This window comes from Diaporthe citri (assembly GCF_014595645.1).
Source record: "Diaporthe citri strain NFHF-8-4 chromosome Unknown scaffold_3, whole genome shotgun sequence".
Taxonomy (NCBI): Eukaryota; Fungi; Ascomycota; class Sordariomycetes; order Diaporthales; family Diaporthaceae; genus Diaporthe; species Diaporthe citri.
The window spans coordinates 2,221,598-2,441,738 of NW_025064848.1; the positions used below are offsets into that span (position 1 = coordinate 2,221,598).

The following is a 220,141-nucleotide window of genomic DNA, read 5'->3' on the forward strand; positions in this document are numbered from 1 at the left end:
AAAAATATTTAATATTAAGCTTTTATTTATAAAATGCCTTAAATAACATTATTTAATATAATAAGGTTAAGTATAATTTTTAATTTTATAAGTATATTATATAGGAAATTGCTTTAAGCTATAAAAATAAATAATTTTTATTATAAATTATTATATAAGCATTGGTAATAATAATATATATAAATTTTTTAAGTATATTATTTAATTTATAATAATAAAGGGGTAATTTCTTATAAATAATTTTATATTTTTAAAATATTATAATAATTATTTTATTTATATATTTACCCTTATTATTTAAATTAAATGTTTTAACTTTTATATTAAATTAAATTTTAATTATATTTAAGAATCTTTTAATAATATTTAAAATATTATTCTTTTAAGTAATAAAGTAAATTTAATAAAATTAAATATAATTATTAATAAATAAAATAAAGTATTAAAAACTTTTTAATAATTTTATTAAGAATTTACTTAATAAATTAAATTAAATATACTTAAATAACTATATAAATTATTATTTTAGCAATAAATATAAGCATTTTTTAATAAACTTTACAAGTTAACATAATTTATAATAAAAATTCATTAATTTATTTAATATAATATTTTTATTTTTATATAAGCATTAAATAATTAATTTTAATAAATTGCTATAATTAAAAGCTTTATAAAATTTACTATATATTATAAATATTATAAAGTTATTTTTTATTATTTAAATTATAAAATTTCTATATTAAAACTTTGCTTATAATATTTTATAAGATTTATTATTTTTTAATAATAAAAAGATATTATTTCCCTATATATTTAATTAAAACCTTTTTTAAATTATAATTTAGCTAAATAAATAAGTATTCCTTAATATATAATTATATAAAACATTAATAAAGATGCTTTTAATAATTAATTTATTTAATAATTATAAGAAGATTTTTATAAAGCTAATGCCTTTTATAATAAGTTAATTACTACTTATAATAGTAATTATATTTAAATATAATTATAAAAAGCTAAAGTTTTTTATATATTTTATTATATGCTTTAAAGCATTAAAATTAAAAATTTATAATATTAAAATACTTATAATTATTAATAGCTTTATTATATATATTAAAATATTAATATATAATGTTATTATATCTTTTTTATTATTATTAAAAATTTTAATAATTTTTTTATTTATAGCTTAATTTATAATAATTTATTTCTTACCCTTTTTTTATTTTTAATTAGCTTTATATTTAATAAGCCTTATATAATTAATATATAAATAATTAATAAATGTAAAGTTTTGCATATAGCATTAAATATATTTTTTATTACTTAATATAAAGTTAATATTTATTAATATAAACTTTATAGCCTTTTTTATACTCTTTAATGCTAACCTTTTTTAAATAAAGATAAAATAAGCTTTAAATTATTTAACTTTTATATAAGAAATAATATTTATTATTTTAAGTTTAATTTTAAAAAATATTATAAGGTTTTAATTACTTAAATTATTAATAATATTATTTATAATATTTAGCAGTATTATTAAAAAAAAGCCTTTAATTTTATTGCTTTTAAAAAATAACTTTATTAACCTTTTAATTAATTATTTTAATATTAAGATTTTAATATAAAGTTTTATTTAAAGATTTTAAAAGGTATTTAATGTTATGGGTTGGCCTTAAGCATCTGCTGAAAGGTACTTAAAAGGAGTTATAAATTGCAATATTTAAGAAGTAAGTTAGGCCTTAAAAGGGCTTAACTTTAAATTTATCTTTTAAGTATATGCCTTATTATATAAAAGGGTTAAGTGCAATATAAGCTTGGCATAGGCATATATTATAGCTTAAGCAATAGCTTAAGCTTATTATATAGCCCCCTTCCCGCTTTTATATATTATACATAGCAAAGATTAAACTTAGGGCTTTTATAATCTTATGCCAGTTATATATTTATTATATATATAATCCTTAATTAATATATTATAATTACATATAAGTTATATATATTAATTATGCTAAGGCCCGTTTATGCTTAATTAAAAAGGTATAGGCTGCATATCCTTACCTTGCCTTATTAATATTTATGCACCTTGCAATATTATAATATGTTAAGCTAGTATTATATTATAATATACATTAAGTATAATGCATATTAGCTATATACCTAGCTTATTATTATTTGCTTATTATAATAATCACAAGCTATTAATTCTTTAACCCTAGTTTACATTATAATATAGCTATTTCATGCCTAAGTTTTTTTTATATTATAATTATAAAACATTACAACCTTTCCTTAATAACTTTATTGCATAATTACATTATTAATTACCTTGCCTTATTTTAATTATTATTATTAATTAAATAAATTGCTTTTATTATTAACCTATTATTCTTTTAATTTATGCTTAATATATAGCCTTAATAACCTTAGCGGAAATATTTTCGCTAATTAATAATATCCTTATAATTTCTCGCTACTTATATTATAAACCCAACCCTTTAATTAATAACGCCCCCCCTTATACCATTAATAATAATACCTATATAATCCTTTATTACGCCAACTTACCTACCTTATAACATGCTTAACCTGCATTTAATAACATTTTTATCACGCTTAATCTATACCCAACCCGCATTTATAATATAAACATATTAATCTTATTATAATCTTAACATTAATAAAATAATATCCATTAATAAATTTAATAGGAATTATAGTAATTAAGATATTGTTATCGCTAATATTAAAGGAAACTTACCTTATCCTCTTAATAATAATAACTAAGGCTTAAAAAACCATTATGCCATTAATAATTACCTTATCTTAAGCAATAATAATAATAATAATTAGCAACTTTTTATTATTAAGGAGTTCTTATATAAGGGCTGCATTTAAGTCTTAGCCAATATTAATATTTTCCCTAAATATATTTATAATGCTTATAAAGATTTATATATTAATTATTGCCGCTATTATAACTCTTATTATTAATATAAGCAAGAGTTTGCTAAATTAACTATGCTATATAATGCCTTTTATGCCTTCTTAGGTATGCATTATATTAATTATAAGCATATTTTGCATATACCTTAATATAAGGGTAAACTTAATATAATTAAAAGTAATGCCATTAAGTTTACGGCTCCTTTTAACACCGCTATATATATATTTAATTATTTGCTTATCTTAGCTTAGCAAAAGCCCCTACTAATCATGCCTATCCTTGCCTTAGCCACCTATATACATAAATCAACCCTTATTATTAACCTTATTAATAATAACTATATTACTTTAGCTCCCTGCACTCCCTAAAGTACACTTAATATAATAAAGCTCCTAACCCCTATTTATAATAATATTATTATATATTACAATCCTAACGTACTTATAATAAGCAATTAGCTTTAATAAGTTATTTAAAGTATAATTAATGCTTTTAGCATGCTTTAAGGTAGCATGCAAAAGATTAAATATATTATAATAAATCTTAAAGTAAGGTTTACTCTTTATATAAGTTTAGCTTATATTAATAATAAAAATAAAAGCACCTTAATTATTTTAAGGATTATTATTATTAAGAGTTTATTATAATGCTTAAGGCTATTTAAGCCATTACTTGCTTAATTTTTTATTCCTTATGCCCTGCATTTAGCCCAAGCTACCCTAACCTTTTTATACATCCTTATTAAAATGCCTAACTAAGTTTAAGCAAATCCTATTATTATAATTATACCTTAAGTTTTAACTTAAATAAATATAAACTATCTCTTTTTAAGGAGCGTAAGCATTACTATTATTATTATTATTAAATAGGCCTTAATTATATATATAATAAGTTTAAGTAATAAAGAGCGCTATATTTTATTAATAATAATATAAGTTTAATTCTTATTATTATATATGCAATTCGCCCTTATTTTAACATTACCTTAAAAGCGCTTTAATAAAATAATATATATTATACTTATTTAAATAAAGTAATAAGTAAAGGAATTTTAAAGGGATTATAAATTTCTTGCTTTTTAAATAACTTAATTAAAATGCTGCATTAAGTTTTATATAAATTATTAATATATAAAGATATGCATTATTATAATTTAAGTTATGCTAAGAAAGGGAGCTAGCTAAACTTAAAATAAGTATATAATAAGTCTTAATTAATTAAGAGCGCTTATTTATAAGCAAGGTTATAGGTTTAAATCTTATTATTACCTTGCTTTGCTTAATTTATTTAAAGTTTATATAAATAAAGCTGCCTTTTTAGCTAAATAATATAATAAAAATAAATTACTTATCTTTATCTTATCTTTATTTATAACTCTTATTACTTTATATCTTATTTTTAAATAAGCTTATTAAGCTTAATGCAAGCTTGCTTTATAATTACCTTAAATAAGTAATTCCTTATAAATAGCAGCATTTCTTTATTATGCTTTAAATAAATTAAGGGCCGTTAATCCTTATAAATTCCTAAGGGGTTTTTATATTAATATATCTTAACCTTTTCATTTAATATAAACTTATCTTTTAAGGAAATTATTTTATAAATACCTTAGTGCATTCTTAATTATTAAGATTTCCTTTATAAGGTACTTTTTATTTTAATTTTTATTTACTTTATTTAAAATTAATATAATACTTAACTAAGTATTTATAAATGTTTAAGTAAGTAATAAATCCTTTATAACGCGTTTAATTTAATTAATATTAAAAGTAGGATAAACTTAGCTTAATATATTTAAGATAATTATTTAAGATATAAAAATATTTATTATAATATATTTTTAATATAATTAATTAAGCTTCTTTATTAATTAAATAATTTAAAAGTATTTTAAAGATAGCTATACTTAGTTATTAATGCAAAACCTTTTTGCTATTTAATAACGTTTATTAATTACCCGTTCTTATTATTATTAAGTAAAAATAATAGCAGCTTAAGCAATATTTATTTTAATTTAAAAATGGTTTAAGAATGCAATTATTTAACCCTTAAGATTGGCTATAAACATCGTTATATCCAAAAGGCTTAAAACTACCTGCATATTAAACCTATTTACTAGCTAATTTAAGCTTTAGCTAGTTATTATTAAATCTTTATTATTTAACATTATTTAGCAAGCTAAAAGGTAATTAGCTTAATTATCTTATAAAAAGATAATAATATTATATAAGTATTTTTATATTTCTTAATTTATTTGCTTTATGCTGCTATTTATTTTAAGGTAATATGCTATAAATAAAAGGCATTTTATGCTTACTTAGGTGCATAAAAAAGCTTAAAATACCTTTATTTAATTAAAGCCTTAATTGTTAATAATAAATATAAGGAACTTATAATAACGTTATTATAAAGTAATAAAGCATTATATATAATTCTTTATAATTATAAAGTATATTGCTTTTAAGAAAACTTATTTTAAAAGGCAATTTATAATAATTATTAAGTAATATAAGCTGCTCTTATAAGTTAGTAAGTTTATTATAAAGTTAATAAATATTTAGGATTAATAATAATTTAAAGGAAGGATAAGGTAAAGTAGGCCTTATTATAGCTATTAATTAAGCTGGGTTTAGCGATATATATTGCAATTTCAAATAAAATGCTAAATAACTTGTAATATATTATCTTAATAAAAGTTATATAAAAGGACTTAAAAGGTTTCTTTTTATTTTAAATGCTTTATTATAAAAAAGTTATAAGCTTGTTATAATATTAATATAATAAGCGGTTTTTAGCTTAAGAGCTATAGCTAGCCTTAAAATTAAAGCGCGCTATATATATTAAAAGTATAATTAATAATTTAAATTATTATCTTAACCTTTTTAAAGAATTATTATTAGCTAAATGTAATTACCTTATAATAAATCTTATATTATAAGTTTTATTAAATTTTCTTATTTTAAAGCATAGCTAATATTAATTTATTAAATAATTGCAGCCTTATAAGCATAATAGCAAAAGTATTAAAAATTATTATTAAGATTAATTAAAGTATTTTAATTATATAATTCTCCTTTAAGGTTATTTTATTTTATTTTTATTATAATAATACATTAAAACGCTATATTTATATCCTTAAGTAATATTAAAGATTATAATGAAAAAGGAATAAAATTTTAATTTATTAAGCTTACCTTTTTAAAAAGAGTTAAGAATTAATAAAGTATTTAAGGCTTTTATAATTTATAAGTATTATAAATAAGCAGAATATACTTTAAAATATAAATAATTATGCCTTTAAAGCCTTAATTATTGCTAATAGCTTTTTATTATAAATAATATAATTTTATTATGCTAAAGAAAGCTTTGCAAAGTAATAAATAATTAAGTAAAAAGCCCTTTTTTTTTAAATTAATAAGCATGCATTAAAAGTTATTTTTAAGTAATTTGCCTTTATTACTATGCTTAAGTTTAAATTTTATTTAACTAGGATTAATGCCTTTATAAATGCTACCTTAAGGTAATAAAAGGTTATATTTTCCTTACTTCCTTATTAAAAAGAAATCCCCTTAATAATAAAATAAAAAAAGGGGTTAATAATCTTAAAAAAGTTCTTAATAAAGTTATAATAAAAGTTTATAAACCTTATAAAACTTTAAATGCTATGAATTATTTATAATGCCTTTTATTTTTAAATTACCTTAACCTTTTTTAAATTTACTTAAACGCTTATTTTAGCCATAATAATAAAGCTTAAATACTTTACCTTTTTTATTGCAAACTTATACTTATTTTAATTTAAGTTTAACTTAGTATCTTATAAGCAATATAAAACCTTTTATATTTTTCTTATATAATTCCTTTTTAAGCTTAAAAAGAATATTAATATATTATTTAAATACGCCATTATATAATCTTTTAAGATATTAATTAAGATTAAGTTAATATATTATTAAAATATAATAAGTATATTAAATAAATTAAAGGGATAAATTAGTTATTTAAATAACTTAAATTAGGTTTAAAATGTTATTAAATGCTCCTACTTCTTTGCTATTTATATTTAATAAAAGGTTATATAAATATTTAGCTTTATAAATTATTAAGCATTAAAGAAAGAGCGTAATATTTCCTTAATAAAAGGAAAGGGGTAATAATTTTATTAAGTTATCTTATTTAAGGTATGGTAATTTATATAAAATTACTACCCCTTATTTACCTTATGCATTAAGAAAATTAAGGCTATTATAAATAAGAAGCTAACTCTTACTTAGCTTTTATTATAAAGTTTTATAATTTATTTTCATAGCTTAAATAGCTAATCTTAAGGCATATTATATAATGGGCCCTATAGTAATACCGGCGTAAACTTATCTTTTATTAATAATAAATAAATATAATAATTAAATTAATCTTAATATAATAAAAGGGTAAAAGCTTAATTTTTATTAAAGAAGCTAATAAAGTTTTATATCTTCTTTAATAAGGGCTTAATTTCGCGCTGCTTTGCATTATTATTATTTCTTTCTTAAAGAGCTATAGCTTAAAGGATTTATATAACCTTACTTAGGCTTATTTTTATTAAAGTAATATTTATTATCTTATTATAAAATAAGCGGTTTATTTATACCCTTGTAATTATTTTAAAGATTAATTAAGCTAGATTGCTTATATCTCATTAGTCCTTTTTCTTTATAATCATCCCTTAAGTTACGCTAATTACCATGCAGCTATAAGCTAGGTTTAATAAGATATTATAATAGCATAATTAAAGCAAGCTTAATAAAAAGGGATAAGCTGTATTTAAAATTATATAAGCTAAGATAAGAGCTTATTATGCATTAATATTTAAAGGAAGCTATATTATATATATAATATATTAACTTTATAATAAGCTAATAATTATCTTTAAGTTTCTTAAAGTAAGTAAAGCTATTAGCTTTAATTTTGCTTTTTATATTTATTGCTTATTTATAATAATATAATAGCTATATTTATTATTTATTTAAGTAATAATAATATATTTATAATTTATAATAATAAGAATTAAGAAAAAAAGCTTATTTAATTTATTTTATACTTATTAATATTATTTTTATATAAATTAAGCTTATAAAAAAAGCTTATGCTTTTAAGCAAGACTTTGCTTAAAAGCTAATCTTTTTTTTTAAAGCTAATAAGGTTTTCCTTATAAGGTATAACTAGCTTTATAACTTAAACTTAAATTAGCATAGCTATAAAAAGGAATTTATAGTTTATTATAAAGTACCCTTATTAGCCATAATATAGACATGCTTTATATTCTTATTAAGCCTCCCTTTTAAACCTGAAAACCTAAGGTGCCCTAGCTTAGCCGCTAACTAACTAAGAAGAAAAAGCGCCTTGCTACCCTTATAGCCCCTTATTCCTAATACTTTAGCCCCTTATTATACCCATTATAGCTATATTTATCATTATTATATCTTAACTTATTACTTATTATCCTTAAGTTAAGGGCTTTAAAGGGCATAAAGGTAGGTTTATATATTATTAATGCTTAAGATTTTATGCCTTTAGCTTATAAGCAATTTAGCGATATATATTTATTACCTTATTATAATTTATATATAAAATTAATGCCTTAATAACCTTATTATAAAGCTATGGAAAGAATTAATTATAAAATTAATTTAGCTTTACTTTATTTAATTACTTAAGGCCCTTAGCTTACATTATTAATTATTTAAACTAAATATAAAATTAAATAAAGCCATTATAATTTTACATTTAAAATATCTTAAGCTTAGCTAAAATAATTACTTATTAATATAAGTTTTTATAGCAGCATTTTAAGTATTTAAAAAACTTATTTATATTAAAGTTATTTTAAAGCCCGCTTTGCTTATAAAATATTGCAATACATAATTATACCTTAATAAATAATTAACTTTATAAGAAGATTTAATATTTTTAAGGATTTTTAATAAAGTTTATATTAGTTTATAGTTTATATTATATTATTATCTTTTAAGCTAGAAAGCTATTTTAAATATTATTAAATAAGGGCTTAATTAAGAGCGGCTTATATTAAATTAAGGATAAGTTAAAAGGGTTTGCATGCATTTTAAGCTTTATAAGTTAATAAAGCATTATTATAAAAAGAAATATAATAGCATTATTATTAGCATTAATAAGTATTACTATAAATAGCTAAGAGGGTTAAGGCGCTTTTTAAGCGTTTTTATAGCTTAACATTAAAGTAAGTTAAGAAATCCCTAGTTATGCATTTTATAAAAAGGTTAATATTTTAAGTATAAAGTTATTTACCTTTATAATATAAGTATTCTTTTTAATATAATTTAGAGATTATAATTTAATATTATAAGTTAGCCTTAAGCATTTATTAAAAGGTATTTAAAAGAAGTTATAAATTATAATATTTAAAAAGTAAGTTAGGCCTTAAAAGGGCTTAACTTTAGATTTATTTTTTAAGTATATGCCCTATTATGTAAAAGGGTTGGGTGCAATATGGGCCCGACACGAGTATGCATTACGGCTTAAGCAATAGCCCAAGCCCATTACATTTAAATAGTTTTATAAGTTAAAATTATCTTTATATTATAAGTTTATTAATTAATAAAAGAAATAAATAATTAAGTTATTAATATTATAATTAAATTAATTAATTAATATTTTTTAAGTATTAAAAGATTTTCTATATAATATAATAAATATTATAAGGCTTAAATATATTAAGCTTAGGAATATAATAAAGGCTTAATTATTAAGCTTTTTTTATTTTATAAGGGCTGCATTTTTATTTAATCATTTCTTAATACTTATAATATATTTATTAAGGTTAATAAATTAAAAGCTATAATTTTATATTACCTTTTAATTTAAAAAGTTTTCCCTTTTTAAGTTTAACTTTAAGAAAAATAATAAGTTAAGCTTAAAGTTAAGTATATTTAATATCTTTTAAATAATATTTATATATCTTTAAGTATATTTTAAACAATATTTATATATTTTTATTTATTTATAATAATTAATATTAATTAATATAAGTAAATAAATAAAAAGGAATAAATAGTTAAAATATTAAATAAAGCAAGAGTATTAAATTATTATAAGTTATTATTAGCCATGGCAGCTATTATAAGGTATAATAATAATATATAAGTAAAAGCTAACAATATTAAAATTTTAATAATTTAAGTATAAAAATAATTATAAAAATAGGGGTATTAATATTTCTTAACGTTTTAAGATATCTTAAGTAATATTAAGCTTATAACTTAATAAAGCAATTAAGCAAATAATAATTAATTATAATTATTAAGGAGAGAAATCTCCCCGCTATTAAACGCTTAGAAGGAGCCTATTTATAGGCTAGCGCTAGCGTATGGGCATACGACCCTCGCACCTTCCAACAACATTGGCCTCAAAGGTGTTTGTACTATAGTCCCCATTGTGACCGTAGAAAGACCACCGGGCTACCAGTGCTATGTTGGAGCCCGAGGATGCTCAGAAATCACTGATCAGGCTCGATACTGCTGAAATATTTACAGTGTCATGTCAGAAGAGCCAGACCCCGTAGCCTTACCACACACCGCAGATTTCTGGAATTTTCTTGGCTCATCACCCTTTCTTAATCCAGACTCTTGGAGCGAGAGCGTTGCATTCTGCAAGGGTGTTCCCCACACTCGTCACAGCTCAGGTGCGCTACAAGGTCAGGTACCAAGGTACGTGCATGTGAAAGACGGGAAGGGCCCTGTTGATCTCGTCCTGCCAGCCGACCCAATGAGCCTGGAGCTTCGCAGATCATCGCAACCTTCCTTCCGAAGCTCCGCCTCGGGCAGCACTCGCCTCAGCTTCTACACCTCATAGACTACTCCCTTCTGGCAAGGAGACGAGAAATTTCTATGGCCCATGTTCGAACTTACAGTCATGCACATTGCTCTTCAGTTGAGCCCTGAAAGTTGCGGAGCGAAATGAGTGTATTGTTCCTCCTTTTCTTGCTACAAGTGTTGCCTGGCCTACCAGCTACTTGATTTGTATGTACGTATATTATCTTGAACAACGAAACATATTGTCAATTTGAATAGACGACCTCCGCCCCGAGAAGGGCAGCAAGCCAGGTACAGGACCACGCCACACAGTGGCGTTATGATACTAATCAAGAAGAGAAGGCCGTCACGGCAGCGGCAAAGGCAGCATTGATGGCGTCGGCTGCAGACTGCGCCGCGGCCTTCTGGTCCGCGGACGCGATGTTGACGAGCGTCGTCCCGAGGGCGGCAGACTTGGACTGCAGGCTCTGGAGCGTGGACAGGACGATGGATGTTATGCCCAGGGACTGGAAGTCGGCCTTGCGGTTGGTCAGGGCGGTCAGCGAGGCCTGGATGTCAGGGGTGAGGGTGCCCGTGACGTAGGTGATGATGGTCTGCGAGTCCGCGCTCGAGGCCTGGGGCTCGTCCGAGGCCGCGGTGTTGGCGTTGTCGATCTGGGTCTGTGGGGACTTGTCAGCATTCGTGCTTTGTGAGATAGGAAAGGAGGAGGGAGTGCTGCTCTGATGCTCCAGGCAAGGGAGACTTACGCCGACGGCGGTGGCGGCAGACTGGATGCCCAAAGCCCCGAGGAGGGATCCGTCCCACGAGGTGACGGTGGTGGTCAGAGACCTGGTCGAGTTGTCAATGCCTTTGAGGTTGGCAAGAGTCTCTGCGGTATCACGCCTGACCAAGGAAGGCAGGGCCGTGATGGCCGTGGCGAAGAGGAAGAAAGAGCCGAAGTTAACCATTTTGGCAGTTTTCTGACAGGCAGTTGAATATAAAGGCCGTGTGTTTTTGTTTATCACAATGAATGCTTCTCAAGATGCAGGGACAGTCCGAAGACCTAGAAAGGGCATGATGAGCGGAGGATCAGCAGGGCATATAAATATTCTCGAATTTCACACAGCTGGGCCGGAGCTGCATCATGACCGCACGCCTCCAGCCTCCACGACACATCCTCGGCCTACGTTGCTTCGGAATGACTTGTGATGCTGATGCAAATGCTTGGCCCGGTCTTTCGCCATTGTGAATGCGACACAAGGTCGCAGCCGGAGGACCTCGTCAGTGTGCTCGAGGCGGTCGACACTCGCTGCACTCGGCCGGAGGTCAGTTCCAATGCCTGCCCTGGGCCGGATCATTGGCCGTACTGGGTGTCGTCGGACGAGCTTAGGCCAGGCAAAAAATGCCCCCGTTACAGGTCATGGGTCTGTCCATCCGCAAAATGCGGGGAAGACTTGGTTCAACCTGGTAGGACCGGTGAGCTTGATGGCCCTTGTGGCAGTTGGTCCGAGATGCTGGCTCTACTGACCAGTGGTGAGCTGTTTCAATTGTTCATCCAATGATTTGGGACGAACCCCTGGAACTAACAACAAGACGTTGTGGATGCGGGCCATGACAACCAGACTTCGGTCATGCCAAGGTGCAGACAGGCGAACATGTGGTTCCAGCTCATGTCGGTCCTCAGGGCACATCTGCCTCAGCGTTGAACTCGGATCGGTTTTATGATCTTCATCTCTTATAGAAGATAGTAAGAGCCGCAGAAATACTCCAGCACTCAATTCCTTGAGCATTCTTCGTCGACATCAGCACTTCGGACTGCCGACAGTAGCTCTCCAGACATGGCTGGTTGATGGTCGCAAATGCTAGCTCCGGTGGCCGTTCTGGGCAGGGCGTAGAGAACCCCCGAGCGTAAGCGTTCCTCGGCACGAAGGTCTTTCGTCAACGAAAAAGCTCATGATACCACAGCACGGCGGCTCGTCGAAGCAGGGCCCGAACGTAGCTGTCCTGCAAGGGAGGCAGTCCGCGGCCTGCGCCTCACGACAGCTTCTCCATGAGGGGTGTACCTTTTACATAACAGAAATGCTTTCCGTTGGTGCAATCTATGTTCTCCCAGCGGGACATGGCTGTGCGGCGATCACACGCTGCGAAAGTGATCCAGGGATGCTGTCGGTGTCGTGAGGGGCTCACAGAGTTTGTGTGCCGTCAGTGTTGGAGAAATCCTGCTTGGGGCCGGACAACACTCCTGATCCGGACCCCAGGAGGCTGAACGGCGCGCAAGCCACATCCCATTGTGATGCTGTGCATTATACACACCGGGAACAGTACTCTCTTTCAATCAAGCGTTGTCATGGACAGCGGAACAGGGAGCCCTGATAGTGCTACCATGTTTTGGAGATAACTTAGTCCGGGGAGAAAGTCAACATAGTGAAGTTGGTTGCTACGTCGCACCGGAGAGAGTGGTTTATTAGCCTGTTTGAGCCATGTTCTATAAACAGATCACGTTTGTTGTGTGGAATTGAGAAGGATCTCTTTTGACACAATTTGTGCTCTGAGACAAAGCGTAGTTGAGAACCTTCGTGGCTCGGGTTTATGTAGTTGGGGCAATCGAATGCATTAAAACCTCGATTATCCGGCATCAGATTGTGAGGCGCTATGCCCCATGGTTGCTCGATTTCAAGCGCCTCGCGAGGCTAGGGTTGCAGCTGGATGAAACCTCACGCTGACATCTTGTGGATGTGACTGGCCAATCTCCAGCAGGCTTGAAGACATCATATGAGAACTGCTTGACAAGTTCATATAACAGGAGAGTGAGATTCTCAAGCGGGAGACAGGTCTTGTCTCTCAATCGTACCAATTGACAGATGGGTGAAGCGCATTTATATAGGGGGGGGGGTTAGATGAGTCCATCTTTGTCTGTTGCGTTAACCCAATTGAACAGCCACCGACCACCGTATATCTATATTTGTGATGATGCTCTCAGATCTCAAGCTACACCATTCCCTAAAATTCTGGAAATCAAGTTTATTGTTGACGATGTGAGGCCGTGGGTAGAGCCCACCATCATTTGGACACACTCAAGTAGAATACAACATCAGTCGATGCCCACATATTATGAAGCACATTGGGGATCAAGGTGTGTGGTTATGGTTTCGAGGAGCCGGGAGGTTTTCTTCTGGGGCGGTGCCGGCTTTGCTAGAGGTGTAGATCCAATCTTCAACAGGAGGAAGCGATGGCTATAAATATATAGTGGGTCTTTGCAAGGCGGCTTTTGTTATATGGGTAGAGAATTACTGGGTTGACTTTCCACTTAGCACTCGTTTTGACTCTACCATTTTGCTCTCGGTTGCACAAACAGCCGAGTGCCTCGCAATTGTCGCGAGAACTGGTTCTCAAGATACCAATAGCCTCTATGCAATCTTCTGAACGAGACAACTATGAGCTGAAAATCAATTTCTTGCTTGCTGCAGCTGTTTTACATAGTGGCAGTATCTATCTGCACTTGTGCCCTGTCTTCCAGGGTTGTACATTATCCGTTGCCTGATATGACCGATAGCTGACCCTGGCGAATGAAGCAAAGGCGAAGAAGCTGCAGCCATGTGGCACTTGACATCAAGATGACCAGGCTAGGAGGCCAAGCTGCAACATCCGATTCTCAGGCGTAAAATTCGAATATGTAATACTCTGCGCAGCAGGTATGTTCAGGATCAGGACCTGACGATTGAGCTAGCCGGAGCAACAGGCAAAGCTGGATGTCAACGTTGGCGGCAGTGCAACCGAGGCCAGAATCGTAGACAAAACATTTGAAGTCACATCACAGTAACAGATAAACTATTTCACTTAGTAATGTTGTACACGCGAAAGGTTTCAAGTCAACATATCAAGATTGGTCAATCTTAAGGGAGACCCAAAGCCGTGAGACATATGTATAGTGTACTTGGGAGTCCTACCAAGCCATCTTGGGACGGCTGACTACCCGCCCAACGTTAACTCGGTGCGGTGGCAGATTTGTGCATTCACAATAAATTGTGAGCCTCTTCAGTCTTCTGGGAAAGGCTATCCAAGCCCAATCAAGGCAGACAGGGAAACAAGCCCAGTTCCCCGCCCCCAGCCCCGTTGCGCCACAGCCTAGTCGGAATCGCTGCTCGACGAGGAGCTATGGCTCCCCCTCCGCTTGTGGCCGCCGTGCTTCTTCTCCTTCTTATGCTTTTTGTCCTTCTTGTCCTTCTTCTTCTTGTCGAACTTGTTCTCCAGCGCATTCCCGCCAATCGCACCAACGAGCGCAGCTCCCACCGAGGCGAGACCGCCGCCTCCCGCCGAGTGGGCAGCATAGCCGGCCGCGCCGGCCCCCAGAACAGTGCCCATCAGGCCGCGGTCGTCCTGCTGCCCGTGCTGGCCCGGGGCGCCTCCTCCGTGCTGGCCATATTGGGGCGCGTCCCCGCCGTAGGAGCCGCCCTGTTGCGGGTGGCCGTACTGCTGCTGCTGGTGGCCTTGCTGAGGGGCGTACTGGTTTTGCGGGGGTGGGTACTGCTGGGGGCCGCCGTAGCCCTGGTGCTGCTGTTGCTGCTGGTAAGGAGCGGGGCTTCCGCCGTACTGGTTGTAGCTCTGCTGGGGAGGTGGGTTGTATCCGCCCTGGTTGTAGGGGGAGTGCGAAGGAGGGGCGTAGCCCTGGAGGCCCGAGAGTGTCAGCTCAGGTTCTGTGATTTCTGCGGCGCCTGCACATGGGCAATGGTAGAGGGGATGTCGCATACCTGCTGGAGGTTGTGGCCCTGCTGTCCGTAGCCCTGGCCACCGTACTGGTTTGGCTGGTGGCCGCCGCCGCCGCCAGAGTAGTAATCGTTAGCAGACATGATGTTCTTCTTATTGCTATTCGCAAAAGAGGTTGGTAGGGTGATGCAGTGTGCGATTGGGTGCCAAGGAATGCGAAGGTGGCAGGGGAAGAAGGGACCAAGCATGCGATTTGGCGATCAGCGATCGGGTTATAAGAGGCAAGGGCCGTCACGTCACGTCAGGCCAGTCACGCGGGCGGCCGACAGGAAGCAGCCGAGATTGCGGCATGACGAGTGAATGCGAATGCGCCCCCTTCAAAGAGCGCCCATTCCAGGGTCCCTCGGGAGGCAAGGTTCACCCCTCAGCTGAACCAACCAGCCTTTGGATCTCTAACAGTCACAGTTACGGGCCAGCCGGCCTGGGCCAGAGGCCGCGACCGAGTGGTGCGGCCTCCGACTCCGCCTCCCGCCTGGCCGCCTGCTGCGGTCATCAAATGGCTGGGCTGAGCTGAGGTGGCCAGCGTTGTAGATTCATAGGTTGGGATCTGGAGGATCGTGCCATCACGTTGCAGTGATGTCAGCACGGAACCCTGACCCGGGAGGGCGGAGAGGGGGCCAATTCGTCACTGCAATCCACTGTGCCGCATGCAGGTCAGCCTCCCGAGGACCAAGGGTCTTCTCCTAGTACCCTAGGAAGTTAGGTGCTGGGGTCCATCGCCTGCAGCTAGGGCCCGGGCTATAGTGATTCGCCAACACTTTGTTTCACATGCCGCATCTGTTTATACTTTGGCTACCACAGAGACGCTCCTTGGTTATTTCCCATGTGCTGCAGCTCCATGCCCATTCGTGGCCCCTCTGGAGATTGTCCATGGTGCATCTCGACTACTTGTAACACCGGGCCTTTTTCATTCGAGTCAGTCCTCAATTTCTTCCCACGTTTATTTCTCCGCTCAGACGTCCCGGGCCCCATGTCACAACCACTCAGCTCCCAGGTTTGGCTTCAACCGAGAGAGGGAGAGGCAGAGTTTCCAGTGCTGCAAGAATGAGCGCCACTCAGCTTGTCGCATCGTGGTTGAAACGGCCCGCTGAAAACCCCATTCCAGCACCGCATGCGAGTCCGGTGCGGCGCCTCCTGGTCAGTAGACTAGAGGACGACCAAAACTCACCATCACCAGGTTATCGACGCCCTCGCACGCGCAGTGTAACCAGGTCGCCGCCCTCGACCCAAAACCAGGCCGCGTGACGGGCCACGCTAGACTCACTCAAGAACCGGCAGGAGAGAAGAAGCCTCTAAAGCACCTGCACGTCATTCGCTGTCCACGTGCTTTGTGCATTGTTTTGTACGAACGATATCCACAACGTCTCTCCCTTACGCTCATGGCTACTCCGCCGCAGCGCGCGCGCGCGCACACACACACACACACACACACACACACAAACACACACAAACACACGCACACAGAGCAGGTATATTGTAGCGTAGCACCGACACGCCAGACACTCGTCTCCACCGCGGTGGGTTCACTGTACCGTGGAACCGGGACAAAGAGAGAGCAGCCCTCCCTCTCTTGAAACATGAAGCGCTTTCCTCCCGCCTCTCGAGACCCGAATGCTGACAGCTCGTGCTCGTGTTCCCCGATTATGTCTCTGCCCAACTCCCGGCCGCGTCCTGGGTGCGAGCCGCATTCCCAGGGATTGGCCTGAGTACGAGGTGTGATCGCTGTGGCCGTTGAACCATCCAAACAATAGACGGCCTGAGCTAGTGGCGCAGAGGGACGGCCCGAACGCTCTGGGTGAACCGTATAGCCTGCCCCATCTCAATAGATAGATGAAGGAATGGGACGACCCGGAGATCCTCGAGCAAAAATCTTGTTTCGGCACGGCGCTCACCGTCCACGTTACGGCCGTTGCGACATGGGACAGCGACAGGAGATGCCGGCGCTTTGGACCCGTCGGCTGGCATTGCCCGCCTTCGTCAACGAGCGTTAACGATAGCAGGCGCTGAGACTCACCGGTCAACTCACATATGGGCCCTCACACCATCATGGCCACCAGAACCTCCAATGTACCCGCGACTCTTTCCCTGCGTCCTGCATAACAAAATCACGGGTATGCAGAGCGCGAAAGGGGGCCCGCCAAATCGGGTATTCGCCCTCTACCCTCAAACCTTACTTGGCACAAGGTTCACCGCTACTCATCCTGATACCACCGTAGGATCTGATTAACGACGCTTGTTGTGTACAAGTGCCATATCGTATTGAAGTTTTGACGAACGGCAGGACCATTGGACCCGCCCGCCGATCTGCAATGCTGGTCGGTCCAAAAGAGGGAATGTCGAGGACCCCGACACCGCGCCTCTCTGCGCCCAAAAAGCAAAAGCAAAAAACCTGCCGGTGCCATCCAGCGATAGTGGTTGGCTCTGCCGCGTTAGTTGTATGCGTGTTGAGCATGGGCAGGATTTCCCGAGCATGGATTGCCTCGTCGAGGTTCCTCAGCCCACAGCCACCTGGGGACTCTTGTCTTGGATGTCCAATGTCAGCTACTGCGTGTCGTCAGCAGCTGTGAATCCCGAGTATCTGGCCATACAGCCGAGGATGGCGTGGGCATGTTCGGGCTGCTCCTATACATCGCTGCCGTGCCAAGTTCCTCTAGGCGAGGAGAGCTGCCCGCCGGCCTGTCTTTTACCCTCGCGGGGCGGCGCGTGCCTTCTTCCCTTGCAAGCCCGCGCCACGAGCAGCCCATGCCCCTCGAGAAGGGATTCGCGTACCGAGCTGTTGGGGCAAAGAGCCGTGGATGCGTGCGTTTCAGGCTGTCCCATGTCGTACCGTGGTCTGCAGGATGTGGAAATTTGCCGTCCTGACACTGGTCACCTGCGCCATCAGACACCCACACTGCCAGGTACAACATGTCGGATTGGATGAAGGGCCCAAGCTCAGTCGACGACAGGGGTCTCAATCCCTGATATATGTGAGAACATTTTCCTGGTCGAGGAGCCTCGTGCCTTCGATAGATCGCAACGCTTTCCCCAGAGGCTTCGTTACTCCGACGAGGCTAGCACCGTCACCTTTTTGTCGTTTCACGATTGCTCTCCACCTATATCAGTCAGTAGGTCGTGGGCCCATCATGCACAAGTATGTCGTGACTGATCACAACTTAGCCAGGCACAAGCCCGCCGCAGTAGAGATCCACCCCGGAGACAACCCACCGCACACAATGAGCGATAAGTGGTGTGACCACCATCCCCTCGGTTGTCCTTATAGAACAACGTCCGGTGTAGACCTCTGCGATCTGTGCAAAGCGAATAAGTGTCCTCACCCGACCACTCTCTAGGGAAGAGGGAATGAGATCAACGGATCTGCCGGCGTCGAACCATGCGCAAATATCCGGAAGCACAGGACGAATCTGCGCGCGTCCGTCCGACCGACCGAACGACTGATTGGCAAACTTCTGGACGAGGATATGTGTAGCTGCTGAGCTTACACAAGGATCTGGTTGCCTGGCAAAACGAATATTAGGAAGGAGAGCTGCCTCGCCCAGGCTTTTGGGGACATGACTGTGCATCAGGAGTTCGACCACTCGGACATCTAGATCAGATCAAGGAACGAGGAAAGGGTTGCTGGAGAAGTGCTCTAGGAATCCTAAGCGAAAGGCAGTATGTACATGGTGGGAGATAATCGTGAGAAAATTGGCTGGTTGGTCTTCTCCCAGATCAGGATTTCGATATGGACGGCACGGGAGGGTGTTTGCAACTTCCGTCTATGGTGAGGGTCGAGGGAAGGAAGTCAACTCGCCTTTCAGTCGCTGCAAGTACTGGTTTGTTCGCGTTTGATATTCAAGAGAGGCCGTGTGCACGGCAGCGTTGCATGTCTCTGGCCTGGGGACAGAGATTTAGAGATAGACAGGGCAGCCAGATGATAACAGAAATTTGCCAGCCTGTCAACAGCGAGAGCAGAGAAGATGTGTCGAGAAGGAGCTACCATTGCAGAGAAGCAGGTGCGACTAAACCACCTCATATCTTAGGTACCTAGGTAGGTAGGTACCTGTAGGTCGTCGCAGTATAGCACATGACGTTGCGCCTTCCGCCTCCCAACGACCCAACGTGTCGCATCGAGCCCACAGTAATTGCCGAATGGATCTCAGATGCCTCATCGAGCAAGGAGGTCCCTGTTCGCCGTTCTGACCCGCCAGCCCTCGACGCAACCGAGCACCTGAGGCGTAGCAGATGTATCAGGTCCCCGGCGAGCTCCCGATTGAGATGGACTTTGGGTACTGGCGCCAAGGTGAATTAACTTTAAGACATGCCCAAAGCACGAGGAGCAACAATAGCGAGTGAGTGGGCAAGCCCAGACAGCCTCAGTAGCAGATCATCATTTCGTGTCGAGTGCAATATGTTCAATCCCGCTGTGGAGAATGTTACTAAACTATGCAACATGAAGCCCATGAACTGCTTTGCCGCCGTCGTATATCTCCGTGACGATTCCCCCTCCCCCTCCCCAGGTGACCAGGTGCTCGGGACCAAAAACTTTTCTCTTTTCCAGCGTTCTATGGCGAGTTATAGTCCAATTTCCGTCGAAAAAAGGTAGGATCGTGCCAGCCAGTAGCCAACTGATGATGAATCCAACAAGAAGGATAGATGGGAAGAAACAAATAAAAAAGGAGGCAAAGAAAAAAGATGCATCGTGGTATCACAAGTCTTGTCGTTCCTCTCCCCTGCCCGCCGACCAAGAATAACCCCCAATCGTCTCGTCCCCTCGAGAATTAGAAAAACGCTTATCATTGACCCCATGGCTGACGTGAAGGCTGAAGCGAAATATTAAATCGATGCCTGAGCTGCATTCGGCCGACTAGCTAGCTAGCAAGCCCAATGTGGTTAAGGTGACAGAAGGAACCCCCTCCCATCGGCGATCCCCTTAGACGAGCATGGCCACGGCTCCCAGGGCGCCCAGGAGCAGGCCACCCTGCAGGGTCTGCGCGCCGGCGGCGGCGGCAGAGCTGGAGGAGCTCGCGGCAGCCGAGCCGGTGGCGCTGCCGGTCTCGCCAGACGAGTCGGTGGCGGTGGCAGAGGCCCTGGTGGAGGTGTGCAGGACACCGGTTCCCGACTGGTAGGGGACGGTCGAGTTGCCTAGGGGGAAGTAGGTGGAAGTGGTTGGCGTTGCGACAGGCTCGGTCGTGTTGGCTACAGCGGACGAGATCAGGCTGCTGCTGGCGGTCGCCGAGACCTTGGTGAGGGTGACGCTCTTTGTCAGGGAGGTAGTCAGGACGGTGGTCGAGTCCTGGGCGGAGACGACTGAGGCACCGGCGGCCAGGACAGTGAAGAGGATGTTTGAGATCTGCATCTTGAGGGAGGATGTGGGTTGTGATCTGATGTCTTTGACTTGTTGTTGTTATCGGGAGATTTTCGCGACTGAGTCGAATGAGTCAGAGTGGTCTTTGTCGTCGTGCGTTTCTGAAGCGTCCGTCGAGAGTCGTGAGTTATAGCGAATGAAATGCTGCGCGAGGCAAGCTGAGCAAGTGTATTTGAGGGTGCTGGCTGGGGAAAGAAAGAGAAAGGACGTACGGCCGAGGCAGGGAAGACGACGAGGTTGATATTGCGGCCGCGTGGGATGGGGCAGCAGGGGCCATGTGGGCGGGCAGGGACGGGGGCAGGTGCGCCTCCTTTTCCTGCGTTGTCTGTTTGTCTGGAGCATTGTACGGCAAGAGGTGAGCCGGCCCATCGCAGGAGGAAGCGCGCAATTTCATCCGAGCGGGTTGACGTTGTCAGGCAAGTGGGACTCGAGATGGTCTGGCCAATGCCAGCCCTGCATTTGGGAATCCACTACCTTAATGGGAGGAGGGTATCGTGGTACTGAAGATGGGTCCTGGGGTTTCCCATGCGGCGCAGGCCCATCTTTTTCAGGAACAAACCAAGCCTATTGGCCATCGATATACAGATCGGCAAGCCCTGAGGATACAGACGACAAGGGTCCGATGCCAGGAGGCATGGCGAAAAGTCAGACCCCAAAGACGCCGACATTGACTCGACCAATGCGCCATATTAATAAATGGCGAATGGTCACTGACGGCCGCTGGGGGCCAACCTGCAAGCCTGCAAGCCTGCAAGCCTGCAAGCCTGCTTCTGCTGTCGGTGAGAGTTTGGAACCATGCGTCTGGAGGAGTCCAGAGCGTGTGATGTCTGCATGATGACTGACAACACATCAAGGTGGCAAAACTTACACCGTGACACCCCGGCTCGAAAGACCGTCGTTCACCTTCTGGGTGACAGGACGATCTCCACTGGTCACGACAATAGGCCAGGACTAACGATAATGGCGGAATCGAAGCATGAATAGAACCATTCCTCCGCACGGCAGAGCCAGCCAAGCTGCATGGCTCTTCGTATTGTCCTCAGCAGACGGTCGCACAGGATGTGTATCGTCCAAGACAACGTCGCACCAGGAGTGTTTTGTCCGACGCCAACTGATAGAGAAGACGCCACTAAGAGACAATCAGGCCTCAGACCTCCGATAAAGCTTGACGCACGCGTTTAAGCTTCTGCCCGAGCTTGACCGTCGTGCTCAGGTCGCAAAGGTCGGCCGGTGGTGTCTGCGCAGGAGAAACCCCATTTCCAATTTCCCTCGGGCTTGGGACCACCCCACCGACTCCTATTCTACAAAGTCCAGGTCTGAGCCCAGGAGGTGTTTTGTATGCCACTATAGTACCATTGAGGACGACGTCGGATGCTTTGCCCAAAACGGGCCGTCTCAAACAGCGGTCAGGCCCACCACCTTCCGGTCTCTCCATTGTCTCCACGCAGGTCGAGCCCTCCGGCTAAGCACCGCAGCTGTATTACAAAAAGTTCGGCGACGCACAGAGAACGTTCTCCCACATCGACTCGGCTATCCGACCCCTGCCCAGACGCGTGACAGGCCGAGGAGAAACCAGCACTGCCGACGGGTCACGATGCCAGCCTAGCTCACTGCACATGGAGCAGGGTCTCCATGTTGCTCTGCAAAGGACGTGAAACTTCAGAAATGTGGACTCCCGTGCCAGCACTGAGCCTCTGGCTCCCAGGGACGCGTGGTGGGTCTCACGACTCGAGGCCGAGGGCGCATCGGCTGCCAGCGGCCTGACGGACCGGGACCGGGCTGGCGATATGGAGAAGGAGGCGAGGTACGGATGTTGTGGGGGTGAGAGCGCGCTCCTGGCACTTCACAACCAAATCCGCAGTTCATTCCATCCAGGTGATAACGGTGATAAAGTCCAGGCCGCATGAACTCGCCGTAACGCTGCTCGGGCAGGAGGTACTCCTCTATAGACCCAAGGACCTCAGTCAGGATCCAGTGGCGGTCGCTGTGGTTGTCGTGCTCTGTCTTGTGCAGCAGGCGCTCCAACAACTCCGTCGCCTTGTCGATATGCCGGCGTTGCAGGAGCGTCTCTAAGATCTGATCGATCGTGCGTTGGGTCTCGGCTTCGCGGTTGGGTGCAGTTGCTGGCGATGTGTCCCGTCTCCGCCCGCTCCCCAGAGTGTTGGAGCTCTCCTCAAAGCGTCGGGCCAGGTCATGCCTCAACAGTATCTCCTCGATTACTCGTTCGATGTCTGTAAGGCTCACGGTTGCTGTGTCGCCTGGCCTCGAATGGCCACCGGTTCCATGTCTTAGTGCTTCCGCCTCGAAAGCCCTAAGTCTCTCAAACTCTTTTCGTTGTTCGTTCTCCTCCAATATTTCGCGGAATCGGACTTCCTGCGTCTTTATATCGTCCTGCAACAGGGTTAATTCCCATTGGCTGGTGGTCGGTGGATGGGAGCTCGCAAGGGAGGACGGTGTTAGATGGTGATGACGCCCGTCACCCTGGTGTTCCAATCACTCACCTGCTTGACGTCCGTTGCTCTTTGGCTCGCGAGCGCCTGAAGTCTGGCATGCTCCCATTCATGATCTCGTTGATCAAGAATCTTGAGAAGGTCAACCTCTTTAAGGCAGTCCTTGTCATGCTCCGGCGCAGCCCCTTGCTGGAGACCTCTCAGTCTCTCCAACTCCCGCCGCATGTCGCGCTCATCAAGCAACTTCAGGACATCCGCCTCGTCGAGACCCTTCTTCTGGGCCTGCTTGCTCTTCCGTTCCTCATTCTCTTTTTCCTGCTTCACTACCAGCCCCTTCAAGCGCTCAAGTTCGCTCTTCGCCGCCTCTTCTCTCATATTCCTCTGCTCGTCCGCCTTCGCGGAGCGTCTCTTCTTCGTCTCCTCTCCAAAATCCTTGGCTGCTTTGGCAGCCTCGTCTGTTCCCTTTAGGGTCTCTCCCATCTGGTCTAGGCGCTCCTGGATTGCCTTGACACCTTTTCCGACATTTTCGGTCGCAGATTTGGCCTGGTCAAACTGTGAATGGACACGCTCATCCAAGTGGCGTAGACCAAGGCTGTGGCTGTACTGTTCCCAGGTGCTGCTGTCCGCTGGATATTTTTCTTTGAGGAAGTCGAGAAGGCACTCTGTTTGACATACGGCAGATGCCGCTGGAGAAATGCAGGGTTTGGACTGAGGCATCCGGCTGTATGTGGGTCTAGCAGGGACGGCGGTAGGTTTGGCCTGGACGGTGCTCTTCGATTTGGCGGTTTTGTGCCCCTTTGAGCCCTTTTTAGGAGGAACTACCAGGCACATGTTGGACCCAAAAGCTGATCTAGATATTCGAAAGTGTTGCAGAACGATGCCAGCAAGGCAGAGAGACGTATCCAATATTTGTGGACATGGTCTTATATCACTTCGCAGAAACCAACATGTAACCGCAGCCTCGAAGTGGCACATGCATGGCATGATTGCGACTATCACAGCGAGCCCCTCTGGGGACAATATGTCTTGTTGGTGTATTGGTCTTACGCAAACTCAACAATACGACAGGAGATCCCTCGCTCGCATCCAGTGCCTCTGAATGGAAAGATGCAGCACCTGCTGCTTGTGGGCTTTGTGCTGAAAGCCCCTCTAGTTAACCTCACACACATTGTGGTCCCTTCGAACCCAGGTGGAGGGCCATAGTAATGGAAAGGTTGTTCCACTTCCAAGAAAGTGGCTTTCATGCAAATATCTCGAAATGTCTCATGAAAGCCCGTACATCGGCCACGCCGGGTCGCCACGGCACATTGTCTTGATGAGCTTCTACCATGCCGAGTGACACGCACCTGACCATGTGGTCGTCCAGTTGTACCGGGGATGTAGTGCAGGTTGACATTCCCAGGGTGTGCCGAGGTTGACAATTTGGACCCCTGAGTACGTCATACTATCGATAAGGCAATCAGAGGACAGCAGAAGACAGGACTCACGCCATATGGAATTGTCTTCTTGCAACGAAAAGTTGCAGCCCAGTGTTAGCATAGCTTTGGCGGGGAGAGCTGAGCAATTGCAGATCGTATCTTTCTTTCAGCCAGTGGCCACCACCGCTGGCCGGGCCCATTGGTGAAACGTAGGATCCACACCCTCATACGCTCATACGCTGAGGCCGGCCACCTCTGATCTCTCTAAGCCCAGAGCTTTCTGTCTCTGAAGTGGCCCCTCCGCGTGCCTCCGTCCCATCCCACCCTGGTCCATCTGCCTTGCCCCCCCATTCCAAACATTGACCGCCCTGAGAGGAACATCAACGAAGTGCCACGTTTCCAGCGACAACCCCAGACCCCAGGACCATCTCAGGACCATCCGTTGGCCTCCACGAGAGCCCACAGAAAGCACCAGACCACCCACCATGGCGTCCGAGGAACCTGCAGCAGCAGCAACCAGCAGCTCAGCTGTCCCAGACTCGACACCGGCTCCAGCAGCTCCAGCCCAAGAACCACCAGCACAGGGCTCAACGCCGGCAGAGACGCCGGCAGAATCTTCGGCCGATGCTTCGGCCCCGGCTAAGGCCCCAGTCAAGAAGACAGTCAGGAAAGCCGGCGCGAAGAACTACAGCACCGACCCGGCCCTGTACATCTACACCTCCCTGACCGCCGGGAACAGGCACATCATCACAGCCACCTCGCGCCTCGAGACCATCCTGCGCGCCAACCGCGTGCCCTTCAAGGCCATCGACGTCGCCACCGATGAGAAGGCGCGCATGCTCTGGGGCCGCCGCGCAGGCAAGGCCGCCGACGGCCGGCCGCGGAAGCTGCCGGGGCTCGTGCAGACGGGCATCGTGCTCGGCGTGAGTCTGCCCAGCCGCCTCTACAGCTCCCTCATCACTTCAATCGCTTTGGTTAGGATGGCTAGCTAACACCCAATCTCTGCGGCCTAGGACATTGTCGAGATCGAGGAGTGGAACGAGTACGGCGAGCTGAAGCAGCACGTCAAGATCTACTACGACGAGTTCACCCAGCCCAAGAAGGGCGCCGTCGCCCCCGTGCCCAAGTACAAGCAGCCCGAGGACAAGACGCCCTACCCGCCCGCCATGCTTAACCCACCGCCGCCCCCCGAGCGGGTCAAGAGTCCCGCGGAGCAGAACGCGAACAAGATCGCCCAGGCCGTCAAGAACTCGTCCAACAACAATACGGTAAAGGCCGCCACGAGGAGCGTCGCGGAGGAGGCGGCACAGAAGGCCAAGGAGACCGCGCAGAAGGCGAAGAAGGCCAAGCTGGAGGCGCTCAGGGAGAAGGTCCACGGCAAGAAGGCGGAGGCAGGCGGCGAGGAAGGGGAGGCGACCAAGGACGAGCAGGCCGCCGCATCTCCCAGCACAGCGACCGGGGCGTCCGCAGATCCCCCGACAAAGGAGATGTCGCAGCTGTCCGTCGCGGCGTCCGCATCGTCGTCCGCCACCGGCGCAGGCCTGCAGTCGCCCACCAGCGGCGCGTGGAAGAACAGCGGGGACGCAAGCCTGGGCGCGGCGCTGCACACGGTGCAGAGCCCTACGACGGCGACGTGGAAGGCGCCGGCGGAGGAGACGTTCGCGGGCGCCAGGGTGGAGAGTGCGAGCGCTGAGGAGATCGAGAGAATCGAGAACCGGGAGGCTATTAAGGAGGAGCCTGAGCCGGAGGAGGACGCTGTAGCGGACCCGGCTGGTGAGGTCGAAAAGGAGGAGGTGGCGGAGGGAAGCAAGGCATGATCATTGCAGGTCAATCAGATTGCCGGATTGCAGCACAATCCTAGTACAGTACAGATGTGTTCAACTGATGTTGAGGATCAGTGGCAAGGAGTATGGCAATGTGGCAAGTTTTATGTGTGCTTTGGATTGAGCAGGTAAGGTGCATCTGCCTGGGACAGTGATGATTTATAAGTCGTCAGAGTCACCAATTGGCCTCCCCAGATTGTCATTAATGTGAGCTTAAAGCAAGCTAACACTCCATGTTTGGACTCATACTCAGAATGCTCATACCGTGTGCCTGCTGTCAACCCTTATGAACTCTGGACTCTGACAATGCCCGAGGCTGGAATAGAGCGCTCAGCAGGTAGGCTCTTCATCAACAGGTGTGTATTGCAGCAATTATCTTGGAAGGGAGTGACAATAAACCTGGAGATCAACATACTCAGATTGGGGTAGCAGAGTTGTATCAAGCACACACCATCCGGGCAAACTGTGGATCACGGTAAAAGACGTTTTATGCCCAGACTCAAAATGTTTTCTGAGCTATATAAACACGGTCGCCATTTTCCTATGTACTTTTCCGGAAAAACAGACACCAAGCCCAGTCCGAAGGATACTCAGTCATACAGTCCTTCATCATCACTCGCCGTGCCGTCCTGGAACCCAGAAACCGCCTTTCCCTTCCCCTTACTCCTGCTGCTGATCCCGTTCGGCCCATCCCCTTCATCTTCGTCCTGGGCTGCAACCCCGTAGTCATCCTCGTACTCGGCATCCTCACCGTCACTCCCCTGGGCGACAGCCTTTCCTTTTCCCTTGCCAGCAGCCACAGACTTTCCTTTGCCTCTCGCGCTTCGCTGCGAGGCAGTCGACACCGTCCTCTGCCCGAGGTTGAGAGGCATAGGCCTCTGCTTTTCCGCATTGGTGCTCGCCCCGCCGTTGGTTTCCCGCCCGCCCTCGAAGGTGGCCCTGACCCGTTCGTAGTGAGACAGCTCGCCCGCGCTTACGCTGGGAATGAGCTCCCTGTGCGCGTCCATGAAGTCCTCCTCGGTCACCATCACGGCCACATCCTGCGGCGTGGCGTAGTGATCGAAGAAGTTGGCCGTCGAGATGGTCTGCTTCTTGCCCTCGGCCTCGGCTTCGGCATTGAGAACCTTGATCTTGGCGTCCACCTTGCCGGCCTGTCTCGTCACGGCTTTGAGCATGGCGTCGCTGCATAGCGCGTAGAAGTCTGCGCCTGTGTAGGTGAATGGCAGCTTCTCGGCGACGGCGCGCAGGGTGACTGTGGGGTGGAGGGTAAATCTGTAGATGAATGGTCAGTCCTCATGTTCGGACGGGTGAAACTATGGTGCCCACTTACTTTCGCGTCAGCGCCTCCAGAATCCTCAGCTGCTTTTCATGAGTGTCGGACACTCCCAAGTACAGCATCTTGTCGAATCGCCCGGGCCGCAGCAGCGCCGAGTCCAAGAGATCCGGCCGGTTGGTGGCGCCGATGACAAACACTCCTCCAGCGCTGTCCTCGCCGCTTGACATCCCGTCCAGTTCAGCCAGAAGCTGACTCACAATGCGGTCCATGACACCGCCGCTGTCTCCTTGGTTGCCTCTCTTTGGCGCCACGGAGTCCAGCTCATCGAAGAACACTACACACGGCCGGGCGTCCCTTGCCCTCTGGAACACCCGCCGCACGTTGGCCTCCGACTCACCAATGTACATATTCAGCAGCTCGGGACCCTTCACACTGAAGAAGTTCAGGCTGTACTCTGTTGCAATGGCCTTCGCAAGCAGCGTCTTGCCAGTGCCTGGCGGTCCGTAGAATAGAATGCCACTGCGCTTCTTCATGCCCTTGGCGAACAGCTCAGGCCGCTCGAGAGGCAGTTGAATGGTCTCTGAAACGGTGTCCTTCACGTTTTCTAGACCGCCAACATCATCCCATGTCACGTTGGGAATCTTTGGTGCGCCAATGGCGTCTGCGAAGTTCTTGCGCGCAGCCTCCACAGCGATGTCGAAATCAGCCGGTGTCAGGCCGCGTGAAGAAGCGCCGCCGGAGACTTGTATATCACGGACTGTGAGCCTGGTGCTCGTATCCATCGCTTGGGAGGTGAGCTTCTCGAGGCGTGACCGCTGAGCAACCAAAGCCCGGTCGACGACGTCGACCAGATCACCTGCGACTAAAGCGGCAGTCTTGAGTGCGACACTGCTCAAGTCGACATCAGGGCCGAGAGAAATGCCTCGGTCATCGATGATGCTCCTCAGTATCACTTCTCGCTCGCCTTCGTCTGGAGCTCTCATTTCGAGTTCGTGGGTGAACAGTCCTCTTACTCCATCGGGGACTTTATCCACTTCGGTCGTAGTAGCGATAACCACTCTGGCATCAGCCAGAATCTCTTTCATTGACGATACCATCCTGTCCGCGGTAAGAGCTTCGATATGCCTGATCAGCAAAGCGCAAGATTCTGGGCCGCAGCTCATGGCCCGCTCGGCCCGGCTCTTCAAAAAGCCTTCCGTTTTGACATCGCTGCCTCCCGAACCTGCGTCGTTGACGATATCATATGCATCTAGCACAAAAGTGTGAAGACCAATATCGAGACATGCATCGCCAGCAACGGTGGCTTTCCCAATGTTTCTCTGAGTGGAAACCAGTAAGATCGCTAGTGGTGGCATTTTTAGTTGCATAGCCCTCTGGCTAGTTGCTGCTGCCAGAAGTTCACGCAAGCGGTTCCGCAGGGGCGAAACTTGGGGCCGCTCTGGCTCCGTGATTGCTGTGGGTGGAGACTGAAAAGCTCGATCTGGCGGCTTTCTCAGGCCAAGATAATACCTCCACGTACTGTCCTTGACGCCCGGTATGCGACTGGTCACAGAACCTGTCTGTCGTAAAAGTGTCATTGATACATCGATACATGCGACTGAGCCCCATGTATCCTCTTCAGGTTCTTCCTCAGAGCCTTCACGTTTCATATTAACGATATGGGTGACCTTGAACCAGACCACCTCGTCATAGTTGAGGCCTTGTCTTCGATTGGTCGGATTTGACGCTGCCAAAGACAAGATATCATCAACAGCGAGGTTATCCGTGCCGGACTCCTGGAGTGTTCTTCCAAGCTGCGTGTCGATGGGAAATGCGATCAAGTCACCAATCTTGACTATTCTCGATTTCTTTTCGAAGTAGCACTTGACACCAGCCATGACGGCTGCTTGTACGTCTCTCTCGACCGATTTGGGAGTTCGTACATGCCTCAGGGTAACCTCGCGAGCGTAAGGTGGTTGCGACGAGCCTGTCAGCTTGGACAAGGGGTTCTTCGCCAGAACGGGAGAGCCCCTTTTCAAAGGTGCGATGCGCAGATAGGCTGGGCCGTCAAGATTCGCCAACAAAACTGGTGAAACATATACCGCAGGGCTTGACGGTTTCTGTAATTGCGACTCAAAGAACGAGGGTCGTCTTCCCTCATTTTTGGAGTGTACAATTCTTGTCACAGGCCGCTGCGAATACCCCTCTGGCAGCCCGAAGACCCTGACAGGTCGCCAATCTGGCTCATCCTGGCCTATGTCGCCAAAGCTCCCGAGGCCAAATTGGCCAAAACCGTTCACAGGTGGTTCCTGCGCGGGTTCCAGCCTCACCCAGTCGCCAGAGAAACAGCCAATTCTGGTCAAATTGCTAATGTCGACATATACACGCGCCTCCTCATCGTCAGCGGGGACAACCTTCGGATGCAGGAGCTCTGGAGGAATGGGTTTCATAAGACCCTGTGCTTTGAAAAGCCGCCCACGAGGTCGATCGAGTCTGGCAGTAGTGGCAGTGAAGGTCGAGAAGACTGAACCAGGCGTGCTTACACCATTGGTCTTTCGCCCACGGCCCAGCGTCATTGGCGTGCCAGCAGCGATTGTAGACACACCGCTCGCAGCCGTTGCGGGTAAGGCTGGGGCCTGAAGGGAGATCATGTCATCCATTGAATCATCTGATAAATCATCGTTTTCGTCCAAGGAAAGTTCTGATTCCTCAGTCTCAGTAATGACATCAGATTCTTCAGTCTGAACCTCGGTCCCCGTCCTATACCGCTCCTCAGCTGCTGAGTAAAACTGATCGTTTGCAGTGTCGTCGTCATCCTCGGCGAGCCCATTAAGCTTCTGAGACGAAGACATAGCGGAAGGAGCACGGCTGTCCTTGGAGTGAATGCGACCTCTGGACACGATGATCTTAGTCGACGGAGACAAGATACCTTGAGCAACTGGCTCGCAAAGCGTAACCTTGCCTGGGTTCGGTGGCACGTGAGTTATGGCGTGGGGCGATAGAGGTAGCGGAAACAGGTCTCCAGCATGAACAACTTTCAATGTACCAAGAGCAATGCGTATGGCCGTCTTTAGACGACCCTCTGGGGACGATTCGGCTGCGGAGCCTTTGCCCTTAAGTTGGGCAGATGTGACATCTGGATGGTCCCGGAAGAAGGTGCCTTCCCCGTCTTCCAACCTTTTCGCAAGCTCACCCTCGAGGCTCACGAAGACGGTATCCAGCGACAAAGCCACCACATCCAGAACCAGTATCTCAATTCCGCTTCGGCTGTGGCTGGACAGCTTGGATGGTGCAACTTGTTGAAGGGTGGTCGCGAAGCTCTGGAGGGCCAGGGAGGAGGGAGAAAACTGGAGAGTCGAGTGTGCGAGGGCGGAAGACTGGGTGACAGGAACTATGGTCCAGTTGGTGGTCTCTGCAGAGGCATTGGGCGCCCATGGGGCCAGAGCAACATGGAGCACATCGGGGACGAGGGCGGCGTCTTGGTCATGTTCGGTGTCTTCAGCGGAAGGAACCCTTGTTAGCGAGAGAGTACCAGGCGGGGATGGAGTCAGGAAGAGCTACCATAATTCAAGTGTGGAAACAGGTCGGCAAACAAGTCCTCGGATAAGATCCCAACGTCGCCCTTGACATGGTCGTCGAGAACAAGGCGGGCAGCAATGGCAGGCTTGTCGTTCCTCCGCCTCCTCTTGCGCTTCCGATGGGAATGGGACAGGTCGACTGGTGCCAGCGAAGACATAGCCGCCAGATGTTATGAGCAAGAGAGGGATGGGTGGAGGGAGGAACCGAGGGAGTCGCAGCTCCAGTATGGCAAGACGCTTGACCTGGAGGACGGCGATGGACGTTCGGCCCCGCAGCGCACAGCTATGGAGCTTGCCTATCGGGAGCTCATGATCTTGCTTGAGGATGGGGGCAGGAGATGGGGCAGCATATAACACGGCGCATTCGACTTCGTTCGACCAAGCTGGTGGCGCGCGCAGGTCTCCAAGGCCAAGTTATTGTGCTGCAGGCAGGACAGACATGCAACAGGTCGTGTCGGAGTCGATTATTTCGGCGCGGAGGCACGTTGACGAGGGCCGTGGACCCCTGCCGATTCTCCTGGAGAACCTCGGCAAGCGGGCTGCAGAATGGGCAGCCGGCCGACTCCAACCCCAACCCAACTCCAAGCCGCGCCGACCGGCAAGTGTCCGTGTTTAGTTGCATCTGTAGGCAACCTTGTTAAGGCCACGGCCCATACCCATGTATAGGTAACAATCTATCTATCTTCACAAACTCAACTTCGATCCATCCCAACTGGGACATGTTCATCTTCTCTATGCGAATTGCTTGCTTTCTGCAACGTGCAGCAACCTACTTGGTCGTGCGTCCGACCTGACTACTGCAAGTGGCAGCAGACACTGCAAGACACTGACGGCAACATCACAACGACACCAGATGCAAAACCATGATTCCCTTCGCTGACATCTCCAGCAGTGGTGGATCTTCCGTCCTATTCCACTCTGTTCTGCTCTGTCTCATGGATAATTACACCGCCGCCAGTGTGGCTTCATCTTCACATGCCTGAGATCCATGTATGACTAGCGGCATCGAGTCGAGCCGCCTGCAAATTTTCGGTGATCACCCCTGCATGATGACGCGGGGGCTGAATCTCTCACCATGGACCAACCATTACACTGTATTGCGGACGACGCCCTCTCCTTACCCCATACTATCACATACCACGGTCACGCGCTCTTCTCGAGCGCCGCCCTCGTGCCATTTCAGCGTGCCTTCTCACCTTTAAACCGTCCCTCACTGATCCAGTATAGGCTACCCACCCGAGTGGTCCAGGTCCCTCTAGTTCTATCTTCTAGGGTAGTCAGGGTTTTTTTCTTCTTCTCTTTGCGCAGCTAGACCATCGCGTTAGACGACCGACGCCAGTTCCTGAACTAAAGAACAATAGTCTTTGTATATATATTCCATGACGTCTTTCCAAATTTATGCGCGCTTTCACTGTACTGCCTTTTCCTCACTCTCGACCCCTTGGCTGCCCTTGATCCTTTCGCCCTTCTCTGGCTTGCTTCACTCCCGTCGCAAGCACGACCGACAGCGATGACAGGTAACAACACAGCCGGCCCGAGCTCGACGCCCTTGGTCCACTCCGCCGTCGAGTTCGCAAAGCAATCACAGAAATTGTCGCACAAGAACCCAGAGGAGGATAATTCGGACAATGTCGCCGCCCAGGCTGTCTTCGTCACGCCCAGAGACGCTGTCATCGCCACGGCTGAAGGACACAGGCTGCCAGGGGTCCCGCTAGAAGAGGCGCAGAAATTGAACATACTGAAGCAGGAACTGGAGCAGGACCAACCCGCAGCCGCGCAAACACAGAGCAATGGCGGCGCCGACCAGACCTCCGAGGCCCACGGCTCCCACGACCCAAGCGAAGCGCACAAAGCTTTCACCGCACCCCCCGTGCCCAATGGCAAGTCCTTGCAAAAGACGTCTGAAGGCTCCCTGCGACGAGCAATGCCGCCCTCGCATACCAACCCCCTTTTCCCCCCACTGCCTCTCTACGGGCCCTCGTCCATACTGCGAGACATTCATTGCTCGGCTTTCCGCGTGTCCTCCTTCTTCCTCAGCCTCTCGTTCCTAGGAGTTATAGTACTGGGGTCCCTCTTTACGAGCATCCCACTCGTCGCAAAGCGCATCTGGTTCAGACTCACGTTTCGAAACCCCGATAAAGATCGCCCTTTTTATGAGGAGGAAGTCCGCCGACGGGACGCAAGAAAGGAGGAAGCGCGGAAGTGGACGCACCGCACCTCCGAGGAGCGACGTCTGACCGATACCGACAGTGCGCTGAACGACGACGGTTATATCCCATCAGAAGGTGGCCCAGACCCAATAAAGTGTGACGTTGGCTACTACGCTCGACGGGTTGGCCTCGACGTTGAAGAATTTGGTGTTCAAACCGAGGACGGATTCGTAATCGACCTGTGGCATGTTTACGACCCTCGTGAATACGTGGGATTGGACCCCAAAGAGCGCCAACCCCGGGGCCCCGACCCTTTCACGGGCGGGAAGCGGCGGGGCAGGGCGTTGAAAGACCCCAACGCGCCGCGGAAATACCCAGTGCTGCTCATCCACGGCCTGTTGCAGTCAGCCGGGGCGTACTGCGTTAACGACGACCAGTCACTCGCCTTTTGGCTGTGCAAGTCCGGATATGACGTCTGGCTCGGCAACAATCGCTGCGGGTTCAAGCCGAAGCACGTGCTGCTGGAGTACTCCGACCCCCGCATGTGGTGTTGGAATATCAGGCAAATGGGTGTCTTTGATCTGCCCGCGCTGACCTCCCGTGTGCAATTCGAGACGGGATTCTCAAAGATTGGCCTGGTAGCCCACTCTCAGGGCACGACCGAGACATTCGTCGCCTTGGCCAAGGAGCAGAGGCCGGAGCTGGGGGAGAAGCTCTCTGTCTTCTGCGCCCTGGCACCAGCCGCCTATGCTGGCCCGCTGATTGGGAAGATGTATTTCAAATTCATGCGGGTGATCACCCCGGCTATGTTCAGGATGATGTTTGGTATTCACGCCTTTATACCGATCATGTTGACCATGCATGGACTCTTACCCGCGAAGCTCTACGGTTGGTTGGGCTACAAAGTGTTCTCTTTTCTGTTCGACTGGACGGACATCAGGTGGGACCGCGGGCTTAGGAACAGATACTTCCAGTTTGCTCCTGTCTACGTCAGCGCAGAATCGATGAGGTGGTGGCTGGGGCGCGAGTGTTTCGCAAAACATGTGAGTCAATGCTCCCCGTCGCCTGTGGCGGCGCACGCATTCTCCGTACTGTTCCTGGGCTAATGTCGTTGCGCAGAAATGTATCCTCGCTACGAAGGAGGAATGGCGCGCCGAAGAGCGTGAGGACGAGGACGAGTCTCAGAACCCAGTCGCCGCCGTGCCCCCCGAGGCTCATATCAACGAGCCGCACTCGCCAACACACCGAACACGCCACCACCACCACCGGAGACCGAAGGGATCATCTGCATGGTACAACTCGCAAAGCCCGCCAATGGCGCTCTGGGTGTGCGGCCGCGACAACCTGGTAGACGGGAATAAGCTCCTGCGTCGGTTCGAGCGGGGCCGCGAGCCGCATGCGCGCCTGGTGTTTAACAAGGTCATCCCCGAGTACGAGCATCTCGATGTCATATGGGCAATGGACGCCGAGCGCGAAGTATTCCAGGAGCTGAGGGAGACGCTCTGGCGGACATGTCCTGCGAGCGAGCGTGCGAGATGTCGGGTGCCGAAGTGCTGTGAAGATGTTGAACAGTGGGTTGACGATCGGAAGAGAGGCGAAAGGGCGGGCAATGGCGACGAGGCGCCGGCCGACAGCGAGGGTGGTAAAGATGTGGGCGTCGAAAGCGCCAGCAGCAGCGAAGAGCCATCGACTGAGTAATGAGATTACGAGAGACGCTGTAATGGGCAATGGGCATTTACATATATATACTGGCCCTTTGGATATATTGCGCTGCTTGGACATATACGAGGCATTGGGATATCAAGATTAGCCTGGCGTCTTGGTTGGCTGTTTATTGTCGATGCATAGCAATAGAATTGGCGTCCTGCCACCAGACAGATCTCACAGATAAAGTTGATACAGTTGTTGCTGCATATGCATATGCATAATTCATTGCGAACAGTCATGCCAAGCACAGTAACTGACAAATGCACAGCACATTAATGCGGAACCGGCACAGTGGCCCGCGAGATGAAGGATTGATAAGAAAAGGAGACGGCGGACAGGAAAATGGCTCTCGCCATCAACAGGATTGTACGCGTAAACACACAAGAGGTGCACACCGGAGGCGGTCAAGCTGCTTCAAGATCGCACACCGGCGCCTAGTAAAGTTGCGAATGCTTACCAGATGCTCGGATCCGTTGGCTGCTAGCCGTTGTGGTAGTCGAGGTCCTGGGAAGGTGGTTCCGCAGAGGGGCAAAACCATCCCCACCCGCTGAGGCCGGAGTCCTGTTTGTTTGCCTATTTATCCTGGCCGTCCCGCCTGGCAGCCTGGCAGCTCCCGGTATCGAGGTTGGCAGTACCCAAGGGCCCAGCTGCCTTGCCGTTCTCCTGTGCTGCCGAGTGCGAAGAGGGCCGAGGGATCTGCACGATGGACTCCTGGAGGGCAAAGGCGGATGTTTCGAAACATTGGAAGCTTCTCATGTTTCACCAGCATGTGCGTCTCGCAGATCAGTTGGGCGACGGCTCTCTGGGGAGGGCACTACTGCGGCACCTGTGCGCCTGTGGCACATGCATGCAAGTGCGGGACACACAAGCATGCCCCCGGCCGTTGTTCAGCCAATGCGGTTGACGTGCCTGGCGTGCCGACGGGGAGCTACCGGCCGACGTCCAATCAGGCGGCCAGGGAGGGCGAGCCGGCAACCTTTCCCAAACACACGGCCTCCCTGCGTCCCTGAGCCTCCCTGAACCTCACCTTAAGTCAACTCCACTTCACCCGCCCGACTCACCAGCTCACTTACTCACTCACCCGTCCACCCCACTGAATCCGCATCCCACTTCAGCCTGATTTACGGAGCCCGAAGCCCATCCCGCACCATTGCAAGCTTATCTGTGATCGGATCTCAGCCCAAAGAATGCGGGCCTGGTGGACAGCGGCCAACTTGGCACGACTGATCGGTGAAGGGACTTTGACTCGGTCACTCCCAACACGGCCCTGTGGCCCTGCAGTACCTGCAGATGTTTGCAAGCTGCAGAGCTGCCCAGGACATCTCGAGATGCCATTTCTTTTCCCCCTTTGGGGCCATGTTGGTGGTGTGTTGTCCGGATCTCATACAGGCAAAACTCTGGCCGAGCCAGATATACGACCTCCGTGTGCGCTAGTCTCCACCGCGGCACACGCTTGTTAGGCAGGTCTCACGTATAGCCAGCCCCTGTCAGTGTTTTAACGTCGATCATCTGCAAAGAGAACAGAGTCGGTGCTTGGCTTCGAACCCTGTCTCAAATGTTTCTCATGCAGCTCGTCTGGTCCATTCGGGGCCCCAGCCGCTCCCACACGCGCAGCGTGTCTATCTCTCGGTATGCCGTTCTGAGTGGCCGGCCCGCCTCACGCGCGGTGCTCCTTGTCATATCGAGCTGCTCACCGCGCATGTCTCATCACTCGGTGCCTCGGAGCAGCGACGCAGTACTGTGCAAGTAGAACCCCACCCTGAATCATCCCTTCTCCTCTCATATGCCCATCTCCTGATCTGGGTGTGATATGCCCGACCCTCTCAACGGCCCGGAAGAAGAGGAGCTCCAGTTTCCCAAGGTCCCCAGTCTCAGCCAGACTGCAAGGTCGCCTAGATTGGCGAGTAGCAGGCAAGAAGGGACCAACAGACAAGGCATGTGCGGGCGTCAAGCGACGTTACCCACTCGCCTCTTCGCCCCCCTCCCCTGCATCTGGTGGTGCGGCTCCCCGGCAGATCTGCGCGCCACTACCCTTGTCGCCTTTTGACGCCTCGTCGCTTGTCGCTTGCCACTCCGTCTCCCCCTTCCCACCAGTGCGCGTGGTGACTCGGACGGCGGGCATCTGGACCATGCAAGCTCCATGCAGGGCGAGCCGTGCCCACTCATTCCGTGCGCGACTTTGCTTGTGCAGGATATTTAACACCACATTCCCGTCTGAGGCACATGGGCGGTTCTCGCAAGGTCGAGACTCTGCTCACCCAAGGCTGGTATCATCGTTGATCGACTTTGGAACCGCGTGGCTGGTACCATCTGATCTCTCAACCCTCCCTTTCTCCCGCCGTCCCTCATTCACACGGCGTTCGCCTTGATTGGCAAAATTCCTTCCTTATTGTGCTCAATACCGACCTTCATTGTCAAGGCATAGAACTCTTTGTTGCAGGCCCAACAATAGCTTTATTCTTCGAAATCCCACGATCATTCTTCACTGTGACCTCGTCACAGATACACATACTTAAGCAGTCAAATCTGTCTACAGACGAGTCTGCCTGGCTGATTTGGCCCCCTTCGATCTTCGTTGCTTGAGCTTCAGTCCCAGTACAGGTCACCTTGCTGCTTGTGTCAGACTTGCTTCTGCCTCACAGTCACTTTTTTTTTGGCGACGGGCAAGCAATCATACAAAGAGCCAGCCTCCTTCCTCGACAGTACTCGATCTCAAGTTTCGATTTCTTCAGTCTCGAGCATCTTAAACAGTCTCACTTTCGACACTGTACATATCTTTTGACAAGATGCCTTCAGTCGCAACTACCGTTTCCACCCTGCTCGGCGCTGTCCATCTGGTGGCAGGGGCGGCCTACACTTTGACTGATAACTACAACCAAGCCAACTTCTTCGACTCGTTCGAGTTCTTCTCCGAGGCAGACCCCACCAAGGGCTTCGTCCAGTACCAGGACAGGGTCAACGCTGCCTCCCAGGGACTGGCGGGCTTCCACCAGGACATGATCTACGTCGGCAGCGACCACAAGACCGCCAACCCCGCCAATGGCCGCGCCAGTACGCGCCTTAACAGCAAGAAGACGTACACCCAGATGCTACTTGTCGCCGATGTCGTGCACATGCCAGTTGTAAGCCACTCCATCCTTTCAACCTACAATTCTCACCTTCCCACCCTCGCAGAGACATCAGAAACAAACAAGTACTAACCCATTGTCGTATAGGGATGCGGCACATGGCCCGCTCTGTGGACGTACAACGAGGCCTGGCCGTACAAGGGCGAGATTGACATCATTGAGGGTGCCAACAGCCAGCAGTCCAACCAGGTGACCCTTCATACTGGGCCTACGTGCACCATGACCCAGGGCGAAACGGTTGATGGCACGGAGTTGACCAGCGGAAACTGCAACGACGGCAGTGGCGGGCTTGGTTGCCCCCAGACCACCAACAGCACCAAGAACTTTGGCAAAGGCCTGAACGCAAACGGTGGTGGTGTTTATGCAATGGAGTGGACTAGCGACGCCATTTCAGTCTGGTTCTTCCCCAGGAACAGCACAATGCAGAACAAGATCTCGTCTTCAAACACAACAGTCGACTCTTCTACATTCGGCACTCCCCTGGCCAGCTTCGTGGGAGGAAGTACCTGCGACATCGACAACAACTTCAAGGAGCACTGGATCACCATCAACACAGATTTCGTGAGTACACCTCCCCATCCCAACCTCGCCACTCCTTCTTGCCAGATTGCTAACACCAGACTTATAGTGTGGTCAATGGGCCGGTGCCACCTGGGCCAACGATGCCGAGTGTTCTGCAAAGGCACCCACCTGCGAGGAATACGCAGCTCAGGACCCCAATGCCTTTGTAGACGCATACTGTAAGTTCACTCCCCGTCTTTCCTGTCATGATACAGCAGCTAACCATCAACAGGGCTCTTCAAGTCGATCAAGGTCTACAGCAAGTCTGACGGTGCAGCGGCTGCCACGAGCGCCCCCGTGAAGAGGGGCATGCGTTTCATGCCACGCGATTACCAAGCCTAAGGCGAACTGTCGAAAGCTGCACATACTCTTCTGCCGTCGTTTACCTGGCGTGAATGGACAAAAGACGGGGGATAGGTGTTGTGTGGAGATCTTCTTTTCTTCTCCTGGTTCTACAACCTTGGGCGACATGCCATTTTGATACCACTTGTTTGCACGGATGGGCGTTGATTCATATTGGGCTCATTTCTTTTGAGAGCTTTTGTCTCCTGGCCGGGGTTTCGTCGTGGGCTTCAGGATGACGGTACATAGTGCGATGAAATATACCAATCCTCAGGGACATCTGGCACGTTAAGAAATTTTCCGTTTTATGCAGTCAAGTGATGTGAATTGTGTTATGCGAAGATTAACAGAATGACTTTGCATCTTGCTGGCTGGTAAAAGCGGCTGGCAGAAGCCTTTAAAACATGAAGCAACCGCAACGCCGGAGCTGTTTGCCTTTAAATTCAGGACTTGAACTAATAACGTCCTGACTAGTATCCTGATCTTTTGTGCTATAGCTATAAGTGCTTTGGGCCGCCATTAGCTGAGCTACTGCCAACTCCTTCCCAGCAACCCGTCCCCGCTCAACTTGTTAGCCTTCTTCTCCCACTCTTCAATCCTAATGATCAGCTCGCCCATCAAACCATTCGCCCAGCCGAACCACGCGCGCGTGAAGGAATTCCCGTTCCACGAGTTGACGCTCTCATGGACAACTCCCATGCCGGACGTCGAGTTGAGAACCATGCCGAGCTGCTCGGCAACCACGTCCTCTACGCCCCCTTTCCCCTTAGGGCCGACGAGCCCCGTCTCCTCGTCAAACGCCGTCATGCCGGCCACCAACGCCGCCATGGGCCACGCCTTCCCTGGCCCGAGGTGCGGGCCCCCGACGGCAGAGATCTCAGGGCCCTTGGCGTAGTAAGGGTTCGCGAGCGACAGGGCGAACCGCCTCGTGTTCTGATAGATCTTGGCGTATTCGCTCGCCGGCCGCAAGCCCTCGGTGGCGGTGCCGAACTTGGCCGACTGCCGCGCGTACCCAAACAGGGGCATCGCCAGCAGGCTCGGGATGTTGGCGTCGTCCATGAGGTTGACGCCGCCGAAGCCGTCGCACTCGTACGCGAAGATCTCGCCGAAGTCGCGGTGCTCGACCACCGCGTCCTTGTCGATGCCCCGCCGGATCCCGGCCGCAAGCGAGCGCATCTCCCCCGTCATGTTCGCGGCCAGCTCAGTCTTCTCGGCGTCCATCCCCGGGAGGGCGGCGCCGCTGCTGTCTGCGAGCATTTCCATTATGATGGATGCCTCTTCTAAATATTTTGCGAACATCATGTTGGCGGGCACGAGGAACTGGAAGATTGTGGCATCATCGCTAGGGCGGAACGCCGTGCGAACCATGCCGTTCGTCTTGCTCGGGTTCCCCAGCCCGTCGTTGGTGAGCGTCTCCGAGCCCCGGTTCGTCCAGCCCGTAAAAGTCCACGCCGAGGGCAGCACGCGGCCCTCCTCATCATACGTACCCACCCTCATGGCAGCGGCAGCGTCGGCGGCGGCCTGGACGGCATCGACCCAGCTGTACCTTGCAAAAAAGGCCAGGTCCTTGGTGCGCTCGTAGTACCCCGAGCTGACCTGCAGGAAGGACGCGAGGCTGTCGAGCTCCCACTTGCAGTCGAAGACCTCGGACGGGTCGTAGGCCGGGCGCGGGTTGTTGTGGTGGTAGGCGCCGTTGACGGTGGGCGGGATCCCGGACTCGGGCGGCGGCTGGAAGGAGTGGCAGTACGGGGATATGATTATGTAGCGCGAGTGCGAGTTGATGAGCCCCCGCCAGAGCGAGTTCAGGGTGTTGAGGCTGCCGCCTACCGACGAGCTCTCGGGCGTGAGGAAGTGCAGGTACGAGTACAGCTGGCTTGCGCTGTCGCGCAGCCACATGGCGTCGATGTCGCCCGTGACTAAGACAGTGTGTTAGTGAGTCGATCTCATATAAATCCTAGATGCGGGAAGGGAGTAAGATCTCAAGTGAGATCTCAAGAAGGTCCTCGTCACTCTTGCTTTGCATAAGAAATAAGGCCATCCTCGAGATTCCAGGAAGGATATGATCTCCCTTGGACTACTTACTGATGTAGCTCAGCTCCTCCGTCGTGTCGGTGCCGTTATCCTGCGCATAGCCGTGCCACTTGACCATAGTGTCGAGCGTGTTCGGATAGCTGTTCTGGAAGAGCCGGTACAGGTCTGGGTCCTTGACCACCGACTCCATCTTGGTGATATATTCCTCGAGGTCTGGGACCACGAAAGTCCGACACTCTGGAGGCGGACGGACCAGCGGGAATTGTCGACTGCCTGTAGACTTGGGGCCTGGCTGGCTACTCATGTAGCTCTCGAAGCTCATAGGACATTCCACCGTCGGTTTTGGGGCCTCTTCTTCAACCTTCCCAGGTATGACTTTGGTCTCTTCGTCAATCTTCTCGGGATTGGCCGAGGCTGCAGGCGGGACATCCCCAGGACTAGTCGGGCGTTCAAAGTCGTAACTATCCTCATCCTGCTCGACCTCAACCTGAGGCTCATCCTCGTCATCGTCATCATCGCCGTAGACGTCCGTGATCTTTGGCGGACTCGATCCCGAAGACCCTGGATTCTTCTGGCCCGGACTAGCATTGCCACTGGACGGCGGTGCAGTTGTCTTCCCATCCGTCACCCCTCCAGCCGCCGGATCGGTCGCAAAGTCAGGAGCATCGCCCCATGCCAACGGCCGATCCCAGCCGATGTACAGAAAGGTGACGGCGATGAAGAGCGCCAGTATCAGCAGCCGGGTGCTGCGGGTGCTGAACATGTTGGCGAGCACCACGCGAGCATTGTCCACGGGTCAGGATCAAGACTGCAGGAGCAAGCAACAAAGAGAACAGATGGTCGACCACACGAAAGATGCGATGAAACCACAGACCCGCTTGCGGGTCCCGAGGCCTGGCTCTAGTCCTCTAGCTGCCAAGTGTCTCAGAGTGTCGTCGGCTCGTCCGACGAGCCAGCACAGACGCGAACAACGCGCACTGCAAAGGGCATTCAGGAGGATTGTCGTGGAGGAATGTTGCAAGTGTTGAGTGTCGATCAGGACAGCAGGACCCCCTCCAACTCAGCTCAGCTGGATGACGGACCCCAGATCGTGTGCCCGGCTTCGAGGTGGCCATTAGCCTCTTGGCTTGGCAAGGAAGGACAATGGCCCGATGGAGGGTGCCCCTGCAGGCTGTCTATTTGTGGCCTGGTTATGGTACGCGACAATGTTCAGCGCGCTGACTGCCTAATCGGGACTTCCACACGAATGGTGGAGGGTGAGCTTCCGAACCCGAGCAGCTGAACAGATTTTGTAACCAATGCCTGTTATTGTTTCCATCGACGTTATCTCGAGATTTGTCTCTATATAGAATTTCCAGCCAAACCAGTGGAGAACAGTTCTGCCCTCCCAGAAAGGTAAGGCCAATGCTGGAAAGTTTTGGGGCCCTTGCGAGCTGTGCTGCAGTGCTACACAGTGACTGGTCAGCCGGCCCAACACCCAGATACAGAGGCGTCGATGCAGCACCGAGGATGTACCTGAACAAAACCGTTGGGCCAGCATGCCACGGGCTCTCAGCCGAGAGCATCGACTGACGCCACTGGGTCGGCGCCCACTGCGGCTCAGCCGCGGCGCAACCTCACCTCTTCCCTTGCTAATTTGAGTTCAGTGTCTGCCTCCAAGACTTCCGCGTCCATACAAGCATACAGAGATTCGCTGCACCTGGAAGAATGCGGAGTTTGGTTCAGAGAATCACAGGTCAATAGAGCGAACGACAAACCAGGCGGTACCGATGACACCCAAGATCAGAAGCACGAACTGTGTGCACCGTCTGCTTCCATTGCGGGATGCCTGTGTGGGTGGCTGATCCGGTGCCCCACCGTTGCCGCCTCCCCCCGGATCGTCGTGGTACATCCTATACTTAAAAGTGCAGAAAAGTGGAACATTCGCACTATTCTGGATGGTCAATTGCACTTGGGCGTCAGTTTCCCGGCCAAGAGCTTCTGCCATTTCAGGTGAGGTGCCTTGGCTTCGTGAGGATTCTGTACCTTGTCACAGTGGATGCACGCTTTTGCTGCCGTTCAACCAGCGCCCACATTGCCTGTGCTGAACACTTCAAGTTCAAGTCCCGCTTCAAAAGAAAACAAGAAGAAATGACGTTGAGCAAGTCTTCTGGGGCTGATATTCGCGAAATGCCATGAAGAACCATGAAAGCACAGTCACTGGGGGCTGGGCTGTAAACATGTCAGCCCATTTAGACTACTTCTGTTGGAAGGTGCGAGGGTCGTATGCCCATACGCTAGCGCTAGCCTATAAATAAGCTCCTTCTAAGCGTTTAATAGCGAGGAGATTTCTCTCTTTAATAATAATAATCAACTATTATTTGCTTAATTGCTTTATTAAGTTATAAGCCTAGCGTTGCTTAAAATATTTTAAAATATTAAGAAATATTAATACCTTTATTTTTATAATTATTTTCATACTTAAATTATTAAGATTTTAATATTATTAGCCTTTACTTATATATTATTATTATACCTTATAATAATTATTATAGCTAATAATAATTTATAATAATTTAATACTTTTACCTTATTTAATATTTTAATTATTTACTCCTTTTTTATTTATTTATTTATATTAATTAATATTAATTATTATAAATAAATAAATATATAAATATTATTTAAAATATGCTTAAAGATATATAAATATTATTTAAAAAATATTAAATATACTTAATTTTAAGCTTAACTTATTATCTTTTTTAAAATTAAATTTAAAAGGGAAGAATTTTTTAAATTAAAGGGTGGCATAAAGTTATAGTTTTTAATTTATTAGCCTTAGTAAATATATTATAAGCATTAAGAAATAATTAAATAAAAGTGCGGCCTTTATAAAATAAGAAAAACTTAATAATTAAGCCTTTATTATATTTTTAAGCTTAATATATTTAAGCCTTATAATATTTATTATATTATATAGAAAATCTTTTAATATTTAAAAAATATTAACTAATTAATTTAATTATAATATTAATAACTTAATTATTTACCTTTTTTATTAATTAATAAACTTATAATATAAAGATAACTTTAACTTATAAAGCTATTTAAATATTTTTTAAAACCTTTAAATAAAACTTTATATTAAAATCTTAATATTAAAATAATTAATTAAGAAGTTAATAAAGTTACTTTTTAAAAGTAATAAGGTTAAAGGCTTCTTTTTCTTAATAATGCTATTAAATATTATAAATAATATTATTAATAACTTAAGTAGTTAAAACCTTATAATATTTTTTAAAATTAAACTTAAGATAATAAATATTATTTTTTATATAAAGGTTAAATAATTTAAAGTTTACTTTATCTTTACTTAAAAGAAGTTAATATTAAAAGGTATAAAAAAAGCTATAAAGTTTATATTAATAAATATTAACTTTATATTAAGTAATAAAGAATATACTTAATGCTATATATAAAACTTTATATTTATTAGCCATTTATATATTAATTATATAAAGCTTGTTAAATATAAAGCTAATTAAAAATAAAAAAAGGGTAAGAAATAAGCTATTATAAATTAAGCTATAAGTAAAAAAGTTATTAAAATTTTTAATAATAATAAGAAAAATATAATGGCATTATATATTAACATTTTAATATATATAGTAAAGCTGCTAATAATTATAAATACTTTAATATTATAAATTTTTAATTTTAATGCTTTAAAGCATATAATAAGATATATAAAAAACTTTAACTTTTTATAACTATATTTAAATATAATTATTATTATAAGCAATAATTAACTTATTATAAAAGATATTAACTTTATAAAAATCTTCTTATAATTATTAAATAAATTAATTATTAAAAGCATTTTTATTAACATTTTATATAATTATACGTTAAAGAATACTTATTTATTTAGCTAAATTATAATTTAAAAAAGGTTTTAACTAAATATATAAAAAAATAATATCTTTTTATTATTAAAAAATAATAAATCTTATAAGATATTATAAGCAAAGTTTTAATATAGAAATTTTAAAATTTAAATAATAAAAAATAACTTTATAATATTTGCAATATATAGTAAATTTTATAAAGCTTTTAACTATAATAATTTATTAAAACTAATTACTTAATGCTTATATAAAGATAAAAATATTATGCTAAATAAATTAATGGATTTTCATTATAAATTATGCTAACTTATAAAGTTTATTAAGAAATGTTTATAATTATTATTAAAATAATAATTTATATAGCTATTTAAGTATATTTAATTTAATTTATTAGGCAAATTCTTAATAGCATTATTAAAAGGTTTTTAATATTTTATTTTATTTATTAATAATTATACTTAATTTTATTAAATTTACTTTATTACTTAAAAAAATAATATTTTAAATATTATTAAGGGATTCTTAAATATAATTAAAACTTAATTTAATGTAAAAATTAAGACATTTAATTTAAATAATAAGAATAAATATATAAATAAGATAATTATTATAATGTTTTAAAAATATGGAATTATTTATAAGAAATCATTCTTTTATTATTATAAATTAAATAGCATGCCTAAAAGATTTATATATATTATTATTATTAATGCTTATATAATAATTTATAATAAAGATTACTTATTTTTATAGCTTAAAGCGATTTCCTATGCAATATACCTATGGAATTAAAAACTATACTTAACCTTATTATATTAAATAATGCTATTTAAGGCGCTTTATAAATAAAAGCTTAATATTAAATATTTTTAATTATACTTTTACTTTATATATCTTTATATCCTTATTAAGGCTTATAAACTAAAAATGAAATTATTAAATAAAGCTAAAAAGGTATACTTTATGAGATTTAAGGCTAAAAGCAAGACTATCTTTCATTTATTTATGCTACTTTAAAACGTTATTATAATTGCAATATTAAGCTATATTACTTAATTTAATTTAGCAATAAAGATTATATAAATAATTAGCTAGTTAAATAAAAACATATTACTTAAGATAAAGATATTATTAATATTTTAGCTAATAAAATTTATTAATAATATAAAACCCGTAGATAAACCGGTAAATAAATTATTTAAACCTATAAAACTTATTAATAAATTACTTAAACTCGCGAAACCTATATAATTATATAATTCTTAAGGATAATAAATTTAACCTTTATAAAAAGCAAAAGAAAATATAAATATTATTATGAAATATTTTAAAGATTTTAATAACTTAACATTAATTAATGCAAACCTTATATTAATTTTACTTAATTAATATTAATTAATGCTAACTACCTTAATTAAATCTTTACTTAAGCATTACTTATTAATATAGTAAATATTAATAATATCCTTAATATATATATATAGGTTATAAAGAGTAATAAAAGAAATGCTTAGCAATAAGCTATTAAAAAAGAACTTAAATTACTTTTAAATATAAGTATATAAATTAAAATACCTATTATTATAAATTAATATATTATTAATCCTTATTAAATATATGCAAAGAAGTTTAACGCTTTTAATAAGCTTATTCGCTATAAAGCTTAATTTATTACTTATAAATATATATAAATTTATAATATAAATTATAATAATATTTATAGCTTAATAATGCGTTATAATAATTTAAAATTAATTATTATTATTACTGCTATAATAAGCTAATAGCTTTAGCAATTTAATATTAAAATAATATATTTATATAGCTATTTAAAATATAATATTTATATGTAATTATTATAAGGGTATTAAATATTATTTAAGAATTAATAAATTATTTTAAAACTTCTTAATGCTTTATATAAACTTAAATAATTAAGCCGTAAATAATTTAATACTTTTAAAAAGGAATTAATTAAATATTTAATGGAAATAATATTTAACCCTTATATTTTTATTAAAAATTAAATCATTATTGCTATTTATATTAATAATATTTTTATTATTAAGAATTTCTTTTAAATTAATAAATTTTATATTAAGCTTATATAATATTTTAAGTATAAGGATTTTAATTTTTATAAGTATTTGCTTAAATTAAAAATTATATAAATTAATAATAAGATTTATATTTCTTAAAAGAAATATATTTAATAAATTTTAAAATGCTTTAATATATTTAATTATAATTAAAGATAAACTCTTATAAATTTTAATTTATTTCCATAATAAAAGGAACTTAATAATATTATAATAAATATAATAATATATTAATTACTTATTAAATTTATTAATTTTTTTATTATTAAAATAAAACTTAATCTTATATTTTTATATATAATGCTCTTAATATTTAATATAAAGCTTGCAATTTATTATTTAAATATTATAAAGAGGGTGCTTTAATATATTTAGCATATATTAAATTATACCCTATAACTTTTAAAATAAATATTATTATTTTAATTTGCTATATTTAATATATATATTAATGCTTTTTATAATACTAATTTAAATAATTTAAAAGCATTTAATAAATATATATAATTCTTTAATAATAACTTAATTGCTTAATTATTAAAGTATTAATTTATTATTATAAAATTTACTTATAAGGCGAAATATATAATATATTTATTAATATTATTATATTTTTATTAAATAATTTAAGCATTAAAAAATTTAAATATTAAGCATATTAAATATTTATTTATTTTATATATTAATAATTAATTAATATTAAACCTTATTTAAAATTATAAAGTTAACGCTTAATTAAAATATATTGCTATTTATTATTACTTTATCCATAAAGGAATTAAAAAAATATATAATATTTATTATATTGCATTTAAAGATAATCTTATTAATATTTATATAAAAGCATTACCTTGCTTTACTCTTAAAAAGGCTTATATAAGATTAAGATTAAAATAAATATAAAATTTATATTATTAAAAGAGCGTTTAAATAATTAATTAAAAATAATATAAGCAGAATATATAAATGTTAAATAATATTTATATAATAATCTTAATATAAATTATGGCGAAATATTTAAATTATATTTTTAATTATTAAAATGGAATATCTTTTATTATTATTAAAATGATAATACTTACGATAAAAGGTGTGTTGAAAGGTGCGAGGGTTATATGCCTATACGCTAACGCTAGCTTATAAATAGGCTCCTTCTAAGCGTTTAATAGCAAGGAGATTTCTCTCCTTAACAACAACAATCAACTATCGTTTGCTTAATTGCTTCATCAACTTCATGCGCATCGTCCTGCTCCTCTGAGCTGACCTTCAGGATCAGAGGATAGCCATGGGCACAACGGTCCACTCCACGGCAAGATGCCTCCAGGCACCACACCTCACTACGTCTTCATTTATTTTGTCTCTTTCACAACATGGCTACAGGCTAGAGTGGGAAGCTTGCTGATCAAGACATGAATTAGTTGGTCCCGGAAACTATCGGGGCAAGGTCTTAGAGGATGACTTCATTTCCGCCGTGGGCAAGCTGGGCTGGCCAGAGCTTCCAGACAACAACATCCTCGACTCCATCAACGGACCAATGCGTGCCCAACGCTACGTCGGCCCTGACGGAAAGCGCCAGGACACCGCCCACGCGTACATCCATCCCAAGCTTGGGAGTGGAGAATTCCCAAATCTCCACGTCCTCGTCGAGACGGACGTGGAGCGTGTTATAGTTGACGATAACAAGAAGGCTGTGAGTATGGTCTTCCGACCGAGCGCTGACTTTCAGCCCGACTCCAAACAAGAGACTAGGACCGTCAACGCAAGGAAGCAGGCAGTCCTCTCCGCAGGTGCTCTTGGGACACCTCAAATCCTAGAGAGGTCTGGTGTTGGCAATTCCGAGGTTCTCTCACGCGCCGGAGTCCCGCTTGTCGCCTCTGTGCCGGGAGTGGGTGAGAAGTATTTAGTAAGTTGTATTCTTGAGGCTTTCATAGAAATCAGGTCACCAAGAAACCGTTTTCCAGGACCATCATATCATGCTCTATCCATATAAAACCAGTGTCGGCCCAGACCAGACAATGGATGGGATCCTCACAGGCCGTGTCAACGTCGCCGAGTTGATTCCCAAGAACGACCCTCTCCTGAGCTGGAATGGGGTTGACGTTCAGTGCAAGCTTCGACCATCTGATGCTGACATCGCAAGCCTGGGAACTCAGTTCCAGGCAGCATGGGACAAAGACTTCAAAAACAACCCCGATAAGCCTCTCATGATTATGTCTATTGTCAGCTGCTTCCCAGGAGATCCATCTGGCGTTCCAGCAGGACAATACATGGGTATTGCTACCTTTAGCACTCATCCATTCTCCCGAGGCCGTGTTCACATTACGGGTCCGAACTTCAATGACCCGTATGATTTCGATGCAGGATTCCTAGCGGATGAGAATAGCATCGATCAGAAGAAGCACTTTTGGATGTACAAAAAGCAGCGCGAAAATTCGCCGCATGGACAACTTCGCCGGTGAAATCGCCGCTGGCCACCCGGAATTCCCGAATGGTTCGAAGGCCGCCATTATCGACGCCCAGCCTACCTCTGGAGCCCCCCCCCCCCACGATATTGAATACACGCCAGAGGACGACCCGGCTATCAACAAATTCCTCAAGGAGCGTATCTCGACGACGTGGCACTCAATGGGCACGTGCAAGATGGCCTCTTTCGACGACGGCGGTGTGGTAGATCCCGACCTGAACGTCTACGGAGTGAAGGGCCTGAAGATCGCCGATCTGAGTATACCACCCAGCAACGTGGGCTCTAACACGTGCAGTGTGGCCATGGCCATTGGGGAAAAGGCCGCAGATATTATCATTCGAGAGCTTTAGCCTGCAGCACTTGAACCTCCAGATACGCCGAAGAGAGTAAAAGGGCAGAAGAGAGCGAAGAAGTGGCTCAAGGACATGAAGGAGCCTAGTGAAGTCCTCTGCGGCGGTCCTTGTTTCTGTTACGAGATGACACACCTTGAAATAACTGCATCCACATTGTTCCCAGGCTGGAATTCGGCACAATATTATTCTGTCGTTTACGGCGTAAAAAACCGAAGCCAATTCCGAGTCACGCTGCACGAATGTAAGATCCTAAGCTTCTTCACAGGAAGGGCGTAATTTCTGTACTCGCACAGGCGGTCAGATATCTGTCATCAGGGAACCGACCTGGCCTTCAAAAGGAACGAACACCCCGCCAGTCGTAAATGCCTTGGGCGGAAACCTTGGAAGTCAGCAAACGACAAAAGGGCGCTCCTTCAAGATCGGCAATTAGTACCGCGCCGAGTCTTCAACACAAGGTATATCAGGCTTGGCTAGCCACTCGGGCATACCCCACACCCACACTCATCATTCTCCGTCGACTATTTTCAACACCTCGCTATGCCAGTTGCCACACGAACGGAGGACCAGGGGCTCCCAGTGACATGTCAATGCGGCTACATCTCCTTCCGCACGCCCACGGCGCAGCCCCTGCGCATCGCCTGCTGCCACTGCGCCTCATGCCGCAAGCAGTCGGCGTCCGCGTTTGGCTCCTCGGCCTTTTACCCCGCGGACGCATTCATATCGAACCTGCCACAGGAGGCCAAGGACAGGTTCCAGCTGTTCACGCTCGCCGCCGACAGCGGCAACAAGAAGCACTGCTACTTCTGCCCAAAGTGCGGGGTACGGCTCTACGGCCACTCGCACAAGCCTGACGGGACGCCCTTGGGGATGGTCAGTATCAAGGCCGGCTGCGTCGAGGGCTTGGAGTGGAAGGATGTCATTCATATCTGGACGAGCAGTGCGGTGGTGCCGATTCCTGAGGGGGTGATGCAGTACGAGAAGGGACCGCCTCCTCTTTGATGGGTCCTCAAAACTTGGGGTTATTATATCAAGAAAAGATACACTAGGAGATTATGAGCCACCGGCAAAGCTATAAGAAGACCATAGCGAGCTGTGAATTGGGAAAACAAACACCATGATGCCCACTATAGGGCGGCAGTGGCTGCATACACGGATGGCCCGCAAGACGCATACTTGTATCCGAAGCGGAACGACCATCCAGCCAGATATCTCAAGGTGAAAGCAGACATCATCAAGCACAGCCTGGATGACCCGACCGCTTCCCCGATCGTCGCTGTTCTCGAACCCAGCGACGAGGGATGGAACGGTGTCCCGGAAATCACAGCCTTTTGCATCTGGTACCGCGAAAGTCCAGACGGTGAAGATGACGCCGAGAAGGACGGCCTGCCCGTCCACCTGTCCGCAACCCCGGACGGAGCCACGCTTTACAACAGCCTTGGGTTCCGTAGTGTTGGGAAGTGGAAGTGGCGCCCGGGTCAGGATCGTGACTGGGAGATCATGCGCTGGGACCCACCGAAGGATGCTCACTGATAAATTCCGAGTAAGAAGTCTAGATACAGCAGTGAGAATACTATCACCGTATTCACTTGTATGTGGAGTCTTGGCTATCTGAGTCTGATACGTGAGGTCGTGAAATGTGGAGGCCAGCAAGCTTCTCGATAGGGAAAGAGAGAGATCCGTTGTGATTACTTACTAATTGCTTGCCGTGCACTCTATCATGAAGTTCTCACATGAATAGGCTCATTTGAGCCTCACGTCGCAAGGCCTGTCAAGGCCGCATTCTCAAGAACGAGGGCAGGCACTATGAAGCCTGACGGTGCCGAATAGGGCGGTTTCATGTCGATGAGCGTGGACGCGAGCACGACTGCATCCGACAAATGCTTTGAGACTAGTCACCATGTGAATCATAGTTTGTGTCCCCTGTGCTCAAATGTGAACAACACAAGACACACCAACCAGCCGGGGAGTGCGCCTCGTTGAGACTCAGGAGAATCAAGTACTGAAGCTTGCATGCCAGATTGCTTGTGCGTGGCAGCGCGCAGTAGCTTTTATCTCGAGGACGCTCTGACCTTTGGCCTGTCGCAGGGAACGCAGGTACTCATTTTGTTTGGGAGGGAAGGGGTGTTTATTTTTGGAGGAAATGTTCTCCGATGGCGTTGGAAAACGCACACACATGTTGTTGGAAGACACGAGTGGACTACTTATTTGGATTTCTTTTCGCCCTCTCTCCATCACTTTTCCCACTCCTCTTTTCTTGGGGGAGGAGGAGGGGGGTGATAGTCTCAACTGCGGGTCTTGGCTTATAAACCCCGTTTGTGGTAATTGAACTACGGGATAAGATGTTTGTCGGAAATTGGAAAAATTCATTTAATTCTGATATGGTATCCCTCTGCGATAAATTTTGACTGCGCCTACTGCCATCAAGAAAGATCCCTTGAGCCGTCTAAAACTAGAACCACCCGTCCTGGAAAATCACCCCCGAACTAGTCGTGACTCTTTCAACGAAACAACAGAGATGTTCATCATCTGCTGCTTCTCAATCCAACAAATCGTTGTACTCCTGATGAGATGCATATGCAGAAACGTGACCCTCTTCCCCACCAGTGCTTGTCAGAACCATGGAACCGTCATCGTGAGAAAAGGGGTAAAGTAGGTTGTCGTATTCATGTCCGGACCTCGGCTCCGCCGTTGTAACACGAAAGGGGTATAGTAGCACACGGGCGCTGTGAACAAAGACAGATGCGGATGCTGTGGAGCCAGTGACAAAGAGGTACGGGTCGCCAAGTCTTCTGGACCGTTGAGCCACCGCAGCACAAGGGCTGTCGGTTGGGGATTTGGCTTGAGAAATTTGGCTGGTTGAAGATACCTAACGTGTAGGCTGGAGAATGGATGCTACCAGATCAGCTCGACTGAAATGGCACAGGTGATTAGGTATTAGCTTGCATGATGAAACTGGCGGCCGTGTGATGCACCGTGATATGGGCAGTCCTCAGAACTTGACCTTCTTGCCAGTCACCTTGTAGATGATAGGAGCAATAAGGTCCTCCTTGAAGCGTTCCCACGGGTTGCGGTTGAGCCAGTAGCTGAGCTCACGGTAGTTGTACATCTCGCCCCAGCAATCCCTGCCCCACTCGCAGCCTGCCATGTTGACGACAAAGTCGCGATCGTTCTGGTCGTAGTGAACGCGAGTGTTGTTCCCGTTCTCGGAGCACGCGCCCGGAGGAAAGCTGTTGATCTTTCTCTGCGGGGCGAAGGCCGTATGGGATCGGATCCAGGCCTGGCTTCGGTAGAGCTGCTCCAATGCATCCTGTTCTTTGTGGGCCCATTCCATGTGCTTCTGCTCATAAGCCACCGGATCCCACCAGACGTCGAGTAGCCGGTCAGTCCACTGGCCACGGCGCACAAAGAAGGAGCCAAGGTTGAACCCAGCGCAGTCCTGGGAGAGGATGAAGTTGACCGAATTGACATCCCCGTCACCGTCCGGGCTGCGCAGGTCATCGTCGAGGTAGGTGTCGTTTAGGGGATGCGTGATGTTCAGAGGGTTGTACTCGTTGATGTCGCGGTATACGTTATTTTGTAGCTGGTCGAACATGTGACTCTGGAGAGAGTACGAGGGTTCCATGATATAAGTGTTGAGATCGAGCCACCACACCCTACGGACTGGTTAGCCTAAGATCGAGGAGCTGATGAAATCGTACTTACCACTCTGCCTTTGGGTATTTCATGAATGCGTTCCTGACAAAGTCGACCTTCTCCCAGCTCTCTCGCCACTCGTGAGCGTAACGCTTCTTAGTGCTCATGTCGACGACTTCCAGCTCGTAGCCCCACCTTGCGACGTATTTCTTTTTATTGCGCATGCTGTCTCGCTCGATCGCCCACTCTCGCGCGCCTTTCCATTCCATGACACCCCCACCGACGTTGGCGGCCAGGATTATGACATATTTTTCTCCGCCACCGAGCCATGCCGTGCGGCGCCAGTGGTATATTAAAGCTGGTGTGCGTTAGCATTTAGAGCAGAGCCCATAGATTCCAGCGACACGTACGAGATTGGTAGAATATGAAGATGGCGAGGAGCAGCAGCAAGACAAAGAGTACCCGCAGCTTCGACTTTCGGCCCATGCGCCCCAGTATGTTCCTTATTCTGCCGTATAATGGCACCGACTGAGCCGGCGCCCACTTGCCCCTTTGAAGTTTCTCCTTCTCAGCGTAGTGTGTGCTTGTGTTGAACTGGGGCAGGCTGTTCGATATGCGTCGCATGTGTCGAGTGAAGAAGCCCTGGTTCTGTGTCGCGAACGACGGGTATCCGCCGTTGCCCATATTCTTGATGCGCGCAGACTCCCACACGACCTGATTTCCATTGGAGCCTGGGAAGGCGGTCGAAGGGCTGGATCGACCGCTCGTGTTGATGTCGAGACCGGGACTGCTCCATCCGCCCGCAGGGAGGGGGGATGGGCTTCGAGAGAGGGACATTTGGAGGCCTGGGGTGCCTGTGCCATGGGGAGCGAAACGATCAGCTGTCTGTCACGGGCGCAGGGAGGCGGGCGGGTGGTTGCGACCAGAAACGGGAACTGTGGTACGGGACACAGCACGTACCTGGGATCGGGGAGAGCTGGCTGGGCTTCTGCCGATGGACGCCAAGCGACCCAAGCGACGAGGCGGTTTCGCCCCCCAAGGATACCCTGAGGCCACTCGATGCGGACGAGCGTCTTCGGTGATGCGAGGGGGCCGGTCTGTCCTCAGCCGAGGAAGAGGTCGCGGATGATCTTGGGGGAGCCAGGTTGGCGGTGCAGGTAGCAGCGACCAGAGGGCAAGGCTTGCCTCCCGGTTAGCCGAAAAAGCCAAGGGGCTGAGAGGTGGGTAGGGAGGTTGGAGGTGAAGGCGTGGTGTCACGGCAAGGATGCGACGTGTTGGGCGGGCGGGCGTGGGGTTGCAATCCGTTTTGTGTCTAGCCTCAAGTGCTCGAGTCGAGTCGAGTCGAGTCGAGTCGGGTCGACGATTGATTTGAGGATGGGTGCACAGCCGGGAGGTCTCACTAGATGCACACAGGACCTCGCGGGTGCCCTATTGGGTCGGCGCGTCGAGCGAGCGAGCGAGGAGCAACCTGGTCACGACAGGTGTCTCCGTCACCGATGGGAATATCGAGCTGCAGAGCGATCGACAGAGTCGTCGCCGCGTGCCAGGGCAGAGCTGTCACTGTGACGGGTTCGGGCCCACGGGTGGTTTCTGGGTGGGGGAAGGGGGGGCCGGTAAATGTGGTGCTTTCAGGGTCTGGAGGCGATGGGACGAACGGGGACGGGCGCGCACGACTTGGTGCTGTGCTTGCTGGCGTTGGGCCGATAAATTGTCATGCAGCCCAAAGAATGTGGTTGTGTATCCTGCAGTCGCAAGAGGTGAAGGGTTTCTTAGCGCGTCTGAAAGTAGAGAGAAAAAAGTGTCGGGGGGAAGGGGAGGGCGAAGACGGTGTTGCTTTTCCCGCGCAACTGGCTGGAGGAAGAGCACATTGATGAGATGAATGCAGATTACAGATCGCAGATTACAGATTGCACAAGAGCACTGACTCGGCTGGAAGGGGAATGGCCGTGCAGCCATCGACCCATAACTTTAAATGACAGCACGCTGCGCTGCAATCTCAGGGGTCCAAGAGGTCGTCACCAAAATACATCAGACGAACAATCTGACAATCTGATGCTACCCGCAGGATGCGACGGCTACCACGTCGCCACCAGAGCACAAAGCAACAAGAACAGCTGTATGGAACGCCAGAATCATTCCAGGCCTGCAACAAGCTGCTGTCCTCGAGTCTACCCTTTTTTTTTCCCCCCATAAGCGCCTGCTTGCGCGCCCAAGGAAAGACGGTGGCGGGCAAAAAAGGGCGGCGGGACAGCTTGGTCTGGATTGAATACGGACTTCATCTCACTAATCGCAACCGAGCGTATCTCTATCCGGCCTGGCTCGGCAGGTGACCATCAGCACTACCGCATCCTCCCACACGGCAAAAGGAGAGGCATGACTGTGGGCATCGCCGCCACAACGACAGACGACCAACTCGAATGGACACAGATGGGCAATCGACTCTTACGACGTCTCGTACTCAAATGTTTTCTAGACGCACCCGACTTCCATCGCGATACCAGCGGCAGATATGTCGCCTGCGCTGCCAAGAGAGACATCCATCAGCCTTGGCAAGGGAGGCTGATTTCCAGGCGAGCCAGGCGAGACAGGCCTGGCCCTTCGACCTGAGCACCTGTCTTGTTTCTAAGTAAGACGAGCATCACGTGAGCTTCAGGTAAGTCCCGCCGACGGCGGGTTGTTGTTTCGTGCAGGCCGCTCAGGACAAGCAGTCACGAGTGCAAGGCGATGGTCCTCAAGGTAAATACTCCATATGAGCGGCACCATCTGCTAGCGTCCCCTCGCCGGCAGAAACCCAATGTGTGGAATCAAGATTGAAGCATCGACATATATCAATTAGACTGGACGACTCCAGAGCGGTTATAGGCTTAGTGGACTCAGCTACTGTTCAAGATCCGAGCTTTTCAACTCAGACTCCCCAGGAACATGTTTGCTCGTGCCGTGAGCAAGGACAGCAGGGGTTGTCATATTTGCTTTTGATCTTGTACGTGGACACTTTCGTCGACTTGAGCCGCTCTCCTGAGACCATCTTTTCCCGGGTTGTTTTAGCAAGGTCGAATCGTGATGAGCAACCAGTGTGGTAACTCTTAACTGTTGTTCAATGTCCCTCCAGACTTTATCTGATACAATACCCCCTCGCGAAGCGGAACCCACGCGCACACATCGGAATATATACGCTCTGCACTGTCTGCATGTGGCATCCACCACTCTCGCGCCAAGCAATTCAAGCTTCCGCCCGCTGGGGCTCCCTGCCGATCCCTCGCCACTTGGGGACGACCATGGCCCAAGCACCGGGGCATGGCAAGGATCTGTGTCGACAGCTGCCCAAGACTTGTTAGCTGTCAAGATGCTTTTGGTCCTACTGACCTTGTCGACCATGCACGTCAGACTCGTTGGCCTCGCTTTTTTTGCCGAGGGCGTGTACGGGACAGACCTCAGTGTGGTGGTGGTGTTCGTCCCTCAGCCCACTTACCTTCACAGTCACATTTAGTGTTGATGAAGAACCTCTTTATCAACCCTGCTCCGAATTTGTGTATTGAAATTAATGAACTTTTCATTAATTTCAATACACAATAGTCTCTCACACGGGCTTCTTCCTCCTGAACTCCTAAACTTCCGTCTTCGTGTTTTCTAGCATGTAAAAGCGCTGGCGCTGCTTGAGGCCGACGGAGCACTTGACAACGTGGACGACCTGGGAACCGGACTATACAAAATCAATATAGGTACAAAAGCAAAATACAAGATACTTGACACAGCTAGGCATCTCCCCCAAACAGCGATGAAGCAAGCCTCCCAATTTCTCACCACCCCCGCGCCCGGCCCCTCCACTGAAGAATGATAGACTTGCACTTGTCCACGTTTTCGAAGCCCCTTAACACACGTGCAGAAGTTCCCATGATCCGCGAGTCTAATACTACCTTCTGCAACAAACGTGGTAGTGGATTTGTGCCTGCGGACCAAAGCGGACCCGGGCTAGGGGTCAGTGGACGGAGCCCAGCTCACCCGAGCTTAAGCGCCTCGATAGACGCGGGGCCAGCATTTCATTCAGACTTCCTCAGCTTGAGGCCCGTCGTCCCCATATTATGGGCCAAACGAGAGCCCCACTCTGTGGTTTGATCGATCTGACCAGCTCGTGGCCTGCCATGCGGAGAAGAAGGTGCGCACACGACCTTGAGCATGCCACGTCCGGAGTCGACCACGCTCACGCTCGCTTTGCCTGGGTGCTACCCACCGAGAAGAACACTTTGAGACGGCTCCCTACCCGCCCCTACATACACTATTGGCGTCCCGAACTGGCGGGCCTCTGAATCGGGTGGTGCAGCTAGTTGGAGCCCTCCCCACGGCATGAGGTGGCCCAGGACCAAGGGACCAAGTGGCTTTGGTGAAATGTTGCCGCGATGGAGAGGCCCACATGTCGCTCGACAACGGCGTGTTGTGGACACGGCTGACCTCACTGGTCATTGGCCAAGGAAAAGTCAATTCGACAATATTGTAGACGCCTCATCAGACCTTTCAGCTGTACATCTAGAGCTTTGTCTCGGGCCTGCTGGAGTCGAGAACACGCTGCTGGGCGTGTGGCCCCGTGGGCGGCGGGGACGGGAGCAGCGCCGAGCCGAGATGCGAACTGGATTGCCGACAGCAGAGGCTCGACAGAAAGACATGCATGTATCAACTGTCGCATCCTTGACGCGAAGCTGCAAGGTTGGACGGCTCGCACCCTTGTTGACACGCTCGAGACACGGTGGTGGTGGTCGCCCTGTCTGCATGTGCAGACACGCAATTTCACCATCACGACGTTGACACCAAAGCAGGATGAACCTGGAGCAATATGCAGGGGCCCATCTGCAGGGGAGGGGCTGCGCGCCAGATGGTCGTCCCGGGCCAGACCGATTGGCGACCGAGGGCGCTTCTCCAGAGGGCCCTGCGCAGCGCCTGGCCAATCATCTTACACCCCAAGACTTTTAGTGGGGCCAGGACTCTTGACTCCAGCGCTTACAGCAGCAAAAACTCCAGACTCCACACGAACAAGCAGCGCAGTCAAAGTCTCGAAGGAGGGCCCGAGATCCATTAAGCGCCGTCATGAGCAGGCGAGCCCTGTCTTGGGCTGCTGCAGGTAGACTGGCGAGATTTCATCGCATGCCTGTCCGCGCCAGTCAGGCCAGTCAGATCTGCTTCGTGGTCAAACATGCGGACCGGGGCTCTTGCAGTCGCGCAGTCTCGCAATCCACCAGTCAAGATGTTAGCGGGGCAGGGCACCGAACTGCTGCTCCCTCGCCACCCACTCCTCGTGCCATGACGGGGATGCTCATCCGATCGTGCTGGGAATTTCATCTTTCTGACTTCTCTTTGTTCTCAGTCTTTGTTCTTCCGATCCAAGTCATTGTGCGTTGCTCCCGTGTCATGGTCTTCTCATTGTTCTGACCAACACGCGTTGCTGTTGCCATTGTTCTCCTTCCACCGTCCCATTCTTCACACCACCCGCCCTGACACGCTCCTCAGCTCAGTCAACACCACACACCACACACAAGACCCCTTCCAAACACCTATCTAATTGGTTTAATTCCTCGAGTACCTTTCCTTCCCTCGGGCTCGGCCTGAAACCTTTCTCTGTCCGCTACATCTCGTCTCGCATTTTTTTCCTACTCCAGATCGCCTGGCACCATACCCTTCATCTGCCCATATTTCAACAACATACTCAAGGATATTGATCTCTCGACGAGACGTCCTTTTCTATTCACACAGTAAATTCGGACACACACTCACTACACTACCACTCCTGAGATGGAGGACCTCAGATCCATGCATATTGGCATGGCTACCACACAACCTCGGCATGGGAACCAACGGGATGAATGGGAGGAATGGACAGACGATGAACCTTCCACGCCCAAAGGAGATGACTCTTTCACCCAATTGGCAGCATCCGGCTCTTCCCCTTCATCGAAAACAACTAGCCACACGGCACCGCGATTGTCAAAACCGAGGCAGTCGACCTTGAGAATCCAAAGACTCAAGTCCCGCAAGCGACAAAAAGACCAGAATGCCAAGGCAGGCATCAGGCTGGTCACGGACATGACAAGGTTCCGGAAAGGACCCCATCATGTTGCCCAGCTCGTGAAGCCTGTGCCTGGCCCTCACTCCAGTCATGCGGCGACAGGCAAGTTTGCTGATGCGAGCGCCTTGAGGGCTCTGGAAGGATCGCCCAACTCAGCGTCGGTCGGGAACTGGGCGTGGCTCAGGAACAGCCCATCTGCCAAATCAGTCTCATCGTTTACCCAGGCTACCACCCCTGACAGCAGCAAGATAGTCATTGGCATATCTCTGCCCGAGGATGACGCCGCCGGAAAGGACATCAGTCCCCAGACCGCCGTCGTCGCCACTCCCTTTGACAGACTGCCTCTGAACAAGCCCTCGACGAACCCCTTCTACAACCAGCAAGCCAAGTCGGCCTGGTCTCCCGACACCGAGGATAGTCTTTCCCCGGCACGACATCTACGTTCCATGTCAAGCGTGTATTCGCAGGCCACCGGTGTCACGCCAGGCCAGGCCGGCGTGCCCCCAGTACCAGCATTGCCGTCCTCTCTGAAGAACCCAGTCAAGGCCAGACTGTCGAGGAATGATCTCGATGAAGAAGACGATAACTACACCCCAGTGACCTTATTTGAGGAGGACGGCAACAAGACCCCAGCTTCCGCTGCCTCAAAGATCTCCCCGGCACCAACCAGCGCACGGTCTGGCTGGTGGGACCATCTTACTACGCCCTTCCGTGAACGCTTCAGCCCAACATCAAAATCCGACAAGGAGACTCAAAGTCCGGCTGGAGACGAATGGTGGAAAGGCCAAGATGAGAAGAAGACGATCGGGGCTGCTCATATTGAGAATCATCCTGCCTCGAGCTCGTCGGCATCTTCTGCGACGTTGCGACCGCATCCATCGCCGGTTCCCATCATCCGCGTCCCCACTCCGACGATAGCATCGTCATCGTCGTCTGGCGCGTCGACTCGTGCCCCCAGCCATGAAGGAGAGACCCGATCCGAAAAGGCTCTGGTCATGATGGAAGAGGAGGGCTCACCGACAGAGCTGCCACCACCCTACGAGCGAACACCGTCCACCAAGCAGTCCCAGCCTGTCAGATTCCGCGCCGTGTTTCCTCCCGGACATGAGCTAACCAACGCCTACCCACCATCGCCGCAGTCCGGCAGCCCCGGCCTTGACGGGACGATGACCTCACAGGGAGGCATCAAGCTCACCGACGTGCCACTGACGCCGGCAGTCGCCACAGACCCTGCGTTGCCCGACAGGGCAGCAGGCACCTATGTGACTGGCGACCACTTCCTCGCCAACTACGGCAGCGACCCTGCCGCAAAGATCGAGCGGACGAGGCGCAGGCATGAGAAGGAGGATTACGTCGCCCACAAGGCCGGAGGGTTCTGGAGGGGCCGTGGGTGCATCCCTGAGAACGGGTGCTATGGACGCTCGGGTCGCGAGGGCCGCCAGCGTAGGAGGATCTGGATCGGCGCCATCTGCCTCGCGTTCCTACTGCTGACCACCCTCGGCGTCGTACTGGGCGTCGTGCTCTCACGCCGGGTGGCTCGTCCCGCGGCCGGCGGCAACACGACCACCGGTGGCTCCACCGGCGGCTCCGAGATCGACACCGTCTGGCTCAACCTGACCGGTTTCCCACCCATCCCCACCGGCCTGTCGACGATTGTGGCCCCGGACAACTCGCAGATTGTCAACGGGTGCGCCGCGCCCTCGACCCTGTGGAGCTGCTCGCTGCCTCCTGAGCAGCATGCTGCGAATGAGCCTCACGATGCCGACCAGCCTGGATTCATCTTCCAGATCCAATACGACAACAACACCCGCCAGTTGTGGAACATTCCCAACGGGACGCCCCCGACACCAACCCAGCCCACTGGCTCTACTACCTCCGGTGCGAGTGCTTCCAGCTCTGGCTCAGCCACCAGTACCGGGACCAGTGCCAGCGCCAGCGCCAGCGCCGCCAACAGCATACAGGGGGGCGATCTTGGCAGCCCCAGCGCGAACAACCTGGACAAACGCGCAACGACCCTGTACGATATCGGCATCGCGCCAAACCCAGACCCCCCATCCTTCCAGGAGATGTGGTTCCTGGGAAACACGACGGACGGCATCGTCTCGGACGACAAGGCTGGCGAGCCCACGCCCTTCTACATCAGCTTCTTCACCAACACGAGCGGGTCCGCGGGGCCGAACATGCTGACGACCCCCAACGGCGCCGGGGCCGGGGCCGAGACAGAAAGGCGCGGGATAGGCAACGGCATCGGCTCGGGCACGGACAGCTCGGGCAGCCTGTCGGACCTCCTGCCGGCCCCTCAGCTCAACGCAGACGGCACGGGGGCCCCCGCGCAGCTGCGGCCCTTCCCCTTCCAGCAGCCGCTGCGTCTTTTCGACCGCGGCCTCCCGACCGAGCACTACGGCTTCTACTCCCACTTCAACAAGACCATCTACGTGACCTCCATGGATGGCAACGAGACGGGCGGCCCCGTGGCGGCAGACGCTGGCGGCGGGTCGCGCGAGGGGAGCGCCAAGTTCCTCGCGTCGTGGACGCAGACGCGCTTCGTCGTCAAGATCTGGACGCGCAAGGGGGACTCGGCCGGGGGCGCCGCCAGGCTGATGGGCGGGTCGGGCCGCCCGGCGGGCGACGTCGACGACCTCGCCGCCATGCCCGGCACGTTCCCCTACCCCGTGACCGTGGGCGAGGACACGCACGGCGGCAGCGTCGATCTCAAGGCCACCTTCGCGTACGGCGTCGAGCCCGACAGGCACGTCAACACGACCGACGCCACGCTGTTCACCAACGACGTCGGCTTCGGCGGGGCCGCCGTCAACCCGCGGCTGCCGGACGGAGACCTGAGCTGGGGAGGCGTGGACGGCGGCAGGGGGGGATGCCGATGTGAGTGGGTCAATTGGGTGGATGCTTGAGATGGTTCCGAGATATTAAATATATATATTTTTTTAATTCACATTTATTGAAAACAACGCTTGCATATGTACCTTCGCTGTGACAATGACCGGCTGATGTAACCCTGGGTTCCCTGGCCCCGATCTGATCAAGCCGGTCTTGGATGGAGAGAGTCAACCACTGAGATATCCGGTGAAGTGGTTTGGGTAACCTAATTCGGGCCCTTCATCTGGATCCAGCCCATCGGATCGAAGAACTCCTGGGTATCCTGCAATCAATGATACCCCTCACTCCGGTCGGCCCAGCTCTTCTTCGCCATCTCTCCGTCTCGCAGCACGCAGGGAGGCCATGCCTCTGAAAGCCCTGTCCAAAATTGCAACCTACATATCCGGCAAGTAGGGATACGGGGAGCTCCCTCCACTCGTAGCCAGGCACTGAGGCGAGCCTCCCAGAGAGGACCCAGCGCCTGAGCTGGCGAAGGGAGAAGACTCGCTCACGTAGTACGACGGAAATGTGTCCAGCGAGCCGTCGATGCTCAAGTTCATTGCGTCAAATTGGTCCATGCCGAGTCCGTGGTCTTGATACTGGAGGTTGCTGTGTAAGTACTGCGGCATATACGAGAGTTGCAGCGCCGGGGCCTGGGCCTGGGCCTGGCTGTAGGCCGAGGCGGCAGCAGCCGCTGCGGCCGCTGCGGAGAGTTGAGCGCGGATGGCTTCGTTCTCGTCCCGTAGCACCTGCCGTGCGCTCTCGGCGTGGGAGATCTTGTCTCGGATGCCAGCGATGTCCGCCTCGAGCTGCTCGACGTACTTGGCCTTGCGCTGGCGGTGCGCCACTTGTGCTTTTCGAACCTGGATTCTCCGCTTGTCCTTTGACGCCTGCCCCGGCTCCTGGGCCTGCCCCGGTACTGAGAGTGGATGTGTTAGCTCGGGTTGGTTGACTATATGAACCTTGTTTACGAAGAACAGCGGCGTGGTAAAGTGGCTTGATGTAGCAGCAGGTACCCAAGACATATCCCAGGGCGCAAGTAAGTCCCATGCATGTTCCCAAGCTCCATGTCCTGGCGCCGACTGTGGGCCGTTCCCAGCGTAGCGTTGACAAATCTTGGTCACCAAATCAAGACAATGTGTCACGCTGCAGGTTTCCCAGATTCTTGGCCCAGCCCGGCTGGTTACAGCAGGGCAAAAGCCTTGGAATTATAAGAAGAGCAACAGTAGCACCTATGAACAAGAAAATTCCACACACCTTTACTGTTCGACTGGCTGGGGTCGCTTTGAACGAAAGTGAGCTCCCGGGCTGTCGACTCGTCCTTCGTTTTCCTCCAAAAGGACGTGAAGGATGGCCGGTCTTCAGAATGCGCCTCCATTGTTCACAACTGTCTGCTTGGCAAGTGAGGATGATATTCAGAGTCGACGGGGGATGGGGTATCTTGATCTGCTCTGGGCAGGACGACACGCAACGGCCAGACCGCCATCCTCATATACGCCGGCCTTCACCCTCGTTGCTCGCCCAGCATTGGTGCTCCAGCAAGCTGAATAAGATCTGGGCAGCCCCGTGGCGACGACATCCTTGCAGCGAAGCAGACCTCTGCGCCCGTCACAGGCGGAGAAAGCAGCTTCGCCATGCATGAGGTGGTGGTGAAGTTGGGTGGATGTTCAACAAAGTGTCACCTCCTGCCTGGATCCCATGGTGGTTATACTGTATTGGGACAGCGACCAGGACAAAAGAAGTAATCAGGTTATTCAGCAGTGCGTGAGCGTGCAACAATGTGCGCGGCCAATCACCGCAGGGGCGCGCAGGTGCGGCCGCCTTTGCGGAGTGCTCCGATGAGCGGGCCCTCCATGTCCGGTGACACGCATGACCAATTGGCATAGTCTGAGGACTTGAATGCCGAGAGAGGGAAAGCCAAGAGGTGTCAGTTCAAGACTTCCTGGGAGAGTTTCTGGGCACTACATCAGACACCCTCTGAGCATTTGAAAGGCTGATTCTTGCCCGGGACGTGACCGTGTGCTGGTTCGGCGTTGAGGCCCCGACTTGTCCGACGATCCAGGGCCGGAGCGGCGCTCGCTCGGCCCCGAGGTGGAGGCGAGACGGTGACGATGGGCGCTGGACAGGGTGAGTGCAACAGACAACAAGCTTCGGGAGCGAAACAGTCGGGTTTGCGCCAAGCCTTGGTCGGTCCAGATAGACAGGGGGAGGCGGTGAGAGGCGGAGGGGGGTAAGACGGACAAAAAACCGACCGACATGGGCTGCATTTGCCGGCGTGGACACGCGTGTACAAGCGAGGGAAGAAACAAGAGTGCACTCGGCTGTGCGTCCCGTGAAATTTCTCTTGGCCAGGCAAGCTGGAACCACGCGGCTGGGCTCTCTATGCAGAAAACGCCTCTCAAGATGCATGGCCTAGGGGGATGCACATGCGGCCCCATCGCCAGTGCTGGCTGCTGGTACTTGTGCAGGCATCAAGGAGCGTGGCAATTTCCTATACAGGAGGGTAGGCAGGGTAGGATGGGATGGGATAGGATGGCATGGAATGTGATATGATGAGACGGAATGGGATGCTGGTTGTTGGTGTTGGGCTTGACAGGCAGAGAGACAGTTCTGGACGTAGAGATGAGCGCGTCATCCATGGCAACCTGGGAAGAGAGAGGATGGGTGAAGCATGGCTGAGAGCTGTCAGGATTCGGCCCCGGGCCCAGGCCCAGTCAGCGGCTGCGATGTGTCCTCAAGACCACCGCATGGCGTGCCTCGAAGGGGTGGGCAACCATGCTACTGCTGATGGGTGCTGCTGTTGTGGCTGCGAGTCTGCTTCATGTCTGTCAAGCCATGTGGTTTGTTGGACGCACAGATTGATAACGGGCGAGGTGACGGCTGTTGCACTTGCGTGGTAGTCTGGACCGTAGCGCAGTGTGGACGTGAGTTACTGTGGAAGGCTAGAGAACCTTGGAGCCTTAGGCCAGTCCGCCAGATCTCTAGCTGCATTATTAATCAAGGTTGCAGGTACATGAGGGTGGGTGGTTGAGGGCGCTTCCAGGAGGTATACAGCACCCCGACCTGGACCTGCCGATCATCTGAGTCGCTTTCGGATTGTAGCGGTGCTGTCCACCGTCGAATCCCGTTCCCCCATGCCCACGGACCTGGTAACAAGGATGAGGCAACCAAACTAGACTGTTTGACTGCGTGTGTGTACGAGCCGTGCACGAGCGAGGGAAAGGGACCTCTGCAACGCACCCAGCACCCTGCGTGCAGCGGGTACCGGAGAATACCCAGCAGAGGCCCAAGGCAGGCCGCCGCGGGACGCATACCGTCACAATCCCGCCCGTGCAGACACAGCATACACGCGCTCCCGCTTGCTCGCTCGCTCACAAGCTCCGTCTCGCAGCTGAAAGGGATGGGGTCATACATAGTACAGTACATACATATCTGACTTGGACCTGACCTGACTTGACTCTTCATCTGTTCCCCACCGTCGATTACCATTGATCGATTCGCACCCGTTCTTGGACTTCCCATGGCCCCTCGCCCGCCGTTTTTCTTCGCCTCACCAACCCGACAACTGCAGATTAGATCATCACCGACCTGTTCCAGCTCGCCGGCCCCTCAACGTCCGCACTCCCCCGCCCTATTAGTCGTCACTCCGTCATTCCCACTAGCTGGCTTCCCCAGACGGGGCCCCTACCGAACACCGACAGTACAAACCAAGGCCGCCTGGTATCCACGCCGCTCTGCCCCCGTGGCCACCCGGGCCTGACTAAACACCACCCATCCATCGCATTTGCCACTGCCATTCTCCGGACGCGACCCGACGCTGCGGCACACCCGTCCTGTCCTCGCAAGCCCACGGGCCGATCCGTGGCACCGTCGCCATGTCCACGTCGCCAGACACGGACACGGCCATGAATGGCATCGAGGAGGCAGAGGACACCCTCACCGTCCAGGTGGAATCCAGTGGCCCACCGGCAACAGGCGCCCCGGCCCCCCATCCCCCAAACAATGCCGACGTACCAAAGCCCAAGCGCCTGGCATGTATGATATGTAGGAAGAGGAAGCTCAGATGCGACGGCAACCGTCCACGCTGTAGCACATGTACGAGGCTGGGCCATGACTGTGCCTACGATGAGGTCCGGCGGAAAAGCGGCCCTAAGCGTGGATATGTCAAGGCCTTGGAGGAGCGACTGAGTGCGTCTACTCCCGCTCCCGCCCCCATCGCTCTACTTGTGAATAACGAGGTGACTCTTGGGGGAAACTATCGCTGACACGAGTTGAGACTCCAGAGCAAGTCGAGACTCTGCTGAAGACGCAGGATCCACCCGCTGCCCCCAAGCCAGTTGTGCAAGTTGCGCCCCCCGTCACAGTCAATTCCGACCCCAAGATCAACGACAGCCTCTCCACGCCTGTGAACCTCACAGTCAACGACCCTTCTATCAGCCTTGCCGCTGGCGCCGACATAGACCAGTGGAATTTCCACGGGGACAGCTCGCCCCAACCTCCACAGCCCGCCGGTGACACCTTCGACTTCAATGCCATACCGATGCAAAACAGCTTCACGTGGGAGATGATAGGCTTGGGTTTGGAAGAGCCACTACCTCCTCAGGAGTCCATCGACGAATTGTAAGATCGGCCCTCTGCTCCCGCGAGGCCTTCACCTTGGCAGAAGGCAGGACTAACCCGTAACGATGTGCAGCCATCAGATATACTTTGAGAAAGTCCACCCTTCTATGCCCATGATACACAAGTATCGTTACCTCGCAGCTATGAACCTGTGAGTTCCACCCCCTGTTCGGTTGTGGAATTATTATTTTTTGTAGTAAATCGGGCTAATGTGGTGTACAGAGCGCCAAACCAACGCCCACCGGTGTGTCTCAGATATGCGATATGGACGCTCGCTTGTTCGGTAGCAGATAAATTTGCCGATCTGAGAGACCTGTTCTACCAGCGGGCCCGCAAGTATGTCGAGGCCGACTATGTCAAAGGGTTTGGTGAACACCTGATTTCGGTCGCCCATGCGCAAACCCACGTCTTGCTCGCCGAGTATGAGTTCAAGATGATGTACTTCCCTAGAGCCTGGATGAGTACCGGTTCTGCAGTTCGGCTCTGTCAGATGATGGGACTGCATCGCCTGGATGGCGCTGGGTTGGACGTGAAGCAATGCATTCCCCCACCCCGGGATTGGACCGAGAGGGAGGAAAGACGGCGGACCTTCTGGATGGCGTTCACTGAAGATAGATACGCCAGTATCGGTACGGGGTGGCCCATGACCATCGATGAGAAGGATATCATGAGCAACATGCCTGCTTCAGACGACTCTTACAACATGAGCCGGCCGGAGCAAACACAAACACTCGCAGATTCCATGACCCCCGCCGGAGCCGGTAGCATTTCCACCATGGGCGGTGTCGTCCTCATGGCATGCTTATTCGGCCGCAACCTCCTCCATCTCCACCGTCCGGATGTCGATGACCGAGACCACGACTTGAATGGCGAATTCTGGAAACGACATAGAAACCTGGACAACATTCTCCTGAATACGTCTCTCTGTCTCCCAGCTCACCTCAAACTGCCCGCGGGTTTGACGAACCCAAACGTTATCTTCACGAACATGTGCATACACACATCCACTATCTGCCTCCACCAAGCCGCCATCTTCAAGGCGGATAAGAACAGACTCCCAGCCTCGGTGAGTGCCGAGAGCAAGGTCCGCTGTATCACTGCAGCAAATGAGATTGCGAGTACCATGAGGACGATCTCACATATAGACCTCTCAACGGTGAGTGTTCCATACGGCAAAATCTCAGCCGCCATGCTAAACATTGCTAGGTCAACCCCTTCACCTCCTTCTGCCTTTACGTTGCTGCACGAGTCTTTGTGCAGTACTTGAAAAGTCGGCCTGACGACAGTCAGACTGTCGACTCACTGCGCTTCCTCCTTGCAGCAATGGGAGCGCTGAAGAGGCGGAACCCCTTGACCGAGTCCTTCCTTGTCCAGCTTGATGTCGACTTGGAAGCCCTCGGTGCGCGCATACCCAAGCTGAGAGCAGCCTTCCCACGGAGCACATTAGGCGTGAGTCTGGAACCCTCATCCAGTATTAGGAAATGTAGATTGACAGCATCATCCTCCTTTAGCAAGACGGAGGCTATCCTTGGCCGGGTCAAACACCACCAGGTGCTAAATGCGACGATGGGGTTGATAACCACGGGATATTTGCGCAGAGTGGTTGCCATTACATGAAGTCCAGCGATACCAGCGGTGACCCGGTGGGCGTTCCCGAGATCGTTGATCCCGAACCGAGCCGTTCCAGCAATCAGGCAAATGCCTCGAGTATGCCCGGAGCGAGCGGTCGATGGCCAAACACGGGCGCTATGGCGTACATGGACCGGTTGCGATCTGGCAACGCCCCAACTTTCGGATCTGGGATGCTTCGAGGTTTCGGTAACGAAGCAAATTCTGGCGATATGTCGGCATCGCCAGACGCAGGGCTCGCATCTGACAGGCCAACGCCAAACTCGAGCACATCTGCATCCGAACGAAACAACGGCGGCAGCAACAGCTTCACGGCAGGAAATAGCAGCCGATCGGGAAGGAACTCGTTCGAAGCCAGCCCGGCATCATCCACCAACATCATCAACAACAACGGCAATAACAACTCGCAGGTGCAACGAGACCAGCTACAGAGCGGGAACATCGATGCGTTTTTCCAAAATCTGCCTGGAAGCGATTTCGCTACCGGGCTCACGCCGAATCAGCAGTTCACGATGCCAGAGACTCCAGGGAAGACACCAGGGGGCGGCACTGCCGGCTCAAATACGGGTGACTTCAACTGGGAACAGTTCACTTCCGGCACAACGGGGATGACGCCTGTCTCCGAAGGCGTTTTGAGGACAATGCTACAAATGGGACCTATGGAGACAATGGACATGGGATGGGATGCACAGCCCTGACCGGGCTGGACATTTGGTGTTAATGAGGAGTTGGGGAAGTCTGCGCGAGTCTACGGCTTGAAACTGCGCGTCAGGGTGGATCTGATGACAGTGGCATCTGGCACAAGCATATGAAAGGCGGTCGGCTGGCTTTTGTTCTGTTTGATCTTTGACTACAGCGGTACTCGGTCTCTCCTTGAAAAGGCGGGTGGGCAGCATGGACGATGCGCTCTCATACGGTTTGGGCATTTTTCCCTTTGGACAACACACTTTGCACGGATGGTTGGCCTGGCGAATATCGGATAAAAGATGGAAGACTATTTCTCCGTCTACATTCTATGTATATTACCCCCGGGAGAAATCCCTCGTTTCGGAGAAGTAGGGCTGCGGACATCCCACTCCACGACAGCTTGTTCATTGCTGAAGGCATATGCAGAGACTTAATGACACTTACATTGCCTCGATATTATATGTTCTTGTATTGTGTGTTCATATTTATACATACTTATGACACATTAAACAATACCACTGAGCGGCTAGATATGCACACGCCCGCAATTTGGCAACCTTGCTCCTGATGAGATCCCAACCTAGAATAACCACCAAACAAACTCCGGGTATCATTTGCAACCAAAACCACCCTATGCCAGTTCCCCATATTTGCCAGCCCCTTGCCCTGCTAACAGGCCCCTCCTATTGCGAATAAAGCGACTGGGAATAAGTCGACGTGAGCGCGACATCCTCCAGGTCGTCCTCCCTGCCGCCGTGGTTGGTCTCCCTCTTGCTGGGCTTCCTCGGCGGCAACACGACCGACGCGACCTCCAGCCGGTCGTCCTCCTCCTCCTCCCCCTCGTCCCGCTGCTGCTGCTGCAGGCGGGCCATCTCCAGCGCGCGCGATATCCTCTTGCTGGACTTCCTCGGCGGCTCCGGGATGATCGACACGCGGTCCGCCTCCTCCTCGGCCTCAAGGGGCGATAGCGCCCGCGACTCGGCCGTGATGTCCTCCGAGTACCGCCTCGCGGGCGGCAGGTGCGGGTCGTAGGGGCTGCTGGTCATCTGCGCGGCGTCCCTGGCGACGGGCTCGTGGCCGTGCTCACCCGCCGAGCCGCGCCGCGAGGGCGAGCCCTCTGACGAGACGTCCGAGGGGGCGATCAGGGCCGACGAGAAGATGACCTGGCTGATGTCGCCTAGGTCCTGCCGTGAGTCCCTCACATTCCCGTGTTCCAGGTCCGTCAAGCCAGTCGCGAAGGTGCCGACCGTCAGCCTCTTGCCCAGCTTGGACGTCCTGTTCCCATCCTGCTCGGCATCGTCGCCTTGCATCCTGCCGCTGACCCCGTCGTCAAGCCATATCGCGGGGTGGAAGGCCACAAGCGTCACGATTGCCTCGGTTAGCATGACGCCTTCGGCTACGAGCCATAGGATCTGGTCCCTCGCAATCGGGCTGCCGATCCCACCCCACGCTGCGGCAGATCGATATGCGCACCTCACAAGAACGCAAACGCCGGCGAGTGGAAGAACGACGAGAAAAGTCTTGAAGCGAGGCGTGAGAGGAACATATCCAGCTCCGTCCCTGTGGAAGGTCGTGTACCCATATTTACGGTCTGCTCTGCCAGCCTTGAAGTAAGCGATGGCGAGAAGGCTCAGCGCCGCGGCAAGCGAGAGCGTCTGCAGCAGAAGACCGGCGTACATGACATCCTGTCCCGGGCCAGCCTGCTGCGGTAATGTTATACCCCAGGGGCCGGCTTGTTTGGCGCGTGAGAAGGTCAGGCCGAGCCCGACGGCTTGGAGCAGACCGGCGAGGAGGTCTGACCATATAAAGACTCGCATGTGGGCGTTAGGCGACAAGACGGCATGCTCGGTTCCGAGAACATGGAGGACCTGGGCGGCGCATAGATGTATTCTGTTTGATACTGTCAGTCCAAGAATTGGTGCAGCGTTGAATTGTGGGGATCGCGTTACCCAATGGTGAGAAAGACGGGTGCTATGACCGACAGCCCGAAGTTGGTAGTGTAACTGACGATGTACCACTCTTGTAACCGCAATGCGTAGGCTATTATTTCGAGCATACACGTGATACTGAGAACGAGACTGAACGGGATAAAGCGCTGCGTCTGCCACGAAATAGCAAGGCAGCAGGTGAGACTGGCTGCAATAATGGCGAGGAAGAAAACACTGGCAATAGCGTTGCCGTTGTTGCTGTAAGGCGACTGATTCACGTCCAGCCACAGAGGGCCCGATGGAGCAGCCATGATGTGCTGCTGAAAGTCCAAGGACAAAACAGAGTAGAAAGTGATGAGAAGAGATGGACCAACTCGGCACTCACAGCGAAGAGAAAGCAGGTCGGGCGGACTCACTCGAGTGTCGCGATATACGGGAGGCTGGGCTGGGACCACAACAGAAATAACACGACAACACAGCAATCGGCGCAGGGCACATTCTGATCGGCGAGCACAACCTTGCGCAGGTCCATATTTAGACGTCACCGTGTTTGTCTGATTCTCCGGGGCGGAGGAGGACGAGTGCAGCGCAGCAAGAGAGCCGAAACTCGTGAAAATGGATCCGCAGCTGAGGCTTGTTTCTCCCCAGTCCGAGGTTCCTGGCCGGGATGTTGGCTGTTCGATGTAGATGACTAGCTCGCTGCGAGGCCTGCAGCGCCACCCGGCAGCCGGCTCCGCTACGAATCAGCGGAGGCTGTCGAGGCCGATCGTCACCCCACAGCCGCAGCGTTTGCGTGGCACCTGAGAGGACCTGCGCTTGGCCCCTTGTGGAGGATTTCCTGGCCCATTATTATACCGCTCGCTGCCTTGCTCTCTTGAGGCCTCTGCTGCCTGTCGGTTCTCACAATTACGAGCGTCAGAGGGGCGCACCCAGCGGCTTGCAGACACCATAACGACCGACCCCTCATAGGTCAGTCCAACCTGCTGTAAAATGTGCACGGGCAGCCACAAGCTTTTGATGTTGCTCGCAATCGGCCGTGGGCGTCTTTGCATGACCGGGGAGGAGCTTGCTGCCCTGGGGCTCATCCGGTTGTGCTCAGCCCGCGTGAAGGAGTGAAGGACGGGCCGTGGCAGGGATGTTCGCGTCGTCACGACCCTTGGAAATCCAAGTAGTATGGGCACGCGAGTTGCTCCCAGTCACGCAACCAAAAGCGTAATGGGATCCGTGAGGGCTGGCGCGGCCACTGCTCCTAGTGTTCACCCAGCATCGTGGTCCAGCAAGGGAAATCCTCATTCTTGCAGGCAATGGCCAAACCCCGGTCGAACAAGTCTGCACGTTATCAAGAGCATCAGACAATTGACGGCCGATGCCGTCGAGAGAACAACCATGGCCAAAACAGAGGTGACAATAAGCAAGCAGCTGGCTGGTGCTGCATCTGGGTACCGTGTTTGACATGACATGGACACCATCGCATACCGTATACGTACCCGAGCAGATCAACCACAAATTTCACTTCCTTGCATAATCATCGCCTTCCTTCCACTTGAGGCATCGAGATTGCCTGCTCATGTTGTATCATTTGGAATTTCCGTCCAGCCATTTAGTGCTGCGTTTGGATTTTGACTGACAAGGAGACAAACCACACAGATAGACACTGCAAACATTCCAAGACGCAAGCCAGCCAGGCAGAACGCGTGCTCTGCCTGCGACTTTAAGTTTTGTCTCAATCAGCATCTACGCGCTCGCGAAATCTGAAGGCGCACGGGCCACTCCAGTCTAGGGTCCGCGGCAGGAGTGGAGCGGAGTTGGGGGGTTTTGCCTCCACTCCCTCGCGTGCTAAATTTCCTTCTCGGAGGGGAAAAACCATCATCTTCAACCCTTCGTGCCTACAAGACGATTGTGGCCGATATTGTTGCCATTCAGACGCTGCAGCTTTAACCAGAACAATACCTAGGCAGCTTCATTTCCTTCCCTGGAGAACCTTAACATGTCACATCTGCTCTCTCCAGAATCCTTGATCTCTGCTTCGCTTGACGCCTAAAACCCGAATCCTTGATCCGACAGGCATCCTCAACTACCTCGACGTCAGCAATCACCAACTGCGAACTTGGCCCTCTCCCCATGGCCACACACACACCCATAAGAGCAGAGCGGCGGTCATCGCCATCCGCCAAGAGCTCTGCCTTGAAGAGTATCCTGCGCACGAGTCTGACAACCTTGGGCCGTCGCATGAGAGAAGACGGAGACGACGAAGACGCCGAGCCCCAGAGTCCAACCAAGCGTCGCAAGACCGTCGTTTTCGACATGAACTCCAACACTGTGCAAAGCATCGCACCCGCGACACCGGCTGAGTCCAAGGAGAAGGCCGAAGAAATCAAGCAGGCAGTGGTGAGGTCTCTCAAGGAGCACAGCATGGGCGACCAGGAAGGTTACGACACCCTCAAGGGAACCTTCGAGAACGACCGACGCCGAAGACAGACTCCAACCTCGAGTCAGGTCGAGGATGAAGTTGACCCCTCCGATCTGATACACTACGTCAAGGCTCTCAAGGTGTGCGCACCTCAGCTCGGGAGATCCTGCTCAGGCCTTGTGCACGAAGTCCTCAGCATACCATGGCTGGGCCGACCTGACGACTTCGTGACCGCCTACATCGACTTCCTGGCCAACCTCGTCACCGGCCAATCCATCTACCTCAGCAACGTTCTTGGTATGCTCGTGGAAAGATTCCGGTATTTCAGGGAGTTCGAGTGGAGGGCAGGTTACTTCCCTGACGTCAGCTGCGATGTCATGAGACGACGCCTCCATCGCGCACTCGCCCATGTCCTACAGCTGTTTCCCGCGGCCAGGCGTGTGCTTCTGTCCCTGGTCAACAAAGAGTTCCCCTTCTCCGACGAATCCAAGAGCATCCATATGGCATTCGTACAGAACTTGTTGCGCCTACGGGAATACGCACCGGACATGGGACCTGAGATCATGGAACTGATCACGGATCGGCTTGTAAAAGTGAGTAATGTCCCCCCCCCTGTCTCTGTTGAGCTGCCCGCTTACAATACCCTAGATTGATGTGCAGATTCAAGTTGATCTGGACGAGGTCGACGACGACATTGCTGCCGGCGTAATCCAGCAGCTCCAGTCCTCCAGGGCTGACGACGCCGACGATGACGATTTGAGTGATGTTGAGAGCGTTGCAAGCGACGAGAGTGATGATCGCCACGAGCTCAGCGGCAAGATCCTGAAAGCGGCACAACACATCCAGAAAATGGACTTCATCATGAATAGCCTTTTCGAGCTCTATGAGCCAGTATTCGCCGAGCCCGACTCTGATGGTGCAAGAGACGTTTTCGAGAACATGCTCACAGAATTTGTCAACATAATCCTTCCCACATACTCGAGTCGCCACACCCAGTTCCTCATTTTCCACTTTAGCCAGCTCTCAGAGGATCTCACAGACCGGTTTGCTGGAGTACTGCTCGACATCGCATTCGGCAATCAGAACTCGATGATCACGAGGCAAAACGCTGCCGCTTATCTTGCCAGTTTCGCAGCTCGTGGCAAGAGGGTCCCTGCCGAGTCTGTGCGAACGATATGCACAGTGCTCATCAAGCACATCGACTCATACCGGTACAGACATCAAGCGACTGCACGCCCAGACCTGAGGAGATTTACCCCCTACTACGCTCTCTTCCAAGGACTTTTATACATTTTCTGCTTCCGATGGCGCGATCTGGTCATCGACAAGCCCGACCTGGTCGACCCGGAGGATCCCGCCTCATATATGGGCCAAGATCTCGAGTGGATGGAAGAGCTGCGCCCACTCCTTCGCGCGAACATCTGGTCTGGGTTCAACCCCCTGCGGGTTTGCCATCCTACCATCGTGCAAGAGTTCGCCAAGCTTGCCGGTCACCTTGGCTTCATGTACGTTCACGACAAGATCGACGCCAATCGGCGGATCTACCTCTCGTCGTACGTCTCTTCGAGCGTGGAGGCCTTGCGAGAAACAGCAAGTCACAACCCATACGACGAGAGCTGGCTGCAGCTCACGCCTTACTTTCCCTTCGACCCGTATCAGCTTCCCGAGAGCAGGCATTGGGTCGACGGCGACTACATACCCTACGACCCCTTCCCGGGTCTTGATGGAGAAGAAGATGAGAGTGATGATGAAGAGCTCCTAGAGGGCGATGAGACGTTTGAGGAAGACACAGAGACGGATGAGGGAAGTGGCAGACAATAAGGCGATCAGAGGCGTTTCAGGACCTCAGGGGAGAGGGAACACAAAAGCATTTGGTCAGGCGTTTAAGGGGCACAGATACCAAGCATCGGATTATGGAACAGCGTTCGGCGGCGTTAAAGAGAATTTAGATGTGACATATGTCCTTTCAGAAAGGCCATAGTTGTCAGATCTCTGAAGAGAGATGTGTGCCACCAAATCTGAAAAATCACGTCAACTTGAAAGGACCTCTTGAGTCGTTATGCGTGACTTATTGATTACTAGGGTATCTCCAGGCCGAAACTACACCTCCCTCTTCTGTTCTGTGATGGCTGTGCGGCGTGACTCTGAGCGTCCCGCTGCGTTGTGACCCATGTCTCGTCACTTCCTATCCGGCACATCCGCCGCAATAATGCGGAGCTGACCCAGATCGCTATATGCAAGGTGATACCGAGTCGGAGCCCAAGAGACGACAGGAGACGGGCTAGCCGTCTTGAAGGTGTGGACGCGCTCGCCGGACTCGCAGTGATAGCACTCAATCCCTGTGCCCTCATCGCTGCCGCCAACCACGTAGTAACCATCCCAGGTGAAGCCTGCAAAAGGGCAAAGCGTCAGCATCACCCATACGTTGTCATGGAACCAGGTCGGGATAACTCACTCAGGCTCTTGACGGGCCCAACCATGTCCGTGAACGACCGCTGGCAGATCCAGTCCTGGGTGTCCCAGAGGCAGATCATGGAGTCGGTGCCGCCGGAGGCGAGGTAGCGGGCGTTGGGGCTCAGCTCGACGGACAGGCAGGACGAGGTGTGGCCCTTCATCATGTACTCGTCGGGTGGCTCCCGGGCCGTCGACCCTGGACCGGTCGTAGTTGTAGTGCATGAGGGGCTGGAGGTCCGGGTAGGACAGGACGCGCACCTTGCCCTCGCCCGTCGACACGAATACCTTCTTGCCGCCCCAGCAGAAGGAGATCTGGTTGGTCTGGACGGGCTGCTGGTGCGAGGCCAGGGGCGCGGACTGCGTCGGGGACAGGATGTGGAGCTTGTCGCTCTGGCGGTCTGGGGTCAGCCGCTGCTGGAGGGGGGTAACAGGTGCTGGACGAGGTGGGATCTCCTTGTTCTCACCTTTGTGCCCACGATCAGGGACTCGCCGTCGGGGTGCCACGCGAGGGTGAAGGCCTCGCCCAGGCCCTTGACCTCGTTGACGCAGGCTTTGGTGCGGACATCCCAGAACTTGACGACGCCGTCGTTGCTGACGGAGCAGAGCTCGGCGTCCTTGACAGGGTTGAAGGCGACCTTCTCGATCGGGGCTGCGTGGCCCTTCAGCTCGGTGGAGAAGCGAACATTGGGCTTCTCTGGGTTCCCTAGGACTCTCGTCAGGTCCCAACCCGGTAGGCTATCAAGGGTGAGATTGGTCTACTCACAGACACGTAGCGTCTTATCAGCAGCACCGGTGGCGATCAGGCTGCCTTGAGGATTCCATGCGATTGAACGGATGCTGGTAAGAGTCAGTAAGCCTGCAATATTGCTACACCGTTTCCTCCCGTTGGCGAACAATGGGCCTTCTTGGGGTGGCGAGGGTCATTGTAGACGCAGGCTGGCAGAGGACGGACGTACTTGTGAGATGAGCCACCTCTTGATGTGTCGGAATATGCCTGAGCTCTCTGCTGGCTGAAGTGACTTGCAAAGTTCTGCTTGAAGATACTACTTCGAGGCTTCAGAGGAGCCATCTCTGCTGCAAGCGGCAGGGCGCACGGAGAATAGGAGAATACGGAGACAAAGGGTGGTGATTTGGTCGTCAGACTCGTCCAGGACTCGTCCTCGGTCAGTATCTGCAGGTCCAACAGGATTTAAAACCTAGGCTGGTTTGACATACCAGTACCAAAAATTGGGTTGGTCTTTGATATGCCCCCTCCTGTCAATGGGTTTCAAATTATGAAAGCTTCAACAAGTCCTCGATTGAGTCGCTCGCTTTGTGGCTGCAAGACTGGGAAGATAGACGAGCTTGATGTTGAAGAGCACGGCAGAAGCAGGGGAGAGGCTACTCAGGGATCAGGTCCTCACATATGGTCTGTGTCATGGAAGTCTGAAAGAGAGTACAAAAGCTACTTGACCCTCCACAAACATGTCACAGAATCCTGGGGTATGAGAGCCGTGAATGGAGTCTGAACTATACCAGGAATTGATGCAGCTCTCCACATAGCCCAGCTGTCTTATGTAGATGCCATGGGTGCTTCTCATGAAGCTCAAAATGCTGCTCTTTGCCTAGTGCCAAACCTCGGAGGTGCCTAGGTAAGCTTCAGCCGGCCAGGGCCCTTGGGGATTCCCATTGGCCCACTTGTTACAGGGCCCTGCAGGCGGGAAACAGGGCTGCCAGCTCCACTAAGCTGATCCCAACCTGTCGTCACGAACAAAAGGAAGCCTTGCTCAGCCTGCGCTGCCTCTCACCACATGTCAGTCACCACCTCTGTGCGCCTTGATTCCTGACCTGCCACCTCACACACAAAGACCAATCAAGATGAGCTAAATGCTGGCAGTGGATTCCGATCACACGCGCACCCCATACAGCAGCCATTGGACTGGCACGAATGAAGACACATCCTGCCTCTTGGCTCCCAACAGCCAGCCATGTACTGGCCCGTTGGCACACCTCGAGTTTATGCCACCAGCAGCACCCAGACTGCCAGTTTCAACCTCGTCGTCTCCCATGATGGCCTCCCGCCTCCTCCAGCTCCTTCTGAGGAAGTCACAGACAAGGCTGACAAGGCTTCCCTCCTGACCTCCGACTCCGCATCCGCCTCGAGCTATGACATTGTCCCACCCACTCCCGTCACCCCAATAACGCCCCAGACGCCCGGAATCAACTCGGTAGAGCACGACCTGCTCGACTCTGCCTCAGAAGCCTCCACCAGCAATGAGCCAGCTCCTGTTCCCGCAGCTATACCGCTCAAGGAACCGATTCTGGCATTGCGTGTTGCGCGCCCGGGTCATTTGTTCGCCGTCATCACCGCGACCTCCATGACCATATGGCAGGCCAAGGTGCGACGCATACTTTGACCCAGCCCTCGAGTGCCCACAAGCAAAGCTGACAATGTGTGTAGCCCACCGTAATACTTGCTGTCGTTGTGCGGTCCGAGGCTTCCCTCGATTCCTACGGCACCAACCTCGACCTCCTGCTCAGGCCCGACTCCGCCATATTCGTCGTGCGAACCAGCCGGGGTTTCCTCATTACGTATTCGCTGGCCACCGATTCCGAGTCGCGAGTCTATAAACCCTACTTTACGAGTCATACCAATGTTCAGCGACGGCGGCAAAGCCACTGGGGTGGCCCGGGGCACACTGCTCCCGACCAGATCCTCTGGGGGGCTGGGGAGGGCCAGGGCGTGCGCGACATCAGTGTGCGATTCCGTATGGTCATCAAGGTGGACGCCGGCATAGTGAGCGCCCTCGCGCTCGACGACGAAGTGGTCGTGGCCACGCAGAAGCCAGCCGCGGTACAATGCATACGCTGGAGTCCAGACAGCTCAGGCAGCCAGACGAGCACCGAGCTTTTGAGCAAAATGGCCTGGCTCGGGAAGAAAGTGACCGTGACCGAAATGACGAATGACAGGTCGATGAACCTGTCTACTTGGATCACAAGCGATGGTAAGGCGTACGCTGTCCAGCGGACGCCCAAGGGTCAGCCCAACCCGGAGACTGGCGAGATGGACCTGAAAAGGCTGTTCAAAGGGCATTGTTTTCACACTCCACAGGGGAAGCACGACCGTGGGACACATGCCGTCATAAACGCTCGGTTCTCGCTTATAGCGCTCGGGTGCGAAGACGGCGCCATCCGAGTTTATACAGTCAGGGATTACTCTGGCAACGTCCCTTCGTCCCACATCCACAGGCTGTCTGTATCGGAATCTCATTCAGGCCCATTGACTACGTTGAGCTATTCTCCCGACGGGTATTGTCTGTTTGCAGGCTACGAGAAGGGGTGGGCGACGTGGAGTGTGTACGGGAAGCCCCTAAGCAGCAGCTTTGGGGTCGATCAGCATCTCGTGTCCAGGCATGACGAGCAATGGATCTCAGGCATCAAGGACGCGTCGTGGCTCGGAGGCGGCTCAGAGATCCTCCTGGTTGGACTGCAACACGAGGCTCTCTGGCTGCTGGAGATGGCAAGAAGCGCCGTCACTGGTTGCTATAGCTCCTCAAACATTTTCCGGACCGTCCTACAGAGCACGTCAAGCGTCATGATCTACAGGGGATACGATCTCCCAGACATGAGCACCATCTCGGCAGAGCCTTTCCTTTGGCATACAGCCAGGATACCAGCGAACTATCTATTGAATCAGTGGCCAATACGGTGTACTGTCATCTCTTCAGATGGGCGCTATTTGGCTGTTGCTGGCCGTCGTGGCCTCGCTCACTACAGCGTGAACAGCGGGCGGTGGAAGACGTTCTCCAACACGGATATGGAGAACGAATTCCAAGTCAGAGGCGGCATGTGCTGGTACCAAAACGTCCTGGTGGCTGCTGTAGAGGTCCAAAAGTCCTACGAGTTACGGCTTTTCTCGCGAGAGAAGGATCTGGACAATGCGTCTGTCGTCTACGTCCATTCCATGCCCGCACCGGTCGTCCTCCTCACGCCTTCGGGTGAAGACTCACTTCTGGTCTACACCTACGACAACCTCCTTTACCATTTCATATTCGCCCCATTCGGAAGCTCTGTTCGGCTTGTGCAAGTCGGCCAGATTGCCTTTCACGGCATTGTCAGGTCTCCCGCCAGGGTACGGGGCCTGAGCTGGGTATTACCAGAAAACCAACTCGTCGAAGGCGACCCTTCGCAGGATGTTGCCGTCGCATCAGTGCTATTTCTAGTGGACGGCAAGCTTGTGTTGCTGCGACCTTCATTAAATGAGGAAGGTCAACTCAAGTACGATATGCGAGTCATCGCGCAGAACGTCGAGTACTATGTCTCCATGAAAGACCAGCCATTTCTAAGTCCGATCGGCCCCCCTCGCACGAATATCCCCGCAGAGGCTGAGAACGAGGATCTGTTCAATTCCTTATGGATGTTCGACGGTGGAGATCTGAAGGCCTGGTCAGATATGCAAAAGGTATTGAATGCAATCTCAGGCGACAACCACCGCGAGCTTCCTCCCGCTGTTGCCATAAACATCGACTTCTATCCACTTTCCGTTCTGCTCGAGAAAGCTATCATCCTCGGTGTTGAGCCAGACCTTGTTCAGAGGAGGGATATCAACTTTTCGTTCTTCCGCTTCTCAATACGGGTAAGTCTTGCACAGCCTCGCCTCATCCTCAACCCACTAATAACAGCAACTCAGACCAATCTCTTCCTGCCTGAAATCCTACGATACCACCTCATCGCCGGAAAGTCATTAGCAGCCCTTTACCTCGCCCAACAGTACCAACATCTGGAGTATTTCGCGCACGCGCTCGAGGTCCTCCTTCACCATGTCCTCGATGAGGAAGTGGACATGTCACCCTCGCCCCCTCCCGAGAGCGCGATCCTCCCTCGCGTCCTATCGCTGCTCTCGTCTTTCAAAGAATATCTGGACATCGTAGTGCAATGCACCCGCAAGACCGAAGTACGCTCCTGGCGTACCCTATTCGCATATTTACCCCCACCGCAAGAGCTCTTTGAAGAGAGCCTTCAGCGCGGAAGCTTGAAGACTGCCGGCGGTTACCTGCTTATCCTGCACACATTTGATGAGCTGTCGTCTGCGTCGGAACAGAGCGTCAGGCTGCTGAGCAGGGCGATGAGGGAGGAGGACTGGGAGCTGTGCAAGGAACTGGCGAGGTTCTTGGCCGCGCTGGACGAGACGGGTGACACGCTCCGCGAGGCGCTGGAGATGGCCAATGTCAGAATCGCGACCGGGAACAGAGAGGGGGAGGAGGGCATCGGCGGGTCGCTTGTCGCGCGGCTGGAGGTCCCACAGAGGAAGATGCTCAACGGGTCGGGCTCGGGATCCGGGGAGTCGAGTAAGACCGGTAGCACTGGCAGTGGGAATGGTGGGAGCCCTGGCGGGGAGCTGTCAGATGCGAGTGCGAGCGTTAGCGGGGAGAGTGATGCCGGGACGGCGAGATGATGCCGGCCAATGTGTATATCAGCCAAAATGATTCGAATGGGCATTTGCATGATAGATCAGGCGTTCAACTTTTACGAAGTAAATACAGCCTTCCACAGTTGTGGAATTAAGATTCTTTTTTCGCCGCGGAGGGTAATTCTGGTTCAATAAAATGCGGGTGAGAAGGTGATGGATACTAAGCTGCTGAAGGACACTGTTTACTTTGGCTCAAAGGTATGTATATACGATACTTTATCTACCAAGCCTGTTGTCTCTATCAAACTTTGCCTCTACAGAAACAAAAAACCTCATCTCATCCCGATATCCTGCCCCCGCACCTCCTGCCCGCCCGAGCCCGAGCCAAGTGAGAATCCCGCGCCGCGCCTCCGTCTCCTCAGCTCGCGCAGCTTCTCCCCAACGGTGACGACCTCGCCATCCCTCCTGGCGCGCTCGCGGCCCTCGCCGAGGTCCTCGAGGTTCTTGTTTTCGAGGCGCAGGGGCTTGCCGGTCTCGCGGTCGAGCACGCGCCGCTGGATGTCGGGCAGGTAGACCCAGGAGCACACGGCGCCCATGGCCATGAAGAGGGAGAAGAGCAGGAAGATGAGACCCTGACGCGTGGACGACTTGTAGCCCGCGTTGATGCCGTAGACGACCAGCACCGCCACCATGCTCCCGATCTTGCCTGCTGCGGCCGAGATGCCGTGGCAGGTACAGCGGTATGAGGTTGGGAAAATCTCCGCGGGTATTATGAAAGTCAGGGTGTTTGCGCCTACAGTATATTAGAAGACACCTACATAGCGAAGTTGTCATTCAGCTGGTATGAAACTGCTTACCAAAGTTGAAGAAGAAGTGGCAGATCGCGACGCAGACGACTGTCGCTGGGGCGGAAGAGGTGTGAGCGACGCCATAGTACTGCGACAGAACGGATTAGTTGAGTTCGCGCCCACTGAGGGAGATCGACGGGAAAATCTGGCGTGCTGTGTGAAGCGCCCAATGCACCTGATGCTGGTCGAATACTTCGCCAAACATGAAAAGGCTTTGGGCACAGCACGGAAAGGTGACTATGTCGTTGGGTGTTACTTACAACCCCTCCAGTGATGAGAAATAGGACCATCAGCAGCAGGAACGACGCGGTCAGAAAGTGTCTGCGGTGCAGGCGGTTCGCCGCGAAGGTATAGCATGCAGTGCCGGCGATTGATGCAATAGACACCGTGAGGAGGTACTGCTTGGCCTGGTCCAGAAGTGTGTCGTAGATTGTCGAGCACGGCTTGGCATAGTCTGTCTGCCATGCTGGTATGCCGTACTCGTTCCATAGAGGTATTGTGGAATTCCCACCGTCGAGGGTGGAGTTCCAGCAAGACAGGTCGGGTGTGACGGCCGGCTTGAGGCTCGTCGCCCAAAGATCCGCGAGTGTGCTGCCCTTGTCGAGGGAAAACCCGTAGAAGCTGACTGTAACAGCTCAAGTTAGCTTCCTCCAACGACTTCCGCTGCTAGGCACTCAATGGCAAGGCAACTCGGAAGAGAAAGCACAAGTCCTGATGCATGTGGTGACTCTACAGACGGGTTTAGGGAGTGGAGGAGTCGATAGTCAAGCACTTACCATCCAAGAAGAACCATGTTGCACTGGTTCCTAATAGGTAGTACCAGTTACCATCGGTGATGAAATAGTTGTACAGGTCCTCACGGGAAAACTGGATCGGCATGAACTGGAAGGGCTGAGCCTGGAAGCCCCCAGGGGAATAAGGGCTGTCAACATTGACAGCAGGAGGCGGTACACCATATACCCTCTGCGTATCACGAAAGGCAGTCCCAGGTTTTGCCTTGACCTCCAGGCTGTAGAGACCACAGTCGTACAAGAAGAATCTGAAGATGATTGCCAGGAGAGCCGGGACGCAGCCGGACCCGATGACGATCCTCCAGATACCGTCGATGATCTGCTTGCACTCGTGTTCGTACTTGTCGTTGATCCCACACTGCATGCCCTGTAGGTCGTACCGGTTGTTCTGCCCTATTACCACCCATAGACCGACGAGCTGGGCCAGTGCCTGGCCGACTGGCTGCATCATGAAGACGGAGGAGATCATGGTGGCCCGGGACGAGGTGCTAGACCATTCTGAGGTGATGACAGCACTGAGAGGATATTCAGCGCCGATTCCAACGCCCATGACAAACCGCCACTGTTTCAAGTTGGATGTTAGTTTGATGTCAGTCGACATCTCTTCTGGGAAGTCCGACTGACCCAGGTGAACAAAGCTAGGAATGACATGTCGCCATAGCCATAGCTACTTGTGGCAACTCCTATGGTCGAGACGATGACAAGTACGAGCTCGATGCCGTACAGTCTAGTTCGTCCATACCGATCAGCCAGATACCCAAAAAGTATCTGGCCACACACCGAGCCGAAGAGGGTGAAGAGGTTTATGACGAGGCCAGGCCACCTTTGATCGGGAAAGTAGACGAAGGTGATCGATGTCAAGATGACGTTGCTCGCGAATAGGTTATAACTGCGTTCCTGTCAGCCCCCAGAGCTCGCTGTCTACAAGAAAATAGTTGTGTAGATGCAGAATAGGGCGAGTCAGACTTACGAATCAGTGAGGAACCCGGAAGCAGCAACACCCCAGATTCTCAGGTTCCAGGAATTCAGGTCCAGCTCATAGCGTAACTGCTGGCGGTCCTGGGAGCGTGTGTTGGTTACTTGAAATGCTTACACATACACGAGGCTGTGTCTGTACAGAGGAGACTCACCTGTAGGTCTCTTGGGGGCAGAGCAGAGCTGTCGAAGCCCAAGAACCCGCGGTTCTTCCTCGCCGCGTCGTCTGGGTACATGTTTCGCGGCATTTTGTACAAAGTGGGCCGTCTCTAGCACCTCAATAGGGCGTGTGTACGCGATTAATGAGGTTACAAGCGCTACCAGGGGAGATCTATCGAGGATATTCAGGCGGCCATTTTGTGAGACATAAATAAGTAGTAACTCTGAGGGTAGTGATTCTCAGTCGGCCGTGGCCAGTGCTGGGCGAGACAGCCAACAACACAGCAAGAATATGTGCTGTCTGGAGAATGATAGAGGCAATGATAGTATCGGCGTTCGGCCTCAGCTCCCCGCGAGTGGGCGTAGAGGATCATGTATGAGAGTTGCGAGGCTGCAAGGCCGAGGCTGGGTCAAGCCATGCCAGGAGTCCCGATTGGGTCGACGCTGCAGCTGGGGCTCGAGCTGTGTGTAGCCGTAGCTGTGCGTGTGTTTTGGTGAGGTATGGGTATGGGTATGGGTACGAATGGGTACGGGCATGGACATGGACATGGACCTGGATCTGGATGTGGATCAAGAACCCGTCAAACGGACGATCAGGACGATCAATGGAACGGGCCAGTGGCAGAGCGGGTGTGGTTCAGGACGGGGTCGGGCTCGTCGAAACGTGTAAATCCGAGGCAGGAAGTTTAAGTCAACCAACATCAGCCAGTCGCTGGGGTGGTTACGGCAAAAGACTGACGCCCCAGACATGGCCCGTTGCACCTGCCTATCACATCGGTGGCTGGCCTCACGCACCCGCCTGCCTCTTGCCTGTGGCGTCCACCACGCAAACACAAAATAGACACCGGGGCATGTTGGGCACACCACCCAGAAGCCAATTTGCTTTTTTCTTTTCTTTTCTTTTTCTTTTTCTTTTTCTCTATCTGCTGCCTGTCTTGGAGGCTGGCCTGGTGCTCCAGTGCTGCTGCCCCAACATGAGCGCATTGCCCACGTGGGGCAGGTGCGACAGACGATGAACAGCCCGGTCGACGGCGCAGGCAGCTCGATCATCACTAAATCTGGGTGGACTACACGGTACATGGTACATTGGCCGTGGCCCCTAGTAGTTGTGGTCCGACGTCAACAGCTCATTGTCAGTGGCCCGTTGCCCAATGGCTCGTCGATCCACCAGCACCTCGTCGAATCGGTCCCAGCCAAGCTGTCACAAACACAAATTCCGGGGCACGCCCGAACCGCGGAGAAGACTCCTGTTTCTCCATCACGACGAGCAATGATGATTATAGAGCCTCGTCCCGCCGGGAGCGCCCCGGTCTTGGGCTTTCGGCTGTTTCTCTTCCGCACGCTCAGAATAAAATTAGAGGCGGGCAGCCAACACCGGGCCGGGCCAGATCAGACATTGGCGATATGTTTCTTGAAGTTTTGCATCCGCACCACCTGCATCATCAATCCCCCACCCTTCCGGCCCCGACACAGCTCCCGGCTATAGGCTTGGCAGCCTCATGTTTCGTGCGCGCTAGGTACCCAGCAGCCTGGTTCTGGGGTGCCACACAACTTGGCCCTCGCCGCTGCGCATTGCTGCACCACGGCTGGCCCGCAATGTCACTTCTTGGTGTGCTTGGGTCGTGCCAGCGGCATTGGGGTTGTTTCATCAACATTCTATATTAAGATCGCTCACTGTCTCGTGCCTGCGTCTTTCCGGCACCCGTCCTCGCTGCCGGACCAATTGGCCATGCGACCCAGCAAGCACCCTCCGCCGCCAGGGGGCTCAACCCTCGGGGCCATGAACGCTTCTCAGACAGGCCAGCAGCTATCGGATGGCGGGGGATCGAGAGTGGTGCGAGGAAGGGCGAGGCTGCGCCAGTGATGCCATCAGCATGCAGCCCGCCCGGAACGGCTTAGCCCGGCCGAGTTGCAACGGTGCAATCCCGTCGTCGGATTCTGGCATGTGCTCGTGTGCCGGGCTCTATTTGCTGCATCCCGCCATCTCCTGGTCCGGGGCCCCTGAGCCCATCTCGACCACCCGGGGGACCACCAATGGCGTCCCGCGATGGCCCCGCTCTCCCTGAACTCTACTCTCCTTGCCGGCCTGCATGCCCTGCGCGGAGTACGCTCGGCAACATCAACACCCTGCTCCAGGCCTGGGAGACAGTGCCACGGCCAGTGAGGAGCCAGAAGAGACACATGGCAGGGAGCAGAGCAGAACAGGGAGCAAGCAGCAACGAACAATGCAAATCATCCATTCTCCGATAAGATACCCAGACTGGTGATCTCAACCTCATCTACGCCTGCAGCTGCGATGGGCCCGCCCTGAAACGAATCACACAGCGCAACGGTTGACCCTCGAGCTCGGCCACGACAGAGATGCTTTTCTTGTCGCAAACTTAATCGCTGCCTCGACCTGCCCAAGTGCTCTTGGGTCTTCAACGGCTGCCTCTTCCAGTGAAGCGTTCGCTCTCTCCCGGGAAACATCCCCCTGCGGACTGTAGCTCATTGGCATGTAGCTGTCGTCGCTCCTTCACCCTCATCCGCCAATATTGTTTTGCTCCACGGAAGCCTCCCGGCCTGCCAAGTCCTCCCGGCCTGCCGTCTGCCCAGGCGCACCTCCCATATATCTTACCGCCTCGTGCCGTGAAGGACCACGCCCCTCAAGCCGGCATCGCGGCCGCAAGCATTCCCGGGATCTCGAAAGTCTTCTCGGGCCGTGCTGCTACTGTAAATTTCATGGAATCGATAGCATGCCCTTCGATACGGACCACTCTCTACCTTAGTTTTGCCATTGGCGAAGCTCAAAGGCAGCTGGGCTTCAAGACGCCCGGGGACTGATGCTCCCAGCCATGGCCTCCTCCTCCAGTCGATCCATGCAATCCGGGTCCTCATCGTCGTCCTACGTCTCCTCATCTCTAGCTGTCCCGTCCCTCAGTCGAACACATTCACACCTCACGCAAACTCCAACAAGCTCCTCCGTCTCCGCTGTGACTTACGAGCCCTCGTTCCGGGTCACATCACTCCGTCCCTTGGACCTCGGGCCCCCGGGCTACCAGGCTACCATTACCCTTTTCGAGCGCACACCGCACGAGCGCACAGTTTATCTTGGACCATGGGAGGTATTAGAGGGCGACACCCGCCGAGTTGTCTGGCAGAGCAGCTACCAAGGCGAGATCTTGGAACAATTCCGTGCGTACGACTGAAAAGACCATCTATAGTCAGCGTGTGCTTACACTCATAGCAGTCCCATTAGGCCTCCCAGCACAGGCGCAACCTGTCACGCTACATGGCCAGCATCGGCCCTATTCCGACCCAGCGGAGATGGAGCTGTTTGTCACATTCCGAGAGCCATACAGGATACGATATACCACCGCCGACGGTACGGTGGTCCATGACGAAGTGATCGAAGTGAGATATGAGTTCACTTCGATCGAGGGCTCGATGCGATTCCAGGGCGACCTACGAAGACAGGACTTTGTCGACTACTTCGACGTTGATGTTGTCTTCTCCGATACCCACGGCAGGACGGACTCACTAACAGGGGCCGTACGAGGCATGGCGACAATACAGAGAATCAAATTGTGGAGGGACCGGCTCTCCTTGCACCACTGCCTTACCTTCTATTCGAACAAGCCGTCGAATCGGCGCGAACGGCGGTACCGAGAATATCATGTCACCGACTTCCAAGAGGAGCTCAAGAATCGCGACGACAAGCACAAGGAGTGCCGGCTAGGCGCGATAGGCAGACGCGGGAGCGCGCCCAATGCCGTCCGCGCGAGGAGCTTCTCCCTCTCGTCGCCGTCCTCGTGGCGAAGCAAGCAGAGGTCGGCAGAACGAGGCTCGGATGCGGGCCAGATATCCACGACGACCGTGCCGCTGGATATTCGCTGGCTGGGGGTCCGCTTCACGCGAGAAAGTGGTCAGTGTTCTCACGCGTTCCTCTCTTCCTCGAAAGAACATGTCTTACGCCATCTTTTTAAATCTGCAGCTGCTGACTGAGAGCCCAGACTACCGCCGCTTCGTTGACCAGTGGACCTTTTGCCACATCGCAGACGCCGCACTGCGCGGGATGCCGTTTGCACCGAACCGCATCGAGCTCCCCATGCCTGCGCTGCGATCGGGCCAGGTAGCATACGAGCTCGACGCGACAGAGGCTGCCAGGAGCCTACCAAATATACCAACTGTGCTGGGGCCAGGGAACAGCGACGGCGGATCCTGAGAACTAGACCAAGTCCACCATTTCAGACTTGTCTTCGGTGATGGTATGGCTGGCCTTGTCGGTCAGTCAAGAGGGTGGCTCTTTATGAAAGTAGGGGAGTTCATGGACAACCAATATCGGGAGAAGGGGAGGGGGGCAGGCAATGTGAGCAAGGAGTTTGATACCCAGGCTTGGCTTTTGGGACGTGGGGTGCGATCAATTCAGCCTTTCCACGGCCATTGCAAATCAGACATGCCATGTCGAGATCATCGGCAGAGACCCGACTCAACAGCGCTTGGTGACTCTCTCTAGCACTATGCTGCTTCTCATCTTCCAGCTTGGCCCCTCATGGTCCACTGCGAGATACTCTAACGTGCCATGACGCAGCGCGTGACTTGGAATATTTCCACAGCTTGGGGATGAGGCTGTCACGCGGCCAGGACATCACAGGCTCGGGTGGCCGTCCTCCCTCTTCCTCGACGACGGAGCTGTGCATTTTGCCAGAGGGTTTAGGAAAGGGACGCAGCTAGGTTTACAAAATGACATAAATTAAACACGCAGGCTGGGCATTCTCGACGTGATGTAGCAAGAGCTTATCAGTAGAGCGCATGGTGCAGTGACGAGTCGTATAGGTTCGAAACTGCGTAACCTACCACTATTACCGTCAACTCTTGTCACAGGTGAATATTGTCAGAGTTCGGATCGTTGATGTGGAACAATAATTACTTCATGCTTCTTCCTTTTCCCTTTTAGCAACTCTTTTGTCTACCCCGCCCTGTTCTCCGTCCCCTGGCATACACAGGAATCATGACGTGCAAACCCATTTGCAAACAGGCTGAGAATTCATCTCAGGAACAAGCAGTACTCAAACGGCACGCTCGCTTCAAGCAACTGACGTTCCTGGAAAAGCCCGAAGAGTAGCAATCCAAGACATTAGGTCGCATTTGGGCTGAGCACACCAGACTTGGACAAGCCTGCCATTATAAGTGGGCAAATACCTATAGCGTGAAACACAAGCGATCGCCTCATTCGGAGAGACTGGCATACCCTCTATCTCTAACACTGAGCTCACCGGCCGGTTCTCAGCCCGCGGTCAACCAACCAGTCCCACCTCAGGCGATCCAGCCGGAGGCGTTTTCTCCCCACATGGAGCAGCTGGCCCATGACTGAGATGGTGTAGTACTGGGGCTCTTCCAGGATAGCGATGGCAACAGGTATCACCGTGCTTTTACCATGTACTTGTCTACAGAAAGATGAGCAGTCAAGGGAAGGAAAGGGCTCCAGCTTGTGGTGTACTTGTGAAGATAATTATGTTGCGCAAGCGCCAGTACCCGCTAGAGAATTCGAACGATAAAAACTTTGCTAGGACTCCCTACTAGACTGGATAGGTGCCTTTTCTGCACATAGATTACTGGCCAGATACAAAAACCTTTGCTAAGCAGAATGTTGGTCTGACAATGCTTGGGAAATAGAGCGGAGGGAAACCCAGGGAATGGAACACATTTATGATTGTGTTTGGATTAACTCATTTAAGAGTAGCGAAGCTTGAGAGATTGTCAGTAGGCTAAAGCGAGGCACATTTGATCGAACGGGGCTCCTTGTTCATAAAAACAATTCTTGTCCCTGGCCTCACGAGGAGCCCTTTACCACAATCTATGTGAATACGGCTTATCAACGCACCGGTGTTCCTATCGATCGAAGGGCAATCTGACCAAATTTGGAACTTGGGTATTCTCAGGCAATCTTTTAAGATGCCGCGTTCATGAATTCGCTTTCCGCCTTGTCTCTGTCGGTTTCGGTAACCTGCGGTACGTCGTCACACTGCGTCGAGGGTATTGTATGTAGTACACGTTGATGAGGAAGCCGTGTCAGAGTGCATCTCACCGATGAGCCCTGCTAGAGGTCCCTGAGGGCCAGTGGGTCGACTCGGCGTACGTTTGTTCTCATATGCCCCTGGCCCACGCAGGGAGCGTCAAAGCCACCCAAGTGCTATGCAGGACTTGATCAACAGAATGTGGAGATTCTGCCTAGGTGCATTACACACAATGGACGGATCCTCGCGCTGCTAGTCGTCGAAAGTGGCTTGGATCCCTAACGGGAGCTATAACGATCTTGGTAAAGTAAGCCTCTTGGCGACGACGACGACATACGATCTGCCGTTTGCAACTCTGAACAGCATGAGTAAATGTCGATCACTCCAACTTCGAGCTGGGGTGTCATCAAACACGTTAATGGAATACTGTGTTTGTACGAGATCATAAAGCGGCCAGTGTTTCGCTCGTAAAATTGCTTTGCCGAAGTCTGGAATTCATTCATATATAATAATGCGCTGTTGCTTGAGTGTTTTCATCATTCCAGGCTCGGCACTTTGCTTCCTACGACTACTAATTTCCCTTGCGGATGAAGTATTCTTGACCAGCGAGATGTGTCAACTATTTGTGAGTCTGGTGTTGAGACGTTAATGGTGTGCAATACGCTGCTTAGGCCGTGGAGCTAAGGTTATTATTATCTCGAGCTACGAAAAAGAGTATACGTCACGATGCATTATCTCTTGTTTAGACTTGACTGTATTGTTTCTCGACCAAGCTTGTTGAGCAAAGCGATGGATGCTCATGCTTTGTTTCCAGGCGTCGCGCATCTCGTACAAGCAACGCGCGATCAAGTAAGGAAGTTCCCTGTCTCCCGCTCATTTTCAGCTCTCGACTCTCCCCTTGCCGTTTGCTCCTGGCGCCCACTAATATGGGTATAGCTGCATTACTCCCGCGCTGTCGTGTGCATGCGGCTTTTTTGCAAAAACGTTCAGTATCGCCTCCCGTGGTATCATTGAGTTCCGTGTGTATAAATACCGTCAGCCGTGAACCATCTGCACCGCTGGTCTGTCCGTCGTATATGTACACAAAAGAGAAAGACATGTTGGTGTCATACCCACGCTCGAGGTGGGCAACTCCGCAAGACCCCAACGGTCTGCGGGCGCCATCCAACTGCGACCACTTTTGTTTTGGACCATTCGTCGCCTCATGGGCTCCGAGTTCGCCCGCGTGTATAGAATAAAACAGAAAACAAGTAAAAGATCAAATTTCGAACGCCGGGTTGCTATGCGTGTTCGTGCAGCCGTCTAGTTTCCGTATCCCATGTTGCGCCGTGCCGATCAAAAGGAAAGGGATTCATGTTGGGTATATATCCGTGTCCCCAATCTGGCCGTCCGAGATGAGAATAGATGAAATGGAACCCGAAAAAAAAATGTACAATTAGAATAGATCGCCATGATCACTGTGGCCGTCGACAGATCCGAGCCAGCTAGTCTTGTGGCCGGTTTTGGAGCAGGCTAATGCTGCAGTGGCCGTTGTTGGTAGTAAGAAGCCTCCTGCTCAGCGCGACTCGTATCTGCGGCGACCATAGCAAGGGCTTCGAGGCCGCTGCTAGGTGTCCTCGAGGCGACAGGCCTGGCCCAGCGCTCAGCGGACAAGGTCGGAGACATCAGAGTAGAGCCAATGCTCGGCGACATCAGAGGCGGTGTGTCGCGCGGGAGCGAGAATCGGCTGACACTGCTTCTGCTCGAAGAAGACTGGCGTCGGATCGCTGCAAGGGACGGCCGGCGGGTCTGTCGGGTCGAGGCCCTCGGCTTATCCTTCTTGTGGGTCTCGAGGTGCTGCTTCATGTTGTCGGAGCGGGTGAACCTCCTGTTGCAGCCCGGCCAGGAGCACGGAACAGTCTTCTCGGCAGTGTGGATCTTGGCGTGCCGTGAAGCATGGCCCGAGGTGGTGAAAGTCTTGTAGCAGCTGTACGTCTCCCTGAACTTGCAGGGGTAACGCTTGGGAGAGGTGCACGTCTTGCCCTTGGACCCCTTCTTGCCCGGGGAGGTGCTCTCGACCGACTCATCTTCTTCGTCGAGGTCCATGCAGTGGTCCTGTTCCAGTGACAACGGGGAAGGGGCCTGGTGCTTGAAGTCGTTGTGATGCTCGACGTTTCTCTGCATGGAGGTCTCAGCTCCGGCATCCAGCACGGACGCCGGGTAGTCCTCGCGCGCATCGAAGCTGCGGCGATAGTGATGCTCTTCCAGGCTTGAGGACGAGTGGTGCCGAAGCATGGCGTCATATGGATATGCTGCACTCGGGCTTGTTGCTGTTCGTGGACTGGGCAGACTGGCGAAGGATGAGATCGGGGGCAGAACCGGGCGAGCTTCTCCACGGTACGCGGGGCCCGAGGTAGTCTGTGCTTTTGACGCCGAGTGGAAGGTATCTGAGCTCGACAACCCCATGGTGTTTTGCGCCCAATTCCTGGGAGAAAGTTGCTCTTGATAAGTGCTGTTGGGGGTGATGGGGCTTGCGGGATCATTACTCGTCTGAGAGTCGTACGAGTCGGACCGCATGAGGTCTGGTGTGCTGGGGTGAGAATGCACACTCTCCATGTGGGGTGCAGCCGAGGCGTATGAGCCGTGACTTCGCATGCTGTGCGAGATCAGCGACGAGCCGAATGACGGTCCCTGCGAGTGAAGGCCAGTCTTCTGGGAGGTGTGCGGCTCATATTCGGGCTCATGGGGATCATGTAGGATAGAGATCACGCGTCCCGAGGCGTCACGGTGAGTTGACGGCATGGTGAGTTTGGTCGAGGGGGCTGACTGGGGCTGGCGGCACGGCGGCAGCTATGGCATGTCAATTGATACGGTCCGACGGCTGGTCGGGGTCCTCATGAGGGCAGAAGTAAGTAACATAAACATACATTGTGGTCCGGTGAGGTATTCGTGGTAGGCTGGAGTGTTCACAGGAGAGGGCAGTCGTGTAGTGGTACCATGAGGGTGTAGGGAGGGGAGGACGGGTGAACTGATGAAATGGACGGCAGTGTTCCTTTTTGAAAGACGATGTGGGTGGGCGCAGACTCCAGGCGGTACCCAGACCAGCCCGGGATCCCTGATCGGTTTTAGAGTTCTCTGCGAGGGGTCTCGATGTAGCACAAGTCCATGCGCGGGGTCTTGTTGCAGGAGAAGGGGTCTGCCTGTGAAATCGAGAAGTGACGGCCACGGTGGGAAAAATCAGGAAACCGGATGGGCTTTCTGTGCTCTCGTCATACCCCCCTGGACAGGCACCGCGCGACATGGGTGACCCCTCTTGGCGCAGGCTCTTCGAGGGGGCTCGGAGCCCACAAAGGGCTATCCCTGCCCTCCCTGCTGCGGGCCCTGAGGGACCACCCACACGGCGAGGTACCTCCAAGACCCCGTCCCGAAGTACCTAGACCGCATTGCCAGACAGGGCCTGGTGACAGGAGACGTTGCATCCACACGAGCCCTCCGCGAGTCCCAGATCGCGATCTGAGAGACCCAGACACTGGCACATTTAGTCAAAGGTAAAATTTATCAGTCCCGCCAGTGAAATCCCCTCCACGGGTCACCGACAAAAGTCGGGATTGCGCTCGCGTCGAGAAGACACAACGGTAATCCCAAACGAGGCCATTCAAGAGAGCTTGTCCATCCCAGAGAAGTCTTGCGAGAATAGTAAACGCTTCGCTCTTGGGAGTCGTGTTCGTGATACATGGCATGCAGTGTGGTGGTTCCTTCGCCTTCGGCACACAGGCTTCGCGCCTACTCGCATCGGAAACTGGGAGGTCAAGCCCGTAGACCTGCTCGCTCCCCTACAATCCTTCCTGAGATGAGTTGGCAAACGAGGTTCTCTCCGAGTCTTTGTTGACAGAAAATATGCTTTTACGGAGCATCCTGTCCGTTCCTAGTCGCCCAAGGGTCCTACGGCTGCCCGGTGCCCGAGCACGGCGCGGACGGGCACGCGGCTGAGCACCAAACATGCTGATCCTAACTTCACCCTCGAGTCGCTTCTGACACATGACCTCTGCGTTGCCTTCCCTGAGGGGTAAGCTGCCCGGCCTCCAGCAGGTTCGCACGGCTGAGCATCAGCGGCAGGGCGATGCCCGGAATGTTTGCTATCGAGTCCGCCCGGGCGGATGACTACTGTGTAGTACGACCAACGGGTCAAACTCGCTCTATCTTGTTGATCGCCCGGCAACGAGCTTCATCCCCATCAGCAGCTGCGCTGGATGCAGCCTGGGGTTGACCTCCACTGCTGCGCTCAACAGCCTATGAGACTCAGCCGCGCAGGCGGACCCAAAACTCCTGGGGAAGATCCTCCCGCTGTCGCAACCGGTCACCTCGGCCATCTTGCGGGCTGCTCAGACGTTGACACGCGTGGGCCTCATTTATTAGGGGCCCAGTACCACACTGGATATTCCTGCATGAATCTGGGGGCAATGGGGCTCCTCCATGCTGTGAGAATTTAAGAACAATGACGTCGAGTACCGCCCTGGGTTCTTTGGACCTCTTCTGCACCCAGCTGTGCTAGCAAGGCCGGCTGGCTGACGCCCGCAAGGGACGGAAATGGCCGCGAACAAGTTTACCCGGGGGCCCGGAAGCATTCGACATGCTCTGGCCTGCTTGGGATGGTGCTTATTTTTCAATGGGAAAACCCTGGCGTGTGTCATGATGCTATCTATGGCTCGGCTCTTTTCAGTCTCACGACCAGGAATGGAATGGGTAATTTGATCGCTGGGATGGTATTCTTCGGCATTAGCACCTGGCCGTACTGCCGCCGTGGTAGGAAGGACAATCTTTTCGTCGCGCAGGGTTTGCAGGGTCGCGCTGGATGATCAGGGACCGGCCCAAGAGAATGCATGTCCGGGTTGAGGACAGGCCATCTGGGTAGGGCTGCAACGCCAAAATGACAATCCACATCCGGACCATCAGCTTTCCAATAGGGTGTTATCTCGACCAGTGCATACCCACTGGAAGCGGTTTTTGCGCAGTACTTCGCATTTGTCACACATCCGCGCGAGAGCTCGGTAGCAGTTGTCGATGTGGGCATCTGGGACGGCTGATGGCACAATCTTTGCAGTGGAAACCAGGTTTCCGACGCCCGGAACCTGTCATATTGACTCCAGCGCGAAGGACTTGAATCTGGCATCACGATCGCCGATTCATCGTGACAGCCTCATCGTTGGGCGACAAGGGCAGATTTTGCCGTGCTACCCGTCACCCCGTTTCAGTGCTGGACGCCTCGCCCGTCGCGTGGCTCGGCCGGGTGTGCGAGTAAGTACCCTGGGTACCTCGAGGGCCAGAGGCGACAAAAAAGTAGGAAAAAGCTGTCAGCCAATAATCGGGCTTTCTGGAAATTTGAGCCGCGATCCTCCAGCCCGCCGACATGGACAGCTAATAGCGACAAGGGGGTCGGAGGTCAGTACTTGTGAGTAAGTAGCGTCACTTGCATTAGGGTCCTTGCCTTGGGCTCCACCGCGGCCAAGCTCTCTCGACAACTCGACTCACGGCAAGACGATGTCGACTGATGGATGACAACAGGGTCATCCGGAATCCGTCGTTGATGCATACCATGCTGCAGGATGGTCGTGCCATCCCGTAACAGACTCCCGTGGATGAAGTTTAGCTCTTGCGGGAGGAGATTCGTGGGCGAATGACACCGTCCCGAGCAGGGAACTCCTGCATTCTGCGAAAGTAAAATGCGTCTATTTCCCCTCTCCGAGCCACCCCTCTTTGCGCATGCGCATTCGCAAGTTTCCCATCATCGAAAGTAGGGTTTTCTTCTGGAATCCGGGAGCAAACAAAGATCAGCAAGGCGTCCCGGTGCGCACACTGGGATCAGCATCGCAGAGACACATGCACGCGCCGCGTTTTTAGATGAGTACTCTCAGGAAACACGAGCTAGTCTTGAAAAGCGATGATATCGTAGCGCTTGCATCGCAATGCTTGCTGCACCGCGATCCGTCAGATGTGTAACCGACCGGTTGACGATCCGGATCGGTATGTCGCGCTCCAGCTGGCCACGCCATGTTCCAGTCCGCGCAAGCATAAAGGGGACCTGATGAATATTTACCGGCAGGTGGGCAACTTGCGTATAGTAGCTAGATCTGTGATGGGTATGCATCGCTATCTACGCAGCGCCCTCATGCCAGAAAGAAACTGTCTTCAGGGTGCCGATTGTACCCTTGTCGCGCTGCCGAGGGGATTCGACAACCTCCTTTTTTCCTCCTCCTATGCCCTGCTGGATAGCCTCCTTTTTGCGATCTGAACGACTTGGTAGTGATCTCTTCGCCTGTTACAGAAGCACGTTTTGCATGATGTTCTGCCTTGGAAATAGAATGAGTAGACCAGAGACTAGGGCGATGGAGGAAGCTAAACATTTATTGGTCTAGCGGTTTTGTTTTGGTGTCGGTGTCGGAGTGTTCCCAGCGCTTCGGGCCAACCTAGCTGGACCCACGCGACCTTGGGGGACAGCTGCGCGTTTCGTCTGGGCGGTGTTCCTTGGAATAGTTCCGCGAGCTTCCAAGGAAAGTGGTGACATAGCCCGTTGACGGGGCCCTGAGGCGGTGGGCAGACACAGGCACTGCGAGGCTGCGAGTACTTTGAGCCTGGAGGGTCGCCGTACTGGCTGTGTGCGCTGTGTTTTCAGGGTCCCAGGATTGCAGTAAGATTCGGGAGACTGATCGAGAGTTCAGGTGAGGATCGGCTTTCCGCTGGCGCCGAGACAGGGCCCACCCCGAACACGTGTGGGGCTCTTGTTCTGGGGTGGAGCTCGGCCAGCTAGTGTGGCACCCCCAGGCCTGACCTTGCATCGCTGCTGCCCGGGCTCAGGGACAGCTGACATGGAGCTCCATTCCAGCCTTTCTTTCTCACCTCTGGTAGAAGACCCTTTGAGCCGGCGGTGTGCGGCAGCATCTTGCAACAGCACTGGACGTTGGCCTTGTCACGTGTGCGGTGAGGCAGCCAGCTGGCTCACACGGAGGCAGGCAGTCTCTCTGTGTCTGCCCGAGGACGCTATCGTCTGATGAGTCATCCTCTCGGTGTGGATGGATGCTGAGGTGCCGGGTGAGGACCCTTTTTGAGCTCGGATAAGGACGTCAGTGTGCACTGCAGGTTCTGATGGGGCACATCCGTCGACAAGCCAAGGGGCCGGAGGAAATGGGATTCATTCAGTGAGGGTCGGACGAGCTGTCCCACAGTCGGGCTGTCACGGTCGGGCTGTCGGGGTGAGGGCCTGGCCCAGCCTGAGCCTGGCTGAGGGGACCCAGGCGTGCAGGCAGCTGGCAGCTGGCAGCTGGCAGGGCGCAGGGCAAGGCAGCAAGGGGAGCAGGGGCAGGCACATGGATATGTGATCCGGGTGGGGGAGGTGGGTGGACCCCTAAAACTGCAAGCTGGGGTCCATCGGGAATGTAGGGGTCCTTCGTGTCTGGGAGGGGTAGCCTGCGCGCGTGGCCGCCCGGATCGAGATCTCTCCCTTCTCTGCCTGTGAGACTCGGACAGGTTGAGGAGCATTTGCTCCGACTAGACTTCTGGGCATTTCCTTTGCTGTTCGGTCAAGACTTGGGACTGTCTGTCTGTTGATGTTCATGCCATAACAAAGGAAAGGCCTCGGGCACCCTCTGTTCCTGCCGTTGCAAATATACATGCAGTCATCGCGATACTCCATACTGCAAAAAAGCAGTGACGTAACAAAACCAACCGATGCCCACTTACTCAGGTGTGTGTCTAGGTACCGTCCCGCCCGGACTGGCTGTGCTGGTACCAAGGGGCTGCTTCCCACTAGCTGCGCGTACCACAATCTCTACATCCGTAGACACATGGCCAGTCTACTGCAGCAGGTACCCAGGTCTTTAGACTATCTACATAGACTACCTAGGTACCTAGGTACCTAGTCTGGAGATTGCCGTGCTGCTGAGCTGCCGCTACATTCCCTTTAGGAGTACTCTTGCTATGCTCTGTCCCCGCAAAGACATCGAACTTACAGTTGCTCCTGTCACAACCCACGGCGACGCCCCTAACAAGCTCGGATTCGACGGAGGTATCGAGCTCGTTGTGGAGGCTCCAGATTACAACCCCTAGGTTGACGTATACGGCCGGTCCAGACCGTCGACCTGGGGCAATTAAGGTTCGGTGCTAAGCTGGGACTGGCGGCTACTTGTCTCTCGAACTCGAGGTGGAGGAGGCCCAACCACAAGGAAGCCTGAGCCGATGGAGAATGATGAGACGACGTGGACTAATCAGCCCGGCCACACAGCACAGCCAGAGGGCCCAAGACCAACATGCCGACGACACGAGGTAGTGGGTAGTTTGAACACCAAGCCAAGGGGGCCATACCGTGCCACAGTAAGCCCAGGAGCCCTGGTCCGAGGTATGGTGTAAGCACACACTCAGACACTCCAGACACTCACACGAGCATTCCGGATATCTCGGAGGGGATCACCCTACAAAGAGGGGTCATCTCACCGGCGGTCTCAACAGGACGTGAACCCTTAGCCAGAACAGGAGGGCTCGGTCACCAACCAGCAGCTGGGCCATCAAGTCGAAACAGCTGCGGAGTAACAGTACCATGACAACAGCATCTTGGGTTTCATCACCTCGACGGCCCTTGGCGGCCGCCTTGCGAGTGGTCAACAAGATTCCCGAGCCTTGGAAGTGATATGATATTCCTTCCTCGACTCGAGACAGGATTCTGATTTTACGCTTGTCCAGTCGGCGAATAGGGTCTTCAAACCAATATTCCAGCGCCGTGAATAACTGGCAGACTAGTCCTTAGACTCGACATACGGTATCGTCCCGCCACGTACTACCCTACCCCAACAAAGTCCTGGCACACCACGCGCAGGTGCATGCAGGTTAACAGTGCATGTCTCTGGCCAGACCGGTCGCAGACCATGCAAAAGAGCATTTTGGCCCATGCAGGGCCCAAGGACCCTGAGGCAAACAGGTTTCCTAGGTGAAATGTGTAGGAATGAGCTTCCTGTTATGTGGAGCCTTCTGATACGCCGCGGTTCGTGTATCTGTGTTCGCGAGCGCGGCCAAGAGTGACGGGCGAACTCACTCATGATGCCGTCATTGTCAAGTCAACCATGTCAGTCATGTCAATCAAATGTGTGCCTACGCACACAGGATCATCACTCGTGTTTGGCCGACAGTTTGTGACAGAAAAAAAAAATTCAGAACCCACGATGCACCATTCCCCACCAGAAAGGCGACGAGCGAGGGGCGAAAATACAAGGAGCAACGACAACAAAAAAAAGAGTAGACAGTGCGCCGGCGATCAGCCCACTACTGAAGGCCTGCCAGCCTGGGCGAAGATGGGATTCTGAAGAAATCCCCATCCTAGGCTTTCATGAAAGCAAGATTTCCCCATCACAAAGCCGGATGTTGGCGTTGCAGTAGCGGGGTTTGTACCCAGGGTCTCGCAGTCCCAGACTCCCCGCCCCCGGGGATCGCAACACATGTGTTGCGTATGTTCATTTCGCCACATTCCTGTCATGAATATTTCAGGAGATCATCATAACAGCAACGACAACCTATTTTGCCACTAATTCTTTCCAATGGAAAGCCTGCCGAGCCCGCTTGAATCCTGCCCGCCCTCCCGGCATTCCGCGTCCGGGAGAGCGGCGGCGAGTGATTGTCCTTTTTTTTCTCTTTCTTGCTGCAGCCCCCTAGGTGCCCATAAGTCATCACGAGAAGAAGCCGAGCGCAAGCTCTAGCGTGGCCGTGCAGGCAAGCTTGGGGGAGGAAGCTTTCCGAAGCGGGGTTGAGAGGTTTGGGAGGGACGATTCAACAAGCTTGGTGTGTCAGGTTGTGGCTGTTGACGACTACGGCCGAGCTGTCCTTGGGGTCATTGTCAACTTGCACATGTGAACACTGGGCTTGGTTCATCGATATCTTCACATTTCCATGTCAGGCAAGACACTCTCCCGCGGGAGATTTCCTCAAGAAAGGTCTTCTCACGGGAGGTCTTACGGGAAGCTGTCCACATGGGCGCCCAACAGATTGGACCACAAGTAGTCACCTCACAGTGAAGAACGCGCTGGTCGAGTCTTGCGCCGACGTTTGAGATCCGTGCGAGCTGTGTTGGCTGATGGGCTGCTGCATGGTTCCGCGATGCTTTTCCCCAACACACTAATCAGCTTACTGGTTGGGGTCTCGTATCAAGTAAACCCTATTTTGCTCCTCAGATGCCGACTGGAGCCAGCGCGATAGCTACCCTTTGTCCTCTATTCGCCCATGCCTGTGGCGTCGCCTGTGCAGGCGTTAGACGCGACGCCTCCGCCGGAATGTCTGCTCCGATGCCGCCTCACCTCTTCGTCGCACCTGTGTCAACCCGCTTGGAAGCTGGCAGGGCCGGCTTCTTGAAGACACCATCACTGCTCGTCTTGCTGCTGTCACCGCCGACCTGTGTGAATGTGCCGCCCTTGAACCATCGATCTTGCTCGGCCTCCCGTTTCCTCTTCAACTCCGCCTGAACCTTTGGATCCACCAGCTCCAGGCCTTGAACGGGCGTGAAGTTGAGCGATGACATGGTTCCACCACCGCCCACCGTAGTCCCGACACCAGATGTCCGTAGACCATTGCCGCGCAGATCGAGGCCACCGGGTGTCTGGCCGAACCCTTTGAGCGACGAGGCCGCCCCGCCCGTGACCGAGCTCGCGAGGCCGCCCCAGCCCTTGTTCTTCGCGCTGAGCTTCGCGCGGGTGCGCGCGTCGATCTGTGTCCCACGCACCCGGCCGGTGTCTGTTTGTCCGATCATGCCCATGCCTACAGTGGAGTCTCCCGCACCGTAGCCTGCTTCCTTCTCCTCCTTGCCAAAGGCCACACGGTTCTGCGCCTTGCGCAGGTCGGTCATGGCTGTGGCCTCCTTGGCCTTCCGTGCGCGCCGTCCTCCTCGCTTCCGACTCGGCTTGTCGTCCGGCACAGGCAAGGCGCGCTGTCCCTTGCTCAGGGGCTTCTCTTGCAGCTTGTCGAGCCGCTCCAGGCAGTGCTGCTTAAAGTCTTCGCCGGCGGAACCGTCCGGGCTGGAGTGTGCACAGTCCACCCTGGCGGCAAGGACGACCTTTGCGGATACTATTCGCATGGCCTGTCTCTTCATGTCGCTTGGTACACTGCGGATGATTGGAGAATGATAAAGAAAGCCCTGCTGGCGGACACCGACATTTGTAGCCATTCCGCTGCTTTGTTGCTTCTTGGATCCCCAAGCAGAGATATTGCAAGCGGGTGTCTTAGCCAGTCCGGTCAAGCCCCCAGCTCCGTTCAAAAGCTGCGCGGCTGTGAGAGACTCAACGAGAGCGGTCAGGTTTGGTGCGAATATGTTCATGCGTGATTGCACGTATTCCGTCAAGGTCCTCTTTGCCTTGTCCAGGTCCACAACCATCTTGCAAGCCCTCATCACCCGGCTGAGCTCGGCCTCCGACATCTCTTGGCCGTTTGTTCTCGTTGCCTCCAGTGTCACAATCATGAGAGAGGGACCGTCAAGTACCTCCTTCAACGTAGAGTTCAAGATGTTGTTCTTGGACGTTTCCAAGGTCTTGACGTTGTCTGGATCCAGGGGGCCATTTCCCAAAATCGCAACGACCCTCGCATACTCAAGGGGATTCGTGATTAACGTCTCGAGCTCGGGGAACCGTACCGAGTAGTGATCGCGGATGTATTTGTGTACGAGGACAATCTCGCTGTCGATAGATGTGGACAGTTGGTTCGACTCGGTCAGGAGGTTGTATTCGGGGTGGTCCTCGATGTTGCCGATACTAGCATCTCGTGCCTCTGGTGGTTGCGCTTGGTAATATTCGATTTTCTGCAGGGTCGGACGCAAATAGTCAGGGCTAATGTCCAGGGATAAAGATGTAAACACTTCACGATGTCTTGAACAAGTAGTAGAGGGCGGAGGGTGCCTCAACGGCGTGCTACTAACCTCAAGAACGGGCTCCAAGGTCTTCATGAGACCAGCAACATGCCGCACGTCGTTGACGTCCTTCAGCTGCATCTTTTCAACCCTTGCCTTGGCCTCCTCGGGGTCTTCTGGGACTTGTTTGCTGCTGTCGACGCCACCCATCTCCTCATCGTCCTCGTCGGCTCCTTCGTCCAAGTCCATATCGCCATTTCCGTGCGCCTCTTTTGAAGCCTCGCCATCGTCAGCTCCTAGGAAGTGGTCCTCGTTCGGGGCGTCGCCGGGCTCTGAGCCCGAGTCCTCGAAGTCCTGGAGCAGCTCGTCCACGAGCGTAGACATCTTGCCCGTTTGTCTATCAGTCGAACGGAGTTTTGTAATGCAAGACTGTGGCTGTATATGAATCGCCACGCGGTTTTGTGGTTGCGCAAGGAAGGAATGTGACGAATTGAGAAGGAGTTATTGATATCAGAAGCTCTTTGTCAAGGCAACGATGCAGGAAGGTTGGAAAAAGTTGGTGGTCCGTGCGAGCTCACGGCCTTAGCGCAGCTGCAGTGACCAGGCAAGCTTAGCGGCGTCTGGGGGCGATGAAAATAAACGATTCAAGTACTTGAGAGCAACCTCACACCTACTAGCCCATTATATTGCGATTTCGAGCCCAAACACATCAGGGCCAACCCCAACATTCTGACCGCCGTTTCAGTCAGTCTCAGGTCTCCTCGGCTCATCTCAGTCACCGTCACCTGGTCCTACTTGCTCGCCCACAATGGAGTCCTCACGCGGTCCCCCCCGTGTGAAGAACAAGGGAGCTGCGCCCATCCAGATCAGCGCGGAGCAGCTCCTGCGCGAGGCCGTCGACAGGCAGGAGGGCGGGCTCGACAAGCCGGAGCAGCGTTTCGCGGACCTCGAGGAGCTGAAGGAGTTCCAGGGCCGCAAGCGCCGCGAGTATGAGGACTACATCCGCCGCAACAGCCAGTCCCTCAAGAACTGGACCCAGTACACCGACTTTGAGATCCAGTACAAGGAGTTTGCCCGCGCGCGGTCCGTCTTTGAGCGCGCCCTGGATGTGCTCCCCACCAACCCGGCGCTATGGATGCGGTACATTGATTTCGAGATCAAGGAGCGCAACATCCAGCATGCGCGGAACCTACTTGACCGCGCGGTAACGTTGTTGCCCCGCGTGGACAAGATGTGGTACAAGTATGTCTTCGTCCAGGAAGGGTTGGGCGACATCCCAGGATGTCGGCAGGTCTTTGAGAGGTGGATGACTTGGCAGCCGGATGAGCGGGCTTGGAGCGCCTACATCCACTTTGAGAGGCGATATCAGGAGTTCGACAATGCGCGGAACATCCTGCAGCGATTCGTCCTTGTTCATCCTGAGCCGCGGAACTTTTTGAAATGGGCCAAATTCGAAGAGGAGTTCGGGACGAGTGACCTGGTGAGGGAGGTTTTCCAGACCGCGATCGAGTCATTAGGGGACGAGTTCGTGGACGAACGATTATTCATTGCCTTTGCAAGGTACGAGGCAAAACTCAAGGAGTACGACCGGGCCAGGGCCATCTTCAAGTTCGCGTTGGACAACCTGCCACGGTCAAGGTCTATGAAGCTCCACGCAGAGTACACCGTGTTCGAGAAGCAATTTGGCGACCGGGACGGCGTTGAGGATGTTATCCTCTCCAAGAGAAGGAGACTTTACGAGGAGCAGGTGAAGGAGAACGCCAAGAACTACGACACATGGATCGATTACGCAAATTTGGAACAGGCATCCGGCAACGTCGACAGGGTACGGGAAGTCTACGAAAAGGCAGTCGCCCAGGTTCCACCAGCACAGGAGAAGCGACTGTGGAGGCGCTACATTTACCTGTGGATCTTCTACGCCATATACGAGGAGATGGAGGCCCAAGATATCGAGCGAGCGCGACAGGTCTACGACGCATGCCTGAATTTGATCCCGCACAAGAAGTTCACGTTCGCCAAGGTGTGGCTGCTGAAAGCCCAGTTCGAGATCCGCCAGGGCAACCTCACCTTGGCGCGCAAGACGCTCGGGCGGGCGATCGGGATGTGCCCTAAGGACTCGTTGTTCAAAGGGTATGTGGCGCTGGAGCAGAAGCTCTACGAGTTCACGCGGTGCCGGATGCTGTACGAGAAGCACGTGTCGTACAACGCATCCAACTGCCAGACCTGGATCGACTGGGCGCAGCTGGAGCGCGCGCTGGGCGACCTGGACCGGGCGCGGGCCATCTTCGAGCTGGGCATCGACCAGCCGGTTCTGGACATGCCGGAGATGGTGTGGAAGAAGTACATCGACTTCGAGGAGGAGGAGGGCGAGTTCGAGCGGGCACGGGCGCTGTACGAGCGGCTGCTCGAGAAGGCGGACCACCCCAAGGTGTGGATCAGCTACGCGCAGTTCGAGCTGGGGGCGCCGGACGAAGGAGAGGGCGAGGGGGCACCGGAGGAGGAGGACCAGGGCGTGTCGGAGGAGGCCAAGGGCCGCACGCGCAAGGTGTTCGAGCGGGCGCTCAAGAGCATGCGGGAGAGGAAGGCGGAGCGTGTGACGCTGCTCAACGCGTGGCTCGCGTTCGAGAGGGAGCAAGGCTCGGCGGAGGACGTGGAGAAGGTGGAGAAGCAGATGCCGCGCAAGGTCAGGAAGACGAGGAAGAACGAGGACGGCGAGATGGAGGAGTACATCGACTACGTGTTCCCCGTGGACGAGCAGCAGCCGGCAGATATCTCCAACCTGTTGGCCATGGCACAAGCGTGGAAGCAGAATTGAGTCCAAGGGGGTTCTCTACTAATATGGACGAAACGAATCACATTTTATCCATTCCTCGAGTGGTTTCAATACACTCGGCCAATGTTGTAGTAGGCTCGGAGGAGGTGCTTGGGCCCGAGACTCGGGGGTTAGGCAGAGCTCCTGGGTCAGACATGTTCCGGTTGAAGCAGCCACTGCCCAACAAGGCTGTTGAGGAGCGTATGGCACATGGTATCGTATCTGTCCAGTTCTCTTGTCATTGCATAAGCCCACTACAGCATCTGAACGTGTGCCTACCGCAGCTTACATGTAATGCCGAGGAGGCCAGCCGGGTCTTGCTGTCTGCCCACCTGCCCTGTCGGTACCTGACCTCTCCAAACCCGACGAGCCAACCAAGTCGACCTACCAGCCACCAGTCACAGAGCCCCCTCGTCGGCCCGAGTCCTGGTACCCGTTGTGGATGGCATGACAGACAGGGAGGGGATGGAGGGAGCCACAGGCCAGGCGCGCCCATTTCTGCACGGTGATGTCATGGGCGTGACCGCAAATGCCAAGCTGGGAACTCCCGTATTCCCGCCCTTCCGCCTCCTTGGTTCCCGGGCGAGCGAAGGTTGAAGGTGCCAGCCGGGGTGGATTTCGGCTGTCCCGCTGGGGCGGGAAGAATGGTTATTACTGTGCACACACAGCCCGCCCCCCAAAAGAAGCCTCAGTCTGGCGGCCCGCAGTGTCGTCTGAAAAGTTCAGGCGGCCATGGCTCGGGGATCCAGACTTCTGCCCCCCTCTCCCGACACGACCACCCGCTCGCTGGGCTCGAAATGGTCATGTGCTCCCTGAAGCCCAAGCCCCCCTCACGCCGCTTGACACAACAGCAACCCCAATTCAGTAGACTGGCCGCCGGCGCGTTGTCGCATTGGCTAGACTGCATTGGCTCGCGGTACCTGTCTTGACATCACAGAGCTCGGTAGTCAGACGTGAAAAGACATTAGAAACAGCTTCTGTCACGCACAGGCGATTTTGCCTGTGTCTCTATTGCCACATGTCCTGAGTGTCGTGAAATCGTGCATTTGACTGCTATGGAGCTTTCTTGATATCGTAAGACAAAGGGAAAGGCAAAAGTAAAGGAAAAGAAAAAGGTCATCAACTTGTGTAGTCGTCATCTCGTCCTGTGCGTAGGCTAGCTAGCCCTTGCTTGTCGTGAGGTTCCCGTTCTCAATTCCAGAATGCTTGCCCCCCGGCCTAAAAAGCCCAACCAACCCAGATCGAACCCCCAAAAATATGCGGCATCCAAACTAACAGACGTGTCTCCCGGCCATTCGCCTCCCACGAAGCCCTTTTAGATCCCCGTTTTGAAACCCGCATCGACACCAATGCCACCCCTCCCCCCTTCGTGGGACCCCGGCCACTTTTTTTCGTGCACTGTTCCAGGGCCCGTTCGCCTTGTCGTTCGCTGATGAGGGTTCAAAAACACCGATCGTCCGATCTGTGGGTACGTGGGCTGCAGGTGATCGTCGTAGTCAGCCACCCGCTTCGCGTGTTCGCGTGTATTGTCTCGTCTGCTCGTTCTGAGGTTTGCGTGCGGCTCTCCTTGGCCCACTCGCTGTTCCTCCCGGCTGATCCGCTCGTGTGGCCGAATCCGAAGGAACGGTTGCACAAGCGCACACCAGGAGAAACAGGCTGGTGCCTAGAACTCCCGAATCCTCAGACATCCTTGACTCCACACGACGCGGGAGGGATCGTCTTTCTTAGCGGCGATTGCGCCGATCTATCACGAAATTGGGAGACCATCAGTAATTTGCACTGGAACGTTTTGTGTGGAAGGAGAGCAAATGAATTAGTGCTGAGCAGAAAGGGGCTGGAGCAAATGCCTGGGAAATCTATCTGATTCCTCCAAATGTACGCGAGATCTTTGGTGGTATCGGTGCTGTGTAATAATAATAATGTGTCTGCTGGTGTGGCGTGGGCATCATAAAACATGGGGTAAGGCAGCAGAGGCTCGGGCCATCCAGCCCAAGCTGTGGCTACCATCGCACTGCAGCGGAGGGAGTAAGGTCGTCGAGCCAACGGAGGAAGCCCATCGTGAAAGCACTTGACATCTCTCGGACCCTTCGTAAACATGTTCCAAATGATCTTTTAGCGCCTCCCGCTCGTCGCACACGTTCAAAAACTTTTGATCATCATAACAGTCGTAAGGGTATATTATTGCCTGTGAAACGTTGTGGGATGTGCGATGCCAGACTGGTAGAGTCGTACAGACAGACAGACGTATGACGTGGTGTGCAAAATGAGCCAGGCTGATCTGATGTGGGTGCAGGTGGAGGAGCGCGCGCAGCAGAATGGGCAGACTTTAACGAAGGCATCCATACTTGTTGCATCGCGCGTGTCTGAGTGATCATCTTCTGCTGTTGCTGTAGCCAGCAGGCGGTGGAGGCAAGGCAGAGTAAGGATTCCCATCGGAGTAATGGGGCCCGTCGTCGTACCTGCCGCCGACCCGCGGAGGAACTGACGAAGCATATCTGTCAGCCCTGGATCTTCTGCTGTACTGTGTGGCACCGTCGTCGGAGTTGTCATAGTCGTCGTCGCTCGAGTATGCGAGCCGCTTCTGCTGCTGGCGCGCGAGGCGGTTCATCCGGCGTTGGTGCCGCTCTTCTTTCTGGTGCTTCCACTCCGTCACCTCGTGGCTCATCTCCCGGGCTTCCTTGAGCTCGGAGACGGCTCCCTTGATGCCCAACGCGGCAATGCCAACCGACGCGGCGTCTTGCAGCAGCGCCTTTGACTTGAGTTTACGGGCTTCCTCCGGGCTGAGACGACCCTCCTTGACCGCCTTGTGCCGAGCATTCCGCTTCTCCATGCTCTGGTACACGTTGTGCGCTGCATGAATGGTGGCCACGGCTGCCAGGCCAGTGGTGATGATTTGCTTACCTCGCATCTTCTTTGCCCTCTTCTCGTCCTCGTCCGAATCTCCCAGATCCGAGCTGGATACTGACCCCCGAGAGGACGCCCGGCTTCGGGACGGCGCTCCTCTTGACCGGCTGCGAGCCCGGTAGGACCGGTCATCATCATAGTCATCGCGGTACCGGCCATCCCGAGAATCATAATCGTCATCGTAGCGGCCCCCTCGGCGCGAGCCACGTGGGGAGCCGTATTCGCTATCGTCCTCTCCCTTGCCCAGACCAATCCTCGCCAAGCCTTTGCGGGCCTTGTCGACGACGCTGCGGCTACGGCTGCGCGCACGCGGCCTGGGAGACCCATCTCGGCTGTCGTAAGAGTCACGAGAGTCGTCCCGGCGACGGGAACGTGAGCGATCGTCACGGATATTGTCAACAGCCTTCTTAGCACCAATGGCGCCCAGACCAGCAGTGGCCAGTGCAGCGAGACCCATACCGCCGCCGCCGCCTCCCTTGCTGCTTTCGGACCTGGCACGAGAGCGTGACCGGCTTCGCCCTGTGCTCTTGTCCTCGATGATGTCTCGCTTGGATCCGTTGATCATGCGGTTGCCAATGAGACCACCGATGACGGATTCGGCCAGGCCAAGCTTGCTACCGTCCTTTCCGGGCTTTTGCGCGGCATCAATGGTCGCGGCACCGGCAGCGGCGGTGAGAACTCGTTTGGCCTTCTCGCCCTTCCAAGCGCCCGGCTCCTTGGACACCCGGAACGCCTCGGTGGCACCGGCGATGAGCGAGGCCATGGCGGCCTTCTGGATCTTACCGCCAGGCCCGCCCTTGGATTGCGATCTTTCACGGCTTCCACGGCGGCTCCTGGTGTCAGACCTGGAGTCCCTGTCCCTGTCCCTGTCCCTGTCCCTATCTCTGTCCCGGTCGCCATGCTTCTCGTCGTGGCCGCCACCGCCGGTGAGAGCCTTGAGTGCTGTGCCAAGGCCGGCAGCTCCGAGGGCGGCCTCGAGGAAGTTCTTGTGACCCTTCTTGTGCTTCTCGTCCTCATCGTCAGAGTAGTATTCGGTAACTCTGCCATCGCGGCCCTTGTGGACGATGTGGGTGGACTTCTTCTCGTTCTTGTCGGCGCGCTTGTTGTAGAACTCGGCGCCCTGGTAGGCGGCGAAGGCACCGGCGGCGCCCAGAGCTGCTGAGGACATCAAGTTGCGATGGACGTCTCCGCCTTCCTGGTCGGCCTCGCGGCGGTCATAAACTTCCTTGCCTCCAAGGGCGACGGCAGCTCCGGCGACGGCAGCAATGATTTTCTCCTGCTGGCTCAGGATACGTTTGCGCTTCATCTCCTCCTCCTCGATGTAGACGCTCTCGGCCTTCTGGCGCCGGCGGCGATCGTAGTCGCGGTCATAGTAGTCATCGCGGCTCCTGCGGGTGTAGGCGGAGCGCGCATCATCGTCATAATCATAGGGCTCTGCCGACCGAGCCCTCCGGATATCGCCACGAGCGTAGCCGGGCGGAGGAAAGTCCCTGCGGATTTCCTCTACCGACAGATCGCTGTCTTCTCGTCCCCTCGGCACGAGGTCGCGAGTGGACTGGACCCTCAAGTAGGGATCTTGAGGCTCAGCATACCTCTCCTCGCGATAGTGCTCCCGGGTGCTTCGCTGCCGGCGCGGAGGGTCGTAGTCGTAGCTCATGGCTGACGCTATCTGGGTGACAGGCAGGATAAGGTGACGTCAGAGGCCCGCCGATGAGTTGGTCAGGCTCTGGATATAATGTGTGTGTGTGTGTTTGCGTATGTTTGTGTTGTTTGTACGGCAGAGCGCGAAGAGAAAGCTGCCGGCGATCAGACCTAGGGTCTAGTTTGATTCCCTTAGGTTGGGTAGGATGTAGTGGGAAAAACAGAAGGCGAGTGAGGTGTCAAGCCCGGGAAATGAATAATGCAGGGCAGGGTTGGGTTGTGTTGGGTTCAGCTGGGCAGTGGGCAGCAGAGGAGGGGCGAGGCAAGGTAAGGTGAGGGGAGGGGGGGAATCGGCAGAGGGGGGTGGCCGGTGGTGGACGACAAATATGGCCGCCTGCACCTAAAATAAGATCTTGATAACGTATGCGTGATCCAAGACAGAGCAGCAGCTGAGCTTGAACCTATAATGGCCCCAACAGTTTCTCCATTCGCCTAGGAACGATGATGCACACAGAAGTAATCGCGGTTGTTCACACGGGTCAATCGAGTGCGAAGTTCCCGGACAGGATAGACAGTCGACAACAGCCGTCCGAGGTGCCTACTTTGCAGGGTCGGATCCCTCAGGCCGGCTTGGACATGACAGGACAGGGCAGTCTCGTCAGGCAGCATGCACTCAGTCTCTCGTCTTGCCCCAAACAGCAGACAGCAAGCCGCCACAGCCCTCCTTCCCTCCCTGCCCTGCTCCTGCCTTGCTCCTGCCCTGCCCTTCGCTCCTAGTGGGGCAGACCGTCTCGAGCCGAGCAATGAGACAGCGGCAACGGCCACCGTCATCGAAGGATGACCCCAGGAGGCCAAGCGTGAGTTGTTTCTCCCACCTTCCACTCCCGCCTCTGCCCGTCCAAAGCTGTTGCGTGTGTGTGTGGGTGGGTGGGTGCGTGTGTGGCACAGCACAGGCACAGCATCGCCCGCGACAGGTTTGTATAGCACACGGGCGGCCACTTCCTCCCCCCTCCCCGCTCTCGAGCCACACCGAGCAGAGAAAGGTGTCGTTGCACGGAGACGACACGACGAAACAGGAGCAGAGGCCTCCTCTCGCAAAACTGACGGGTTCTTTGCCCGGCCTGGCCAACGTCTGCGTGGAGTAACGGGGGTGATAATCAGTCCAGTGATGTGCACCACCAGCAGCCAAGGCTAGTTCGGAACGGTGGCGGGTAAGACAAGCAGCAAGCAACATCAGTGGCGCAGGCATCGGGCTGACCGTTTCGCGGTCCCGGCCCACTCCACATCTCCACGCACAACTACTGTAGTAGTCTCCGTTGGTGTATCGCATTCCAATGTGGTGTGCTTGCTCGAGACGGGCAGAGAGACCAGCCACTGCTGGCTGCCCAACCACCACATAGAAACCCTGCCCCACTGTGACGTAGTGTTGTGCCCCTCCATGCTCCTCCAAGCCATCCATCCTGCCACTCTCAAACTCACAAAATCCTCTACAACAGGTTTGGGCCATGCCATGCAAAGGTGTCACAGAAAATATAAATTCCTTGCTACTGTATACTTATGAAAAAGAAGAAGAAGAAAAGGAAAGGAAAAGAAAAAAAAAAGGGGGGAAAAAAAAAAAGAATGCATATTAATTAGCCTGTCTATGGTGTTCTCTCAGTCCTGCTAGGTACTCGCCTGGGTTAGTGGTGAACAGACAGGCTGCACAATCATTGAAAACCCATCACAACCCCTCCCCCAGGCATACCCCCGCGTCGAGATGGTGGCCCATTCCGGGATCTCACCACCACTTCCCCTCCAAAAATCTAGGAACCTCGAATTGCAAGTTGCAAGTGGTGAGGAGTGTCATTTGGTATTTTCTCAGCTTGTTGCCTGGCCGCAAATCACACCTCGTAGAGTCTCGAAAGCAAGCCACCACGGAAAGAGGAGAAGGCAAGAAACAACAAAAATTCAGCCACTGCTCGAGCCCATGAAACCAGTTCGCTTTTGCCCTCAACATTCAAGATCTTATGTACAAGGATGCTGCTCAAGATTGGCTTGAGGGGGGGGGTTTTTCCGCCTGTCCACTTGTGCTCCGATGTGATATTCTGTCTGCCCTGAGTCCCTATTCATACAGCCAAGCTCATGACAATGACAAGCAAAAAAGCATGAGAGTAAATCTTTTTTGTCTTTCCATTCCGGACACCTGAAGAACAATAAAAGAAAAGTGTAAAAGAGATAGAAGGGAGGGAGATCTGACGAGCCGTCCGTTGCTTCAAAACACAGAAGTCCAGGCTTGTTCCTCCATCACTTGGTCCTCTCCCGTTTCCTTACACTGAAAGGAACTGAACTGAACCACCACCTCTTCAGACCATGTCAAATGGGCTTCTTGATTTTCCTTTTGCTAGCCTAGCCGCCCCGTCGCTTGTTTTTCCTCTTGCCACTCGACATCCAAAATGCACAAGAGTAAAAGACAGAACAGCAGAGGCTTTTGCCGGTGCAACTTTTGTCCCTTTGCATGCTTCAACTTTTTCTCTTGGCCAAATATTTTTCGTTTCTGTCTTTGTCTCCATGCCAAAGCAAATGCTGAGGGGAAAGATGACTTTCAGTACTCCACGGCCTCAATCAAGAGGCCTGAATGCATGAATGGAATGCCAGCTGGTTGACCAAAGCTTGCGCTCTCTCACAAAGGCCCATGACAATCATCCCTTCCTATTCCCTTTGAAAATCACTGGTGCCCGGCTGCTGCAAAATCGCAATAGTCCTCTCAATGGACCATGAATATTGTCGTACATAATCTCTTGCAAATATTATCTCGTGGATGTTGGGGACCCAGAAGCCGGGAGGAGCTCATGATGGCATGGGCACCAAAGTCCTAACCATCCAGTTCAGGAATCCTTCAGTGTGCTGCTCCATACAAGACACACACCTCCAGAGGATGCGGGCTTCCCCAACGGGTATCATGATGCAAAAGGCTGCTCAGTACTGATTTGTTGACCAACCCAAACCTCCACGGACAAAAGGTGATGAATGGTCATCGGTGAAAAGCGTGCTGCCTCGAGGAAGACACTCGTTTGCAAGGCTCCAGTGCCAAAAGAGCAACGACCCCTTGACTGCGGATGTCCATGTACAGAGCTTCCCGTGAGACTCGTGAGCAAGGCCACTTGAGTACCATCCTGGGAAGTTTGCTCAGATGCCTCTGCCCAAGTCCAGTATCATAGGTGTCTCGAGTGGAATCAGTTATCCGGGTTCACTTTTTTTTTGCCCATTCGGCCGGCATGGTGCCTCGCATGTTGAGCGCCACAGCAATCAGGACACAGCTGGACACGCAGTGCTGAAAGCATGCATTAGACCTGGGGCTCAGATGATCCTGCCGCGGTCTGGGAGCTTTGGAAATCCGAGTCCAGCACTTGGTATACTGGATGGCCAGGCGCCCATATGCCTGCCTCACCAGTCTTGGACAGCACACTGGTGTAGAACTGGTGCAGATAACCGAGGCCAGTCTTGCTCGGGGTTTCTGATGTCGTATCTGCGAGGGCGAGCTGGCGGAAGTCCCTGTACATGCTAGCGTTGAATTTCGACACCAAGAAAGATGCCCAGAACTTGTAAAGTCTCCTCATCTCCTCTGGAACGTCTCCTGGGGCTGCAGATTGACGCAACTCCAGTGCCCTCGCTCGGACATCTACATACTTCTCGGTGATCTTACCACCAGAAGACTGTGCCACTGTACCATCAAATCGGTGATACGCGGGAGAGCTGGAGGCAGATTCGTCGGTGACTGGGCCCAGCTCAGGACTGTGCAAGTTGTCAGTCGATGATGACACCACCGAGTCTGGCACGCACCCAAGTACTCACGTGTTCAATGCATCTGGGCTAGCATGGACCCCATTGGTTTCAGCACCCTTGGTGTCCTCGGTGGCCCCATGCGTGTCTCCATTGGGCAGCTTTTCAGCCTCCTGAGATTTCTTGGATTGTCCTGGCGACACAACATGCAGCTTAGCAACCTCATCATCTGAAAAAGTTGTGGCTTGCAGCAGGGCATCCTCTACCCAAGAGCCCTGTGCTTGGTGTGCAGCGCGAGTGAAGTCGTACGTGAGATCATTCCCAGGTGCGAACTCAGGTACAGCAGCATTCAGCTGGGAGTCATCAGCACGGTGTCCACTGACTGGTCCGCCGTTGACCCCCTGGCTATTGTAACCCGATCCGTTCAGGTACCCCGGGTAAATGTCGCCAGGGAACGGCCCTCCATATGCTGGTGACGACATTGCCGGATATGCAAATGGCATGGAGCCCTGCTGGTGATAGTTCGGTGCGTGCTGTATACTGTGTCTTGACTTGTGCTGAAAACTGGAAGGGCCAGGATTGCGAGCCTGCTCCCTCCTGTTGGCCTCGGGGAGAACGTACAACTCCCAGCCTTCGCGTCGCCGCAAAAGCTCAGTCTTGCCATCACCGAGCACAAACTCGATCTCCTCGGAGTCCATGCAGGCTTCTCGCACGTGCTGCAGGTTCTGTTGGGATATTGATCTCACTCGGCTGAAATCAGCAATGACCTCCAGGGGCACAAATCCCTGGGTGTCCATGTTCTCTCTCAAGAACACATCCTTGGGCAAGTTGACCGTAGAGAAGTAGTACTCGATCTGCGACTTCAGGGCGTTATGGACCAGAAGATTGTAGTCTGATGGTGGGAAGGCCCCTGGGAAAGCAGAATAGGGTGCTTGGCCATAGGGCGAGAAAGGACCAAAGTCCGTGTTGAGAGGCTGCATTGGCGGCATCTTGACGGCGCCGTTCGATGGGCCCTTGTAACCGTTAATTGATGCAGGGCGACCACGACCAGCTCGGCCTGAGCCAGGACCTCCGTAAGAATACCCGTTGGCAAAAGGAGGGGGGTTGTATGTGCTTGACCGAGGACCGTGTCCATTGCCCTGATATGCCTGTTGTGTATAAGACTGGCTTCCGTTGTGCCCGCCTCGCCCGTTACCATGTGCACCTCTCCTGGGTCTCGCATCCTTGTGGCCGGCGAAGCCTCCATCCTTTCTTCCAGGCTCAGCGCCGTCCCCTCGAGAGCCGCTCTGTTGTCCACCGAAACCCTGGGCGAACTCGCCCTTGGAGCCCTTCGTTGCTTCGCTCTTGGACGTGGAGTGATATTCGCCAGAGGCACCTGTGCGACGCTCGGCCGAAGCTGATGTCTTACGGATATCCCGGGTCTCGGCAGAGAACTTTTTCTTCTCGAAAGGCAGCGAGTTGGTACGCGCCGGTGCCTCTTCCCTCGGCTTCCCTTGAGCATCGCCGGTGGCAGCGGGCCCTTGCGCCTCAGATGCGGCTTGCGACTTGTCGCCAGAGACGCTGGCGGTCGAGGCGTGACCGCCCCGGCCGACCGAGTTGCGCCCAGGTTGTCCACCGCCACGGCCCTTGCTCGCAGGGCGTGTCTGCATCGGGGTTTCCCACTTGACGGAATGGTTGATTTCCAACTTCTGGACGTACTTGGGCCGGGTAGACTTGGTCTGCGACCCTTCCTCCTGCTTGTCCTTTGAGGGTGCATCCGACTCGGAAACCTTGCGCTTGCTGTCTTCAGCGGCCACAGTGTCCGGTGTAGGCCAAAGAGATGCGTCCTGCACTGGGGGCACATTGCCATTCGTGACTTGGTCACTCGCCCTGCTCCCTCGTGGATTCCTGCGGGGGGCTTGCTCGCTGGATGGACGTGAGCCATCGGCAGCCTTCCCAGGCCGAACGGTCTCAGAAGAATCCTTGGTGTCGATACCCTCGGCACTGCTGGTGCTCTTGTTCGAGTCTTGAGAGACGACTTTGGCCGGTGCATCGGTGCCAGCTGGGGCAGGAGGCACGCTAGGTTGTCTTGCCTTTGCAGCAGCGGCCCGCTGTTGCCATACGTTGACGGTCGGGGGCGGAGCTTCGAAGAGCTTCACAGGGACGACCTCTTTCTCCTGCTCCTGCTGGACTTGATCACCCTCGGCGTCCTTGTCTGAATTTTTGCCTTTCTTGCCCTTGCGGCCTTTCCTCGAATCGGAGGACTCGCTGGGGCGATTTGACGGGCGGGAGGTCTTCTCGCTTGTCGTGCTTTGCGCACTGGTCTTGGGTGCCTCGTCTGGGAGAGCCATGAGTGTGGATTCGGACTTGGCGGAGGTGGCCGAGCCGTCGGAATCGCCAGTGTTGGCGACCTCTGAATGGGCTTTCGAGGCAACAGACTCGAGGTCGACCTCGGAGCTCTTGACAGACTCGGAGACTTCAGAGGTAGTCGAGAAGGTCTTTGCCGAGGCATCTGCAGCTGTGGTCACCGAGCTGTTGTCGTCCTTGGCTAGGTCGACCGGAGCAGGGCTCGCAGCAGCGGACTGGGGATCGGACTGGGTGGCGTTGCGGCCCTTGGCGGCTTGCGCATACGAGAAGGTGGTAGCGGCCGACATGGTGTCCGGTGTGTAGTGCTTGACAGATGTGAATTGATTCACAGTAGGCACTTGGGGTGGTTGGCCTGCAACAGCGATGCGCAGTTGCAGCCCAGCCTGTGGTGTTGGGTGGTAGGGTTAATGTGTCCCACGCACGTAGGCGCGCCTCAGGCGAGGAACACAACACGATTCGGTTGCGCGGATGGAGGGAGCTCAGGATATAGCCCTGGCCGCGAAACCGGGAAGGAAGCGAGCGGGGGACGGTGGTCTGGTGTTTTGGTGTTGTTCGCGAGTGGGCAGGTGTCTCGGAAGGCGTGGTGTCCAGGCCGCCGTAGGGGGACTGCGAAACAGTTTGGGTCTGGTTGTGTGGTGAGCTCCGGGGAGGAACAAGCCAGCTGGGCTGAGGCAGGCTTGCAGTGAAGAATGTGTACCGAATACCACTCTAGGTTCTGTTTGATCTCGCGGGGCGCGGGGCTCACGGAAGCCCTGGGACAGGACAGAGAATTTCAAGGCCGACGATCAACAACCGATGACCAACGGCACGAACGAGGATGTGTCGGAGACAGCAGGCGTCGTTTGTCGGGATGTTGGGTCGAGCCGACAGCAGACGCACAAAACGAAACCTCGAGTTGGGCCAGGCAGGCAGGCAGGCAAATTTGGTGAGTGCTGGGCCGGGCTGACTGAGACGACCGACGGACAGACAGACAGACAGACAGACGGGGCGGGCACGAGCGAGCTGCTGCTGCTGTGACGGGAAAAAAAAAAAAGCTGGCTGCAAGCAATTCCCGAGGGATGCTGTCTGCTGCTACTGCTGCTTCTGATGTCGACGACACCTCTTCCTCTGGACGCAGAAAGAGGCTTTTTCGCAAGGAAATGAACAGGACCACACTCTCGGAGTGTACGGGGTGGTATTGGGTAGGTAGGGAGAGGGTGGGAGGCAGAGGTGAGGTAGGTAGGAGGTAGGTAATCTGTTGCAAAAGTGAGGAGGAGCCCAGGGAATTTTTGAAAATTTTTGAGTCTGCGGCCGAAGCGCGCCCCCGCCCAGTTAGACTAGCAATGGCCAAATCTAAAGCAGGGCTTCCCGCGAGAGTCATTCACTGCATGGAATGAATGCAGAGGGTTCAATGAATAGCGTGCGCCTGCCTGTGTGCTTGACTGCATGTGTATGTGTATGTGTATGTTGCTTGTGAGTCTGTGTGTGTGCATGCGAGGAGGCATGAGCAATCTGGACAACAATTAAAGGGCATCCATCTCCTGCTGCGCTGCCTGTTCTCCCAGGCCCTCTTCCTTCCCTCCGCTTTCTGCAGGCTCGCATCACAGCAGCACGCGGGCCGTTTGCTGGGAGAAACCATTTATCTCGGCCTGGGCACACACTCTCCCTCACACTGCCGCTCCCCATGACGCGCCAGACCTCCCTTGCAAAGCCATTAAAGGTACCACCACCACTGCTGCTGCTGATGCCCCCACAACACCGCCAACCGTCTCAGCCTAGCTACCTACCTAGGTACCTAGTCTGGCTGGTCCCAAGATCAATCCTCCTAGGCAGAGTATTAGAGTATCTAGTGGATAGGCAGGTCTATACCTAGGTAGGCATGCTGCCCTCACCACGCATGCAGAACGGACAGACCCGGCTCCAGTTGTGCCGGGTTCTGGTTCCCTGCCGTGGTATCTTCATCTGTCTTACCTCTTGGCTACAGTGTCTGGGCCCACCGGACCTCTGTATTGCACCGTTTCCCTTTTGAAATTTTCCCTTGCAGAGATCCCAGCATTGCCGAAAAAACCCATACCCCGCCTGCAACCGAAAATAGAGAGCCTGCCTGCACTGTGCGGTCATCCGGGTTTCCGAGGAGGAGGAAAAGCCGAGGCCATCTCATCAACCTCACCTCACCTCACCTCAGCCAAACTGACCTCACCTAATCTCACAGACCCGTGACAGCTGGTCTTGCCTCATCAAGACCGCTGCAAGGGCTTTCAACACTCCGCGCCGGGCAGAGAGGCGCCTCGGACCCTCCATTCCGTCCAAGCCTCCCGGTTCCAGGGTGTGTTGCTCGTGAAGGTTGCGTTGCAGCCAGCAAGTACCCTGAGGCTAATAAACCTCTGGAAGGTCCGCCGGCAACAAGCTGCCCCTCTCGGACACAGCTGATGTCACAGGCTCTTGTTTGTCAAGGTTCACGTCCCCCAATGTCCCCAAGCAGGCACACCGTCCACCCTCCAACTGCTGGCGGTGGGATATCCAAGGACTGGGTGAGGTAGGGCAAACCGCGGCTTCTTGAGACACACGCAACGTCGGCAAGCCCTACCTATCCAGGCTGCATTGTTGCCCAGAGACAGCCCCAATCGGGAGGTCCAGCTGTGTCGCCGCCACGGCATGAGGGCCGAGGAGCACAAGCTCACGGAAGCCGCTCCCCCCTCAGCCACCCAATTGGCTCAGCTGGGGCGCCGGACAGCCTTGAAAGCGCCGGTCCGGGCCTTGTTTATACGTAGCTGGTCGTGGGATAGCGTCACAAAGACCCCTGAAGATCGCGGCCAGCCAGTTAGTCTCTCTCTTCTCGACTCGGTGCACTCACTGATACGACGTATCCGCCGCACAGACTGTCCAGTCCGGTGCCCAGCGAGACGTTAGAAATGGCACTCAACTTAAACAACCTGGGCCCCTTCCCCCATCACCCCGCGGAAATCAACAAGCGACCTCGTGAGACCGTATTGCCGAGACCTACTTGCACATCATCAGGCAAGCTGATTGACTGGCGACCAGCCACCCAACCAGCAACTCCACCAGAGACACCCTGTATCTGTGCGTGAATGAGAATAATACGACAGGCTGGCTAGAGTTCAGCCTCGTCCCCCGGTGCTGGTGGTGTGATTTTGATGGGGGGGTGGAGGCGGAACCACCCGGCAGCTGTCAAGCGGCAGGTGGCTTGGACTGGCCGCAGCTTTCCCCGTTCCCCGTTCCCCTCCCCGCCTCCGCCTCCCCCAGACCGATGCTCACAGCGTGCCACGCACGGGCTACGGTGCAGTCAGTATCGACTGTACTCGCCCCCACGTGGCACAAGATGGCACGGGGCCATCGGGGGCATATCTTCTACCTGACTTCTTTCGCTAACAATTTGCCTCCTGTCGTTGGCGAGGCCACTGCGGTGCCGGGACTGCGCCCTTGCCACCAAATCTCAACAACAGTGCTTCTTCCTGGCGTCCTGTCTGGCCTGCATAATGTCGAAGTGCGCCTTGTTCGGACGCCCACGAGCATCCAGATCACGATGTGTAGGACAGCAAGTTCGCTCGCTCGCTCATCATCCACTCGCCAAGGCAGACAGCCAAACATGGCAGAGTTCTAATTTTGGTTCGATGCAACCTGCTCAAAGATGTGGCAGTCTCTGTCAAACAAAGCTCACGCACAGGTACGGAGAGAGTCGTTCTCCCCAGGTGGATCTCAACGAGGCTGATCCCGGGGCCGATCGCCCCCATTGCATGCGCATCCGACTTGTTCAGATGACTGAACTCAGAAGCAATCCCCAAGCTTCGTCGGTGTCGTATGCAGCCTACCTCAAACACAGATCGATCGTCTGGTTTCAGGAAAGCTTTCTCGCGGCACCCTGCATTGTGAAACGGACCATCCGTCCGTCCACTCAAGGGCGGTTCATCATGTCTGCAGCGGACCGACAGCCCGCCCTTACCCCGGCGAAGAGAGTGGTGAAAACGTCTACCTACCCGACCAGTGATGATGTTGGATGTCCAACTTGGGCAATTATCTGCACGGCTGGCACTCGAAGTGACACCATCCAAGGGCTTACAGCCGCGTGTCCGATCCCGTATTATTTGTGCCCGACTTGATGAGGGTGTATTTCAACCGCCATACATAGATGTCGGCACTTCATGGTCTCTGAGGTCAACTTGTAGGTGACTGGCGAGTGCTGCTGTCTATCATGCTGATCCAAGACAGACCCCAAAACCCCTCAAACTCGCTGTCTCGCGGGAGCACCGCCCGCGGGCCATCACACTCCAGCAACCAGCCACCACTCATGACGGACGACGGGACGGTCGAAGCCGGCAGCTGTGCCAAGGCGAGGGACGACGGCAATGATGGCCCAGTCGTCGGCTTTCCCGCGGATGATCTGCGTGATCGACCGCCCCGCAGCGAACATGCGTGTTGGTATGTGTTTTGAGGTACATCTCTCTTCAGTGTTTTCGAGAGCGATAAGTCGTAAATTAAGATATGAGACTTGTTTCCATCACGTAAAAGACAGCGCAGAGCAGGGGGGAGGCAAAGACAGTGATGGGGGTGTTACTTGCCAACCTCCTGTCCAGGCACGTTGCTGCTCGCCTCGCCCAGCCACATGATGCCAGGCACAGTAGCTGCCGTCGACCTTGCGAACAGTCTCATGGCCCTCAGCATGCCTTCCAGCTGGCTCATCCTCTCCACGTCCCCCGCCATGTCCAGCCGGCGCAGAACCACGAGGATCTCCTTGTCTCTGCCATCTCGGTCCGGGGTGCTGCGCGCTTGACCTGGAGGCTGTCACCAAAACGCTCGCCCGCAGGCTCGTGCCCTTGGGGAAGGACGGGCGTGGCGGCACGGCGGCGGTGGCGATGCGGAGAACCAGCTTGCCTCCAGCAGTATAGGAAGCAGCCAGGTTCTTGGTGGTGATGCGGCCGCGGGACGGCGAGGCCGCGGGGACGGCACAGAGCCTGGGGGAGAACATGTTCTAGGACTCGAGCCTCGGCGCAGAATATCTTGACGCTCGTGATGGCACCGCACGAAAAATTGGCCACCAGGAAAGCGACCATGAGGTCGAAGACAACATCTAGCCACCGCTGGGTGCAGAAGAGCAAGCAGTACGGGGCTTGGACGTGCGGAGGCGGCCTTCGAACGGCGACTGCCACGCAAACTTCCTCACGGTGACAGCTACTGGGCAAGGGCGAGAAAATGTGTGAAGGGCGGAGATTTGGATCCCAAGTCCAGTAGCCGGACCTGACGGAATGTCCTGACTTGGGATATGTGCAAACGTCAGCAGAAAAAGAGCGAATCAAGACCAAGATCGTAGCGAAATACCTAGCCAGAGAAGATGCACCACAGGATCACACCTATGAGTGTTGAGCAGCATAGCGGAGTCGTCGCCGAATTCATCGATGAAGTCGGTGCAGACACGGGGGAAGCTCGGTGTCAACTATATGGACTTGTCCCGGCTGAAGCAGCTTGTCGTGACGCCAACATCTGTGCCGGAGAAGAATTCCAGAGGGCCTTAATGACAGATTGCAACAGCTGGGCGTGGAGGACCTCTGAGCTCCGCAGCACGATGACAATGAGAGAAGAGTACGCAGTAGTTGCGACCAATACCACGATTTTAGGTGCTGAGGCAGTCAGGCCGAGCTGCGGACGCGAAACACATATAATCACTGCGCACTCCAGAGGCGAGGTCCAGATTTCACGCACTGAGGCGGTAATCTAGCAGACGCTCTCCGTGTCAGCGGATACGAGTATCACTGCGACTGATCAAACACAATGGTTGGAGCGAGGAAAGCCAATGCAGAAGAGCCCTCCATGGGGTCATCGGACTCGTGTTGAGCAGTCGTGCTGCTATCCAGCGTCTGGTAGTATATCAAGTTGCGAAAACTAACTCTTCACAAGGTAACAAATCTGACAGGTAGAACAAGCTTTCTACTTTAGATTCTCAAGACAACACGCAGTGAACGGAGTTCATCGATGTGTCATCTGAGAGTAGAAGCTATTGTAGATCTAGGGGTAGCCAGTGAGGCTCTATGGTCTCGTTGGCTCCATCTCTGCTTCCGTGAGAGATATTATGTAACCTGTCGCTTGACTCTAGAAGCACTGGCTAGGATGTTGATGGTCAGTGTGGAAGAAGAACTTACAAAACCGGGCATTCACGCCCACGCCTGGCCTATACCGAAAACTGTCGCAGCGGCCTGGCCACAGCACAGTTGAAGATCAGGGTAGAGAACGAATGGTTGGCAATGATATCGACGACCGCATCGAACGCCTACGCTCTGCATCTTGGCGACATGAATATCATCAGCGACCCATCCACACAATTCAGCACGGCGGCTTGCTGTCTGGACATATAGAATGTGCCTTGGTCCCAGCGCCCCAAGTAGATGGAGAGCAAAACAGCGAATTGCGATATCGTGCAGATTGTTATAAGCCCTATATTCCGCCAGTCTATAGTCAACATCAGCCTGAAATGATTTGTTTATCCGAGAAGTGGGCGCACGCAAGTTTGGGGACAGACCCGGAGCTCTCAAGAACTTGTGACTGCCTCCACAGCCAGGACAACTGCTGGTGAGTCAGGACGAAGAGCAGTACTGTGAGTAAGACCTTCAAGACTACGTTCTTGCGCAAGAGTGTCCAATCGAGCATGTCGCTGGCATGGCATGGAATCTGGCCTATAACAGCACGCCGGACGTCCTATTCGCATCCGTGTTATTCCTACGTACGTCTTGAGTCACGATCATTTGTATATCTAAACGCAGACAATACTAAGAGCTCTCGTTGAAATTACAAAGAAAGTGTGATGTCTACATAATTTCGAGTGAATACAAAGTCCACAATACAACCTACACAGAAGGACTTGTTACCCTCGTGAAGTGGACATCAGTTCCAGTGTGGTATGATTTCCACAAAATGATAGCAATAAAGTAAAGTAGATACAGGATAATCCGAAAACTTGTCAAGTCTTGAATACCTGGGTGACTATGTCATTATAGACACATTGTTTACATGCCCGTGCCTAATTTACAACGGTCTGAGGTAGCCCATGTTACTACCAAAACCCTGTCAAGCTGGCATAGCCTATACTCAAGCCATCATCAATCAACCATGGCCCCTAGCACCATGCCACAATACACTTGTCCAAATGGGTCATTAGATAGACGACAATTTGCCCACTTATTCCAGCGCCGTCGTTGATGCAAGCGATTCATCTGACCAGTCTGTTGGTGATGAACAGAGGTCCCGTATGCAGGTATCCCGCGGGCCGGCAGGATGCGGCCACTCGCTCCCGAGGTCTTGTACTACTGCAGCCACGGCACGGGGCTGGTATTTGGGTGACGTATTTCTGTCTGAGATCTCACCGCTGCCCGTCCCGCGCGCACGCACATATGCGCGGCCGAATCTGACACGGTATGTCTTCCCGCTTGCTGTTAGACTCACACATACATATACATATATATAGATTAGAACACAGCGCCCGCCGCGGGATCAGAGACAGGATCGGGAACCAGGCAAACCAGGGAATTCTGCCGCTGTGCATCGATAGTGGCGTCGACGCCAGACCCCAGATCTAATGGTGCACGTGAAGCCCGTTCCCCGCCGCTGCAGGCATTGTGGGACAGCATACTGCAGATGCCAAACGGCCTGGCGTTATCTCTCTGTTTCGACCGCGAAGCGCGCGCAGATCGCCGACATTCTTCGCTTCGCTTCGTGGAGATGGTGGTGCGTTGTGTGAGACAACGCTCTCGTCTCCCTCCCCTTCACATATCGACTGCCACCAGCAGACCGCGAAGAGGAGAAGAGAGAGATATGTTGCCCCCAACAAACGAGAATCCCCCCACCCGTGCCCCATCCTCCTCCCGTGCCCCCCCCCCCGGAACGTTTCCTCCTTCTCTCTCAACCGAGCACGACGAGTCAGAACGCATGACGACCGTGGTAGTTTTACCACCACCTAGTCCACGGGGGCAGGCAAGACTCAAAGCAGGAGGGCACACCTCGTCCTCGGACATGGGTGGTCACCAGACGCCCTTCCACGTGATGATGTTTGCAGACAAAGGAGAGCCCTGGCAAAAGGTGCACAACCCCCCCTTCTCTACACCACCCCCTTCTCAAATGGATATTGGGTGACATTCTTGCAACTTTGTCCACACACACCCACACACATACACATATGTACACACAGCGAGATCGGGCGTCTTGCATACATACAAAGCAGCTTGCGCGTGCCTGCCCCCGTGCAACTCACGTCGCCCGTCTTCCTACACACCACAGCCAAGTGAAATGTCTTGGCGGCGCAGAGGGTGGAGGTCCGCTGCAACGTGATGACGACGGTGATGGCTCGCCGCGCAGGTGCGCCGTGGCTCATCCGAAACACGCAGAATGTTTTCGTACGGTACCGTACACTTTGCAGGGGCGAAGGGGCGAGCATTTGTCGCCACACAGCTTTTTTCATTCATTTCAACCCGACCAAGAATGCTTGATTCCAGTAAGGGGATTCTACGGCGCTGGGGGAGGTGTGAGAAAAAAGGGGGGGGGGGTTGCGCCGGTGGGAAGCTAATACTCGCACGGGACGTGCTACCGTATCTATCACAGACGTCGGCTACGCATGCGAACTGACAACTGCCATGGCCGGGACGGCTCCCAGCAAGACCCTGATTGGGAAACAATCAAGGGCAGTCATGGTATCGGCTCTTCAAGGGGTCCCCTTCGAGGGTCTTGTTGATAGCGTGAACCAGGCCACTGCAAGGGCAATGTCACATCGAGCCTACTTGTGTTAGTAGCAGCAGAGGGGCCGCTTTCATTTCTCAGGTAGCCGCGCCCAGCGCTCAACGCGCAGCTCTCGACCAGTCACCGCCCTTAGCAGCTGCGCATGATATGTGATATGGAAAGCAGTAATGTATGTTGTGCATTCTTCGGAATACGGAAACCGGGATGTATATGCTATGTTACATTGAGGCAGGCGCTGCATGATCTCTGATCACGCCGGCCCTCCTGCAGTGGTTCTTTCTGCGGTACTGAGTCTTGTCCAGAGGAAGGGTGCGCCGCCCCCATCATCATTACTGCACCTCCAGTCTTGGTCGTCTTCGCCTGGAAACGCATCTACTCCTTACACCTCGCCCTCATGATTAGTAGTCCTGGTTCAAACCGCCTGGTGACAGCGTAAGCCGTGTGGGAAATAGGCCATGCCTCCAAGACCACTTTCAACCCTCGTGACGTTCGGAATCGTTTAGAATGAGTTATCTGCTTCCGGTGCCGGGGTGCCCACACGCCTACACCTCACCCGGTTACCCAAGCGGCAGCTCTCCTTGCGCCAAAGCTCGAGGCGACACGTAGGCTGCTGGAACCCATGGGGAAATAGCTGACGAGGTACCAGACAAGACAAACTAGCTGTATAATGGCTGAAAATAGTGTGAGGATGGTGCTGCGCAGCTGTTCGCGACAGGATGACTATGTCAGCCAAAGGCTCGGTCTCAAGAGATCGAAGTTTCGAGGACACGAAGGAACGGAAGACGGGAAGAATGACTCACCCCGAGAGCGAAGTAAAATGTAAGAATGATAGACCCAAAGTAGGCACCCGTGAAGGGCAGCCGTGGGCCGGAGAGCAAGTGTTGGAGGTAGGCCCATGGCCCCATCACAGCCGCAAAGGATGCAAGAAACAGTGTCGATCCCAACGTCCACCTGAAGACAAGTTTACGAGTCAGTCATGCATGTTCACCACGGCCGGGACGGAATCAAGAGTAGGTGCTTTGGAATAAGTTGGAAAGGGGGCTTGTGCCTTGCAGGTCACCCTCACCAGTCACCGGGCGAGGAACTGGCTGTTCGGCGTGTCATGCGAGATCGACAGCTTATGCGCGCCGGGTAGCTGCAGGAAACCAAGCTTGTTTCCTCCAGACCGAACGGGCCGGCTAAGGGGGCCTCGTGCATGGGATGTAAAAGAGGGATGTACCGCCTTGGGCATCCTGGGATGGGGGCAAACAGCGCTATCCCCCCCTGCGATGTTCACATGGTACTCAAGGAAACATGCGGACTTACAGAATGACAAATTTCGACGGCTTGAGTGACAGGACCGGAAAGAGGAAAAAGCAGATGACGAAGCAGGCAAGAGCGCCCAAGTTGCAAGCACCGAAAATCATTAATCGGTCCCATCTATTCACTGTTGGAACAAGCCCATGGGCCGCCAAGTCAGCCTCTCTGTGTTGTGACGGATGCAAGCCCGCGGTAAGGATAGACATTCTTGTTCCGTCGGTAGTGAGACACGGCGCTTCGAGCAGCGCCCTCGTAGGGCCGGCTGCCGTCTGCAAGGGGAACGGAGGCTCTCTGAGGTAGGTGGAATCTGTTAAGCGACGATCAACGACTCACATGCAAACCAAGTTTCCTCCTCCTCTCGCCGCGAGGCTGCCGGGAGTGGAGCGCCGGCGCCCTCCGTCGTAGGAAGGCGTACGTAGCCACGGTCGCCAAATGGATTCAACGACTTGATCGACGATAGCAGCCCGCTCTGCTGGGATGTGTTCACGGGCTCATCCTGCCCGCGCCTGGACCAGCCTAGGGCATTCATCTGGTCTCGGAATGATGCTGATGCCATCTTGTCCTCAACAGGGCTATTCGCCTTGTTCCGGGCGGTCCGGGAAGGGCGTTGCAAATGCGAATGTTGAAGGACCCTTCGAGAGAGGGCTGAATAGCCACGACCGACTGTTCCGAGTCCTCAACGTGGTGTCGTAAAGGTGTGCCCAGTGACCTGCTACTACCGTGACAAGAATCAGTGGCCGGCCTTGTGATTCCTCCGAGGAGGATGAAGGGGGTGCAGCATGTGGGAATCGCTCGATTCTATTGGGCGGCGTCGAGATAGAGACAGATAGGAGCAACCATGGAGCCACTAAGGAGGGCTGGCGTAATGAAGAGGGCGAGGCTGTGATTGAAAGGGTCACCTACCGCTTTCTCTGTGGCAGGTTCCTGTGTAGGTGTGGATGGGGACCGCGCGAGGTGCAGGCGCACAGTACGCGGAAGGCTCAGGAGACAGGTCGGGTCGAGCCAGTGCTCTGTCTCTGCGCCCTGTGCTCTGGTATGCTTGGGCTTCGATTCAGCCGCCGGGGTGGTTGATGGCAGGGTTTGTGGATCTGGATCAACGCTTGTGCGGTTGTCTTATCATCCGAAGGGGAGCTTCGTATTGCGCTGGCGACGTGTCCCGAAACGAGGGCTTCTCTCTGGCAGCCTGGGCAAACCGCGCGTACGGTGACGATACGGGGAGGCTGGCAGGTAGCAGCGATAAGCCGGGGCGATTCTGGGTGCCTTGGGCGTGGATGCGAGGAGCTGTTGGTGTGTGGTTGGCAGGGTGTGTGTGTGTCGTGTTGTGACGTCCAGGTTCGCGGACGGGAACTTCAGCTCTGAGATGACGCTGATGGGCAGGACGACGTCGGGAGCCTGGGACGTTGAGTTAGTGCTACCTTCCCAGAAATAGCGGGTCCGGGGTCTGCAGATGCCAAAGCCTTAGGGTGCCCCGTGCCCCAACACAGCGCGGCACTTGGAGAGATCGCAGCAGGGGTCCCGTACTCGAACGGATCCCTGGACACACCCATTCCCGTCCATCCCCCCCCACCCACACCATACAAATACACACACCAAGCACATCACGCTTCCGAGCTTCACACAGCCATTTACAGCTTGCGTCTCGTACCCTGCTGCGGGTATCTGTTCTGTATTCCCTGCGTGCAGGGAACTCGGGCACGGTGTCATGATCGGTCCTAGTCGCAAGACGGCACGCAGACAGGTCCGTCCTTGCGCTTGACTGGGCAGCTATGACGGGATTTGTCTCATCAAAATATGGGACTTTGGGCAATCCCATGGCTTTCCCATAGGCATCACCGGGCCAGCCACATCTTCCCAACTGCCCCATGGCCAAGGGTGCCCATCAACACTTGGGACCCGCGACGGCGCTGGAGCTACTGCCTAGCCTGTCATGATGTGTGACCCTGGCCTCTGGCTCCCATGCTCCTGCTCCGGCTACCTACCTAGGCATCGGTCTTCGGAGGGCTCCCATCTCCTGCAGCTCTGCCGGCCGGTGCGATTCAGAGGGCAGGCAAAGCTACCCCCCTTCGAGCGCGACGTGGGTGTGGGGGCTCCCATCGCCAGAACTTTAATAAACTCCTACGGTACCAGGGCACGTCGGCCACAGTATCTGAGATTCGGTTCAGCGACTGCCGCGATCCGCTGGGCTTGTCGATCACCTCGTTGGTCCAAATCCCGCCGTGGCTGTGGCGACAGGTGGACAGGGGACTTTCTCTACCATGATGGCTATATTGTCATTTGCTCGTGATTGTGTGTGGGAGCCTATCAACACGACACGCGGAGCAGGCAGAGCAGTTATCGCTGTGTAACTAACGGCAAGACCTCGGAAGTAACAGTGGCTGAAATAACAAGCGGCTTTCGACCGTTATTGCCGCTGGCAAGCTTGTCGACGTCTGTATTACGTGGGAAGAGCTGGCAGGTCGCACATTCTCTTTGGTTCCAAGCTTGTTTGCCCTGCTCCTGGTGTGCTAAATGTCTTAGGTTGCGGTCGTCTACACGAGTCACGTTGGATGTGATGCCCACCCCCCTTCACACGCATTCCGGGAATGCCCATACCGATCCAGTTCTGCCATCTCTGGAGAATGCCACGGAGACTTCCCGGTAGGTTCAGCATGCGGCAGACCTCATATACGCGCAAGATACAGTGAAGGGAGGAAGGCTGAGGCTGTGCCGCAACATCTTGTGTCTCTGGCTTCCACACCATCCCGCCAGTCCAAGTCAGAAGACTTGACTGTCGAAAATGGGCCTGGTACATGACACTTCTCGCCGGCGAGGTACATGGAATTAGTGTAGAGTATATAAACTGCTGTCGTCCTGCGATACATTGGCCTGCCACCGGACCTTTCTCGTCTAGACGTATCCTTCCTATGACTCGCACCTTGCGTTCACTTCCAAAGTGTGGCAGCCAATCTGAGGCCTTCCAAAGGAATCATATAAATAGGACCTGGTACGGACCAGAAGATTTCCCCTGCAGCTTCGCCAATCTCGTACCTCTTCATTTGTCTCGCCACAGAAAGTGAATCCAGCCTCGCAGGAACCACCACAGACGACTCTGCCGGCCTGGTCACAATTTGTTATCTGGTATGAGGTCCTAACGTGTCATGCCCTTCGGGGGAACCGTCAAGAGCACATCACGGTCACCGCCGCGTGCCATGACAGGCTCATGAGGCTCCCACCTCGACCCAGCACAGTCGGAAGCTGACCAATAAAGAGGGATTCGAGGAACAGATCAACGCGTCGACGAACCCCACACTCACCCATCACTTACAAACGACGCATCGACGTTGGCGACAGCCTTTGAGCGACATCAGAGCTCGATCCGAGTTTCGCAAGACACAAGGTCCCAATTCAGGTGTGCGACCCCAAGCTGTGGGAGCGCTAGCCGAGTGGCGAACGAAAGAAGCAGCAAGACTAAGCAAGGAAAGAGACATTGGATTCGACTAGAAGCGTAATAAGCGGCGGAGCGAGGGTCGAGACCACCGCCCCATATTGCGAGGTGCGAAGACCGCTGCTGCCGCCAGCCGGGCTTATTATACCCGGCGCATCGCGGCTCGCACTTGAACATCATCTCGTCAGACGGTGAGAGAGTGCAGCGGGAAAAAGACCCAGACGATCCAAGACCGGTACGCATCTGATGTTCTTTCTTTTTCTCCCTGCGGGTGTCTGTGCCGGGATAGCCACACGGAAGCCGCATCGATTATCGCCCGTCGCTCAAGGGTTGTTTGGTCCCGCACTCGGGAGGGGCCACGAGCGATGAGATGACGACTTCTTCTCGGCAACAAATGCGAAAGACTGATTGTTTTGATTAACGTTCACATGCTGACTGAGTAAGACCGGATCGTCTCACTGGAGTCGCCTCCTATCGCCATCGCCACCATCAATTCTAATTCGGGGAGTAAGCCCAGGGCAGGACTTCAGAGGAGGCTCCAACGAGACAACGACGGCCATCTGGGGGACAGAAAGGGACAAAAGGAGATCGGTCTGTATCTCGTCCAACAAGACAGCCAACCCCAATAGACCTGGACAACCGTTGGACCGATCAAGAATCGGCTCAGGGCGTTCTGTGCTATCGAGCCTGGGCTGGCCTGGACTGGACCGGTCATATATCATCATCTCCAAGGTCAGCAGCGCCGTCGCAGCACCACTTCCAAGCAGTGCTGAGAGACACCCACACCCACCGCCCACCACCACTACCACTGCCACCACCACCTCCGATCCCCCGCTATCACCCTCCATCCATCATCCATCCCAGCCATCGACTATCGGTCAACCAAAGCATCGAGAGAATACCTTCTGACCACCCGTCTCGTCGCAGTGCGGTGCGCACTACATCACTTTGCAGCGTCAAACCACACGAAATCCACACCCAGGACAGGATAGCATCTGGGCTGTCGTGGGGCCGATACGAGCTTCAAAACAAGGTCAGTCAATTTTTGCTCTTGCGCCCAAATATTCGATACAGAAAGGGTTGATCGCCTTCTCTTTTTTTTTTGGCGGCCGTGGTTGTCGTCGGCGCTAGCACTCGTTCAAGGCAGCGAGGGCGCTTCCATCCCCACCATCCCCACCATACCCTCCCCGGCCCCTACGCGGTACCCGTCCTAGGTACGCTGGTACCGTGTACCTGTCCCGCATTGTACTGTGCCGTGGTACAAACCAGCGTGGATTCTTGGAAGTGGGAGGATGGAAGTGCGGGCGCACTGGCCCGCGCCCGCCCAGTGCTTCCCTCCGCTCTTAAGCTGTTAGGCCAAGCTCGTTGGCCACAAAACCGCAGGACGGGCTGAACAGGCCGGGTTGACTCCATTCGGTTTCCCTTCTCCAGAAATCCCCAGCATTTCATCTCGCCTTCTCCAGACCTGACCCGCACCTGCACCCGCACCCGCGACCTGCGATCGAAACCCACCGTCTCGCAATTGCAGCCGCAGTAACCCAGACTCCCAGACACCCTCGCCCTCGTCGTCCCTGCCTGTACCGGCGCCAGTAAGTGCAAGTGCCTCGTCGGGCCTCCCTGCGACCTGCAAGCTGCACGCCGCTAGGAGCCTCTGTTGTCCCGCTGTCCCGCTGCATTCTATTTCCCCGGCCTTGTCGCTCGGAACAAGACAGGTCCTCGGTGCATCTGTCGCCCTGCAATGCGACAGGAGCTAGCGGCTGAGAGCTTCCATACAGAACACCACCTACCTGCTCCAAAAGGGCCGCGCCTTCTAACAGCCGTCCCAGCCATCCCAGCAGCGCCGACAAGCGAGCAAGCCGACAAGCAGCGTTGCCCGCCTGTTCCGCCCTCCGCAAGTCCCAAGGCAACAGAAAGAAGCAAGAAAAGGTCTCACACCTTTCTCGGCCGACGCTTCCTCGACGACTTCAATCCCACATCCTCCCAAGTCGTGCTTGTTTCTATGCCATAGCACAGCATCCGATCTTGTCCGGATCCCCCACCTCGGTGTCGTCGCAACTTTCTTGTCGCACCAAGCCGCTGGGCCGCCTCCCTCTGGGTTAACCTCACCTCGTTGCTTTCTGCGCTGACCGACTCGCACCCCTCCCACCCCCCCCATCGCCAAGCCTCACCCGGGAACTGCACCGAGTTACAGCCTCACCCTCCGCGGCTTCCTGCTGGGCTTTCTCACCCCGAAATATAATACAAACAATTGTCCTTACTCACAGTTGGTAATAGCCGTCTCCCCTTTGCTTTCTTGCTCCTGAGGGCCGCTTTCGAGTCCTAGAGCCTGTCAGAAACACTGCCTCGGTCTGCACCCTGGCTGGGTCATGCTGACCGCAAGTTGCGACGCTGCCCACTTCGAGTCATCTTGTTCTGCAGGGCTGCGATCGCGCCCCAGCGACACATTTGATCGTGCATCGTCCTGATTCGTACTTTTTCAGGCTTGCGGCTGACTTTGTTCTCTTAAAAGCCGACCTTGAACCATCGATAACGGCACCCATCGCGCATCGCGACACGCTCGGAGCGACAGCGCCACTTGAGTCATCATCAGACGACTTCTCGCACCACCGAAATCCAACACCGAAGTATCCCATCCAAGCCTCGTAAACACTGCGATACATCATGGCCCAACAGGGCTTCAATCAGTACAGCCACGGCGGCGGCGGGAGCATCAATCCAAATGAACTCAACTTCAATCAAGGCTTCCAGCAGAACTTTGGCGCAGGCTCCAACAACCAGAACAATGCATTCTCCAGTGGCTCGGCCGTCTTTGGCGATGACGAACTACTAGATGGGCTGGCAAGCCCGACTGAAGGAGGCTCGGGCATGCAAGGCCAGGAGTTTTCCGGCATGAATGAGATGAACATGAGCTACAACCAGAATGGAGGTGCCTTCAACGCGCACCCAAGTGTTCCGATCGACCAGTCGCACATGTCAGGCTATTCCAACACACCCGACGGGGATCCTATCCAAAGTCCCTTCATGCAGAACCTTGGCCAACACCGCTCCATGCACGGCTATGCGCAGCCTTTTGGCAACTCAATACAGTCGCCCATGTCCTACGCCGGCTCTCCCCTGGCCAACGAGATGAACAAGGACCCCAACGACAACGCCCACATCCAAGCTCGTCAGAGACTCCAGGCGCAGGCCATGCAGCGCAAGGCTTCCAATGCGAGGAGCCCCCTCACTCCTAAGATGGGAGCGCTGGGCTTGTCTATCGGTTCTCAAGACGGATTCGGCGCTCAGCCAATACGGACAGGCGGCGGTCCTCACCATGTCAAGGCACCCTCTGGCCACTGGGCCCACACGCCAAACAGCATGGCCTCATTCCCTGGTTCTGGTCTGTCTTCACCGCTGCAGACCGAAATGCACGGCGGCAATCATCAGATCAACGAATTCCTGATGAAGGGTACGTCAATGCCCACGAAGCTGGGCCAGGGAAATGCGCTGTCCTCGCAGCAGGAGGCCAAGAAGAAGCGTCGCCGGGAGTCCCACAATCTGGTCGAGAGGCGGAGACGAGACAACATCAACGAGAGGATCCAGGACCTTAGCAAGCTGGTCCCCGCCCACAGACTAGACGATGAGAAGATCCGCAAGATGATCACCAACGGCACTCCTCTGTCACCGACACTCTCCGGCTCTTCCAACCCAGGTACAGCGACATCAGGCCTGGCTGGTCCAGGTGCCAGAAGAGCGACCACCGGAGCTGCGGGGAACATAACCACGGGCTTGCCCATGGAGGACAAGGACAAAGGTCCCAACAAGGGTGACATTCTGAATGGCGCCGTCAGTTGGACGCGTGATCTCATGTGGATGCTGCAGGCCAAGATCCAACAACAAGAGGAGCTTATCAACTTGATCCATGATCTTGGCGGTCATCCCCCATTCGGCATCACCGAGGACGAGAAGAGAATGCAGACGGAGCTGCTGGAGGCCCTTGCCAAGAATGAGGCTACGGAGTTCACTTATTCACGAACGGCAGGAACGGGTCTGAGAGTGCCTCATCACACCGACTACAAGGGGGAGCCTCTCAACAGCGCCGACCACAGCACCGAGATGAACTCGATCAGCCCAGAAGGGGATGCCAACGGCCATCTTGGCAACGGAATGTTGGAGGCCAACACCTTCTGGGAAGACGACGCGGAAGACATCAAGTTCAACCGCAACAGCTTTGACGAAGAAGACGAGTTCATGGAATTGACGAACTAGAGACGTCATACTTCCATATTGCCGCGATCACCGCATGCTTCGCCGAGTCACACATAGTTTTTGTTCAGTTTTCTTTAACCGCCCAGAGCCACATCGGCCTCAACAGCCCAGGCTCGGCGGTCCCCGTTCTTTGTTTGTCGCTAAGAGGTCATCTGTATTTCCCTTTACAGTCAGTCCAAGACACTTGCTCTTGCTTGCATCAGGCGGACGTTGGGGAGTGTTCTTCCAGGCAGGGCAACATATTTTGGCGTTATTGTGTTGGTTTTGAGATCTCATATCTCCACTCCCGAGGGGACCACCTCCCCAAGCATACGCAGACGGGATCCGCCTCCGGAGCTTAGGCAATTGCTTGTCTGGACTCCTTACACTGCATTCGTCAATTTTCTACTATTAGGCTTTTCCTTTTCTCCCTCCTTTTCTTTTGGGGCTGGGCTGGGCCGCATTGGTTAATTGGCATTGATATTTACAGATCGTTATTGCTTACTATGATACCTGAGTCGTTCTGATGTGGGGGATTAGGCTACAACAATAGCAAGGGATGGGGCAGGATCCGTTGATGGGAGGGAAGGCCCTGCGTTGTGCTTATTTGAAATATTACACAAATTTGTCAATCTTTGCTCCCTCTGGATGCGTGAATATGCCGTAGCAGCACTGTAAACATCGACCTGCCTGCCCTCATGTCTGTCCAAGTCAGGTCCCATGGTGGAAACGAGTTGTACTTGGGTGTCTCGGACAAACTTTAAACATCCTTGGAATAAATGATTTCTATCATAGACAACCTCATTCTAAGAGCAGATGTGACTGGGATGACCATTCGTCATTGGCTTATTCCTCATAAGCTGGATTGTGTCTGCTCCTGCCTGGCTGGCTCCAGCAATAGATGTTCAGTGGTCTACCACAAGTTTGTCCTCAACATATACCAAGCTCTTGGGCCCCTTCTATGGAATGTTCCCGCAAAAAGAAGCATGAATAAGCAGTGGTTCTCGCCTCCAGAAGCTGCTTGCTCAGGTCCCAGGGATGACCTCCCACCCGAATTTCAAATGTCGACTCTAGACCGGGAATGGTCGTTGGAGGGTCTGGACACGAGGATTTCCCCCAGCCTGCTCCGAGGCAAATACTACCAACACCTCCTCCTCCTCCTACCAGTGCCTGACAGTCTGCAGGTACTCGCTCATGGCCGTCAACAAGTTCCACACGTCCTTCCTTTTCATCTCCTCCTGCAGCGCGATCCGCTCCAGCGCGCACCGCCCGTTAAAGTACTTGCAGAAGAGCGGCCACGTGTTCGCCACCCTCTCGTCCCAGTCGACGCCCTTGCCATCACCGCCGGCCTTGCCATCCTTCCCACCTGCAGCCGAGCCGGCGCCGACGGCTACCCTCTTGGGGCCCTCGCCCAGGCCAGGCTGCGCCTTGGCCTTGTCCTTCCTCGCCTTCGACGGCGGTGGGGCCGCGGTCTTCCTCTCCCGCAGCCGCCTCGCAATCGCGGACAGGTAGAGCGACTCCTTGCCGGTGGCCTTCTTGGCGTCCAGGATGATGTGCGGGCTCAGCTGGGCCAGGTGCGGGGCCTTGTTGACGCTGGGGTGGTCCGTCGCCCTGGGCACGGCCTTGCGGGCGTGCGCCGTTGCCTTCTCGGCGAGCTCCCAGGCCAGCTTGTCGGCGATGCGCTCGAGGCGGGCCTTCTCCGCGACCTGCTCGGCCAGAGTGGGCTGGGAATGCGGCCGGCCGTGGGACGTGGCGGAGGTGGGGGACTGCACCTCCGAGCCCGGCGCGGATGCGTCCCTGAGGACTACGGACGTAGAGGGAGATGAGGGTAGAGGCGATGGCTGAACGTCATCCCCGATGGAGACGGAGCTGAGATCACCGATGCTCCTCTCCAGGGCAGTCCCTGCCACGCTGGCCGTTTGTTGAAGGGCAGAGGTGGAGGAAGCGAGGTTCTCGACGCTTCCCGCCATCATGTCACTGCTCCTTCCGCTGCCTCTCCTGTTCCTCGCTGCGCTGGGTGCATTTTCAGGCGAGCCGTGCTCCAGGTCGTCCACAGCTGCAACCTGTGCCCTTTTCGCCTTGGCGACCTCCTCCGCCTCGAGGGCATACTCCACCTCATACAGTATCTCCGGCCAGACAACGACGTACGCGAAAGTGCAGAGTTGTGCCACCCATCCGCCACGCATGAGCCACGCCAACATCTGAAGATAGCTGGGGCGGAAGCTCTTGGACGGGCAGAACCACTTGTATGGTCTTGGGGCGGCAGATAGGTCGGCGAGGAAGTTAGGCAGGGCCGGTGCAAAGGGAAACTGTCTCGCCCAGTCTGCGCTTGCCCTTGGCAGTGCCTTCATGTCGGCATTGGGGCTGAGGAAATAGACGTCCCTTGCATGCAGAGGAGGTATGGCAATGGCGCGCCGCCAGAATATGAAGTGCTGTGCGAATTTTCGCACCTGTCCAAGCGTGAGAATGTTGTTTGTCTGCTGCGCAACCTGGTGAAAAGACATGGTCGGCTTCGAGTGGCGGACGAACTCGATCATGGATAGTGTGGTCTCGTCAGGGTCAGCAGACAGCTCTGCGATAATCTTCTTGTCATCGTCCATCAGAAGCAATGCAAAGTTCTTATCAAGATAATGTGGCTCTTCGAACGCATCACTGTCTCCGACAAAAGTGTTGGCCGTTGTGATCCACAAGCCGCGACTGTCCTCCTCGCGTTCCAGTGGTGGAAGATCGGGGATGTGGAAGGGAACGGGGATCTGCACCGAGTGTGTGACAGTGGCCTCGCCCGTGTCAAGCTGAAGCGCGGCGATCTTGTTGCGTGAGATGGCATCGTATAGGTCTTGCATTGAAGCGGCCAGAGATGAATTATGTAGGATCTCTTCCCACAACACGCTCATTTTGCGCTTCTCCTCGCGCGCCTTGTCTTTCATGGACAGGATCTTCTTAGACTCCTTCCACACGAAGTCGCTGCGCTGCTGGACGTATTTGTAGGCCTTGTTGACCTTGCGGATGATGTTGGTGTACATGGAATCGATCAGGTCCTTGGCTTCGTGCTTCCTGGGGTTGAGGATGAATACGAGGTTGAACATGGTCATGGAGCTGACCTTGTCTTCTGCCTCGTCTTGAGGCTTGCCCGCGCCGACCGTCGACTTTTCCGGTCTGTCCCTGACATCGGTGTTGTCCTCATCGGCTACCTCCCCCTTTCTGGCGCCAGGATCACTGTCCAGGGGGTCCTCGTGTGGTGACAACTGGTCGTCGTCCCTTTTCGAGGCATCACTGTTCTTGTGCCTCTGCTGGTTTTCCCTCTTCTTGCTTTTCTTCTTCCAGATACCATTGTCAGGTTTGTGGATTGGATATGAAACGAAGTACAGCGGATCCAAGGAGATTTGGAATAACGTCTTGTGATATGCTCTAGCCGGGGTCAAGATGCTCTCCAAGTCCTTGGTAGGGAGCCCAGCGACATGCTCCCACGGAACAATCTGAGTGCCGCTGTCGGTGACGATGTGATCATCTTGATCCCATGGGAGCATCTCAGACACGTTCAGGTTATACGGCGACGAGCCGTCCATGGGCGCAGCGGCGCGTTCCAGCAAGATGTCGTCCTCGTCGACGCCGTCCTCACTGCCCTCTGTGTGCCGGTCCTCGACAGGGACTATGTGAGGAGGGTAGTGGAAGACAAAGCGGGGCCCATCGCGGTTCCTGTTGATGACCAGGGCCACTCCAAGAAAGTTGGAAGGATTTGGGAGAGCCGGGAGAGTCATACTCGACGGGTCTCAGCTATCAGGCGAGGTGTTGAGTTGCGACAGGTCGCCCCATGCATCGAATGTTAGGTTTCAAATGAGGAATGTTCCTGCACATGAAAAGGTCGATGCAGGTTCTTCAGTCGACACACCCCAAGGCATCATTCATGGGTGATGTGGTCTGTTGGGCGCATGAGCATTGGCGCGTTGAGGAAAAGGACCGTCACATCGTTGTCCGGTGTGCCGTGGGCGGCGGGTTGGAGCTGGTTCTGTAGGATGATGCGGTATTGGGACGCAACCACTGATCAAGATAAAATATCAGCATCGCCAATTCCTCACACAACGTTCAGTATGGCCCGTCACGTATACTATATATCTAGGGAGTCTTGATCGTGAACTCGACGGCAGCCGCTCCCTGGTTGGCGGTAGCTGGTAGACACCCCGCAACCAGCTGCTGACAGCTGGTCGTTGGGGAGCCTCTCCCCACTCCCAGCCTGGCCACCTCTATCACATGGGACTCGATTTCTCTTAGCAACTGTGGGCCCAGAGATGAAGAGGCAAACAGGACCCTTGTGTGGGGGGGGGGGGCATTTGCCAGCAGCAGGGGCAGGCCTTTCCTCCTCCTCTTGCGAGGGGGAGAGAAACAGAAGGCTTTTTGGACAGGTACGTGGGAGGCTAATAACAGTAGCCAGATCTCTCCCCCTTCCATCGATCGCTTCTTTTTCGGGAAGTCGTCCTCGTGCCCCTCCGTGCCCCTCATCCACAGACTGTTGAGTTTCGAGGTCATTTTGCTGTTCGGCAAATACAAGTCTGCTCGCTGTATTGTCGGTCGACCTGGTCTTCCCGTGACAGTCGCACTGCACTCCCAACCGTTTCCTCTCCTCTTTGCATTTGCGTTTTCAAGGCCTTGCTACCGAATAGCTCCACGCCGAGGTGACTAGCTGTTGTCAAGCACCTTGAGAACCTGTGACTGTGAGTGTATCCCGTCTCCCGTGTGTGCTTGCTTCCTCTTTTCCCGCCCCAACCCCCCCTTTCACTGCCTCCTTGGGCAAAGTATGACGTCTTCCCCCACCAGACTGTGGATGTGTCACGTAGAAACAAAGGCAAGCTTCAAGTCGTATCAGCTCTGACCGGCGGGACTCAAAAAGATAAAGGCATGTGTCGAGGAACCTAGTCGTCTTGTGAGTGCTCGTTTGTGCATTCGTTGCTGCTCTGCATACATAAAAACCGGCAGACGCCCCTTTTTGGCCGGCACCCCTCCACACCCACACCAACCCGACAAAGGCAAGCGACCCCTCCTCTCCCCCCTTACTCCAACCATGATACACCAAAACGGCGACAACGGCCCTCGCGCCGCCGCCGGGTCTGACCAGCATCCTCCGGTCCGCTTTATTCCCCAGACCTACGACGGCTCCGACTCCGAAAACTCGGCCCGCCAGCTCATCCTGGCCCTGCGCCCGGAGTGGTCATCAGAAGACTCCAAAATAGAGTTCGTGCGCTTTACCGATGGCATCACAAACACGCTACTCAAGGCCGTCAGCAAGCGCCCCCGGCTGTCCAAGGACGAGGTCGACCGGGAGGCCATCCTGCTGCGTGCATACGGCCATGGCACCGACTTGATCATCGATCGCGCCCGGGAAACACAAAATCACGAGCTGCTCTCGCAGCACGGCCTGGCACCAGAGCTGCTGGCGCGGTTCAACAACGGCATGATGTACAGGTTCATCAGGGGTAGCGTCACGCATCCTGAGGACCTGAGGCGGCCAGAGATATACCAAGCCGTAGCGAGGAGGCTGGCTCAATGGCATGCCACGGTGCCCTGTCTTCCGGGCAAGACGCACATCAGCGACAAGATGGACGTGCACTGCATTGATGTGCTCAACGGGGCTGCGAAGGAGCACGCGACTCTACAGGAGGCCATAGATGCAGCTGCGCCTGGGAAGCAGGCCCCCAACGTGTGGACCGTCATGCAGAAGTGGATCTTTGCCCTGCCTACCAAGACGCCTGCACAGAGGGAGCGGCAACAACTGCTGCAAGTCGAGCTGTCCAAGTTGGTAGCTGAGCTGAGCCACCGGCCAGGCCTGGGGAAGGATGGTGTAAGTTATTGTCAAGGACCAACCCGGTGGAACGCTGCCAGGCCAGAGCTGACTTTACCTAGCTGGTCTTCGCGCATTGCGACCTGCTGTGCGGAAATGTCATTGTTCTGCCCAAGGGCAGCGACCAAGACTCCGGGATAATCAGCAACGGCACCGCGAATGGGACCGATGAGACCGTGACCTTTATTGACTACGAATACGCCGTGCCCTCCCCGGCAGCATTCGATTTGTGCAACCACTTTGCCGAATGGGGTGGTTTTGACTGTGACTACAATGTGCTGCCCACCAAGTCCCAACGGCGCGAGTTCATCACCGAGTTCGTGCGGTCGTACTTCGGTCTCCTCCCCGGGCAACCCGAGCACGACGAGGCATCCGAGATCCAGAAACTGGCCGACGAGGTCGACCTCTACCGCGGAGTCCCAGGCTTCTACTGGGGCATCTGGGCGCTCATCCAGGCGACCATCTCCGATATCGACTTCGACTACGCGTCGTACGCCGAGACCAGGCTGGGCGAGTACTGGGCGTGGAAGGCCGAGGTGGACGGGAGCCGTACCGCCGAGGGAAAGGAGCTGCCGCTGCGGGAACGGCGGTGGGCTGAGCAGTGAGGCCTTGCTCCCTGCTCCCGTTTGCGTTCGCCCGGTCTTGGGGTGTCGATGATTTCAGCACGGAGGCAACCGTCACGAAACTCGAGCGTGATGTTGCCCAAGAGATGGGGACAGGTTCCCAGTCATTCAACATGCTCTCTGCGAGGAGTCAAAAGAAAACCAGTATATAGGCATTAGCGTATACCAAAGCGCGATAATATAATTGTCTTTTAGAAGCAAGTACTGGCGCGATTGGGTCAAGATGGCCTGGTGGAGGGCTCCATGCTCAGAGGGAATGTAGGCTGGGTTTTCAACGGATCCGAGTGCGTCCACTCCCCACGACGGCAAAAGGCCTCATCGTTGAGGGAAAGACACCATCGGGTTCGTCTTGCTGGAGATGGGTCTCTACTGCAGAAATAGGCAGGTATGGTATGCTATCGATAGGTTTGAGGGCGAACTCTATGATACGGCATCCGGCGAGGTGGTGTTCCTGCACCTGCAGCTGGAGTCAGCTACTGCAACTGTGCGGGTGGTGGACACCAACCCCCCCAGAACCGTCAGCAGCGAGTTCGAGCTGCGTTGACCTGCACTGCGGCACTGCGGTCCTGCATGATAGTGCGATACTGCGACAGCAGGAACTCCTCCCTTTCTCAATAGCAGAAATACTCCGCCGTACTGTGTTTATATCTGCAGGCTTCATCACGACCCGAATCTAAGGATCATGTTTTCCTTCGACAATACCACTTAGCCAGACTTTCGGACAGGCGCTTCCACAAGTAGCCAACAAGAGGTGCCTTTGAACGTCAGGTACAAGCAATATTCAGCCTGACTCTAAGGTTGGAGCCTAAGCCGCCTGTATCACTTACGCCCACATCGGGAATGCAGCGAGACTCTCATCACCACAATCTCTTCTAGCTCATGATATATGGTCAGAGCACATTCGTGAATTCAAAATAGACTCCAATATTTCCTGGGAAGACCGCTTCACTTCTATGTAGCCTCAGCAGATACCAAAAGATGATTGTCACAATCCGCCTAGCAACAAGATACAGACGCCAAAACATCTGCCCAGCGAGCGAGAGGTTGAGCTGATGAACCAGTTACTAAAATTGGAATATATGATCAAAAAGTTCAAAGGTCAAGCTACAGTAGAGACAGCACCGAGTCACCAGAGGCCAAAGATACCACCGCCAGAACACCAAGTCCTCTGTCGGTCTCAAGGAAGCAATGCCCCTGAAAGGGGCCACAAACGAGCAGTTAAACCGCATGCCACTTATCATAGGGAATCTTACAGTTCACCGGCAAGAGACTTCGTTTGGACTACAGCAAGTGCATATCCTGCAGGAAGGACTAGAATCCCGTGAATATCGCCGGTCATACGGTAAACTTGCAGGCCTGACAACTCCGTGAAGTGCACCCTAGCCAACCGCGCCTGGCCGGGCCAGAAATGCCACCGCTGCGCCAAGATGGGCCTCAACTGCTCAGCCAGTGTCACAAGGAAAGCCTGTGGCGGAAACTGGACATCTCGGGCCACAAAACAGCCTTCTTCCCAGTAATGTCGGAGCCATACCGAGCAGCAGCATGGATTATTTGGCTCGCCAGCTATCAGGGACCGACCATTAACAGCGATCTCGGACCTCACGACGTAGGAAGAGTACCCATTTCTACCTTCTTACCAAGGAGCAATCTCCGCAGACTTCCATGACACCGCAATCGACAATGAACTTGCTCCACGAGCAGTGCAGGATCAAGTGTTCAAGACCACAATGGTAATTGGAAGCACAGCTATGCCTGGTAGAACAGGAGAGGACAGCAACAGTTACAAAGGACCATGGATTGTTCTCCCGTGTAATGACCAGCTCACACTAGCAGCCTGGGATCATTGGATACAAGAAGCACACGTTCATGCTAGCAAGATGTCCGAAACGCACGTACACTGGGAGTTGAAGAAGTCAGGGGTTCTCCGTGCTTCTATCGATGTTTTTGGTGTACGACTTGACCCGCGTGCCATGTCAGATATTCTGAAGCAAGTCTGCCCTATCTAATTGTGTCTAATATGTAGCAGCTAACAATTTGCTTCTCATTGAATATGGGCCAAGGCTCACAAGGGGTGACTGTCGTGAATGTGTAGCCACTGGTGTCTTGCCCATGGTTGCGGGTTGATGTTCTTTGAAGTCAAATATGCAAGAGACCATTTACAGAAGACACATAGCCTATACATCGGCTGGGACAACATCGAGGCATATCTATTTGCGTGAGCAAGACGCGATTGTTCAATTGTTTTGGAGCATCGTTGACGACGCTGCCTAGGCCAGCATCATCGGAGCCTGGTGTAGTAGGGCTCAGCCACCTTCCAATTAACCACACGACATCTACGAAAACCAAACCAAGAGGAACGTGTCATAACGCCCACTGCTTTGGCGCCACACAGCAAGCAGAGCGGCAACCAGGAGCAATCCGCGGCCGTAATTGGATGGGGAGGCCAGCGGCCCCCGGACTCCTGGAGATATTTCCCACCGCAGACGGAACGGTGACCCTTTACTACGAAACATAGTCTACCTATGGAGACCGACCTGATGGGCTCCTCAACACCACGTCATTCTCTGCAAACTAGGTATACGGCTACAGATAAGCCATGGGGCCTCTGTAGGGAAGAGTTACAACAGCAGTTGCGCAGCGCAAGTCAAGATGGGTCAAGATGGAAAACCTCAACAATGCATCGCATAGATTGAGGGAGGAGAGTTGGCGGTTCTGCTTACTTGGCGAAGATGTGGATTCAAATATTGAAGACTCAGATACATTGTGCAAAAGCTGTCGATTTAACATTCATTTGCTTTTCAAGTCTGGTACTCCGAAGTGTCACTAACCGATCTCACCCTTTGACGATGAGTGGCCGGCTGTATGGTGTATAGTACTAAGTAGCAATACAAGTCACTTGGGTAGGACTTCATGGGCTCTTCCAGATTGAGGCCCAGGCCCCGTCTTCCTATTCCATCGCCGGAGCATGGCCTTGCTCTGCATGCTCGAGCTTTGCTTGCCATCCCGCTTGGTACAGATAGACTTGGTGAGTGCGACCGTTGTTACCACCCTAAGAGGCAGTCAGAGCCATGGCCGCTTTCCTCGCACGTATAATGGTAGGCTGTGCTTGGGTTTATGGTTTATGGTGGATAATTGATCGACAGCGACCAAGCTCTCTGACATTCCCGGGAAACTGCCCCAAAGTAAAAGTGTTACAGGAACCAGGGACATATCCTGCCTCCTAGCCAAAGCAGACAAGGGGCATGTGAACCACTGACAGTGGCACTAGATCGTGTTGCAATACTGTATTGTGAGAAGAGCAACCAACCCCACTCTCGGGTGGGCAAATGTGCAGCCGCCACGGCGCTGACTAGATAGATGCAACCGTCAAGGGGGATACCCCTAAGGGTTCCGGGGCCGATCCGACTACGCAGTACTTCGAAGAAACTTTTGGAGAAAATTGAAGGTCTTGGCATCATACTGCTTATGTGGGTAGGGGGTGATGGGGTCGACTATTTCTATAGCCCATGAAGCTCACGATCTCGGAGAATGAATCGATGACGGACCCTCTCCCTCGTTTTGCCTGCCTCATGATCAACGCGCAACACGGCCTGGGGACAAAAGTCAAGCAACCCCGCGACTGGCCGTGCAGTCGCAAGCCAGATACCCCCGAGGAAGCTCCGACACGAGCACAGGACTGTGGTGGCTCTCACCTCCAGTGTTTGAGGGAGAATACTTCGGCTGTGCTCAGCCCCATCGGGAACAAGGTCGCAACCCGAAGCGACTGTGCGCTCAAGTGCCGGTCCTCATGAATCGACTGACACGGGTTCCCAAAGCGCTCACCGCTGCTGTCCCATGCTCAGCTGATGGTGGCGGCTGTGTCGGGGATCTACAAATGTGGTCGGGGAATGGTAACGTGAGCAGAATGCGGGACAGATGAAAGGGCATTGAAGGGCGGGATAGATTCGTCGCTGGCAGCTGAGGCTGTTGAGGCGAGCAAATGCAGTGTACAGGTCGAGTGCCACTAGGCAGGCTGCGGTTGTCCTGTCGCCTCGCTGAAGGGGACCTTGCCCCAGCTGACAGGCCGACAGACGTGGAAACAAGCTTAAGATGAGGCGTGCAACCGGGCGGGGAAGCAATGATGGGGATGGGCGTCGGTGGCCGGCGTGATCATCAAGCTGAGAAGGGTTGCTTTCCTCGGACGAGCATGCAGTTCTCGGCATAGATCATGTGAAGTGGGTGTGGCCACTGCACCAGCGAGGCTGCTCACTGAGAATCACGATATTCCCCAGGCGAGCTTTAGCTTTCCAGCAACCGAGCCAAGGCCAATTGATGGTTTGGCAGCCCAGCGCCTAGAGAGTTTGTGCCGATAGGCAGAGGTTGCCATGCGTCTCTGCGCCATGCGGACGAGGCGTGCCAGTCTGCATTGCATGGTGGCGATATTGGTACCAGGCTCGTTCTCGTGCTCGTTGGACGCGGAGCTGTACTGCGCAAGAGTTCAGAGGGGGGTGTTGCGTCCGTCCGACGGGGTTGCATCCTGTATCGGCTATCATGTCGACCACTTGGAGTTGCAGTTTCCTTGCGATGTGCCGGGCTCGCTGATGTGCTCGGCCAACCAATCTGCTCATAATTGATTGAATCGAGTCGCCGATATGCTCGTGTCTTATCACGATGGCGATCCCGCTTGAGTAGAAGCTTTCCGTCCCGGATCAATCGGTACGGCCTCATTCGCACATGGCATCGCGTGGGTGATACACATACATCTTATCTTTTTCCTTCTCCAAACCCAGCATTGAGTTTTGCGAAGACCAGAGACGGCATATCTCCACAGCGGCCTTGTACCCCATCGCTCGGTAGTGCATAGCAAGCAGTGTTTCGCTGGCAAGTCGCCAACGCTCAGTGGAACGGACAGTCTTTTTTGTTTCTAGACGACTTTCTGGAAGGCGGCCCCTTCATCCGCCGTTGAGTCGCCCCATTCGATGTCAGTTCCATGTGCTCTAGCGCCGAGTCGTTCCTCTTGGGTCACCGAATTCTGCCGTTGCCCTGGTCAAGATCGACGACACAAAGAACGCTGAACTTGGGGCTCGAACGCCGACTCCCAAGCCTAGCGCAAGGTCCTGCTTTGGACTCCAGTTTTCAGACCGAACAGTTGCTGTGGCTGAAAAAGAAAAGCCCGGCGGTGACAGGATAACTCGATACGTTCATCTGAGTTCTGCGTCCTCGAACTTTCAACTCCAATGTCATCATTCCGCTGCCCCACACTCCACTCACCACTGTAGGTTCAATCAAAAAAGCATGGGGGATCTACGACTGCAGAGGACAAGAGAAAGTCGAGAGCTGGAGCCAAATTCAGCCCAAGGATTCCCTTGACGTTCTAGCCGCGGGACGTCTCGTCCGGTAGCCGGGGACGTGTCTGTGAACATGTGCGAATTGCCTTCCCATATTGCATGGCTAGCTGGTGATCACAGGGATACTAGCTTGATCTCACGTAGATCCCGAGTCAAGACTTGGGTCCAGTCTGGCCGAACTCAGTTCGTCTGTTCGCAAGGCAAGCAAGGGTAGCCAGGACCCTTTCCGGCGGATCAGCAAGCTCGAGGATCATGCCTCTGAAGACCTACCTCTCAGGTTGTGTCCGCAGTATCCGTGCCCAGAGAAGTATTCCGGTATAGTTTTCGGGGGACAAAAGGCGGCACGGGGTGGTGCGGCAGGGTGCGGTCTGCTGGAGTCGCACCGACTTTGAGCTGCGATGGCTTCCTGGACCTATAGTACCGCAGTTAAAATCCCAGCTGGGAGTCGTACCATCGCAACCGATGGGCCGGCGATGGGCCCAGAGGGTATGATGGCGGGAGGGGCAGACGAGTGTCACGGCCTGGTCACAACAACGGATGCGCAAAACATGCCGGCATAGATTTGGACGTGCATGGTACAGTAATAAAGCAGCAGGCGTTGCCCACTGCAGTGCACTGGCAGGAGCGCGTGCGGTCCCGCCTACGGCGGGTTGCAGTGCCATTCAGTGCTCGGATAGGCATCGCGAGGCCATCCCTACCCCTGCTGCCCCGGGCGTCCAAGCCGACGCCGCCAGTAGAATGGTGTGATATACTGTACGCAGGGGACACAGCGATGTTTCGCTCGGCAGGTCAAGCCTGTGGTGATGGTTAGAGTTGATCGAGCTTGGCGTCCAAACAAAGATGGGATCGACAGCGAGATGTAGCGATCCTTGGGGAGGTCTTATCTCCCCTGTTATAACGGGCAGCGGGAGCCGGATAGGAGGGACGGCAAATGCCTGGGCCAGCGAGACAAGAGCTTGGACGCCAAGCCAAGGCGAGTGGCGTTGATGCTCACATAGGACGCAGCAACTCTGGGCCCACGGCGGGCAGGCGGGCATCGAGGGGTGCTGAGACTGGGCAGCAGATGACAGCGAATGGACGGCCCGCCAGCGGAGAAGAATAGGACCGCGACGACTTAATTAATGACGGGCACCAAGAGTGATAACCGTGCGTGAGGAGGAGAACGGCGTGTGTTGCGCAGCGCGGTCTTGTCAGGCCGGTGATCTGAGCCTCTCGGGAGGATCTGGGGTTTCTTGGGACCAGAACGCAGAGCTCCGACCCTTGGTGATCAGCGAGGTGGTCAAGCTTCGTCGAGGTCCAAGGTTGGCAGGGGTGGGAGCTCGAGGCAGCTTGTGGACGCCCAGCTCGAGGCAGCTCGAGGGCAGCTCGACGGGTCCAAGCTTCTAAGGTTGCCTGGTGAGCAGGACGGACAGGTGCCAAGACATGGAGTGTTCTCTAGGCCGTACCAATCGCAACAGCTGAGAGGAGAGGTAACGGGTGGACCTCAGGGGCCATCGACGGGTCAGGTCGAGTCGAGGCGAGTCGAGGAGTCGATGGGGTCAGAAAAAGATCGAGCTGGGGGTAGGAGCGAGGGTCGCGGCCATGGTCGGACCTTGATTAGTGGCCAGGGCAGAAGGGGGGACTAGCAAGAGAGGGTATCAACAAAAACCATGTGCGGTGCCATTATAATACGTGACGATGTGGGTATGAATATAGTCCACGTCAAAGAGTACTGTAAATAGTTCAGACAGGCTGGGCTGGCTGGGCAGGGTGCGCTCGGTACGCATGGCAGGCAGGGCACGCGAGGTGCAGCCGTTTTGGCGCTTTGAAGTCGCGCCACTGCAGCTGGGGCACTACCTCGAGGAGCCCAGCGCCAGCCGACTATCTGCGTGGATACATACCTGCCTGCCTAGCAGGTACAGTAGATATCCGGTCTTCCAACATGCCTACGCACAGTACCTAGGTAGGTAATAAATGGCGGGTGTACAATACTACCAGTATCTGAGTAGGTAGTGGTCTGCGATATAGGCAGATGATAAACCAAGCCGCTGCGGATGCACACTGCCTGTTTGGTCCTGTTTGGTCTGCCCCCCGTCCTGCCCCTCTACCTGCCAGCCATCCAGCCATCCAAGCCACGGCCACCATCATCAAGTCAACGGTCGCCCCACCCAATCTGCACTGATCCTTGCACTGGCACTGCTTTCCAAGGTTGGTCCCTTGGAAATCATGTTCCTTGTGCCTTGGTACCTAGCCAAGTACCGTAGTCCGGGCTGGTCCTGCCTTTTGGCATGCCCTGCTCACTTTTTGTGTCTCCATGCAGGACAAGGACAGGAGAGGAGAGATCGAAACGGAACAGAACAGGACAGGCGAGAGAAGACCTCTTCCCCATGTTCCTAAACCCCTGCCTTACCCCGTCACGCCCGAGTTCATGACCATGTCGATGCTCGACGGTCAAGGGCCCCCCCCTCCATCCCCTCAGCTCGTCCAGGGCTCAACATCCGTCCAGGCTCGAGCTGGAAAGTGCATCTGCGTCTGCGTCTGCGTCTGCGTCCGTCTGCTGCGTCTGTGTCTCCGTCTGTGTCTGTCTGGTGCGTATGCGCCTGCGCCTGCATCTAGACTACACCTGCGGCGCCTGCAGTCTGCATCTGCATCTGCAACTGCAGTGCCCTTGAGCTGCCCAGGTGGGGTTCTGTCCACAGGTCCCCCGTACCCTCCCCGCCGATGTATCTCTGTCCCCAGTCTGGTGGTGGGATACTCGACGGACTGACTGCATAACTACATGTACTTGGGGTGGGTGTTGTCTTGTGCAATGCTGTATGTATATCACTCGCTCGTCCTGTGCCTCTCCTGCCTCTCCTGCCTCTCCTGCCTCTGCAGCCTCTGCCCGTGCTCGTGCCTGTGCCTGCAGCCTGTACGGTACCCTCACACCTCGCCCTCGCCCTCCTCCCTCATTTGGCACAGCTGCAGCTCCAGCTACAGCTCCAGATCCCATCAATCGCACATGAGCATGCAGCAGCCCTCCTGCCCATCCCGTCTCCATTTATCTATCGCTGCCCTGCCTGCCTCGACTGAATCGCCTTGCGCCACACGCTGTCTCGACCCTCGTCCTCGTCCTCATCCACATCCTCACACCCTCCACCCCCATCCCGTTCTTATCCTCGCCCTTCGCCTTTGTTCCCGTCTCCCCTCCTGCGCGCTCCTGCCCTCTCCTTGCCTAGAAAAACAACTTCACCACCGTCCTACGACTGGCCTCCTCTACCACGCGCCATGCCGTCCATATGTGTCTGATATCTTCCTCGCCTTCCAATGAGTCCGCGCAAGAAGCGACGAATCATTCTCCTCTGGATACCAAATGGACCTGCTTCCCTTCTTGATCATCTTGACTTGTTGAAGCACCGGCGAGGAAAGGACGAGTCCAATACCGGCATCGGCCGAATTAATTTGTGTACCAACGAGGCCAGAGGCGGCTAGTGACCAACCGAGCAGGGCTGGGCAAAATCGGCAGACTGTTACTCAAGTCGGCTCGGCCTGTGTGAAGGGATGCCAGAGCTGCATCCGAAGTGACGTTCAGGTCGGCCGCCCACCCAAGACGCTGCGTATGCTGCAGAGCTGGATCGATCGACGATCCTGGTGCCAGCTACGGCGAAGCGAGACAAAATTCGAGGAAGAAAAAAAAAAAAAAGGAAAACGACTGCTGAGACAATAACTGAAACACCTCCGACGAGGCGGACGCATCCTAACTTCACGCCGTCTGCCCATTCCAACAATTGTCTTGGCGTTGCCGTACGGCCACCGGAGCCCCGGCCGTGTCAAGGCCTCATGGCCTCCGAAAACCCCGGGCCCATCCACACAGTCGCCTCCGCGCCCCGGCTGGATCGCGACACCTCCAGCGCCGCCCCTTCCGCCGCCACCACTGCTCCTGGGCCCTCCTGGATCCCAGGTTTTGGGTTTCCAGCTCCTTCTGCTCCATTGCCTGGTCACGCCCGTAGCCACAGCCAGGGTCAGGCTTCAGCTTTCGCCTCCAGTCCTGCCCATGACTCCACCCTGGACCCGACTATCAGGGCCCTTCTTGACCAGCAAGCCGAGATCGAAGCCAAGATCGCCGCTCTGCTGCCCCGAAAGCACGGTCCAGACTTCAAGGTCGAACTTGCCATGCTGCGGCACAAGTTCAAATCCCTGCGCGCTTTCGCCGATGACAACCGTAAGCAAGCTCTTCGTGTTTCTCTGACTCCCAACCCGCATTGGCCTTGAATGTCCTGTCCACACTTGTTACATTGCCAATGTCTTGTCTGTTTCCATTGGCTCTGACCGTACCCCTCTTGGTGCCCCTCCGTCTGATGTTGTAGCATATCAGATATATCCGATAAGATTCCGGTCTTGTTTGAGATCGAGGATGCCAGAGCACTCCAGTACCAGTGCGAGTGTATCGAGACGGCTTGTTTAGAGCAAGGTACGTCCTGGTTTCCCAACCGTTTTCGAGCATATACGGGGCAGTTGCCTCGCTGTGTCCTAACACATGCCAACAGGTCTGGACCTCCACGAGCAGAGGATAAATGAGGATTTGAAAATTTACTTTCGCCATGATGCTCCGGCTGGATACGAGGCATGGCTGGACCGAAATTTATCGTACTATGATCCGATTGCTCGGGGTTGGAGATTGAGGGACAGTCTTCCGTCAAAGTTCCGTGGTTCTCGGTCCTTCAAGTGCTGGGATGAAAGGTGCTTGCACTACATTTACGGTTTTCCGAGCCAAGAGGAGCGAGACCAGCACAGCAGGGACCATCTGGTGTCGTCCAAGCGAGATTCCGGGTTGTCCATCGGCGGCACACCACCAGCGATATCTGACCAGGCGGCCCATCACCGCAACTACAGCCATGAGTACTCAAAAAATTCATCACCCCTGTATTTACCACGGCCCAGTGGCAGCTTGCAGCTCTCAACACCCCCGGTTCCGGCACATCCTCGAGATCCCAGGGACTCATTAAGGTCCTACTCGTTTATATCAGAGCCCACATCGTCCTCGAGAGATCTGCGAGGCTCGGTCGACTCCGAAGTTGACCCTCTTCTCCCACCTCTGAAGCGCAGTCGTGTTGGGCAGTCCAGGCTAGAGTCTATCGAGGAACTCAGGCTGCTACGCGATGTCAAGCCATGCCTTCGATGCAAGATAGCGAGGAAGGAGGTAAGCATCGCTTCCTCACAACGTCCCTGATGTGCACTGTTTCTAATGGTGTAGTGCGACTCAAACGACCCATGCTCCTACTGCCTGAGCCAGGCGGACCAACCCTCTGGCGGCTTCTGGGCTGTCCTCGGTTGTCATAGAGGGCCCCTCAGCGCTTTCGCTGAGACCCTGGTGCCGAGTACGTCATTTTGGACCGACCTTGCAGCTACTGTAACAACTGACGACAGAGTAGTATCTATCTCGCCACGGCAAAGTCAGACTCCGCTTGCCTCACCTCTTGTACCAAGGCGAAACATGAACGAGTACCTCGAGCAAGCATACTTAGTAAATACCGACTTCTTACGACTGGTGAAACACAACCTCGATTTCGATGATGGGTTCTGGTGGTCTGAGGATCTTTCGAAGTTATCCCCATCTAGTAGATCCGTGTCATCGTTCCAGCGAGAGCCAGTCGAGAGACCACCGCCCCTGCTGTCAGTTCTGGCAGCCAGTTGGAACATGAGCGGGACGACATACAATTTCTGGAAGCTTCTCAGGCTGAGCGGATACATGTCATCGGACAGGGAGGTTGAAGCCGTGGCATTTCCGGTGCTATACCGAGTCAAGCTGCTGCTCAGAGAAGTCTTGTTTTACGACTTGCAACAAGCGGAGCCCTCAATACATGCAGAGGCAAACAACTTACAGACACGCTCAGTCTGTGATGACTCTACCAATCATGGCCGATATCGACTGCTGTACAACTGCATGACTGACTTCCTGCAGTCTTTTGAGAACATCACGCAGAGCGGCGTCCACATGAATCCAAGGACCTGGGTTTCTGTCTTTGTATCATTGTGTTTGTTCAGTGTTGTGCGGACCGTTCTTGTGGATATTGCTTCCTCCGGTCCGATACCCAGCCCTCTGTCGAGTTCCACCGCGATCTCAACTGCAACGACTATGACGGGTGTCTACAAGGCATTGGTCAGCGTGTTTGGCGCTGTATCGCCAATGCTACTCGACGACTATAACCTAGCCATGAACGAGGATGATCGCGCGCTTTTCAACATGTTGTACGACATTACGAAAAAGGAATACTGGAATGAGCAAGGTCTGACATCGACGAGAGAATTCTTGCTGCTTCTTGGGGACATTGACAACATTGGCCCCATCGTGAACGGCTTCATCAAGCAGAGAACACCTAGCCATCGACCTGGGCGGCCTGCGACAATGTCTATTCCTGGTACTGGGGAGGGGCCTCGGCGACCCCTGCCCGAAGTCCGCCCTATCAGCGAACACTGGAGCACAAACGGTGGGCTTCCAGGAGGAACTTCCTTTGCTCCTAGGCTCTTTTCTGATCCATCAATGGTATCGCCGCAGTCGACTAGCCCTGCGCGAAGACACAGCGTTGCGGAAAGCCCCTTATTTCGCGGTGAAGGGACGGGGCTCACCTCCCCAATTCCCGCAACTAGGATCAGACCATCATATCAACGACCACCACTTCGCAGAGTCTACTGTGCGAAATGCAATGAGTACCCCGAAGGGTTCCGAGGCGAGCACGAGCTTCGAAGGCACAATGACGCCAAGCATGCTGCTCTTGTGAAGAGATGGGTTTGCTCCGAACCGCAAATTTACAGTCCCGGCTCACCACAGCCGGTGGTACCACTGTCCAAGTGCAAGGCTTGCGTCACCCAGAAACGATATGGTGCCTACTACAACGCGGCCGCTCACTTGCGAAGAGCGCATTTCAACCCTCACAGGGGTGGCAAGGCAAGCGGGGACTGGCCACCAATGACAATTTTGAAAGACTGGATGAAGGAGGTCAGACAGTCGGTGGATGTCAATGATCAAGAGTCAGACAGTGGTGAAGACGATGGCGACTTCAAGCAGCGATCTGAAGCCGTGTCTCCGCGAAGCGGCCGCCGATCTCCAATTCTCGAAGTACCCAGGCTTGCTCCAGCACCTCCTTCTCTGCCTCATGGCGTGCCTCCTCACATTCTTGCTGCGCAACGAGCTCCTCTTCTGGCAGCTCCGTTTCTGGAGATCCCGCCTCTCGCTACTCCGGCAACGATCAATTTCCAGACGAGCCCGATTCAAAGTAACACCACGAATTTTGCCAACATTGCGAGCATCAACAGACCGGATGAGGTACCTGCTTCAAATCGCAACCGATGCCCACACCCACAGTGTGGGCGGGTTTTCAAAGACCTCGCTGCCCATATGTTGACTCACATGGAGGAAAGGCCAGAGAAGTGTCCTATTGAGACATGCGAGTACCATACGAAAGGATTTGCCAGAAAGTATGACAAGAATCGGCATGCCTTGACGCACTACAAGGGAACCATGGTTTGTCCTTTTTGCCCTGGCCCCGGAACGGCGTACGAGAAATCTTTCAACCGCGCCGATGTCTTCAAGCGACATTTAACCGCCGTCCACAATGTTGAACAGACGCCACCGAATAGTCGTAAGCAACTAGCCTTCAGCAGCTCCTCATCTGCGGCGTCGTCTAGAGATGGCGGTGCAGCTCTGTCTCGTGGGACTACCAGTGCAGGTGCAACTGCCAAATGCTCCATCTGTCACACCCAGTTTTTCACAGCTCAAGATTTCTACGAACACCTGGACGATTGTGTCCTCAATGTCATCGTTCCGTCCACGACTCCACGATCCGCGACATCAACCAACTGCCCTACCAGTGGTGCTATGAGCAATACGAGTAGTGCTGTTCCAAGCAGCGCCGCGACCAGTGCTGCTACCAGTGTTGGCCAGGATTCCGCTCTTCTTCGGACGCCAACGACGGCGGGCTCAGCACAGGAGCAGGATCTAGATTTTCAATACCATCTCCGCCGCGGGGCCGAGTCAGGGGCGACATCAGATGACAACAAAGACAAAGGAGCGCGCGGATCTGACATCGACGCAGCGGCGGCTTCTCCCCAGGCACTACCCGCACAATACCAGGCCTCCACTCCTACTGAACCAGCCGAACAAAAGGATGAGCACGTTGAGAAGATCGAGTCAGATGCGCCTCAGTCGTCACGGCGGTCGACTTCTCAGTCAGAAAAGCTTGATGAGATGGGTCCCACCACAGAGGATCGCCCTCGCGTGCTGGCGGTCGAGGTCAAGCTTGGCTCACCGTTCTCACCGGATCAAGCTTGACACAGAACCATGACCTGGACGCCGGAAATACGTCCATATAATGATGCCACACGTGGCTTACCATTTCTATTCTATCGTCTTCCCTTGACAAGTCTTTGAGCGCTTGGCTATATAGGTTATTATTATTATCATTATTATTACTATCGTCATCATTACTCTGCACGGGACGGATATTTAGGGAATAAGTTGACTCTTCCTTTACACGTCTCCTGGCGTCAGATTAATACTGTCTGTCGTTCCCTCTCGTAGATCTCACTTAGGCAAGGCATGGACTGAAATGATACCGCGGCTGATGATAATCTGGGAGGTTTAGATAGAAATGCGACATGAAATGACCATCTATGAACTGAAGTACCCCGGGCCCCCACCCCCAGTCTATGCGAGCAGAATACCGTTGTGATGAGCTTCCACGCGGGCACCGAGACGGAGTGATGATGCGGACGACGTAGGCACCAGGCGATCACTCCCCGTCCGCGTCTCGACGATGCCTGCTCAATGGCTTGTGATATGTCTTCACGGTTATCTTCGGTGGGTCTGTTATTCACCTCTGGGCTGTTGTGTTGACTGCTGTAGTACCAGGGACGAGAAAGAGAACGCTTTCCAGACACACGGTTTGACGAGTCGGTGAGTACCAAGCGATTCTTCAGTGTGTGTCTCGAATCAGGGACCCAACGTACCCCCATGTCGTGTGTTCAGTCTACTTGTTCCAGTCTAGGAAGAATCAGTGAAATGCATGTAGGCCCACTGTCTCTCCTTAATCTACTTCGGCAGTACATGTGGAAAGCAGGACACTCGCACGATCGAATTCGATCATTTGCTAGTCCCCAGACTACGAGAGGCGCCTTCCTGCGCAATTCTTCCACTTATACTCATCCCAACAATACCCTTGAAGTCACGTCCTGGATCTCGGCGTGGAGCGAGGTGGGAGAGAGACTCCATCAGTTGGGCGTCACTACGAAGGCTGTTCAGATCTCGCATGTTCTATTCTTTTTGTGGCAGTCCTTTCTATCATATGTACAAGCCAAGGAGCCATTGGCAATAGACAATCACTAGAATGACCAACCATCATCATGCGCATCAACCTTGGTGTTCCCGAAGCGGTACGGAAGCTCCCTTCTGTCGCGCAGCTGGTAGGTCTCATTCTTACCAGCAAAGCGGGCCAGCCCCGTCTGCCCGACGTGCACCATGTCATACTCGGTCCCGTCCTTCAGCTTGTAGCCCTGGCCAGAGACCTGGAGTGCCGCGTCGCGGGCGGCCTTGAGGCTGGGCAGGACGCCCGGGGCGGTGTAGGAGCTGCCGACGACGGCCAGAGTCCCACGAAAGGCGTCGTAGAGCTCGGTGTGGGCCTGGGCCATGCGCTCCCGGTGGCCGACCAGGTGCTGGGGTATGCAGTCGCGGCAGACTTTGGTCGAGGTAAAGACGGGCTGCGTGGGTGGGATGCCCAGCTGACGGTGAACGGTGTCCATGGCCATCGCCGTGGCCTCCTTGGCATCGGGCCACGAGTCGGCGTCCAGGTAGTCCCAATAGTGCCCGCCGAGCATGACGGTAAGTTTTGTGCCCGGTGCAGACTCGCGCTCGGGGACGTTGGCCACCGCATCACGATCTGAGTCGAAGATGACGCCAAGCGCCGCGTGTGGGTTGTTTTCCGCGGGCACAGACTGGGGGATGAGGTACCCGAAACCAGGGTGGTCGGCATTCAGGTTGAGATCAGGGTACCACAGGTTGACAATCTGGATCGTAACAGCCGTGCTGTGGGTTTTCAAGGTTGGGAGAGAATCGCCTGTGAGCTTGGCAAGGCTGCCGCTGTACAGGCTCGATATCACCTTGTCGTACTTCGCTTCACCAAAAGCAGTGCCCCCGACTTGTTCGGGTGCAGAGATGACTGCCTTTCCCTGCTCGTACCTGATCGAGGTAACGGGGGTGCCCGTCTTGATGGTCACATTGGGATTGTTCCTTAAGGACTTGGCCAGTGCATCTGTCAAGGTGCTGAAGCCGTTACGGAAGCATATGTATCCAACCTTGGGGTTGAAAAAGTTGGCCAGCAGCAACGCCGATTCATTTCTCACGGCGATATCTCGGCCCGAGTACAAATCGTGATCTTTTACCGCAATCAGAGGGGTTGCACCGTGCTTTTCTTGTATGAGCGCTTGCTGGAAAGTACCCTCCCGCATGCTCAGCTTCCAGACATCACCGCCCCAGATGCCGTGGATCAAGGCCGACTGGAGGTTATCGACGACGTCTGGGCGGCCAAGAAGACCTTCGAAATATTCGCCCATGGACACGTCTTTCAGATCCGCGATGGCGTGTGACCTATTCCTATGGCCCTCTGCCAATGCTCGCTGTGCTGCCTGTGCATTTCGCGTGTTTGTAGTAAGGACTGCAGACACTGCCGACCTGACAAGTCCGGTGAAAATAGGCTCAGTCATTATCTTGTGTGCGAGACTCGTAAACCATTTCAGCCTCCCAAAGAAATCCTTTGGGAGGTTTCCTGGGATGGCGACCAGATGGTCCGGATAGAAGACATAGCGGGTTTTCAGCACTGGGTCGTCCTTGCAGAGAGCAACCGACTCGTCTACCAGTTTAAGTTCTGCAATCTGACAGGCAAGTCAGTATGAGCATGGGACATGGGCTGTTGAAGCAGGGCCGCAGAGCTGCCATACCAGGTCGTACAGCACGAAATCCTCGTACCGTGTGAGCGTGGTCTGGGGCGAGACGACGCGGGCGCCACGCTCGAAGCTGATGGTCTCGTCAGTGCCCGCAAGGGTGGTGACTTCGACCTGCTCTGTGTCTATCCATCCTCCCACTCGGGCCTGGGACTCGTAGATTGTGATCTTGGCGTCCGGGTGGAAACGCGTCAAGTAGTAGGCGGTGGTGAGACCGGTCAGGCCACCGCCGAGGACGGCGATGTCGCTGGGAAGGTCGGGGTTCGATGCAGTTGCGTAGCTCCTGCGGGAGCGAGAGGTTGAAGCACCATTGGCGGCGAGCCAGCGGGATTGTGTCGGGAGGGAAGGGCTGACGATGGTGAGGGCTGGTGTAGAGCTCGAGAAGGTGCGGCTGATATGGCGGGGGGGGTGGCTGCCGGTCTGGCGAGGAGTGCTGTAGGCCCGGGCGGCCCTGCAGCTCGTGCGGGCGCAGTTAGCCCTCAACAGGGCTCTCGGAGCGTTGTTGGAGACATGAGGCACCATATCGTGGGATACTGGGTCTCGTGGCAGTGAGAGTGGCCCAGATTCGGGAGCTTCATGTTGGTGGGATCCGAGGCGGCGTCATCGAAGCTCGTCCTGCGAAGCTGCCCCAGATCCTTGACAGGCAGGGATTATCAGCCCACGCCTTCCGGTGCTGCGGTACCTAGGTACCTGGGTTTGGCCTTAGCACCTGAGGAGCCCACGTCCTCTGGGCGCTTTGCAGTCTGTGCTGCAATAGCCACCTCACCTGGGGCACGCTGGGCTGGCTAATCGGAGCTGTGCCGTCCACAACGCCCAGGGTCCAGAACCGTCTTCATCACGCTCGTCCGAGTTTCTTTGTTGTTGCGGACGGGTTTGCATGGCCACGGCTGGATAGGGCCTTGGATCGACTGCGGTACCTACAAGGAGGGATCCGCGCTACGGATGTCACCAGCAAACCACGACAAACGGGACGAGAGATGCTCAGCTGTGCAACGCAATCACCAACAAGACCTGCACAAATAGCAGATTGTAAGATGCAAGATATCAGATGCAAGGTGCCTCGACCCTCCTTATCTGAGATCCAGCCGAGAGTACGAGGCGCCCCTACAAGTAGGCTCGAGGTCCCTAGGCCCGAGGTCCCTGGGCTCGAGGTCCCCAGGCTCGAGGTAGTCGATCTACTTGGCGCTCCTTAACCCGGCATGCTGGGTCAGACCCTCTCGCGTCTACTTGGTATAGACACCTTCCTGCCCGGATCGCGGCCCGCGAGCCTATTACGGACCTGACTATTTGGCTGACACACTTGTGAGGCTGAAGCAGGCAGTCAGTCTACTTCTCATGGCTGGACGAGGCCTCGGAGCTCTACGCCGACAACTTCCCCGGACAACCCACGGGGTTGTCGGTGTGCCTCCCGCACCTGCATGATCCCAATGTTTGCCGGGCTTGGTGTTGTTGGCCAGCTCGGTTTTTGACAGCCTGCAACTCACCATCGCCGAAATTGACCGCTTTGGAAATGCGGGATGGCAGTTCCACTTTTCTGGTCTACATGGGGGGACCTTGGAACGACGGGCTCGTGATCGGCCCCGCGGCAGACTTGGCTCTCCTGTTCACCGTCCATGTACACCTTGTACCTCACTAGCGTGGGGGTACAGTTCGCCCTGTCAGCCGTCAGCCTGCTCTCCCGCCAGAGTCCATGATGAGTCCCCAGGGTGGGTTCCTCCTCGCTCTGCCAGATTCGACGCCTCAGCAAGTACGTACTTGCCCAGCAATGCGTTTGCCTGTGACAGCCACCCCGCCGCCCCAATATTCGGAAATCGCTGTGCACACAGCAGTGAAGGCCTGTTTCTACTCACTTCCATCCAACGAGCGTTGCAACCCTCGTTCCTCGGATCTCGACTTGGCGACGTGCAGAGGCCGGCTGACCACGTCCGCGAGCCGGCCCCGCATCCCGGAACCTAAGCCGACCCGGCTCAATGCCGTCAACCCTGCAGGCAAGTCGGGACTCAGTCAACCCTTCTATTACCAAGTACGACGTTGACAACTCTCTCCGAGATCCCCTCCGAGGTTCTTGACGGCCGACCGAGGTACGCCTGCTCAGGGGGTAGCCAAGGGGCGGCGACTGCTGCCTTTGTGGCGAGCCGTCTTCCCCCCCCGCAGCCCTGTTGGCAGCTTTCGCGGTACAACATGTGGCCATGGAAGGATGAGCGGCAGTGTTTCCAAACCTTCCAGAAAAACTCCGTCGGCAGCACGCTAATTCAAAAGTGGTACCCACTCAGGGCATCGTGATTCTCCCTTGTTCGTTTCGCTGTCGCCGAGAGTCGGGCCCCTCTCGAGCGTGGGAGTCTCTGCGATGGCCCCCAAATTTCAGCCTGAAAATGAGACAGAGCCTGGACGGACAGACCCCCACGCGACAGGGTTCCTGTCCCAATTCCCGTAACTCTGGTTCCAGGAGAGATTTTCAACCAGTCTGTCGCTCTTCAGTTCTTACGTACTCAGCAGGTTACGTCCCAGACGGCTCAAGTCCACGAGCAGGGTCGCATGCAGGGATCGAAGTGATCTGGAATGTCGGACAACCACTCGTTGCTTGGCCAGAGGCGGACGCGGACGGGCCAACTTGGTGGTGGTCGCAAGGGGAGGCAGAGACGCACTACGTAGCACCGAGTCTAAAAAGAGAGGATGGGAACGTGGGATTTGGCGCATTCCCCACAGTCTGCAAAGCCATCCCACGCTTCTCCAGACCCAAGATTGCGTCAGGACCTCCATGTCGAGACCTGTCCTGGCTTTGTACCTCCGAGTACCCGCGCCAAACATTCCCCTCCACGGAGTCTTGATTGGCGTGGACAGCGGCACACACGACCGGCTGACAAGATGTGACACAGGCGGACAAAGAGAGACAGACTCCCGCTCAACCCGCTCAACGTCCGCGCCCCAATGATTGCTTTCCTGTCGGATGGAAGCCTGCAGAATGACCGCCATCCTGGGCACCGCTGGCCTTGCGTGCGGTAAGCAAGCCTGGACGAATCATTCCGTGCCAGTTTGAAAAATCCGGGGGATCCTCTCAGGCACGCATGCACGCTGGCACGGCCTAGGCACAGCACACCAGGGAGGACTGGAACTCCTAGCGGCTTGCCCTGCCCGGTACATGCCTCAGCCCCGTCGATACCTACGGGCGACATCCCCCCGGTCCCCGACCCTAGTAAGTTACGCCCCAAACTTGCCCAGGAACAGGCTGGGGTTCCTACCTCATCGATGGCCTGCTGACGGCAGCGGCGGACTGGGAACGAGACTGGGACGGCTCGTCTCAATCTGAGGGCCGTCACTATTAGCACTTATATAACTGCCCCGGACGACCCAGCGGCCCCTTCCATAGCAGCCCCCTTGGCCCTTCCTCACAAAACCTAGTCTTGACTTTTCGATATCCTCTCCCAGAAGAATCTACACACCGCTCGCATTACCTCAAAATTGACATTACTCCTGTGAATCACCTCGTCCACCCATCCATTGTAGATTGACTACACATCGCCCTGGGAGGAGGTGCAAGAGACATTTGGTTGCCCTGCTGCGACACCCTCACCCCAGCAGTCGTTTTTACCTATCAATTTCACCTGTCAAGTTCACCTATCGAATTCACCAGTCTGCCGACGCGAAATACTTGAGACCACGTTGAACAGGCAACCATTCACGAAACACATAGTCCAGTATTACCACAGACTCCATTCACTATGCTCTCCTACGATTCTCCTATATCCGTCAACGGGCCATCCCCAGTCTCGCCAACCAACATGTCCCCAAACCGTCCGGTCATATCATCCTCAAAGCCTGTGCGGCACCCCAAACAAGCGGACATAGTCAAGCCCACCAGCACCATGGCCACAAACACTCGCGATCAGACCAAACATCACCACATATGGCTCGTCACGGGCCCTGCAGGCTGTGGGAAGAGCACTGTCGCGAAGCACATTGCGGATTCCCTGGGCATGTCCTACATAGAAGGCGATGATGTAAGCCTCTGATCACACCAGCCTTTGACATTAATGTCCTCCTAACAAGACTTCAGTTCCACCCACCAGCAAATATCGAGAAGATGAGCAATGGCATCCCACTTACCGACGCCGACCGTTGGGACTGGCTCACGCGCCTGCGGGATGAGGCCCTGACGGAGATTCAGATGGGCAGCAGTGGTGTCGTCGTCACCTGTTCAGCACTCAAGCGGAAATACCGAGACGTCATTCGCGTGGCCCCATACTTCTACCCCGGCGCCCAGCTCCACTTCATCTACCTGCATGCACCCGAGGAAGTGCTCCTGCAGAGGGTAGCAGCCCGCAAGGGTCACTACATGGGCGCCACGATGGTCCGCAGCCAGTTTCAGATTCTGGAGCCGCCAACAAAGGAGGAGAAGGATGTCATCAGCGTCGACGTCAGCCGGTCGATGGAGGAGGTCATGCGCGATGCTCTTGACCAGGCCGTGAGGAAGTTGGCCGAGGATGCAGCATGAGTCCTCTCCTCTGCACTTGGTGCAAGCCAGCACGTCATTCTACGCAACGTCTCGGACGCGAGGTTCGGGCATGCATATGCTTTCGGCGGAAACAATCGGCGCACTATTTTGGAAGGTTAGGCCAGGAGGCCGGCAGGCAAAAGCCAAGGAGTTGTCAGGTCTTTGACGTGGGAATCGCATTTACACAGCCCCGGCTGCAGAGCCGTGGCGCTTCGGTACAAGACATTAGCGTTCATGGCACATCTTGCGGGCTATACCGCACTTTGCATCCTGCCATTGGAAAGGGAACCTTGGGCCATTTTGTGAGATCAAACTGTTGTAGTGACGGGCCCAATGGGTAAAGGAACAGCGAGAAGAATAGGCTCAGTCAGCATCAAGCGCAAGCAGTATACTATTAGCTAGCTCACTCGCAATCTGCAGTCTTGAAGAAAGAAACAAAGCCTTTTTATGCAAAGGCTTTATAACGAAGAACGACGGCGTGTCTTGTTCATCCCACCCGCGCAGCCCGGTTTCAGTGACAGCCCGGACCGGTGCCCCGGGTGTCCAGGGTTTCCCATTTGTTCCCGCAACACGTGAGGGTTGTCTCGATACGACCTCCAAGGTTTTGAGGTATTAACACAGCCCAAATAAGAAATGCAGGTAATACTGAGTATGCCGCCTCCCCCTCCTGAACACAAGAGGACCAACACAGGGGAGAGAGCCAATTAGGGCCCTCTCCTGGAGATTCGAAGGAGTTGGGTCCTACTAGTTGCTTCCATGCGTCACGCCGCCCTCTCTGTGAGCCATCTGCGTCAAATCCGCGTGCAACCCGTCCTGGCCGCAATGCGTAGACCGGGTACTGCCCAAATACTCGCGTTGACTTCAGAAATACCTCACATCCACCCTTCCCCCTCCCTCCTCCCTCCTCCCTCCTCCCTAACCCCAGGGCCAGACCAACAGACAAAGGTGAGATGCAGTCATGCGGGCTTTGTTTCTCTGTCCTGCCAGCCTCGGATATCATTCGACCACGTGTAGCCCTGGCGCCAGTAATCCGCTGGCCGCAGTCCTGCGACGCCCGGCCCCCTTCTGTCTGGCGGCCCATGCCAAGTCACCAGGGGACGTGACACCAGTAGAGGGCACCTCCTGCACACCCTCACGGTACTGACCGGTGTGTCTGTTCATTTGCCCTAGCGACGGCCATCGATAATAGCCTGAAGTGTGCAGGGAGGGAGTAACAAGAAATAGGCTCTTACATTTAGGACGGGGGACGGCCCGCCTCGTTTTGTTTCTTTGGGTCCTTTGGTCTCGTCGTTTCTCACAACCGGAGAAATGGAGGAGACGGAATGACTGATGTGCAAGCGGCTCAGCCTGACACCCTTCTTCTTCACCAGGTAACATTGATACTGGTACGGGCACAGGATCGTCGTGCCTGGATTGTTCGGTGCCCTCGGGGCATAGCCGGGCGAGGGTGCGCGGGAGCTACGTTACGGCGGGTACTATACCCGGCATGACGAGGGAGCAGGCCGGGCGAGAGGCCGCATATGTGAGAGCTCACAATTTGGGGGTGGGGGAAAGGGAATGCAGCGAGTGCTGAGCATCCCGAGGATGTTGGGACGGCAAGTGTTCCGAGATCAAGCAGCTCTTCTCCGGCTTTTGGGGGATTATGGTTGTCTTATTCTTTGGTAACGGCGCCATAACTACCGCAGATGCATAACCATGACATCTGGTTCCTCCACCAAACTCCTCACTACGCCGGCAGCCCTCGCCATGGTCGCCCCGTCCACGACCCTGTGGTCCGCGGACCAGCTGAAGTTGCACACCTTCTTGACGCCCCTGACCGCCCACGAGCCGAAGGCCTCGTCGCGGGCCACGTCGGGCACGTCGCGCATGCGCCCGACGCCCAGGATGGCGACCTGCCCGTCCACGATGACGGGGCTGCAGTAGGTGCCGCCGATGCTGCCGATGTTGCTGACCGTTATGGTGCCCCCGGACATGTCCTGGGGCGAGAGCCTCCCCGCGGTCGCGAGCGCCTGCAGCCGCAGCAGCTCGGCCGCAATGGTGAGGATGCTGTGCGCGGCGACGTCCTTGATCACTGGCACGAGGAGGCCCTGCGGCGTGTCCATCGCCACGCCGATGTTGTGCTGCGACCTGTAGACCAGGGCCGGCTTCTCCCCAGCCGACGAGGAGGACGAGGACGAGGGGGCGTCGACCCGCGCGTTGAGGATGGGGTACTGCTGCAGGGCTATTGACACGGCCTTGATGATGAAGGGGAGGTAGGACAGCTTCGTGACGCCGTGGTTGCTGGGGATTACAGGCGCTGGGGACGAGGGCGAGGAGGAGAGGACCGTGTTCAGCCGGCCGCGCAGGGCCGACAGGTCGGTAAAGTCGATCTCGTCGGCGTAGAGGAAGTGCGGGATGCTCAGCGACCGGGTCATGGTCTTGAACATCTGCTCCTGGGTCTTGGTCAGGGGTTGGCGGTCCTCTGTCTGCACGCCGGGTGCTGAAGAAGACGGGGCTGGCGTCGCTGCACCGGGCCCGGGCCGGGCAGGCTGCGCGGCGCCATTATCTCGCGCCTCGATGAACCTGTAGATGTCCTCCTTGAGCACCCGGCCGTCCTTGCCCGTCCCGTCCACATCCAGTATATCCACGTTTCGCTCTTTAGAAAGATGACGGACCGCCGGCGTCGCCAGGGCGGCGTGCGTCCCCTTAGGCTTAGGGGCAACAGTCTCCACTGCCCCGTTGTTGGACGGGCCGGGAGCCGGCTTTTGTGGAGACACCGGTTCCGTTGTGCTCTGCTGCGACGCCGGTGGTGTCTTCTCCTTTGTCTCACCGCCGGAAGGCGTCAACTTGTCCAATGTCTCTTGGCTGACGTCGCCCAGGATGTCGATGTCCACAAAGGGCTTGCCGACCTTGGCCATGTCACCCGCGTCATAGTAGAGTTTCTTGACGACGCCCGAGAAGCGCGAGGTGATCTCGACCGAGGCCTTGTCGCTTTGAACCTCGCACAGGGGCGAGAACTCCTCGACGCGGGCTTCGGGCTCGACGAACCATTGTATGATCTCGCATTCGACAATTCCTGTTGGGACAAGGCTGGTGAGAATTCAGGGTGTGACGAGTACATTGAGGGGGTGTCTTACCTTCGCCGATATCAGCTAGCAACACTGGCTTCACAACCTGCCGTCTTGGTGTAGAGTGGAGGCATCTCGTCGGTCGGAATGAAGCGGTGTGTCTTGGTTCGGAGTGTGACCTCGTGGAGAATGGGGATGGGGTTGTCGCAGCTGCTGTGGTGGATACTCGACTTATACGCTGGGCCAGCTGCCACTGAAGCCGCAGCGCGCGAGGGGAGCATCGCATGAGCATTGTGTCTACAGTAGAAGGGCGAAGGGGTGATGAAGAAGAAAACTACATCCCTCGGGTCAATTGAACGGTCATCTCGTGCAAATCCCCCAATATTACCATGTTTTGGCCTGCTGTCTTGTGCCGTGGCTGTCGCGGTCTGAGCCGTTCTCCGTCGACTCCATGGGCAAACAAAGCCGAGTCCAGCCACGCCATGCCCAGGTGACGTTCACTCCGCTTGTAGCCGCTGCTTTCCCCACCCCCGGGTCGTGGGGTCCCCTGTGTTCGATCCCCAATTTACCAAGCCTGTCCTCCAGAAACCTGGGGCCGCCGGCCGGCCGCCCTGATCCCTGCAGCCTGCAGAATTTCCGAGTGCGAGCTTGATCAAGCTCGACCAGAGCGATCACCTCCAAGCTGCAGCTCGTCCCTGGCCGACATCCGGTGCAAAATTGAGACACCTCACACAATGCTCAAGAGGACGTTGGCACGGCCTCTTTTGGGGCCCTCCAACAGGCCAGTAAATACATGCTTGCTGTGCCAATGGCGAACTTTTGTCACGACCTGCCCTCGCCTCGAAAGCCCCAATCCGAACAAGCTTCCAAAGACCGCGGCTTCGAAGACGACCCAGAGCAATGTCCTTGAAGCAGCCGCTTCGTCCGAGCCAAACCCATTGGCGGATGCACCACGTTCATACGGCAAGAAGATCGAGGAGTTCAAGCCCAAGGTCTTGGCCCGGCCCATTGGCCTGAACCACCCGCCCAGACCGGGTGAGAACACAGGCGTCGATCTCCGTTCTCTCAAGCAGCGGAGGGACGACTTTGTCGACTATGACGCGCATCTGAAGAGGCGCGAACAATTGTGAGCCCGTACCCAGGTCCCGGCCCCTAGACCTTCCGGCGCATCGCTAACCGTGCTCTGCAGAAAGTCGCAGATGGCCCGTCCGTACTTCCGCGACTGGACCAACCTGGCCCTCCATAAGGGCAAGACCTTCCTCGCCCCTCCGCGACTCTTCAAGCACGACAAGTCCCTCTACTTCCCGAACCTGTTTGGTCATACGCTCCTCAAGGACACGAGCCTGGCGCGGGACACGACGCCCGTGCTCGCAGGCAAAGCCACCGTGGTCGCCATATACAGCTCCTTATGGGCTCGCAGGCAGGCCGATTCCTTCATGGGGAAAAAGGAGAATCCTGCGCTGCATGAGATTCTCGACAAGAACAAGGGAAAGGCTCAGCTGGTCCAGATCAACGTTGAGGATACCTCGTACCTGAAGTACTGGGTTGTTCGCCTGCTCGCTGGATCTCTACGGAAAGAAGTTGGCAAGGATAACTGGGACAGGTACTTCCTCGTCAGGAAAGGCATCTCAGATGAGATCAGGGAGTCGATCGGCTATCTGAACAGCAAGGTCGGGTACACGTACCTGGTGGATGGGGACTGGAGAATCCGTTGGGCGGGAAGTGGACCTGCTGAGCCCGATGAGAGAGAGTCCTTAACAAAAGGTCTTGAGAGGCTTCTGGATGAGGCGGATAAGGGAGTCTGGTCTGGATCAAGGCCCGCAGAGAAGACAGCGGAGAAGACCGCAACAGCAGAGGCGAGCGGAAAGAGTACAAGCAGGTGGACATGAAATCCCATCATTGCTTTCATTACACCCCAGGATACTCCATTCAATGTACAAACACATTCTCGTGCCAAGCCTCAAATGTCACCGCCTCAAACGCCATGCCTGCCAAATGTTGATGCATTGCCCACGCCCCGAAACCCACCGCACATGCCCAAACGACCTGTCGCCTGGTCCCGGCCCACTACTATAAGAAGAACCAGAACATCAGAAAGCAAAACGCGACAAAGCTGCCCATGATGACCCCGTCCCTCTGCTTCCTCGCCGATATCCTCCCTATCAGCGAGTTGATGCCGGGCACCTGGCTCGCGGCGAGCGTGATCCTGCGGTTGATGTTGGCGAGAGTCTCCCTCTGCAGGTGGAAGCTCTCCTGGACGGCGTAGGCCTGCGACAGCACGCTGTCGGCGGCGTTGTGGCTGTTGTCGACGCGCCGGCGCTCCTCGAGCATGTAGTCGGCCTCGGCCTGCTCCGGGTTCGACGCGCGGTACGACTCGATGTCGTCGCGGACGTTGGACAGCAGGTTGGCGCGGTTGCGCGCCTCCGAGAGGTTCGACTTGAGGCGGGCCAGGTCCTTGTTGTGAGCGGCGAGCTTCTCGCGCAGCAGGGACAGGTTGTTCTGTTTCAGGGCCGAGGAAGTGAGGGTCGCGTCGGAGTCGAGAAGGCGGTTGAGCTGGGTGATTACGTTCTCTCGCTGTTGGCAGGGGTTGTCAGCCTGACGATGCGGCATGGTATTTGAAACTTGCTTCTCACCTTCTCTAGGAGGTCCTCTAGTCTTGCTTCCGTGGTTCTCTCCTCCTCTGTCGGCTTCTGCGGGATGTTCGGTGCTGTCGAGAACTGCGAGTAGGTATGAAACAGAGACTCGGTCTGCGCCCTGGATTAGCTGCAGCCCTCAAAATTTCCATTGGCATGGCTGCTGACCTGCGACTCTAATGATCGTGCCTGTTGTCGTAGTTGCGCCCAGCCGTTGTTGCCGGTTGAGGATGCCATGGTCGTCCTGGCGGTGGTGTCCGGAGGCGGACTCGGTGTTTCGGCTGGAGCGGTCGCGCACTGGTGGCAACGACACTGGTGCAGGTGCTTGCGCAAGACAACACGCAGGGCGAAGTGCAAATAGAGAAACCGGTCTCTGTCGGTAGAGCAATTGGGGAGCTGGTGTTTCTGGTTTAGGTGATATGCATGTGCATGTAGGGTGGTGCTAAGCTGTTGGATATCTCCGTTGTTAGGACGAGCTGCTGGCCTGTCGTCACACATGCTGGGGAGCCGACACAGACAATGCTGTGGACTTGCCTAGGTAATGGAGAACAGGGTCCATCATAGGATCCTTATCCGGAGGTACCCTGGTAGTGAGACCGGCCACTGTCGGTGACTCGTACTACTGTTTGGACCCCTAGCGTCGCGTCGGGTGGGCCCCCTGAGCACTCAGGCAGAACAGCCATTCGCAAAGGGGCCTAGCGCAGCCTATGTGCTCCTGCAGGCCGTTAGCCTGAGCCTGCAGGCTGCTCACTGCACCGCGCCACGGCAAACGAGTCGGCGACTGCAATACTTTTCTCCGAAAAATTTGACGTGGATTGCCCACAGGCTTTTCCTAAACTCCACCAAGGACGACAGGCGCCTTCCCGTGAACGACCAGCAACTTGCCCTTCTGCCCGCCCCCCGACAGACGACGTTAAATCGACAATACCTGCGAAAATGGTGCGTTACGACTCCGATCCCGAATTTCTGCGAAGCTCTGGGCGGCAATTGAGCTGTGGGAGTGCTTTTCCTGCAGCTCAATCGACCCCCACTACCAGCCGACCGCGATTGACGACTGCTCCTCGGACGGGTCACTGACAATGTCGCAGTCTTCCAGCAAGATCAAGGCCGGCCAGCTGTGGTCCAAGAACAAGGACGAGCTCACCAAGACCCTCGGCGAGCTGAAGACCGAGCTCGGCCAGCTGCGCATCCAGAAGATCGCCTCCTCCGGCACCAAGCTGAACAAGATGTGAGCGGAAACCCGAACTCCACACGGAACATACACACATGCCACACGATCCACCGAAACCGTCACGCTTCGTGCCCGAGCACTGCAGGATGCATGGGAATGGACAAGGAGCATGGGAGCTAACGTTGGGGTTCTATCTGCAGCCACGACCTCCGAAAGTCGATCGCCCGCGTCCTCACCATCATCAACGCTAAGGAGCGACACAACCTGCGCCTCTTCTACAAGAACAAGAAGTACCTGCCCCTCGACCTCCGCCCCAAGCAGACCCGCGCCATCCGTCGCCGCCTGTCTCCTGAGGACGCCGCAAGGAAGCTGGAGAAGACAAAGAAGCGCCAGCAGCACTTCCCTCAGCGCAAATACGCCATCAAGGTTCGTCTACAATGAAACACCTACAGGCAACGAAGGATCCATGGGTGCAACCATGGCTGGGCTGGGCATGCAATGTGCTAACGAATGCGATGTTCCAGGCTTCCGCATAAAGTGGCAAACGGCGTCGGCATTTGAGGGTTTTTGGTAATTGAAGCAGGTCAAAGCAAAAAGGCTACAGGTCGCTGGCGTGGTTTTTCGAGAATCAAAAAGACGATTCCACGCATTCTCGTATGGCATCACAGGGCAAAACCTGTTTTCCGCTACGGGTCTCGGTGTTATGAGGATATATGACAGCAAGCCCGGATACCTAGTCAACCAGATAGCTCCAAAAGAGAGCTCGAGTTGACTTCACACCACCACCTACGCTCTGTGCCCCGTGTGAAAGGTCAAGGCTGAAACTATCCAGACGGTGCGGCGGTCAAAGACACTCAAGCGATATCGATGAACTTGGTTCGGTCATCGAAGGCTTTCCCACGCTGGCTTGCAATCACAATCACCGGGGATGTCGAAGATGCTATCGATGCTGTGTACTTGGAAGAATAGACTAGATTGCTAGTCAGTTCCCGCCCGAAAGTACCATTCTTGCCTGCTCCGTGCTGTCCAGCCCACTTTCTGTGCTTTATTTCCTAGCTGAGATCTTTGGACATTCACCGGATACCCATGAGCTGGTCAACAAGTCTGCGCATTACCCATAATTTTCGGCCAAATGGAAATATACAGTGAACGCTCACCCCAACACACACCTCAACCAAGATTACCACAACCTCTTTATTTCTGTTCAACGGCGTTCAGGGAACTCGTAGCGAGTGGTCTCACGTCTCCAGTCCCGAGTAGAAACTGTGTGTTTACAGGTTTGCGTATCATCAATCATTACATAGAAGTTTTGCTGGGCCTGCGAGCAGCACTGAGAGTTGAATCAGCTGAAAATCATTGCCTTTACACACATTCATACAAGTAATGTACGATGACGTCTTGTCTGAATCAATTCTGGTAATAAAAATTATCATACGTTGACGGTCACGCCAGCACATATGTGGCTCGTGTCGAAGAGAGCAGAGGGCCCCAGAAAGAACAAGACAATGGTAATGAGCCAGGAATAAAAGCTAATTCACTTCAAAAAGCACCAAATATCCATGTTCGCCATGGCTTCCATCTCCTTTCCCCCCTCTCCTCCCTTTTCCACCTCTTCCTCTATTGGGCGAGACTTTGTCCTACTGAACGCCAACCGCTGTGCATATTTCTGGTATTGTGGGTATCATCTCATCATGCCATGCGCTTTTACCTCTTGGTCCCTGGTGTCGAACTGCGTATTTAACCCGTCCTAAGACCTGGTTGAGACTGCGCGCAAAGGAATAGACCAAAAAAAAAATTATGGCTAAAACGGAAATTGAAAGCAAAGAAAAAATGAAAATAAGATGTGGTGCTTGCTACTCTACCAGGCTGACCCAGCAAAGTTCTGAAGTGGCTGGTTGAAATTGTACGCCGCTCCATTGGGAATCGCACCACCGACTGCGAAGGGTTGCTGCTGCATGGGCATAGTGTTGTATCCCGTGCCGGCCGGGGGGCTGTATAGCATCTGGGTGTTTTGTGAAGACATCTGTCCATATTGCAGGACAGAGGGCGAGTTCATCGGAGCCGCCATGCTGCCTGTGTTCTCTTGGCCGGAGAAGTGTTTGACAGTCGCCAGTTCTGGGACGAAGTCCTCGTGAGCAGCCTGTACAGGTTGAGAAGCCTGCTGCGATGGGAGACGCGAGGCCTTGTTGCTTCCCGCCACACTGCTACTGCTGGAACGACTATTCCGGGCGCTAGATTCGCGACGAAATGTCATGGGCGCGACAAGATGTTTTACTTCTGATTACCAAGATGTGTTAGCAAATGTGAATCGGTCTCGAACGCAGAGCTCATGTTTCTCACCTTCGGGGCGACGCTTATGGACTGTTTCTAAGTGCCGGCGGCACTGATCCAGTCTGTTGAATCTCTTATCGCATAAAGGTTCAGGGCACGCGTGGCGACCAACGGCATCGTGTGTCCTCCGATGCTTGGAGAGGTTCGAGGACTCGCCGAACAAGGTGCCACAGATTTCACACTTCAGCGGCTTCACATGGGTATGTGTGCGTATGTGCATGGCTGTGAGTGTCACCAGTCAGCTGCTATTCTCTCGTTTTACCGCTGGTACAATTTTTTGTTGGTTCAGCTTACTTAGAGCGCTCTGCTGCCTGAAGGCCTTCCCGCAGATGTCACATTTCAGTGGCTTGGCGTTTTTGTGGATTAGGACATGCTGCGTCAGGGCCTGTTTCGCAGAGAAGGATTGTACGCAATGATCACACTTGAAGGGCTTGTCTGGATACACAGTTAATCTCGGGTATGGGCCGTGAGTAAGACTACACTTACATTGGGTATGCGTTAGCATGTGGCGTTTGACTTTGCTTTTCTGTGCAAATGGCTTGTGCCTGCGTCCACAATCGGCCCAACCACAAACGTACCCACCATCAGCCTTTGGCATGTTCTCGACGTGTTCAGCCTGCACATGTATCTCGAGCTGGTGTGCATTTTCGAAAACCATTCCGCACTTGGATGCCCCTTGCTCCCAGAGGCACACCGATTGTGCGGTATCCTGCATTTGGCTGTCGCCCGATGCACAGGAGTCGGCCGGGGAATTTGGCACTTCCTGACCAGCATCGGACGCCGATGCGTGGTAACTAGCTCCGCTTGGAGATGCGAGATGGCCAAGGTTTTGATTCGATGGTGATGGCAACTGTTCATTGCCGAATGCGAAAAGCCCCCTTTGATGACCAGGCGTTACGGGTTGTTGTGCAAAGTTGTTGTTCGACGGACCATATGCAGATGCGGTTTCCATGCCTGAGAAATCCAAAACTGGTTGGTTTGGGTGCTGCAGCTGCATATTCTGAACATACTGAAAGCCCTGATCCATGAGCGGGACTAGCTGGCCGTGCTGAGCATGCTGTTGGATATGCAGCGAAGCCTGCAATGGATCTTGAAAGGGCACACCGCATTCCCCGGGAAAATTGCCGCTGCTGTTAGCATGACCTTGGAAATCCACCATACCATTCTGCCCTGAGGCTCCTGGCAGAGCAGGAGCATGGCAATGGGGATTAGGTCCCAGGGCGAAGATATTGAAAGGGTCAACTTGGATTAGATCGCCTTGTTGGTCAAGTTGCTGTTGGGAGTCATGAGCCTGCGCCTGTGTTTGATACAGGTGCGCAAAGGTAGCATGCGACCCTGGGTCGGGACAGCCGGGACCTGCCTCTTGGGCGAAGTTGAAGTCATAGTTATGTTCACCCATGTTCTGTTCGTACAGATTCGGTTCTATGGAAGCGTAAGCCATGATTCGGACGAGCAAGCCAAGTGGGTAGGAAGATCCGTGAAAGAATGCTATGTGGACAGCTGAAGAGGTCCTTGTAGACCTTTTCGCACAGTGACCAGAGCAATACCTTTCGGCTCTGTGGATATTGTCTGGCTATGGAAAAAAGAATTATTAAACTTACGGTCCTGAAAAGACACGAGGTTTGCACTGGCTTCCTTCGCACTCGTCATAGTCTGCAAAATGAAGGCGCTATGGGCGACATCAGGCTCGACAACAGGTCTCGTGCAGTTTTCGTCTCTACAGGCAGTGACGAAGTCGCATGTACCCGCACTACACGGGCCTTTGCTTCCTGAGCATTGGCTATCACAAGAAGCGTTACTTTCTGCCTCAGACGGAGCGTAGTCCTCGAGAAGCTCGTCATTTTGAGGTGGCGGACCAGGTGCCTCGTGCCGCGAAACCAACGACACCATCTCGGTTGCCGTTGGATCAGGGTCGTCGCAGCCAGGAGATGGCATCCTGGACTGCGGTTTCCCAGTATTAGCCTCAGGGAAGGTGTCACCGGCATTGGGTGACTGGGGAGAAGGAGATGCGACATCATGGCTAGCGAAACCAGTGAAGGTCGGGTAAGGAATAGCACTGAACGTGGCCCCATTGTCGTGGTGATTTTGGCGAGAAACGAGACCAAGGCCTTGGCAGCCTGCTCCAATCAGGCATGTGTCGTCGTGCGCCGAGAATTCGTGGACTGAGGCGTTCCCAAAGGGTGCCATACTAAGCACCAAGTCATCCATGGCGGGCCTGTTGACGCTTCCGTCTGGAAACGAGCTGTCGAAGGCGCTATGTGCCGGTCCAGATTGCAGCCAGAAGTTCTGGACGGGTATCGGGCTGGTCGCTAGGGAGAGGGAGGAACCGTGATGGTCCCCGGCTGGCGACTTTCCAAGGGTCCCACGATTTCAAGTCATGTCGTGGTCAGAAGGTTTGGTGAGGGTATATACTAGTGGTTGACGAAGAGTAGCTCGCGGTGAAAGAATGGTGGACGGACAGAACCTGGAGATGAATGGCCCGAGGCGAGGAGGTGTGCAATCCCGCGGGGTGACGTTGGAAGAGGAGGGCAGTGGAGGGGACTGATGTGAGGCAGAATTGGACAGGACATTGAGAACCTTGATGGTCGTCGCTGCATTCGGGTCCGGGTCGGCGTGTACTTAGTCAGCCGAATCTGATTGGCTCTCGATGCTGGAATACTCTGGTACTTTGGTACTTTGGTCCTTTGGTACTTTGGTATTTCAGAACCTGCATACGGGTAGCGGGCAACGACGGGCAACGGGAACGGTGCAGAGCCGGATCCAATGGAGTGGGGAGACATCTGGTATCTTGAGAACTCGAGTCACAACTGTCGCCGTCGAGAGCGCCTCTGTTGGGCCAGGCTGGGATGGGTTCCACCCACTTAGTTGCACCGCTTGCAGGGAAGTTAAATTGTGTATGCCTCGTCTGGGATACAGCAGGGTAAGTGTGTTATGTGGTGGAAAAGTCAGAAGCGTCGTCCTGACTCAAACGGCGAAACGGCCAAACGGCGCTCACCAGTCTGTGTGTTTATGACCAGCAAAGGGCAAGCAGGGCAGGGAGAGTAGAACATATGGGCACATTGCTGCTGGTCTAGACCTGATTCAGTGTTACAGGTGGTCAGACCAGCCCTTGTTTTGGTGCCATATGGCAGATTGTCCGATGGTCTTGATAGTGCAGTTTACCACACGACGTCACATCCGCTCCAATGCGAAAGTGCTGGTCTACACTGAGCTCATGAACATGCTAGCACGCGTGGACGTTATGATGACGTTGAAACACTCACGGTACCATTCGGACTGACATCCAAGAATTTTCCTCTTTGAATTAGGTTTGGATATTATTGCTTCAAACTGCCCGTTCTGTAAGAGCTTCCGTGATGGCACAGCTGTATAAGACTGCGCTCGACTTCCAGATCCTTCAGACAATCCTATACTTTTAATACAAGTGTTATGGCGCAAGAGTAACAAGCGCCAACTTAGCTTCTGCGATGAAGCAATGTCTTGGTGACTCGAAAGGGAAATGGATGCAAGTGAGGGCTCTGCTGTCATGAGAGCCCTATGGTAGTGTTTTTTCAAATATTCTCGTCACTCTGCAGATGAGCAGCTCGATAATGTTGTACAAGATGCGTGCGTGGTCAGTCGGACCATGTCTAATAACTTGCCAACTGGTTGGTGAAGTTATCTTCCGCATGTCTTCAATTCGGCTCATATCATAAGATTTCGTGCCGTCCCCAGTCGCGTAGGGTTGTTGTCAAGAACTTTGTTCATCATTTTCGTTTTCCTCTTCAACCACGCGAAGGAAGATCGGATAAATACTGTCACATGTGCTGTTATTGTATAACCAGCTTCAGAATCCGAGACATCTGAGCTGGGCAGCAACTTCAGTGCGTAGGCCAAGTTGAGTCTGTCAGCTGGTACCTCCATCAGAATGTCAGTGGCACGTTTGATGCCACACTCATCCAATCTGCTGTTATGGTAAAAGTAGCTACTTTTGTGTCACATCTCCACCAAAAATGTATTGGCATGCACAGCCTTGACTGCATTTCTAGTTAGAGCAGTCCTCGTGGTCCAGAGAACATCACAATGCTGTGAGAGTCTTTAGAGTTGTAGATTTGTGAGGACAACCAGGCGGGCATTCTTATCGTTCGGTCATCCGAGGGTTCTGACCGTGCCAGCTCTGTTTGATGTGGTCAGCAAGTCCAAAGAGGGTGTCAGCCAAGTGCAAGATCTCATACGACTGCCACTTGGAGCCCGCTGCCACAGTCGCAAATGTCTGGTTGAGAAATGCCTCTTCTCTTGTGGCTAAATGGTGCAATAGTATCGAGGAGGGACGGAAGCCGCAATCGTAACAAGATTTCCAGGGAACGGATGGTCAAAAGAGCCTCCGTCACTCTCCCCATGTTCTGCCCTTTTCTCTCCTCGATCCACACACAATCAACACTTCAGTCCCATCTTCAGAATCTTTGACTTTAAGCCCAGGAGCCAACCGACATACCTCTCATCTCTTGCCTGTTTCATCACAACACCAGGAGACCCGTTTCCACAGCCCTCCCTATTCCCGCGGACCGGCACCGTCGTCACTGATCGACGAGCCCTAATTGGCCTGGACACTTGTTCAACCACAGTTTCAACACCATTTCATCTCCATCCCCATCCCAGTTGCCTCCACTTGGTGGCATTGACAACCATTCTGCCCTCTGTGTCTCATCCTACTTGAACTTGTGCGCCGCAACGGCATCGCCCCAGTCTTATTCCGCTCTGTGTCGCGGATCATCATTGGCAGCGTTCGGAGGTTGACATCACCTTTACAACAAGGTGGATGCCCCCAGTGTCAGTTTTCCAGTGGCTGCTGGCAGTACAACATGCAGGCTGGAACAGACCGGAGAGAAGTGAAGTAGAGGAAGCTGCTTTTATAGAGGGCAGATGTCGATTTGTGCGATTTGACGCAAGTGACAGTCTACTTTGTAGACCAACATGCACATCTTGGATGGTACTGTTGTTCGACTGCATGCTAAGCCCATCCGTCTCTGAAATCAAAATGTCTAATGTCTTCTAGCGGTCACCTGGACATATTTAGTACGTCGTACCTACATTAAACAAAAATCCCCAGGCTCGCTGGAAGCTTGAGGGGCTGCATGATCGGATGATTTCTCGAGTCTTAATTTGAGCCTTGATTTGCTGGCTTCGCCATGGCCGATTCTCTGATGTCGGTTTGGTTTGTGCTCTGTGTTCCAGAGGCTGTCGGCCAGGGTCGGTCTTGTGAGCCGGAGCCCGCAGGGCCTGAGAAGCGATTGATTAGTCTACACTTACCCCTCCCCCTCCCCCCGATCATTAGAGCAGTGCCAAGTGCTGGGGCTGTGCTTGCTCCGGGCTGGTGCTGATAGACCTAAGTAGCGTCTGCCAAGCTACACCTCCACAGGGCGACCCGTTTGATCAACCCCGTGAGAGGCGATATCCGACTCCAGACGTCCTTTCTCTCTCCGAGGGAACCACACCGGACGAACCAGATGCTGGAAAATCTGACTTGCTACACCTGAAAAACCCCAGTCCAACTCATACAAGCCCTCGCAGCAGCTACCTACTCACTAGCCCCACAAAGCAATCACCTCTCTCGCCACACTCATCCCCTCATTTGCCACTATCTCAGCCCGCCCGCAGTTGACGAAGCCCCCCGAGCGCCATTAATCACGCGGCCGGCCCACCACCTAGGTCGCTTCCATCACAATCCACTACTGAGTTAAATCCGCATTGACTGCGCCGAGGTCCTGATCGTTTCTCTCACGGGTGCCGTTCAAGCCCGGGCCCAGGTCCAGGCACCGCACGGAGAGATGGGTGCCCTCTGCGGCAAGGAGTCGAGGGACGACAACTTCACCGGGCCAGGCCGCCGGCTGGACTCCCCGCCGGCAGAGAGGGCCACCGCGCCGCTACCCAGCAACAAGCGAGTCGTCGGCGGGCCCCCGCGGACGCTGGGAGGCCCGCCAACCGCGAGCGGTGATGGTGGTGGGGCTTCTGCCGCAGATGCCACCGAGGCAAGGCGCAGGGCTGCCGACGCCGCCCAGGTAAGATAGCCCGACCCGGACGGATTGGGGAGGATATTACCACCGGCCGCGTGGCTTCGGGAACTGACGATTCTCCTTAGGCAAGAGCGAAAGCTGCAGAAGACAAGGCCACGGGCAAGTTGAGCAGCCAGCTGCAGCAGCAGAAGAAGCAGACCATGAATGAGACCATGAAGCAGGCCGCCGAGGAGGAGACGCGGCGGAGGGAGATCGAGACGGCAAATGAGCAGCGTAACTACAACTGACGAGCGTCTGGGTTTGGTTCACATTCCGGCGTACTGGACAGTTTGAATTCTTCACTTGGGCAAAGCGAGCCCCCGGAGTATCTTGACAATGCTGTGTCTAAATCTTATTCTATCTCGAACATCTGCCATCTGCGCACCTCATGACACTATGGCTATGCACTCTCTGTGGTTAGGCCGTGAGATTCCCACTGCTTCGTCATGCGCTCTAGCCGTGTGCATGTGGCTCTGTGTACCAGATCTTGACGGTATACTACTCTCATAGCCACACCAGAAATTGAGTTTCAGCAAGATGATTCTCAGCCATGGGTATCTGAAACGTCTTTTCTGGCTTGTCGGGCTAGACTCTCTTCCCCTGTGCCAACAGATCTCCCACTTTCGGCGGCAGGACCAGGGCACTTCTATCATTGCGTCTGTAGAAATCCGCAATCACCAAGGCCGTGTTTTCAGGCACATCCTCATGGACGAAATGGCCAGCCTCCGGGAAGATATGCAAGGCGTATTTGCCTGCAAAAGTGATTAGCTTCAACGTTAGCATGAGCACGAACGACTGCAATGCTCACCTTGCATCTGGCCTATGGTCAACTCCTTATCCAGCCGGTCAGTTCCGGCCAGGATCAGCAGCTTCCCACCCTTGGCCTCGAGGAACTTCTTGCTCAGGCCCACGAACCAGTCCGACCAGAAGGGCTCTGTTGCTGCGAGGTCCGTCCTCCATTTCCAGGGCCTGCTCACACCGGGAGTTGGGTCCTGCGTCAACAGGCCGGGAACGCTCGTGCGTGCTGAGATCGAGTTGCGGAGTGTTCTCGACCGAATGTGCCAGTCAATTCCGGCTTGGATCGAGGCGAAGCCTGTGGGTCTGGTGGACAGGTATGTCGTCATGCTCTGGAGGGCGTCCATGGCTGAGCCCTCGACGACGTCGAGTACGGCGTATCCGAGGAGCGAAGACCCCAGGGCATGGGATTTTGCGAGATCCGTCACGACAGCTCCTCCCAGGGAGTGACCAACAAGTACAATCGGAGGGAGTTCCTTCCAGCCCATCTGCGCCTGGGTCTGCCGGATGACAGACAGCAGATCAGAGCGTAGGGTCTCCAGGCTCAGGTCGAGGGGCGCATCTGTAGCTGTAACTGTCGATCCGTGGCCCCTCGCGTCTAGAGACAGGATGCCTGCCGATGGCAGCCGCTTCCTGATCTCAGAGAACCTACCACGGCGAACGACAAGCCAGATGATCCACCGCCGTGGTGCGTTACGAACAGTGGTCCCTTATCGCCAGGGGAGGTCAGATAGGCATGGTGTGTGATTTGGGCGGCCCCAGACTCGTCCTTCTGGCCTTCGAGGAAGAGCTCCCGTTCAAAGTACGTTGTCCAAGGTATCTGGTCCAACGTTCTGCCTCCTCCTCTTGGGGGACTGGTTCAGTTCAATTAGTAATGTGATTTGGGAACCCTTGGACCAGGGTACCTGAACCTTGAATGCACCACACAACTTACCCTAATGGTCTGGCAAAGAGCTTCCTGCTCGGAGTGGGGACCACCGTGCCCGTGGACGAGGCCGACGAGGCCGACGAGGAGTCGTCATCCAGGATTTCAGGGAGCTCCCCTATGCGACCGTTCTCCTCCTCCTCCTCCTCCTCCTCGTCTAGCTCGTTGAAGACGTCTGCATTGCTCAACTCCATCTTCTTCTTCGCCCACGCCTTCTGCAGGTCACTCATCTTGAGTGCGCGAAGCTCCGTATGTGCCGATGCCGTGATCCGTCATCTAGCCCGACCGCCGGCGATCGATGGATGAGACTCCTCTCAGGCCTGCATGGGGGAGGCGAACAGGGTTGAGCGGGTGGCACGCTTTGGCGGGCAACACGTGGTGGTGTCGCGCTTGGGAGAAGTAATGGAGGCACTACAGGGAAACGGCTTTTAAGATAACTATCAGTTCATGTGCCAGTGCGCATGCAGGCCGTTGAAAATCGAAACGTACGTCACCGTACATGTGCTGTCGGTGGGTGCGTTTTGGGCGGCTTTGGCCGCGGCGAGGGGATAGACTACCTGGTAACTCACTCAGTCTGGCGGCTTCCCAATGCATGTGGGGGCAGGTACAGTGCCCTACACAGTGCGGCGGAACATGCCCTTTCATCACTCAGGTGGAATCATAATGAAGACTGGCAATTTGGAATCCGGCTAACCTTTTGAAAGAGTCGCATCTTCTGAATCATCAAAAATCTGTATAAGCCATGTGGTTGAAGGTTCTGCTTCAGTGGCGGCAGCCACCACTCAAAGTGGGTTGGCCCTTCTTCCAATGCGGAAGTACTTAGATACTTATTGCTCCTGATAATGATCCCATACGGAGAACCACAAATATGTGCTGAGTGCGTGATGCTGGAATCAGTCCAGAAGGAGATCCAAGAAACTTTACGCCTTCATTGCCTGATCTGTCTAGGATATCTTTGTCTAAAACCTTTTTGTCCGACCATGCCGCCAATAACGCCGAACTGTCGCAGGCTCATCAAAATGCCCCTCCATGAATATGCTCGTTGATGTATGTGGATAGCCTGCTCAAACTGAAAGGGCCACAGGAGACCGAAGCATCTCGGTGTCCTTCACCAGCTCGTCCGTCTTTTGACGTTTGGTAGAAACCTCCTCTGAGGCTTGCGAACTTGGGACACCTTCGTTCTTCCGTTTTGCACTGCCGTTTAACGCGGCCACAGATTTCGCGCCCGAGTCGACGATAAGGCCAACTGCCCTGTCTGCGTCCGTTGCTGCGTCTTTTAAATGACTGAGCCCCAATGCCTCGCAGACAGAGGTATAGCTCTTGCAGGACTGGACGCGTTTGTAGGCCGGCTGCTTTCCAGGGACAATCTGGTTCAGCATGTATTTCGTGTTGCCGAACTTGTTTTCCGTCTCCATCGCAAGGCGGAGATACGTCTCCATCACCTCGTCCCAAGGCGCCATGCCTCCCTGCTCCTTGGCTCTGAAGCAACTGGAGTTCTTCTCCGCCGCCGTCGCGATCATGGCCCCGTCGACGCCGAACTCCCTGATGAGCTCCACTGCAGAATCCCGACTTTCGACGTCCCCGTTCATCAGGCACGCAACTCCCGCCTCGTGGCACACCTCCCGGACCATCTGCAGCTGTCCTCGGATGGCCCTCTCACGTGGTCGCATGGGCGTTGTTCGGCAGTGCACTGTCAGTCCTGTGATGCCTGTGGCCACCAGCCTCCTGACCAGCGCTTCCGTTTCTGCGGGTGTCTCCAGTATCCTGATCTTGACACTGATGCCAATGTTGAATTCCGGTACGATGTTCTTCACCAGAGCCTCCAGGATCGCCACAAGCTTATCAGGCGTCCTCAAAAGGGCCGCGCCCATCCCGTCGTGCGTGCTGAATGGTTTCGGGCATCCCGCGTTCACGTCTATTCCTGCCACGTCCGGTGCGATGAGTCGCGCAGCCGCGACGGCGCGGTCTGGGTCGGAGGTGCCGATTTGGAAGATGAGCTTTCGCCCTTCGCGCTCGGGGTGTAGTCGGTAGATCACTGACTCCTTGGCATTGGGTGACGGCTGCTTTTGTCCTTGGTGCGGGATACGGATGAAGTCGATTGTATTTGTGGATGGGTTGACTCGTCGCATTGTACCTAACATGGATCGGTCGACGGTCTCGGGTCCTGCATATACAAGGGATTGTCAGTCATGGTGGGGGATGGACGAGACTCGCAGAGAGACTGACCCCATACCAAGTCAGCGCCATAGTGGAGGGCGAGCAGGCGCGACGGCAATTCGCCTGACCGGACCATGGGCGCCAGGACGAGTTTGCCTCTGTAGTCGACTCCCCTTGGAGGGATCGGCACTCTGTCCGCCTCAGACATGATGACTGACTTCAAGAGGCGAAAAAGCATCACTGCCTTGGTGGCCACATCTGTGTTGTGAAGTGACGAAAGGTCCAATTCATGGAGAGGTGTTCTCGATGCGACTGGAATCAATTAGCATTTGTTCCCGACGTGGGGGCTGGCCCGTGCTGAGTCATTGCCATGCGACAAAAGTTTTCCGCTCAACATGGCTAGCGTCATCGGTCCCGCCCATCTGGGCCAATCAAATACCATACCAATCAGCTCCACACACGGCCCGACACGGGAGGCTCCCGTCACAAAGCCGCGGTATGCACACAGCCAGTCCTTCCGCCCTCCGGACTTATATCCCACTGTTCAGATAAATTGTAACCAAGGCTCGAGCAAACTGTGACGCTGTGGGTCATTTGGTCAATACAGGATCTGACTTGGGTGTGTTAGTCTGTGCGAGATGCAAGTAGGACCACTCGCAGCATGTCCCAGGTTCCGGCTCCGGACTCCGCAAACCCGGGAGGCCACATCGTGAGATCCTCCGAAGCAACCGGCACCCACAACAAAGCTCCCGAGTCAATCGTCTCTCTATCGCTGTTGCTCCTGCTTGCCTGATACTGTACACTAGTCACAGAACCGCTTGTATCACCTCAGAACGCTTGTAACACTCTGCACAGAACTTCCATCGCTTCCATCGCTTCCATCGTCTCCCACGCTCCTCGGCATCAAACCAGCACTTCTGGACGCCCTTATAGGGATGCAGAAAGCAAAGTAAACCGTTGGAGGATTACAGAGGATGTAGAAAAGAGTAGAACAATCGTACTAATACAATCCCTACCCATATCATCTAACTAAGTACAGGGCTTCCTGACAAAGAAGCCTAATCCGTGACTTCTATGGCGTTAGCGAAGGATCCCCTGACTTTATTGTTCTGTCTGTGCGTGCCACAATAACAATACCAGCTTTTTAAGGCAAAATTATATTGGAAAAAAGGTAGCTTTTCTATAGCATTATATCCCGTATGTATTATAATAATGTAGGTTTAATTAAAAAAGTATAAATTAAAAGTTATGATTGGTTAGATTTGGTTACATTCTTTATGGGGAGTTGTATTGGCATGGGTAATCTTTTAATGGAAACCCTGTACTTAAGGCTTTTTACAAGAAGATAAATATTAACATAAAAAGAAATAAATAATATATAAATACCTGTTGCTAACTAAGCAAAGCTACTTTAAATAAAACTTTATAATAATGGTTAGCTTGCACCAAAGGAGTTGACGAGAGCTGTGTAGCAATCAGATTACATAATAGACTTATTAGGCACGACGAGTTACCAGCAGAAAACAAGGGTAATATATGTTCATTTCATCCAGACTTCACTGAATTAGTGGGGATCTAGCTCAGTGGTAGAGCGTCCGCTTTGCATTTACAAAAATCCAGGATATCTGGCGGTGCGTGTGCGGAAGGTCAGGTGTTCGATCCGCCTGTTCTCCAGTTTTTGTTTTTGCCATTCCTGTGTTGATTCTCAGGATTTGGTGACCTAGGTGAGGCCTTCTATGGTGATCCGCCCCCTCATGTGCAACTGGGGTTAGTTTGCGGCCTAAAACTACCGGTATGGCCTCCTGTAGATATGGTACAGTATCTGTTGTTCACCACAATGCATGATAAAAACGGGCTACGGACCGAGTGCCGGGTGCTGGGTCAATACAGGTGAAATACACACCCGAAGATGCGGAAGGTCTAGTGCTCGATCCGCTAGTACTCCAACCAATTTTTGACATTTTTCGAGCCTTTTGCTGGTTTCCCACCTGTGGATGCGGCCGGAGCTGGCCCCGGCCCCGTGGGGGACTTCGACTCGGCTGAGACCAAGGGGAAATCTGAGCTTTTGCCCATACCAGCTACCGTTGTTCACAGCGAGCACCCAAACGAAGCAGATGGATCGGTTGATATTGTTTTACGGTAGGGGGCGGCTTCCCTTCTGTAGGTGTGACCGTCCAGACCGTCGTTCGAGAGATTATGTAGCGAGCTACCGCTGAAGAAGCACACGTAGCAAATCATGTCCGAAGAGGTGGGGGAAATCCCGTTCAAATTCTCATCTAGCCGCTAGTTACTAGGATCAAACGTTGTTTAGCCTGCTTCTCCATTTCTTGTATTCCAGAGACTACACATTGCTTCCACCTATTCAGAATTCTCTCCTTCCTTTCCTTCCCAGAGCCACTGAGGATTTAAGTGTGTTGTGGCGATCAGGTGGGCACTTATGGTGCTGTTGAAGGGACTGGATGTGAATAGTTGCGCCTCCTTCCCTTGTCGAAGGACGCTGAGGTGGCCAAGTTGGTTTGGTGGGTAGGCGCGTAGTTTGTGGGCAAAGAACTCCCCAAACTTGCCCAGGAAAGCACCTTCTCGAGAGGACATCTGTGATCTTTGAGGGGATTGTTGGGTTGAGAGCCGAGGTTGAGTGACATTTTCAGCATGGTATTAACTTGTTAAGAAACCTTTAAAAATATCTTAAATCCATAACAGATTTCTAACAGCCGCAAGGACTCAAGAAACTTTTCAGGGTGGCCGCCGAGCGAGACAGAGAGTAAGCACAGGGGTGCAACTGTCCAGCAGTAAGATTTATTGCTCCCTCTCCAAAGCGCCCGATCCAAAGGTGTTAAGAGAATCCAGATTCACTCTCGTGGCAAGGTCGCCAGCGCCGTTGAAGGAAGGCAAGTAGCCAGGCCAGTGGCAGTCAGATCGGCCGTAGAGGAGATGTCGCCAGCAATGTGGGAAAAAGGGCCAACCGCTAGATGAGTGGCAGCCGGGCCACTTACAGTCGAACCAGTGGCAGCCAGACCAGTGGTCGAGGAGGAGAAGTGGAGAAGAGGACGCCAGCGCCGTAGAAGGAAGGCAAGCGTCAGGACCGCGGCTGGGGAGGAGATACTGTCAGCTCTTGGGAGTAAGGCAAAGATCATCTGCTCTGCGGCTTGGTTTGGTGCAAAGACAGCCCGATGCTGCGTCTTCTGTGATCGAGATCGGTCAGCCCAGGCGTTCAGGCTGAGACAGGACGTTCATACCTGCGACGGTCCCGAGACCATGGGCCGCTCGTGATACGTCGTCATTGGTGCCATTAAGTATGCTTGATTGATAATGATATTGAGAAAGCTTTGCTCATAATAATGCTGTTAAGGTGTAAGTTGATGTTGGTAGTGGTATGTGAATTAGGCCTGGGTGATGTGCTTTAATTGCTGTAGCTATGGTGTGAGTGATGCAGCGGTGTACCATCTGGTTTTGTAGGTGTGATGTATTCTTCCCACATGGCATTTCCATTGGTATTCCGTAAAACATTTTCAACATGGAACACTTTAAATGAATGGATCTTGATATGAGGCTTGAATATACCTCAATTAAAACCCGTAATAAAACTCAAGATGAAAAGATTCAATGTAGCGGATGGTATCTAGGTATACATAGGGTATTTATTACAAAAATGAAACAATGTGAAAAGCAAGTCAGCATTAAACAGAAAGCATGTCCAAGCCGACGCATTAGACGGTCGTGGCAGGCTCTCAGGCCGTCACAGTCAAAGCAGGCACCGTCAGCCCGTAGGACTCGGTCCTGCCCTCGCGATCATGCTGGTCGACCTCCACGCGGATGCAGATATCCAGACTGCCGTCGTTCTCCTGGCCGTGGTCATGCGCCGACGCGGCCCTGTGCTTCGTGCCGCAGTCGACCTCGCCGGAATGGATGGGCAGGTGGGCGTCCTTGGACTTGACCGAGACGCGCCCACTCACGGCGCTCACGGACGCGGCCTCGTTGCCGTTGGCCTGCTCGGTCCCGCTGTTGGCTGCAGTCGTGGGCCGTTGCCTTGGCGGGTTGTTTGGCGAGTTCTCGGTGAGCATGGCGAAGTTGCGGCTTGGCATGGTCACTTGGTTGTGGTTGGCTGTCTTGGTGGAGTCGCCGGGGTCCTTGTCGAAGAGCTTGAGGAGCGTCTCGTCGGTCTCGTGGTCGAGGTGGTGAATCTTGTTGCGGCGGGCGAGTAGGTTCGCTACAGCCTGCGGTGGGGGCTTGTTGACGATCGCGGATGAAACGACGTTTGCCATGTAGCGATGGTCGTTCTCGCAAGGGATGTTGAGCGAAGGGTTGGAGTAGAAGCGGCCAAGAGCTGCCAGATGAACATCTCCACCGAGGATGGTTACGCGCACAGAGACTGTTTGTCCCAATTTAGCTCGGGCCCCGTTTCAAGGGGATGGATCTCAGTTGTTGCTGACGACTTACATTGTTTGCATATCTCTTGGAATCGCTCGACCATTCCATTTCGCTCTTTCTTATGAGTTCGAGCAGTGTAATGATCGTCCAAGTCGTCCAAGAGATCGACAGATCCGTCAAAGTGGTTGAAGAGGCCACCGCCTATCCCGAGAGTCAGCCATCGCAATTATGACGAATGGTATGGCCAAGCCATGCAAATCAATACGAAATAACGCCAGTAGCAGAGCAACGGAATGCTTGCTTAGACAATGAGGACACCACATCCAACGTACCTAGCCCAAATCTCCGGTTGGCGAATTTGATGGGGCCCATAATAGGGCTACTGAAGACATTCTCAAGCCAGGTGAGCCGCTGTAAGATAACAGTTAGACAAGCTCAACGTACTGATGCATATAGCCAGTGACTTACAGGGTACGCAATTGGGATACCCAAGAGCAATATCAGGTGCCTGAAGGGCGTGCCCGCAGCTTGCGCGTCCTGCAGCTCTTGGCTCAGCCGCCCGAAGATCAAATCGTACGTCTCCGGATAGTTGACCTGATGCCGGGTGCGCTCGGTACGCGCGTCAATGCCCACGAGCGCTATCCTTGCGCCCAGCTTGGCGAAGATGTTGTGAGAGTGCTCAGCCACGTACGGCCCGGGCTTGGGCCCAACAATATAGCTGGCCTCACGGATAGGCTCGGCGACGTATGTGTCAACGAGCTGGGTCCCATCGATACCGGTCGCTTGCCCATCTCCGGGCTCGGTCACTGTCTGAGGCGCATCCGAGGTATAGGTAGATGGCGGCGGTGGCAGGTGATGTTGGAACAGCATGTAGTACTTGTGGGCACAACCCCCGATACCGCGGAAGACGTCACACTTCATGAACTCGTTGACGTAGGAACCGAATCCGTCGATGATATCATGATCGTCCCAGATATTGACCTGGGGGATCTGACCATTTGCAGTAGCGAACGGCTCCGTACTGTACCAACGGATGTAGTTATTGAGATAGTAGTCGTCGCATTCGGAACGTAGCTGCTCGGAAAATGGATAGTCGCGGCGCTTCTTGGGATTGCCGATGTCTGTCCACGGTCGGAGAGGGCCATTAACCCGGATGCCGTCATTGTAGATCTGGTCACCACCACCGATCATCACATGGAAGGGCGCTTCGGCATGACGCCTGTTGACATCGTTCCAGAGGGCAGGACCACTCCAGGCGTCCTCGTCGGTTCCGACGGAGAAACCGTTGCAAGAGTGGAACATGATCCGCATGGACTCCGTGACGGCAGGCACGTAGAAGTTGTTCGCCTGCGGCTTCGTCTTGCTGGCGAAGCGCATGCCAGGAACGGTGTATTCCCACTTGACCTCGGTCGCCTCCATCTCGGCGCGGAGGTCGAACCGCCAGAATGTGTTGCGGATATCGGAGTACAGACAGATTCCCTGCGTCTCCGTCGCCCCTGTCGCGCCGTCCGCACCGTTCACATGTCCATTGGTCTCCCCGTTGTGCCCAGAGCCGGGGAGAGCGCCTTGCGACCTCTGCGCCGCACCGACCCTCCGCAGCACCAAAGTTGGCACGAATTCCTGGGTCTTGCCGCCGCCCTTGGTAACGACCAGGACGCTACCGATCCAAGTGTTCCCCTCGGTGCGCCTGTAGTTTAGCAGAGGTCCGCACGCGATGGTCTTCCCGTCCTGGGGCACGGCGTTCGCGACATCAGCGTCGATGGCGTTTTGCGGCTCGCCCGCAGCTGCGGCCTCGTTGCCGTCGATCATGATGGGTGTGTATGTCTTGCCCGGGACAGCAGAGCCGGGCGGGCTGGCGCCGTCTTTTGTGCCATCGTCGGAGGGGACCCTGGTAGAGTGCAGAAAGCTCGCCAGATCATGGGTCCCGCTCTTTCCATCGGGGGCCCTTGGCTGGAGCGTTTGACCCGCATGCTTGCGAAATTGGCTTGATTCCTCATGGCGCCATCTCGTACTCGACGCGTAGGGGTTTCGTGGGTCGGGGTGCTGGCCGTCCAGGTCGGCGTCGCGATCGTGCGCATGGTGAGAAGACATACTGTGTATCTTCGGCGGACGAATTGGGTCTGCTGAGTCGCGAACGGGTCAGAGCGCGCGCTATTGGCAGAAACATTGAAGGTTCACAGATGTGGGGACTTACACAAAAGGTGTCGCTGTCGCAGATGCGGTCCTGTTGTCCCAGCCACGCAACGGTAAGCAGGGTGGGCGGGTTACTTGTGTTCGCGTGCGCAGCAACTTTTCCAGCAAGGGATGTGCGGCGAGGATGGAACACTGATAAGGAAGAGAAACAGTATGAGCTCTTGTGCCTCAGATACAATTCTGTTGGCTGGGCGTTGGGCAGCTCCCAATGTTATTCTTAGACCGAGGGATTCGAGATGAGGCCTGGTCAACGGGTCATACGGAGAGGGCGGTTCAGCAGAGGGCACGCATAACTCTCTTTAAAACGGGATCAACACAAGAGAATATTGGATTCAAAACTGCGGTGGATACGGGTGATGGCCTGCAGAGTCACGCCACTGGGTGCAGTAGCGAATGGACTCTGATGTGTTCTGATTTGCTCTCGTGGAAAAGAGGCGGCGGACGACTGCAAGCACAGCCGTGCGATTTTGACGCGATCCCGTTTCTGGGGGGAGGGAGGTTGGGTGCAATTTGGGGATGATGACAACGCCAAGACGTCCTGATCAAGGAAGTTGAGCAGCTCGACTCCCAGGTAAGCTGAGAGAGGGACACGGGCTAAAATAAGGCTATCTCCTAGCACGAGGTAGTGGGTGACTTGAGAGAGCGAGTGGTTGTGCTGGCCGGCCCCCGTCGCGAATGACTGATGATTTATTGATTGATTGCATGGCCAGTAATACATACATCTTGCCTCAGGGCTGCGTTCATCCGTCCCACTACAAGACATTGCCGTGCGAGTAGCCGCCCAATCCTGTCCAGCTGCTTCTTCCCTTGGAGGCCGCCGCGTCGGAAAAGGTAGTTAGAGTGTGACAAAACACGATCATGGTCAGCAAGCTTGCCCGAGTTGCACGATGCGAGCACGGGAGCCTGTGTAATATGCTGTGCTGTGCTGCCATGCAAGTGATGATATTGTGAGATACGCAGGCAGGGCCACTGTTTAATTTCTGATGTTCCATTTCGACTCCAAATCTAAATCAGAATCCTGCTCTATCCCATCTGCCAGTTAGTTAGCCCGCCGCAGTGGGTCTCGGGAGGCCTTGAACCATGGCACGCTTGAGATCAGGGGTCCGTATCCCATGTCTCGCATCCTTGTCCCTGTCCAGGGTGCATTGGCCTGTCAATGGCATGCAGTTTCCAAACACTCCATCCATGGGTCCCCTCTCTTTCCCATCTCCTACCGACACACTACGGATTGTTTTCTCACAACTCACAGTGGGTTGGTTATCCTACAAAAGGTTCGCTGCAATTGGCCATTCCACTTGAGGCTATCTCACAGACGTCATCCCACAGGCGACTATCCCACAGGTGGTTGTCCTATTCCAAGTCATCCCACTGGAAGGGTACACACACGTGGACATCTGGGGTCCCTGCGAGCTGTGGGCTACTCGTCACGACGTTGCAGCATCTACCGACTTTTCTATCCCGTCTCGCAGGCCTTTCACGCCCCAACGGGCAATTCTCAGGCGCGCTGCATGTGTCAGTTTGTGTGTCTTGACACGTGGGCCACGCGCAGTCTCAATTGATGATCTTTAAAAGTAACCCCCACGGCGGTCCGCACAGAGGCATCACAGCCGCCACAGTTGAGCGCAAGCTCAAGAGCTTCTTGTCTGAAACCAGAGCTTCTGAGACTGGCGGGGCGTCGGAAGGAGATGGCTGCCTCCGGTGAAACCACAACGAGTCGGTGTTTAAAGTTATCGTCCACATACCTCATTATGACGGTTTGAGACAAGCTGTTGCTCGGTGGTGACATGCGCCGGACGGCACTCGAATTGGCTGATCATCTGAGCATACATGCTGTGGTCTACAGTGTGACCTGCAACAGGAATGCCACATTTCTCGGACACCGGCCGGCCTCAGCAGCAAAGCTCGGGAGTAAACAAAAGGCTGGCATGGCATGGACCGGCCATAGCACAAGCTCTGAGCCTCTTGGCGGCAGACTGACAGCCACAAAGGAGGCTATCCCAGCTCTCACAGCCTGTGGGGCCTTAGTAAATATGGCATCCATCCAAGGCATTCCCAGAACTTGCGGCTCAAGTCGGGAGGAAGAGGGGACTGCATGGAGAAGAGCTGCAGTCAATGTTAGGGCAAGCCGAGACGAATCAGTGGCTCCGATCAAAGGCCCGGCACATGGGCGGCCAGCCGTCGCAGGCCTTGCCCCGAGGCGCTCAAGGGGCCGGCTTTCGGGGGTGTTATCAGAGTCATGGCCTGCAGTGATTGGCCAATTGGCTCGTCAAGGTTTCTGGCATGGGCCCCTCCCCGCATGATGCTTCTCCACGTTGACGATGGAGCTACCCTTGTCCTCAACTAAGGCCGCGGTTTTCCGACGGCGATGGCGATATCCCTTGTTGAACGTGTAAGTCAATAAAGGTGCATCCGTCTGTGAGTCTCTGACTTGTGATCGACAATTTCGTCTGCAAAAAAACTTTCCAAACTCTTGTGATACCCTTTCTTCAGTCTTCCGCTTGTCCTGCTCTTTTCTTTGCCCTCTCGAGACTCACAGCCCCTCCAACTGCTACTCGTCGTCATGGCTATGACTTCCAGGAGCGCCGGTTTGTGGTCGGTGACCTCCCGGTCAAGCTCCGCCTTATCATCCAGGCTGGCAGGCACCCCACTGCCTCGTCGCGCCTTTGCGACATCAGCACCCAGGGCCTCAGTTCTCGCAACCTTCAAGGTGCCCAAGATCGCGAACGAGCCAAATGTACGTCAAGGGCGACAATGCTGTCCCGTACAGGACAAGACACTGACCAACAAATTTAGCACCACTATGCCAAAGGCTCATCCCAGCGGGAAGGCCTGCGTTCTACCGTCCAGAAGGTCAAGAGCAACGGCACAGTCAACGTCCCAATAGTGGTTGGTGGTAAAGAAGTCAGTACAAGCTCCACTCCCGTGTTGCCCCCTGGTTCGACCTCACCAGCTCACACGTCTGTCCCCATAGATCACAACATCATCCACTGGCAAGCAATTGAACCCATCAGATCACTCCGAAGTTGTGGCCACATACTCAAAAGCAGGCCCGGAGGATGTCAAGAGGGCCATTGACTCTGCCCTGGCTGCCAAGGAGGCGTGGGCATCGCTGCCCTTCGCCGACAGGGCAGCTGTCTTTCTCAAGGCCGCAGACCTGATCTCCACCAAGTACAGATACGAGATCATGGCGGCCACCATGCTTGGCCAGGGGAAGAACGCATGGCAAGCCGAGATCGATGCCGCCGCAGAGCTGTGCGACTTCCTGCGATTCAACGTCCAGTACGCCGAGGAGTTGTACGCTCAGCAGCCCGAGCATAACTCCACAGCCGTGTGGAACCGGCTGGAATACCGACCGCTCGAGGGCTTCGTGTACGCTATCACTCCGTTCAACTTCACTGCCATCGCTGGCAACCTGCCGGGTCTCCCTGCCCTGCTTGGAAACGTGGTTGTGTGGAAGCCATCCGATCACGCCATCGCTTCCAACTGGCTCCTCTACAAGATCTTCATCGAGGCAGGCCTGCCCAAGGACGTGATTCAGTTCGTCCCGGGCGAGCCCGAGGAGGTCACCAAGATCGTGCTAGGCCACAAGCAGTTCGCCGCTCTTCACTACACCGGCAGCACTGCCGTTTTCCGCAAGCTGTACGGCCAGATTGGTGAGGGCATTGCCGAGGGACGCTACGTGGGTTACCCGCGCATTGTGGGCGAGACTGGCGGCAAGAACTTCCACATCATCCACCCCTCTGCGGACATTGACAACGCCGCCGTGCAGACAGTGCGGGGCGCATTCGAGTTCCAGGGCCAGAAGTGCAGCGCGACCTCGCGTGTCTACGTGCCCAAGAGCGTGTGGCCCGAGTTCAAGCAGAAGCTGGTCGAGAAGACTGAGCAGCTGAAGGTCGGCGTGCCGTGGGAGCCCCAGAACTTCATCGGCCCCGTCATCCACACTGCGTCGTTCAACAAGCTCTCCGGCGCGATCGAGGCGGCGAAGAAGGACAACGAGCTCGAGCTGGTCACCGGCGGCACGTTCGACAACTCCAAGGGCTACTTCGTGAAGCCTACCGTCTACCGCACGACGAACCCCGCACACCCGTACCTCAAGGCAGAGTTCTTTGGCCCCATCCTGACGGCTTACGTGTACGACGACAGCACGCCCGGGGGTTTCGTCGAGGCCTGCAAGCTGGTCGACTCCACGACGGAGTACGGGCTCACCGGCTCGGTGTTCGCGTCTGACCGGTCGGCGGTGCGGGTTGCGGAGGACGCGCTCCGGAACTCGGCGGGTAACTTCTACATCAACTGCAAGAGCACGGGCGCAGTGGTCGGACAGCAGCCGTTTGGTGGCGCGAGGGCATCGGGCACGAACGACAAGGCCGGAAGCTCGGCGATCATGGGCAGATTTGTGAACATGAGGACAATGAAGGAGGAATTTGTTGCCACGACTAAGGTGGAGTACCCTAGCAACGAGATCTGAGCTGGTGATGGTATACGGTAGTGCGGGTAGGCATGGACACAGGCGTCTGGTTGACGAGATATGATCACCGAAATTGATGTTACGGCATGTGAAAGCGCGGGGAGCTAAGAGTGAAACGTCAGGTCCAGACCGTGGGCCCCTGGCCCGCTGTCTACGTGCGGATACCAGATATCTTAACCGAAACCTTGATGCAGACATGAGCACGTGGGCACCTCCTAGGCCAGAAAATCAAGATAGTGAGGGCGACGAGCTTGAAACAAATGCATCCATATCCACATGCCCAGCCTTCGCAGATATTGATCGTGAATATGGTTGACCGGATGAGAGGTTGTCATTCCTGAATTGAGTCTAGATGCCACTGGCTGGTAGAGTTACAGTGCCAGAGTGGATGAGTATATAAAGCATGCCGTGCATTCTGTGGTTCAGTCGCATCTCGATATACGTAGATACAACGCCCAGCATAACAGGCCATTTTGGTCTGCTTGATATGTATTGATTCACAAAACATACACGAGAGGGACCAGATGCCGGTGGGAGAGTCACCAGAACGTGCCGAGTCAGGCGCACCACGAGGTCTGACGGGTGGGCAGCAAAAGCTGTTCACGGCCACAGCCTGTGGATTGAGCCATGTGAGTGTCGCGAGGGCTGCAAGCACTCGCTGCGACTGAAGCGGCCGTCAGTGGGAGATCCCTGAATCGCACGGGCCACGGGCCAACAGCCCGCCGCCCGCCTCGCCAGACGTCAATCCAGCACGAGGTCGTAAGCTCCACTGTGATTCGCCCTTGCTCGCGTGAGCTCCTGCCGGGAACACTACTGTCACTGCTACCACCCATCCGTGGGGTTGGGGTGCGGCCTGGATCACCGTGGATGGACACACGCAACTTGCCGCCCTTTGGGGGGGCAGGTATCCAGGGCGCCCGGCCAAGCGATCCAAAACGCCCTCGCCCCGAGCTATCGAGGGCACGTTGCTTATCGTCATAATTCTTGTCGTCAGGTTCTCTCCGGTAGGTTTTGTATTGGTGGTGGCCGTTTCTCCTTCTGCCTTCTTTCCCCTTCCTTCCCTCAAACCCACCGCTTATACACGAATCTCGTGCCTCGTGCCCGTGCCTCGTGCCTCACTTATTCCACTGTGTCCTGTCTCGACGGCCTTGTCAAGTCTTCAAGCGTCTGTCCCACAGCCTGGATTACCCGATCTGGACAACCCGCCTTGACGGCTGCTCACCCTCCGCCGCGCTCGTGACGACCGTGACACAGCCCGCCCAGCACGCAACGAAACTTTCGTGGCTGCGCAGCTTCGAATTTGGCCTTGGCCGTTGAGGGCTGTGTTGACTTTCCCGTCTCGCTCCTCGACGATCATAATTGGCAGACTTTGGATTTCACCAGTACACCCCATCTCCGTGGTTGACACCAGGGACCAAGTCCAGGACGGTCACACTGCTGTGTCGTCACGCACGCTACAAACATGCCCCGAACGGCCCTGCCTCCAACGCCGGCCTCTTCTACAGATATCGCAGGACAGGATGGTACCAAGCAGCTATCACAGCTGCAGATGGCCTTCGAGTTGCCCCCACCAGCCATCAAGGCGCGCCCCGCGAGCTCCCACACGGACAGAATGGACACTCCCACCTCCCCAGAGTCCCCAGTTTCACCCAAGGCCCCGTTTAGGATACAACCTAGTGAGGCTGTCAAGTCAAGGCGGCGGCCGTCCACCGCCGCCGTCGCCGCGAACAAGGACGGCAATTTCGCCCTGCCGCCGCCTCCTACGAGATCCCGTAAGATCATCCAGATGAAGCCCCCACGGCCCCAAGAGGAGAAGAAACCCGCGGATCCAGCGACAGCCGGCAAGAGCTCGGCCAGCACAGCCAGTGCTAAGAAGACCGCTGCTGTAACGGCCGCGAATGAAGTCGGGCAAACAAAGAAGAAACAGCCTTCTGCCACCAGCGCTGCGGGCCGGAAGATCGCGAGAAAGACGGCACACAGCCTCATCGAGCGGCGACGGAGATCCAAGATGAACGAGGAATTCGCCGTCTTGAAGGACATGATACCAGCTTGTACGGGCGAGATGCACAAGCTGGCCATCTTGCAGGTGAGCGATGAAGATCCTGCCGACACTTGACCATATCTCCATAACTGACCATCCCAGGCCTCCATCGAATACGTCAGATACCTGCAGGACTGCGTCGAGAAACTCAAGGCACAGCGAGAGCTACCAGGTCAGACCACGCCCGACATGGAAGGGATATCGACCCCATCGGGCCGAGACCGTTACGACCCGGACCACGAGTACCGCCGGGCCTCCTCCGAGGAACAGCACTCCCCAGACGTCGAGATGACCGGCTCAGACGACGCGCCCTCGCCGACGTTCACCAACCGCCCATCATCAGCCACAACCTCAGCGTCCCACCAGCCCTCCGTCTCCCCGGCGCTGCGGGCCCAGGACCCCTCGACGAGCCGCCACGACTCGTACGCGCCCCTCTCGACGGCCGCGGCGGAGCACCACCGGCATTACAGCTACAGCAGCGCTACGACGTCGCCCGCGTTCGGGCCGATGGCGGGTGGTTACGGCGCGGCTGGCTACGCGCCGAGCAACCACTCGGCTGCCGGGTCGGCGCTCACGAGCCCGGCGCTGGGTCCGTTGCGGGAGCGGGATCTGGACCAGGAGGCCATGGCTGCGCTACTGATGCTAAACAGTGATCGGAGGGGCACGGTATCGAGTGCGAGCGGTGGATCCAGCACCGCCGGTGCGGCCGCCGGCGGTAGCAGTACTAGCGGTTCAGGGAGGGGCATGAGTGTAAGAGATCTGCTGAGTGCATGATGTGTCTTTTGTGACTAGGATCCGTATCCCTTATGTGATGTTGATCAAGCTGTTTGGGCTTTTTGCTTGTGGGCATGGAATTATGGCGGCGTTGCATCTATCCTACAGATGGGCGGGTGTCTGTGTACATCCTGGTTCTGGTGTTGACTCATCCAGATCCGCCTATGTGGTTGATTCTGGTTCGCTGCAGGGCTACACCCGATAATGTTGTCTCTTCTGCCTCATGTTTTGCAAGGCAGATGTGTCCCGTCAAGATTTGCGTGCGTGGGATTCATGAGGGTGTGCGACTGGACACGCAGTGCTGGTCGGTGGGACACAAGCTGTAGGTTTCGGTTGAGATTTTCATGACTGACGGAATCAGTGTTGAGCTGAACACGCAGTTATTCACCAAGGTCTTGTGACACCTAGTTCTTCTCAGTACTCTTATAACACAGACCCGGAGAGGCTCGTATTTATAATAGACAAGACATTTCTGTTGCTGAGCTCGCGCAATTCTTCAACACGCGGCATCATCGCCTGGCAAGACTCTGAACAAGACTTTCCAAGGCCGGTGGCTGAAATCTGGGGCTAACAATCACATTGCTTCCTCCCTGTTTTTCCAGCTTTGACACTGTCAATCTAGTCTGTGTCATTGTCATGGCCAGAGTTCTCTGTTCCTTGCTGATACACATGGGATACTGGAGAATTCGTGTATGGTGCTCAATTCAATTTACCATTTTAATGATCCCATCGAGCTCATGATACCTTGTGGGTCTCGGGCACAACCGTCAGCACATTGAGGGTTATCCGTGTCAGACTAGGTTTTGAGTGCGCTATGAAAGAATTACAGTGCCATCTTGAAAGGGGTATCCTCAAAGAAACACCCCCGGGATTTCTACCGCGAGCATCCCCTCAAGACAGAACGCTCAAGTCCAACGGCACACTACTCCCCCTACCAGCTCGATATCTCCTTGCTCCACCATGGAACTCTCTCGGCTTGGGAAACATGGACTCGTCCACAAATTTCCACCTTGAATCCTGGATAACAATCCGCTCTCCTCTCGCTGCCCCGCCACCGTTCGCCCGAGCTGCCATCGAGTTGCTTCGTGTGGGGCTGGGGCTCTTTCCACCACCGTTCGGCGCGAGCACGAAATTACTGGGGTCAAGCATCGAGCGACCGACGGAGCCCGAATGAGCACGCGCAGGTGCGGTGTTCGAATGTGGTGGTGGTGGTGGTGGTGGTGGACCGGACGCCGGTGATCGCGGCGAGGGAGCGCCCGGGGGAGGCGGCGGAGCCGAGGTCGGTGAGCTTGCCCCCGTCGCTGCCGCTCGAATCGCTGCTTGTACGGCGATATTGGGAGAGACGCCCCCGGCCGCTGGCGGCGGCGGAGGGGGAGGCTGTGATCGTGCTGGCGCCGGAGGTGGTCGGGGAGCGGATGAAGGAGGCGGAGGGGGTGGTGCTGGCGGTAATGACGGTGCGGCAGACGACGGTGGCGGCGGTGCCGGGGCGCTTGGCAGAGCAGGAGCCGATGATATATTGGAGGATGGTTTACGAGAGCTGGGCGGCGGAGGCGGCTTCTTCCCTATTGGAGGAGGCGGGCCCTTTAATGAAGCGGACGAGATTGGCCGCGGAGCCTCGCTGGCAGCTGTCCTTCTTAGATTCGCTATCGATGCGTGGTTGGCCAGGCCTGGTATCATTGGACGTCCAGGGACTGCAGGTGCCGCACCGGCAGGCGGTCGAGGAGCGGAGGCTGTTGGCGGTTTCGGCGCGGATGACCTCGAGGACTCAGGGTCGGATAGATATGATGCGGCTTGATCGGCTGGAGCATGTTAGATGCTTGGACATAAGTCTCACCATTGACCTGAACGAACCTCCAGTGTCCACACCTCCGCCGGTCTTTCTGAGTTTCGGCATGCCTCCGGCGAAGAGACCAGCTAGCTGAGGGGCTGCATCCATGGGCGCGGCGGGTGCATCTCGGCTTCCCTGATCGCTGTTACTCCTAGCTCTGTTGCCAGGCACAGGCGGAGCGAGACCCCCGGGGGCTTTCGGCAAGCCGGGGACGGGCGGGGCACCCCCTATCGGTGACGGGCCCGGCCCGCCGGACACTTTCCCGATCACTGGCGCTGATCGATCGTTCGTAACGGCCTTCTTCAAAGCTTTTCCCTTGGAGATGTCCGAGAGGAGGGCACCCTTGGAGCTGTGTTAGCTCTATGCGGCTGGGGGCAAAGAGGCCTTGAATCAACATACTCTTCCTGCTCCCCCACCAGGGGGCCGTGACGGAAGATTCCCTGGAGGAGGGGGCGGGGGCGGAGGAGGCCCTCCACCACCGGGAGGGGGCGGAGGTGGCGGGGGAGGTGGTGGTGGCATTGTAGCTATCTGTCCGGGGATCTGAATCCAAAGCAACTCGATTGCGAAGGGCGGGAGATCGAGCAGCACCGAAAGTAGGAGGGCAGACGGCGTCGGAAAAGACGGCGATACTCGATACTGACTAGACAGGTGTTTGAACTCGGACTCGGCGGCGGCAATGCATAGAAGGGAGGTCGTGGAGATGCTGACGACGAGTCGAGGGTGCAGGCAAAGATGCCTCGAGAGCGATGCAGTTTGATGCCTAAAGCTTGTGACTAGGTTGAAGGGCAGTTAGTGGTGAGGGTTAAGGTGGACGTTGCAAGTGGTTCAGGTGTCGTCACACCCGCTTGGGCAGCAGGGGCAGGCATGCGGCATGTGCTACTGCGCCTCCCCATCCAGGGTTAGGGGCCAGCGAGCTAGAAGGGGGTAGCGAGGGAGAAGGGGGAGGGGGTGGACATCGACTCATTCAGGGTTAGGAGGGAGGGAGATAGTGCCCAAAGACCAAGTCGCGCCTATCTCCCCAATCCGCTCACCACCCATCATCGCTGCACCGGCGCCGCCACGCTGTACGAACAACCCCGGCCGCGCGTGTCAGTTGTCAGATCGGAAAAGGCCTAGGCCAGCCCCTCCTGAATCTGCAATCTATCTTTGCTTCGTCCCTTGTCAGTCGTTCATGCCCTTTGGTTCCGAAATCCGACTGTCGTGGTGCTGGTGCTACGCGGCCTGTTTCGCCCAGAAGACCCCGCGGGGGCACAGAGCTTGTTGATCGGTGACCGCGGCGCTGCCCCAGGGCGCTGGGAAAGAGGCTCAAGAGACCCCGCTGAAACGCTAGGTTCTGATTCGTGAGCCTCCTGCCGACGCGGCCGAAGATCTGCCGGCAGGGGGGTTGCGAACCAAGACCGCGGTCGTCTCTCTGTGTCTCTGTTGGCAGTCTTGTCGACGTTCAACCGATAGCCACGGCACCGCGGAGAATGCTACCGTGCTGCACTGGTGTTCGCGCCAACTGCAACGTCGAGACGACAACCTTGACGCCCAGCCAGTCCGCCAGTCTTGGATTACACTCTACGCACGCCTCACAACGGGTCCTAAAACATTTCCCGCCGCCTTCTGTTTTTCGCATCATCTAACCCCCCAGCCGCCATCGCCATCGCCAATCTCATCTTTTCGCCCTTCCTCCTTCACCCTCCCGCGCTCCCCCTCCCCCTTTCTCCCTCGTCCCCCCACCCCAGGGCGTCCGGTCCGTCCCTGACGTTCCGCTAGCAACTACCGATATCTACCGCAACCTTAAAACAAATTCCACATCTAGCGTGGAACGTCCCTGGACTTTCACGATGCACCGCCCGTTTGCCCAGCGGCCAAGCTGCCCAAATCCTCGTCGGATCTATCAGATCTGCACCTTCATCACGGCTCCCACGCCCTCGCCGCTTGGTTCACAGCTTGCCAAGCCCCCGTTTGCAACACTTGGCGCCTGCCCTCGCAGAGTCAGGCCCCTCCAAGGGATGCCCAACGCAGGCTTGTCGCCAAAGCCAATCTTGCCAACCTCCAGGTCTTACCGTTTTGGCCCACCCAAGCCTTCGAAGCATTCCCTCCCGGATGAGGCCCAGACGGGACCCTCCAGGGCGAAAGCTTCTTGCAAGCAAGGGAATGTGGGCATCAAAGACGTCGTCCTCGTCATCGAGCACGCCTTGGATCAGCTTCTGGCCCACGGCAGGATCCCGCACGAGGACGAGGTCGCAGCCGCATTACGCAAGTGCGCCAAAGCTGCCAGTCTGATCCACGCCGGGCCAGCGAGTCCTCTTCACCTCGGCGAGTCTGCCGAGTCAGACACCGCAGCGTCGTCGCTGCTATCTATGGACGGACCTAGCTCAGAGCTGACGCAGTCCATGGACACCAGTGCCGTCCTAGACCCCCCTCGGGTTAGCGAGCTGGCGGACCGCATATCCGAAGCCGCCTTTGTCATTGTCTCTCACCCAGACGTCGTCATTACATCGCAGGTCTTGGAACTCTATCTGGACACCCAGGCCCGACTTGGCAAGGTAAAGACTCTCCCGCACGTGCTGGCTTTGTACGCCTCGAAACCGAAACCTCGACGAAGCCGTGGTCCGTTGCAGTACTTTAAGCAAAATCCCGATAGGGCAGCCAACGCTGTCGATCCCGACCTCGTTGACAAAGCGCTGAACGCTGCTATCGAGGCCAAGAACCTTGATGCAGCCATCGGTATCATCGAAAATAGCTACGCAACCAAGGCGTTCATCCGGGCGAAGCTGCTCAAGAAAGCTCTGCTCCCTGCCTCGGCTGTAGTCGCGACTCCCATCGCCGTGTACCTGCTGGCGTCCAGCCTGTCTCATCTCCAGAATTCTTTCGACCAGAAGACGGCAACCGCCGTGGCCACGGCCGGTATCCTAGCCTACGTTGGGTTTACCGGCTGGATGGGCGCCCTGTCCGTTATCACGCAAAATGATCATATGAAACGCGTGACGTGGGCCCCAGGGATTCCTTTGAAGGAACGGTGGATTCATGAAGAGGAGAGAGCCGCCCTGGACAAGGTGGCCTGCTCCTTCGGCTTCTCGCAGGCTCATCGATTTGGCGAAGAGGAGGGTGCTGACTTCCAAGCGTTGCGCGAATTCATCCTATGCAAAGGCATGGTCCTGGATAGGGTCGAGTTGATGGAAGGTATGAGCTGAGGAGACACCGTGCCAATCAACTTGGTCTATCAGTCGCATGTCGCGCACGACGTGTCCTTCCGTCCTACCTCGAAAAGTGACACAGATGCAGTCTATGGTCCTTGGCGCCAGCCTCTTGTTCTTGAGAGGTTCTAGCCAGACCGGGACAAAGAGAATCGCCGGAATGGCACTTTACATCGAACTGGGATAACATCACCGTATCCCACCAGGCATCGCGTTACAAAAATATCCATTCTTGCAAACCCGACAGGAGAGTATCATGCATCGTCGGTAACCGGCAGAACTAGGGAAGCTAGGGCATGGGGCATGGGGCGTGGGGTATGGAGACCCCATACAATGGACACTGTGCGTGTTCACACCTGCCTGGCGCTCGGTAATCTCACATGTCTGTGTGGGCTGGGCATACACATGCTTCTTTCTCTTTGCGTTGCTCTTGGCCCGAAGGTAGTCCATCGGGTGGGTTCGATCGGGGATGTCTCGACAGCGGTTTCTCTGAACTAGTGTCACTCGAGTATGACAGGGAAGCCAGCCTCGCCTCCTTCCCGCGCTCACACCCCTGTATCCAGGTCTCACATTTGTACCTTGTACCACTCTGTCAACACTACTCGTTCAAATGTATTAAGTATGAACAGTCCGTCCCTATTCTACACCCTCCCGTCTGCTCATTTGACCCGTCTATCCTACGCCGTCAACGCAAAACCTAAGTCGATTTCCTTATCATCCATTTATCACATATGCCACCCGTATTACCTACATACCGTTTCACTCAGCTCTCGAACCTGTTGGTCTTTCCCTCCACCTACATTTCCTAGAGGCCGACTAGGTGCTTCTAGCCTCAAACTAGCAATACGGCCTCATCCAAGTCTCACGTTATAAACCCCGGGTCTGACCCCGGTAGTCATCGCGAAGATGCCGATCACCACGCCCACCGAGGAGAATTGCCAATACTATGGAAGGTTCATGCACACTTTGGAGCGGACGGAGGCTGAGGGCCTCTATTGGGCATTCTTCTTCCTCGTTTTGGGAGCCCTTTTCACGGCCTCGTGGAAGTACGGACGGGTAATGGAACGCATCGAGCATTTGAGCGTGGAAAGCCGCGAGCGACAACGGCGCCTGAGATGGCTGTTCTGGTACTGCTTTCTCACTGGTGTCGTCGGAATGATCATCGTTGTTCTCGAGGCCTTTGTCATCAACACACTGCAATTCTGCGACGGAGAACCCCTTATCAGTCTCTACTGGTCTCTGTGGACCATGATCCAGGTCGGAGGTATCATCGCCGTCTGGGGAATCTGCCTCCATGTCCGCCACATGGTCACCGGAAAGAAGCACCCTCCCTGGGCACTTGCACTCGGAACACCAGTGCTGGTGGTTGCGGGTTTGGGCCACTACTTCCAGGGCAAGCTCAAGAGATCACGAGCGGCCCGGAGTATCAGGGGCCGAAGCCGCAGCCGCAACCCGACAGAAAGGGGCCGTTCCGAAGCCCTCAGCGAGGTGTAAGTAGAGCACACAAACCGTCACTGTCACTCTATGGCAAGTGTCTATGCTAACTTCTTCCCGTGATAGACCTACAATTAGGGGTGATAGCACTGACTCCAAGGCGAGGTCGAATGATGGAGACAGTCCAACGGTCTGCGGAGATTGTAATGATGACTTCAACGCCAAAGTCATTGGCTACACGAAGGATGGCGATGTGATCATCAGACTCGCATCCAATGTCCGTCAAGAATTCATGTCACGAGCCCAGGGCAGCAGCGGCATCACCTGGGTTGAGCCGATCAGACCCTCATCGTCGAGAGAAGGTGACATACGCAGGAAGGACAGCATGAGCAGAGGCCGATCAATGACCCGTGCCCCCTACAAGGGCAAGGAGAGACAGGACGTTGACCTTGAAAAAGGGGTTGTCTCAGCTGTGGATGATTCCTCTGAGAAGGCAGCGGGCGCCCTCTAAGCGCCAAAAGGGGCAAGGGAAGAACAGCACTTCGCCCTGACTGAGATGGCTGCGGAAGCTGCGGAATATTCAAAATTTCTTTCGCCTCGAAAGTCAGCCACCGGGATTCTTCGGGGCCTGGCCTTTGGGTCAAGGGGCGCTCAGATTACGGGCATTCAACGACAAAAAAGCGCGAGCACCTCTGACGGAACATTGAGGGCAATAACGATCGCTACGATAATGACTCGCCAATGATGATGATGATGAGCTTACTGAGTGAGCCGGTTGGGCAAGAGAGTTTACAGCGTTTCTGATAAGCCCTTTGGCATTTCGTTCTCACTTCCACATGTTTTCTGCTGTCTTGTCATTTTTGGAAAGCCGGCGTCCCACTACTACAAGGGTTTTCTTCGGCGGCACCTTAGAAGGTTGATACCAAACCGGGGTTTCGATTGTGGGTCAGAATGACTTTGGATTGCGTAGCCATTTTCAAGCAGATAGAAACTTTAAACCAAGAGGGCCACTTTCACCAATGCAGAGCAGACCCTGGCAAAGAGACTGATTTGTAAGGAAACATCTGAAACTTCGACACAGGCTTCCTTTGGGTGTCCGATCGCAGACATTCCTGCTACGCGCCCCACTCTTGTCGTCTGGTGTACCAAAATGTTACAGCAGCCGTTGCGACCCTGGTCGTCTGAAAGTCCCTCCCACCCCAGAGGCGCGCTGTCACGCTGGCGGCGCTGTTCCCATCCCTTAGGGTCCCTTATCTGAATGATCCGGGAACCATATAACCGCCCTTGGCCATGAGCTAGACTAGCCCGTTCACATACAATCCCGTGCGGGAACGGACAGCCATGTCTTTCTTGTGCTTGTGTGTGGGGGTGTTGTGTTTTGTGTTTTGTCCTGACATTACCGGAAATGATAACACCAAAATCTAAAATGCGTGTATAAATCCGACGGAGTCGGCACGGACACCACCCTCCCCCCTGCCCCCAACAAGGCAAGTCGAAGAGCCAAAAAAACAAGCTCCGACTGCCTACTCTCGGCAGAGGTGTCTGCCGTCTTGGGAAGGCAATCGATCGCCGTGGGAGAAGCACCCGGGGCTCCTGACTCGCTTTCTCGCGGCGGACAGAATCTTGTCTGCTGGCTGCCGGCTTAGCTCCCGTTGTTGCTTTCGCACGTAAACCGTCATTGACCGGGGAGAGGCCCCCACCCCTCCCCTATAGGCAAACCGCAGGGGGCGCAGAGAAAGAAAGGGAGTTGCGGTCTTGGCGCCGAAGCGTAATTTTTGTACGTCCTGTCCGCCCAGCCGCCCCGTGGTCCACCATTCCGCCAAGCGGGAAGGCTTGAGTCGGTCGTGCCGCAGTAGTTTCGACCGGAGCTTTTTGTTTCTCAATGCTGCCCAATGGGGCGGCTCGCTTTCGGGCTGGGCGACGACGTCAGTCATGGAGCATGAACAGCGCCGTCCGTCAGTCATTCATGGCATAGGTGGCAAGTGAGACCTTTGGGCGGCTGGCGATTGCGGTTCTAAGTCAACACGTCGGGAACCGAAATATATGTCGAGGCTCACCAGCATAATCACAGGCACACAGCCAGGTCTTGCTTGAGAAGGCAGCCTTGCTTGGCTTCATTCCGGTGTTGTCTTTTTTTGATTCGCTGCGGCCGGTAGATACACAAGCTCACTTGATAAACCTTGGGCCGGTCCAGACACAGATGTCAGGTCTATCTCGCCAAGGGCCCTAGAACGCGTGATCGACAGGCGCCCTGCAGGATTCCTATCTGCGACATCTCCAATCACAAGCCGTGAGGCTGGCGAGTGGCACCCATATCAAACAGATCCACTTGATTGTATCTCCTACATTGCAGGGCGCGTCTGGCTAGCCCGAAGGACAGAAAGCCGGCCAGCATGTGCTTGGGACTCATGGACGCAAAAAGCTTGGGCTGTCCCAAGGTTCGGTAGCCGGATCTGAACCTTGTGTCGTCAGTAAGATCCCCTTTTCCGACTTGCTCCGCATGTATACCTCATCGTTCCCCTCCCTTCCGTATGGCGGTTTCATAGTGATGATGTCCGGGCAGGACAGACGGGTGCCATGCTCGCTGCCTGTAGGCGAAAAGGCCGCACCTACTGCACCTTTCCGGCTCGGCCCACCTGGAGGATCTCCCCCGTGAGGCGATCATCGGCTCTTAGAACAGGCCAAGAGCTGACTTCCGCCTTGGCTAGCGTCACCTCGAGCTTAGTGCCCAAGATCTTGTACGTGGTCTTTTCTGGGTCGATGCCGCCGAACAGTGGCACCTCGGTCCTGTACCTCTTCGGGGGCGAGTCGGTGGTGGGCAGGTCGAGCTGAATGGAAGACTGCGTGAAGACGACCTTGGCGATGCTCTTATCGATCTTCTTCAGGAAGAAGGACGCGATTACACTGCTTGGCGTCTGGTAGAAGTCCGTCCTGCAAAGAGCGGTCAGCATGTATACCTCATCCGCGGCATCCGTGTGAGAGTGTTTCGCCATCGCGACAAGAGTATGGGCATGGGCATGGGCATGATGGCGCGTGGCTTGGGGAGTCCGTGACGCAACAGAAGGCGCAGCATTCGTGATGTGATCGCCCACCCGGGAACTCTCGGCCCAACAGGCGTCGCGGGATATGGTGGCCGGCAAAAGCGAGGGGGCAGTAACCGTTGGCACTCACCGTACTGTCTCGAGCAGTTCCTCCGCGCCGGCGTCTTTGCCCTTTTCTTTGTTTCCGCTGCCGATGAACAAGTGCCGGGGTTTGGTCTGGCAGCCCTCGATCTTCATGAACTCGTCAAACTCGAGCACCCTCCTCTTGCAACAGGTATATCCCTTGCTCCCCTCATGGAAGATGGGAATACCCGGGTGGTGCACGCAGTTCTCTGTGTCATTCCGATCCGCCCCCTTCTTGTAGACACCACCGCATGCCCGCCTCCGACATGTGCGACCATCGGGGATCTCGAGGGAGGCGTCGTCATCATCTGACTCAGGAGGCGGGGGAGGCGGCGTCTGTGTGGGCGCGGGGGCATTGATGGGCGCACGGGGGAGGGCGGGCCCGGGGGAGGCTGCGGTTTCTTTGGTGACCTCCTTGACGAGCTCCGGGTCCGCTTCTTTCTTCTCGATCTGCGGTGGTATGTCGGTCGTGCTGTGCTTTCCCTGGGTGCATGGCTCGATGTCCATGAACTCCTCAAAGGTTAAGACGCGGGGTTTGCAGCATTTCCATCCTGGATCATGCACGGTCAGCCAGGTTCTTCGGCCGTCGCCGTCTGGTTGAGCCCAGGGGAGAGGCAGGGCCAGGGGAAGACGCGGTGCGAACCTTTCTGGCCTTCATGGAATATGGGTGGGCCTGGATGTACCGGCAGACTTCCTCAGTGTCTGTGTATGTCTTGCCACATCCTTGATGGACGCATTTCTGGGCCATGTTGGCGGATGGAAGCCGTCTTTCGGATTGAGCGATCTCAATTCGAGCGTACGGAACAGGAGACCGCGTTCCAAGATGGGAGAGAAGCTCGCCGTTTTGCCGTTGGTGCCTGAGTGTTTTGTGATGTGACGTCGCGATCAAAAAAGCAAGACCCTGACTAGAGTTCCTTGCTCTGGAGCCAGAAGATTCTAGGAGCTCCCCAACGTGGGGTCGGTCGTATTGATGGCGGGGCTGGCTACCCCCATGCCTGAGCTGCGACCTGCGAACCAACAGGGGGTTAGGGCTTGCACCTTCCTGCTTCGGAGACTCCATGTAGTTGCATATCTACGTAGCCTTATTTTTTGTTTCTGCATCGTTGCTTCCCAGATGATTTCTTATGGGAGCAGCCTCATGACGGATGGAACCTGCATCCCACTCAAATGGGGTCATTGGCTCGCCTTTTCTGCTGGCTTGGCCTGAATCTTTGGCCTTGTATATCACTTCACAACAGGCATCAAATACCAGATCGCTAATAGTGCTCCATGCTTTATCCTTAGGCTTAGCGAGACTTTGTACCCAGATATGACTTTGTGTGTCTCGATCGGTTCTCCTCGTGCATTTTCGCTCTGCCAGAGCTCCGTGAGGATCGACGGGCTAACTAAGAGGCCTCTGCAAAGCCTTATTATCTGCTACTATCCACGCAGATTGTTCCATCCAATTGCTGGCCAAGTATCAAACCCCCCGTTCAATAACAGTGGTGGCTTCCACTGAGCGCATTGGATGATGGAAATCGCGGAAGCCGTCACCACCTCCTCGACTGACCAGTGGACACGGTGGTCAGCAGGCGCAAGACAGTGAATGTCCTTCAAGAAGAAGAACAGAAAAAGGTAACAACAGCCGGTCCATCCCTTAGACCATACTTGATGGTTGAGACCATGTCAGCACATAACTTTAATATAGTGGTTCTAGCTCGGTGGCATCCCATTAAGCACACAACGGGCCGGGCCGGTAGGGCTGCATGCAGGGATCTGCAACCTTATTGTCCGAAGAGTGGCACGATGATGGACATGCCCAGCTGTGTTCGATGGCAGCCAAGCGGCGGTCAAGATACCTAGATCATCTATGTAGCACCGTACCTAGGCAGGGTTCAAGTCCCGTCCCAAGGCCACCGGCGTCACCTGTCACTCCGGAAGAGTCTCGCCGACAATGACCACAGGGCTGCTCTTGTCTCGGGCTGGGTCGTATACCCGACCGCAAGTGTGACCTGGTCTCGGGCTCACGTGCCGAAGGCATTCGAGGATGTTTCTCCAGCCGGTGTTATGTGTAGACAGGTAGCCACACCTTGAGCATCAAGCACAGTCGGCCGCATTTGATTCTCGTATGTCATGAGGGGTCCATTGTCTATCGATGAAGTCTCCACGACTGAAACGACTCGAAACTATGATCAACCTCTTGACCACAGAAGTCTCCGCCTGTCGGGAATTGTCCAGATTGTATTCACGCAGGCGTAGAATAGAGACCGCATTCAAGTGGTTCGGATGAGCTTGGGCGAGGCCGCCTAAACAAATCGCTTTTGGTCGTCGTTTCGTTTCGAACTCCGAGATATGTCCGACGTGGATGATTGGATGGGCATCATGCAAATCAATTGGCCAGACGATAGTAAGAAACATCACCTTGTCCTGCTTTCTCCATCCGAACGGGGCCTTGTGAGTAGGTTGTGTGTTGTCTGTTTTCTACAGGATAGTGGTCGATGTTGACACCGAGGTGGATATAGCCAAGTCCATCCCATAGAATGGATGGCGATACTACACAGTAAGACAGACGGTGTCCAACTATGACACTGCTGGTATAACGCTTAAATGCAATACATAGGCATGTACAAATGCCAAGTTGTCATCCCTTCTTAAGCATGCTCATTGCCGTCCGCAGAGCTCGGCCTGCTCACACTCGGGCACCTAGAAACCTTTGTGACCGGTTTCAGCTTGAAGCCTTCGAATGTCCACCGTCCGGTCGAATTTGCCTTCTCATCCAGATACCTCTGCTCGATGACCTCGAGGGTATGGCCTTTGGTCTCAAACATGTACAGCGTACACACGACCGTGCAAATAAACGTGCAGCCTGCAAAGAAGTAATATGCGGCAAACGACGACTTGTCAATCATAACAGGAGTAGTCAGAGCGACAATGTAATTTGCGACCTGGAATATGTCAGCGTAAGCAAATGAAGCGGACGGGATGGGAGGTCGGCTCACCCAGTTGGAGCATTGTCCCAACGAGGATGCGCTGCTCCTCGTTTTTCTGGGCAGACTCTCAACTAAAAACGTGCGGAAGCCAATAGCCCAGGTCCCATTGTACACAACAGCAAAGAGGTAAATGGACACAATAACAACCCATCTCCCAGCGCCATAGCTTCCATGGACAAGATTAGCAGCGTACATGGAGCCCATCAAGACCATGAGGATGGTTATCAGCGCCCCACCCAGGATACTCGAGGTGCGCCGCCCCCAGCGGTCGGCCCATATGGAGGCGGGGATGGTGGTGGCCAGGATGACGAGCGAGGAGACTCCAGAGGCGAGGAAGTTCGCCTTCTCCCCTGAGAGCCCGGCCTGGCTGAACAGAATCGGCGCGTAATACAAGATACCGTCGATCCCGCTGAACTGCTGGAAGGCCATGATGAAACACCCAAACGCCGTCCTCGCCCTGACGGGCGCCGAGAAAGCCTCGCCAAAGTCCTTAAACGTGTGGACCAGTGACTCCAGGAAGGATTCATCAGGGGAGTGCTCCAGCGCAGAAGAAGACATGGCCAACAACTCCTCCTGCTCGGCCTCATCCAGGCCCAGCGCGGCAATAATAGTGCGCGCCTGCTCGACGTGGCCCTTGGCCAGGAGCCAGCGCGGCGACGCGGGCGTGAAGACATTTATCGCCGCGAAGGCAAAGGCCAGGAAGCTGGCCACGCCCAGCGGCAGCCGCCAGGACGCGGACGAGCCCTTTATGCCGGCGGTCCCGTAGGACATGAAGAACCCCGTCACAAGCCCGCAGACTATGAGGAACTGCGGCAGCGCCGTCATGGTGCCACGGGTCCGGGCCGGGCTGATCTCGGACACCTGGACGTACACCGTGCTCAGGAACAGGCCCTGCCCGACGCCCTTGATCAGCCGCCCGACGATGAACATGGCCAGGGCGACGGAGCCACACTCGATGGCTGCACCGACGCCGTAGATGACTGCACCGAGGATGATGAGGCGCTTCCTACCGTGCCTGTCGGCCAGGATGCCTGCGACGAGGGCGGCCAGGGCGCCGGGGAGCAAGATGGACGAGACGATAACGCCGCGGATCGTGGACGAGATAGGACCCATGGTGACTTCAAAGGCGGGCATGGTCGTTACGGAGCCAATGGTTCCAGTATCAAGGCTGGTGACGGTCAGTAAACAGTCGACTGACCTAAAATGTTGATGGATATGGCTAACCCGAATAGCATCGCTATGAAGGAGGTGATAAAGCTGGCCCTCACGTAGAGCGGCCATGGCTTGAAGATTTGCATCTTGCCGGTGGAGCGCAGTAGATAGACAATGCACTGATTTCTTACCAAGGAAACTAGAGCATGGACGGTTGTTTCCCATTCAAAGTTCTTTGCCTGCTATACGACTCCGTGCTTCATTTGACTTTGATCAGTGCCGGGCCACGACCATACAAGTACGCCTCCCAAGACGCAGACTGTGACGAGCCACTGGGCATTAGTCGTGCTGATCCTGCCGACGGGGTCGATACTCAACCGTCCTATCATCCCATCGCCGTACAACTTTTTCGGGCTAGGTGGGCCCCACGGCGCTTCTCTCGGTGCCCATGGACGGAGAAGAGTCACCCTTGCTTAATATCGGTGAGCACGCCCACGTTCGAGAAGACACAGGTCGACAATCCGGTGCGCCTTATCAGTGACAACCAAAAATGGATTTCGCAGGCTTAAACGTTCTGCGCCAACCAGTCTGATCGTCCATGGAGGGCATCCCTGTCCCGGCGGACGAGGTCCGGCTTGACGGCTGATCGTCCGGAAAGCCGCCGCCGAGGCGTGGTCCGAAAAGTGCCGGAGCTGGCACCGGGTTGCGTCATCACAGCCGTTGAGAGTATGTCGGAGTCCAGGAATCCGAGGCCAGCTCGCGGGTTGCTCTAGACCGTCTCCTCAGACGAGAACGGGGCACGGTTATTACGTGGAGTGGGAATGCCATAGCCGAGCAGTCGTGTCTCTCCCGCATCGTGCTTTGTGTGGTCTAGTCCACTGCGCCCACCTCCAACGCGGGGAGACCCCGCACCACCCCGCGGCTCTCCGGTTGATACCCCTGATGAGGTCGTACTCATGCCAGCCGGCCAGCGATGATGCCAAAGCCGTCTAATAGCGTCTCTCATAGGACGAGAGGCATGGGGAAGGCGGCGCGCAAATCGGAGGTGCACGACTATTTCCCCAGCTTTTGCATGATACCACAGCGGCAGGAGCTAGCTTCCTGGTACACTAGGTAGTCAACCGGCCCTGGCACAGGTTCAGTTTATAAACCGCAGGAGCATAGGCAAACTGCCTCTCCCTTTTCCATGATGATGAAGTCACTTCGCCCTTATAGCTCTCACAGCATCCTGCGTCTTCCAGTGCGCGTTCCCCATCCGTGTCTCCAGAAAACAGCGCCACCGCCTGCTACCAGGCCAAAGCCACAGCTCCGAAATACTTCCACGATGGCAGCCACCACGGCGATGCAGAAGTCCAACCGGCTGCGGACCGCCTTTGTCGAAAATAAAGGACCGAGTTATGGCATCTGGGTACTGCTTCCCCTTGCATTGACCTGTCATCACCAGGATCATCTCACGCTGCCCCCCCCCCCTCCTCCAAACCACGAAGTGCCAACACTGTACTGACAAGGTAAATAGCAAATGTTCCCTGGTTCCAACGTGTCCAGGGCACTGGCAAGGGCGAACCCCGACTGGATCATGGTTGACTGTGAGCACGGCAATATAGACGGTGCGTCCTCTTTGAACCCTGCCAAAGTGGGCGGATGTTGATATGGCGAGCAGACGCTGCGATGCATGAGGCCGTGCCTGCGATAGCAGCCTGCGGCGTTTCACCGCTCGTCAGAATACCTGACCTTCAGTCCTGGATGATCAAGAGTGAGTCGCCCGTCAATCACTGAGACAAGGAAATCAGACGGCGCGTGCTGACCATGCCGCAGGGGCACTGGACTGCGGCGCGCATGGCGTAAGAAGGACACCGTCGATACTCAGGTCGAAAGCGAGAGACTGACAATGACTTGTGTGTATAGATCCTGGTGCCGCTCATCCGGACCGTGGATGAGGTGAAGCAAGTCGTGGCAGCTACGAAGTTCCCACCAGAAGGGCGGCGAGGGTTTGGATCCGCTCTCGCTATGCAGAACTTCAGTCCAATCCCATCTTTTACCGAGTATCTCCAGCAGGCCAATGACGCCATCCTCACCATGGTACAGATCGAGACCAAGGAAGCCCTCGCTGCAGTGGAGGAGATAGCACCACTGGTTGATGTTTTGTTCATTGGTCCATTTGACCTGGGAAACAACATCGGATACCCGATTATCGATGGTGACGTGAAGCCCGAACTCAAGGAAGCGATTGCGAAGATTCTCAAGGCTGCCAAGAGTGCTGGGAAGAAATGCGGAATGTACTCTTCGAGTGGTGAGGAGGCGGGAAGGCAAGCACGCCCAAGAACCCTTTCAATTGGCCCCCAGCTGCTGATCAGACACAGGTATGGTGCCATAGGGTTCGATATGATCAATGTTGGGACAGACGTGACCACGCTCGAGTTTGTTATGAAGCAGTCGATGGCGGCTGCCCGTGGTGCTGCCGGACCGGAGAAGGGGAAGGGATACGGGTCATAGATAGTGTCATGGGCCAGATGATATTGCCATGGCTTGGGATAGGACGCAGAATCCCACGAGCATTAGTTCACAGGAAATTGTCTCCATCATGCTGAAATTAGCCGGCCTCACAGCTCTGGAGAGAGTGGACTGGCTGGTCATGACTTCGTCCAGCCCTCCTCAGCCTTGTCCATCATGGCCTTCACCTGCTCTGGTGTGAACCGATGCATGAGCTTCGAGGCCTTAGGAGCAAGCTTGGGGTCCTCTTCCGGGGAGTCAGCTTTGCTGACATGAATCTGTCCAGTTGTGAGTGAGCAGCTCATGGGCATGATATACATTGTAATGAGCGTATTGCGTACCACGGGAACATCGAAATCATACAGGTCTTTCCATTGTTGAGCTGCTGGCTTGACAATGTCAACCTCCTTGTAGACAAAAGGCCTGGAGTCCCAGACGTCTGATAGTACAGAGCGTGCTGAGACACACAGGCCACAGTGTTCCCTAGTGAAGAGGGTAATCCTGCAGGGCAGTTGCAACAGTCTGCTTGTTGCACGCATTTCATTAGGGTGTCTGCTACATGGATAGGTCAGCTCACCTTCTTCCGTCCTGTCTTCCCAAGAACAACTCCGTATGCTCAGAGCAGGTACATATGCAGATTGACTTACTTGAGGAATTTCAAGACTACTGTATTTCTCTTGTGGTAGAGGTTGCTATGTTGACTTGGATGAGTTGAACCTGGACTGGGAAAGTGAGTACGTTCATCCACGAAATAGGTACTCGGAGCCAAGAGCAAGAGGTACTGTACTGTACCCCAGGGGCGGCTGTTGGAGGGGTCCATTTTAGCGGAGACCCACCACAACAAGGTCCCAATGCCAGGCGTCCGAGCTTTCCTGAAGCTGTTGCAGGGGAGTGAGCTTCACCGGAGACGCCCCCAAGAGCTCAGCTCAAAATTTCCCAGGCCCGACCTCACCTTTCACACACGTCAACAGACAATCCCGACTCACCGCTTGCTGCCTGTCTCCTGCCGACTAGCAGTAACAAAGGATCCTCGGTCATTCATTCGTTCACTTCAGCCGAGTCAAATAAGAAAGTCTCCACAGGCACACCATGTCTCTGAACCAGTACATCGACAGTAAGCTCATCATCCTGATGCCCCACGCTCACTTGAGCGTGCACCGAGGACTGACAGCTCTACTCCCGCAGAGAAGGTGACTATCATCACGGCCGACAGCCGCACCTTGATTGGCACCCTCATCTCCGCCGACAACCAGACCAATCTCGTGAGTCTGAGCCATGCCCGTTCAATCAGCACGGAGCCCAGTGTTGTCATTCAAATGATCCCTGTGTCTAACGTGATGCCCCAGGTCCTCCAGAACGCCGTCGAGCGCGTCATCCGCCCGGTCGAGGACCCAGAGCCGTCCGTGGAGGTGCCCCTCGGGCTCTACATAGTCCGCGGCGACAACGTCTGCCTCGTGGGCGTCGTCGACGAGGAGCTTGACAATTCCATCGACTGGACGGCCGTCAAGGGCGCCCCCATCGGCGGCATCAAGCACTCATAGGCGCCGTCCCTCTCGGTGTTCACGGCGGCGAGGTGAGAACGAGAAGATGAGGTCCCCGGTTCCACCCACTACGCGTCGCTAGACGTGTCTGTCGCAGGACGGGATCGGGCTGGGGGTGATTTTGTATGGAAGGGAGCGTGGTCATTGCGTGGACGAGATACCCAGGGTTAGACTTGCAGTGAGGCGAGCATTGGTTACATGGGCTGTTCTACGGTAGAAGCTGCGCATTTCAGGGCTTCAGTCCGGCTACCGGGGGGGGGGGGGGGGGCATATGGGCTTCACTGGGAAATTTGATGCATCTGCAGGCGTGTGGAGTTTTAGGAGTTCAGTTAATACGTTGAAGCATCCGATCTGTCAACATCTGGTATGCATCTGATCCTGCTGCACCCGTCACCCATACTGCTATACTGACGTCTGTGCTTGATATGCAGAACCTCGAGCTGTGTGACTGCCAGTGACCGTCGGAGTCTCATGTCATCTATCCAAAGAGACGTTTCATCAAGTACGGTGCGAAGACATCTTCCCCGGGCGACTCAACAATGCGGTTGATCTTGTTTCCCTTCTTAACGCTCAGCCAGCCGCCGTTGTCATGGGGCCCGTCGTCGAACTCCACTGCATCCAACGGGTCCTCTGGGCTGGTCTTGACCGTGCTGTCCTGCTCCTCACCCTGCTTGCTCCTGTTCCGGCGGTCAATGACGTGCATGCCCAGGCTCCACTGCCCGATGGTCTCGATCCGTATATCCTCGGGTTTGGGTACCGCCTTCCAAGCAGGATCGTCGCGTGTCAGCATGTACCAGATAGTAAGCGGGTCATGGAGGGACAGCCCTGGTTCGCTGCCGTCGCCGAGCATGGAATCGATCTTGTTGAACGTGCCGAACATAAACGTCGCTATCCACCGAGCCAGAGGGCTGCCTGCATCGATCAATGGCTGGATGGTCTGCGCGAAGAAGCTCTTGTTGAGCAAATGTGGCGTCGTGATGTCGAGTGGGAAGAGGCTGAGCAGGAGCCTTTTGGGTAGCTTGGCCGGGTAGGGTCCGAAAGTGGACTTGCCCTCGATGAACGGAGGCATAGTGGAAGAAGGCGTGGGGGATGTCAGAGCATATACCCTGGCGGCGGCCACTGTATCAGCGTAACAGTTGAATTCGCCCACTGGGGTGATGTTGCCTTCGACATGTACAGCGCCGCCCATGACTACCACCTCCTTCACGCGCAAAAAAGTATGCGGATCCTCGGCTGCCGCGAGGGCCACGTTGGTCAGGGGTCCGACAGCAACAATGGTAACGGTGTCCTCGGGACTCTCCCTGAGGATGCGAAGCATCTCCTGGTGCGCAGGTGTCTTCGAGGGGGTGAAGTAGGGGGAAAATGTAGGTGGTTCAGCAGAGCCTGCAGCCTGGTGGGTTTCGTCTCTAGCGAAAAGCGACTTCCAAGTATCTGCAGGGCTGAGATCCGGGTGCTATGATCACATCGTCACTCAGCTTATGGGAGCATGCTGCGCGGAAGGGGTAGGGACGTACAGCCTCATGGACGCCATGCAAGCCATCAGCGCCGTGAAAGTCATCGGCCTTGAGGATATCTTCCTGCAGAGGGTGCTCGGCGCCAACCGCAACGATGGGCTTGGCCGTCCGCAAGGCCTCGAAGCCCTCGGGCTTGCCTGAAGATTTGCGCCACGCATTCTCCTTCTCCAGCACGTGGAACAGTGCGACGACGTTGCGCAGACATCTGGCAGTTGGACGGAATGTCAGTGCTCCGTCGCCTCATTCACGCAATCTATCTTGTCTCACCAAGACAGGCAAGGAGCGGCTGACCTTTGCAACGACACATTGCCATATGTCACCGAGATCATGGCGACCTCTAGCTCGTCCGGCCGCGCGGTGAGGGCGAGCAGTATAGCAAGCACATCGTCAACCCCTGCACGAAGCGTCAGCCAGAGTGCGGCACACGTGGGCCCGGGGCAGGAGACAGCTTGCCTGGGTCGGTGTCGATAATGATACGGTTCTTTGGAGCCATGTCCTGTCTTAAAAGCGAGATTGACCTCAGGCCCAGTCAGCAAGAGGTTCGGGAATTTCACGTGGACTTAGCTCTGTGCCTGTGCCTGTGTCTGTGTTTGTGTCTGTGCATTCGCCTGCGCTTGCCCGCAGTCCCGATGCGGTGGAACAAGATCGAAGGGGACTTGAGATGAGTACTCACTGGCCTACAGATACGTATACGGACCGCGAGCCGGGAATTTGGAACTTGTGGACTACCTAGCAAAGAAAAGGAAAAACCAATGACAATCCAGTGCTCAGTTGTGATGAGGCTTTCCCAAAAAGTCGGCAACGATAGCTCATAGAGTGTGCATGTGACAGGTTGGATTGCCTCGTCGCAAATTGCTCAAGCAACCTTGGAAGTTTGGAGGGTGAGGGGCTTCCTAATAATGGCAATGTTACAAAGCTGATAGGCGAGCGATAAAAGATAATCGGCGCCCACTTGCCCGTCCACCTAACGTCATGTCCTGTCAAAGTGGGCAAATCTGCATCTAGACACCTGAGTGCAAGGGCTACCTAGGTACCTACGTCAGCGCGATCGACAGGGGTACAGCTCTCGCTCAGCAGGGAGCACATATCGGAACCCACAGTAGTCACGTATCACGATCGAGACGGCTGGCGGCTTGGAAGCAGTCAGAATAATAGTAGTCAGGTGCCATTGACCGCATGAGTACTATCAGCGCGACTTGCTTGCTGCCGCGAGTCTGATTTAAAAAGAAGACGAAAAGAAAACCGCAAGTCTGTCTGCATTCTGCCGATCCAACCTTGCCAGTACAGAGCTTTCCTCCCTGCTACCAGCTGCTACCAGGGCAGCGCGAACTTCTTCGTCTCCGTAGAAAGAAGACTCGTGCCTGGGCTGTGGCGCACCTCCTTTTGAATTGCGCCTCCCACCCCAGCCGTCCCTCCCAACCCGGAATACACGCTATCACACACATTGAACAGCGTTCAAGAGCCCGCCCAACGAATTAGGGCCCGCAACTTTTCCTCCAACGTTTGCTTCATGGAGTTCTGAATAGAGTGGGCATCTACTGAGCCGACCGAAACCGAGCCAAGTTGTGAGACCAACACTTGTCCGGATCACACATCCCACTCCTGCTCCTGCTCTTCAGCAAGATTGGCACCGTCATCAGACAGTGCAGCGAAAGACGACTGTGAAGGTAAGGTCTGCGGCTTGGGCCGACCTTTGATGTCAGTCGCCTTGGAGGCAGGCTTGTTACCGGCTTGCGCTGCGTGGTTCTCCGCGGCGGACTCATCGGTCTCGCTGACGGCATTCGTGTTCTTGGCCTTCTTCTTGCGAGACTTGGAGACGGGGACCCACTCCTCAGACTCCTTCTTCAGCATCTCCAGCTGCTCCTCCTCGGAGTAAGGAATGTCTGCCCAACTCGTCTTGCCGCCGTTCTGCTTGGCGTTCTCCTTCTTTTGCGCGGGGGCTGCCGGAGTGGCGGCACTGGCCTTCGGAGTGTTGTCGAACGTGTCCAGCGGTTGCACAGATGCTGGGGCAGCAGCCTGGCTAGACTTGTCGTTGACTTGGTTCCCGGTCCATGCAGAGGACTTCGGCGCAGCCGTGAATGTCGAGCCATCCTTGGCGGCTCTGCCCTCGGCCTCCCTGGCTGTGCGTCGCTGGGCCTCCATCAGGGTCTTGCGGGCCTTCTCATCCTCCTCGCGCTGAGCCTTGGCCCTCTCGACCTTCTGGCGGTTCTGCCTCTGCTTCTTGGTCTCTGTGGGTTGTGGCGACTTGGACTGCCTGGGCTTCTGCTGCTTCTCGGCCGTGTCGGTCAGTCGGAGAACAGAGGGACCTGAGGTAGGCTGCTCAAGCATGTCGGAGATGCCCGTAGGGTCGGCGGCAGAAACAATGGGGGAAGCGGCAGAGGATTGGTCGTCATCGCCATCAATTCCGGCTGTGGAAGACGGGGCAGAAGGGGCCGAGGCCTTGCCGTTGTCTGCGGGTGTCTCGTTGCTGATGTCCTTGGCCTTGGACTGTTTGACCGACTTCTGCTTCTGCTCATTGTTGACCTTGGGCGCAAACTTGTTCTTCTTGTTCTGTGCCATCTGCTTGGCAAACTCGCGGTTGTCAACCCCGTCGTCGGAGCTGTAGTCCTTGGCCTTGGACTGGGTGGCCGCGGCATACGACTTGGTCTGGGCTTTGGGCTGAGGCTGTTTGGAGGATTCGGAAGCGAAGCTTTCCATCCGTTGTCTCTTGGCCTTGTTCTCCTTCTTGGGCTGCTCTCGAGAGTCCTGCACGCGCTGCTTCTGCGAAGCTATCTTCTGCTGCTTGGCCTGCTTGGCATTGTGCTGGGTGATGCCGATGACGCCAACGACGACAAGAAGGGTGGCATAGCCAACAAATGTCTTGTTGGTAAGGATTGAGAGTGTGTTGCCCATGATGACGGATCGAGCAATGTCGAGGTGTAGGGAAGCTCAGGAAGTTGGGGAGGGTGGCGTTTCGCGACGAGGAGAGCAGGCGTGGTCGCGGGTCGGTAAGAAGTCAGAGCTGCAGTGAATCTGTCGGCGATGGGCGAGATCCAATTGAGGCGTGCCTGATTAAAAGCAAAATGTAAGCCGAGTGAGATGCGTGGTTTGTGGGGAAATCCACCAAGGTGATCGCAATTGGGGCGGTGGTGGCCAGCTGAGGAGCCGTCGGCCATGGTCTGGTGGTCTGGCGCAACCTACTATCTTGACTAATTGGTAATTGCTGCTTGCTTGACTTAGAGGGCACAGCACACGTCCCAAGTGTTTCTAAGAACTGGAGCCAGTGGGCCTTTCGGCGTGGAGGTGTGAGGTCTGGATGTGATGGACAAGTGAGGAGGTGCAATCGAGGATTCCAGTCTGGAGCCAGAAAGGAACTGTGGAGAGATGCTCGGTGGTGGTGACAGCTCCGATGCTCGTGTTGACACGGTACGATGCGACGAGGTCCTTTTCCCGCAAGACTTAATTAACAGGTGGCATTTCAGAGGCTAAGCGGCAACAGCAGCGGCGGCCAGGTACCCCGGTACCTCCCCAGGTAGCTCTCGGGTTCCCAGTTAGGGTCGCGCTTAGGGGGGCGGGCCCACCACGGCCGGGGACATTCGTGGTTTTGGTCTTCATGTGCCTTGTAAACAAGACAGCACAATGACCGCCACTTAACGGCCCCAGGGACAGGACCCCCCTGGGTAGGTAAAACAAAACAACTCAAACAACTGTGACAATCCGAAATGCATCCCTTGCAAACCATATACCTCCAAAGTGCGTTAATTACAAATGCCTATGCCCTGCAAAGTGCTCATCAAGAGGACTCTATACCTTTTCCTTGAGTTGATGAAAGAGATCAAGACATGGGTGTTTGGCAGGAGCTGTAGCTGCCGCTGTTATAGCAGGGCCCCCATCACCATCGAAGCGAATCCCATTATAAGTATATAGCGAGCCATTAAGGCTTGACAGGAGCCAAAGCGCTCTGCAAATGTATGTATATGCCATTAAGTCGTGCATTTTTTTTAACTGTCTCTTTGCTGACATACCATTTTAGAACAACCGTCCCGGCCAGGGCGCTCGCAAGCGCCAGAGAGAAGTTAGTTTTCAACAAGGGGGTGCTAAATTTAGTGATTAGCTAACGATATAGTAGTCGGACAAGGTCGACGAGCTGGAGAAGGAGCTCGAGGCCGTCAAGAAGGAGCGCGACTCCTTCAAAACCAAGGTAAGTTGACGTCAACACATACTATACTAAAAATCCTCAGATCTTGCTTGCTGCAGGCTATTACTAACCATGATATATATCAATTTAGGCCGACCTAAACGTCCCAGTAAGTAACTCATCTAAAAGAGTATTACACATAATCTAACCATATTGTTGATTGGTACCTTAAAGGGTCAGGTTGCGGCCCTTGAGGCAGAGAAGAGCTCTGCCAAGAAGAAGCGTTCCTGGTGGTAATTTTTTGGACCCCGGCTTAATGCCCCCACATGCTGAAGCAGCAACCAAGCCCAAACAAACAGGCAAATTGCTAGAGGAAGCGATGATTTTACATACTTAAGAGTCAATCGTTTTCATCAATTCTTGCCTGGCTTCTGAGTCAGTGCCGATCGATCGCGCTGACGTAGGTACCTAGGTAGCCCTTGCACTCAGGTGTCGAGATGCAGATTTGCCCACTTCGCGTATTTTTCCCCGCCCACTCGCTGTGCTCACCCGTTACAGTAGCTTGTGTCCCCTTCCTCGTTCCAGCGAAGGAAACGGCCGCCAAGGTACTTTGAGCATTCTCGCCTAACCACGTGAATGAAGCGTATCGTCGCATTCAGGAACGCTATAAGGGCCGCCAGAGCACGACCACGGACTCTCCTCCAAGTTGCGCCTTTCAGACCATTGAACCCGGCGCTCCCAGGCTACTGCGCATCAAAGCCATTCGGCACGGCTATCTCGAGGCGGAACCCTGAGTCGGACGACATGGCTCCCAAGGGCGGGTTCGAATTGAAGACGCCCAAGGGCACGAGGGACTGGGATGGCAAGCACATGGTGCTGCGGGAGCAGATCTTTGATACGAGTAAGCGACCCCGCCCGTGGCCTTACCGTCGACAGGAATAGTTGGTTTGCACGTGCAATTGGGTCCTCTGGGGCTACGTTTGAGGTAGCCGCACCGGGGATCAAGGCTGACAGATGCGCCGTACAGTCCGCGAAGTCTTCAAGCGCCACGGTGGCGTCACGATCGACACACCCGTGTTCGAGCTCAAGGAGATCCTGGCGGGCAAGTACGGCGAGGATTCGAAACTCATCTACGACCTGGCCGACCAGGGCGGAGAGCTCTGCTCCCTGCGGTATGACCTGACGGTGCCCTTTGCGCGCTTTGTCGCGCAGAAGAACATCCAACAGATCAAGCGGTACCACATCGCAAAGGTCTACAGGAGGGACCAGCCCGCAGTCTCCAAGGGCCGGATGAGGGAGTTCTACCAGTGTGACTTCGATATTGCCGGCGCGTTCGACGCCATGCTGCCCGACGCCGAGATCATCAAGATCGTCAGCGAGGTCTTCGAGGCCCTGGGGTGGGACGGGAGATACACGATCAAGACGAACCACCGAAAGATCCTCGACGGCATCTTCCAGGTGTGTGGCGTGCCTGAAGACAAGATCCGGACCATCTCCTCTGCTGTGGACAAGCTGGACAAGATGCCGTGGGCGGACGTCAAGAAGGAGATGGTCAACGAGAAGGGGCTTGGCGAGGAGGTCGCGGACAAGATCGGTGTCTGGGTCCAACTCAAGGGCGGCAAGGATCTCTTGGAGAAACTGCAGCAGGACGAGTCGTTGGCCGCGAATGAGTCGATGAAGCAAGGCATGGCTGACATGCAGCTGCTGTTTGACTATCTGGAGTGCTTTGACGCTACGAAGGCTGTGTCCTTTGACCTGAGCCTTGCAAGAGGGCTGGATTACTACACAGGCATCATCTACGAAGTCGTTACCGAGGGCTCAGCACCAGCTGCCCCAGCAGGAAGCGCCGCCGCCGCCGCCAAGCCCAAGCAGAAGAAGAAGGGCAAGGCATCGGAAGATGACGACCGCTCAGATGACCCGACGCTCGGCGTCGGCAGTGTAGCCGCCGGCGGCAGATACGACAACCTTGTCGGCATGTTCTCGGGCAAGGGCCAAATACCATGCGTCGGGATTTCGTTCGGCGTGGACCGCATCTTCTCCATCGAGGCAGCACGCATGGCCGCAGAGCAGGGCAGAGAGCCGAGGAATAACGAGACGGACGTCTACGTGATGGCGTTTGGCGGCAAAGGGTTCGACGGCATGGTTAAGGACCGCATGAGGATATGCAACCAGCTCTGGTCCGCGGGTGTCAAGGCGGAGTTCTTGTACAAGAACAAGCCGAAGCTTCAAAATCGTGCGTGGCCCTACTGCTCGCCCGGCATCCCCTGGAATGCATGCTAACAGGAGCTACAGAGTTCAAGGCTGCCGAGAACAACGGTGTCCCCTTCGCAGTAATCCTGGGCGAGGAAGAGCTGGCGAATGGCCAAGTCAAGTACGTCACACCTCCATACGGGAACCTCACGAAGTCACTGCTAACGTACGTACCCTCGACAGGCTCAAGCAAATGGGCCTGGATGATGGCCACCCCGAGAAAGAAGGCATCCTCGTGCCCATCCCCAACCTCGTAGGCGAGGTTCGCAGACGTCTCGAACAGCTCCGCAAGCTTGAGGAGATGACAGTGGACGCGTCGGGATTACGTGTCGTGGACGGTATCAAGGGCGAATCAGTTGTCACCGGGGATGCTGGTCCTGAGTCTGCGTCCTGATTGACGTGCAGATACGCAGCCGCAGTATACGCTTCTCTCACTCCCCTTGTGTGCCGAACCGAACTGCATAGACCACCACTGATTTGCATACCCGGCTTTCTGGTACCGGATAGACCAACAGGATGAGTCGAGATTGCGAGCGGGATTTCTGGTACCCGACTACGCTGGGAATAGAATAGATTACCGTCGCGATTTTTTTTTTTTTTGGTGAGATGTGCTGAGTGTCGGTGAAGAGAAAGAAAGGTACCACAGTACTGCAATATCCGAATCCGACAAGAGGCTGCGGGCGCAGGCTCGGGTGTGGATGTGGAACCCCCTGGGGCCGGAACCTGGAAAAAAAAGCTGCTGCTGTGGTAGAACAAAAGAGACGAGGGGGGCAAAAAAATCAACAGGAAGCTCCAC

At 53.6% G+C, this 220,141-nt stretch overlaps 56 protein-coding genes and 1 non-coding gene across 57 annotated transcripts; 26 read left to right on the forward strand and 31 right to left on the reverse strand.

Annotated features, from left to right (window-relative positions):
- Positions 1–11,114: 11,114 nt before the first annotated feature.
- INS49_008222 (uncharacterized protein) lies at positions 11,115–11,732 on the reverse strand (the record flags this gene model as incomplete). Its single annotated transcript, XM_043168967.1, has 2 exons — positions 11,115–11,444; positions 11,532–11,732. 2 exons carry the CDS (start codon positions 11,730–11,732, stop codon positions 11,115–11,117), a joined length of 531 nt encoding a protein of 176 aa, XP_043026647.1.
- A 3,157-nt stretch (positions 11,733–14,889) lies between these two features.
- On the reverse strand, positions 14,890–15,611 carry INS49_008223 (uncharacterized protein; the record flags this gene model as incomplete). The annotated part of the gene is made up of 2 exons (XM_043168968.1): positions 14,890–15,429; positions 15,513–15,611. The coding sequence occupies 2 exons, from the start codon at positions 15,609–15,611 to the stop codon at positions 14,890–14,892; spliced, it is 639 nt and encodes a 212-aa protein (XP_043026648.1).
- A 4,829-nt stretch (positions 15,612–20,440) lies between these two features.
- On the reverse strand, positions 20,441–20,866 carry INS49_008224 (uncharacterized protein; the record flags this gene model as incomplete). Its single annotated transcript, XM_043168969.1, has 1 exon — positions 20,441–20,866. One exon carries the CDS (start codon positions 20,864–20,866, stop codon positions 20,441–20,443), a length of 426 nt encoding a protein of 141 aa, XP_043026649.1.
- A 1,616-nt stretch (positions 20,867–22,482) lies between these two features.
- INS49_008225 (uncharacterized protein) lies at positions 22,483–24,721 on the reverse strand (the record flags this gene model as incomplete). Its single annotated transcript, XM_043168970.1, has 4 exons — positions 22,483–22,515; positions 22,835–23,266; positions 23,377–23,923; positions 24,672–24,721. 4 exons carry the CDS (start codon positions 24,719–24,721, stop codon positions 22,483–22,485), a joined length of 1,062 nt encoding a protein of 353 aa, XP_043026650.1.
- A 507-nt stretch (positions 24,722–25,228) lies between these two features.
- INS49_008226 (uncharacterized protein) lies at positions 25,229–26,560 on the forward strand (the record flags this gene model as incomplete). The annotated part of the gene is made up of 2 exons (XM_043168971.1): positions 25,229–25,666; positions 25,757–26,560. 2 exons carry the CDS (start codon positions 25,229–25,231, stop codon positions 26,558–26,560), a joined length of 1,242 nt encoding a protein of 413 aa, XP_043026651.1.
- Positions 26,561–27,156: 596 nt separating this feature from the next.
- Positions 27,157–31,557, reverse strand: INS49_008227 (uncharacterized protein; the record flags this gene model as incomplete). Its single annotated transcript, XM_043168972.1, has 3 exons — positions 27,157–27,838; positions 27,897–31,317; positions 31,383–31,557. The coding sequence occupies 3 exons, from the start codon at positions 31,555–31,557 to the stop codon at positions 27,157–27,159; spliced, it is 4,278 nt and encodes a 1,425-aa protein (XP_043026652.1).
- A 1,352-nt stretch (positions 31,558–32,909) lies between these two features.
- On the forward strand, positions 32,910–35,247 carry INS49_008228 (uncharacterized protein; the record flags this gene model as incomplete). The annotated part of the gene is made up of 2 exons (XM_043168973.1): positions 32,910–34,592; positions 34,669–35,247. The coding sequence occupies 2 exons, from the start codon at positions 32,910–32,912 to the stop codon at positions 35,245–35,247; spliced, it is 2,262 nt and encodes a 753-aa protein (XP_043026653.1).
- A 2,795-nt stretch (positions 35,248–38,042) lies between these two features.
- INS49_008229 (uncharacterized protein) lies at positions 38,043–39,287 on the forward strand (the record flags this gene model as incomplete). Its single annotated transcript, XM_043168974.1, has 4 exons — positions 38,043–38,378; positions 38,472–38,945; positions 39,013–39,124; positions 39,178–39,287. 4 exons carry the CDS (start codon positions 38,043–38,045, stop codon positions 39,285–39,287), a joined length of 1,032 nt encoding a protein of 343 aa, XP_043026654.1.
- Positions 39,288–39,815: 528 nt separating this feature from the next.
- INS49_008230 (uncharacterized protein) lies at positions 39,816–42,081 on the reverse strand (the record flags this gene model as incomplete). The annotated part of the gene is made up of 2 exons (XM_043168975.1): positions 39,816–41,203; positions 41,370–42,081. 2 exons carry the CDS (start codon positions 42,079–42,081, stop codon positions 39,816–39,818), a joined length of 2,100 nt encoding a protein of 699 aa, XP_043026655.1.
- A 6,540-nt stretch (positions 42,082–48,621) lies between these two features.
- INS49_008231 (uncharacterized protein) lies at positions 48,622–50,121 on the forward strand (the record flags this gene model as incomplete). The annotated part of the gene is made up of 4 exons (XM_043168976.1): positions 48,622–48,663; positions 48,752–49,210; positions 49,269–49,651; positions 49,731–50,121. The coding sequence occupies 4 exons, from the start codon at positions 48,622–48,624 to the stop codon at positions 50,119–50,121; spliced, it is 1,275 nt and encodes a 424-aa protein (XP_043026656.1).
- A 540-nt stretch (positions 50,122–50,661) lies between these two features.
- INS49_008232 (uncharacterized protein) lies at positions 50,662–51,654 on the forward strand (the record flags this gene model as incomplete). Its single annotated transcript, XM_043168977.1, has 2 exons — positions 50,662–50,994; positions 51,310–51,654. The coding sequence occupies 2 exons, from the start codon at positions 50,662–50,664 to the stop codon at positions 51,652–51,654; spliced, it is 678 nt and encodes a 225-aa protein (XP_043026657.1).
- A 1,459-nt stretch (positions 51,655–53,113) lies between these two features.
- INS49_008233 (uncharacterized protein) lies at positions 53,114–54,594 on the reverse strand (the record flags this gene model as incomplete). Its single annotated transcript, XM_043168978.1, has 3 exons — positions 53,114–53,777; positions 53,827–54,115; positions 54,168–54,594. The coding sequence occupies 3 exons, from the start codon at positions 54,592–54,594 to the stop codon at positions 53,114–53,116; spliced, it is 1,380 nt and encodes a 459-aa protein (XP_043026658.1).
- A 4,941-nt stretch (positions 54,595–59,535) lies between these two features.
- INS49_008234 (uncharacterized protein) lies at positions 59,536–62,718 on the forward strand (the record flags this gene model as incomplete). Its single annotated transcript, XM_043168979.1, has 1 exon — positions 59,536–62,718. The coding sequence occupies one exon, from the start codon at positions 59,536–59,538 to the stop codon at positions 62,716–62,718; it is 3,183 nt and encodes a 1,060-aa protein (XP_043026659.1).
- Positions 62,719–63,078: 360 nt separating this feature from the next.
- INS49_008235 (uncharacterized protein) lies at positions 63,079–64,061 on the reverse strand (the record flags this gene model as incomplete). The annotated part of the gene is made up of 2 exons (XM_043168980.1): positions 63,079–63,602; positions 63,941–64,061. 2 exons carry the CDS (start codon positions 64,059–64,061, stop codon positions 63,079–63,081), a joined length of 645 nt encoding a protein of 214 aa, XP_043026660.1.
- Positions 64,062–66,558: 2,497 nt separating this feature from the next.
- On the forward strand, positions 66,559–69,630 carry INS49_008236 (uncharacterized protein; the record flags this gene model as incomplete). Its single annotated transcript, XM_043168981.1, has 6 exons — positions 66,559–66,871; positions 66,967–67,303; positions 67,377–67,454; positions 67,526–68,459; positions 68,510–68,752; positions 68,902–69,630. The coding sequence occupies 6 exons, from the start codon at positions 66,559–66,561 to the stop codon at positions 69,628–69,630; spliced, it is 2,634 nt and encodes an 877-aa protein (XP_043026661.1).
- A 672-nt stretch (positions 69,631–70,302) lies between these two features.
- On the reverse strand, positions 70,303–71,858 carry INS49_008237 (uncharacterized protein; the record flags this gene model as incomplete). The annotated part of the gene is made up of 2 exons (XM_043168982.1): positions 70,303–71,509; positions 71,569–71,858. The coding sequence occupies 2 exons, from the start codon at positions 71,856–71,858 to the stop codon at positions 70,303–70,305; spliced, it is 1,497 nt and encodes a 498-aa protein (XP_043026662.1).
- A 1,810-nt stretch (positions 71,859–73,668) lies between these two features.
- INS49_008238 (uncharacterized protein) lies at positions 73,669–75,778 on the forward strand (the record flags this gene model as incomplete). Its single annotated transcript, XM_043168983.1, has 2 exons — positions 73,669–74,550; positions 74,606–75,778. 2 exons carry the CDS (start codon positions 73,669–73,671, stop codon positions 75,776–75,778), a joined length of 2,055 nt encoding a protein of 684 aa, XP_043026663.1.
- Positions 75,779–76,135: 357 nt separating this feature from the next.
- Positions 76,136–77,480, reverse strand: INS49_008239 (uncharacterized protein; the record flags this gene model as incomplete). The annotated part of the gene is made up of 6 exons (XM_043168984.1): positions 76,136–76,347; positions 76,413–76,467; positions 76,547–76,822; positions 76,876–77,114; positions 77,175–77,248; positions 77,368–77,480. 6 exons carry the CDS (start codon positions 77,478–77,480, stop codon positions 76,136–76,138), a joined length of 969 nt encoding a protein of 322 aa, XP_043026664.1.
- Positions 77,481–78,378: 898 nt separating this feature from the next.
- INS49_008240 (uncharacterized protein) lies at positions 78,379–81,845 on the forward strand (the record flags this gene model as incomplete). The annotated part of the gene is made up of 3 exons (XM_043168985.1): positions 78,379–78,789; positions 78,852–81,026; positions 81,081–81,845. The coding sequence occupies 3 exons, from the start codon at positions 78,379–78,381 to the stop codon at positions 81,843–81,845; spliced, it is 3,351 nt and encodes a 1,116-aa protein (XP_043026665.1).
- Positions 81,846–82,132: 287 nt separating this feature from the next.
- Positions 82,133–84,662, reverse strand: INS49_008241 (uncharacterized protein; the record flags this gene model as incomplete). The annotated part of the gene is made up of 7 exons (XM_043168986.1): positions 82,133–82,593; positions 82,658–82,736; positions 82,909–83,273; positions 83,425–84,001; positions 84,064–84,328; positions 84,410–84,498; positions 84,570–84,662. The coding sequence occupies 7 exons, from the start codon at positions 84,660–84,662 to the stop codon at positions 82,133–82,135; spliced, it is 1,929 nt and encodes a 642-aa protein (XP_043026666.1).
- A 2,769-nt stretch (positions 84,663–87,431) lies between these two features.
- Positions 87,432–88,777, forward strand: INS49_008242 (uncharacterized protein; the record flags this gene model as incomplete). The annotated part of the gene is made up of 3 exons (XM_043168987.1): positions 87,432–87,747; positions 87,812–88,477; positions 88,566–88,777. The coding sequence occupies 3 exons, from the start codon at positions 87,432–87,434 to the stop codon at positions 88,775–88,777; spliced, it is 1,194 nt and encodes a 397-aa protein (XP_043026667.1).
- Positions 88,778–92,081: 3,304 nt separating this feature from the next.
- Positions 92,082–93,350, reverse strand: INS49_008243 (uncharacterized protein; the record flags this gene model as incomplete). Its single annotated transcript, XM_043168988.1, has 1 exon — positions 92,082–93,350. The coding sequence occupies one exon, from the start codon at positions 93,348–93,350 to the stop codon at positions 92,082–92,084; it is 1,269 nt and encodes a 422-aa protein (XP_043026668.1).
- Positions 93,351–100,875: 7,525 nt separating this feature from the next.
- INS49_008244 (uncharacterized protein) lies at positions 100,876–102,801 on the reverse strand (the record flags this gene model as incomplete). The annotated part of the gene is made up of 1 exon (XM_043168989.1): positions 100,876–102,801. The coding sequence occupies one exon, from the start codon at positions 102,799–102,801 to the stop codon at positions 100,876–100,878; it is 1,926 nt and encodes a 641-aa protein (XP_043026669.1).
- Positions 102,802–103,225: 424 nt separating this feature from the next.
- INS49_008245 (uncharacterized protein) lies at positions 103,226–105,232 on the forward strand (the record flags this gene model as incomplete). The annotated part of the gene is made up of 1 exon (XM_043168990.1): positions 103,226–105,232. One exon carries the CDS (start codon positions 103,226–103,228, stop codon positions 105,230–105,232), a length of 2,007 nt encoding a protein of 668 aa, XP_043026670.1.
- Positions 105,233–107,600: 2,368 nt separating this feature from the next.
- Positions 107,601–109,790, reverse strand: INS49_008246 (uncharacterized protein; the record flags this gene model as incomplete). The annotated part of the gene is made up of 1 exon (XM_043168991.1): positions 107,601–109,790. One exon carries the CDS (start codon positions 109,788–109,790, stop codon positions 107,601–107,603), a length of 2,190 nt encoding a protein of 729 aa, XP_043026671.1.
- A 3,307-nt stretch (positions 109,791–113,097) lies between these two features.
- On the reverse strand, positions 113,098–116,166 carry INS49_008247 (uncharacterized protein; the record flags this gene model as incomplete). Its single annotated transcript, XM_043168992.1, has 2 exons — positions 113,098–113,545; positions 113,606–116,166. 2 exons carry the CDS (start codon positions 116,164–116,166, stop codon positions 113,098–113,100), a joined length of 3,009 nt encoding a protein of 1,002 aa, XP_043026672.1.
- A 4,261-nt stretch (positions 116,167–120,427) lies between these two features.
- INS49_008248 (uncharacterized protein) lies at positions 120,428–120,842 on the reverse strand (the record flags this gene model as incomplete). Its single annotated transcript, XM_043168993.1, has 2 exons — positions 120,428–120,607; positions 120,663–120,842. 2 exons carry the CDS (start codon positions 120,840–120,842, stop codon positions 120,428–120,430), a joined length of 360 nt encoding a protein of 119 aa, XP_043026673.1.
- A 5,207-nt stretch (positions 120,843–126,049) lies between these two features.
- Positions 126,050–126,449, reverse strand: INS49_008249 (uncharacterized protein; the record flags this gene model as incomplete). Its single annotated transcript, XM_043168994.1, has 2 exons — positions 126,050–126,162; positions 126,227–126,449. The coding sequence occupies 2 exons, from the start codon at positions 126,447–126,449 to the stop codon at positions 126,050–126,052; spliced, it is 336 nt and encodes a 111-aa protein (XP_043026674.1).
- Positions 126,450–131,978: 5,529 nt separating this feature from the next.
- On the forward strand, positions 131,979–133,565 carry INS49_008250 (uncharacterized protein; the record flags this gene model as incomplete). The annotated part of the gene is made up of 1 exon (XM_043168995.1): positions 131,979–133,565. One exon carries the CDS (start codon positions 131,979–131,981, stop codon positions 133,563–133,565), a length of 1,587 nt encoding a protein of 528 aa, XP_043026675.1.
- Positions 133,566–134,704: 1,139 nt separating this feature from the next.
- Positions 134,705–137,302, reverse strand: INS49_008251 (uncharacterized protein; the record flags this gene model as incomplete). The annotated part of the gene is made up of 1 exon (XM_043168996.1): positions 134,705–137,302. One exon carries the CDS (start codon positions 137,300–137,302, stop codon positions 134,705–134,707), a length of 2,598 nt encoding a protein of 865 aa, XP_043026676.1.
- Positions 137,303–138,600: 1,298 nt separating this feature from the next.
- Positions 138,601–139,982, forward strand: INS49_008252 (uncharacterized protein; the record flags this gene model as incomplete). The annotated part of the gene is made up of 2 exons (XM_043168997.1): positions 138,601–139,377; positions 139,440–139,982. 2 exons carry the CDS (start codon positions 138,601–138,603, stop codon positions 139,980–139,982), a joined length of 1,320 nt encoding a protein of 439 aa, XP_043026677.1.
- Positions 139,983–149,125: 9,143 nt separating this feature from the next.
- On the forward strand, positions 149,126–153,614 carry INS49_008253 (uncharacterized protein; the record flags this gene model as incomplete). The annotated part of the gene is made up of 9 exons (XM_043168998.1): positions 149,126–149,507; positions 149,661–149,756; positions 149,833–150,208; positions 150,281–150,485; positions 150,540–150,663; positions 150,718–151,704; positions 151,972–152,609; positions 152,910–152,925; positions 153,058–153,614. The coding sequence occupies 9 exons, from the start codon at positions 149,126–149,128 to the stop codon at positions 153,612–153,614; spliced, it is 3,381 nt and encodes a 1,126-aa protein (XP_043026678.1).
- Positions 153,615–154,663: 1,049 nt separating this feature from the next.
- On the reverse strand, positions 154,664–156,855 carry INS49_008254 (uncharacterized protein; the record flags this gene model as incomplete). Its single annotated transcript, XM_043168999.1, has 3 exons — positions 154,664–156,208; positions 156,275–156,728; positions 156,797–156,855. The coding sequence occupies 3 exons, from the start codon at positions 156,853–156,855 to the stop codon at positions 154,664–154,666; spliced, it is 2,058 nt and encodes a 685-aa protein (XP_043026679.1).
- A 3,141-nt stretch (positions 156,856–159,996) lies between these two features.
- INS49_008255 (uncharacterized protein) lies at positions 159,997–160,769 on the forward strand (the record flags this gene model as incomplete). The annotated part of the gene is made up of 2 exons (XM_043169000.1): positions 159,997–160,275; positions 160,332–160,769. The coding sequence occupies 2 exons, from the start codon at positions 159,997–159,999 to the stop codon at positions 160,767–160,769; spliced, it is 717 nt and encodes a 238-aa protein (XP_043026680.1).
- A 1,676-nt stretch (positions 160,770–162,445) lies between these two features.
- Positions 162,446–164,269, reverse strand: INS49_008256 (uncharacterized protein; the record flags this gene model as incomplete). Its single annotated transcript, XM_043169001.1, has 2 exons — positions 162,446–163,838; positions 164,205–164,269. 2 exons carry the CDS (start codon positions 164,267–164,269, stop codon positions 162,446–162,448), a joined length of 1,458 nt encoding a protein of 485 aa, XP_043026681.1.
- Positions 164,270–164,550: 281 nt separating this feature from the next.
- INS49_008257 (uncharacterized protein) lies at positions 164,551–165,705 on the forward strand (the record flags this gene model as incomplete). The annotated part of the gene is made up of 3 exons (XM_043169002.1): positions 164,551–164,601; positions 164,689–164,942; positions 165,006–165,705. The coding sequence occupies 3 exons, from the start codon at positions 164,551–164,553 to the stop codon at positions 165,703–165,705; spliced, it is 1,005 nt and encodes a 334-aa protein (XP_043026682.1).
- Positions 165,706–165,886: 181 nt separating this feature from the next.
- Positions 165,887–166,686, reverse strand: INS49_008258 (uncharacterized protein; the record flags this gene model as incomplete). Its single annotated transcript, XM_043169003.1, has 3 exons — positions 165,887–166,390; positions 166,450–166,563; positions 166,618–166,686. 3 exons carry the CDS (start codon positions 166,684–166,686, stop codon positions 165,887–165,889), a joined length of 687 nt encoding a protein of 228 aa, XP_043026683.1.
- A 699-nt stretch (positions 166,687–167,385) lies between these two features.
- INS49_008259 (uncharacterized protein) lies at positions 167,386–168,156 on the forward strand (the record flags this gene model as incomplete). The annotated part of the gene is made up of 4 exons (XM_043169004.1): positions 167,386–167,388; positions 167,538–167,677; positions 167,821–168,046; positions 168,145–168,156. 4 exons carry the CDS (start codon positions 167,386–167,388, stop codon positions 168,154–168,156), a joined length of 381 nt encoding a protein of 126 aa, XP_043026684.1.
- Positions 168,157–169,478: 1,322 nt separating this feature from the next.
- On the reverse strand, positions 169,479–172,159 carry INS49_008260 (uncharacterized protein; the record flags this gene model as incomplete). The annotated part of the gene is made up of 5 exons (XM_043169005.1): positions 169,479–169,897; positions 169,961–170,173; positions 170,246–170,427; positions 170,530–171,373; positions 171,553–172,159. 5 exons carry the CDS (start codon positions 172,157–172,159, stop codon positions 169,479–169,481), a joined length of 2,265 nt encoding a protein of 754 aa, XP_043026685.1.
- Positions 172,160–175,758: 3,599 nt separating this feature from the next.
- On the forward strand, positions 175,759–176,231 carry INS49_008261 (uncharacterized protein; the record flags this gene model as incomplete). Its single annotated transcript, XM_043169006.1, has 2 exons — positions 175,759–175,989; positions 176,070–176,231. The coding sequence occupies 2 exons, from the start codon at positions 175,759–175,761 to the stop codon at positions 176,229–176,231; spliced, it is 393 nt and encodes a 130-aa protein (XP_043026686.1).
- Positions 176,232–176,568: 337 nt separating this feature from the next.
- INS49_008262 (uncharacterized protein) lies at positions 176,569–177,933 on the reverse strand (the record flags this gene model as incomplete). Its single annotated transcript, XM_043169007.1, has 4 exons — positions 176,569–176,735; positions 176,792–177,426; positions 177,480–177,632; positions 177,713–177,933. 4 exons carry the CDS (start codon positions 177,931–177,933, stop codon positions 176,569–176,571), a joined length of 1,176 nt encoding a protein of 391 aa, XP_043026687.1.
- An 834-nt stretch (positions 177,934–178,767) lies between these two features.
- INS49_008263 (uncharacterized protein) lies at positions 178,768–180,068 on the reverse strand (the record flags this gene model as incomplete). Its single annotated transcript, XM_043169008.1, has 2 exons — positions 178,768–179,867; positions 179,930–180,068. The coding sequence occupies 2 exons, from the start codon at positions 180,066–180,068 to the stop codon at positions 178,768–178,770; spliced, it is 1,239 nt and encodes a 412-aa protein (XP_043026688.1).
- Positions 180,069–181,429: 1,361 nt separating this feature from the next.
- INS49_008264 lies at positions 181,430–181,534 on the forward strand. Its single transcript has one exon. It is a non-coding gene; the product is annotated as a tRNA-Ala (tRNA).
- A 2,054-nt stretch (positions 181,535–183,588) lies between these two features.
- INS49_008265 (uncharacterized protein) lies at positions 183,589–186,319 on the reverse strand (the record flags this gene model as incomplete). The annotated part of the gene is made up of 4 exons (XM_043169009.1): positions 183,589–184,229; positions 184,298–184,429; positions 184,561–184,639; positions 184,697–186,319. 4 exons carry the CDS (start codon positions 186,317–186,319, stop codon positions 183,589–183,591), a joined length of 2,475 nt encoding a protein of 824 aa, XP_043026689.1.
- A 2,662-nt stretch (positions 186,320–188,981) lies between these two features.
- On the forward strand, positions 188,982–190,886 carry INS49_008266 (uncharacterized protein; the record flags this gene model as incomplete). The annotated part of the gene is made up of 4 exons (XM_043169010.1): positions 188,982–189,006; positions 189,112–189,155; positions 189,215–189,322; positions 189,393–190,886. 4 exons carry the CDS (start codon positions 188,982–188,984, stop codon positions 190,884–190,886), a joined length of 1,671 nt encoding a protein of 556 aa, XP_043026690.1.
- Positions 190,887–192,348: 1,462 nt separating this feature from the next.
- Positions 192,349–193,701, forward strand: INS49_008267 (uncharacterized protein; the record flags this gene model as incomplete). Its single annotated transcript, XM_043169011.1, has 2 exons — positions 192,349–192,972; positions 193,030–193,701. The coding sequence occupies 2 exons, from the start codon at positions 192,349–192,351 to the stop codon at positions 193,699–193,701; spliced, it is 1,296 nt and encodes a 431-aa protein (XP_043026691.1).
- A 1,141-nt stretch (positions 193,702–194,842) lies between these two features.
- Positions 194,843–196,048, reverse strand: INS49_008268 (uncharacterized protein; the record flags this gene model as incomplete). The annotated part of the gene is made up of 3 exons (XM_043169012.1): positions 194,843–195,190; positions 195,536–195,871; positions 195,929–196,048. The coding sequence occupies 3 exons, from the start codon at positions 196,046–196,048 to the stop codon at positions 194,843–194,845; spliced, it is 804 nt and encodes a 267-aa protein (XP_043026692.1).
- A 1,310-nt stretch (positions 196,049–197,358) lies between these two features.
- INS49_008269 (uncharacterized protein) lies at positions 197,359–198,711 on the forward strand (the record flags this gene model as incomplete). The annotated part of the gene is made up of 1 exon (XM_043169013.1): positions 197,359–198,711. The coding sequence occupies one exon, from the start codon at positions 197,359–197,361 to the stop codon at positions 198,709–198,711; it is 1,353 nt and encodes a 450-aa protein (XP_043026693.1).
- A 909-nt stretch (positions 198,712–199,620) lies between these two features.
- On the forward strand, positions 199,621–200,659 carry INS49_008270 (uncharacterized protein; the record flags this gene model as incomplete). Its single annotated transcript, XM_043169014.1, has 2 exons — positions 199,621–200,204; positions 200,275–200,659. 2 exons carry the CDS (start codon positions 199,621–199,623, stop codon positions 200,657–200,659), a joined length of 969 nt encoding a protein of 322 aa, XP_043026694.1.
- A 2,098-nt stretch (positions 200,660–202,757) lies between these two features.
- INS49_008271 (uncharacterized protein) lies at positions 202,758–204,489 on the reverse strand (the record flags this gene model as incomplete). Its single annotated transcript, XM_043169015.1, has 3 exons — positions 202,758–203,079; positions 203,320–203,863; positions 204,465–204,489. 3 exons carry the CDS (start codon positions 204,487–204,489, stop codon positions 202,758–202,760), a joined length of 891 nt encoding a protein of 296 aa, XP_043026695.1.
- Positions 204,490–205,942: 1,453 nt separating this feature from the next.
- On the reverse strand, positions 205,943–207,579 carry INS49_008272 (uncharacterized protein; the record flags this gene model as incomplete). Its single annotated transcript, XM_043169016.1, has 3 exons — positions 205,943–206,236; positions 206,291–207,449; positions 207,506–207,579. 3 exons carry the CDS (start codon positions 207,577–207,579, stop codon positions 205,943–205,945), a joined length of 1,527 nt encoding a protein of 508 aa, XP_043026696.1.
- A 1,373-nt stretch (positions 207,580–208,952) lies between these two features.
- INS49_008273 (uncharacterized protein) lies at positions 208,953–209,926 on the forward strand (the record flags this gene model as incomplete). The annotated part of the gene is made up of 5 exons (XM_043169017.1): positions 208,953–209,040; positions 209,094–209,186; positions 209,249–209,274; positions 209,339–209,709; positions 209,794–209,926. The coding sequence occupies 5 exons, from the start codon at positions 208,953–208,955 to the stop codon at positions 209,924–209,926; spliced, it is 711 nt and encodes a 236-aa protein (XP_043026697.1).
- Positions 209,927–210,063: 137 nt separating this feature from the next.
- INS49_008274 (uncharacterized protein) lies at positions 210,064–210,462 on the reverse strand (the record flags this gene model as incomplete). Its single annotated transcript, XM_043169018.1, has 2 exons — positions 210,064–210,201; positions 210,265–210,462. 2 exons carry the CDS (start codon positions 210,460–210,462, stop codon positions 210,064–210,066), a joined length of 336 nt encoding a protein of 111 aa, XP_043026698.1.
- Positions 210,463–211,012: 550 nt separating this feature from the next.
- On the forward strand, positions 211,013–211,464 carry INS49_008275 (uncharacterized protein; the record flags this gene model as incomplete). Its single annotated transcript, XM_043169019.1, has 3 exons — positions 211,013–211,037; positions 211,109–211,185; positions 211,270–211,464. 3 exons carry the CDS (start codon positions 211,013–211,015, stop codon positions 211,462–211,464), a joined length of 297 nt encoding a protein of 98 aa, XP_043026699.1.
- A 478-nt stretch (positions 211,465–211,942) lies between these two features.
- On the reverse strand, positions 211,943–213,471 carry INS49_008276 (uncharacterized protein; the record flags this gene model as incomplete). The annotated part of the gene is made up of 4 exons (XM_043169020.1): positions 211,943–212,917; positions 212,979–213,183; positions 213,270–213,372; positions 213,405–213,471. 4 exons carry the CDS (start codon positions 213,469–213,471, stop codon positions 211,943–211,945), a joined length of 1,350 nt encoding a protein of 449 aa, XP_043026700.1.
- Positions 213,472–214,565: 1,094 nt separating this feature from the next.
- INS49_008277 (uncharacterized protein) lies at positions 214,566–215,870 on the reverse strand (the record flags this gene model as incomplete). Its single annotated transcript, XM_043169021.1, has 1 exon — positions 214,566–215,870. One exon carries the CDS (start codon positions 215,868–215,870, stop codon positions 214,566–214,568), a length of 1,305 nt encoding a protein of 434 aa, XP_043026701.1.
- A 1,054-nt stretch (positions 215,871–216,924) lies between these two features.
- On the forward strand, positions 216,925–219,739 carry INS49_008278 (uncharacterized protein; the record flags this gene model as incomplete). The annotated part of the gene is made up of 7 exons (XM_043169022.1): positions 216,925–216,930; positions 216,991–217,032; positions 217,087–217,158; positions 217,738–217,996; positions 218,123–219,328; positions 219,388–219,466; positions 219,529–219,739. The coding sequence occupies 7 exons, from the start codon at positions 216,925–216,927 to the stop codon at positions 219,737–219,739; spliced, it is 1,875 nt and encodes a 624-aa protein (XP_043026702.1).
- Between the last annotated feature and the right edge of the window lie 402 nt (positions 219,740–220,141).